We start from the raw sequence: 288358 nt of genomic DNA, 5'->3' as shown, positions 1-288358 counted from the left end.
AAAAGCTATTGAAATAATCAACTTCAGAGTAAATGTTTATTTAAATTCAGATGACACAACGGAGGGAGAGATGACCAGATTCCTGGTACATTTTAAATGTACAGTCAACTAGATTTTTTTTAACAGATTAGAGATATGTACAAGGAAGGGAAGTCAAGGACAACTGAAACACTGGCTCAGGTGGCAGAAAGCATTTACCATTTACTATGATGAGGGAGATTTTTGGAGAAAATGAGTGTGAAGAAGATCAGGAACTCAATACTGTTACATTAAGCTTGAGCTGCCTTTACACATCCAAGAGTAGACAAAGGATATGCGAGTTTCACTTTGTAGAGGAGCATCAAGATGGGAAACAAAAAGGCATGAGTAATCAGCATGCAAAGAGTATTTAAAGTCTTGACACCAGGTAAAATGAAGTGGGAATAAAAAAGGTGAAGAGATCCAAGGACTGAGCCCTGGGAGATTCCACTGGTTAAAGGACGACAAATGGAACCTGGAAGAGAAACTGAATATGTTCAGACAGTGAGAAAGAAAATCAGGAGAATGCATTTCCCTGAATGTCAATTTCAGAAAGTGTTTTAGGGAACCTGGAGGGTATTTTGCTGAGTAAAATAAGCCAGATGCAGAAAGCAAAATAATGCATGAGCTCACTTATACTTGTGCTACATATATGGAATTTAAAAATGTCCAGTAATAGAAATACAGAGCACAATGGTAGAGACAGACAGGCAGAGGTTGACAGGTCACGAACTTCCAGTTATAAGAGGAGTAAATGCTGGAGACCTAATGGGCAGCACAGTTAATATACTGCACTGTATAACTGACTGCATATACGGCTATCGTCTTAGGATTATACCTATGAAATACACAAAATCTGTTCACTCTAGATTAATAAAAAATTTTAAAAAGTTTTTTACACTGTAGTGTACTCAATCAAGTATGCAAAAGCATTATGCCTAAAAATTTACACATCTTAATTAAAAAATACTTACCTGCTTTAAAAAAAAACCTTAAGTGTTCTCAACATACACACACAAGGTAATTACGTCAGTTAATGGATTTGTCAACTAACTTGATTTTGGTAATCATTTAATAATGCCTATGGATATCAATTTCTCACATTTTATGCCTTAAAATATGCATCAATACCTGTCAGTTGTACCCGAATAAAGTTGGAAAAATAGAAGGTAAGTTTGGATGGTTATTTAGAGAATTTAATAACCCTTCTTAGTTAAAAACATAAAGGCAAAAATGAGAAAAAAAAAACAAGAGGACTTAAATGATAAGGTAATAAAAATTTCAGAAAATAAAAAACACAATAATGGAAGATGAGAGAGAAAGGATAAGAAATACAGCATACAACATATCTCATATCTGAATAAAAAAGAACCAAAAAATTAAGGAAAAGGAAACCCAAAGAATAAATGGAGGAAAAATAACTTGGTATTTTGAGAAAATCTCCCAGCCCTGGAAAGTGTGAGTCTTAAGCAGGTACTAAATAATAGGATAAATTCCTGAAACACAGTGACAAAGAAGACATCCTAAAATCCTACAAGGATAAAAGGACAGCTCCTATACAAGTATCAGAAATCAGTAGAGCCTCTGATTCTTGTCAGTACGATCAGATGCTTGAAGACAAGGAAGCAGTGCCTCCCAAATGCCAAAAGAAAAAAAAATTTCTAACTTAAAACACTATACTCAGTTAAATTACCTGTCAAAAGAAAAGGTGAAATAAATCCATTTCAGGACATACAAGATGCTTTCAAAAATACCTCTTGTATACTAAATATTTTTAAAAATCAGTAGAGGCCGGCACCGCGGCTCAATAGGCTAATCCTCCGCCTGCGGCACCGGCACCCCGGGGTTCTAGTCCCAGTCGGGGCACCGGATTCTGTCCCGGTTGCCAGTGGAGGATGGCACAAGTGCTTGGGCCCTGCACCAGTGTGGGAGACCAGGAGAAGCACCTGGCTCCTGCCTTTGGATCAGCGTGATGAGCCGGCCACGGTGGCCACTGGGGGGTGAACCAACGGTAAAACGAAGACCTTTCTCTCTGTCTCTCTCTCTCTCACTGTCCACAAAGCCTGTCCAAAAAAAAAAAAAAAGCAAGGAAGCTCCTCCAGAGCTCACAGCTTACCGTGAAAACAAGTTATCTACCCTACCCTTAGCAGGCCAGACAGGATGAAGAATTGTAAAGGAGGTCTTCTGATGTTTGGGTTTTTTTTTTTTTTGTCCCCACTTGGTAAATGCCAATCAAATCATCAAATATTTTCTCCTTCAAAATTGTACTTAAGGCTGACTGTCACCAGTCCCCTTTGGGTTTTTCCTCTCTTGGAAGCCCCCCACTGTGCCACTTAGGCTGGAGGTCCTTGATTCTAATAAATACTTTTAAATCTCAAAAAGGAAGAAAGGAAGAAAGGAAGAAAGGAAGAAAGGAAGGAAGGAAGGAAGGAAGGAAGGAAGGAAGGAAGGAAGGAAGGAAGAGGAGGACAAATTCTACCAATAGTGGCATAAACCAAACTAAAGGAATATATGCCACACAGAGTAACTAGCCATGAGAGGACCTAGCACGTTTATCGTGATGGAAAAATAGAAATATCTTTCTTTTTCATATTTTATACTCTCCCATCCTCACATACTTGACTCCAGTCATGTTCTAGTTTCCAGCTGATGCCACAGTTTTCCTCTTTCTGTTTTGCACATGAATGTCTACCAACATGTTTCCTAATCATTCTTTGGTGTTCTACACAGAATACCTGCCCTTCTTTTTATCACTTAAAAATACTCATAGAGGCCCTAGACTGAATAAAAGATCTTTTTTTTTTTTTTTTTAAAAAGCTTTACTTATTTATTTGAGAGACAAGAGTTACAGAGCGAGGGAGACACAGAGAGAGGTTTCCATCTACTAGTTCACTTCCCAAATGGCCACAACAATTGAGGCTGGGCCAGGATGCCACCAGGAGCCAGAAGATTCTTCTGGGTCTACCACATGAGTGCAGGGGCCCAAGCACTTGGGCCATCTTCCACTGCTTTTCCAATGCATTAGCAGTGAGTTGGATATGAACTGGAGCATCCAGGTCTCAAACTGGTGCCCATGTGGAATGCCGGCACTTCAGGCAGAGGCTTAGCCTACTACACCACAGCAAAGGCCCACAACAGATCCTTAATCTGAGCTTTTCAAGCCTCTATGGAAGCACTGAACATTGTGGATTTTAACTGTATCTTTACATGTCTACTTTCTCTTACTGAATTAGACTTCTTTTGAAGGTAAGAGTCATGTTTTAATACCTTTATATCTCTAAGTTCATTCTGATATTAAAATAGTAAATGAAAAAATTAGTCACATTTAATTCAATATTTATAGATACATTTCTGATGAAGGAGGTTGTTAGGTTCCTAAGTAATAACGACTCTAAAAATGATGAAAGACTATATACCTCTATAGATATCACTTACTAAGTGCTCATTATATACAATAAGTAGGTCACTTACCATCTCATACCTGTTAGGTAATGATGTCACATGAACACAAAACTGTTGAACTGGGGTATACAAACCCTAAATAACTGTGTAGCCATCCCTTCTAAAGTAAACAGAGAACTTGTAATACAGACATGTATAAGAAAATTAGGAAATATTTTAAAGAGAATTTTTTTAGCAAAAAGCTATCTGTGAACTGAAGTGGGTAAGAAAAGACAAGCTGGCATATCCCTTTGAAGTTGCTGGAAAAAACAACTTCCTTCCCCAGATGAGTTTGTCTGCCAAAACTAATCCTGGAGTGAGTTTTATGACTTTGTTATAAACTTCTGTAAAGAATGTAATAGAAATTCTGACCGAGCCCTCCTTACAATGGGTTTAGAAGTCATTTTTGGAATTTGAAAATTATGCAGGACTGTAAAGACAAATATATTTGCCAAAAACAAGCCCACACCTGGATGGTAATATATGGGCTCCCAGTTAATTCAAGGTCTGCAACAGCTTTTAAAGCAAATTATATTAAATTCTTATCAAGTTGTTTGAGTTAAAGTTACAGGGGAGAGGCTGGTGCTGTGGTGTAGCAGGGAAACCTGCAGGCTGTGACACTAGCATCCTATTGAGTTCTGGTTCAAGTCCTGGCTGCTCCATTTGATTCAACTCCTTGCTTATTTGCATAGGAAAGCAGCCAAGGGTGGACCAAGTGCTTGGGACCCTGCCACCCACATGGGAAAGCAGGATGAAGCTCCTAGCTCTCAGCTCTGGTCTGTCCCAGCCTCAGGCATTATAGTCATTTGGGGTGTGAATCAACTGATATAAGATCTCTCTCTCTCTTTCTCTCTCTCTCTCTTTCTCTCTTTCTCTGTTACTCTGCCTTTCAAATCAGTAAAATAAATTAAAAAAAAATCACAGTGAAAAATACAAGAAAAGTCTCTGTAGAACACTAAATCATGAAAAATTTAAAAGAAACAAATCTAGTTAAAGGAAACTAGAAGCCTATCCCCCTTTTAAAATGATTCTCCTAAAAGCAACAAAAGAATCCAATATATTGGAAGCAAAAATAATAAAAACTTGTGAATGTTTTACCAAAAAACACCACAAATCTGATTACATAGAATATGTCTATGACATATTACATGCATGTCTATGACAGAACTTTTTTTATAAAGACTTATTTATTTATTTGAAAGTCAGAGTTACAGAGAGAGGGAGAGACAGAAAGATCTTCCATCCACTGGTTCCTCCCCAAATGGCCTCAACAGCTAGGGCTGGGCCTGGCTGAAGCCAGGAGCCAGGGCTTTCTCCCAGGTCTCCCACGTGGATGCAGGGGCCCAAGCACTTGGACCTTCTTCTACTGCTTTCTCAGGTGCATTAGCAGGTACCTGGATCAGAAGTAGGCAGCTGAGAATTAGGAATCAAATCAGTGCCCATATGGGATGCCAGCACTGCAAACAGCAACTTAACCTGCTGCGGCACAGCACAGGCCCCTGTGAGAAAACTTTTAAAATGCCTCTCAGCCACTGTTAGGACCATGGACAGAGTAGAGAAGATTCCAAAGGATAAAAAAGTAGCCTATTGCCACTCCTTCTGAGTTTTCAATCAGTCCAGATTCAAGTGATTATATATTTTCAACCCACATTTCCTACCCCTGTGTTTAATTTGTGTCTTCCTCACGAGGCCATGATCCTTAATGCTACTTTTATATTCTCTTGTCCCCAACCGACCTCACATACCCTGTCTCTTGCTGCTGCTGTCACCTTCATAACATATATTTGAAAGACCTTAGGTTGTCTAAAGATCTTGTTATGATATCATTTATTGCGTTAAGTAGGGAAAATCATCAGTTTATCTCTAATGCTTACTTATTTTGTCTATATAATGTGATCCAATAAAACTTAACAATATTGATAGACATGTTTAGAAATACCCCATTGTGTGGGCCAGGGCCCCTCTTGTTTCTGGTAAATGGTAGGGAAACATTCATTTTATCCATTTTTGATCACCAAAATATCTAATTAATTGGGTCAAGCTAAGGTCTTTTTTTTATATTTTTTTAAATTTTTTTGACAGGCAGAGTGGACAGTGAGAGAGAGAGACAGAGAGAAAGGTCTTCCTTTGCCATTGGTTCACCCTCCAATGGCCGCCGCAGCCATCGCGCAGCCAGCGCACAGCCAGTGCGCGGCTGGCGCACCGCGAAGGCAGGAGCCAGGTACTTCTCTTGGTCTCCCATGGGGTGCAGGGCCCAAGCACTGCTTTCCCGAGCCACAGCAGAGAGCTGGCCTGGAAGAAGGGCAACCGGGATGGAATCCGGTGCCCCAACTGAGACTAGAACCCGGTGTGCTGGCGCCGCAGGCAGAGGATTAGCCTAGTGAGCCGCGGCGCCGGCCAAGCTAAGGTCTTAAAAGTAGACTGAGTCCCTTAAACGACAGCATAGAAGATACAAATGCCAAGTTGAAATTTGAAAGTTTTTTTGATTTCCTATTTTTAAAACAATTGATGGGTTACTTACATATGGGCACACCAAGTTTCCAAAATTTAGACCAGACTACAATCAGAAAATTAAGACCTTGATTACTGTTTTTTGGTTGCATCTGAGACAATAGGACACTCCAGACACAAGTTCATTTCAGAAGCTCTTACACTGTTGAAGTCTGTTATGTCATTTTGTTTTAATCCTGTGTTTACCACGATGTCTGAAACCAAGCAGGTACCAATGAATATTTGTTTGACACATGAAGAATGAATGTAGCAAAGATAGATCAAGTGAATATGACTTTACTTAGTGGGAAAAAAGGATTGGAAAGCTATGGAAATAGTTGGAAAGGGAATGGGAGCCTTAGGATGTTTTTCTTTTTTGAAGTCTCTTTTGTTTAGGTATGAAACTAGCGAATGATTGAATGCTGTGGGACTAAAACAGTGGAGAGAAATAAACTGATGACAATGATGAAGGAAAAGTTGGAAAATAAATACAATGAGCAAATAACAGACCTTGAGAACAGATCTTGAGAGGTTCCAGAGGAGAAGCGGAGATGGTTAAGGCAACATACAGTTCTTTAAGTAACTGGAAGTTGTGGGCTCCGTTTTAAGATAAATAAGTCCAGATTTAAGTATACATCCATAAAAGAAACCTGTAGAGATGAGTTTCCTTCAATTAAAAAAAAATAATAATAGTAGGAAATCTTTGTCTCAGCCTGAAATTAAATCCTGGCTCCATGTTTTAATAGCTATATAAATTAAGCAATTTGTCAATCACTCTGCCCAGTTGTCCCCACTCATTGTGCCTCTAGAGATGATCAAGTAACAACCCATATAACACAGGATTGAATAAAAACCTCTAAATCACTTAGCTACCTTTCAACAAACATTGGTTATTATGTAAAGTTCTGAAACACTAGCAAAAACACAAGAAATACTAGTTTCTATCTTAGCTAGATAAGAAGTAAATCTTAAAAATTATTAAAAATTATCAAAAATAATTACACATATTTATGGGCTTTAGTGGGGCTTTCATTTTATGTATATAATGCATAAGGATGAAATCAGGTTAATTAATATGTCTCCTTTTTTAGCATTACTTTATAGTTGGAATATGTGAATTCCTTTCTTCTCTTTACACATTAAATATTTTATAGTTTATTATGAACTATAGTCACCCACTATGCTATGCAAAACTCAAAACTTAGACCTTATACCTAACTCTGATTTGGTCCCTGTTATCCAAACTCCCTCTGACTCCCTCTTCCCCTCATAGCTTCCAATAATTACTATTGTGTGTTCAGACTGATAAGTTTTTAGCTTCCACATATGAGGAAGAATATACAGAATTTGTCTTTCTACATCTGGTAGGATTTTGTGCTTTTTCACAACTGCATAATATTCCACTGTGTATATATACTGCATTTTTTTATTCATCTGACACTGAACACTTTGATTGATTGCATATCTTGGCTATTTTGACTAGTATCACAAAAAACATTATGGGGAAGGTATCTCTTTGATAGAGTGATTTTTTGTCTTCTGAATATATATCCTGTAGTGAGATTGCTGGATCATCCAGCACTTTTATTTCTGGTTTTTAAAGGAATATTCACACTGTTTTACATAGTGGTCTTACTAATTATCATTCTCATCTACAGTGTATGGGTTCCCCCTTTTTTCTACATTCTTGTCAGCATTTGTTAGTCTCTGTCTTATTGATAAAAAGCCTTTCTAATAGGCGTGAGGGGAAATCTAATGGTGATTTTGATTTGAATTTCCCTGATGGCTAGTGATACTGAACATCTTTTCTACATACTTTTTGACCATTTGTATTTATTCTTTTTCTTTTAGAAATGATTTATTTATTTATTTGAAAGACAGAGTTACAGAGAAGAAGAGGCAGAGAGAGAGAGAGATCTTCCATCCTGTTGGTCACTCCCCAATTGGCCACAATGGACAAAGCTACGCTGATCCTAAGCCAAGAACCAGGAGCTTTCTTCAAGTCTTTCACTGTGCCTGCATGGGAGACCAAGAAGAAGCTCCTGGCTCCTGGCTCCTGGCTCTGGCTTCAGATCAGCTCAGTTCTGGCAGTTGCGGTCATTTGGGGAGTGAACTAGTGAATGGAAGACCTCTCTCTCTCTCTCTCTCTCTCTCTCTCTGGCTCTGCCTCTCTGTAACTCTGTCTATCCCATTGTATAGTTTTATCTTCACTGCCTCCACTTGTGGTATCTCATACAAAAAATAATTTCCTATGTCAATGTCTTGAAGTGTTTCCCCTATGAAATTTCATGTTTTCAAGTCTTTAATTCATTTTTAAAGATTTATTTATTTATTTGACATTCAGCTACACAGAGAGAGAGGAGAGGCAGAGAAAGAGGTCTTCCATCTGATGGCTCACTCCCCAAATGGCTGCAATGGCCAGAACTGTGTGGATCTGAAGCCAGGAGCCAGGAGCTTCTTCTAGGTCTCCCACGTGGGTGCAGGGCCCCAAGGACTTGGGCCATATTCTATTGCTTTCCCAGGCCATAGCAGAGAGCTGGGTCAGAAGTGGAGCAGCTGGGACTCAAACCTGCACACATATGGGATGCTGGCACTGCGGGCAGCTTTACCCCCTACGCCACAGTGCTGGCCCCTTTTATTAATTTTAAATTGATATTTTATATATGATGAGAAGCAGGAATCTAATTTCATTTTTCTACATCTGGATATTCAGATTTGCCAGCATCATTCATTGAAAAGACTATGCTTCATCCAATATATGTTCTTGGTGGCAAAAACTCAATTGGCTATAAGTATCTGGGTTAAATTTAGGAGTTCTCTATTCTGTTTCATTGAGCTATGTGTCAGTTTTTATGTCATTATCACGCTAAGAATTAATTCTTAGGAGATCAAAATATACGAAGTATATGTTCCTTCTCCTCTTCCATCCATTGGAACTATGGCAGAGCAGAAAAATCCTAGTGAACTCACTAAAACTCACTCCTGAGAATAGGAAGTGTACCACTTACAACTTGAAAGTAGATCAGGAAGCACCTAGTAGTTACCGAGCCAAGTTTTGTGGTTAAGAAATTACTCATCATAGCATTTATAGCTCAAGAATTTAATGGAATATGAATATTAACTATTGCCTCAGAACCAATGGTGGACTTATCAAATCTTGGGAGCATAGAAAATAGTTGCTTTTCACTGCTATGACCCCAAGTCTGAGCACAGTGAAACCCTAACTCTGGCAGCAAATCTGTATTCAGCAAATGCTTAATGGTTCAGTGGCTCATCATGAGAGAAGGAAGGTGGATATGAAGAGTGACTGAGGTTTTTACACACTGCTAAGCTCTAAGGGAGAGAATACCTACAAGGCATTCTCAATCAGAAATGCTCATTTTGATAAATCTGTCACTAAAAGAAATGCAAAACAACACTAAAAAATTACTTCCAGTATTCATAACCAAAAAGCTGTTCATTCAATTTTCTGCAGTGGCACATACTCAAATGATGCATAAAACATTTAACAGTGTTGTTCTCCAGGTTTATTAATGCTTGCTAACTCATTTACTCTCATGCTGATAATCTTGCCTGAAGCATCTTACTTTTTGTAAGGTACTAAAGTGACTTGGGTTGCAACCAAATCTGTAGTAATTAGTCAACTGAATCTGTAAAAAATTGTTGGGATACTTTGTTATTACAGAAAATAATTCAGAATTCTAAGTATTTACCTCAGAATATTTCTATCTACCATATGTCCATGTCTGAACAAGTTTAAGGAATAAAAGACAATCCATGCAAATTGTGTTTTTTTTTTTTTTCCTCTCTCTCTCTCTCTCTCTGGTGCCCTTTGTTGGGTAAAGAAATTACCAAAACATGTAATGGTAGTAAGCAAAGCAGAAAATGAAAAATGAGAACATGATTGATGCTAATGGTAATGAAAATATGGCTATTTTTCCTCTTTAAGACATTCTAAAGTCTTTCTTAAGTAACATTTGGATGATAGAGAAGCCATATTTCTCGAAAAGCTTGGATGGAAAATTGAAAATGTTCAAGATGCAATCTTAATTAAAGTGATTCAATATAAGACACAGGATAGCAAATTATAAAATGCTAAATTGCAGTGAATCAAATTCAAGATTGAGCTAGCCCTCAGTATAGCCGTGTACCTGGATAGAGGTGATTTCTCCTAGTTCCATTTTACAGCTTGTTTTAAGGGTGCAGGAATCGTGATGTGACACTTTTTTTTTTTTTTGACAGGCAGAGTTAGAGAGAGAGAGAGAGAGAGAGAGAGAGAAAGGTCTTCCTTTTCCATTGGTTCACCCCCCAAATGGCCGCTACAGCCGGCGTGCTGCGCTGATCCGAAGCCAGGAGCCAGGTGCTTCCTCCTGGTCTCCCATGCGAGTGAAGGGCCCAAGCACTTGGGCCATCCTCCACTGCCTTCCCCAGCCACAGCAGAGAGCTGGACTGGAAGAGGAGCAACGGGGATAGAACCAGCGTCCCAACTGGGACTAGAACCTGGGATGCCAGTGCCGCAGGTGGAGGATTAGCCTAGTGAGCCGCAGCGCCGGCCCTGATGTGACACTTTGTATGAAATCTTAGACACTACCCTGGTCTAACAAAATAAGACTGAAAGGCAAATGGCTGGCTCAAATTCCCATAGCATTTTAGCTATGGGGGGCAGTAAGGGGAGATCCAACGGCAAAGCTTTGTGATTCTGCACCACTAAGTAGAAATTCTTGTAAATCTTCATGGAAAATGAGTATTGAGAGGAAACTATGCCTTGGTTACTTTATTTAGTATCTAAATAAATTTAAATGTTGGCTCTGTTTTCATGGATCTTCTAAAAATATTTATTTATTTGAGAGCCAGAGAGAGAGAGAGAGAGAGAGAGAACTCTCCAAATGTCCCAACAATGGCTGAGGTTGGGCCACATAAAGCTGGGGGCCAGGAACTCCATCTGGGACTCCTGTCTGGATGGGTAGGGACTCAGCCACTTACACATCACCTGCAGCCTCCCAGGGTGTACACTATCAGGAAACTAACATTGAAAGCAGAGCTAGGACTCAAACCCATGCACTCTGGTATGACATAAAGGCATTCCAATTGAAGTTTACCTGTTAGGTGAAATGCCAGTCCCCAATCAGAATATTTTTCCTTGTACAGTCTTTTATATGGAGTGCATCGCGTAGTACATCATCATGCTAGTGCATAGCCAGCAGTAGCTTATCTAGTTAAGTTCCAGGATCAACATCAGCAGAATTCTAGTAATCACATTGCCCTTTTCTGGCCTGGCTTGACCTTTACATCTCAAAAACAGAAGTGGAAGTGGTATTCAATAGTCAGGACAGACTTGTGAATACTCCCTTTGAGATACAGCTAGTAAGTGCTAGAAAATAAAAGTCACTTATTTACTATTGCACGTTCATTGGGCTCACTTCACAGATTTGTTGGAACCTGACAGTCTGGGCTGGTAGGAAACGTATGGAATCCATGAATGACAGTGAGAACATGAGCTAGTGGACTGGAGTGTTGCAACAAATTAAGCTGCTGCCTACAATGCCAACATCCCATATGGGTGCTGGTTTTAGTCCCGGCTGCTGTATTTCCAATCCAGCCCTCTGGTAATCTGCTTGGAATAACAGCAGAAGACAGCCCAAGTTTTGGCCCTTCCTAGCAATGTGGGAGACCTGGATGCAGTTCCAGGCTCCTGGCTTCAACTTGGCCTAGCCCTGGCCATTAGAGCCATTTAGGGAATGAATTGGCAGATGGAAGACCTCTCTCTCTCTCTGTCTGCCTTTCAATAAGAAGGGGGAGGGAGGAGGAAAAGAAAAGAGAAAGGAAGGAAGGAAGGAAGGAAGGCAGGCAGGAAGGAAGGAAGGAAGGAAGGAAGGAAGGAATCTTAAAAAAAAAAGAGCAAGAACTAGGACAAAACATTCACAGGAATGTGTTTAAACTGTTACCTGTAGAAGTCAGCATATTAAGATTTGATCCAGGCCAATGCTAACTGGCAGAGGAAACAACACTCAAAATATCCAACACCCTGTCCCAGATGACCAATCACAGTGATAGGAGTAGGACCGCTGGGAGTGATGAGAAAAGAAACAGAAGGATCCAAAGTTGGCAGAACATAAGCAAGTGTTAGGATCCCAACTAAAAAGGTCAGGTTAGGTGAGAACATTAAGCCCCTGCAGAATATGGCTAATACTTCTACTTAATATGACTGATTTAATTCTGTAATTAATACACAGTTATTCTTAAGTGTTGAAATTTAACTGAAATGTGATCCCTGTTAAACATAAGAGTAGGAATAAGAGAGGGAAGAGATATATAATTTGGGACATGCTCAAGCTGACTTGCCCCAAATGGTAGAGTTAGAAACATGCCAGGGGACTCCAATTTAATCCCATCAAGGTGGCATGTACCAATGCCATCTCACTAGTCCCAGTGATCAATTTCAGTTCGCAATTGATCATAATGAAAGGACTAAGAGTCAAAGGGAGCACATAAGCAAGTCTAGTACCTGCTAACACTAACCGATAGAATAAATAAAGGGGAGAGTGATCCAACATGGGAAGTGAGATACTCAGCAGACTCATAGAATGGCAGATGCCCTAAATAGCACTCTGGCCTCAGAATCAGCCCTAAAGGCATTCAGATCTGGCTGAAAAGCCCATGAGAGTATTTCAGGCATGGAAAGCCAAGACACTCTGGCAAAAGATCTCTGTGAGTGAGATCTCAGTGGAAAGAACAGGTCTTCAAAGAAGGAGGTACCTTTCTCTGAAGGGAGGAGAGAACCTCCACTTTGACTATGACCTTGTCTAAACAAGATAAGAGTCGGAGAACTCAAGGGGCTTCCATAGCCTTGGAAACTCATGACTGGAGCATAGGGAGATTACTGATGCCATAGACAGGAGTGTCAATTGGTAAAGTCAACAACAGGAGTCACTGTGCACTTGCTCCTCATGTAGGATCTCTGTCCTTAATGTGCTGTGCATTGAGATTTAATGCTATAACGAGTACTCAAATAATATATTTCACTTTGTGTTTCTATGGGGGTGCAAACTGTTGAAATCTTTACTTAATGCATACTAAACTGATCCTCTGTAAAAAAAAAAAAAAAAAAAAAAAGAAAAGAAACTATCAACTCCCAACTTGACTCTCACTGGGATTAAACATGACAATAGGTCTGATCTGATTTCATCATCATTAAAAAAAATCATCTATTATTTTTCACTTTATGTTTCTGTGTGGGAGCAAACTGTTGAAATCCTTACTTAATGTATACTAAGCTGATCTTCTGTATATTAAGATAATCGAAAATGAATCTTTATGTGAATGGAAGGGGAGAGGGAGTGGGAGAGGGGAGGGTTGTGGGTGGGAGGGACGGTATGGGGGGGAAGCCATAGTAATCCATTATTCGTACTTTGGAAACGTATATTCATTAAATAAAAGTTAAAAAAAAATAAAAAAAAAAGAATATGGCTAATACTAATGAGGAAATCAAAGTAGTTCTAGTAACGAAACAAATGATCAAGCATGAAGATTTTTAAGTGTTAGATCTACAAAAACCTAGAACATTTCTACTCTAAGCCGATTTTTTAAAGTATGGTTCCTGGCTTCAGCCTTTCAAGCCCCAATACTTTGCAGCTACTTGAGGAATGAACCAGAGGATTGAAGATACTCTCTCTCTCTCTCTTTTCCCTGTTTTCTCCCTCTCCCTCTCTCTTCCCATCTTTTAAATAAATGAAATAGATCTTTAAACAATGTGGGAATTATTTATATGGTGGCACTGGATAGAAAACACATTTTTCCCATATAAGACCAAGAGAAATCCAGGGGCTGGCGGCATGGTGCAGTAGGTTAATCCTCCACCTGTGGCACCGGCATCCCATATGGGAGTCAGTTCTAATCCCGGCTGCTCCTCTTCCAATCCCACTCCCTGCTGTGGCCTGGGAAAGCAGTAGAAGATGGCCCAAGTCCTTGGGCCCCTGCACCCATGTGGGAGACCTGGCTCCTAGCTTCAGATCAACACAGCTCAGGCCGTTGCGGCCATCTGGGGGGTGAACCAACGGAAGGAAGACCTTTCTCTCTGTCTCTCCCTCTCACTGTCTGTAACTCTACCTCTCAAATAAACAGATAAAAACTTTAAAAAAAAACCCACACAAGATAAGTCCTGACAATATCTCTTAAATTTTAAAGTGCAGCAATACTAAGAATTATGTAATAAGGCAGAAGCAGAAATTGTATATATTGTCAATGAGCAAACAATAATAAAGGATCACAATCCAGATGACATAATAACACAATCCAGATGACATGCTATAAATATTTATTTCCCAAAGAGAATGTCTTCAAAACTCCCAAGGGTAGTAGTATAAAAAAGTTTCTTTAGAAAAAAAATTCCAGGACTCATTACAATTCTAATTTTATTTGCTGTAAAAACTTGGGTCACCTTAACCTAGATTTGACTTGGTTTCCCCATTTTTAAAATGGAGATTTTTAATAACACATCATCCCGCATAGGGTTAGTGTAAGGATTAAATGAAATAATTCAAGTGCACAAAGCACCTGCCATTAATCATGACAGTCATTCAAAACTGTTTAGCTATTATGATTAAGGAAGGTTTCAGGGAGATATTCAAATTTACCCCAAAGAGTGAAAACTAGTGTTAACACTGCAGCACATTGAGCAACCAGCATTAATATGCCCACCTGCATTCACCAGCTTGTCAAGGACTTGCTTACTAAATAAGATAATCCATTCATCAGACCTCTCTAATTAATAAGAACACAGCTCCTCTCCCTGTGCTCTTTTATCAGATATACGACATTAGTAGCAAAATGACATGACAGTGATATAAAAATCACAACATTAACAGGCTCTGAATAAATAAAACCCGAAGCAAAATCTTCCCTGATGCCAAGAATAGAATAGCTGAGGTAGGGACGGGTATTTCAGAATTGAGTGCTGAACAGTAAATCACACAATACTGGCAGAACACTGGAGATGATATTCTTTCAAAGTAAAACTGTGAAATATTGGTGGGGACACACAGCTCTCTGCTATTTCATTGTGAATGACACAGTGAGTCTAATAAAGTAGCTGATTTATTGAAAACCTTATCGCATTTTAAAGTGAGGTGTTTTCACTGATTCTCTTTACCCACTCCAGAACTTGTGCCAAAGAGGTTTGGATCTTTACTGTAGCAAAAATCAATTTCTTCTACATAAGGACAGTAGGAATTCAGCCTTCGTTCCTCTGAATATCAAGTTTTCAACACATGCACTACCACCAGCCCATGTTCACGATGAAAAAGTGAATCAATTTTTATAGTCAATGGCTACAGTTGCTTCTGTTACTCAGAAATACAATTTTGTTTTATTTTTATTTAAGGTAAACGCATTTCATGTATTTCATATATGCAGATTTAGGAACATAGTGATAGTTCCCATCCTACCCTCCTTCCTGCCCAAACTTCCACCCTTCCTCTTCCTTTCTTTCTTATTTCCTCTCTAATTTTTACATTGATCTACTTTCAGTTTACTTTATATTCCCAAGATTAATCCTACACTAAATAAAGAGCTCAGCAAATAGTAAAAAGAAAAAGACACTGTTCCTCAACTGTAGAGACAAGGGCTGTAAACAATCATTCCATCTCAAAGTGTGAATTTCACTGCTATATATTACATTTTTTGTACCCTATTAGTTGATGCCATTATTTCTCCTATAGATAAGTGCTTTTGTTAAATTGGCAAACAGCACAGGTTTCCTCTCAGTTCTCACAGAGAGAACCATGGAATATTCCATGAAAATGATGTAGGACAAATGTAATGGGGAGTGTGATCAATCTAAAACACTGTCTTTGATTCCTTGACTCTCAACAACCATATTTTGGGCACTTGTTTTTATAGATGCCCTAAGAAATCTAGCTACCTAGCCTTTCTTTTCTTATAGCTGTCTTTCTGAATGATGGAACCATGTTGTATTAACAAAACAAATCTGTTAATAAATATTTTCTGTCTTTCCAGGGAATCCACATAGAAGTTGTCTTCTTGGACTCATTTCTACTTTACACGGTCCTGTGAGTTTACTCAAATATATGTCTTTTTTTTTTTTTTTTTTTTTTTTTTTACTGGTAAGACCCTCAATTCCCATTTGTCCCCTGTTAAACAAATGATAGCTCCTCAAAAATAAATTAAAATATACTTGGTTTCTATTTTGATAACAATCTATTTTTTCTGAAAAACTGATAAAAGGTAACTAAAAAGATTTATTACCTTTGCTTTACAAAATCATAGACTTATCAGATACACTTTACAAATTACCTCTTTTAATCTCCATAAAATATTGATGTAAAGGCCATAATTAAATAATTGTAATTGCTTTCATGGCATTTGCTAATCATTGTAGTATTATAAATTCACTATCAAATAATGTACAACCAACCCTTCAAGTACCATGTATTGCTGCAAGTACTAAAGTATTTCCAACTATGTTTTTTAAATAATGATTTTTAATCACTCAATATAAATTCGAACAGACACAATAAGATAAATGGTGCCTCAGGAATCCACTTTGGAAATCACTAATTTGACAGGATCACTGATCTGAAAGGTAATCAGAAGCTTTATTTTTCATATTTTTAAATTATATTTTGGAATGTAGCTATTACCTGTCTTATGGATTTTCAGAATTTTGGCACCAATATCCCTTAGAAAAAGTGCCCTCGTAAGATAGAATATTAAGATACATTTTAAGGCTGAAATATGTTATATAAGTGTCACTCCTGGTCATAATGTTGCCTAACTTATTCCTAAAATATTTGACAGTATGCAGCACATCTCTTCCGGAATCTTATTCGTCTCCAGTTTCCTTATTTTGCCCCGAGCTTCCTGGAATTCAGGAGTATTTTGCTGATAAATTTAGTTTGCACTTACTTGTTGTTCTCCTCATCCCCAGGTACAAGATTACCTAACTTTAATTAAATGTGGATATTTAATAATATATGTGAAAGAAAAAATATAAAGGGAATCAAAACATTTATTAGGCAATAACAATGTTTTCTCTTCATTAATATAACTCCTCATCTGATGATTTTGCTAAACTTTTGTGAAATGTTGCAAAAGCCTTTATTAGTACTTCAATTATTTTTTATATTAGGGGAAAAAACAGAGAAAGAGATAATATCAGTAATAAGAGTTAAGGAAAAATTAAGAGTTTAGAAAGTCAACTCACAGATCATTCTGAAACTATTTGTGCTCTTACCACTGAAAATGTTAATCCTCACAGGCACCATATCAAAGCAGAATTTCAGACACCTCTGTGATTTAAAAATTCCAATACAAGGAGTTAAGCAAGACTTCAAGGGTTCCTTTTTTAGGACAATGGTCTGTTCATAAATTTGACAATTTTAAATGATTCAGGTGCTTTGTTCTCAGGCTATCGACAGATAGCTTTTAAAATAACCAATCATGTGACCATACAAGAGCCCTAAGTACCTCCTGTTAATGAAAATATCCTCTCTTCCTACCCTTTTGAGCTTTGCATCCTCCTGACAGCTACAGAAACCCTGAGGGTGAACTCCTACAACTGAATACACACCATGACTTTATAAAACATTGTCAAATAGCTGCACCCACTTGTTGAGATAGAATTGCATATGAATTGTAAAAAGAATTTATGCAGCACTGAGTAAATTTTAGACTAGACAAGTTTTATTTTCTCTGCCCTCATACCCCAATTATGAATAACTGACATCAAGTAGCTCTGTATTTCCAAACACATAGTAAAGGCCAAAGACAAGAAAAACAAGTAAATACTGTAATAGCTTTGCAGTGAACTGCTGTGTCTGTATTTACTACTAATAAACACTGATGAAATATATTTCATTTATTATATTCACATGTTAATAAAAATACTTGATACAGAAGTCCCATGTATCAGTTTTAGATTTCATTACAATATCATATAAAACAAGTGAGTTAATAGAATTTGCCCAAACAGCATATTCTAAACGAAATGGATTTATTTTTAAACTAACAGTTTGCTAGTTATCTTTTCTCTTTAAACATTATTTCTTTTGGATTTTAGATTACATCCTTGCTATAATACTGCAGTGTGTGTGTGTGTGTGTGTGTACCTAAATCAGCCACCTGATGGACTATCCTCTTCAAATACAAGAGAAACCAAACATTTTGGTAACCACAGTTAACAGAGAAATCTCTAGAGCACTATGATTTTTTCATGGACAACTGCATGTACCAAACAAGCACATACACACATAGATGCACAAATACACACTCTTATACAAATATATACACACTTACATTATTTTTTAAACATATAAGGATCTCAGGTTAATTATCCCTGACCTATAAGATCATTGTTACAATATTCTATTTTTCTCCAACTGGAATAGTATCTTCACTTTTCCCTTCTCTACTTTGGTACATACATTTTACCATAACTTACATCATTAGCATGATGAAAACTTAAAGGAAGAATAAGAGAATCATAAGTAAATAAATCTTTAAAAACGAAAAAGAGATGTTACTGAATGTGTCACTAGTACCACAAATTTGAATGCACTGACTGACAAGCTGAATCTCCTTAAACTTAGCAAGCATCATCATTTTCTTCTGTCTCTAACACCCACCAAAACCATAGTATATAATGATTACTCCTATAGCCTCAATGATTCCCTTTGTTCATTTCCTTATTTTTTTCATAGACACATAAAGAAGAGTATCTGAAATATGAGCTTTATTGCTTCTTATTAGTACATGTCCTCAGGTTAAGGATAATTGTGCTTGCTGTTGACTGAGCCATGACACAACAGCCTAAGGAGTAAAAAGAAATTCTGCCACAAATTCAATGACATGTTCCATTCCTCTCTTGATTAAATAGCTAGTTAAGATTTTTTCTGGCAGCTCACTCAAAGAGATGAATTAATTTTGATAGAATCAAGTACTTTTAAGTTGTACAATATCAAAACTTTTTTTTTGAAAAAGAGATAAATATTCAAAAGGGGGAAGTTTTCCAATTGAATCTGAGAAAGCTCTATTTCATCCACTTTTTTTTTTTTAAGATTTATTTATTTTTATTTGAAAGTCAGTTACATAGAGAGAGAAGAGGCAGAGAGAGAGAGAGAGGTCTTCCCTCTGCTGGTTCACTCCCCTACTGGCTGCAACGGCTGGAGATATGCCGATCCGAAGCCAAGAACCAGGAGCTTCTTCCGCGTCACCCAGTTGGGTGCAGGAGCCCAAGGACTTGGGCCATCTTCTACTGCTTTCCCAGGCCATAGCAGAGAGCTGGATTGGAAGTGGAGCAGCCAGGTCTTGAACCTGCGCCCATATGGGATGCTGGCGTTTCAGGCCAGGACATTAATCTGCTGTGCCACAGCGCCTGCCCCTATTTCATCCACTTTTATGACATCACTTTCTAATATTAGAGTAGAAACTAATAATATTGTCTGGGTTTAGTACCTCCAGTTTTGTGCAGATCAGAGAGGTAACTTGTTGAAGAAATCCATATAATGTACTTCTAAGAATGAACAATCAGTTACCATATGCTATTGGGGTTCACACTCCAGCTCTCCCAGCTGTATCTGTGAGACCCTGAACCAAGCATCTTACCTTTTCTGTTTTTCAATTTCCTCATGTGTTAAAGGAAATAGTGTCTTGATATCACTATCGCCTAGTGTTATTTTGTGGGTATAATGAGTGCATTTATTCAGTTAACCTCTGTGATATGAATGAACTCTAACTGGTCCACAATAAATGCTAGTAACTACTTCCTTTTAGCTTCTTAAAGCAAAATCTTTCAGAATAGATGTATTTTCCCCTTCTTATTGCTACTGAAGTTATCTGTCAATATGGACATAACCTTTAAAAGACAATTATTCTTGTATTTACATTCAGAAATCAGCACTAATGAACCATACTGCCACAACAATGGATTTATTATTTTGAAAATCCTGTAAAAATAAAATTTAAGAGTATATATTTCTTTTCTTACTCTCCATGTTAAGATCTCTTTGCTAATATCACCAATAATAGCAGTAAGTTTGCATTTTATTAATATGCATGCATATTAAAAAGCTCTCTTAGATTATATAATTAATTTATTTAATCTTTTTATTGTCAATTTCTGTGGAATTGCTATAATTTTTTCCAAGTTGAGATTCAATTTATGATTTCTTTCCTCATGCTTGGATAGTTTCTTGTTCTCAAATAACTGATGTTTGACATGCTTTATTTAAAATTATGCAGGAATTTCCATATTTTTCTAATGCATGGTATAATGCTAAAATATAAAATGATATAAAATGCCATGTCAGTCTCTCTCCACAGAAAAGTATTTTCTCTGTAGAAAAGAAATTTTTCCTTCAATATTTTGAAATACAGTTACTACTGAAATCCTAAGAGTACATTAATGTTGTGGAGACAAGTTATAAAATAGATTCTCAACAGAAGAGCAACACTGACTGCATTTCATGAGGATAAACCAGTTGTTGTTTTCCTCTACATAACACAAAATTATTTCAACACCAATGGGTATAGAAAGAAATTTTTCTGTAGTCTCATTACATTGAGACAAGTGTTATCTAGATAAAAAGTACAAAACCAATTAACTGGAAGATAAGCAAATAAAATCTGAGGATGAAAGTGTTTGGAAAATGAAAATAAACACAGATTTATTTTGGTACAGCTTTGGTACATGTTCCTTGAACTTTTTGAGGACCCTCCTCCAGATTTTTCTTTAACACGAAAGACACTTCTCAGAGGGTCTGATTGCTTTTGTTGAGAATTTCTCTGTATTTTTCTAACTTTAAAGAGCTACTTCATGGAAAAAAAAGGCACATGCATATGTATGGTTGTGTGTACCTTCAAAAAACATATTTTTTGTGGTAGCCCCCTTATGTGCAGGAAATTTCTGAAACTGAGAACAGTTTGGAACTATATACTCATATATAATGTGTTTTTTTCCTACACTTACATACCTATGATAAAGTTTTAATTTACATATTACAGTCAGTTGAAAATTAATAATATTGATAATAAAATAGAATAATTATAATTCATTATAATAAAAGGTATATGAATGTGGTCACTCTCTCCTTCAAAACATCTGACGTACCGTCAGTGCTCACCATTCCCACGATGACATGAGAGGATGCCTGTTTGATGAGATGAAGTATGTTGAATGACTAAGCAGTTTGAGTTATGGCAGGAACAGTACCCATGTCTTTTCTCTTTTTCACAATTTTGTAAATAGAAGATATGTTCTTGCTGTAGTAGGGTTTAGCAACCTCAACATACAATTTTTTTTCTTTCTGTGTTGAGAACTTTGACCTGGCTTCTCTCTGGCAAATCTGATTTCTCAATGGTGTTCCTCTTGTGATGGGAGCCATGGAGAAGCACATTGAGCAATGAGGGCTGCTTGAACACAAGCACGTGATATCACAACAGCTGATCTGACAACCAAGATGGCTACTCAGTGACTCACACAGGGGCACTTAGCATCTACCTGGTGTACATATGGGGATACGGGGGGTTTTGTGCTCCATGCGGGATGGAGCAGGATGGCATTCGATTTCATCATGCTACTCAGAAGGCCATACATTTATGAATTGTTTATAGAATTTTCCATTTATTATTTTCACATCACAGTTGACTGCAGATAAGCAAAACAGCAGCAAGTATCATCCTCATAAGGGGGATTATAAAAGTGCTTATCATGCAATATATTATATTTATAAAATACTATTTTATACTTTTAGTACAGTTTTAAATGGAGACAAATACAGAATTAGAAATAGATTTACATAAAATAGGCCTGGTCAAATGTTTTATATACTTTTCTAGGGATTAGGAAATTCAGTCAGGGAAGTCACTTTTCTCAAGTTTACACAGATATTAAGTTAGGTTTCAACTCATTTGTCTTCTCTCTTGAGAGGCATGCTGAATAAGATTCGTGATTTTTTAAACAGAAAACATTAAGCATGCATCTTAAAGAGCAGAACAAAACTACAATAAAAGTCAATATTTTTTAAGGGAAAAAAGTGCAAAGCAAGAAATTACTAGGGCAGGAATTGCGGCATGGTGGGTAAAGCTCCCACGTGTGAGGCCAGCATCCCAGGTGAGGGCCTGATTGAGTCCCAGCTGCTCTACTTATGATCCACCTCCCTATTAATGCACCTGGACAAAGCAATGGGAGATGCCTGGCTCAGCCCTGTCTGTGGTTATCTAGGGAGTCAACCAACAGATGGAAGATCTCTCTCTGTAACTCAGACCTTCAAAATAAATACATAAATGTTTTTTTAAAAAGAAATTACTTAACCAAAAGAATGGCTGTTCTCACTATCTTATATCCTTATTGATTTCAAAGTTTTACTTATTTATTTGAAGATTGAGAAGAGAGAGAAGCAGAGGGGAGAGAAGAGGGATCTTCCATTTGCTGGTTCACTCCCCAAAAGGCCACAACAGCTAAGGCTAGGCCAGGCCAAATCCAGGAGCCCAGAATTCATTCAGATCTCCAACACAGGTGCAGAGGCCCAAACACTTAGGCCATCGTCCACTGCTCTCCCAGAAGCATTGGCAGGGAGCTGGATCGAAAGCATAGCAGCCAGGATCACATCAGCACTCCATATGGGATGCCAGCATTGCATTGTAGTGGCTTGGTTCCATGTGCCACAATGCTGGTTCCTTACTGATTTTATATAACTCACACTTTTGAATTCTACTGACTGTGTATTTCCTCAATACTACAGATTTATTTTTATATCTTGTACTGTTTCATCACTTCCAGTTTTTCAGTCCCTTAGAACATAATGCAGCTTGTAATAGAGGGTATTTTAGTGTTAAGCAATTTTACCACATTGGATTCTTGGTGTCACAGCTCTTAACTTTGGTGTTAAACCTCGAATTGAGTCCTGGGGCTATGCATTTTACATGCAGATTGAATGCAGAATCCAATTTACAAATATAGTCGATCTTAACAAATAGTAAAATGCTATTATAATGGATCATATGTGACCACAGATTTGTAAACATACAAGGTTTGATCGAAATTTGAAGTAGTCAGAAAAAAATAAAACATTCAAAAAAAAAAAGAACAGACCCCTGGCTGGCATTGTGGTACAGCAGGTCAATCTGTGCTGGGATAGTAGAGGAGTAGAGAACCAGTTTGACTCCTGGCTGCTCAGCTTCCTGCTAACGTACTTGGAAAGACAGGTGATAATGGTCCAAATATTTGGGTTCCTGCCACCCACACGATTTACCAAGATGGAGTTCCTAGCTCCTGGCTTCAGCCTGGCCCAAAACTGGTTGTTGAGGTCCCTTGGGGAATGAACCAGCAGATGGAAGATATCTCCCCTCTCTCTGACACTCATTTCCCCCCATTGCTTTGTCTTTCAAATAAATAAATCTTTTTTATTGTTTATTACTGCTTTCTATCTTACTTGTAGCTTAACAATGAGTGCCAATTCATGTGAACTACTATGTGTGTGCCTTTCATAGATTCTACAGCACATGAGCATACAGAAAGACTAATACATTGAAACCTAAACTAGAAAGGAAAACTGCACTTCAACAGATTATACTTAGCAAAATCATATTAAAAGCAAGAATTCACAAATGGCTTAAATTTTTTTTTGCTTCCTGCTTCTGGACATTTCCTTTACGGTGACTTAGTGTACTGGGCCCACGTGTGTACTGGTGTACCACACATTCAAAATTTGCTAGGGCAATATTCTGAGTAAGATTTAGGGTTGTTCAGAAGTTCATGAAATACATTATTTTGAATAAAAGAAACACGCAGAATGAAATGCTTCTTTTGCTTATGAAAATCACCTAAGCTGGGTTGCACTGCAACACCGCAGGTTAAGCCACTGTGTTTGATACCCATGTCCCATATAGCAGTGCCTGTTTGAGTCTTGGCTATTCTATTTCCAATCCGGCTCATGGGCCTGGGAAAGAAGTGGAAGATGACTCAAGTACTTGAGCCTCCACTACCCAAGTAGAAGACCAACACCGAAGTTCTGGCTCTTGGTTTCAGTCTGATTCAGGCCTAGCAGTGGAGGCTCTTTGGTGAGTGACCCGCAAGATGGAAGATTGATCTTTCTCTCTCTCTCTCTCTCTCTCTCTCTCTCACTCCCTTTCTTCCTTCCCTCCTTTCCTCCATCCTTCCATCCCTCTTGTCCTCTCCATCATTGTGCCTTTCAAATAAATAAGTCATTAAAAACATAAAATCATCAAAGAAAGTTATCAAATATCAGTCCTATATCTTAAAAAAATACTTGGATCTTTGATTATGTCTCATTTTAATCACTTTCCTTTCATTGTGTTGGCATTTTGTTTTCATCAGGATCTGAATGTACGCAGCAAAATGAGATAAATTTCTACGATAGTCACATATGGCAAGGTCTAAAATGACTCACGGCTATTGTATCCACCAAATATAGCTTTAACTTATAGCTATATTGGCTATGTTTCTCAAAATTTCTATGTGATTAACATGTACTCTTTCTGGTAAATTATCCACAGGCTTGTCTATTGTTTATTTGAACACCTGTTTTTAAAAAGGGTTAAATAAATTTGCAAAAATAAAAAAAAGAGTTAAAAAGTCAAACGCTCACAGAGGCAAAACAGGTATCTTATCTGGGTAAAGAATGATTGCCACAAGAGAGAAGTAGGAAGGGAAGAAGTGAGTGGAAGGTGCAGGTACCAACTTAGAGGAAATAGTTTCAGCCTCCCTCTGTCCAGTATTGGTACAGAAATGGAAATGGAATATAAGCCCAGAGGAGCGACATCTTCACGTTCTTCAAGAGAAGACAGACATTCTCATTTTATATGAAATCAATAAGCTTTTAAATGGTGGCAACTAATTCATTTTAAACACTCAGATAGATCTACAACAGTGAGTAGTTTTTTTAATAACTCGGGGCCAATTTGTGAAGACACCACCATAGGGTTTAAGTTCAAGAAATACTATCTTAGTATTTCTTGAATTTAAATTCCAGCACTGACCAGGATAACATGATACATATAAATAAAAATGAAATATCAATTAAATATTAGTGGCACATCCCATGAATAAAACCATTCACAAAGTTGACCAGGAGAGTTTGGCTAGAAAGTAACTGGAACAGGAACAAAACGATCTGGAATAATGGAGAACATTAAAATAATAAGCATTTGTTGGCATATGTGTTTTGAGGTGACAGATTCTTAAATACTATGAGTCGGGGCTGGCACTGTGGCATAGCGGATAAAGCCACAGCCTGCAGGGCCAACAACCCATATGGGCACTGGTTCGAGTCCCGGCTGCTCCACTTCTGGTCCAGCTCTCTGCTATGGCCTGGGAAAGCAGTAGAGGATGGACCAAGTCCTTGGGCCCCTGCACCCACGTGGGAGATCCGGGGAAAGCTCCTGGCTCCTGGCTTCGGATTGGTGGAGTTCCAGCCATTGCGGCCAACTGGGGAATGAACCAGTAAATGGAGGACCTCCCTCTCTCTCTCTCTCTCTCTCTCTCTCTGCCTCTCCTTCTCTCTCTGTAACTCTGACTTCCAAGTAAATAAATAAATCTTTAAAAAAATACTGAGTCTACTGATAGATAGTGGGGGAGATTAACAAGTATTTTCACATAAATTATTATGCCATGTATTTTAAGTCTTCTTATGTTATCACGAAGTTAACTTTCAATACAAGTCTATTTGCTGACAACAAAATTTTGCTGCAATACTGTGTTTTTTATTTTATTTTTAAAAAATTTTTCATATGTCATTCTGAACAGTTATTATAAGAGACTACCTTTGCTAAAATATTTGTTGAGAAAACAGTGCTTGCCTGAAACTTTAAGCTATGCTTACTGGAGTAGGTTGATTTTAAACACAAATAATTTAGATAATTAATTCATGGTGATATCTCTGAGTTGGCTTAATTAACTCTACAAAACATTGTGAACTTTTAAATATTGTGAGCACAACAAATGGTATACTTTCTCTATTAGATAAATATTACCAAAATATAATTAAGTTTAACAACATAACTTTAAAGTATAATGCATAAACCCCATTTGTCACTGTACCTAAAATGGTGATACACTAAACATGATGGAATGATCAAGAAGCAAATATGATCCTAAGTATCCTAATAGAGATAGGATGTCAAAATGATAGAATAAAAACACTAAATTATCTGCTGGTACATTTTTAAATATCATTTTCAATTCTGACAAATAAATTGTCCAAGAAACATTAAATGATAAAAGAGTATTCCTAGAAATGTGTTTCTAGCACTTTCTTTGCTCTCTCTCTCTCTCTCTCTTTCTCTCTCTCCTTCCCTTCCTCTCTCTCTCTCTCTGCTTTACAGTGAGGGCAGTAAATGTCCCTTGAAACTGCAAGCTTGAGATATTTGTCTTTACTGGATTTAAGTTCACTCATGATGGTCATTATGGACTCATTAAAAAATGATAGATATGAAGTAGTGACATAAACTTAAACATGCATTGTGAAAACTATTGGGCACATTTTTTTTTTTTTAAGATTTGTTTGTTTGTTTGAAAGTCAGAGTTACAGAGAGAGAGGAAGAGATAGAGACAAAGAGATATTTGGCCACAACAACCAGGGCTGGGCCAGGCCAAAGCTTAGAGCCTGCAATTCCATCCAGGCCTCCAACATTGGTGGGAGAGGCCAAAACATTCAGGCCATCTTCTGCTGTTTTCCTGGGCATATTAGCAGGCAGCTAGATAAGAAGTGGAACAGCCAGAACAAGAAATGCACTCATGGGATGCCCATATTCCATGCTTAACCCATAGTGACACAATCTGGCCAGCTGACACAGTTTTAAGTTAACAATAATTTATCTTGTTATTATCTGCATAATTTTGTGAAAAACAAGTTTCAGGTGGTTTAATTTTAAAAAATTACAGTTACCAAACAATATAAATGAAGAATAACATATGCAACTTTTTTGAAATAGTTTCAGGAAACATTTATCCTCAGGGTTAGTAAAAGGACTGTATCAGATGGAATAGAGGTTTTTACATACTAAAATCTGGCACTTAATTTACTTTCATAAATTGCCTACATTTCAGTTTCCCCCTTGTTTCACTTCCTCTACTTCCTGATATCTGGGGTGGGGTGCACAGCTGATCTGCATCATGTTCTGCACCTCTCCAGAGCTGCTTCCGAGATCTTTTTCTTATTTGAATTGTGTCTGACCTTAACTTAATCACTGACTTCACATTTTCTCTCCTCCTAGAAGGTGGTATAGGTTTTACATGGGTATTCATTAAGATCGGCTCCTTGCCAAGAAGACCATAAGACCAAGTACAATCTTGCTTTCGGTCAACAACAAAGTTGTTCATCAAAACCAAAGAAGATCATACACATTAATGAATATTTTCAAATGTGCAATAATTTCAATAAGATTATATTAAATTAATACTTAAAGAATGCTAAAATGTTACACAACATTGATTGAATTATCATTGTGAGAAAACATAATCTATTATATTGAAGCTTTTTTCCCATTGGCAAGCATAAGAACTATAACTAGGAGCATTAGAAGTTATATTTATTAAAGCATGAATGTAATTTAGGGAATTCCTAACTAAAATAGAAAGGACCCATTTCTTTCCTTTACCTTCATTCTGCATTGCCCTTGTCCTAACGTGATTGATATTCAGGTAGGACATAAAAAGGAAAGCAAACAGAAGCAACAGCCTGAATATGCTGTACCTACACATCACACTCTGCACAGCACAGCATTGTTCAAAGACTACAGGGCAGTGCTTCAATGATTGCTGTGAAAAAGCACCAGTTTGTTGCTATTGCTTCATTTTCAATCACTTCTAAACTGACTCTGTCATAAATAAATAACTAGAAAAATGATTACCCATGGATGTCACAACAATGACAAACTGCTCTAAGAGTTTCTTATTCTTAATTTCCATACATATGCACAGATAAAAAATAAACAATTCTTAGATTGTCAGCAACTAGTGGACTATATTTGTATTGGGAATATGAAAAGCTGAGAAAATAATAAATTCTAATATGAGGATGGCATGTTCTTAAAATTTATTAAAGAAAACAAGAACAAAAACAAAACATCTTTGGAAGAAAAAAAAACAAAAATCTTCATACCACTGGAAATGACAAACAAATTGATATTCACATATAGAAAGACTAGATCACAAAACATAATGCATTATTGTATTGCTCACAAAAATATGTGACAACATAAAAATGTGATTGCCTGGTTCTTATCTATTTTGTAGTTGGGCAGACGATCCTGGAGAGGATAAAATAGTTTTCTGAATTTGAATCCAGAGTTTTGGTCATTCATCAGACCCCCTGGGATTTTTTCTATTCCTCGCTCCACTGACTGCTGACTCCAGGAGAAGAGTTACCCATAAGCTGATTACAGTGCTCTCATTGTATGGCAAAGTCTGTCAGCTCTCACCCAGCACCTCCACCTTTAGCCACAGAAGTTAAATCAAATGATTGTCATTCAGAGGAAATCTTACTTTGAAAAAATTGATCAGTTTCAAGTTTTCAAGCCAGGCCAATGTTAATCAAAGCCTACTTAAAATCAATTCTTAAAGAAGAAAAAATTAATTATTTAGGCTTTCCCCTGACTATATGACCCTCCATAGTTCAACTATTCACACTAAATCAATGAGGTTGTTGTTTTCAGTTATCCTTGATTCTTGAGAAACATGAATTTAAGACAGAACTTTCCAAAGACACCTGCTATTGATTACATACTCTCTAGTTGCTGAAAAAGAAGGATAAAACACACGTTTAAAATGCGAAATGTGGGGTGACCATTTGGTATAGCAGTTAAAATGCTGTTGGGGGATGCCCACATCCCATATTAGAATGCTTGGGGTCAAGTCTCAGCTCCATCTCAGACTCCAGCTTTCTGTTAATAGGCATCTGGGATGTTTCAACTGATGGCTCAAGTAACTGGGTCCCGGCACCTTTGTGGGAAACTGAGATTTAATTCTTAGCTCTAGGCAGTCTCCTGGTCCAGCTCCAGCCATAGCAGGTATTTGAGGAGTGATCGAGATGACGGAAGATACCCCTGTGTTCTTTCTTGCTCTGTCTCTGTCTCTGTCTCTGTCTCTGTCTCTCTCTCTCTCTCTGTATGTATGCATATAATATGTGTGTGTGTTTGCCTTTCAACTAAACCAACTAACTCAATGAATAAATTTTTAAAATGTAAAATGTGCTTGAGAGATTCATGGAGTTGTTGTAATGAAATATTTTTTATTCTTGGTGCCTGTAAAGTAATTACAACCATATTAATTTATTTAAAATAAAATCCACAATAAAAAATGTCAAGACATAAATCTCCCAAATGATAAAGCATGTGCATCAGTAAGAGAATTAGTCACCTCATCTATAGAGTCTGAGGATTATGCATTGTGTTGGTTCATTAATTAAAAATGCAGTGTTGGAGGCTGGCATTGTGGTACAGTGGGTTAAGCCACTGCCTCAGTCTCCTGTATCCGGTATATGCACCTGCTCAAGTCCTGCTGCTCCTCTTCCAATCAAGCTCCCTGTTAATGCACTTGGACAGCAATGGAAGGTGACCCAAGTACTTGAGCCGCTAATATTCATGTAGTAGATTCAGATAGAATTCCAGGCTCCTGGCTTTAGCCTGGCATGGTTCTATCACCTTGGTCATTGTGGCCTTTTGAGGAGTGAGTCAGCAAATGGAAGATCTTCCTCTCTGTGTGTCTTTCCTTTCTCTCTGTAACTCTGTCCTTTCAAATAAATAAATAAATGTTGAAAATAAAACCAGTGTTTTATGAGAGGTATTCCCTTAAAAATTATGAAAACTATTTGAATTAGTTGAATACATGTGATCACACTCAGTAAATTTTAAGTTTTAGGACAAGCAGATAGTGTATGTTTGGATAATTGTTAGAAAGCACTTGAAGGTGGGATACTCTCAAACAATAGTTTTCCTCTAAAAATGCTTTGCCCAAAGTATGGCAAAGTAATGTATTGTTATTGTGAAATGATGTATTAATTTTAAAGGCCATGCATTTGCATAAAACTCAAGCTAGATACTAGAGAAGATAGCTAGAACATGAAGAAAGTTGTGGGCGCCCTTAAAATTTCATACTGACACTTTTGAAAAAGATGCCTAATGTCAGGGAGACCAGATACTCAGCTACTTTGGAAAAATTTCTGAAATCCTTTTTTCATTCCTCATTTCACTTTCATTGAGCACCTATTAACTGACAAGGTTTCCAAGGGATTTCCTATAGGAATGAAGATGAAAATGTTTCTAATATAGAAACACTCTGTCCAGGGATCAAAGTTTGTGGTTGACTTCAGAACCTAAGTGAAATGGTAGTTTTTCCTTGATCTAACTGGGAAATGAGCCCATTATGCAGTATCTAAAGTCAAAGAGAATGCAATTTATTCACTTGAACTCAGTATTACAATCAAACACAGAGAGCATCTATTGAGTACATGGATGAATTGAAACCAAAAGATCACTGAATTTTGGTGCAGAACACCCAAAATAGACTAGGGACCCACTGAGAGAGTAGAACTCATGCATTTCTTCAACTAAATATTTTAAACTGGGCCAAACTACAAGACCTACAATATCCTAGAATCTTGATGGTTATTGTTACTTTCACAACTGCTGAACAGCTATAACCATGGACTTTTGGAACCACAAAACGTCATTTGCCTGCACTAATCAAACTTCATTCAAAACAACTTGCACTCTGTGGTTTTTGCTTTTTTAAACTCTGACTTCTCCTTGCCTCAGAACAGAATCCAGTTGTTAGTGGACCTTGTGTCTCTCAATATTGCAATTCCTTTAAGTTCTGTAAGTCAGGGGTAGGGAACTTTTTTCTCTGCCAAGGGGCATTTGGATATTTTATCAGTCATGGGCCATCACCTTAAAATCATCAAGTTAAAATTTAGCCTATGTGGCTGGTGCTGTGGCACAGCAAGTTAAAGCCCTGGCCTGAAGCACCGGAATCCCACATGGGCGCCGGTTCTAGTCCTGACTGCTCCTCTTCTGATCCAGCTCTCTGCTACGGCCCAGTAGAAGATGGCCCAGTCCTTGGGCTCCTGTACCCACGTGGGAAACCCGGAAGAAGCTCCTGGCTCCTGACTTTGGATCAGCACAGCTCCAGCCATTGCAGCCATCTGGGGAGTGAACCAGCAGATGGAAGACCTTTCTCTCTGTCTCTACCTCTCTCTGTAACTCTGTCTTTCAAATAAGTAAAATAAATCTTTGAAAAAATTAGCCTGTTATATGTTTATTGAATTTTGAGCCCTACCTGTGGTTGCTTTGGCAGGGCTAGATCAAATGAGTTTGGCCTATAGGCGGGACATTCCCCATCACTGTCCTAAGAGAATGCCTTTTATTCAAGTCTGATTATTTGCCTCATTATCTCTATCATTAGAGTTATTTTTCTGAAGCACATGCTTATTTTGTCATATAAACAAAAATAGAGGGATTATTTAATCCCTCATTCATCCATAATTATATCAACAAATGTGCCTAAAGCCTACTGCTGTCACTACCATGATAAAAGAGCAATGTCCACTACTCACCTTCAAGTTTTCTAGAAATTACTGATTTGCCAAGAAGCTATGTGACCCCAAAAATACTGGATATTTCCCAAGGGAGTTTAAGAATACTGTGAAAATGACCAGAGAAGACTAGCCTATCAACTTGAAATCCCACATGCATACTCAACAACACACATTAGCTACAGCCCAGATAAAAGGCCTCAAATGCAAGATGGTAACTATTCTTACATTAGGGATGCTGTGTTTCTACTAAAGTCACAGAATTAAAAATTATGATTAAACTGCTTTTTCATTTCATGAGGGAATTTCCAAGAGGATGTTAAAGTTTTACTGTTGAATTCTGAGATATGCTGTTAAAAATTATTATACTCTTTCTAAAGAAAATATACTAAAGGTTAGTTTATACTGAATATTACTGTATTTTAAAATTGCAAATAAAAATGAATTTGAAATTTCATGGTAGCAGTATAATCTCAAATTATAAACAATGTCATCAAAAATAATAATTTTACTATTGCAATACAAATTAGGGTATGGTTAAAATAAAAGTTCATCTGTATTTCTAAATGTGGTATTGCTAGAAATGTTAGTATAATAAATATATTCTAAAACAATATAAGTAATTTCAATTCACCACTATTTGACTGAGAATTATGCTGACATCAATACTTATAAATGCAGACTGCAAGGATAAACACACATTTTTAAAACGGCCAGCAATCAGTTGATATTTTTAAAAAGGAATTATTGTATTTGATTACATGCAGATTTAGAGTATAGCTTAAGACAAATCCATTAAGATTCATGTAATCCAGATTTACCCTGAGGCAATCATCATTAAGAGGTCTGAGAGATGAGAAGGAACCAGCAAAGGAGATTAAGGAGAGCATCCAATGAAAGGAGAAGAAAACCAAGAGAAAGCGACGCTCCGGCGTGAAGGATGAAAGAGTTTCCTATACAGGGAAAGGCCGCTGGAAAGGCTGCTGGAAGCAAAACGTGGGATGGGGCAACTGGCTTAAACACTTTGTACTGCATTGGTCATCTTGATAAGACAGTTTGCTAGAGTTTTTAAGGAGATAACCTGATTGGTGTGAGTTTAAAAGGGTAGAGAAAACATTTGTTCTTTTGTAGAGCTCGGCTATGAAACAGAAATAAATGGAGTGTTTGCGAAAAGGAAGGCAGGGTTACCAGAGGCGTTTTAAAGTGGGAGGAATGAGAGCATATTTATGTGACAACAGGAAAGAACTGATAGAGGGCATACAAATCTAAACTTCGGCGGGCGCCGCGGCTCACTAGGCTAATCCTCCGCCTCGCGGCGCCGGCATATCGGGTTCTAGTCCTGGTCGGGGCGCCGGATTCTGTCCCGGTTGCTCCTCTTCCAGGCCAGCTCTCTGCTGTGGCCCGGGAGTGCAGTGGAGGATGGCCCAAGTGTTTGGGCCCTGCACCCCATGGGAGACCAGGAGAAGCACCTGGCTCCTGCCATCTGATCAGCGCGGTGCGCCGGCTGCGGCAGCCATTGGAGGGTGAACCAACGGCAAAGGAAGACCTTTCTCTCTGTCTCTCTCTCTCACTGTCCACTCTGCCTGTCCAAAAAAAAAAAAAAAAATCACTTAGAAATCTAAACTTCAAAAAGTTAAAAAATCATTCTCATAGAAATATATAGTTACTGTTACCTTTTTGACTTATTAATGCTGGAAGTAGTTGCTTGGTAATGAAGATTCAGGAAAAGGACACGAGATTGAAAAAAAGATGCACAGACAATATTGCAAATTTATATTCAAACCCTACTGATACAGCATTTTAATTACAATCTTTGGGATCACTTTTCACCTATAAGACAGAAATAATTTGAATCATTGCAGATGACAATAATTTGCAATTCACCAATCTTCTATAAGTTAGCGTGTAACAGTTTTGAATTGGAGATGTATAAACAATAAAATGAATTCATATGCTTAAAGTACACAGAGTTTATAATTATTTTAACATGCATCAAGTATACGTTCAATTTGAGATATGATTCGTACTTTTTAAATAAAATTTTTAGGAAAAACATCAAATGACTTAGGGAAAATACTAAATGTTAGGTGATTCTTCTTACCACTGGAAAGTACTCTAGTAATATTTCAGGAGAGTAAAAAGCAATCTTCTTGCCAGTTTCCAAGTTTGAATATTTTTTCTTAATAGAGAAAAATGATAAGGTAGGGCAAAGACAAGAGAATTGTTGGACTAATGATCTAGTGTAAAAAAGAGGAAAACGGATCAAATGTACAAGAGGGATTGGCCTAAACCAGTTACAATTTAATTCAGACTTAGACTTGAAAACAGGAAGAAGTTTGAATGAATCACTTGGGAAGGTGGAGAGTAGGGGCTTTGTGTGTTCTCACCCTGTGTCGAGTCACACAGGTGCAGGTATGGTATAGACAGCAGACATTTAACCAAAGTGAAAATGGTCAAGGGCAAACATCTTTGTGATTCAAAAATAAATCTTTGCTTTGTGATGTTAAGTTTTAGAAAATTACTAGTAATGGGAAATAAAATAATTAGTACCAAGAAAGAAGTAAATTCAAGCTCAAATTAACATGTCTGAGTGGAATAATCCATTATTCATTTCAAATATTCAGTCTGTGTTTTGGAAGAGATTATCTGCTTTGTAAAGTTAAACAGGGGCAATGTTTCTGGTTAGGGACTTGTATTTTGGCCATAGTTTTTACATTTCATAAATAACGTTAATCTTTCTTTCCCATTACTAATAGCAAGAGCACATTAATAACTTTAGTTTAATAAACAAGACAGATAATTATGTATTGTTGTAGAGATAAATATTAAACATAGACTCTGAACTCTCACAATTGAAAGTCACATGAATAAATCTTTATAATTTAGTCCATAAACAAGTATAACTTGAAAACATCCAAAATGGAATTTCCTACTGGGTTATCAGAATATATTTCATGAAACTCTGCATTTTAAGTGACTTTCTTTTTAAAGCTCTGATTAGCTTTTAATTTAAATCTGAGAAATTATCACTTGTTGTACTTCTGCCTAAAAAATCAGCCTATATTATAATCTTAACTCACATCCAAACTTTCTGTCCTTAAATGAATGCACTTAACTCCTCACTATGTTTTTAAAAATCACCTCATGCAAATTTAATGAAAAACTAATTATGGTTTTCCACTAAACAGTGTACTTAGACAAATAGTAATTGTATTGGTCTGTCTTCTTTTCCATTTCTTTGAAAAGTTGTGTTCCTCAAATGAATAATTACCTACAGAATAATTAAATGTTGCTGATATGGTCTACTCATCCCCTCGTACACAAAAACATCAGAGTTCGTCTTTTTGGAAATCTGTCTCCGTCATGTTGGATAAGCTTACTGTCCATCACACAACTGGCATCGATCCCTACTCAATTACACAAGAACATAGCACTATATTAAAAGACAAATAAGGTCCAATTTTAATCACTGACAGCCTGTGACTCCATGTTCCATTATAGATTAAAAGAACCAATTATTTTTAAAAATAAAACTCTAATGAAAAATCTTATGAATACATGGACAGCATGGCTCTATGCAATCTAAGCCCCACTCTCAAGAGAAGCTTGCAAACTATTTATACCATCAAAGCACAGGCATTGTTTCTCTATGAAAACAAATCTCTTGAAATACCTGAGAAATTAGGACAACATCACAGGTCTCTGTACTTGTAACTGTAACACTCCACAGCTGTGTGGACACGCCAGTGACTCCATGGGGTGAAGCTGTGAACTCTGCTGGGATCTTATCAGAAATGTGGTAAGAGGCTTGCTTTCTGAAGATTTTGAGAGGGCCTAGAGAACATTAGGTCACCGAGGCAGGGACTCAGAGGAATCACATCCAAGTCAAAGTTCTCCATTTCAAGACTGAGGGCCCCTTGTAGGGTGATCACCACTGAATGTTTGCAAACACCTTCAAACTTCACAAGAGCCAAGGATCTTTTCAAACTCTCAGAGGTGAAGATCGCTAATTCTCCCTTCTCTGACACACAGAGGGTGCCACTCTAGGGAATCACAGTGTCCCTACAAAAACTCACTCTTAAAGGACTGTTTTGCTGTTCACTGTACTCAGGATACCTGTGATGTTAAGACAGGCCCAAAACAAACTCAGCAGCAATAATAAAATGCTTATCAAAGCGAATTGCTGGGTAGATGAAGAGCAAGATAAACAACTGACAGCAATCTAACCAGATTTATATATTCTTTATATATAGAATACACATGAAATATAGTTTAGAAAATTGTGATGCAAAACACACACATACACATTTCCTCAATACCCTCTTGTCTAGTCCATCATTCCATCTACAATTTCTTATACACAAGACAATAAAATCAATTTTATTGAGGTGTCAATGATATAGAATAGTCTGACTAAAGTGTATGATTTGTTAATTACACACCAGCGAATTTATCACCATAATTAAACATCTCCATCATCTGCAAAACTGTCCTAATACTTCTTGATAATGCCTATATCCTATTCTTTCCAAATACTTCTCTATCCTCCATTCTCAAACAGTCACTGATCTGTTTTTTATGGATTGTAGAAACTAGAGGATCACCATTAAACATTAGTTAGAATCTGGGAGACTTTTTTGGAAATGTAATCATATATGAAGTAGTGTTATTTGTTCCTGGCTTATTTCATTCAGCGCAACTATTTTTAGATTCTTCCATGTTTTGTATGTCCATAGTAAATGTTCATTATTGTTTTTAATATGTATTATGACACATTCCCTCTCTCTTTCTTATTTTTTTTTATTTCAAAGGCAGAAAGGGACAGAGAAAGAGAGAGAGAAAGAGATATCCCATCCACTCACTCACTCACTCACTCCTCAAATGTCTACAACAGCTGGGGCTGGTACAGGCCAAACCCAGAAGTCTGAATCAATTCAAGTGTCCCACATGGGTGGCAGGAACCCAGGTACTTTATTTATTTATTTTTTTTATTTTTGACAGGCAGAGCGGACAGTGAGAGAGAGAGACAGAGAGAAAAGTCTTCCTTTGCCGTTGGTTCACCCTCCAATGGCCGCTGCGGCCAGTGCACTGCAGCTGGTGCACCGCGCTGATCAGTTGGCAGGAGCCAGGTGCTTCTCCTGGTCTCCCATGGGGTGCAGGGCCCAAACACTTGGGCCATCCTCCACTGCACTCCCGGGCCACAGCAGAGAGCTGGCCTGGAAGAGGGCAACCAGGACAGAATCCGGTGCCCCAACCGGAACTAGAACCCAGTGTGCCGGTGCCGCAGGCAGAGGATTAGCCTAGTGAGCCACGGTACCAGGTACTTTAAAACATTATCTGCTACCTCAGATGGTGTGAGTTACTATGAAGATGGAATAGAAAGTGAAGTCTGGACCCTAACAAAGAGTATCCCTATATGGGATGTGGGAAAGGGGTTGCCAAGTGGTATTTTAACTTTGGTGCCAAATACCCACTCCTAATTACTTTTTGATGTTAAATACTGTTCCAATGTACGTACCACATTATGTCTATCCATTGGCCTAGAAGAACATCTGGGTCATTTTCATATTTTCACATAAATTACAAATAAAGCTTCTCTTTAATACTGTTGTATTGGTTCACACACTTTCATTTGCTAAATGGAAAAGGATGGGACTGATGAATCATATGCAAGATCTATGTGTAAGTTTTCAAAAAACTACCAAATGTTTTCCAATATGACTTTTTTTCCTTTTAAATTTTGACCAGCAACATGTAGGATGATCAGTTGCTTTATTTCCTGTGCATCATTAGGAATGCCTCCTCCCCCTCCCCCTTTTTTTTTTCAATTTTAGACACTCCAATAAGTGTTCAATGTCATTTCATTGTTGCTGTAGTTGATATTTTGCTAAAAATTCATGATGCTGAGCATCATTGTACATGATTATTGCCCATTCACACATTTTCAGTGTTGAAGTGTCTTAAAATATTTGTATATATTTTTAAATTTGATCTGTTTGATTTATCATTATTGAGTTTAAAAATCTCTTTACATATTCTGGATACAAGTTCAAGTCTGTGTCTTATTTTTGAAAACTGTTCTTTTTTTAAAGATTAGATGTCAATTCTGGCTAGGTTCAACTTAATGATATAGAATATGCTTTTCTCATGGCACCAAATAATTGTTTACTTAAACCAAGGACAAAAAATGTTTTTCTCTAATATTTTAATCTAATATTTTATACCTTTAGCTTTAATATTTTAGTTTATGGCTCAATTTGAGGTAATGAATATATATGACATAACTTTTGAATCAAAGTTCTTTTTTTTTCTAACTGGGTATTTAATTGTCCCATACTATCATTTCTCCACTGAATTGCCAATGTCTCTTTATCAAAAATATAGTGACTATACAAAGAAAGTTCTATTTCTAGATTTCTTACCTTATTTTATAGTCTACCCTATTTCATGTTGACAATGCAGCCTTTATCAACAAAGCTTTAAGATGATATTTGAAGTATGGATCCTCTAAAAACAGTTGTTAATATTCAATGTGATTTTGTTTACATTCATTGTATTTCCATACGAATGTTAGAAATAGTTCATCAAATTTTACTTAAAGACTACTAGGATGCTGACATGAATTTTAATGAATATATATTTTTATTTGAGAATAGCTAACAATATTGTTTTCTTGTCCATTACTCCACTTATTAAATTCCTGTTGAATTTCTCTCAACAGTGCTTAGGAAGTTTTGGCATAAAAGCATAATCTTTGGTCATAATTATCCATAAGTATTTCATATTTTCTGTCTTTAAGATGGCATATTAATCACAATTTCCAACTGTTTGGGACTAGTACATAGAAATGCAATAGGATTTTAAATATTGTACTACTAACCTATTGTATTGATAAATTTACTTCTTCCTAATAGTGTTTTTTCCTTTTTTTTTTAAAGATCCCACTGATATATGATAACATATTATGTGGGTAAGGCAGCTTCATTGCTTCTTTTCTTGTTGAGATGCCTTTCACTTTTGCATAATTCATGACACTGGTTGGACCTCTAGTACAATGTGAAGAAAGTCCTATAAAAGTAATTATTTGTCCTGCTTGTGACTTTAAGGGAAAAGCACTGAAATAGTAACCATTAAATATCACGTGAGCTGTATGTTTTTCATAGATGCTCTTTACCAGCATGAGGATAGTCTATTATAGGATCAGTTTGCTACTGAATCTTTATTAAGAATGGATGAGGAATCTCCCAGTGTTTTCTTTGCATTTTTCTAATCAGATGATCATCTATTTTATCTCTTTTAAGTTTGTTCATACAATTAATTAAATGATTTATGTTATTTAAAGTAGACTCTTTTATTAGAAAAGTTTCAGATTTTGAGAAAATATTGCAGAGCTCCCACAATCACCACCCTCCATTAATATCTTAATTTAGTATGGCATGTTTCTTACAGTTAATTAACAATAGTGACAACAGTATTAGTAGTAAATAAATTTCATAGCTTAATCGGAATTCCTTTTCTGTCTCAGATTCCTCCCCAAGGTACCATATTACCTTTACTAAGGTTACCTAAGGCTCCTGTTGTCTGTGACAGTTTCTCTGATTGTACTTGTTTTCTACCAACTTGACAGTTTGTAAGAGTATTCGTCAGTTACTTCACAAGAGATCTCCCCATTAGAGTTTTTCTGCGGTTGTTCTTACGATTAGGGCTATAAATTTGAAGAAGTACAATAACTAAGGAACTATTTTCATCACATCATATCAACAGCACATATTATCCATACAATTTATTTATTTGAGTTAAAAAAATATTTATTTGCTAGGCAAAGAGAAGGAAAGAGAGGGCTCCCTGAAAAGGCCATGGCTGGGCAGGGCTGAATCTAGGAGCCAGAACTCAGTCCCGATCTCCTACATGAGTGGTAGGAACCCATTATTTGAGTCATCATCACTGCCTCGCAGTATGCACAGTAGCAGGAAGTTGTAGTCAGGAGCTTGAGCTGGATATGAACACAGGCATTGGGATACAGGATGCCTAGGCAAATGCCCACACCTATCCGTAAGATTTATGACTAATGATGTTAATTAGCTGGATGAGGTTTTTGTTTGCCAGGTTTCATTCCTATCAAGTTATTTGTTTCATCCCTGTTTCTGTGTTATTCTCTGTGGTAGGAAATCAATATATGCATGACCTACACATATGGAAAAGGGTATTGATTATCTTTTAAATGTTATCTAAAATTTGCTTTCATAGATAAGCAGTTTTTGTATATCATAAATGATGCTTTTCATATAATGTTAGATTCAGTTTACTAAAATTTTAAGAAGTTTGACCTATGAATCTCAATTTCTTATTAAGTCTTTGTCTAGTTTTTATGGAAGAATAATATCTTCTAGAGTGAGCTGGAAATTATCCATCTTATTAAACTGTATAGGCGAGTTTATTGAGAATTTTTTTTCTTTTTTCATTTCCCTTAAATGTTTGACAAAATTTCCAAGAAAGACATTCAGGTATGAGGTTGTATTTATGGAAAGAGATTTTTCTATACACTCAAATTTTTAAAACATATGTGGCCAATTGGGGATTGAACCATCAGATGGAAGACCTCTCTCTCTCTATCTGGCTCTCCTCTGTCTGTGTAACTCTGATTTTCAAATAAATAAATAAATCCTTAAAGAAAATATGTATTGCCATTTTAGTTACCTAAGTTAACATTCTGAGCTTTGTTCCAAATATTTTATTCCAAAATGTTATCCATCTCACATAACCCATAAAATTTATTAGCATTACATTGTTCATAAGGTTCCCTTATTGTCTTTGTAATGTCTGTAGATTTATAGTAGTGTCACTTTTCCCAAAATTTGGAATTTATGTCATCTTTTTTACCAATTAACTTATTTAGAATATTATCAGTTTTATTGACCTCCATGAACAGCTTCAACGATTTCTTCCAGTTATTTTTCTGGTTTAGAATTCACTGCTTTACATATTTGTCTTAATTATATTTTCTCTTCTACTTATTTTGAGCTTTACTTGCTGGTCTTCTTTTTTTTAGCTTCTCATGTCAGAAGATGAGGTCACTAATTTTAAACTTTTTATTTTCTAAACAAGGCATTCAGGGTTACACAATTCTACCTACTGTAGTGTTTCTCATAAGTTTTAATGTGTTCTTTTTGTTTTTCTAGCCAATGCAAAATGTTATCTAATCTTCCTTTTGAATTTTTCTTTGCCTTCTGGGTTATTTAGAAGTGTGTTATCTGGTTTCTAAATGCGGGGGGGGGATTGTCAACTTGTAACTTCATTCTCTTTTAGTGAGTCAACTCAAGTTTTGTGACTCGAATCATTTTAAACTATTATTGAGATTTGTTTTATGGTTCAGAATGTGTCTAATTTGATAAATGTTTGATGTGTACTGGATAAAACATGTTATTTTATACTGGTGTGGACTGTAGAATTCTATAATTGTCAATTAGGTCAAACTGATTGAATTTCTTAAAATATCCACATTATTTTTCCTTCTACTTCTTCATCTCTTAGAAATGGCACTAAAAGCAGAAATGATAAAATGAAAAGTGCTAAGTTTGATTTCATAAAAAATACAGGCCTTTATATTTCAAAGGACACAGTTAAGAAAGTGAAGAGACAGCCCACCAATAGGGAGAAAAATATTTCCAAATGCATTTCTGATAAAACTCTGACAGCACCAAGACAAATAGCCCAACTTAAAATTGTGCAAATATTTGAATTAATTTTCACCAAAGGTTACACGCACATGAAAAGATGCTCAACACCTTACTATTGTTGGTTGTTTAGGAAATTCAAATTAATACCATAGTGAGATATCTTTACACATCCACTACAAAAGCTCATTAATAAAAATGTTTAAAAATAAATAAATTTAAAAAAAAACAAGCTTTTGTTGACAAATGCTTACAAATGTTGATGGAAATAAAGTGGCTATGTAAAAAAGTTAATTTAAGGTTTATTCAGGGAAGAATGAGTGCTCTGTGCCTGGGAGAAACAAACCTAGTAACTTTTAACAAGTCTTGGGAATTTTTCAAAAATGGTTAAATTCTACTCAGAATTTGTGAAATCCATAACAGTATATTTTCATTTATCATTATACAATGACCATACACTGGCTTAGCCTGGAAAAGTGGGCTATAGGTAAGAGTGGGTATATTTATCACAGGTGGAGATTACTTTCTTTAGAATGAGATTGGTTACAAACATCATCTTGGAAAAGAGGCTACTGAAAAGAAGGCTACTGGTTAATTTCAAAGAGAATGTTTCTGGGAATGGACAAGGAATGTATAGATAAACAACAAAGGATAACTCAAGGTTGCTTCAGTTGGCTAAGATAACAGAGACCTTATGGGGGCCGGTGCTGTGGCACAGCGGGTTAACGCTCTGGCCTGAAGTGCCGGCACCCCATATGGGCGCCGGTTCTGATCCAGCTCTCTGCTGAGGCCTGGGAAGGCAGTGGAAGATGGCCCAAGTCCTTGGGCCCTACACCCGCGTGGGAGACCCAGAAGAAGCTCCTGGTTCCTGTCTTCGGATCGGAGCAGCTCCGGCCATTGCGGCCATCTGGGGAGTGAACCAGTGATTGGAAGAGCTCTCTCTCTGTCTCTGCCTCTCCCTGTAACTCTTCCTGTCAAACAAATAAAATAAAAATCTTAAAAAAAAAAAAAAAAAAAAGAGAGAGAGAGACTCTATGTGCATATCAACCAAATCAAACTGACCTGATAGATAAGATTAGTAGTTCTACTCAGACACTTCCTCAGGGAAGTCTCTGTAGATATTTCTCTTGAGGGTCTGGTGGGCTTTTTAGGGGTATTTGTGTAGGTACACTGAAAACTGGAACATTAAACCGTGCAGGAGGGACTGTAAAATGGTATGGTAGCTTCAGAAAATGGTCTTGGAGTCTTTTTTTCAAAATTAAATATAAATTTACCATAAGACCCAGCCCTTCCACTACTGTCTGTCAGCACAGAAGACATGAAAATACATGCCCACAGGAAGACTGGAATGTAACATTCACAGCAGCTTGATTCATAGCAGCCAAAAAGTGGGAACAACCCAAACAACCACAAAATGATGGGTATATACAAACAAAATATGGTATAGTCATACAATAAAATACTATTTGCCAATAAAAGGAACAAAGTACCATACTAATCACAGCATGGACTAACCTCAAAAACAAACTGATGAATATATAAACAAAATATGGTATACTCATGTAAAAAAATACTATCTGCCAATATAAGGAACAAAGTACTGCTACTTGTCACACATGGATGATCTCAGAAACAATTTACAAATTATGTCCAGTCAAAAATTCTACATATTGTATGAATACATTTATGTGACACAGTTTGAATAGGCAAGCTACAGAAATGTGAATTAAATTAGTGGTTGTCTGGCCATGGGAATGAATAAAGGACTGGGGAGAGACTAGTAACTCTCAGGAGGGGTCTTCTGGCACCATGGAAATGTTTTAAAATTAGATTGCATTGAGAGCATAAAACTGAAAAATTAGTAAAAATAACTAAACTGTACACTTAGAGAGAGTGATTGCACTGAATATTAAGTACATATCAGCCAGTAGGGGGCATTTTGAATGCCCTTAATGTGAAAAATTGATGAATATTTGTGGTGATAGATATGCCAGTTATTCTGATATACCTTATATGCATGCATTGAAATATCACATTGTACTCTATAAATAAGCACAACTATTATATGACAATTAAAATACAAAATTTTAAATAAAAACATGAAAAACAAAAAGATAAAATCTATACATCAATAAAGTTGTGCAAGAGGTCACATATTAAATAAATGAGGAAAATGGAATAGGTGCCAAATATTAACTATTAGGAAAATCCTATTAATTTTTTAGATGCAATAATTATATTATGGTTTATATGAAAAAATTTTATTTTTAAAAAATATATGAAGTTATCATAATGTTTGCCTCTTTCAAATGGTTCAGCAATATACATGAATGTAAATACACAATATATACAAGTATGTAAATATAATAAAATATTAGTAGTTTTTAATCTCCATAGAAATTATGCAGATATCTACTACAATATTCACCATATCTAGAAGAAAAATATAAGTAAAGATATGTAAAAATGTTGGAGCATATTAGATGTCAAAAAAGCATCAGTCAATTTCTGGGATGATCATCTAACACTTTATATTTTGAGCACAACATTTGCACTTAGTCACCTCCCATTTAAATTCACTGTACTATGGACAGGATGAATTTCCTTTAAAACTTTTTTTTCACATTAACATCTTCCTGCTAGCCAAATGGACTCAGATATATTCTACTACCTGCAAATTCAGCAGTTGAACTAGGGAGGAAGACTGATTTATCATCCCTGTAAGGCCTCCTTCTCGTTTGTCAGTGTATTTTGTGGCCAAACTCCCCAATAGTATCCTCACTTTCACCAAATCAATATGTTTGCTGGGCCAGAATGCATATTAAGCTTACGGTTGTTTCTCTGATCATTGTCGTTCTTTCAAATAAAATATTCCCCAGCCTCCTCTTGAAGAGTGCTTGTCACTCACTTCCCTCAAAACACCACTTCATTGCAAATTAAAAGACTTAAACTCATCCTTAACCATTGATCCATTTCTGGGAATAGTCAATAAGGGTCAAAAAGACTTAGTGACAAGGATGTTCGCTGAAACTTTGTTTATGAAAGAAATAACACCAGATACTGCTCTATGCTTTGCAGGAGAAAGTAAATTAAATGATAGTAGAACAATACAACAACAACAACAAAAACAGATATAGAAAGTCATGTTGTATGATCTCACAGTAAAAAATTTATTGTTTATCCCTAAATTAAAAAAAGATTTCAAAACACAGTATTAAGTTAAGTGATAGAGTTGTATTTTCTGCCACACTATAGAGATATAATTTGTAAGAAAACACAGTAATTAGTTTCACATGGTGGTTTCTTTTTAATATTCTTCATGAATGAATGATGGTATCACTGCCAAGACCAATTTGTGAAATGCAATTTCAAGACACATTAAAGGAAAAGGAAGGAGGTAGGAGAAGCACTGTGTTCATCTGAATGGCTTACTTACAGAAAAGAACTTCAAGCATTTAAAAGGAAGACCACATCTTTCAGTAAGGCCTTCCCACAAATTGATTATCTTAGCCAGATTTATGTATAATTATGAATACTGATTTACAGACAATGAATTAAAAAGTAAATTCTTTGTCGTGTCTAGAGTACTATTTCATGCTATGAAATGCAATGAACAAAATGCATGCAAGATTTAGAACATTGAGTACAAATTTGAAAACTTAATGTGATAGAGGCCAACCCGAAGGCCTTCTGCAAACTTTCACTTCCTGTTTTATAGAAATATGAAGGCTGGAAAATGAAATATTCATTTTCACAGCTTCCTTTACAGCTAGCCCAGCCTGCAAATCACAGTTGCACACAGTATAGTAAGTACAAGTTTCTTAGTGGGTTCCTGGGAATTTCTGCTTCCTTGACAATAAGGGGAAAATGCAGCCAACACCACTGCTGCCTCCTTTGTTGTTGCCTGGAACATGGATTTGATGCCTGCAGCTTTTCGAGCTGCCGCGAGGGAAGGGCCAAGAGGATTGCAGATATTAAACAGAGATTTGCTCAAGTAATTTCAAGTATTAGAGTTTAGATAAGTGCCTCAAAGGAAAAGTAGAGGGTCTCCAGCTGGTGCTAAAACATTTGAGCTAATAAATAATAAATGCATTTACTTAATTAAATAAAATAAGTGAATGTATTCTCATGGTAAACATTCAAACAATACCAAAAGTATATTAAGTGAAAAATACACACCATACAACTTTTTTCATTCCAAATAGCTGTCTCTTTGTTATTCAAACCTATTTAAGTATTTCTGTAAATATGTGTGCAGCATATATAAGCTCATGGGTAAATTTTGTGATTTAGCCAGAAATAATATTGTATGGAATATTTTGAAACATTTCTTCATTGCTCATTAATGAGACATGAGAACCTTTTCAGATATTTCTGTATAGGTTTTCCTTCATTCTCTCAAAATGCTGTATGAGAATGAACATCATGAAAGAACTACTGAACACTTAACATTGTTTATTGAAGGAATGGCATTTTCTTGCTATTAAAAATACTGCCAGGACCGGCACTGTGGCATAGCAGGTAAAGCAGCTGCCTGTAGTGCTGGCATCCCACATGGGTGCCAGTTCAAGTCCCAGCTGCTCCACTTCCAATCCAGCTTTCTGCTATCGCCTGGGAAAGCAGTAGAAGATGGCCCAAGTGCTTGGGCCCCTGCACTCATGTGGGAGGCCCAGTAGAAGCTCCTGGCTCCTGACTGCAGATTGGCACAGCTCCAGCCATTTCGGCCAATTGGGGAGTGAACCAGCAGATGGAAAACCTCTCTCTCTCTGCCTTTCCTTCCCTCTCTGTGTAACTATGACTTTCAAATAAATAAATAAATGTTTAAAAAAAATACTGCCACATTAAAGACTCAATCACATGGTATTCTTGTGCACATGTGTAACTCTGGACTAAACACCCAGTTATATGAAAGTTGATGGATTAAATGGATCAGTAAACTGTAAATTTGGATAGTTATTGTCAAATTGACTTTACCAGAATGCTGTATAAATGTATATTTTATTGGTACATGGGACAGTGTTTCCTTTCAAAAACAATTAAAACCTATATCATCAATCATTTTTGATTCCTGCGAATGTGATAAGCAAAATAAATCTAATTTGGAGTCCCTAAGTAATCATTATCTTGCCATAATTTTTTAAATACAAATACATGTTATATTTTAATTTATATTTATACATAGCCTATTAATATTTTCCCTTTTCTATGCAATTGTATTTTCCTTACTGATTTTCAGCATTTCTTTTTATTTCTGGTAGTAATTTTTATCTGCTTTATAGAAAGGATATAACTATTTTACCCAAATCTACTAATTAAACTTCATTTTTATTTAGATAAAATCAACAATTCCTTTAAGATATCACATTCATTCCTATGTTTAAGGAGTCTGGCTCTTTCCTGAATACCATAATAATAGTCATTCAAAACTTCTTTGAAATTCTCTCATATTCAAGTCTTACATTTAGCTTGAGCACCTTCAAAAGTGTTTTGTGTGTATTATATTTTTGTTTCCTTAATGAATTCCATTAGTCTAATATTGTTTTTAGTCAGCTCAAGTTTCATGAAATTCTCTCATTTTTCCCTTTATTCACTAATACATGCTTAAAAATATTTCTTTATATTTTTATAGGCAGAGTGACAGAGGGAGAAATACAGAAAGATCTTCCATCCTCTGGTTCACTCCCCAAATAGCCGCAACAGATAGGGCTGGGCTAGGACAAGTGCAGGAGCTAGGAACTCTAACCAGGTGTTCTACTGAGGTTGCAGAGACCCAAGTACTTGGGCTATCATCCACTGCCTTCCTAGGTGCATTAGCAGGAAGGAGAGGAAGCAGATTTTGAGGACTAAAACAGCCCTCCATTAAAGGATGTGGGTGTTGCAAGGGGTGGCTTAATCCACTGCACCACCACACCTATCCCACTCATTTGTACTTTGACAATATTACCTCTTTTTGAAATATTTAGGACATCCAGAAAATCATAGTGAATAATAGAGCCATCATTTAAATAGACATCACTCACTAGCATATGTTTTTAAGGTTTATTTATTTGGAAGAGTAACAGAGAGAGGACATGAGAGAAAGAGAGAGAGAGAGACATCCTCCTTCCACTGGTCCACAGCCAACTGGGGCTGGGCCACTCCAAAGGGAACTTTATTGTGTCTCCCATGTGGGTGGGGGCCCAACTACTTGGGCCATATTCTGCTCCTTTTCTAAGCCCCTAGCAGAGATCTGGGCTAGAAGTGAAGCAACTGGGACTCCAACCAGCTCTGTAAAGCAAAATGCTGGTGTTGCAAGCAATAGCTTAACCTACTGTGCCACAACACTGGCTTAAAGTTCTGATTTTTTAAAGATTTATTGACTTGTTTGCAATGGAGAGAGAGAGAGAGAGAATGAATTGATCTTCTATCTGTTAGTTCACTCCCCAAATGGGCACTACAGCTGAGGCTAGACCATACCAAAGCCAGGAGCCTGGAACTCCATCCTGCTCTACCTCATGGTTGGTAGGACCCAAATACTAGGGCTGTCTTCTGCTGCTTTCCCAGGCACATCAGAAAGGAGCTGGATTGGAGCCAAAGCAGCCTGCACTTAAAATGGCAGCAATTTAACCTGCTGCACCACTAGATGGGCCACATCATTCAGCTATATAAATCATATTATTTTTGTTTGAGATTACAAGAGGAAAAAACAGTATATATATTAAACCTTTTAATTCCTAATATTCTTCTCTACTATCTTTAGAGATTATACTCCCCTGTTGCTGATCATCATTTCTATTTGTGTGAGTAAATTTGTTCTTTGTTTCTGTGCAACAATAAACAATGAATAATAGGATTTTTGTGTTTAAGCTTTATATTAAGCGATGGAGATGTCCAGCAAGATTGCACGATAACCTTCCCTACCATTTTATTTCCTTGATTTTTTTTTCCAGAAGATTAGTGTATTTTAGAATCAACAGATTTCCACACTAAGTATTCAGCCTAGTGGTTAGGAGGCTTCTGTCCCGTATCAGAGTGCCTGGGTTCTACTCCCAGCTTGGACTCCCAACTCTGACTCCTGACTCCAGCTTCCCACTAAAGTGTCCCACAAGGACAAGTGATGGCTCAAGTAGTTGAGGTTCTTGTCACCCATGTGGGAACCTAGATTGAGTTTCTGGCTCCAGGATTTAACTGGGACCAGTTCCAACCATTTCAGGAATTTAGAGGAATGAACCAGTAGATGGGAGCTCTGTCTGTCTCAGTTACTTTCTCTCTGTCACTCTGCTTCTCCAAGTAAATAAATGAAATATTTGATAAAAGGGTTTTCTTTTTAGTCATATCACTTGTTTGCCAGCTCAGCTGTTTCTCTTACTCTCTATATGCCTTTGAGAGTCTTAAAGTCATCTTGCTAATCTGTATTTTCTTGAAATATTTTCGAATTAGTCTGTGAGTGCTAAGAAGTTTCAGTTCTTATGTTATTGACACTGTTCTCATTCTTTTCACTTGAATACCGTATTTGTAAGGCTGAGCACAGTGTCATCAAATGTTCAGTTCTCATTCTTCTGGTACACTGACTCGTTCTTTGTAGCTCATTATTTGTAGATACTTTACACAAACCTGAAGATTTTGTCACCAGTCTTGGCCTGGTGACCTTTCCACCCCACATAGATGTATGTTCTTTTTTGGTGTATCCTACATTAGAGTTGACAGTGTCATGGAAGAAAAACTGGGACTTTATTATCTTGTGATATTTTCTTCAATTACCTCTGATTATTTCCTTTTTTATTATCCATTTCTTTTTTATAAATTAAATTAGATGAATGACGGCTGGCGCCGCGGCTCACTAGGCTAATCCTCTGCCTTGCGGCACCAGCACACCAGGTTCTAGTCCCGGTCAGGGCGCCGGATTCTGTCCTGGTTGCCCCTCTTCCAGGCCAGCTCTCTGCTGTGGCCAGGGAGTGCAGTGGAGGATGGCCCAGGTGCTTGGGCCCTGCACCCCATGGGAGACCAGGAAAAGCACCTGGCTCCTGGCTCCTGCCATCGGATCAGCGCGGTGCACCGGCCGCAGCGTGCCAACGGCAAAGGAAGACCTTTCTCTCTGTCTCTCTCTCTCACTGTCCACTCTGCCTGTCAAAAAAAAAAAAAAAAAAAAGAATGAATGATGCTCCTTTCTTTTTTATTGAGATATGTTTTTAATTTTTCTCTTTGACTATAATCAATGTTACTTCACATTTTCATTTTTTTATAAAATTGTCTATTCTATCCATGTGACTATGTAAGCAATGTTTTCCTCTGATAATATTTTTTAGCCAAAATGCTAATTTCCTTACTTTTAGAGCAGACACTCCCATTCCACCAAGGATGTAATACCCTTTCTCACTCTCTAAGAATATACTATGTGCACATTTTTAAAAGCCCAAATTTGCTCAATTAACATGGTGGATTTGGGCAGGGTTCAGTATTCAAGGACAGCTTTGGACACCCACGTCTCACGTCACAGTATCTGATTCAAGTCCTGGCTACCCTACCTCTAATGAAATTGCCAGCTTGTGTGCACACTGGGAAACAAAGCAGATGGTTGAAGTATTTGAGTCCCTGCTATCTATGTGGGAGACCCAGATTGAATTTCAGGCTTCAGGCTTAAGTCTAGCCCAGCCCTGGCAGTTGCAGGCATTTCGGAAGTGAACTATTATCCCTCTCTCAAATAAAAATGAAAAATAAAAATTTTACAAAATTTTATCTTCAGATATAATTTTTTCCATTTTTCAATTAGGTGGCTTGCTTCTCATATCAATAAAATTATTCTAAAATGCTTTTTGATGTTTGGCTATGCATTGATATTTATATTAGAGATTCCACATTCACATATTTTGGGGTGTTATTTGTATTTACCATAAACCTCTTTTGGGGACTATGAGTGAATCACAGGATTGTCATCAACAAGAATATGTAAATAGTTTGACTTCTGGCCATGGAGGCCCTTGGGACCTCCAAACATAACAGCAGGTGGTATTCTGTATGAGAAAATCTCTCTTAATACTTTTAGTCCAGAGGAAAATGTCTGTGCTACGCACTGTTTGCTTTTTAGGGGCACAAAGATTTCAAACCAGACAGCTAAGTTGAATGGGATACTTTCCCCAAGTACATTGAAAGTTGCCCTGGGATGCTTATTTTGCTTCTTCTAACCACTACTTGTGAACATCTGGAGTAAGTCACAGCTGGCATCAGTCATTTGTTTGAGCTGTAAGACTTCAGTAGTCATGGAAAGAATTCTCATTTAAAAAGTTAAAGATTGGGGGTTTGGTCTGCATTGTGGTACAACAGGATTCCTGTGTCCCAGGCTGAAGGGCAAGTTATTTGTTTATTTATTTATTTAAGAGGTAGGGTTACAGAGAGAGAGGGAGAGACAGAGAGAGAGTGAGGTCCTCCATTTGCTGGTTCACTCCCCGAACGGCTGCAATGGCCAGAGGTGGACCTGTTCGAAGCCAGAAGTCAGGGGTCTCCCATGTGGGTGTAGTTGCCCAAGCACTTGGGCCAACTTCCACTGCTTTCCCAGGCCATCAGCCAGGAGTTGGACTGGAAGAGGAGCAGCTGGGACTTGAACCAGCACCCATATGGCATGCTGTGGCTTTATTGGCTACAGCATAGTGCTGATACCAGAGGGGCCAGTTCAGATCCTGACATCTCCTCTTCTGATCCAGCTCCCTGCTTGTGTGTCTGGGAAGGCAACAGAGGATGGCTCAAGTACTTGGGCCCTTGCATCCATGTAGGACACCAGGAAAAAGACACCTGGCTTTGGCCTGGCCCAGCTGCGGGCATTGCACACATTTGGGGTGTGAACCAAAGGATCAAAGCGCTTGATATCTCTCTCTCTCTCCCTATCTCTCTCCCTTTCTCTCCCTCTTCCTCTCCCTGCCCCTCTCCCTCTCCCTCTATTTCTCTGCCTTTCAAATAAATAAATAACTCTTAAAAAAAAAGAACAAAATAAAAACTAGGAGTCAGCATTGTGGCACCGCAGGTTAATCCACCACCTGCAAAATTGGCATCTGATATGACAGGAGTTTCGAGTCCCAGACGCTCCACTTCCTATCCAGCACCCTGGCAATGTGCCTGGGAGCGCAGCAGATGACCCAAGTGCTGGAACCTCTGTCACCCTTGTGGGAGACCAGGATGATGCCTCCTGGCATCAGCTTGGTTCAGCACAGCTATTGTGTCCATTTGGGAAGTGAATTGGGGGACAAAGATCTCTCTCCCTCTGCCCATGTGTGTATGTGCTTCTCTCTCTAACTCTACACTTCAAATAAATACATAATTTTTTAAAAGAAAGACTAAAAATATCCATTAAATAAAGTTCTACAGAGAGAGTTCCAAACACTTAAGGCTTAAGCATTTTAAAGGAGGTGATGAAAGAGGTAATTTATGCTTTTCAGCATTGAACTTGCCTACTATCTCATCTAGATGCAAACATAGATGATTGACATTACTACTGCTTCAACCTCAGATCTTATCAAGGTAAACAGTGCTTGTGACCAAGCATTCTCACTGTAACTTAAAAGAATTTACAGGTTATGAAACAACTTTGGATATTTAGTTGAAAGGAAAGGGCAGACGTACTCAGTATGCAGTGATCTATATAGCTGCCTACAAAGACAGTTTATCTGAAATCCACATATATTTTCCATACTGTCATTTTTAACCTTCTGCATTTTACAGACAAGCTTTGGTGTCTGAGGTGTCACTGAATGTTAGATACCTTGAAACAACTGACTCAGTTCTTCTATGGTTGATTTGATCCAATATTCTACAGCAAACAAAATACATTGACTGACTGTATAGCTGAGTTGCAATGTAGATCATCTCACTGTCTCAACTAGGCCAACAGAGTAGTAACTAATTTATTTGGTTATTCAATTATATATTATTAGTTATTATTTTAACTAATTTATTCAATGACTTAAATGTGTAGAATAGCTAAAAAATATCAACTTGGCTTCCAATCATTTTATACAGATTCAATCATTATTTTTGATTATACAAAATACTTAAAACACAAAAGATTCATGTAAATTCAAAACATGCTGACAAAGTGTATAAATCACATATTTTATAGGGCACAGGCATCTTATTGCTCGATTAATAATGAAGTGGAAAAAAGAAAGCACATTTTTCAAAATAAAAAGAATGCTAGTAGAACAAAGGGTTGTTTATGGATACCAGCTCTGAACTCAAATCATGTGAATGAGAGTTTTCAACTCACCTATTTAAAAACTGTATGACTTTAGGCAAATTTTCTAACCTCTCTATGCTAATTTTTCACCCAGTCTGTAAGAGAGAGATAACAATAATACTCCATAGGGTTGTGGTGAGAGTTAAAGGAGGCAAGGCACACAAAGCCCCTTAACACAATGAAAATAAGCACTGAGGAAACATTAGATGTGATTATTTCACTTGCAGCTAGTAAGCCGTTTCATTCCACATTTCGCAGTCAGAATAATGGACAAGTTTGACACATTGTAAACAGATTTTGTTTTGACAAATACTTAAACCTGGCAAGGAAATCTCACCCAACACAGACGGGTTTTCCGTATATTTTAGTTCACCTCTAAACCGATGTAATATAGAGAACTGAACAAGAAAACAAACTATCTAATTTGGTTCTCAGTTTAATCAAGACTGAAAATTAGGTCAGTATTTTGGAAATATAATGGATTTGTAAAACAAGCAAACAACTGATTAGCAAGCCAACAGAGACATCAACTCCCTCCTTGTGTGATCTTTTTTAATTGCAAGTTAAGTTAAAGATGATCAGAGAAAGGTAGAATTTAGGATCTGGAATTCTTTGTTATCCTTAATTAAAATACAACAACTTACATGCTAGCTGACCCGCAATTATTAAAAGGCAAACTATGCTTTAAGTCAAATTCATGTTGATTAGGTTCTTTGATTGTGATTATGTGCTTTCTCGTGTGTGTGTGTGTGTGTGTGTGTGTGTGTGTGTTTCCTTCTAAATAGTACTACAGAACTGTAAGCCCCTAATAATGGCTAAAGGTCTTCAGTTCATTCTATGACTGCATATAAAAAGCCAGGGACATAAACATCTTCTTTTACACATCTTTATTTAAGTTTTAAAATACTGCTGTATGTGAGTGGCTGACATTTAAGTTATAAAATTGCAATGAGCTGGATTTTCACAGTATCTTAGTTTCTTTTCTTTTTTTAAATGTTTTAATTGCATTTTCAAATGTTTTTAAATTTATATAAAGGGAAAAATTTCATATATTTCATATGTAGAGATTTATGAGCATAATGATACTTCCCACCCCATCTTCCTTCCCTCCCTTGCTTAAAATTTTAAGGTTGTATTTAGTCCCTTCATTTTTTCCTTTGTTGGGAAGACTTGTTATTTATATATGATAATGAAGTTCATCATTATTTTAACACTTGAGTTTAAAGATAAGAGGACCTGAAGTCTGTCAGGATGATTTACACAGGTATTTATATCAAATGAGTAGGCAGAAACATTTCCTTCTTCATTCATTCAAGTGTTCGCTCCACCAACCATTTGTGCCAGAGACACCATCAAAAATGATTGAGTTCAGAATTGGGGAAGAATGGAAACAAATTACTTGAAAAATAGGAAGTTACATCTCTTAATTTCCTTAAGCTTTACTTACTGGTGAGAAAATACATACATTAGCTAATACTAAGTAATTTAAAATGAATTACTGTTGTTGTTCATTTCATATCCATATCTTCAAATTTGTTTGTTACTGTGCCACAACACTGGCCCCATACACAGAAGATTTTTTTAAAGCATACTGTTTTTGTTTTAGCATCAGTTTATTCAAAAATGCTCATCAGTGATTTGACAGGATTTTGATCTTTGTGAAAAACAGTTACTAGCCAAAAAAATTTTGGACTCAACTCTCATAGTAGTATTACTATGAATATACCTACATTAAGCTATGTTTAATTCAGGTTTTTAGAAAAATACCAAATGCATCCATATATGTGCTTCATCAGATATTTTAATTTTTTAAAACATTTATTTATTTATTTGAAAGTCAGTTACAGAAAGAAAGAAGGAGAGGCTGAGAGAGAGAAAGAAGCTCTTCCATCCTCTGGCTCATCCCCAGTTGGCCCCAAAGGCTGAGGTTGCACAAATCCAAAGCCAGGAGCCAGGAGTTTCTTCCAGGTAAAAATACAGAATGTTATTCCCACTGTAACTTATCCAACAAAAACCCACTATGCACATGCTAAAAGACCCTCCCGTCAGTAAAGGGTCTATTCTAAGCTGAAAAGCATTATACAAGAATCTACATCAGCACTGGGCACCACAGAAACACTCCGTACTAGACTGCACCCTGCCATTATGTGTGCTCTTGCTCTGTCCATAAATCTTTTCTTTCTGCTGTGTGTTGCCTGTATCATATCCTTAAGTTCTTTTATTGTGTTGGTAACAAGAACCTGGACTCCTCTAACAACCCACCTTTAACCCCAGTCTTCCCAATATCTCTATTTTGTTGAAGATAAAACTCTAAATACCAAGTGAAATTGGTGTTTATTATGAACATTTTTAGGAAAATGCAGTAAAAATAGACATGATATCTGTCACCCAATACATAAATGACAGGTGAAATATAAAAAGTATAAAGGAATCTGTCACCAGCATTGTGACGCAGTGGGTAAACAATCCCAGAGGAGTGCTGATTGGTGTCCTGGCCATAGGACACGTGCAATCCAGCTCCCTGCTAATGTCCTGGGTAAAGCAGCGGAGGAAGACCCAAGTCTTTTGGCCCCTGCCACACACCTGGGAGACATGGATGAAGCTCCTGGCTCCTGGCTTCCACCTGGCCCAGCACTGAACATTGTGGCCGTCTGGGGAATGTACCAGCAGATGAAAGATCTCTCTCTCTCTCTCTTTCAAAATAAATAATAAAACTTTCTTTAAAAAGTATGAAGAAGTTTTCAAAATGTTCATAGAACCTGCAAATTATGAAAAACTTACAAACGGATTTCAATTGTTTTGCACCAAATAGACTTACCTTTTCACTCTTTTCCATGAACTTTATGAAGTACTCTTGTATAAAACAATGAGGAAAAGTATTCTAATTTGTAAAGAAGGATAATAATAAAGAATGGATATTTCTAAAAGGAGGATGTGGCATAGTCAGAACATATTTACTCTTTGTCCTAGTCCTGGTACAAGGCTCCTAAATCCCTAAGAATTTCCCAAATGTCTTTTGTTATTCATCAGCAACCCTTTTTGATTACAACATATGAGATTATGCTAATGAAGTGTCATGGTGGAGTCCCTAGATAGCCTCCGATTTAGACTGATTACCAGAAAGACTAACTGATTAGAGGACTTTAAATTTCTGTTCTGCCCTACGACCTCTGAAAAGCAGAGGACTGAAGAATAAGCTCTATACAAGCTCTTGAAGGGCCAATATTGCCAGGCAGCAGGTTGAGGCGCTGGCTGGGACAGCTCCATCTCACATTAGAGTGTCTGGTTCAAGTTGCAGATATTCCACTTTTTTTTTTTTGACAGGCAGAGTTAGACAGTGAAAGACAGAGAGAAAGGTCTTCCTTCCGTTGGTTTACCCCACAAATGGTCGCTACAGCCTGTGTGCTGTGCCAATCCGAAGCCAGGAGCCAGGTACTTCCTCCTGGTCTCTCATGTGGGTGCAAGTCCCAAGCACTTGGGCCATCCTCTACTGCCTTCCTGGGCCACAGCAGAGAGCTGGACTGGAAGAGGAGCAACCGAGACAGAATCCGGCGCCCCAACTGGAACTAGAACCCGGGGTGCCGGTGCCACAGGCGGAGGATTAGCCAAGTGAGCTGCGGCGCCGGCCTATTCCACATTTATAATCCAGCTTCTTTCTCTCGTGCCTAGGAGGCAGCAGATCTGGCCCAGGTGCTTAGGTCCCTGCCACACAGGTGGCAGATGTGGATGGAGTTCCTGGCTTCTGCTTTAACTGTGGCCCACATTCATTTGCAGTCATTTGGGGAATGAACAAGTAGAAAAAAAGATCTCTCTCTGTCATTCTGCCTTTCAAATTATTAAGTAAACCTTTTTTAAAAAATTGTGGGGCTGGAGCTATGGCATGGTGGGTAGAGCCACTGTCTATAGTGCTGGCATCCCATATGGGCGCTTGTTCAAGTCCTTGGGCCCCTGCACCCATGTGGGAGACCCAGAAGAAGCTCCTGGCTCCTGGCTTCTGATGGGCACAGCTCTGGCCATTGCAGCCATTTGGCGAGTGAACCAACAGATGAAAGACCTCTCTCTTTTTTTCTCTCTCTCCCTCCTTCTCCCTTTCTGACTCTGCCTCTCTGTAACTCTGCCTTTCAAATAAAATAATTAAATCTTAAAAAAAATGAACTTTACTGCAGTAAATCACAAAACAAAGACTCCAGTATACATTAATCAACACAATTAAGAAATTTCCATAGCTCACCCCTCACCAAAAAAAGGGGAAAAAAATTCAGAAAGAAATTAACAGTCATTTGAAGTGGTCTCAACCAATCACCTTTTCCCTTATAATTCTGTTTCTCTATGCTCAATTTACAAAACCTACATTTTGCTGTTGCTCAGAGGGCCCTAGAGCATCCATCAAACATTATTTTGTAGAACAGAGGCTGCCCAGATATAGTAATCAAAAATTAAATCCAATCAGATCTATAAATTTGTTCTAATGTCAACAGCATGCCTTTGAGAACATGAAAGCTCCATACATTCTCCATTTCCCATCCACAGCCCCATTCATCTCTCACTTTAGTGTCTCTGTGTCATGTCTTTTCTCATCAAGTAGTAAAAGAAATAAGTAGTGATAAAATATAATAATAAACAACAATAAAAGAAAATTTTCATGGAATCCCCTATCTGGAAACACATCAAAAAGGAGTGTGGGTAGCCTCAGACAGTCTTAGGATTGAGTCCTAACTGAGCTATCTGTACTAACTTTGGATGCTCAGTATCAGAACTGACCTGGAGGCCAGTGCTTTGGCATAGCAGGTAAAGCCACCATCTGCAGTGCTGGCATCCCATATGGGTGCCGGTTTGATTCCAGGCTGCTCCACTTCTAATTCAGCTCTCTGCTATAGCCTGTGAAAGCAGTCAAAGATGGCCTACATCCTTGGGCCCCTGCACCCACATGGGAGACGCAGAAGCTGCTCCTGGCTCTTGGCTTTGAATTGGCCCAGCTCTTGCTGTTGCGGCCATTTGGGAGTAAACCAGGAGATGGAAGACCTCTCTCTGTCTCTCTTTCTCTGCCTCTGCCTCTCTGTAACTCTGCCTTTCAATAAATAAATAAATAAATCTTTTTAAAAAAAGAACTGACCTGAATCACTGGATACTCTGTTAGTATCCAGAGTTGGACAACTGGTGTGGAAAAACCTGATGATTCAGTGTCAGGAGTGCTGTAAATGTCATGATAAAATGATTATTCTTCACTCAAGAGGAAGTGCTTGACTTGTTTTTTATGGGATGCAGAAGGCATATTCATACTGAGACAGTCTGGAAAGGATTTGGCCAAAGAGAATGACTGAGAAAATATGAGGAATGTAAATGCTGAAAATAAAGTAAAGCTGGGGCCAGCACTATGGCATAGTGGGTAAAGCTGCTGCCCTCAGTGCCGGCATCCCTTATGGGTGTCAGTTCAAGTCCTGGCTGCTCCACTTCTGATGCAGCTCCCTGTCATGGCCTGGGAAAGCAGTGGAAGATGGTCCAAGTCCTTGGGTCCCTGTACCCGGGTAGGAGACATGGAAGAAGCTCCTAGCTTCAAATAAACTCAGCTCTGGCCATTGGGCCATCTGGGAAGTGAACCAGCAGATGGAAGATTTCTGTCCCTCTCTGTCTCTGCCTCTCTGTAACTTGCCTTTCAAATAAATAAATAAATAAATCTTAAAAAAAAGGAAAGCTTATCTGTATCTTTTGTATTCGCATCATCCATGCACAGAAATGGTTACTTACCCAAGCAATTAAAAAACCCTGGTAATTTCTGATTAACAAAATAATTTAATTTAAAGATCAAAAGATAAACATTTTAATAGCTTTTTTAGAAATAATTTATCATCAATTGGAAAATGTTGTGCAAGGAAAACATGTAACTCACAATAGCAAAATTCATAAAGTCATCAAAACAAAATGATGTGAAGACAGGAAAATAAAAATTAAAAATCTGAAAAATACAGATACAAGTACATAACACACAGTCATTTCAAGGCAAATAACAAATAATTGAAATGCAGGTATTTCAATGCTCCCCCAATTGTTTACACAACAGAAATGAGTGTGAGTCAACACAGCATTTTTTTGGGAGAGGAGGGAGAATGCAGTTTCCAAATGTATTCTAAACTTCATCTGAAAGAATGAATGAATTAGAAATGCAAGGATCGTTTTCAAAAGCAATACTCATGAGGAATTGTCTCTGCAACGATGATGGCTCCAGAAGCAGAGCTGTTGATAGCGGGGAAGATCTCCAAAGAAGTAGGTGTTTGGAAGCCAGAGGGGCTCCTAACAGAAGTGAAGACAGGATGCTGGTACTTTAGAAACCACACTCAGAACAGATTTCTTAACTACATTTCAAGGCTATTGGAACAAAAGATGCTTTTATTAAGCATGTTTACCAGTGACCAAGAAAAAAAAAAAGACAGCACATTAAATAAAGGCCAATCTCAATTACCCTTAACTGTCAGTGCCTAAATAATAAAAGGGATTAAGCTTATCAATGAAACAACACATAGCATCACCAAGATACATCAGACAGTTTTGACCGCCTTCCTAAAAAAGAGAGAGGAGAGGAAATGGACTTCCTATCTCCTGATGCCCAACAGGAATGTCTGGGTAGATTTTAGGCACTTCTCCTTTTAGAATCACACAGCAGTAGGAATGTTTCTATAATACTTGCAGATTAAGCTCAATGGGGAGAAATCATCTTCATGTGGCCCCTGCATTTGGCAAGAAAAAGAGGTGGTATTATACTTAAATCGTGAAACTCATTTTGGCTGAGAAAGCCGGGTCTTGAAATGTGCTTGCCAAGAGAGTAAAATGATACAAATATGTGCGCTGAATTTTACATAAATATGCATATAGTGAGAGCCACCCACGCATATCACGTTTGGATGATAAATAGACCAGAGATTGGTACTTATCTCTTTACATAGTCAAAGAGTAGTCTAGGAGGGCTCAGGATGCATTGTATTGGGGGGGAAACATGAAGCCCCCAGACACAGTAGCATGTTTTCAGGAACCCATTTAATCTGGGTTCACAGGGATTTGTCGCTTCTGAACTGTTAGGACTTGAAAGATGAGCATGGGCTGCCTATGACACCAGCCACAAATCTTGAGCAGATGGAAGGGGCTGACCTGCTGTGCTCCACAAATGAGAAATTTGCTCTCTTGGTTTTTCAGAAGGTGCTGTGTGCTGAGGCACTGGGAAAGGACAGTTCTACCAGCAAAGCCTGTCGTGACGCACACCTTATTCACAACACCTTGCAATTTAAGTTGGAGACTGAATCTAATGTGCTGGGAAAGAGGTCAATTGTAACAAACAGAGGGGAAAACAGCCCCACAGCTGTGACTTTTACCATCAAAGTGTCTCGACTACATTTCTATTTCAAATAGGCTGCAGAAAAAGGTTTGAGGAAATAGTTTCCTGCTCAACAAAACACAATGAAAATACTATGGCCTATTTTACTATGTGACATGGACAACTGAAATTGGCAGGAGTTTGCTTTGAGAACCTTGAGGGTGGCGTTGGGATGGGATCCAGACCATACCAAAAGGGTTATTTGATTTTACTAAAGTACAATAACTAAAGATCAAATGACAAGTGATGCTTCAACCTGTTCCATTTTCTCCCTCATTTGTAATTTTTAAAGGGACCCATGTCACGTTCTTTGCCTCTCCTCTGTGTGACTGCAAAATATAGAGAATGCCGAGACACTGAGGAAGCGGGGCTGTGTTTACATGTATAGTGTCTGGAATTAACTTCATCAGGTGATACTTGTTGCCTTATTAGGTAACAGTGGAAATAATTCGGCTCTTTAATTGCTCTCAGGAACAAGAGGAAACACCTGCACCCTCAGTCATTCCTCATCTCTAAGGCAGGTTTCTGGGGCTCTTCATAAACTCACCAGTCTTATGCCTCCTCAGATCAATAATCACAATCCTTAAATTCTACTTTCCAAGATGAAGATCTTCCCCCCTCCTCATCAAGCCATCCTCCACTGAGCTCCCTGAAATACATATCTTAATGAAGTAATGGGTGTAAATAAATGAGCTTTTCTGTGGATGACATGCTGGTCTGGCTTGCTGGATAGAAGATGAGGTAAAACACGAAGGCAGTGTTGATGATAGTGATTAAAACACCAGCTTTGACAGGGCAATAACTATAAAATCTTGCTGCTAGTAATAATCTCTACAATACAACTGCAATACCAGTGCACCATATGTCACAGTGTGGCAATCCATCTCCCCAAGTGTCACCTACTTAAGCAGGTTTCAGAAGAACCTATCATTATTTTTAAGTAGGGGGAAAGGACACAAGTCCACTGCTATACTACATTAGTCACTCTAGTTCTAGCCTTCAGCTGACTTCTTTATTTTCATGAAAAGGAATCTACACTTCAAGCTACTTGATCAGGAATCATGAGATCTGGAGTTCACAGTTTTGGTTGGTATTCTCTGGATCAAGCTTGCTTTTTAATCATGTTTAACTGACACAACAGAAAAGTTATGGAAATTTTCTAGTAATTATTGAATCAGACATACATTATTATATTATACAATTATATATACACACACACAGGCACACACACATAATCAGATAGAAGGGTAACTCAGTAAGGACAGCTGTCTTAACAGATGGGATTTAAGGCCAGAACAGAAACCAACAGCAACAGAAGGACAAAATAACAACTTGCCTGAAGACATTTGTTAGGACTTAATAAAGGTAGCATCTTTAAATTGTGTTGGACAGCAATAAGGACTGTCTGTTACATTACAGAAAAGGAACAATAGCCAAAGTTACTGTTTCTGGGGTCTAAATTTATAATGCCAGAAACACTGATAATGAATAAATTGTGCTGCTGGAATGAAAACTTAAAAAAATCATTTTCCCTACTGTTTTCCCAGGGTTTAGGGCTCAGAACAAGCAGATCTGGATTCCAACAGGTCAGAGGACAACTTGGAGTTGTTTGTGGGTTTATTTCTCCTTTACTCACAGTGGCTTTGAGAAATGCACAAGGAGCTGTTACATAATAGGCTTGTGGGCAGTGGATCAAGCAGGTGGACCTGTTGGTTACCATAACATCGGTTACCATGGAGGCACAGAGATATGGGAGCAAGGAGATGAGGAGACAAGGGCAAAAGGCATGGGAACTCTTCACATTTTCAATTTCATCTCCTCAGCACTTCCTTAATGTTTGTTGGAAATATCATGTATTACTATCATAGCGTACAAAGAGTATGTTTATAGTTTCAGAAACACCTTTATTCCTTTGGGTGTGAGACCTTATGTTAATAAATTATTGGAGACAACTGGCCAAGTTACTTAGTGTTTCTGTGATTGAGTTCTCCCAGTAAAATGACAACACCCTAACTCAAAGGGTTGCAATGATGACAAAATATGTATGGATAGTTGTGAAAACACTTCATGGATCCTAGGCAAGTGCAATCCAAACAATTGCTACTGCTTTTATGAAGCTGTCGTTTCTCACAAAAGTTAACTATGAAAGCAGAAGACACTGAGTTCTAGTCCTTCTAATTGCAAGCTGGGTGCTATTAAGCCATTTTATACCTCTATAAAATACGGACAATGGCAGTGCCTTCCTCAGTCTGGGAAGAGTGGATAAAATCATGGATGGCACATAGTTGTTAAGTGGAGCTATTAATAACAATAATGATGAAAACATCTGTAAGTTCACAATCTTTGTTACATTAAAATAAGAAAATGAATTTGCTTGTGTTTTCCAATCTTTTAAATTCATGGATTCACCAAAATCATGTCTTTTTTCCTTAGTAGATCCAAAGAATCCCTATTGCCCTCATGTTATATGGGATATTCTCATGCAAAGATCTGAAGGAACTAAATCATATTGTAGAATCAGGTGCAAATATTTCTACTCAACTGTAAGGTAGAATGTAGCTGGCTGTTAAGGATGAGACACAAAGCAACATATAATTCTGTATGCTCGTCTCCAGCAAGGTGGTATTTCAAACTTCCCAGCAGATGGGGAAAAAACATGAGGACAGCTTGTTAGAAAAAGACCCAGGCTGTTAAGTCCATCACAGCTCCCTTTTTCTTTCCTCATTAATTCCCTGATCCTTATTCTATTGTATAACTTAACAACTATCTCTACTGTCAAAAAAGAAAAAAAAAAAAGAATCCACTTTCACTCTTTAGAGGCTTGTACTGTTCTTGAGGCATAAACCGAGAGGTTTTCCCTAAATAAGAAGCCAGCAGGAAACTCACCTGCTCTGCAGGCAAGCGACGCTTTTCAGTGAATCTCAATGAACTCCGCACAACTGCTCTTTTGTTTCAATGTTTGATGTTACAGGTAGAGAAGCTATTTCCCTCCTATGTGCATGATAGATGCAACCACTTTACTCAAACAAAAACATCACGAAAGATTTAACAGAACAGGATGAAAGGGGAAATATGGGTATTCATACAAAGAAAACTGTGTTTTGTTTGGTTTTTACATAGGTAGAATATTAGTTACTTAAATCAGCCTTACTGGGATGGGCTCTAACTCTGTTTTTGCACTCTCATCCCATTCCTTCTTGTTGAGATTAAGCCCGCGGTGTTCCCGTGGAGATGTCTCACACTGTTCACCTAGGGTTTCTTTTCTAATTAATGATTGTCATCGCCTAATTACAGAAAGTGGCAGGTTCAATAACGTTAAGATAGCCAGAAACTTTGAATTCCTGTGGATTTCTTTTCAGTCTGTTACTAATTCATGGGGCCATTTTGCAACTTTACCTTATATTTGCCTCATGTGTAACAGCGAACAAAATTCTAACCCCAAAGAATGGGACTTCTGCAAAGGAAAGCTACAGACTGTATTTGGGTGGCCTCTGTGCTTGACCAGAGCCACAGAGGTTCTTTTCCTGGCAAATGTTTTAAAAAGGTTTGGGTTACTATGCTAATAGTTAAGGAATATTTACAAGTTTGGAGTTTCTCTTGAAAAACTAGAAAATCTGTCAGCATTATACCAGATACCTGCATGGCAAATCTGGCTGGATACATGCTGCTTCCTTGAGATGGAGTTCTTTGTTTTTCATTTGAAAAGGTGGGGTGGGGAGGTAGAGCGAGCTCCCATGCACTGTTTACTCTTCAAATGCCCACAAGGGCTAGGACCATGCAAGGAAACTCAGTAGTTGCAACTCAATCCATGTCTTCCATTTGGGTAACAGGGAGACAATCACTTGATCCATCACTGCTGTCCCTTGGGGTCTGCATTAGCAGGACACTTGAGTTAGGAGTGGAGATGGTATTGAATCCTGATATTCTAAGATGGGATATGGGCCTCTTAACCTTGAATTGATCAACTAAATGCCCCACCCCGATATTCAAATCCCCAAATCCTTCACCATCAAGTCAGCTAAAAACCAAATAAGTCAAAATGATTGTGCAAGTTGCTCTGTTGCTGCTGTCAGGTACACACTGAACATTGAGAACGAACTGTCCCTAAAAGGCCTTCTTTCAAGCCTTTATGAGAAAAAACTATTGGGACTTCTGTGAGAAAAGGCTAGACACAGCTTTTCTTATCGTTCAGGTCAATCTGACTTGGGTAATATTCACAAAGCATCTATTTTGTCTTAACTATCTGGAGCAACCTTGAGATATCCTTTGTTCTTTATCTAAACATTCCTTATCTATTTCCAGAAATACCTTTAAAATTAATCAGTAGCCTTCTTTCTAGAATCCTCTTTTGACAAAGGGTGTTCTTCCTTGCCCCTGAAGGTGTTTATAGCCAAACATTTTATGAAGTAGTTTCTAGTTGGTGAGAAATTTAGCCCTCCTGATATAAGGCCCTCCTTCCTTTTCATGCCAAGGCAATGCATGCTCACTGTTTAAGTGTCAATATATAAATTTGGACTAGAATGTGACCACTCTCCAAGACTTTTTGAAAGTGTTTGGGTTTGTGTCTCCCAGGCCTAGGTGAGTCATATTCTAAACTGAAAAAATGCTATATTAACCTTTTTATAGATCCTGTTTATTTCTATCAAGGACATCAGGATCATATCTGTTCCTACGGAGCTTACAGTCTAGAAATAGTGATTAAAGATACTCCAAAGAGAACCAAAGTAGAACTATAAATTTCCTAGGACATAGCTCACCATGGCATATGACATCTTTGATGGTTTGGACATAAGTGAGAGGCAAGGGAAATTGGAAATGTCTACAAGCTACTCATCAAAAATGTTAAAAGAGTAGACATTGGCACTGCAGTTAAGTTGATGTTGAAGACACCCGCATCCCATATTACAGTGCCTGGTTCAAGTACTGGATTCTCCACTTCTGATCCAAATACCTGCCATTGTGTATCATGAGGGGAAGCAATGTTGGCTCAGGTACCTGGGTCCCTATCACCCATGTGGGATACCTGGGTGGAGTTCCAATTTCCTTTGGCTGTTGCAGGCATAAAGGGAGTGAACCAGTAGGTGGAATGTCTCCCTGTTTCTGTCTCTTTCCTTCTCACTCTCTCTCTGCCTTGCAAAAAAAATGAAAATAAATAAAGGTTTTAAAAATGTTTCTAGATTAGTGCCGGCTCAAAGAAATGTAAGCCACAGATATAACGTAAAAACGTCTACTATACTGTAGTTTAATTTTAATAATATATTGTATTAACCCAACACAGTTTTATTATTCAACCAGCAATCAACACAAAACATTAATGAGTTATTATATATTCTGTATCTCATACTAAGTCTTTGAAATCCAGTATGTATGAGGATGCTGACTTATGACAACTCTCAATTTAGTAAGATACATTACCACAGTTTTGTCATTCTATATGCCTAGGATAAAACAATAATTCCATAATTACAGAAAATATGACAGACAGGTTAGTTCTAGAACACATTCCAAGTGCAGGGAACCACAAAATGCAAGCAAATTAGATAAATGAAAGCCCATTTCAATTTGACTGTGAGTCAGATGTTTAAAGCAGTTGACATAGGTCAGATAGATGCTTAGTATATTAGTCAGTAGTCTTTTGGCTGCAACAACAATAAAAAGTAAAGCAAGCTTAAATGATGCATATTATTGACATTTAGTAAGTATCTTGCTAACCAATTCAGAGAAGAAGTAAGAAAATTTGTCAATCTACTATTTATATGTGTGAGGGTATTTTATAAGTTCATGGAAAATGGACAAAATGCATGTTCATTTTGATGCAAAAAACTGAAATCTATGTATAGCTTTTTCATAATTATGAAAAGAGAGAGTGTATGTGTATGAGAGAGAGATAGAAAGATCTTCCCACCAATGGTTCGCTCTCCAAATGGCCACAATATGTAGGACTGGGCTAGAGAGAGGCTAGAACCCAGGGTTTCTTCCAGAACTCCCACATGTGTGGCTACTTTCCCAGGCACATTAACAGGGAGCTGGATCAGCAATAGAGCACCCAGAACTTGAAACAGTGCTCCATAATAGGAAGCCAGGATTGCAGGTGGTAGCTTACCTCCCTGTGTCACAATCCAAGCCCCTGTTAAGTACATTTTACATGAACTTTGTTTTTTCATTATCAAGTCTGAAGTCATGAATTCAAAACTTATTCTTGCTTGGTTTTGCTCCATTCTATTAACCTATTTATCAAACATGTTCTTGGGTTTTGCAATTTTGACTTGCTAAGGTGAAGAAACAGTATCAGGAGTTATGTCTACAGGACATTTCCCAAACTCTTGTCCCCCAGTTATCTTTGATCTCTGTCTCTCCCTAAATATAGGGAGAGCCCCTCATGGAAACTTCCTTATCTAACAAAGAGGAAAACAATTGCGTTGGTAACATGCCTGAGGTTTTCTTTTTAACATTATAAAGATATCAGTAGACACATTCCTCAAAATTTAAAAATCCACAATGTAATTGGCTCAAAAGTGGAGGTTGGCAACTCTAACACTGAACAAGGTGTCCTAATGTTTGGACTACTAGCTAAGACATTTTATGTCTTACTAATACAGTATTGTGATTGCTTCATATTAAACTCCACTGAACTGTTTCCAGGTAATTACTCATTACCTTCTACATTCCAAGTTATTTTACTTTTCAAGTATTCACTCTACTTGATAATGCCATGCCATTTGGCCACATACACTGACACATTTTACTTTCAAATAAAATATTCAGAGTATTCAACTTATTATTACGAGTATTTGTCTAAAAACACCCCCAATATCATAGCTTGTGTTTGATTAACAGCATTAGTACTAAATATCAAAAATTTTTTAGGGATTTTATTATAAGGCAAAATCAACCTAGGTTTCATAAATTAAAAATTGGAACTCCATATTTATTTATTTGAAAAGCAGAGTGAAACAGAGACAGAGGAGAAGGAGAGACAGAGAAGGGAGAGAGAGGCTCTTCCATCTGCTGGTTCACTTCTCAAATGGCTGCAATGTGTACGGCTGGTCCAGGCCCAAGCTGGGAGCCTGTAACTCCATCCAGGTCTCTCCCATGGCTGGCGGAGGCACAAGCATTTGCACCATTGCCCTCTGCTTTTCTTTATACTCTAGTAGGGAGCTGGATCAGAAGCAGAACAGCTAAGACTCCATACAGAACTCTGATAGGGGACACCAGCATTGCAGGTGGCAGCTTAGCCCACTGTGCCACAGTACCAGCCCCCTGAAGTTAGAATGTTTTAAAATGTTTTGAATACTGTATTCCCAGTGATAATTTCCACAGGTAACTATAATGTTATCATTTATGTCATTTGATATTTTGCAAATAGCAATTGTTATCATTCTAATAATACAAAAATATAAACTTGCATAGCAAGAGCTAGGCTACAGCATTGCAATGATATGAAATTCAGTTTAAAAACATCTCCTGCAAAATTTTGATTTAATTCTTATTTAATAGAAAGTAAAGTAACCAAAAAATTTCTTTATGTATTTTATAGGCAAAAAAGATTTAAAATACTAAACTATTTTAAAATTATATTTTTATTCCACTATTCCAAGACATCCAAATAGTCTTGAGTTGCTTGCCTCAGAGAAAGAAATTACAGAGGTGATTTTGCAGAATCAGTGGAAGCAGAATTTTAGCCCTAACTATCAAGAAATGTAGGAACTCTACATGTGTTTATCGAATGAATTACCTTCAAGTTTTATTATTAATGAAGTGCTGCAGAATACCAGCCATTTTAGTTTCAATAATGCTACTGTAAAGGTAAGAAGTCATTATGTGCATTTTAGTCACTCAATAGATAAACGCAGAATGAATCAAGGTGTACATGCACATGATTATGTTTTTATTTTCTTTTTTGTTATTGTTGCTCTTATTTTAGTAGAGAGTACTGGGCCGATGTGGAATAGCTCCAAATGAAGGCAAATCTGAAGAGGTTTGCCCTTGTTCAATCAGCAGTAGTAAATGCCAACATTTCCTGCTCATAATAAAAGGTAATATCTTGAATTATCTGCTTCTGAGTCCCTTTCTTAAACTGCATAGGTTTTACTTATTTGTTTAAAAATATACTTATTTATGTAATCAAAAGGCAGAGTGAAAGAGAAAGGAGAGCCAGAGAGTGAGAGACACATAGGGATATTTCCTATAGTCTTGATCACTCTCCAGATTGCCACAACAGTCAGGGCTGAGCCAGACTGAAAGCCAGGAACCTGTGAGTCCATCCAGGTCTCCCGCCTGGGTTGGGCAGGTGCCCAAAGACTTGGCCCATTGTCCACTGCCTTCCTGGATACAGTAGCAGGAAGTTAGATTGGAAATGGAGCAGCCAAGACTCAAGCTGGTACTACAAAAAGGACTACCACTGCTCTAAGTGCCAGCTTAACCTGCTTTGTCCCAGCACCAGCCCCTGTCTACAAGTTTTAAAGGTACAGATTGAACTGTGAAAACTTAATTGTGCACAATTTTAACTGAATCTTCTGAAAATTCAGTGTTCTAACTTCACATTTACAGATTCTGATTCCATAGGACTAAATCTATAAGAACTAAGAATCTGCATGATAAATAATTGATGGGCATGATTTCTTAGCTGGCTTTCCTTAGCTATATAATAAACATTGCAAGTACCCATCTAACTATATAACGATCTTTAGGCACTACCTGCATTGCACCCCATCTCCAGTCTCCATACCCCACTCTCAAACATGTTTGCATTTAGCTATAATCAGTGACATAAGAATTGGCCATGTAAAATATTTTAATATAATTTTAAATAACTATTGAATATATTATAAAATACTGTGTTATACTGAAAATATGGAAGCATATTTGAAAATACTCTTTGCTTTTTATATATCCAAAAGAAAATTGAATGTTCAGGTAGAATAAATGCAATAATTATCATTAGCATTTTTTTCTTTCTGCTTATTGTGATAACTGGCATTCTATTTTTCAGTAACAGATTAACATCAAATCACCAAGAAACTGATTTCAAAAGCCACAGGTCTATGTATTTCAGTAGAATGTAATCTAATGAAAAGTGTCTTATTGTACTGATTTTGTAAGTGTTTTCTAGGTTTTTCAGGTCTATGTTCATTGGCCCCTCAAATTAAACTGAAAACCACAGCTACTGTCAGTGGTAAGAGGTCAATCCTGGGATGTAAACTGATAAAATAAAATTATTACCCTGCTCTCAACCAGCTGCTCCTACCACAGATCAGCTTGTATTTATCATCAAACTAATATCACAAATCCTAGAATGTCCCCCAATCGCATTGTTGAGTAACTTTTTCTAACTGATGATTTCTCAAAAACATGAATGGAGTTTACACCCAACAGAACCAAACTGCTTTGTTTCCATTGTTCTATCCTTTCTAAAAATTTCTCTCTCTCACACACACACATTCTCTCCCTTTCAATCCTTTTGCCCTTTCTCTTACTGAAATCTCCCCTTCATCGCTGAATACAATTCCCCTACCCCACACTTGCCACCCTGTTCTACTGTATAATAACTGAACCCCTAGATTGACATTCTATTCACTCCCATCCTCACAAGAACAAAACCACTCTTCTTCAGATCTACCCTCCTCTTTACAAGGAAAGAACAAATCCATTTTTCCCCTGTCACTGCAGTAAAATGGTGTCAACTAAAATAAATGTCTGACTTGAATGCTGCAGACTTAATTATGCTAGTCTTCAAGTAAGAAGGTATCAAGAGAAGGAAGCAACTACAGATGACCAAGAAAGTGAGAACAATGTTTCCACAGATTATCCACAACACCTGAATCTGTTGGATTCACAATCATGAGGGTGGTATTGTCTCATGGCTATGGGAGGTGGGTGGGGCTGGCCATGTCATGTAGGCCTCCATCTCAAACTTCACCATCAAACTGACAGATACAATGAAATGGGTCTCTATTGATGGAAATGATGAAATTCATAGAATTGAACATTTTAAAGAAAAAACAGATATGATGACCTCTGAATTTTCAAGGAACACAATCTCCTCACACACACACACACACACACACACACACACTCACTCACTCACTCAAAGACTTTGCTTACTCTTGAATGCAGTATTAGCTAGAGAACTTCCTATCTGAACGGCCACATTTAACTATAGACCTTGATGGTCCAGGGGAAAAACACTTGTGTTTTCTCACTTGCCTCCCTGTGGTCAATACAGGTGCTTCTAAACTATTCAAATATGTAAGTTTTAAAGACAGTAAAAATGCCTGAATTCTATAGTTCTTTTTTATTACCATATAAATAAAGTACAGACTCTGCTAAGATGATAACACATAAAGCAAACACATCTATAAAAGACAAAATCTATATTATTTTTAAAAAGATTTATTACAAAGACATTTAGCTAAAGTAATCAAGCACTAGGCAAATGCTTTCCATATTTAGGCATCTGCACTGATTTTGCTATGGGAGGTCATGTTTTTTGAAATGACAATCCAAGCAGAAGTATTTTGCCCCTAGAGTCTTGAGTCAGAGTATTTTCCAGTGGTGTCACAAACAGATAAATGCACCTAATTACTAGATTGCACATCCTGATGTATGTTTATTTGACTATGCAAACAACCCACCAAATGTACAATTTTCTCTTCTTAAAAAACATAGTAATTTAAATGCAAAAGATATGTTAATCAGCATTATCATTGAGATTTTTCATATGTCAAGTTAGGATGCTTGGAATTATCATTTTGCTGTCAGCAATAAAGCAGCTTACATTGGAAAGCCATTATGGAAACATGTCAACAAACTCAATAAAACGGAACACGTAGTTCTGCTGTCAGACTAAGGAAAGCATAGTGCTAGCTTTTATATATAATAGTAACTGGGTGGGTACCAACTGTTTTCAAGAAAAGGAGGGGAAGGAAAACCCAGGCTATCATCCTATAGAAAAGAGTCTGTAAAACACTGAGAAGTACAAAATTTGTAAATGAAAGGAATAGATGGAAGGGGTCCTTTCAAATTATATGCAAGTTCTTTTGAAGTAGAAGGTATCATTGCAATCTGAAGCCTAGGGATTTTAATCATACCAGAAGTGGTGGCAATGCAACCTGCAGAAGGGTGTCCCAAAAGCATCTTCTACAGTAATTACTTTAATTGGCTGAGATAATCTATAATTCGCTGTATGAAACTGTATGGGTAGGCAGCTTTTTCCCCATGCAGAAACAGAACCACTAAGAAAGCTTACTTTAAATTAAAAAAAAAAAAATCATTGTTACTCTTTTTATAAATGCCTGAAAACTCTTCTCCATGCTCCAGCCATTACACCACCCCCTGTTAGATTTATGTTTTATTTGCAGACAAAAAACTTCCTTTCACTGGTAGTGGCTGCTTGCTAACTAGGAATTGCTCCCAAATTGCTTCCAAGCTCTGCCCCTACCTGGATATTTCTTTTTTTGCAAATCCTTGCAAAATCGAGCCTTTGGTATTTTGTTACAAATTCCTATCAATAAGTAGGATGGATATTTAGAAAGATCTGCAGTCACTTCGTTCTTTATAACATTAACTGGTACTTTCTAAATATAAATTCAGCACTGACGATACGAGATTTCAGAGATGAGAGTGCTCTTCACCTCAAGTTTAAAATGAAGGTAATGAGATGCATCCAAAATGTTGTGAACTGGTAGGAATAACAGAAGTGCTATTTAAGAAATATATTTTATTCGGGTACAGTTTGGGAGTGTAGAGATGGGGAATTGTTACGAATAAAATGTTAGCTCCCAATAGGGAAGGAAAACTTGAGAAAGGTTAGAATGCGGCAGAACCTGCAGAAAGCGGGTAATGGACTTGAGCTGAAAAAAGAAATATGAGCATACGTGGCTACTTACATAATTAGAATAAAAAAAGAAATGAGTGACCAAAAATAATGATAATGGTACAAATCTCAGGAAACTGAAAGAACAGTAAATTTGAGAAAGAATAAGTGATGAAGTAAATGGTAAACAGTTAGGGGCCAGCATTGTGACTTAAGAGGTCACCTGCTGCAGCACCAGCATCCCATATGGGCACCAGTTCAAGTCCTGGCTGCTCCACTTCCGATCCAGCTCTCTGTTATGGGCTGGGAGGGCAATGGAAGATGGCCCAAGTCCTTGGGCTCCTGTACCTGCATGGGAGACCCTGAGGAAACTCCTGGCTCTTGGCTTTGGATTGGCTCAGCTCTGGGCACTGACGCCATCTGGAGAGTCAACTAGCAGATGGAAGACCTCTCTCTCTGCCTCTCCGTAAGTCTGCCTTTCAAATAAATAAATCCTTAAAAAAACAGGGTAAATTAGTGACAAATTTAGATTTATTTAATAGATATCTGAATTTCTAGACATTTTTGTGTGAGAATGATTGAAAATAGTGGATGAGAAATACAGATGTAGATTTACTCATCAGAATCTCCAGGAACTACAGAGAATGCTCTTCCCCATCAAGAGATACCACACAATATTATACTGGAAAAATACAGCCATCAATTCAAAAGAGTGCCTATTACAAAAGTTTACAAACTATGCGAATAGGTTGAATATTCAAATAATACGGTCATGTTGATATGCACCTCAGCTCCCTTATGACTATGATATGATGCTGTGAGAGGCCCTGTGATTAATACAATTGTAGCTTCCCCATAACTTCTCAGAAATTGAGCAGTGAACTCTTGGAGGACCAAAACTGAATTTTGATCTTCAACTATCCTTTAAAGTCTTGAAGCTCCCTTCCTTGTCGTCAATGTCTATCAAAGGCTCAAACTAATGACTTTGATTGGGGTCACTGGTTCCACAATCTTTATGGATGGTTCTATATCCTTAGGGCGCAGACCAGCAATTGCATCCAAGTCTCCCTTCTTTTCATGTTATCATAGATCTGTAACTCTATCTGAGACACATTCCAGAAAAGCAAACAAAAACACAGATACGGACATACAAAAATCCATCCAAATTCTGATTTGGGGGAAGCTAAGTCAGACTCCTAGAAAAAGCACCACTAACCTGGTGTGGCTTTCTCATAAGTCCTCACATCACAAAAAAACAATCAACAGAGCCTTCTGCCATACTCAGTATCTCTCCCTTGTGGAGAGGATGGGTAGAGGATAACTGAAAATTGTTTAAATCCATTTCTCTTAGACCAAAATTACTTGTATTTTTCATTTAACAAATTGAATGCCTCTCTTTTTCCAGAGTCTTCCAGGACACAGAGATTCAGAGACAAGGAGGACACAGAGGTATCAGCACAGCTGTTGACAGAACAGAATCTTTAAAGTGACTTGCTTTACAATTAACCAAGAGAAAACATCTGTGAAATTCCCAGGGAAGAGGTACCAGAGAAGATACTGCCTTTTCTACTAAATGAAAGCATCCCAGTTTGGAAAGCACTTTGGTAAATCTTTCCCATATCCAAAGTTAATTTTATTTTTAAGCTTTAGAGAAAAGGGAAAAGTAACACTTTCTTTCCTGTGAAGGACATTTGAAAAAAAAAAAGCTTGAAAGAAATGTAGATTGATGGAGCTACCTTTGGTGAAGAACAGGCTTTTTGAGGCTTGTAGCCAAGATGTGGATGGATCTCCTGGAAGTGCTGTGGGGTCCCTGCCTGCTATTTTCTTATCTAATGTATCTTCACCTCTCAGCCCTTAATGACAGTGTTCTGAGGACCTCAAAAGGGGGGAAAAGACATTTTTGAAAAGACTGCTGAGTTAGAGCAAAGTCACCTTGCACTTGCTTCAGTGGTTGTGCGTTTAGAAATATAAAACAGAAGCATCGTGTTATAGCCGTTGACTTGCTGAACATGGGGGAAGGGTATAGAGGCTAAGATACTCCAAGTACTGTAAAAAAATGAAAAAGCACTCTGTGAACAAAGCTAGTTGGTTTTGAGAATTGCTTTTATAAAGGAAATTGGTGCATTTTATTCTAGAATGAGGCAGGCAGGAAAGAGGGGAGCTGGAGAGAAAATCCTGAGCACTGTTTTCATGCCATTCCCACTTATGATGTGTCCACTATGTGCAGTCACAGGGATGAAAATGGCAGCTATGGTTTATGCTTTTCCAGAGTATACAATGGAATGATAAGCAGAAGGCAACTGTTTCTAAGTGGGATAAATGTGATCATAATGCTATGCACAACTATGATGGAGACTACATATTTCCTGAACTTTGGAGGAGAAAAGAGTGTCAAAGAAGTCATCCCAGTAGAAAAATCATCCATTGAGGGAGTGGAAGGAAGTACAGTGATTGACCAAGTTGATGGTCCAAGCACTTGGGTCCCTGACAGCAGATTAGGAGATCTATATTGCATTCCTGACACTTGGCTTTGCTCCAGCCCCAGGCCTGGCCTTTGCAGGCATTTGGGGAGTGAACCAGTAGTTGGGAGCTTTCTCTCTGGCTGTTTGTCATTGCCTTTCTCTCTCTCTCTATTTACCTTTCAAGTACATAAAAAATTTCAGTTAAAAAATTTTAAGAAGAACACCAAAGTCACAGGTTCAGAGAAGTGCTTTTGTACAGGGAGTGGAAAGCTCTAAATGGGAGCTAAGCTTGCAAAGGTAACTAGACTTGTCTCACCTTAACATCTATGCTTTCTTTAAGAGAAGGACCGGGGGGCAGGCTTTTGGCACAGGAATAAGTTGCCACTTAGGATTCTTGAATATCGTTTTAGAATTTCCATGTTAGAGTCCTGGCTTTGCTTCTAACTCCAGCTTCCTGCTAATGCATACCCCGGGAAGCATCAGGTGATGACTCAAGTCCTTGGGTCCCTGACACCAAAGTCGGAGACATGGATTGAGTTTGCAAAGCTTGGCTTCAGCCAGCTCTAGCCCTAGCTGTTGCAGGCATTTGGAGAGTGAACCTGCAGATGAAGCTCTCTGTCTCTGCCAATCTGTCAGTCTATGTGTCTTGCTCACTGTCCTCTCGGCCTCTCTGCCTTTTAAATAAATGTTTACAAAGAGAAAGGAAGAAAGAAAACTAATAAATCAAAATCAGATACTGAACAACAAAGCAAAGCCTAAAAGAGTATCAGCCACAGTTGAGGCCTTAAGAAAGTCATCTTAAATTATTTTAACCAACTTACTTTTAACTCATTAATAACAGATTGTATAAAACTTATTTCACATGAGTGTTACTGTAATGTGTTTTTGCAGCTAAATCAAATGAATATGTGTAACATGCATTTTTTAAAAGAAAACACTTTTTATCTTTTAAAGACTGAAGAAAATAAGCAAATTTTTCTTTGGATTTGTCAAAGATAGGATGCTGAAATAATAACTGCTTGCAAATGGACATTTGTATCCATGTAGTAAAATATATATATACATATATATTTATAGGGTCTCTTATAAATATGCATACAGGTATGTATGCACATGCATGTTTCTCTCCTGCTTTCTCTCCCCTTCTTCTCCCTTCCCATACCCCTCCCCTTGGAGTCCTCAATCTGGGAACTTGTGCTGACCAACTTCAATATGTATAAGAATTTCTAATATTCTACAAAATGAGTTATTTTTATCTAATGCACACATGCAACAGCCAATTTAATGAAACAGTAAAAATGGTATATTTCAAGTATTAAAATCTATTTGATCCATAGTTCTGAAACAGTCATCCGAGCACATCAACCTATTCACTGATTTGAAATGAGGATTTGCATGATCCTTTATGTAAACTTGGCTTTCCAAGGAAATTGCCTTTGAGAGACTGAGGGGATAGGAGCCCACATTTGAAATGCATAAACGTGGTGGTAACTCTCTAGATTCTAGTTCTGTCACAGAGGGAGAACCGTAGTTACCACATGTGTTTATTTCTTTCCCTGATAGTTCAGAAACCTTTTGCCTTAAACCTCAGACAGAAGGAACTGTTGGAGACGAGATCCTGTGGTGGTGTGTACAGGTGGACAGTGCATTAAGTAGGATTGCTGAACCTAATGGTGGTGTGTAATGTGTACTACGTTTAAGCTATTTTGCCATCATCATGGAAAGGCCTAAGGTATTTGCATTTCAGAACCAGCTTGGTAATCTGAAAACAGCAATATTCAATGAGCAAAATCAGAGTTCCATTGAATACAACTGAAAATAGTTCAGTTCATTATACAGAATTTGTGTTTAAACACCAGTCTTACAAATTCCTAGTACATGACCATATATAGACATTAAATTGTATCATTTCACACTCAGAAAACATGATCATGTTATGCTAGAAATTCAATGTTGCTACTAATTAGCTCTCAAGTTATAGTCATATATATGGTCCAGGATCTGAGTGAAAAAAATTATTTCTATATCTAAATACCCTCTGCCCTCAACTACCATAAATAATTTAATGACCAACAGCATATTTTTTATCAAATTTTCTTTTTTATGGCTTCAGCTATCAGTGTAGCACATTTGTATTATTATACAATATAACATACTTTATTATGTCTTTCTTACTGGTTCAGAAAAAATGGTTCCTTTTTTACTGCAGCTTGTTATAGTAGAGCTGTCCAGTTCAAGGGCACTTTAAAAATTTCTTGAGATATTGAAATTAAAAGTAGTCAATTTTGGTGCAATTTAAAAAAAAATCCGTGGATAGCGGCAGGCATTGAGGCACAGAGAGTTAAGCTGCCACCTGCAACACTTGGATCTCATGGGAGCACAAGTTCCCAGCTGCTCTGCTTCCAATCCATTGCCCTGCTAATGTGCCTGGGAAGGCAGTGAAGGATGGCCTAGGTGCCTGGGCCCCTACCATCCATGTGGGAGACCTGAATGGAGCTCTGGGCTCTTGGCTTCAGCCTGGACTAGCTCTAGCTCACCATTTGGTTATTGAACCAGTGGATGGAAGATCTGTCTCTTTCTCTCTTTCCCCCTTCCTCCTTCTCTCTTCTGTCTTCCCCTCCTCTCCACCTTCCTACATTTCAAATAAATAAATAAATCTTAAAAACAATCAAATCTAGTTATAGCATGACTTCACATTGGACAACACATTAAGGACAGATTCCACATGAGAAGTAAGTACACAGTGACTCCTGTAGTTGACTTAACAATTTGACACTCTTGTTTATGGCGTCAGTAATCTCCCTAGGCTCTAGTCATGAGTTGCCAAGGCTATGGAAGCCTTTTGAGTTCGCCGACTTTGATCTCATTCCGACAGGGTCATAGTCAAAGTGGAAGTTCTCTTCTCCCTTCAGAGAAAGGTACACTTTGTGGTTCTGTGTGGGTGCAAACTGATGAAATCTTTACTTAATATATACTAAATTGATCTTCTGTATATAAAGATAATTGAAAATGAATCTTGATGTGAATGGAATGGGAGAGGGAGCGGGAGATGGGAGGGGTGCGAGTGGGAGGGAAATTATGGGGGGGAAAGCCATTGTAATCCATGAACTGTAGTTTGGAAATCTATATTTACTAAATAAAAAAAATCAAATCTATGCATAGGTTTTTTTCAGAATATGTGTTTTCTATCTATTGTGAAAAATTTTGGGCAATAACACTCCTACTTTCTTTTATAAAATATTTTGGTTATTAATTTGAGAAATGGAAAGAGAAAGAGAGAGAGAGAGAGAGAGAGAGAGAGTGTTCCAATGATTGAGGGAGCTTCGACTTACTAGATTACTCCCAAATGCTCACAATGTCTGGGGCTAAGCCAGGGATAAAGCAGCAGTTGGAAAAGCAATCACAGTCTCCCACACAGCTGGCAGGAACCCAATTATCTCAGACATTCCCACTGTATCCCTGGATCTGTGTTGGAAGGAAGTTGGAGTCAGGAGTTGAAAACAGACACTCCCTTGTGGGATGGGGGTGTCTTAACTGCTAGGCTATATGCTTGTTCTATAAACTCAAATTTTTAGTTCTGTTTTTTTCATGAGCTTTTTGAACTACCCTCATTTGTATCTACCCAAGCTTCTTCTTCTTCTAAGATCGATTTATTTACTTAAAAGGAAGAGTTACCGAGAGGCAGAGAGAGAGGTCTTCCATCTGCTGCTTCCCTCCCCAAGTGGCCTCAATGGCTGGTGTTGGGTTGATCCGAAGCCAGGAGCCAGGAGCTTCTTCCAGGTCTCCCACATGGGTGCAGGGGCCCAAGCACTTGGGCCATCCTTTACTGCTTTCTAAGGCCATACCATAGAGCTGGATCAGAAGAGGAGCAGCAGAGAATCAAACTGATGCCCATATGGGATGCCAGTTTTCCCTGCTATGCCATAGTGCTGGCCCCATGTACATACCCAATCTTTTATAAAGAAGTGACCTCAATGATGTTTTAGAGATCATTTGACTATAACTTTTGTGGTGCAGATATCTGAGGTACTGACAAAGGGATGACAAGTAACCCAAATTAGGTAAACCAAAATTCTCTCAGGTATTTGAGACTTGAATAAAATGAAGGGTAGAAAAATTTGGAGTTCATTTATTGTAATAGTGGGTCCTTGATTGTCTCTTTCTTTTAAATCCCAAGATCCCAAGGGTTATTCTATTCCTGTCTGTCTTGAAGTCTAGATGTTCTACTTTGTCATCCATTCTCTGAGTTGCCCTATAGATTTCAAATTGCTTTCTTTATATTTCACCCTCTGCAACCTTCTGTCCCATCTTCTTTCCTTCATTTTCCTTTTTGTTCTGCTTAAGTTAGCCATAAATGATTTTTATTTTAGATCCCATCAATGAAACCTAACAGACTCTAGAAGACTAATAGAAACCCATGTAAGAATAAAACAAATGATAAGAAGGTTAATTAGGGAAAATAAAAGTATGGATAGAATTTCGAATATCAGCCAAGAGTTCAAGGGAAGTCAAGTTCAAAATATGATCCACAATGAGGAACAATTGTGATTCAAATATATTTCCAAAGGAACATCGAAATAAGTGGAACAAAAACACGTGAAGAATGCTTTTGTTCATTTTCTAGATGACAATTGATAACACTTAAGTAAATACTTATTCCATGAAGTAACGGTGAATAAAAAAAAGTGTTCCCTACCTCTTAGTTACTTATATTCCTATATTTATATTCTCTATAGAATAGAGAAACATATCAATAACAACAACAACATCAACAATATTCTCACATGAACAAATAAAAAAATTCCAAAATGAAATAAATCCTGCAATGGAAACAAGGAACTAGAAGAATACAGAGAATTGTGGCATGGGATGCAGGGTGCGATGGAGGAATAGAGGGAGATCTAAAGGAAGACTGTAATACTTTAATAACTGAATTATGAGAAAATAGGAAGTGTCGCTCCCCCTCTTCATGGAGGAACGACACAGGACCCTGCGTTGTTCTTTTGTCTGCTCGGCCCTCCCCGGGTTTGCTGCTGGTTCTTCCCGGGTTGGCTACTATCCCTTCCACCTCCGTGGAAGGGCAGTTCCCCCTGGCCACATTCCCCACTTCCGCAGGGGAGCGGCACACCGCCGGCCGGCTCTCTCGGGGGCTGCACAGGTGTTCCCCTTAGATGTTCCTCATAGATGTTCCCGGTGCATGCCGTCTCTCTCCTCCTTTATAGTCCTCCTCCGCCAATCCCAACTCGGCTGCCCACACGCTGAGTACGCTGCTCTCCAATCAGGAGCAAGTCCTACAGTTTATTAGCTGAACTGGAGGCAGCTGTGCGGAAGCTGTTTACTTCTCTCCCAGCGCCATATTGTGGGAGAGCAGATGCATAGAATAAGTCTTAATTCCAGTAACTCAGTCCAGTCCGGGCTGCTCCCCACAAGGAAGAATGGAACACTCCAGGCAAATGTACAGAAAATGTGCTTGCCTTTAGAACGGAGATGAATTTGACTTATTCTCAGAACCAATAGAAGATGACTGCAGCCAAATGAATGAGGAAGAACATGCTATGAAATAATACTGGAGAAACAGGCAGAGGTCAGGTTCCATAGGTCTTTCATTACAGAGAGAAGGGTATAGTTCTTATTCTAAACATGGAAAGAAGTTATTTATATTTCAGGGGGCACAACTTCATCACTATTTAAGGTAATTAACCTTTAACGATAATTACATTTAGGTGATGACGAAATGGGGAGAAACCAAGAAGACATATAATAGTAGATATAGTGGAAGATATTAAATAGATGTGCAATGTAGTTTCTTGAAATTCAGAACATAACATAGTGCCACTAAAAATATTTGTTGTAGCAACAACTACCTTCTATAATGGGATTATCCCTAACACTTATTTCTACCTCTAATCCATTGTAGTATTTATACTTTCCACCATGTAATTTAGCAGTTAATTACATGCTGACCATCATTCTCTGTACTGGCCTTCTCATTATTTTTCATTTCCCAGCTAGACTGAAACATCTTGAGAACAACACCAAAGCCATATATTTCTTTACCTTTCACATTACCCAGCATAATTTAAATGACTATGAATTAGTAATAATAATAAAAACATTTATGCTTATAACATTCTACAGATCGTGTTAACAACTTAACACAACAATTCATTTAATCCTCCTAAATAACCTATGAAGAAAGTTTAGTTACAGTTTTACAGATGAGAAAATCTAAATTTGCCATGATGAAGCCATTTGTCCCCTCGTCATTAACTGATTTTCTTAAAGTATTTCAGATAAGCAAAAAACAAGCAGCCAGGTGACAATGCTTTGTTGACAGTGTTTTGAAGGAATACATGGAAATGGTATTTCCATGGTATTATACCACTTCCTGATCTTCCTGGGAATGAACTATGAATCTCTTTCCACATTCTCACATATGTTCATATATGTGAATCCCATATGTATTTCTTCTAACAACATTTGCTAGGTATTTTTGACAATCTAAAGATTCTTGACATAGTTTGTGGAAAACAGAATTTTAAGGCTAGTGAGTATTTTCATAAATTATGTGATGACTTCTCAAATAAATAATTTAAATGAAAGGCTTATTGAACATAGAACTCCCTGACTTACCTTCTTTTCATTCAATTCAATTCATATTTCTCTCAACACTACATCTAAAAGATCACAGTACAGGTTTTATGATGCTTGTTCTGGTTCATATTTTGTCTGGATCCTAAGCGTTTCAATACATAAATATCCAGGCAGAAATACTATCAAATAATGGTTGTGACACAGATTATGATTGCAACTCAATTGTCTCAACAGTTACAGATGCTGTAAAGTTAAAAAAAAAAAAAAAGACCGGGCCGGCGCCGTGGCTCAATAGGCTAATCCTCCACCTTGCGGCGCCGGCACACCGGGTTCTAGTCCCGGTCGGGGCGCCGGATTCTGTCCCGGTTGCCCCTCTTCCAGGCCAGCTCTCTGCTATGGCCAGGGAGTGCAGTGGAGGATGGCCCAGGTGCTTGGGCCCTGCACCCCATGGGAGACCAGGAAAAGCACCTGGATCCTGGCTCCTGCCATCGGATCAGCGCGGTGCGCCGGCTGCAGCGGCGGCCATTGGAGGGTGAACCAACGGCAAAGGAAGACCTTTCTCTCTCTGTCTCTCTCTCTCACTGTCCACTCTGCCTGCAAAAAAAAAAAAAAAAAGAGACAGTGATATTAAGGGCTGGGGGTAAAAAAAAACTACAATACTAATGGTAATCAGAAGGGAAAACAAAGACTGTCAAAGAGTATCACTGTTGGGAAAATGACAGGAGGACACAGAAAGAAAAATAAACTAAAAATAATTTAGATTCTACCCTGAGGCATTCAAATGTAAAAACAATGGAGAGATTTTAATTGGGCAAATGGGCTCTAAACATTTGCTTAAAAGTATTTCTCACTACAATGATGACTCACTTGACAATTCCCCACAATCCATCTTCCTTAGCAAAGTTTACATTTTCTAAACGATTATGGTTTCTTTTTTGGTTCATGTTTTGAACATGGGTAACTATAATATGCAGACAATAATATTTAAGAAGATATCAATATATGAAGTTTTATGGAAAAAAAAGATCAGACAGGACTTGGCACATCCAGAGGAAGAAGAGAAAGAGAAGGAAGAAGGGACCAAAGGGTGGGAACACAAACAACCGTTTTGAAAATTTCAAGGGTTGAGGTTAGATGAGTTCTTCAGGTGTAATTTAATTTCTGGCCATGTTTAGTATTTTCTCTACTCTCTACCACTCTACTCCTAATTTGTTGTAAGCTTTAATGCTTATAGAAAACTGTGTCTTTCAGAAATATTTAGGATCACAACAAGTTGACTCATAATTGGGTTGAAAAGCTAAATTTTAGTGATAAATTAGATAATAAATCTCTCTTATGTAAGATATAGGATCTATACCCTATAGGGTTGGTAGAATTTATCACAGATTTTCACTGAATTACTTCAGAAGCTCTAGCAAAGCAAGAGTACAAAGAAAACACCATTTGGCCATTGCCACAGCTCACTAAGCTAATCCTCCGTCTGCAGCACCGGCACCCCGGGTTCTAGTCCTGGTCAGGGCGCCGGATTCTGTCCCAGTTGCTGCTCTTCCAGTCCAGCTCTCTGCTGTGGCCCGGAAGTGCAGTGGAGGATGACCCTGCACCCACATGGAAGACCAGGAGGAAGCACCTGGCTCCTGGCTTTGGATCAGCGCAGCGCACCTGCTGTAGCGGCCATTTGGGGGGTGAATCAACAGAAGGAAGACCTTTCTGTCTCTCTCTCTCACTGTCTAACTCTGCCTGTCAAAAATAAAATAAAATAAAATAAAAAAACAAAAACACCATTAGTTACAACTGCATCTTCTTAATGGAAAGGTAGAAGCTTGCAATGGAGAATTCTGCAATTTGATTAAAGGAGGAAAAAATTAAGCAAATGAAAACCCAGAAGAATATTAATTAAAATGCAATGTTCTATTCTTCAAAAATTTAAAGAATTAGTCATCACCTTATTTAATGTTCAAAACCCAATGAACTTAAAGTATTCTAATAAACATGAAAGACTGTAGAAATCTATGAAAATCACATTTTGTAAACATCACACAGCTTGAAAATTTGAGGGCAGCTTAAATGTATTATCTGTTTTTTCTTCTAAGTGTTACAAACTACTCTCCTCATTTCTAACACTTTACTTCTCTTTAGTCATACATTTTTTACCACATAAGCATTTTAAGAGAACACCCATCTAAATATCATGGGACACTGGTGTTCATTAAGCGTAACTTAAGAAATGCTAACTTAAGATATTTTACCCTTCCATGAATAAAACAGTATTACCCAAACACTCAGTGAGGGAAACAGGGCATTTGAGTGGAAGACATTCAGAGGAAAAATATTCTAAGTGAAGTCACAAAACTAACATCTTTACACATGTGGAATATGCTGAAATACAATCACTCTTCCGACCTGTGGACTGAGTAGTGACTGCTTCCCAAACTTGGCAGGTTCTCTCTGTGCCCAAGGTCATTTTAATAGGTGACAATAAAGCTGACATCATTTTGCTATTTACATACACTCTGGCACATGAATGAGCTGTGAACCTTGCTTGATCTCTTAATAACTTTTTGACCTCTGGCAAATGACCTCCCCTTGCCACAGATCCTGGCTCCTGGCATTTGGTGTGTGAATCAACAGATGCGAGTGCTCTCTCTTGCTCTTTGTCTCTCTCCCTCTCGAATAAGTAAATAAACATTTAAAATGTATAGTATGATAATTTTTTAAAAAAAAGTCTATTTGGGGCAAAACATTTGAAATTTATGTGTAATTTTCCACAAACTGTGGAGATTACATTTATATGTGACTTCAAATTTCTTTTACACCAGAATAAATTTATCTTTTAATTCCATTTTCCATAAACTTTTTGAAATATTCTTTTATAATTGTCATTGACAGATTTTACTTCCAAATTCTTTGGTGGCTCCATTCATCAAATTATACATAGAGGCATTTATAACTTTGGTCTTAACTATATTTCACTCATCCAGATATTGGATGATATTTTCTATTTAATTTCTTCCCATTAATCTTGGACAGGATCAACTATATGCATAGGCTATATGGGACCTGCTTACTGTTATATGAGTTGTCAGGTACTATACAATGTTTATGTGATAAAGACTTTGTTTATCACTAGTCTACTGTACTACTTAAAATTTTTATGATTAGATGTACTATGTTGGATTGCAGAGGTTAAATATAAGGGTAAGCAGGAAGTGTATGTCATATCAAGGGGCGAGAAAATATCATTAGTGGTTAGGAGCCTGGACCAACAAGATAGGGAACAGATAAGGTTTGACAGAAGGAGTTTTAAGCCATAGTCTACTGAGTATTCTATGAGGATGCCCATTTGGTAGGATATGTCTTTATATATCAATCCTTCATCTACATGTTATTTGCATCAACAGGTTGATAGTCAACACTTTCATTACATAAAATCATTTTCCAAAATCATTAATCATACAAATCTATTCTTTTCCCCATTCAAGTTTGCCATTGACAGCTATTTTTTTCTTTTTTCCAGTTCTAAAAACTGCTCAAGTTTCAAAAAACTGACTGGGATTAAAAAAAATGCATATAGTTTTAGGGAAACTGATAGGAGGAAAAAAATCAATTCAAACAAGTAACTGTTGTACAAAGTACTATGATAAGCCAGTTGAGGAACACTGAGATAGCTTCTCTTCTCACTTGCAGCAAATAACAAAACTACTTTGACACTCAGTATCTTCATATCACTTGACTTCCGGTAGCTCTGTATACATTTGGTGCTCACTCACCTGGATTAAGTTAAAAGTTGGGTTAATTAATCATAATCAAATATACAATATTTACACTGATGCCAACACTGTTTCTCCAGGTAGTGGAAAAACATATTTTGCTTGGAAAAAAAAAAAAAAGAAAACCTGCTTATAGGTTCAGTAAGGCACTGAATTTAGGTATGCTAAGATTTTATCATGAGTAAAATCAACATTTTTGTCAAAAGTAGGCTGAAATAGCCATTTTTAAAATGCAATTTCTCACCAGAATATTTTTTTCATATACCACATCTCCAAATTCAATAATCATAATTATTTCCTCTTATTTAATGGTTTTCCTTAATTATTTAAAATCCTTTGCCATTTGAATATCTATTTTTGAAAAGCCATGTGGTTTAAACATCAGTATTGCTCTCTGAGGACAGGTTTTTGGTGTCTTGTTGCTCTCCTACTCAGACGAGTGAACTAATAAAATGTATTCATGTTTTAGCTTTATGAGATATGTGATTTATTAGTCTCACAACTTTAATTCTTTTATCTTTTTGAAATTCTCATCAGTTTTTATGATAAAGACTATTACAGCTTTAAACTCATGCCATAGAATTATGTGTATGTATAGTGCTCGTTTCCCTGAGTCTATGTTAAATTAAATATTGACTTTGCAAGCTTTATATCATTTATTATTTACCATTCCCAATCTGTGGAATTTATTAAAAAATTGATAAGAATGCCTTGTGGTAAAATCCCCACAGGTGTCAAATTGGATGACCCAAGCAAACCAATTACAAAATTGACAAATCCATGGTTACTTAGATAAAAATGACACAATTTGATTTTAACAGGGACTGATATTTTTAAAGGACACTTTGAGACATTTTCTTTGAAGGAATAATGTTCTTCAATTTCAGAAAACTACCTTTTTTTTTCTCTTCAGAAAATTGCTTTCTGGTAAGGCTTGTTAGCCTTTCTGTTCTTTCTGCCTTTTTCCAGACGTTGATTTCTCATTCTTCATCACTTTAGAAAATGTTGGGAGAGAATTTCAAGTATTTAAAAAAATATTTTTAGCAGATTTACCTTTTGTGCAAAGTGTCAGACAGTTCAAGGGGCACAGTGAGCTTCCTCACCTCTTTTTGTCAGTGGAACAGAATTTCATTCCTAAAGAACAATTTTTCACATTACAAAAATAAGGCTCCTACGCAGGTGCTCTTGCTGCTAGCCTCTAGAAAAAGGACAAAAAACTAAATGATCCTATTGACTGATTAATCTACTCTCTCACCCCTCACCAAATCCAGGTCTCTCAGGAATGTTTTAATGAAGGGTTCTGGGGAAAACGCTTTGTGGTTTTCTAAACAGTTTTCAAACTTCTCCCATACAGTTGTATTCTCCTTTGCTTTCTGTGGGCAGAGGGCATGAAAGTAAAGAACAAAAAGTCAACTGAAATGACGTGGTCTTGTGGGTAATGTTAAAAATATTTGCGACCATTCTTTCAGGGCTAAGATGTTAACAATATCAATAAGTTTAGTGACAAAGAATGCGGGAATAAACTTAGAATTCTCAAATCTACACAATTTTCAAACAAACAAGCCTTGTCCCTCTTCATTCACTCCGTTTGTTCCCACGTGGGTAATTAGCACAGTGTCTCAAACCTCTGCGCAAGTCAAAGCCACTCGAGAGGAGCTTCTAAAACTTAGCCTGCTGAGGTCCAAACCCAAGAGAGTCTGTTATAATGGCCTCATGATTGGAAACAGCATCGCCATGTGTTAGCAGTTTCCCAGGTGACTTTTCGGTGCGGGGGGGGCAGGATTGATAAACACTCAGACAGACCGACACATCTGCCTTCAAATGAGTGCTTGGCAAAAATAGGAAGAGTAAATGTTTTTGAAATAATTTTTCTTTCCAATGAAAATGAGTTCTTGTCTGGGGATTACTGGTTGTGTTTTGCTGTATTCATTATTTTTCAGAGATGTAATTATTCCATGCTTTATTATTTTTCTTAGTGTGATCATTATTAGTAGTATTACATCTTCTGAAATCCATACTTTCACTCATCAACAAATTGACAGATACATTTATATCCGTTGCTGTATGGAAAATACTGAACCACAATTTTAAGGCAGCATCTCTGTTCTCCAGGCACATACTTATTTTACTAGAAAGACAAAACAGGCTGAGGAGAGATAGATGACATAATGTAGAGAAAACTCCAGGGTTGAACTCTGGGGATTTCAGTAGACAAGTGTTTAGGAAAGACAGGCTAAGGTAATAGATAGGGGAAGGTGACATCTGTTAATGTGTAGTATCCTGTGACTGGAGGTACTGTGACTTTAAGCAGGTCATTCCACACTCAACAATTAGGAACCTGGGGTTACAGGGCTTAGGTAGTGGGCCTCTTATAGTATACAATGATTGTTCTATAGTGAAGTATCTGTACAAGTAGATTGGCAGGATGGTGTGGCTACATCTGTGTAATAACCTGTGGTTAATCTTTGAACAGTCATGACCATATGTCTCAACGTTTCAATATAACATAATGGGGAGGGGCATGAACTCTAGGATTACCTACCTGGGTGTGCTCAGATTCATAATTTAATCTACGCCTCAGTTATTCATATATCAACAGCTGGGATAGTGATGGTACTTATTTCACATGGTTTTTTGTAGAATTACATTCTGGAGTCCACATCAAATGTCTAACAATATACCTAGTACATGGTTAGTTCTCAAGAAAATGCTAGTTTTTAGCTGTTACTGAATTTTTGCTGTTGTATTATTTATTATAAATAATGAAATATGTCTCATTGTACTTCACAGGGTAACAGATTCCCAAGCAACAACAAAAAAGGCTTAGGGTGATAAAGCTTAACTACCAGAATCATAATTTTAAAAAGACATATTAGTAGAAACTCATGTTAAAAATAAAACAATGCTGAGGATGCATTAGTGACTAATTACCCTTTATTGAAATGGGAGCACCGTGGGACTTCTCACCAACTACTTTTGTGATATGCAGTAACAATTGTATAACACTGACAAAACAAGGGGACTGGTCAGATTTCTCAAGAAAATTAAGTTAGAAATGCTAATTTTAGCTTTTTCACAGTGTGCTTTAGTAATTAATATGAATTCAGTGAGTAGGTACTGGTAAAAAGCTAAATGTTATGTTATCAGAAACCTACCAAGTTTTTGTAAAGAACATTTTATAGTCCACACTGAGATACTAGATCCCAATAGAGGATATTTCAAGATTTCTTTCTCTTTTAAAGGATTTATTTATTAAACAAAAGGCAGAGTGACAGAAACAGAAAAGGAAATTAAAAGCAAAGATAACTTTCACGTGCTGGCTCACTTCCAAAATGACTTCAGCACCTGAGATGGGCCAGACCAAAGCCAGGAACCAGGAATTCCATTTGGTTCTCCCACATGAGTGAGAAAATAAATCAAGTATTTGAGCCACCATCCACTGCCTCCAAGGTGCATTAGCAAGGACCTGGATGCAAAACTGAGTAGCTAGGACTTGAACCTGTACTCCAAAACGAATTGCAGTTATCCCAGGTGGAGGCTTAACCTGCTATGCTACAAAGTATATACCCCATTTAAAGGTTTCTTGAAAGAATATGTATGCATAAACCTAATATATTATTTTCTGGGTAATTTTTTTAAAAGATTTATTTTATTTATTTGAAGGACAGAGTTACAGAGAGAGGCAGAGACAGAGAGAGAGGTCTTCCATCTCCTGGCTCATTCCCCAGTTGGCCACAATGGCTGGAGCTGCTCTGAACCGAAGCCAGGAGCCAGGAGCTTCCTCCGGATCTCCCACTGGGTGCAGGGGCCCAAGGACTTGGGCCATTCTCTGCTATCCCAGGCCATAGCAGAGAGCTGGATTGGAAGAGGAGCAGCCAGGACTAGAACTGGTGCCCCTATGGGCTTTAACCCGCTGCACCACAGCACCGGCCCCTATGTTGGGTAATTTTTAACTTTGTGAAGGATCCAAAGTAAAAGCGAGCAAAACAAATAACAACAACAAAAAAACCACTGTCTTGATGTAGCACTTCCAAATCCCAACTAAAAGCTAAGAATTTTTCTTGACCAGTTTCAAACGTTGATATTAGCATTACATATGTCCAGATGTTTAGGTTTAAATATTGAGTGATGATCTAGCTATTAGGGCAGACTGAAACACATTGAGAGTAACTGGTTCAGCCTAGATGAGGGACAAGGAAAGCCCATTTTTGTTGATGTGAAGCCCGTGAGCTTGAGCGGGTGTGGGGAGCAACTCAGACTAGACTAAGTTACTGGAATCAAGACTTACTCTATGCATCTGCTCTCCCACAATATGGCGCTGGGAGAGGAGTAAAACAGCTTCTACACAGCTGCCTTTCACCAACTTGACAAGCTGCAGGAGCTGCTCCTGATTGGAGGAGAGCAGCGTACTCAGCGTGTGGCTAGCAGAGTTGGGATTGGTGGAAGAGGACTATAAAGGAGGAGAGAGACAACATGCACCAGGAACATCTATCTGAAGGAACACCTGTGCAGCCCCCGAGAGAGCCGGCCGGCGGTGTGCCGCTCCCCCGCGGAAGTGGGGAATGTGGCAGGGGGAACCGCCCTTCCAGGGAGGTGGAAGGGTCGGTAGCCAACCCGGGAAGAACCAGCAGCAAACCCGGGGAGGGCCGAGCAGACAAAAGAACAGCGCAGGGTCCTGTGTCGTTCCTCCACGAAGAGGGGGAGCGACAAGGGGGGAATGAAATAGTGCTTGCGACTTAGCTGAAGGTCTTAGGCTTCTGTGAAACATGGGAACTGCACTAACTGCAAACAGGAAAGTCAGAGTGGAGTGGGTAGGAACAAGATGAACAGAGACCAATATGGGAATATCTGCATGTGATGATGGCAGTGGATGCAGCTCTTTTTAAACAGAAAGCACAAGAGATAAGAAAGAGACAGGTATTGGATTATGTAGAGAGATTTTCACCATGGTAGCAGGGACTACGTCATAGAAAAATCCTTGGGTAAACGCATCCATGTTTTTTGAGTCCTGAAGTACATTATCTACAATATAGAAAAACCTGGGCAAGTTATGTGGAAAGCATGCAGTAAGGATGGGAGAATCAACTAGAAATGCAGGAAGAAGTTGTGTGAAAAAGCATCATGGAAACTGGAAGACTGAGGAAAACAAGATTAAAACTAGTTGAAAAGTAGTAGAAAACGTATACTTTAAACAGGGAAAAATGAATGCACAAATACACATAGAAATATGTAGACAAAAATATTTACACGTGTTGGAAAATAATATCCTTTATTTGATATTCAGAAATCTGGATGCTTTATTTCACCAAAGGACTTCTTTAGGGCATTGTGTGTGTGTGTGTGTGTGTGTGTGTTTGTATGCAAGATCAATTTATTAGAAACAATGTGCTTAAAGGCTTTAAACAATATTTATGATTTATCTGAATAGATATTTATCAGTCAAAAGTGACTTCTGGAGGCTAGAAAAAGTAAAAACTTGCTTCTGTAGAAAATTTCTTTCTAACTTTGTAGTGACCCAGATGAAAACAAACAGCAAGAATCAAGTTTATGAGTTTTCCTTATGTTTGGAAAGACTACTAACAAACTTTCCACTGGGAAAATCCACTGTCATATTCCATTAACACCTGCTTTCCAACTCTCATGCCATCAACTATAACAGTGTGACGACAATTTCACAACAGCTTACAAAGAGCTTATGGGCTTTCATTTGATAATGAGTTACCCAGATGGTCTGGGCTTGTTAGGTAGGAGTTGTGCGGTTGAGAGTGTTTAAGGAAACAGGACAAGAATGAAGAGGGTCCATCCTTAATGCCTATGTTTTGCTCACCACTTAGAAATGCAGAAGAAAAACCGTTATACAAAGATGTAGGTAGAAAACATCTGAGGGGAAAAGTGAAAGTGCTGATAATCTAAATCCCTGAGTAATTACAGTGTCGCTCCAAACACAGGTGCTTAAGGATGAAGGTTATTTTGCTACCTAGCACTTGTACATGACTCTGTTCTACTTCTCACTACATGTTATAAAAAAAGTTTTAACTCACTGAAATTCACAAGATGGAAAATTTATTTCACCTTAGCTGACTCATTTCCCTCAACAAAGACATCTTTTTTATAATGTTCTTCTGCTGGGATTGAAATAGATCCTTAACGGGGTCATTTAATTCTACAGAGAATTGTGATTCTAGGGATAAGGTCTGAGAACATAAAATCAAAAATTCTAACAGTATTAGGGCTGGCACTGTGGCATAGCCGGTGAAGTTCCACTGCAACACTGGCATCCCATATGGATGCCGGTTTGTATCCTGGCAGCTCCACTTTTGATCCAGCTTCCTGCTAATTGACTGGGAAAAAGGAATATGGCCCAAGTATTTGGGCCCCTGCCACCCGTAAGGGAGACCTAGAAGAAGCTACTAGCATCACCCTGGCCCAGCCCTGGCTGTTGCAGCCATTTGAGGAGTGAACTCCTCTATAACTCTGACTTTCACACAAATAAATACACCTTAAAAAATGTAATAGCATAATTAAAATCAAATCAGCAACATTTTATTTGACATAATATATTGTATACGAAGATTCTAAGATACAAACAGCATATGCTTGCCACGGCTCAATAGGCTAATCCTCTGCCTGTGGGGCTGGCACACCGGGTTCTAGTCCAGTCGGGGTGCCAGATTCTGTACTGGTTGCCCCTCTTCCAGGCCAGCTCTCTGCTGTGGCCCAGGAGTGCAGTGGAGGATGGCCGAAGTCCTTGGGCCCTGCACTCCATGGGAGACCAGGAGAAACACCTGGCTCCTGGTTTTGGATTAGCGCAGTGCGCCGGTCCCAGCACACCGGTTGCGGCTGCTGTTGGAGGGTGAACCAACGGCAAAGGAAGACCTTTCTCTCTGTCTCTCTCTCTCACTGTCCACTCTGCCTGTCAAAAAAAAAAAAAAAAAAAAGACAAAAAACAAACAGCATATGCTCTAAAATTTTATCTGGAAATAGATTATTAGGAATTAGTATACAAATTCATCTACTAAGGTACATTATAAATAGTGTTTGGGCTGCCAGGTCCATCCCCTAAATTAAAATTATCCTACAATGCAGTCAATATTTATATGAACTTGTAAAGAAATAATGACACAATATTTTTGTTATGCTAGAAACAGATATTTTTAGTATATGTGCTGCCGAAGTGAGTATGAAACAGATATTTTTAAAATAGCAATTAGCTTTCTATTAATTTTGGTCTTTGGTAATTGAGGCAACACAGATTCAATTAGATAAATAAGTGTGTGAGGATTTCCATGGTTATTATAAGGAAAAATTAAGAAGTATCTTTTCTAACTGCAAACTTTATCTAAAGTGTCATGCAAAAGGACTTACAAATGTTACCTAAATTAGACCTCAGATTAAGTCCAAGAATTACACATTTTATCTTATTTTAAAAAAGGGGAAATGAGGTTTATGAAATCTGACTAACTGCCTTAAGTCACACAGTTCCTAAGTGGTATATACAGCCCTGCCCATTGTTCTCTGAGCCTCACGATCTTCATATTTTTAGAAGTGTAGGACTCTGGATATTTACGATGACTAATTTTACTTCTGAATATAACTTTCCTTTTCAGTGACAGTGGCTCAGAAATACTGTCGGGGAAAATAAAGGAGAAACACAATGCCCTGGACCACTGAAGAAAGATTTTCCAGCATGGTTTTGATCGCTGTCATCTTTATCAACTTTCAATAATGAGATCTTAGTGGACACAAGACACTACACAATGCTGTTGATACAGTCAGTCCTCTGGATCCATGGGTTCCACATTAGCAGAATTAACCAACTATAGGCAGAAAGTATTTTTTAAAAAATAAATCGCATCTCTACTGAACCTAAACATAACATAATAATGCCTTATCAGTATTCCCAAAATGATATAACAACTATGAATGCAGCATTTATATTGCTGTTAGGTATTCTAATAATCCTGAGATGATTTAAAATCTACAGGAGAATGCGTGTAGATTATATGCAATCACAGGTCTCTTTATATTAGGGACGTATACAACTGTGGACTTCGCTATCTCAGAATGAGCCTGAAGCCAATCCCCCAAGAATGCTAAAGGACCGTATTATTTTATTTGATCTCACAACTCTAGGGAGTAGATGCAGCTGCTATCCCTATTTTACAGTGAGAAGTTAAGACTCTTCACAGTTACATAATTGTTATTCCTTTACCACATAATGCTAATTCCAGAATCTATATTCTCCACTACTATGTTTTGTTTTCAAGTACTGTGTTAAAATGCCATTTGACCAATATCCATATGGATTTATTTGTTGTAAATTTGTCTCTTGTATTCTTTATGGTTTTTCAGGATTTCACCATAGAACTAGCAATGTAAAATTTCAAGTGTGCTACAAACTTGGATTTATTCCTGCTGTAGTTACATCTCCTTATCTGGAATTTCCCTTCTGGGGTGCACCCATATTCTCTTTTTTTTTTAAAGATTATTTATTTATTTATTTATTTGACAGGTAGAGTTAAGAGAGTGAGAGAGAGAGAGATAGAGAGAAAGGTCTTCCATCCAATGGTTCACCCCCCCAAAATGGCCGCAACGGCCGGAGCTACGCCAATCCGAAGTCAGGAGCCAGGTGTCTCTTCCTGGTCTCCCATGCAGGTGCAGGGGCCCAAGCACTTGGGCCATCCTCCACTGCTTTCCTGGGTCACAGCAGAGAGCTGGACCGGAAGAAGAGCAACCAGGACTAGAACCTGGTGCCCATATGGGATGCTAGTGCCACAGGCAGAGGACTAACCTAGAGTGCCACGACTCCAGCCCCCAACACATATTCTCAATGAGAGCCTGAACCATGGCCTGGTTTCAGATAGCACATGTTTCTCCAGGAACAGGTCCTTATGGCTGTTTCCAATCATATGATGGACAGAAGATAAACAAAGCCATTCAATAAAGACCAAAGTCATATTTGGTCTGAGAAATTGGATAAACAGAGAAAAGGATCAAGAAAAGGGAAACACTCTAAGACATAAACTTTGAATAAAAAGTTAAAAACCATATCAGGTTCAAGTACTGATTCTACGACATTGTCAAAGCTGATATTTCTGTCATTTTTTCATTGGTTAAAAAGGTAAGATAATAATACATTCATTGATTCTGAAATGTGCCTTTTTCATATAGTAATATCTTTGAAATAATGTGTCTTAAAATCATTGATGTTACATTGTTTAATTGACAACATGTTTTCTTTTTAGTGGCACCTAAAATAATGTGTCTCAGAACTGATGGTGGCTTCCAGTAGATAAAATACTGCATGTCCCTTGCCAATTATTATAGTCATCTTTTTGATTCCCGAATATCAACTTTTCTTCAGATAATATAGTTCTAAGCCAACGATTATACTCCAGTTTCCCTTCACAAAGACATGACTGTGGAACTTCAGCAAAGCTTCCTGTCCTCCTAGGAATGACCCACAGAAGCATCTTTCTGAACATTGCCACGTTAGACGCCAGTTTTAGAAGAGCCGCAGTCATCTGTGTTCCAGCCTGAGGTGAAAAAAATTAGCAAAGAAGAACAAACCACAAGACATGCCATCCACAGAAGGATGAGATGTGATCCAGCGTACCCAGGGCACTGCAATTTTCGTTATATATATGACAACACATTTTCTCCTCACTAATAGAATTTAGATCATGAATAATGCATGCTGTAGGCTGGTGAAGGGCCTCAATGTACACTATAGAAGATTAGCTGGAATCCAGTAAGGCTTGACCCATTTTCTTTTGAACTCATTTTTTAATGTTTATTTATTTATATTTATTTGTAAGGCAAAGAAAGAGAGAAAGGGAGACAGACACATAAACAGATTTGTATCTACTGGTTCATTCCCCGAATGGCTGGGCCCAAGCCAGGAGTCAGGGATTCATTTCTGATCTCGCATATGGGTGTCAGAGACCCAATATTCAAGCCATTATTGCTGCCTCCCAGGGTGCTTGTTAGCAGGAAAATGGAACTGGAAGTAGAGCTGGGACTCCAACCCAGGTACTCCTTTAGATATATCACGTGGGGTCTTCACCCACACTTATGAATTCATTTTATTAGTGAATTTAAAAAAAATGCAAAGATTATGTTTAACATTATTTTTATGCTTATCATTTTTGCATTTGAAATGAACTCGGAAAAATAGCTAATTAGGCCAAAGATTAAATTGACTCTTGTGTACATGTCAGTGATTCCTGTGAGAAGACATATGGTATTTAGAGAAGTGGCCAGCTCACATTAAGTGCTCATCAATGCTGTTATTATCATTCTTAACAGTAAACAAATGAAATACAATTTTTCTCATATATTATTTATAATTCGGTATTTATTAGGAGGCAATATAAAATATTGAAGAAAGAAAAAGTTCTAAATTTTGCCTGTAGCAATAAAATAGCATCACTAGTGAACTGAAAGCAGATATTAGGAAACACAAACAGGGAGGACTGTTTCTGTTCCTGCAATCGCTACAGAATGATGAGCCATGGACATATTTGGAGATTTATTTAAAGAGAAGAGGGTCTTAATAAAAGTAAATTACACAGATACCACCTCATTCAGTTACGTCTGACCTCTCCCTATGGAATGCTAATGCAAACATATATATTGTGGACAAATGAATTAAACAGGAATCAAGAGCTGAACAAAATGGGATCTAGCTCCTTCCATCTTGGGAGAAGTCAAGGGGATGGCTTTAGGAAAGGTGTGTGTAGGGAACCAAGAAGAGGATTACAGTAGAACGGATGCGACTTGTAAATTATTAAGATTATACTGGGCTTTCCTATTCTAAAATGTGTTTGGCACTGCAGAACTCTTGGCTCGCCTGCAGATGTGGTTCAGTGTGAGTAAACCTTTAATGGATACCTCCTTAAATTGGAACTATCTTTTAAATTTGAGATTGTTGTTGCATGGAAGGAAATCCCAGGAATGAGATTAGGTAAAACCTGTTCCTTTGATGTGGTGGCTTCTAAGAACAGATTGTGTTCTTTGCCATGGTATGCTATTGTGTTAATTGCTCTGCTTGGCTCATGCTACCATAAGGACTAAACCAATTTTAAAATATGTCCAAATCAGTTGAAAGGAGAGTTATGAAATTACTGAAAATACAGTTCTTGGTAATAGTCCAGGAAAAAATTCTCTGGTGAGAGTTAGTGGACCAAATATTATTTCTGTGATGGACAGATTTTAAGTCATTCATCAAAGATGTTATTTATCTAGTCTTTTGTGTTCTGTATGTGTGGTTTTGTTTTTAGCTCAAGATGCCAGTTTATGGATTAATTAGAAATAATTTAGTAGAGAAAAATAACATGTGGAGAGGTATATGTATTTATTTCTTACAAAGGAAGTAAAGGAAAATTTCTTCCTACTGAGGCTGAGTAAATATAATTTTGTATCAGAATAGAGCTGCTAGAATATTTGAAATGATAATACTCAGAAATCTTAAGCATCCATTACTATTAAAAGCATAACTCAGATAAATAATTATAAGTCAAAGAAACATTTCATATTAACATCACTAAAAAAACTAAAAAAAAAAAATCCAGCTTTCTCATGAGCTCTTTAATAAGGTGCCAAGCATCTTCCCCATCAATGAATTTATCCAAACTGAAATGGGATGCCATCTGCCAGGAGAGCTGTAGAAGGCATTTCTGCATTAGTGCAGGAAGTTGGAAGAGAGCACACCGTGTAGCCTTTCCAACTCTAAGTAAACAACCCACATTCACTGAGGATCTATAATTTGCAATGCATTGCACTCAGTTTGGAGATGAAGAGAGAAAGGCCACAAGCCCACACAGTGCTTTCGCGTGGATGTTCAACAAGATCACTCAGTGAAATTAAAAAGGTGTATAGTGATACACAGAATGGTGTGGGAGATGGACAGGGAACAAAATTCTGGATGGTAAGGTAGGATATGATATGAGAAGTCTTCAAGGATACGTAGAAATGGGCAGAAGAACACAAAGAGAGTTGTTTTAAATTCAGTCCAGCATATAAATGTACAGTATCTGTATTTTGTTCACCTGGCACAAGGGCAAGAGGAAGACTTATGAACACACATTATCTACACCATAGTTACCTTTAATTCTTTGTATTTAGTTACCCTAAACTAATTTCAAATACCATTAAAAAAACCATAAACAGTAAAAATACAAATGTCAGCAACTTTCCAGCCTAAAAACCACGGGGGAAAATATGTAAATAAATCCTGCTAAATAATTGCTTTCCATAGAGCACTGGAATTGAGAAACAACTATTTTAAGTAACCTTGTTATCTTGCCCAGTTAATGCACATCTCAGATGCCATAAAAAAAAGATTGTTACAAACTTCCTTCAGAATGTGGGAACAGCTCTACAAGATCCCTCTGCGACAGATGCAGCAAATACAATAATGTGTGAAAGGGTTCCTTCTAAAGGAGGCATTCATTTGAGAAGCATGGCTTAAAAAGTTATTAGTCATATAGCAAGGAATATATACTTTAATTTCTATGAAACAGTCCTTATGTCAAATTCTGTTTTACTGCAAACTATGTTTTAATTTGAGACTAAAAATTATATTGGTACTTTAAAATGTTCAGGGAAAATGGAATTAAAAGATACTTGTTTTAGAGAAAAAAAACTATTAAATTCATGTAAACGAAGGGTTTTCTAATAGGCTATGAAAATCCATGTTATGAAAACACTATTCATAGATTTCAAAAGGTTTTTGCAGAAAAATAAACTTATTTACACACTAAGGCTATGTGGCATGTGCTTGTGTATATGGTGTGTGTGTGTGTCCTATAGCCTATTCTCATAGGGCCATGATTAACAAAACAATATGGAATTAAGCTAAACACAAGGGAAAATGATACAATGAAGAGACTTGGTAAACATGAGATGTCTGAAGCTGCTGCTGGCATAATACAGCACCCTACTTTAGATTTTTTTTAAATAAAAGTGGAAGCAGCACATTTTAAAGTAACGATGAAAAGTATGGTATAGTAAAATCATAAACTATAGTAAATACATAAATCATGATCAAACGTTAGATATTATACCTTCTTGCATAGGTACACTTTTATGTATGCACACCAGAAGCACAATAGGTTTGTTTGCACCTGCAGCACCAAAAACACAAGGGTATTGCTTTGCACTATGAAGGGATGATACCTATGATATCACCGGGTAGCAGAACATTTTCAGCTCTGTTATAATCCTATGTGACCACTGTCATGTGCCACATGACTATAATTATAAGTCATGAAGTCTGTCAATTAAAATGTGCAAGTCAATGGTCTTAAATTAATTTACAGTTCTGCAACTATCATCATAATCTAATTTTAGGACATTTTAATTACCTCCAAAACAAATCTTCACCTAATAGCAGTCTCTCCCTGGCCCCTTATCAGTGTCACTCAGGGCTTCCAACCCCTCAGGAAACAATGATCGTACTGCCTTTATAGTTTTCTTTTTAAGGATGCACTACATAAATGCAATAATGCAATATGTGCTCTTAGTGACTGACTTGTTTCACATACTGTATTATAGGTAACATTCATTCATGTTGTAGCATTTGTTACATTTCACTTGTTTTTATTATCAAATAATATTTTACTGTATGATATGCCATATTTTGTTTACCCACCCATCAGTTGATGGATATTTTAATTGTTTTCACTTTTTAACTATTGTGAATAATGCTGCTATGAACACTCACTTATAAGTTTTTTGTGGACATATGTTTTCATTTCTCTTGGGTATATGCCTAGGAATGGAAGTGCTGGATCATATGGTAATTCTATGTTTAACTTTTTGAGGAACTGCCAGGCTGTTTTTCCCAGTGGCTGCTCCATGTTATATTCCCACTAGCAATGTATCATGGATCGAGCTTTTCCCCATCCTTGCCAAAACTTGTTATTATCTGCCTTTTGAAATTTGCCATGCTAGTGAGTGTGAAGCAGTATCTCACCATGATTTTGATTTTGATTTCCTTAATGAGTAATTCTATTAAGCATCTTTCTGTGGTAGTAACCATTCCTGTATCTTTGGACATGTGGCTACTCAGATCTGTCTTTTTTTGTTATTATTATTATTATTATTACAATTGAGTTATGTAGGAAGAACAAGAGGCTGGCTAAAGAAGACACTCTGGTGTCCTCTCCTCACAGACACCAAGTTGTACAAGGATTACAGAAGCCACGTCAGACAAGAGCACCTCTCTTTAGTGTAATAATAATGAGTTCCACTGGGGGAAAAAAAAAAAAACCTGAAGGAAAGACTTGTCTGTGCTACCTCTCCCATAGTTCTAAGTAATACAGCCTGGAGAGCGCTCCTGTTTGGATGAGAGACAGGGAATTAAGTTCAGTCCTTAGACCTGAATCTCAGGGCTAGGCCTACTGGGATAAAATTCAGAGTTAAGGCTGTGAGGTCCCTGCCTCCAGGCCTGTACCTGCAGATTGAGTATTTAGACCCATACAAAGCCAGGCAGCCAGGGCACCATGTCTGCCACCCCTTTCCCAACCACCAGCGAAAGGTGACCAAAACTCTAGCTGCTGCAGAGCAGGGCAGGAAAGGTAGCTTAGTACCTTGCCTTGGAAGAGTCAGAACTGCTACGATGAGATCCAGAATCTGATAAAGCCCAAAGAGCTGTGTACTCAGGCTAGGGCTCACAGGTGGACCTCTAGTCTCATTCATCATCAAGCGGAGTCCGATGTTCTGATGGGGGAGACTCAAATGGTATATGTCACTGCAGGCCTAGGACAGGTCTATGGTGCACCCCTGAGATTTTGTGGGTCCATGTGACTGTGAGACCAAAGTGTTACCATGGGGCTGTCTTCATCATCCCCTTTAAATCTTGGGCAGACAGCAAAGAACCACAGTACAGTAGCTTGGAACCTAGTGCTAGGTCCCATCCCTAGACTATGGACAAAGCTTCTAGACTTGCCCCAGTATCAGGTAAAAACTTTGCCATGGTTAGATGGACTTTTTGCAGTATGTATCGCCAGCAGCCTACATGGGCTTGGCATGCATCCCCAAGATTTCAAAGGCCTGATTAGATTGTAAGACTCGGCTGCACCCACCAAGTGCCTGCCTGGGCAGCTGAGGGGCTGCCTCCGTCACCTCTCCTACAATCTTGAGCAGATAGCAAAGCACCAGAGGACTGGTTCAGAGATCAGCAGCAGCCTGGTAAAAACAAACATTGAGCAGATCCTAATGGTCCCTGATATCATATTAGTGCTTGCACACAGAGTCTCTGGACATGTTTCAGGGCCAAGTAGGGTTCCATGGCCCCAGCTGATTAGGTGCATACCTGAGCCACCATCACCAATGGCTAGTAGGAACAGCCTATTTAATGATTTCACCTCAGCAGCAGACAGACCATAGCATGACAGGCTTCAGTCCTATGCCCAGGCTGTACTGGTCTTGGCAAACTGTGAACCAAGGTGTAATAAAGCCATGGTGGTCACAGGAGTAGGCATTTGGACCTTGCTTAGCCCTTGGAAGAGATTTATAGGGGAAGAATACTCCTTTTCAGGTACTTCTCAAGTTCATTCTGAAAAACACACCAATGCTAATATTTCATGTTTTGGTGACAAATGTGAGCTTGCAGATGACTGCAGGATTGAAATGGTGAAAACACAAACACAAGACCAGAGACAAGCTTTGACTTAGGGCTCTGCCTATTGCTAAAATAGCAGGAGTGAGAATATAAACAAACTGCTTAAAATTTCTGCAGGGACAATCACAAATGAACCTGAATTACTATAACTGACTTTTCAAAATGCAACACTGTATCAGTATCAAACCTTTCAAGGAAACATGAACTCACCCAACAAATAAGGTTCTAGAAACCAACTAGGTAGGAATTGTAATCTTTAAATGCTTGGATTAAAATTTCAAAATAACTTTTTTAAGGATACTCAACAGTTTTCAAGGAATAGAGAAGTGATTAGCTCACTAACATAAGACTTGACAGAAAATAATTAAAATAAATCAATCTCAAGTCCTTCAACACAAAATCAGAAGCAAAGCTACAAGACAATAGAAGGCATCAATAACAAAACAGATTAAACAGAAGAAAGAATCGTGAGCTTGAAGACAGGCTATTAGGAAATGCTCTGGTGGGAGAGAAACAAGAATCGAGAGTATTGAAAAGTGCACAGGAGTGTCGGGAAGGCCAGAAAAGAACAAACATCAAGTTACTGGGGTTCGTGAGGGACTAGAGAGCATCAAGGGAGGGGAAAGCATCCTCACAGAGATAACAGAAAACTCCCAAACCTGCAGAGAGGCACAGCTATCCAGGCACAGGAAAGTCAAAAGCCATCAGATCTGTTATAATCAAGGCCCCCAAGGCTGAAGAAAAAGACAGGATTCTCAAAGTTACCAGAGAAAATAAATAGCTAATACTTAAAAGGGTCTCCATTTGTCTGGTTGCAGACTTCTCAGTGGAAACCTTACAGGTCAGTAGCCACAAAACAAAATATATAATAGAATTACTAAAAATATTAGCAAGGAATCAAAGCACACTACTTGAGAAAACATCTTAAGCATGAAAGAAAAAATGTAAGAAGAGGAAATAAAAATAAAGGGAAAAAATGCCATCCATGAATACTGTACTCAGGAAAGTGAGCCTTAAGATATAAAGGACAAACACTGACTGCAACTGAAAGAGTGGAGCAAGATATTCAATTGTTCAATACAAATGGAAGCCAAAAAAAAGCAGGAGTGGCCACACTTACATCAGAAGAAATTTATTTTCAATGAAAAGCAGTTGAACGACATTAAAAAAAGAGTTTTAAATATGATAAAGGGTTCAATCCAGCAAGAAGAAATAACAAAATCAATATACAAAAATCAGTAGCATTTTCATATAACAATAGTGAATTATAGACAAGAAATCAAATAAGCAACTGCATTAAAAAACTAGCTTAAAAAAGAACTACAAATAAATGAGACTGAAGAAGATATGAAGAAATGGAGACATCTCATGCTCATGGATTAGAAGAATCAATATTAAATTATCCATGCTGTCCACAGCAATTTACAGATTCAATGCAATCCCTGTCAGAAACACCAATGCCAGACTTCACAAAACAAGAAAAAAGAAAAACATTAAGATTTATATGGAATGACCAAAAAATCCAAGTAACCAAAAAATAATCTTGAACAGCAACAACAACAACAGCAAAAACAGGAGACACTACACTCACTGACTTTAAAATATATTACAAAGCTATTTTAATTAAAACAGCATGGTATTGGCATAAAAACAGATCCATAGGTCAGTAGAACAGAAGAGAGACCCTAGAAGTAAATCTATATTTCTACAGCCAACTCATCCCTGCCCAAAGTGCTAAATACATATACTGGAAAATGACTGTCTATTCAGTAAACAGTACAGGGGAAATTAAATATCCACACATAGGAGAATGATACTAGGCCCCTATCTCTTACCTTCTAGAAAAGCCTGTTCTATATGCAGGAGTTCTTTTGTATAGGAGAGTGACTGTGATGTTACTGTACTGTATGTAAATCTCTGTATATAAAAAAAATAGAAGACAGGATTTTGAATGTTTCCACCATAAAGAGATGTCGAATTTTGAGAAGAAAGATGTAGTTACCCTGACTGGACGCTATACAATGTCTACATGTATTGAAACATCATGTGGTACCTATGATTATGTATAATTTTTAAAAAAGATTTATTCACTTATTTGAAAATCAGAGTTACAGAGAGATAGGGGGAGAGAAAGAGAGAGAAACTGAGATTTTCCATCTGCTGGTTCCCACTCCAGATGCCTGCAAAGGCCAGAATTGGGCCAGGCAGAAGCCAAGAGCCAGGAGCTTCTTCCAGATCTCCACGAAAGTAGCAGGGGCCCAGGCACCTGGGCCATGTTTTGTTGCTTTTCCCAGGCCATAAACAGGGAGCTGGATCATAAGTGAGTAGCCAGGACTCGAACTGGCATCCATATGGGACATCAGTGTTGCAGATGGCAGCTTTACCTGTTATATCACAGTGCCAGCCCTTTTATGCATAACTTTATTTCTGCCAAAAGTTTTAATTTTTAAAAATGAAAAAAAAAAACAAAATTTTATTATTCTTTATTATTGTTTATTATTTTAAGCTGCTAAATTTTCCAGTAATCTGGTACAGGTAATAGATAAAAATCACAAGCTGCACATGGACATTTTCTTAGATAAAAATGTGATATTTATAAGTTTTAACTGATTAAAAGGAAAATTTTCCAATATTTTCCTGGAAATAAAGTACTAAGGCTGATATATGCTTATACACACTATGTACTTGAAACATATCAAATAAATTTCACTGGAAAGAGAAAGCACAATTCTAAGTCATGTGTTCACTAATTATTATAATGCTTACTGAAAGGGCGTGGAAGTTTCTTGAGCATCCTTATAAACCTAAACCAACTCCTCCAATAATACCAGAAATAAATAAAAATATTTGACAAATTTATTGTCAATTTCATCCTTCTGAGCATTCTTCTACTTACATAAAATAAATAACAGGTGGCATAAAACAGAGAAACATTTAATCATTTTTAAAAACACATGTATGGGGCTAACGCTGTATTGTAGTGGGTTAAGCCACTGCCTGCAGTGTCGGCATCCCATATGTGCACTGGTTCAAGTCCCAGTTGCACCACTTCCCATCCAGCTCTCTGCTATGGCCTGGGAAAGCAGAGGAAGATGATCCAAGTCCTTGGGCCCCAGCACCTGAGTGGGAGACCCCTGGGAGTCTCCTGACTCCTGGCTTCAGATGGGCCCAGCACCAGCTGTTGCCACCATTTGGGGAGTCAGTCAGCGGATGGAAGACCTCTTTCTCCCTCCCTCTTTCTCTCTCTCTCTCTTGCTCTCCCTCTGCCTGTTTATAACTCTGCCTTCCAAATAAATAAATAAATCTTCAAACAAACAAAAAACCACATGTAGAACATCTTTTTTTAGTCAAAAATATAATTCAAAATGAGACAATTTTTTTTTTTTTGACAGGCAGAGTGGACAGTGAGAGAGAGAGAGAAAGGTCTTCCTTTGCCGTTGGTTCACCCTCCAATGGCCGCTGCGGCTGGCACATCGTTCTGATCTGAAGCCAGGAGCCAGGTACTTCTCCTGGTCTCCCATGGGGTGCAGGGCCCAAGCACTTGGGCCATCCTCCACTGCACTCCCTGGCCACAGCAGAGAGCTGGCCTGGAAGAGGGGCAACCAGGACAGAATCCGGCACCCCGACTGGGACTAGAACCTGGTGTGCCGGTGCTGCAAGGCGGAGGATTAGCCTATTGAGCCGTGGCGCCGGCCTCAAAATGAGACAATTTTGAATTGTATAAATTATTTGGTAACTTGGACCACACATTGTGTTCACACATAGAACCAAATTATATTAAAGATGGTGAAATTTGGATACGAATAAAAAAAACTCAGCATAATTTTTAAAAGCCTATTTTTACAGAATGTTTTATCTTTGGTGATTTTACTTAGTCCCTACAGTGGGACATAAATATGAGTTAAAAATGGATAGACAATCTTTAAATTAAAATTGAAATTTAAAATTTTTTATAAACCGTTTCAAAAATATTTTAGTTTTTCAATAATAAAATTTTCCAAATTTATTTTTTATCTAGCTTGTATACAGAGAGAGAGTGAGCAAGAGAGAGATCTCATCAACTGATTCATACCCTAAATTCCTGTAACTGTCAGAGCTGAGCCAGGCTAAAGCCAGAAACCAGGAACTCTTTCTGGGTATCCCACATGGTTGGCCTGGACCCAACTAATTGAGCCATCACCTGCTGCCTCCTAAGGTGCACATGATAAGAAGCTTGGAAGTGAGAGTGGAGCCAGAACTTGAATGCAGGCACTCTGATATAGGATGCAAGCATCCCAGTCTCAAGTGGCATCTTAACCACTGTGCAGAATGCCACCCTTATAAAACTTTCAATTTGATTAAATATAAAATACCACCATCATTTATTAATAAAGAAATGCACATGTAAAAACAATGGAATTTTTAAATAGCAAATCTATGAAAATTAATCAGCTAATAATTCATAGTGATCACATGACAATAATAGAATAAATATGAAATTCTTTCATTAAATGTTTAATTTATAGTATCTTATTAATAAAAATAGAATATTGCATGTTATTGAAAGATTACATGAATTACTTTGCATCTATAGATTATTAACAATTAGAAATAAGAATTTTGCATTTATTGACTTGAAGAAATTCTGTCATGTATTTGAATAAACGTGATAGGCATTCTTTTAATATTATGCTATTAATTACATAGTTGTAATATATATGTAGAATATATAGATTGTATGTAGTTTACTGTTATGCTAAGAGTAACTGTATTTGGAAACTAGAATTAAAGTCATGATTCCTTGTATACATTTCTGTACTTTTCAAATGATTGTGATTGTTTTAATAACCAGAAAACTACCCACATTTGTATGTACCTTTTTTGTTTGTTTGTTTGGCTCTCTTGTTGTACCATTGAGCAAAACACATGATCAGTGCTCAGCTTGGGTTTTCACTTGGTTTTGTTTGGACAGGTTTCATTTTTCAAATTTTTATTTGGACAGAATAAAAAAATACTGCAGGTCACTTTCAAGTTAAAATTCTTTGGCTTAACTAAAATGTATCCTATTTTTTTCCCTCTCTTCTTACAAACTGGCAACAGAAATATTTTGCTGACAAAAATATTTTTCTTTTAACTGAGCAAACATTTAATCACGTTCAAGAATTTTTACATAAAAAAATCAGATTTCCATATTGAGAAACCGAAAGTTTAGGCACCCTGTTCCTGCCTTTCAGGAACCTGGGGCCCTGTAATACACAGGGCAGGGCAGGTGATCTCTAGTTAACCATGGTCATTACCATTCCCTATTGCTTTTCCCCAATACCCAAGAAAGTGAGTTTGTCCCCATTTCAACCGCCTTTGAATTCTCCTTTTACTTCACTAGGAAAGTAATTCTTACACTGCTCAGCTTCACTCATTTGCATGCTCTGTATGTACTTGTGTTTCTTGATCTGCTCTTCTCAACCTGCTTCAATTTCAGGAATCAAGTTGAGAAAAGGATACATACATTAAACTTCACTTTGCCCTGACATGTTATAGTGAAATGTCCAAACCTGCTGGCTAAACTTGCTGTTTAACCTTTAACTTTAATGTCGTCCTTTGTAAACTCACACATAGTGCTAGAACTTCCTGACGTGGCATTGTCATTTTGAATCATTTTGATTTTTCCCTGTGAGTGTGTTTTTTCTTTATTAGTCAGTAGAACACAATTTTTGTTCCTGTCATGAGAGTATGTTTTGAAGTCTTCTTGGATAGGCCCTATGTTTGGTACCGTTTTCATTATCCATTCTAAGAAATTCAGCTAAGTTGTGTTATTAATATGGTTTTCCTCCTTCTTAAGAAGCGGATATTTAGAAACCTATTTGTATGTGAACCGTGTTAAAAGACAGAATAAAATGAAAAGGCATATATTAAATTATTTCAATCTCTTTAATAAAATTCTGCTATATTTTCCCCAATAAATGCTAAAAGAATACTGGGGCATCTCAGAATGTTAAAGTCACATGTGTCCATTAAGCCTTCTCATTTAATTGAGGTTTAAAACCATGCAGTAATTGTAAATTTTAAGAGCCTGGAAAGGATTTTTTTTAACAATTAACCATGCATCTTATTTTAAGGGAAAAACCATTAAATGCTTTTTTATGACTTTCTACTTTGCTTTTTTGTTTTAATTTTACTCTCCAATGGGCCACATCCCACAATCAGTGCTAGGAGGGGAAGAGGAATGAGGATTAAAAGGAAAGGATTAGAGGGAGGCATAAGGAGAAAGGGAGGATGAGTGATGTGTTTCCCTTGAATATTTTATTTTCTTAATTGAAAAAAAATGCTTAGGGCTCAGGGACAACAGCCGCTAAATCACTTTTTTTATATGTACGAAGCAGACCATTGAACCTGTGTATTTATTCCTAAACATGTTTACCCTGCTATGGGGGAAGATAACCAGAAACATCTTTTTCTTTATTCTAATGAATCTCAACACAAAGGGAACTATATAGGACACCAGACTCAGTGAGGCCTTGTTAGAAACCAGGACAAAAATAGAGAACTTATTTATTTATTTGTTTTTGTAGGAATGGATGTACTAAATATGTAAAGAGAGTTCTAGGATTTACAAAATCATCAACAGGTAATTTGCTTATAGGAAATAAGGTATAGGTCCACTCTGATTTTTTTTCCTTCTTTTCTCTCTCCTCCCTCCCTTTCTCTCCCTCTCTCTCTCTCTTTCTTCACCTCTTCTCCTCCCCTCCCTCCCTTCCTCCCTCTTTCTCTCCCATTCCCTCTCTCCACCTTTCTGTCTCTTTCCCCTTTTGTGTCAGGCTCTGTAACATAGCCCAGCAAGAAAATTTTCTCTTTCTGGGAAAAGTCTCGGTTTGCCTAACAGATTTATTAGGACAATTGGGTGTCAGGGTCATGATCACAACCATTAGTCGAATGGTTATGCAAAAGCAAAAGAAAAGCTCACATATTATCTTATATTTTCCCATTCTTAGAGCTTTACATATCTTGTATTTACATTCTTATATCTTGAATTTCCAGTGAGGATTTTTAGCCTCTGGGTTTTATATTTAGATATCTTGAAGATACTTGAAATGCATAGCTTGATAGATACATGTGTGTACATAACTTGACTTTTCCTGAAGGGCTCTTTACCTCCTTGGCTTTTAAAACGTTTTTACTACCTAGTCGAACAAATGTAATAATGTACTCCAGCTTACTCAAATTCTTGTCATTGCTAACACTTGTCTAAAAAAATGATGATTCCTAATTTATTAGCTCCAGTTCTTAAAAAAACATAAATTATCCATCCTTTCCATACAAAGAGAATTTTGAAAGGAATGATAGGATCCATTTTTTAAATACTTAAAAATTAAAGGACTTTTTTTTTCCTTTCTTTTTTAGTAACTCTCCCCAAAAAGCATGTCATGAGGTACATTGTACTAGAATTATTCTTTACATTTGGATGAAAATCTATGTATTGTCTTTAGAGGTGAGTGAGATATTTAAAGACTGATTCCATTAATAAGGAAAACAAGTAGGCTTTAAGGACTGGTTTTACCTTTGTTATCTTAATTGAATTTCAAAAGAAGCCTCCTTTTGAAATATCAGTCTACTTTTAACTTGAAAAACACACATCAATTAATTAGCCTTGACACTGCAAAGCATTTAAGGACATGAATCTTGTCATATTCAGGTCATTTCAGTTGAGAGACTCTTTGTGACAGCTAGATAATTTGTACAAATGGCTGTATGTGTTCAATAAATTTAGGCCATTATATTTGTTATAAAACTAAGAACTAAACCAGCAAAGCCCATACACTCATGTAGCTTAATGTTTTCCTTGTAGGGTCACAAAATAAAAACAAAAACAATGCAGATTTTGATAACTGCCACAAAGGAAATAAATATGGGGTTGTGATTGCGAATGGATGGGGAGAATATTTATATCCGAGGTAATAAAATGTAAGCTAAATGGAGATGTGAATGGTAAGGAAAAGCAGATGTAGAAGTTTTCCTTACAGAGGTATGGAAGGTACAAATGTCCTAAATTGGAAAAATGTTAGAATATTTTAAGAGTTGATAGAAGGCTCCTGTGGCTTAAACCAAGTGGCAGACAGTATGTGAAATTATAGATCAGCTTGGAGAGAAGCTCCCAGTAGCAGATTTTGTCCACTTTTAAACTATGGTGAATTTTTAGTGGGATAAAAATGGTAAAATCCCCACTGTTATATCTAGTTAGAGCCATTATTTTCTGTGGTAACAAAATAATCTGATAAGGTTCCAGACACAACTCCAGGTTTTTGAAAAGTCAGTCAGCTTGGCAACAGCCAATCATGCTACTAGATTTTCAGGCTATCAATAAAAAATCACCTTCACGTGGAAGAACAAGGCAGACATGCCACTAAATACACTTAGCTGAAATAGAAGTATGATGGTGTTTACCCACCTTACTTCAGTGTATCAATCAATTTTACCTTTTGACTACTTTCAAAATGCTTTAATAGGAGGTTTTTGAAAAACATGTAAACAGCTGGAGCATAATCTAACAGTGGTTTTCTACTATCTCCATAAAAAAAACCCACAAATGTTCTGCCATAAATTATTTATGAGATACATGCCACATAAATCCTGAAAACACTCAGAACCACTGGTTTCATATACTCATAACGCTGCTTCTTTCACTTATTCCTTTCTCTGTATTTTGAATTCCTGTGTCTGATTTTAAGACCTTGTATTGTATTGCTTACATTTTTTTTTTCATTGAATAATGAGTATAATTTATTAACATCCTTTCTGACAGTATAGTTTTATATCTTTATGTAGAGCTGTTTTTGATATCTTGGACTTACTAGGAAGCTCTTATAATATCATCCATCCCTGGAGTTTAATTCTTTGTGTATTCCAGATGTTATAAAAAATTAAATGTATTTTTAGTAATTTATTACTTAACATAAACACAATTATTGCTGACATTTTCTCCAAATATGTCATGGTAATTTTAGATTGAAAGCATGTGGGTATATGTGTGCTGAATTAAATCTATTATTTATAACAGGCATTTGGAGATAAAAGCCTACACGTTCTACATGACAATGAGAACATCCAAGTAAATAGATTGCATTTTCTTTATCTTAGATCTATAAAAGTAGGATTAAATTGTATTAAATATATGATAGTTGGAGATGATATAGTTGTGATATTTTTAAATCTCTTTGATATGATGGCTTGGCATTAAGGATTTTTCCTCTTCATCTGTAGAAAAAAAGAAATGCAACATTTCACTAAATGACACAAATATTTGCTAAGGTTGCATTAAAGCACATATTCACTTATTTCAGCAGGTAAAGCCAATGCCTGCAGTGCTGGCATCCCTTATAGGCACCAGTTCGAGTCCTGGATTGCTCCACTTCCAATCCAGCTCTCTGCTATGGCCTGGGAAAACAGTGGAAGTTGGCCCAATGCCTGGGCCCCTGCACCCACATGGGAGATCTGGAAGAAGCTCTTGGCTTCTGGCTTTGGATTGGCGCAGCTTCAGCTTTTGTAGCCATCTGGGGAGTGAACCAGCAGATGGAAGACCTCACTCTCCCTCTCTGCCTCTGGCTCTCTGTAACTCTGCCTTTCAAATAAATAAATAAATATTTAAAAAAAAAACCTTTTATGTACTAAAGCTATTAACTGTTTTATACATGTTGCAAATATTTTTTCCATTTTTCATGTATATTAGTATAAATGCATTTTAAATTTTGTCAGAATAAAATCTGTCTTTTCTTTTTAGGCTTTCTAGCTCTTATAAAACAGTAAAAGAGTTCCTCAGAAGTCATGACTACATTTATAAAATATGAGTTCCTTTAAAAACCTGTTTGGCTAAACATTTGGACATGTTATAGATTATACAGCTATGTGCAGATGTACAAAAAGAAAAGCTGAAATTTTTCCACTACATGGTTTTATTCAACTGAAGGCATATAACTTACAAGAAATCAAAATGCTGCTTCAAAGTGTGTAACTCAAAAATGAATTTCCATAGATTTGGAATGAATAACTGCATGAATAAGAAGTGCATAAAGCTCTGTTTGCTCTTGCACCAACATTCAGATGAGACACTCAGTTAACTTGTGCCAAGTGTGGCATAGTAATAAAGTCAATTTGTTCATTTTTTCATGTCATTTATGGCATTTTTCATCTATTAAAATTGTGAAGATTTACATATTTCCCTTTTCATAGTATAGTGCATCACCTAGCCAAAATTGCATAAATGAAATATATATATGCATACACACAATGTTGTATGCTATTACAGTCATCCATTTTTTAACATTTAAGAAATTAGCACACAGATGATCACAATCCTCAATTCATTTAAAATACAAAATAAATCAAAGTTACATTTTCAGAGTAAATTTCATGGTTCTAAATATGGAAAGTTGTGGGGAAAAAAAACTTGAAAGTTACATATTACATATTCTTTCCTTAAGAAGAGAGTGATTTCCACGGGCACAGAAGGGGACGAGATGTAAACCATATATTCTACTTGTTTTCTTTTTCATCTAACGTTCCACGAGGAGTACAGGGACAAATATTAATACACTAAATTATTAATCTAAAATTTAGGAGGTAGATTGCAAATTTTAACAGTTCTATGGGATCACGCTTAGGACATTAAACAGAACATTTGTATTACTCTTTCTAATAATTAATACTTATGTTAATTTCTCTCCTGATTGAACAAATCTAACAATCTTATAACTTTTAAAAATCTTTCTTTTTTGGTTGAAATATTGGCCTTTTGTTTCAAATTATCGAGGGAATTCGGATCAATCTTCATAACAAGTTTTTTTTTCTTTTCAATCCCTCTTTGTGTGTAGTGCTTAACTTACTTTTTCTGTCTCCTCCTGTGCATTTTAAAAAATGGAAAACCCATATTCCCAAACTGAAATATTTGTTCTCTTTAGTAAGACTCTTTCTGGCTTCAGGGAGAATAAATTTACAGAGACATCATGGGACTTTGGGACTCCAACGATTCAAATTTGTACCTTGAGTATCTATTCTTGACTTTTCCTTCTTTTTGAATAAACATCCCCTAAAGAGAAGCCTGGCTTTGTGACTTACTTTACTGAATAAATTATGCAGTGCTTGTGTCTGCAACTCATGTGAGTGATGCGAAATAAAGCAGACATAGCTGTTGGACATCATTTTCGCCCCTCTATCTGATTGGCAGATCACAGGAAGGAAAAAATGTCCCATGAGCCCCTCTGTGAGGTCCTTACCAACTGATTGAGTATTCGCCTTAAATATCTGAAACCCAGGTGTGTTGTAGATTAGCACAACTTACAAGCACTGTGTGGAGATTTATTATGATAATTGTTGCTTTTATTTTTTATTTCCCTGAACTCAAAGATAATTAATGTCAGTATGTGTCCTGGTATCTGACTCTCTTAATTGGTCCTATGGTGCCTTGGGTGTTTGAAAATCCACTCACTTAAAGGCTTTTTTTTTTCTTTTGACTTGTTTTCCTGGAGCTGTTCATTAGTGCCTAAAATATTTGATTACATTTAATTGTGATGTCTTCAATTTTGTGCACCTGCTGTAATTTACATGAGGGGAAAGAGGCTTGCAGAAGCAGGAAAAAAAAAGTGAGGGGGAATTAAATTTTAAAAGAATTCCCGTGCATAAGGTAATTGGGGTTAAATATGGAAACAAAATAAACTTAATAGGTAGTTAGATTTTTGTAACTACTATGGTCATACAAAAAAAGTTCAAAATCAAAACTGTTCTATCCTACAAACCCTTAGCAAATATTTTCACAATTCTTACCAGAGTTTTTCAATTTCTGAGAAACAGCCATGTTTACTTTAAATTTACCATTTTGTCTTAAAGAACACACTTGGAGACAGGAAGAAAATACTGAGTCAGAAATTCATTTGGAGGGTTTGTTGTTGTTTCTTATGCATGTTTAATCGAATATATCATTGTTTTTTATTCAACAAATATTGTAGCATTGAATTACCAACCTCACAAGCTGTTCTATTTTATTATGATGGCTGAAGTAGCCAAAAGTTTCCTTGAAGAGTGTGGGACTTCTCTGTGAGTATGACAAAGTTACATAAAGGAATGATCCTACACCAAAGAATTACCACCTTCAAAGAATGATATTGACCCGAATATCAGTCTCACTGACCATACCATAACTCAGAGGAGACAGAGAATCAACAGGGTATCTGCTGAATTCTCATAGAAGAAACAAATCATTCTTGTATTTCTTTAGTAAAACCATCAGTTTTATTTTTACCTTAAAAGAACTGTGAAATCTCTAAATCTGCCTCAAACCCAAGAAGTAATTAAACCCAGTTTTATGGCAGTGATACAATGAAATGTCTATATTAAATATGTTGAAAAAATTTTCCTGACTCACCATAGACATAATTAATTGAACATTCTAAAAATTAAGAAACAAGCCGGCATTGTGGTCCAGATGCTGCCTTGCACTGCCAGCATCATGTATGGGCACTGGTTTGAGTCCCAGTAGCTCCATTTCCATTCAAGGTTCCTGCTAATGCACCTGGGAAAGTAGCAAAAGATGGTCCAAGTACATGGGCCCTTGCCACTCACATGGGAGACTCAGATGAATCTCCAGACTTCGGCTTGTTCCAGCACCCACCATGGCAGCGATTTGAGTAGTGAACCAGCAGATGGAAGATCTCTTTCCCTCTCTGTAACTCTGCCATGAAATTGATTAAATGCATTTTTTAATAAAAATGATTAATAAAGTGGAGAGTAAGAAACTCCTGGCTCCTGGCTCCTGGCTTTGGATCGGAGCAGCACTGGCTGTAGCAGCCATTTGGGGGGTGAACCAACAGAAGGAAGACCTTTCTCTCTGTCTCTTATTCTCACTGTCTATAACTCTACCTGTCAAATAAAAAAAAAAAGTCATGGTTAAAGGTGAGACAAAGGAATACGATGTTTTGACCTGCTATATGGTTATTGCCCACTCATACACCCAAAGACTGCAAACGGCCTCTGCCTGCTCCTCTTCTACATTCTCTGCCTTTCTCATGCACTGGACATTGAGTTCCCAGAAGATGACGTGCTTGTTTTCATTCAAATCTTCCTGCATCACCTTCCTGGGCTCAGCTCCAATCACCTCCCAGGGAAAGTCACGTTCTCTAAAAGTCACCCAGCTTCAACTCCTTTGTTCTATGTCCAGAATGACACAACTTTATTTCACTACATGTTCTTGGTTTGCACTTACACACTTATCATTACTCTCTTTCCTACTAGATAAGGAATTCTTTAAAAGAATGGCCTTCCCCAGAGAGTCAAATGAATGAAGCTGTGAACATATCAGAGGTCCTCAAAAAGTTCATAAAAAATGCATAATGAAAAAAAATAGGCCTGGATTTTGAATTTTTATGCACCAAAATGAACTTTTTTAAGAAAATATTCATTTTTCTAGGAACTCTTTGAAGTACTTTTGTATTTATAGGAGCATATATTTTTATCACCTCTGGCCCAGGTAATCTCCATCATCTAAAATATATGCAAAAATAGACTGCTTAACTTAGGGTGACTTAACCTGTAACACACACACACACACAGTCTTATCAACTTTATATGGTTTGTATATGCCTACAAGCAAACCTAGTGATATTTATATTGGCAATCAAAATCTACATTAAGCACAGTTATACTAAATATATAAAATTGTGCAGTGATGAAAGAAACACTCAGGCACAGATATGTCTCTGCACACCTGCTTCAACATAGTGATGAAAAGTCATTTTAGTTGAAATACACACTTACAAAGAGCAGTTAGTGGCCCATAACCAGAGGATTATAAGTAAATTTTATAAACAGGAACTTTGGTGATTCAAAAATAAAGGCTAGAGGCTTTGAGGCCATTTTATTGAGCCACGGAGGTGGGGGCAATTACTCTTGGCTGTGGCTGTTGACATTCCCAATAGTCTCTTAGTTTTAGGAGGTCCAGGTTCAGGTTCTCTCTTGCTCATCACAGAGCTCAATACATATTAGATCCTTATCAATGTCTGTTGCTATCTCAGCCCTCTACCATTTCTCCCAAAGATATGCCTGAGAGTGTACTTTTTGGACATGAAGTCACACAGCAAACACAGGCTAAAGGAAAATTGTCCCTGGGCTAGATAAGACAGTGACAGATGCCACATACTGTTTTAGAGATGAAAGTAGGTGACAGATCAGCTCCTAGATTTTGTTCTTGTATTCTATTAACCATTCTTATCTCATGGATTCTGAAACCTGAATAACTCTAATGTCTGTGGTTCTTAAATTTATCTTGCTTCGTGTTCTCTGCAATTTTTAGCCCCTTTCCTATTTACTCCTTTCCTGTTTACTCCCAATCATTTTTTTCTTCTTGCTTAATGTTAGGCTGCTATGTTTTTTCAAGATAGATTTACTTATTTACTTAGTTAGGTAGTTGAAAGGCAGAGAGACAATGAGAGGTACTCCACACACTGGTTCTCTCCTCCAGTGTCTACAATAGCCAGGTCTGGGCCAATCTGCAGCCAGGAGCCAGGAACTCTGACCTGATCTCCTGTATGGATGACATAGGCACACGTACTGGACCATCTTCTGCTGTCTTATCAGGCACATTAGCAGGAAGCTGGATCATACCAGGCAAATTACCAGTACAGTGTGCCAGCTTTGTGAGTGGTGGCTTAACCCATTATACCAAAACAGCGGCCCCAGGTTTTGATGATTTGAATAGAAAACCTGTTTTTGGGGGGCCGGTGCTGTAGTGTAGTGTATTGTAGTGGTAAAGCCGCTATTTGCAGTGCCAGCATCCTACATGGATGCCGGTTCATGTCCTGACTGCTCAATTTCTGATCCAGCTCTCTGTTGGTGACCTGGGAAAGCAGTAGAAGATGGCCAACTCCTTGGGCCCCTGAGCCCACATGGGAAATCCAGAAGAAACTCCTGGCTCTTGGCTTGGGATTGGCCCAGCTCTGGCTGTTGTGGCCATTTGAGCAGTGAACCAGAAGATGAAAGACCTCTCTCTCTCTGTGTGCTCTGCCTCTCTGTAACTCTGCCTTTCAAATAATAAATAAATCTTTTTTTAAAAAAGAAAATCAATTTCTTATCTGAGCCCACGATTAACTTTGGTGTTGGTGCTCACTGAGGAAGACTGAGATGCACACATGAGAGAAGACTATGGAAAGTAGCCAGTGGCAAAGGCAATGTCTCCTGGTCCACTGGTAACTCAAGAATCTCATGCAGACCACGTAAGGCTTGGGGCACAGTAGGGTCAAGAGAATCAGCTAGTGAAAGCAGACACAGTATATGACTTAGACTTTTGCCACAAGGTCAGATAATTGTTCTTATGGGTTCCATAATACCTTAGTCACTAACTCCAGAAAAAATTCCGTCTGAGCAAATAAGAAGATCATACTGTTCTTTGCACGTTTCTCTCTCTATCCTTTGATAATTATTTTGCTTTTTGTTTAATTGACAGTCAGTGTAAGTTTACCACCTAGATTTAAAGTTAAATGACATGCTATACAGTCTGTGACAATAAGTATGGCATGAGGACTGGTAGCATGGGCACCACCTGGGAGTTTGTTAAAAATGTAGACTCCCAGGCCTCATCTAAAACCTACTAAATTAGTTTGCACATGAATTAGATCCCTGGGTAATTTGCTGAGTATTAAAGATTTGAGAAATATTATTGAGAACCTTAAATGTACGTGTACATGTCTGGGACTGAGGATGCTCAACCTCCCTGAATCTCAATTTATTCATCTTTAAAACAGAAATTCTGGTAGTGGAATTGTGGCATAGTAGGTTAGGCATCCACCTCTGGAGCCAGCATCCCATATGGATGCTGGTTCCAGTCCTGGCTGCTCCACTTCTGATCCAGCTCCCTGCTAATGGCCTGGGAAAGCAGTAGAAGACTGCCCAAGTGCTTGGGCCCCTGCATCCATGTGGGAGGTCCAGAAGAAGCTACTGGCTCCTGGCTTCGGATTGACCCAGCTCCAGCCATTTTGACCATCTGGGGAGCGAACCAGCTGATAGAACACTTCTCTCTGATTCTCCCTGTCTCTGTAAATGCATCTTTTTTAAAAATGGAAATTCTAATACACTTTTTCTCAGGAATTCTTGTGAGGATATAAATAGATTTATAAGCTAAGGATAGGTTAGCATAGTTCCTGGTATATAATGAGTCTTAGTAAATGGTAAATATGCATAATAAACACAGAATTAGGTAAAACACAGCAAAGACAATATGAGAATATTAAAATCTGAGAGCAAGTCCTGGTTGTTGGCCTCTGATAGTATTCATTATAAATTCTAATAACCAGCAAATATGTAGGACTATTTTGCAACAGCCATAAAGGTGTTCATGAGAAGTAACATCAGTTGAATGTTACTACAAATAGCATCTTTTAATCCTAAGAATTCTGTGAAAGACATATTACTGAAACATGAGGTATAGAGATGAGGAAAGCTCAAACATAAGCTTAAGAAACCCAGGGGCTGGCGCTGTGGCACAGTGGGTTAATGCCCTGGCCTGAAGTTCTGGCATCCCATATGGGCACCAGTTCGAGACCAGGCTGCTGCACTTCCTGTCCAGCTCTCTACTGTGGCCCGGGATAGCAGTGGAGGATGGCCCAAGTCTTTGGGCCCCTGCACCCATGTGAGAGACCCGGAAGAAGCTCATGGCTTTGGATCAGCGCAGCTCTGGCCATTGCAACCATCTGGTGAGTGAACCATCGAATGGAAGACCTCTCTCTCTCTCTGCCTCTCCTCTCTCCATGTAACTCTTTCAAATAAATAAATAAATATTTTTTTTTAAGAAACCTGCTCAACATGGCACAATTCATCAGTGATACACACAGATTACAAAGCAATGATTACCAAAAAAGAGTTACCATATTACTGTATTCTTTTACTCATGAATATGTAGCCATGGATGAAATGACTACTATGTAAACACATAGAGAAAACAACTGAAGGGAATATTCTTTAGCATCAGCACAATTTTTAGGATTTTTTACAATATGGAAAATGTCTCCTTTGAAATTAACAAGTGAATTAATTTTATTTATTTGAAAGGAAGATAGAGAAAGAGGGGGGAGGAGAGAGAGCGAGCTCCCATTTAGTGACTGACTCCCTGAATGCCTACAACAGCTTGGGCTGGACAAGGCTGAAACCAGAAGCCAGGAACTACCTTGGAGTCTCCCACACCAGTGACACAGACCCTAGTGCTTGATTCATCATGAGGTGACACCCAGAGTGCACATTAGAAGAAATGCGGAGTATAGCCAGGAGTCTAACATAAGCAAGGAAACCATTTCTTTTAAACAGAACACAGAAGGAACTTACACAAATATTTACACCCCCTTCACAATGTCCCAGATGTTCCTTAGGTGAATTTTATCCAATAGAGTTATTATCAAGGTCATTCATTTAGGCCTTTTTCTTTCTTTTCCCTTTTTATTTGTTAATAGATGGAGACAAAGGAATGTATGGAAGTGAACTAACAGGGCATTTATTAACTTCTTTAATTATCATTTTTCAGTTTAAAGCCACAGGTAAATGGACTGGTGAAAATGAGAATGTCTTGAAACGATAATTTTCTCAGTGGCATGAAGGCGGTGGAAAGAGCTTTGTTTGTGTGCATGGACGAGAAAAGGTGAGAGACAAGTGGTGGTCATGCTTGTTGTGTTTGGTGGCAGGTGGTGAATAATTGATCACCCTTCCCTTCTTCTTGACGCAATCACTAATTCTCTCAATGCCTGGCTTCTGTACGTGTCATGCTTGCGATTAAGCCAGCAGAGGATTCTGACAGACCCAGGAGGCTTCTTTCTGTCTGAGATGCCATTTATAACCCAAATGAAAAATTAAATGGGAAAAGCCAGAAAACGCCTCTGAAGATTTACTTATTTATTTATTTTCCCCCACCTTTACTCTACCCTCTATTGTTTGACAAGGCAGGTCACACATTCTCCAAGCAAATGCCAGACTCAAGGTGCATGCCAAAGAATGGAAGGCATGCATGGTTTACAAAAGGAGGCAGAATTCCCTAGCAACTGAAGACAGCTCTAGCTCTGAAGTTTTAAGGGAAACTTTTAGAGTGCTTTACAATAGCACTGATTCAACCCATGATCCTCCCTTATGCTCCTGATAATTTTCGAGTATCCCGAATACAAAGCAATACACATTTTCTAAGATTTAAGGAAACAATACTGCTTACTTGGGTGGGCTTCTTTTCAACCTCAAATTTTCAGTTGTCTTATTATGTCAGCAAGTTGCTGAGTTGAGAATATTGAGGCAAAACAAATGGTTTTCACACCTGAAACTTCGTTTTAGAACTTAAAGTGTTTATAGGAAGACTTCTGAACCCCAGGTAGAAACTGGGTATGGCTGTGTCACTTTAAGCGTAATTCCCTGTATTTGGCTTTTTGCCCTCCAATGAAAAAGACAAATCCTGTGCTGCCTCTCATTAAGGAAAAAATAACTGCAAAGACAGCATATTTCTAGAGTAAACAAATCTCCCAGAGGCTGTATTTTTGATAAGTATTTTTGCAGTGCTAGTTTGAAGGTTTAACGGTGTGTAGTGTTTCACTTTAATAGTCAGACTAGCAAGCTATAACAAATGCACTTTAAAAACTTTACACTCTGTGAGTTCTGCTTTGACAGGCCTTCCTGGGAATCAGGAGGTAATACGGCTTCTCAGTGAGCCATACTTACATTTCGAGCTGAAGAGGAAATTACTCTTGAACCACTGGATCTGTTGGTAATTCGTGGCTCAGTTTATGGTGGCCTTTTAAATTTACCTTGTCTCACTAGGTTTACCTTCATATAGTCAGACAGGAGAGATTATGCAAACATGATAACTGCTTACAGAAGGCAGTAATACAAATTGGGGATTCAGTACAGGGGCCTGTGTGAGCACGTGAATTAATAGTAGACACCGACGGCATGGTTTTGGCCATTGTACAATGTTGCTTTCTTTTTTTTTTTTTTTTTTTGCTAAGAGATGTAATAATTGAAGGCATTCCCAAAGAAACAGAGCAAGAAATAAAAGCCATATGAATATTTTTATAGTAATTTCACATGTAAATTATTTCCGCTGCAACTATCTAACCCAGCTGGGATAGGCGAGTATTCCATGAACATAGGGGACACACACACATGGATGCATTTTCTCAACAATGTTTACATCATTTTTTTTAGCTCTCAATTAATGTATTAGACATGAGCCCCACCATTATTATTTCATTATTTTTAATAATGTGACATGCAGAGAGAGGCAGAGAGAGGGAGAAATAGAGGGAGACATGTTTTGTCTCTGGTCACACCCTAAATGTCTGCAAAAGCTAGGGCTGGGCCAGACCAAAGCAAACAGACTGGAAGTCAGTCAAGATCTCCCATGTGTGTGGCATGGGCCCAAATTCTTAAACCAGCACTGGCTGCCTCCAAGGGTGTATAATAGCAGGAAGTTGGAATCAGAAGTGGAACAAAGACTCAAACCAACATACTCCTTTATGGAACAAGGGCATCCTAAGAAGTACATTAACCACTGCACCAAACACCTGTTCCTATTTTCAAAACTGAATGTGGGTTTACAAATGTGGGCTCTGACTGCTCAGAACCAAACTCCATTTCATTCTGACCACTTCTGTAAAATTTGTTGCCTTTTGCTGCCTTAGATCATTCAGTTGTCAAGGGGGAGATAATAACAGTTCCTGGCTTAAAATACTGAGAATTAGATAGCACAAATAGATTGCTTTGTATAGGAAGGATAATGATAGTTATAAATAACATTATACTATTATAAGAAAACAGTTTCTAGGAGTGCAAGAAATATAAATGAGAAGGACTTAACTGCTCCCAAGAGTGTATGAGTTAGGATTTTTCTTGCAACAAATATTCAAAGTGTGTGAGAACTGGCTGTGCCTGTTCAGGGCTCAAGTTGCATGTGATGCAACTCAGAGTGAGACGCAGAGCCAGGAAACTCCAGAATCAGTAACCCTAACAGCCATCAGGCCGTAGTCCACTGTGCCGTTTCTCGCTCTGTGGGGCTCCGCAGGCTCCTCTTGGCTCAAGTGCTTTAGTTTGCTCACTACTTTCCTCTGATTCTCTCTACGTGGTGTCCATATAGTTCCAGAGAACATATGTCCTTGGTTGTAGCCACCTGCAGACTGACCAGCTGGACAGAGGCAGGCTTTCCAGCTTGGAAGAGGAGCCCACTCCTGCCTGATTCGTTCATCTTCAGCAAAGGGTTTAGGCACTTAGGGAGCTACCCCTTCGAGTAGATGCAGAATTTTTTTGGAGACTGAGGAATATAGAGTGTAGACCAAATTCCTTGAAAGATAATGAATATAATATACATAATGATTATAAATTTGGGCTAGGTAAAAAAACTTAAACAGTAGCGCTGCCTTAAACAAAGCTTCCTGTTCACTAAGCATTGTTTGTTTTTTCCCTCCTACTGGTGGGTTGAAAAAGTGTTAGACCATGTACACCTTGGAAAGTACATTGTAGGAAATCTAATTTATTTTTCCCATGATTCATGAGCAGCCCCAGGGCTAAAAATTGGTTCTCCAGAGATCAGAATTAATCTTGACTGATCCTAGTCACATGGTAGAAAATATTTTATTCACTTATAACTCTTTTGTTACTGCTATTGTACTTCCTATGAAATTCTTTATCCTTCAACTGAAGCTCAAGAAGAAAGAGAAAACAATGTTGACTAATTGAGTTTTCCAGTTAATCACTGGTTGCCTCTATTTAGAACCTCGGCGGATTTTCAGAGGAGATTCACAAGGAAATCCTGTTGGGTGTGATACAACTTAATAAGTGTGATGCAGGGAGCTTTCTAAAAAGAAGCATTCCATGGGGAGTTTCACAAAACACCACTGACTATAGATGGTACTCACACATCCATGGATTAGAATGCTGCTTTTGTGTGATAAGAAAACCTAAATTTATAGTAGGCTAGAAGGACCAGTGGTAAATACATTCCTTTCTGAAAATGCAGAGGAAGAGAGGGATGAAAGCATCCTCAAGGGTCTGTAAAATGTTCTTGGTGCTGCAATCCAGGCACCCTGCACCTGCCGAGTACAGACTGATGCACAGAGAGCTGACAAAGTGTCAAAATTTTCTTAACCATACTTCCGAAAGTTTATGCTTTCAGGAAAAATGAAAATTAAACTAGCTGAAATCCTTTTATTTCAGTTGCTAATCTTATAGGATAAACATCAATTTATTATTAATTTATCATTTATCATATATAGGGAATGAATCAAAATTACATATTATCACACAAGAGAAAGATGAATTATAAGCATATAAAAACAGAATACAGATAAAATAAATTGAAATAAAAATATTATCATAGCTCTTGCTAGGAGTGATTTTGCAGATTTATGACATCTACCCACCCTGCTTCTATGTAGGGAAGGTACTTTTAGAAATCATATTTAGATATAAATGATTAACTAATCAGTGCTACTGAAGATCAAGTGGAAGCATTTTGTACTAAGACTAGAGGCAGGGAAGAAACTGGGAAGTTAAAATGATGAAGTGACAACATTTCTCCCCTAAAAGAATTGATGATATTCCTAGAAAAGAAGGAATTAGGGAAACTAAGCCATTAAAGAACAAAATAATGGAATAAAATGTTAAATCATGTAGTCATGAGAGAGTTCATCTTCTTTGGGGCTTATACATGGCCTTCCCTGCGAGAGATGCAGGATGCATTGCCAGGCTGGATTATAACACCATCTCTACAACTTCAAAACTGGAAAATTAATGAAGAGTTTTACCAGTAGCTGTTTACTTCTAACAGAGAGCCATATGGCCAAAAAAATTGACAATTCATGATGGTGTGCTATTTGTATAGCAAAATAAACAAATAAAGTAACTTTACTAGTCTTATTTAATATGAGAAGTGAAATTAAGGACAGTATTGGCAGATATCTTGATGGTGACAATCTTACAATTTGAAAAATTTCATTACTTAATTTTCCCCAAATACTTTTCTTGTAATAAGATTTGTTCTCCTAAAGAACTGAAAGTCAGCAGTGGGATTTAAAGAAAGCAACATAAAGCCTTCTTGCCTTTGGAAAAAAAAATTAATGAAGTAAATCACGGGCAGGATTAGAGCAGATTTATAAATCAGCCAAGATCAAAACATAGATGCACCTGGCCCATGGTAGAAAATACAAAGCTTCTACACTTTCCAGGATTAGTATTCTCTTTGATCTTGATGTTCCTACAGATCACTACACATAGTAAAGTGATAATTCACAATTAGAAGTAAAAAATTAAAAGTAATAAATGATTATTTTTCCTGGCATTCAGCATAACTGTGAGACTGCCCAGAATTTAAATGGAAGGAGTCTGAAAACCACTGGGAAAATCATAGATCTCCAATCTCTTAGAAAACTGGTGTCAACAACTCAGAAGTAGACCCTGGAGACTTGTATATAAATCTACATTACCTGCAGTTTTGATATTAAATAAGAAATGATACCACAAAAAATCATTGTTAAAATTTTAGGAATTAATAAATGAATGGCATAAATCCTAAAGGGTTACCTTTGATGAGACCTAAAGACTTAAAAGATTACATCCTACAAATGATTTTTTAAAGGATTTTTATTTATTTGAAAGGTAGAATTACAGAGAGAGAGGGACATACTGAGAGAAAAGTCTTCCATCTGCTGGTTAACTCCTCAAATGGCTTCAATGGTCAGACCTGGGCTGAACCAAAGCCAGGAACCAGGAGCTTCCTCCAGGTCCCTCATGCGGGCACAGGGGCCCACGCAACAGGACCATCTTCCACTACTTTATCATGACATAGCAGAAAGCTGGATTGGAAGTGGTGCAGCTGTGACACTAACAGCACCCATATGGGATGCTGGCACCACAGGAGGAGGCTTAGCCTATTGTGTCACAGTGCCGGCCCCCAAAGAATTTATATGAAAAATAAAAAGATCTGCTAACATGAAAATTATCAGCACATTGAATCTGATGGTACTATCTTCTTTAATCATCCTTTCAAATGTATTGGTTTTTGTGATTCCATTTATGGGGGATCTAAAAAACTCCACTAAGAGATTACTGAAAATCATAGAAAAGTTTGTAAAGTAGCAGGATATAAACTCAATACACAAAAATCAACAGCCTTTGTATACACAGACAATGCCACGGCTGAGAAAGAACTTATCAGATCAATCCCATTCACAATAAATTAAAAAAAAAAATCTTGGAACAAATTTAACCAAGGATGTTAAAGGTTTCTATAATGAGAATTACAAAACATTAAAGAAAGAAATAGAATACAAAAAAAAAATGGAAAAATCTTCCATATTCACAGATTGGAAGAATCAATATCATCAAAATGTCCATTCTTCCAAAAGCAATTTACGGATTCAATGCAATACCAATCAAAATACCAAAGACATTTTTTTTTTTTGGACAGGCAGAGTTAGACAGTGAGAGAGAGACAGAGAGACAGAGAGAAAGGTTTTCCTTCCGTTGGTTCACCCCCCATATGGCTGCTACGGCTGGCGCTGCGCCAATCCGAAGCCAGGAGCCAGGTGCTTCCTCCTGATCTCCCATATCCACTGCATTCCCAGGCCACAGCAGAGAGCTGGGCTGGAAGAGGAGCAACCGGGACAGAATCTGGTGCCCCGACCGGGACTACAACCTGGGGTGCCAGCCCGCTGGCAGAGGATTAGCCTAGTGAGCCATGGCGCTGGCCCAAAGACATTCTTTTCAGATCTAGAAAAAGGAGACCTCAGATAGCTAAACCAATCTTATACAACAAAAACAAAGCCAGAGGCATCACAATACCAGATTTCAAGACATACTACAGGGCAGTTATAATCAAAACAGCCTGGTACTGGTACAAAAACAGATGGATAGACCAATGGAACAGAATAGAAACACCAGAAATCAATCCAAACATCTACAACCAACTTACATTTGAACAAGGAGCTAAAACCAATCCCTGGAGCAAGGACAGTCTCTTCAACAAATGGTGCTGGGAAAAATGGATTTCCACATGCAGAAGTATGAAGCAAGACCCCTACCTTACACCTTACACAAAAATCCACTCAACGTGGATTAAAGATCTAAATCTATGACCCGACACCATCAAATTATTAGAGAACACTGGAGAAACACTGCAAGATATTGGCACAGGCAAAGACTTCTTGGAAAAGACCTCAGAGGCAAACACAGCTGAAGCCAAAATTAACAACTCAGATTTCATCAAATTCAGAAGTTTCTGTACTTCAAAAGAAACAGTCAGGAAAGTGAAGAGGTAAATGACAGTATGGAAGAAATTATTTGCAAACTATGCAACTGATAAAGAATTAATACCAGAATCTACAAAGATATCAAGAAACTCCAGAACAAGTCAAACAACCCAGTTAAAAGATGGGCCAAGGACTTAAACAGACATTTTTCAAAAGAGGAAATCCAAATGGCCAACAGATACATGAAAAAATATTCAGGATCACTAGCAATCAGGAAAATGCAAATCAAGATCACCCAGGTTAGAATGGCTCCCACACAGAAATCTACCAACAACAGATGCTGGTGAGGATGTGGGGGAAAAGGTACCCTAATCCATTGTTGATGGGAATGCAAACTGGTAAAGCCACTATGGAAGACAGTTTGGAGATACCTCAAATCTGAATATAGACCTACAATATGATCCAGCCATCCCACTCCTTGGAATCTACCCAAGGGAAATGAAATTGGCAAATAAAAGATATATCTGCACCTCCATGTTTATTGCAGCTCAATTCACAACAGCTAAGATATGGAATCAACTTAATGCCTATCAATAGAACAATGGATAAAGAAATTATGGGATATGTACCTATGGAATACTACACAGTGGTAAAAAAAATCCAGTCATTTGCAAAAAAATGGATGACTTTGAAATAAGCCAGTCCCAAAAGGACAAATATTGTATGTTCTCCCTGACCTGTGACTAACTGAGCACCTTTAAGGAAACCTGTTGAAGTGAAATTCACACTATGAAAAGCAATGACTTGAACAGCCCTTGTCTTGACTGCCAAGTAACAGTTTATTTTTTATTTTTTTACTATTTTTTTTTCTACTTTACTTAACACAGAATGATTCATAGGTGTTTAAAATCCAATTTAAAATAGAGCCCTATAAAAATAAGAGTGGAAATAAGAGAGGGAAGAGATGTGTACAGTTCGGCACACGTTCCTGTGGACTTAACCATAAGGGTAAATCTTGCCATGGGATTCAAAATCCCATTAAGCTGGGTAGTACTAATACCATCTTACTAGTTAAGGTGATCATTTTAAGTGTGTAACTGATCATATAGACAGGAATAAGGGTCAAAGGGATCACATAAATAAGACCAAGTGTCTGCTAATAACAATAGATAGAATTAAAAAGGAGAGAATGATTCAACATGGGAAACAGGACACAGAGCAGACTCATAGAATGACAAACGCCCTAAACAGCACTCTGACCTAAGAATCAGCCCTTAAGGCATTCAGACCTGGCTAGAAAGCCCATGAGAGCATTTCAAGCATGGCAAGCCAAGACACTGTGGCAAAAAATGATCTACATGAAGGATCTCTGTGAGTGAGATCCCAGTGAAGAGATGGGACCATCAAAGAAGGATGTACTTTTCTCTGAAGGGAGGAAAGAACTTCCACTTTGCCCATGGCCTTGGCAGCTCATGACAAGAGCCTCACGTGATCACTGACATCAAAAATAAGAGTGTCAATTGTTAAGTCAACAACAGGAGTCACTGTGCACCTGCTCCCCATGCATGATCTATGTTCTTAATGTATTTATAACGGTAAAACTTGTCTTCAAACAGTACTTTATACTTTCTGTGTCTGTGTGGGTGAAAACTGTTGAAATCTTTACTTAGTATAGAGTAGATCTTTTGTATATAAAGATTATTAAAAATGAATCTTAATGAAAGGTGGGATGGGAGAGGGAGTAGGAGGAGGGATGAGAGTGGAGTTGGAAGGGTAGGTATGAGGGGAAGAATCACTATATTCCTAAAGCTGTACCTCTGAAATTCATATTTATTAAATAAAAGCTTTCTAAAAAATGTATTGGTTTTTATTATTTATTTGAAAGGCCGGGAGAGAGAGACATCTATCTGATGATTTACTCTCTAAACACCCACAACAACCAGAGCTGGGCCAGGTCAGAGCCAAGAGCTGACAACTCAATATAGGTCTCCCAAGTGGGTGACAGGGATTCAACCGCTTGATCAATAATTCCTGCTTCTTGGGTTTTAAATAAGTAGAAAGTTGGAATTCATATGGGAGATGCAAGGGATAGAGAAGGAAGCAGAAGAGAGAGGTTCCTGTTTTTCTTGGATTTTTAACAAGTTCAGCAAATACTGCTGGTGGTAAGAATGCTCAGATGGCAGTCTAATATTCATATATGGGTTCAATAGGAACATGTTACTATCATTATTTAGCAAAGTCCTTGCATTTAAAAGGATCAAAGAACAAATAAAGCAAATGTAGTCATGAGATGCATAAAATTAGTACCTGTTCAAACATCCCTTCTCGCATAATAAAAAAGTTAATGAAAAGTAATGCTCCTAATATAAAAATAGAAGGAACGTGATTACACAAATGTATTAAAGGGAGACTTGTCCCAAAGAGGAAATTATTTATGAGACAAGGTTATTTTTAGAAAATGATGCCTAGAATTTTTTGAGAATGCTTGAGTAGAGCTGGAATTCTTATTCTATCAAATATGAATTCTGAAATTTTTTTCAGGCTTGGATTCATAAAATGGGACACTGACAGTTTTGATTCAACAGTGATACTGTGAGACTGAGAAGGCAAGGTCTGTAAGGGGCTTATAATACAGGTAGACACATGATGAGTATTCAGTAAGTGTTATGGGGCAGAAATCACCTAGTTTTTAAGATACCCATGCATTTATGAGAGTACCCAGGTTTAAGTCATGGTTCCACTTCTGATTACAGCTTCCTGCTAATGTTAATCCTGGGAGGCAGTGGTGATGGGTCAAAAAGTTGTAACCTTGCCGCCCATGTTGCAGACCTGGACTGTGCTTCTGGCTTCTGCTTTGGCCGGACATAACTCTGGCCATTACAGGCTTTTGGTGAGTAAATCAGTCAGTAGGTGGCAATTCTTGCTTTCTCCCTCCCTCCTTCTCTCTCTGCCTCTCTAATAAATAAATGAAAAAAAAAATTAAAGGCCAGAAAAAAGCAAATAATGACCATAAAAGTTTATTTGAAGAAAAATATAATAAGCCTATATTTTAAGAGAAAATGATTTTGTATTAAAATGTTAATAGAAGCCATTAAGAAAGTTGATGAAGCCCTTGAATAGTTCAGTGGTCATGACCTTGACTATGATGTTGATGCAAAAGTCAAAGAAAAGTAAACAAAGGCATATGTTTCTGTCATTCAATTTAGTAAATCTCATAGATTAAAATTATCAATTCTTATTTTCTGAGAAATACTTACAAGGTAATTTTTTTAAAATCTTTTTATTTTTTATTTTTATTTTTATTTTTTATTTTGACAGGCAGAGTGGACAATGAGAGAGAGAGACAGAGAGAAAGGTCTTCCTTTGCCGTTGGTTTACCCTCCAATGGCTGCCGCGGCCAGTGCGCTGTGGCCAGCGCACCACGCTGATCCGAAGGCAGGAGCCAGGTGCTTCTCCTGGTCTCCCATGGGGTGCAGGACCCAAGGACTTGGGCCATCCTCCACTGCACTCCCAGACATAGCAGGGAGCTGGCCTGGAAGAGGGGCAACCGGGACAGAATCCGGCGTCCCAACCAGGACTAGAACCCGGTGTGCCTGAGCCGCAAGGCGGAGGATTAGCCTGCTGAGCTGTGGCGCCGGCCACAAGGTAATTTTTAAAACAAAAATTATTTTTAGTTCTTAATTTCTTTTTTTTTACATTTAAAGTATAAATCAAACTTCTTTATACTCTTTACTATGACATTTCTATGTTAAGAAGATTCACGTACACTTTTTCTGTTAATTCAAATATTAATATAGAGAAATTCTTTGGTTCTTACACATATACACACATTTCCTATTTTCCACAATGGATTATTTGTGTATCTGTAACCAATGAAAGTGCAAATAAATTTTCATACAAGAGAAATAAAATTAACTATGTCTTCAGAAAATGGATACTAAATTCAACTCACAATAAACACTACCCAACCAATTAATTATTTGAAAATTTTAGCTGAGAAATTATGCATGATCTAATACCAATATTTGGACTTACTCAGTTAGAGTATCTTACACACACACACGTGTAATATTTACGTGAAAAATCACAAGTACAACTTTCAAAAAAATGTTCAATGTTCTAATAATAGAATACAGAAAAAGCTGGAAGGCAGATATCTTGGTTGTCTTACTATCATAAATGAAAGAAGAAAATACAAGGAAAATATTTCAAGTCACTAATGGATACAGAGTGTTATGGATCAAATCCCAAAAGTACAGGCAACTAAAGCAAAACTAGACAATGCAGTTATAGTAAAAGAATCTTCTGCATAGCACAGAAAACGGATCAATAGAGTGAAAAGACATCTGACAGAAAGCAAGAAAATATTTGCAAACTATTTCATCTAGCTAAAGACTAATCTGGAATATACAAGGAACTCAAAAAACTAACAATAAAACTGGAAATCTAGTTAAGAAATGGTCAAAGGATCTGAATAGTTACTTTTCAAAAGAAGAAATGCAGGGGCTAGCACTGTGGCATAGCGAGTAAAGCCGCTGTCTGCAGTGCTGGCATCCCATATGGGCACCAGTTTGAGTACCAGCTGCTCCACTTCTGATCTAGCTCTCTTTTGTGTCCTGACAAAGCAGTGAAAAATGGCCCAAGCCCTTGGGCTCCTGCACCCATGTGGGAGACCTGAAAGAAGCTCCTGGTTCCTGGCTCTGGATCGGCGCAGCTCCAGCCATTGTGGCCAATTGGGAAGTGAACCAGTGATGGAAGACATCTCTCTCTCTCTCTCTCTCTCTCTGCCTCAGCCTCTCTGTAACTCTTCCTTTAAAATAAAATAAATAATGCCTTTAAAAAAAGAAGAAATGCAAATGATGAACAAATACATGAAAATGTCCCACTATTGCGTTTGTTAGTATATCTGACAATTTAGACATGATGCAGCCTTTAAATATTTCTACTTAATAACAGAGCACTACATTTTTGTGACATCTATCTGATTCAAATATGAAGAGTCATCAGAAAGTTTGTGGAAAATATATATTATTTTCAAATCTTTGCATATATATCTCAATTTTTCCACCAAATATAAACATACATTTTAATTGCCTTTTTTCAAGAAAATTTTGAAGTACCTCATATCATAGAACTTAATTCTATGCAAATTCACTGAAAATTTGAGTTGAAAAAAAAAACCTCTAATCTTTGTCTAAAATCCCTACTTACCACAAATCATATAACTAGGGAAAAATTATTGTATATATATTAACTGTTTCTAAAAATCATAATAAAGGATAAAAGATGTATATTCTTTGAATTAGTTCATAGTACACAATAATCAAGTAATCATTTTAACTCAAACTATCTTACATTATCACATACAATGTAGACACCACAAGAGAAATCATTTGAAGATTACTTATAAAAGTATATGACATGGGGCTGGCTCTGTAGTGTAGTGGGTAAAGCTGCTGCCTGCAATGCCAGCATCCCATATGGGCTTCATTTCAAGACCCAGCTGCTCCACTTCTGATCCAGCTCTCTGCTTGGCCTGGAAAAGCAGTAGAAGATGGCCCAAGTCCTTGGGCCCCTGTACCCATGTGGGAGACCCGAAAGAAGCTCCTGGCTCCTGGCTTCAGATCAACTCAGCTCCAGCTATTGCAGCTAACTGGGGATTGAACCAGTGGATAGAAGACCTCTCTCCCTCTCTGCCCCTCCTTCTCTCTGTGTAACTCTGACTTTCAAATAAATAAATAAATATTTAAAAACAAGTATATTACATTGATTGTTTCCTCAAATATTTTGAGATTAATAATAGCTGATTTTTAGCAAAACATGCAGATCTTAATTTTATAATTTTATGAGTTTTTATAAATGCATATGCTTTTGTAGCCCAAACCTTTATCATGATATAGAACCTCACTGTTCCAGAAAGACTACTCATCCAGTTCTTAGTTTCTCCCCATGTTCTCCTTACAGGCAACCACTGTCAGCCCATCACTTACTCCTGAAATTCACATAAATAGATTTAATGGCACCCTATGCATTATTTTGCTTTCTGTTTTTTTCCCCTAGTTAGCATATTTTAAGATTATCCAGTATTGATGCATGTGTCACTCATCTGTTCCTTTTTAATGCTGGTTAGCACTACATTACAAGCAGATACAGTGCAATTTTTTTATTCATTCCTCTTTTGAATGACATTTTTTTTGTTTCTAGTACTTAGTATACAGGAACACTTTATAAATGTCTATTTTTTACAAGATTTGCTAATTTGCTTGACAGAGTAACAAAGAGAGAGAGAGGAAGACAGAGGGCGAGGTTTTCCATATGCCGGGTAACTTCCCAGACAGCTGCCAAAGGGCTTCAGCAGCTGGGGTTGAGCCAATCTGAAGCCAGGAGCCCAGAACTCCAGGTCTCCCACATGAGTGGCATAGGCCAAAGCACTTGCACCTTCTTCCACCACCTTCCAAGCTGCCCTAGTTGGGAGCTGGATCAAAAGCAGAGCTGGCCGGAGTGGGACCAGCACTTGGAAACAGGATGCCACTGTTGCAAGCAGTGACTTAACCCGCTGAGCCACAATGCCAGCCCTTCCAGCCCTCTATTGTTCAAAACCATATAATGTTATGCCTTTTTCCTTTTTCTTGAGTACATATACATGAGAGGTCAAAATTACGGTTCTTAAAGATGTCCACACCCACAATATGTGAATATGTTTTGTTACATGGCAAAGAGACTTTGAAGCTGTGACTAATGCTAAAATACAGTGGAGATGAGAGCTGTTCACGCAAGGAGCCCCTGAGATCTGTTTGGCAGATCCTTAAGGCTAAATATGAAGATGCATATGTGCAAGGGGAGAGAGAGAAATTATTATGAATTATTTGTATGGGCCCAATTTAAACACATGTATCCTTCGATGTGGAGAACCATTCCTGCCTGCAGTCAGAGGGATGAGTGACAAAGGAAGCAAGGTCAGAGAAAGGCAACACCAATGGCTTTGAAGACAGAGGATGGAGGTCATGATCGAAGAGATGCAGACAAACTCGAGAAACTGTAAGAGACAATAATCTTCCCAAGAGTTTCCAAAAAGACACAGAGACCAACTGACATCTCAGTCCTAACCTGGTGATGTTCACGTTGAACATTTGATATACAGAACTGTAAAACTACAAATTTGGAGCCACCATGTTCACAATAATTTGTAATTAACACTAGTGATAAAAAATGTACCCTGTGACTTTATCAGTAAATTATAGGTCTGTTTCCAAAGAGGGTGCATCACGTTGAACACTTCAAGTGGTTAACATTTTCACCAGCATTTGATAAAACCAGTTTTGGAATTCTAGTAATTTCAATGGGTGCACAGTACTGTTGTATTGTGGCTTTAATTTGCATCTTAATGGAGACCAAAAATGTCTGGTAATTTTTTGATGTGCTTATTCTTAAATTTTTTATGTACTTGTAGGCAGATTCCAAATGCTTGCCCAAAGAATTTTGCTCAATTTTTTTAAATGAAATTTTTAAATTATTTTTTTATTTGAAAGGCGAAGAGAAGACACACACATACACACACACACACATACACACAAACAGAGGGAGGGAGTGAGAGGGAGGGAGAGAAAAAGAGAGAGTGAGAGCAAGAGAGAAAGCTCCCGTCTGTTGGTTCTCTCTCAGTGCCAGAATCCAGGAACAAAATCCAGGAGTCTCACATGGGAGCAAGGAATCCAATCACTTTAGACATCACAGCTGCCCTCAGTAAGTGTTGGCAGGAAGCTGACGTCAGAAGCCAGAGCTGGGAACTAAAGTGAAGAAATCCAATGTGAGACATGGGTATTTTAACTGTTAAGCTAAATGTGCACTCTGTTGTTGTTTTACTTTAGTTGTTGAATAGTGAAAGTTATTTGTTATAAGTTTTCTGGTGAATGTGTAAGCAATCTGCAAAATCTCATGGGAAATGCCTTTTATGGAAAAACCCCACGTGGATTCAAAATTTTTTGCACTAAAATACACTTATGTTTTGATTCTCTTTTCTCTTGAATTCCTTAAAGTGAATTTCTATGGATTACACTTTTTTTTCTCTCAAAATGTGCTTGCTTATTCATTTTTTTAGATTTCCATCAACAAGAAAAATTTTAAACTTTGATGATGTACAGTTTGTCAAGCTTCTACTTTCATGCTAAGGGCATTCTGATATTTGCATTAGAAATCTTTGCCTATTCACTCAACATGGATTAAAGACTTAAATCTATGACCCAACACCATCAAATTATTAGAGAGCATTGGAGAAACCCTACAAGATATAGGTACTGGCAAAGACTTCTTGGAAAAGACCCCAGAAGCACAGGCAGTCAAAGCCAAAATTAATATTTGGGATTGCATCAAATTCAGAAGTTTCTGAACTTCAAAAGATACAGTCAGGAAAGTGAAGAGACAACCGACAGAATGGGAAAATATATTTGCAAACTATGCAACAGATAAAGGGTTGATAACCAGAATCTACAAAGAAATCAAGAAACTGCACAACATCAAAACAAACAACCCACTTAAGAGATAGGCCAAGGACTTCAATAGACATTTTTCAAAAGAGGAAATCCAAAGGGCCAACAGACACATGAAAAAATGTTCAAGATCACTAGCAATCAGGGAAATGCAAATCAAAACCGCAATGAGATTTCACCTCACCCTGGTTAGAATGGCTCACATTCAGAAATCTACCAACAATAGATGCTGGAGAGGATGTGGGGAAAAAGGGACACTAACCTACTGTTGGTGGGAATGCAAACTGGTGAAGCCACTATGGAAGTCAGTCTGGAGATTCCTCAGAAACCTGAATATAACCCTACCATTCAACCCAGCCATCCCACTCCTTGTAATTTACCCAAAGGAAACTAAACTGGCAAACAAAAAAGCTGTCTGCACATTAATGTTTATTGCAGCTCAATTCACAATAGCTAAGACCTGGAACCAACCCAAATGCCCATCAACAGTAGATTGGATAAAGAAATTATGGGACATGTACTCTATAGAATACTGTACAGCAGTCAAAAACAATGAAACCCGGTCATTTGCAACAAGATGGAGGAATCTGGAAAATATTATGCTGAGTGAATTAAGCCACTCCCAAAGGGACAAATATCATATGTTCTCCCTGATCGGCGACAACTAACTGAGCACCAAAGGGGAAACCTGTTGAAGTGAAATGGACACTATGAGAAACAGTGAATTGATCAGCTCTTGTCCTGACTGTTGATGTACAATGTAATACTTTATGCATTTTAGTATTTTTTTTTGTTCTAGTACTATTGGTTGAACTCTGTGATTAATACACAATTATTCTTAGGTGTTTAAATTTTAACTGAAAAGTGATCCCTGTTAAATATAAGAGTGGGAATAAGAGAGGAGGACATGTACAATTTGGGACATGCTGAATCGGACTTGCCCCAAATGGTGGAGTTTGAAACATGCCAGGGGATTCCAATACAATCCCATCAAGGTGGCATGTACCAATGCCATCTCACTAGTCCAAGTGATTAATTTCAGTTCACAATTGATCACACTGATAGGTCTAAGAGTCAAAGGGATCACACAAACAAGACTAGTGTCTGCTAATACTAACTGATAGAATCAAAAAGGGAGAGAACGATCCAACATGGGAAGCGAGATACACAGCAGACTCATAGAATGGCAGATGTCCTAAATAGCACTCTGGCCTCAGAATCAGCCCTTAAGGCATTCAGATATGGCTGAAGAGCCCATGAAAGTATTTTAGGCATGGGGGAAAAAAAAAGACCTAAATGAAAGATCTCTGCAAGTGAGATCCCAGCGGAAAGAACGGGGCCATCAAAGAAGGAGGTACCTTTCTATGAAGGGAGGAGGGAACTTCCACTTTGACTAAGACCCTGTCTCAATAAGATCGAAGTCGGCGAACTCAAAAGGCTTCCATATCCTTGGCAACTCATGACTAGAGCCTAGGGAGATTACTGACGCCATAAACAAGAGTGTCAAATTGTTAAGTCAACAACAGGAGTCACTGTGTACTTGTTTCTCATGTGGGATCCATCTTTAGTGTGTTGTCCAATGTGAAGTAATGCTATAACTAGTACTGAAACACTCTGTGTTTCTTTGTGGGTGCAAACTGATGAAATCTTTACTTAATATATACCGAATCGATCTTCTTTATATAAAGATAATTGAAAATGAATCTTGATGTTAATGGAATGGGAGAGGGAGCGGGAGATGGGAGGGGTGCTAGTGGCAGGGAAGTTATGGGAGGGAAAGCCATTGTAATCCATAAACTGTACTTTGGAAATCTATATTTACTAAATAAAAGTTAAAAAAGAGAAATCTTTGCCTATTCAAGAACCATAAAATAATTTTATTTCTATTTTTTGCTGACTAACTTTGGCATCTTGGTTCAAAATAAAATGATAATTGATGGTTCTATTTTTGGACTCATGATTCTACTACATAGATTTATTTAACTATCTACAACTGTGATCATAGGGAGCTTGGTAAGTATCTGCTTTGGTATTATCTTTGTTGATTTTATTACCATATATATTTAAATATTAATTAATGTATTCCATATAACTCTCTTTTATACAGAGTTTTAATAGAGCTGATATTTTTTCTTAGGTATTTCTTTTTTAAAGAAAATATTAATACATAAGATTCACAGGGTCACAGCAAATGGATAATTACTACAACACAGTGTTAATGTGATATTAACACAAAGAGAATAGATTCAATGTAATTCATAGATATAATTCTAAGAATATAATGATACCTTCCTCCTATTTCTCTTTTCTTTCCTTTCCTTTCTCTTTCCTGCCTCTCCTCTCTCTTCTTCCTCCCTCTCTCTCTCTTTCCTCCCCTTTCTTTCTTTCTCCTTCCTCACCCCTCCCTCCTTTCCTTTGTCTCCTTCCTCCTCTTTTCCCCCTTTTCTTTCTTCCTCCCTGCCTTCCCTCCCTCCACTCTTGTCTGCTCTTTCTTTATCTCTCCCCTCCGTCCCTCTCTTCCTCCCTCCCTTCCTAGCACCCTCCTTGTTTCCTTTCTTTCTCTCTCTCTCTTCTTTTCTATTTTTGAGGTCCCCTAAGTATTTCACGGAATTAACCAAGGAAGTCATTTGGACCAGGGATTTCTCTGGTGAGAAACTTGATACTTTTAAGACTTATTTTAAGGGTTGTTAGAATACTTCCAGAGTAATCTTTGATCTTATATTAATTATATTCCAATGGTAATTATTTTTCTGGGTCTCAGTTGAATGTCTGGGCTGTTCAACAAACTTTTCCCATTTTAGCTGATCATTCATCAGTGTTCCCCAGCCTTGGCGAGCTCTGGTGGTTGCTCAGCTCCCAGTTTTCTGCTAATTGCATCCTCTTTAGAGTCATGGTTCCTTCCCTGTTGTGTTTTGCCTAACTGCATACAAGTGGAGCTTCCCCTAGAACATGTGCAACTTTCAATTCAGCCAAAGACAGGTCCTTGCCAAGTAGATTTCAGGAGCTTTTTCCTTGACCAGCTCTCTTCTCTGGGATACCAGTTTATGCTCATTCTGATTCTAGAACTGGATTTAAGTTTTACAGCTCCTCCCTGTTCCTTTCCATAGTCTGGAAGGTGATGCCTCAAGAAATCCAGGACAGTCACGTGACTATGTACTATTTTTAGCTTCTCTAAGAAGTAAAGAGTTCTATAGTATCTAGTATCTAGAAAGTTGTTTCATATACTGAACCAATTTTATACATTTCTGTTTTAAAATGCAAGCAAGTTAATTTATTATCAGTTACTTTACCATGGCTGGAAGTTAAAGTTGATACTCACAGTTTCTTTTTAATAAAAACCAGTGTCTTGATTTGCTAAAGGTGATTTATATAGCACCACAATATTGGTAGGGAAGTGACAATTTCTCCAACATATGCATATCTAAACTGATCAATATTTGTGAGTTTTCACTTGGATTTATGAAACTGGGTAGACATAGGAAATAGATCCCAGGTATTTAGAATACTTACAAGCTTCTAGTAAAACCAAAGCAACCATACCTTTCCCCCTTCTAAGATTTTGAGTGAACACTGTTTCTTTAGAAAGTTGAGTTAAATTTGAGTGAGTGTGATTGTTTTTTCCTCTTTCCAACCTCTAATCAATGTTGAGTTGCTGTCACCTGTAAGCAACTAAACATGTTCAGACGCAGTCACACACTGTGAACTCAATGAGATGGGTTAGGTGCAATAATAATTCCACAATACTTCTTCATGTTCACTTGAGAGCTTGTCACACTTCCATCTCTAACCACTTTGGCTGAATAAGATTTAATTCAAAACATTTTTGCTCTTATTTTCTAAGTGAATTTAAGATTCTGTTTACTTCTGTGTGCTCACTGGAGGTCATGCTGAAAAATGAGCCTCCAAGTATGCTGGAGAGACCATAAAATATGAAATGGTAATAGTTAAGCTTATAATCTATTATTCTCTTTACATGAAATAGTGAAACCCAGCATGTTCATTGAATTGAAGATTATAAACAACTTGCATAATGCCAAACGAATGCTCTTTCAACTAAGAATTTATCACCAGAATGCTTGTTATATGTAATGTTTGCTTTGGAATTAGACATAAGAATAAGCACAACATCATATTTAGCTGATTCTTCTTCTTAAAAGACATTTAAGATAATAGGTAGCTCATAAAAGGGAAAAACACAGCATTTTATGTAGTCTCATAAGCTTGTTCCTGAATGTTAATATATTCATGAATGTCTGAAAACGATTAGATACAATGAACTATTTATATTACAGTAAATTTTTTCCAAAGAAGTAATATCTTATTAGATTGCCATAAAGCATACAAATTGATTATCTGTTTGGAATATTACTTTGTCTCTCTCTCTTTTTTAATCTGTTAATTTGTTAATCAACAAAAGAAACAAATATTCTGCTATCAGGGAGACAGGATATATCAAAGAAGCATTGAATTTCTGAGTTGCAGATACATTAGGGTTAAAAGCATAAGTTTTGATGTCATGCAGATGAATCATTTCTGTATAGTACTTTAAAAACCTGCAATTGTTAGGCTGGTGCTGTGGCACAGCAGGTAACTCACAGCCTGCAGTGCCAACATCCCATGTGGGTGCTGGTTTGAGTCCCGGCTGCTCACTTCCAATCCAATTCCCTACTAACATGCCTGTGAAAGCAGTGGAAGATGGCCCAAGTCCATGGGCCTCTGCACCTAAATGGGAAACCCCGAAGAAGCTCCTAGCTCCTGGCTTCAGCCTGGCCCAGCCCTGGTCATTGTCACCATTTGAGGAGTGAGCCAGCAGACAGAAAATCTCTCTCTCTCTCTCTATCTCTCTCTCTCTAACTCTGCCTTTAAAATACATCTCTAAAAATATATAATAAAATAACCTGTAATTCTGAGCACATTTAATTTCTCTGAGGCATATTTTGCAATGAAATATAAATGATATGACAGCAATAATTCTGGCTTATTTTATGCTATAATCCTTATTTCTAGATAAGCATCTGACATATCAGAAACCATGTTTCTACACATTAACTGAAGGAATGAATCTTTAAAAACTGATTCAGGGATGGGTGTTAGGCCCACTGATTAAGACACAAGTTGGCATGGCTGCATACTGTATCAAAGTACCTGTGATAGACTCCTGACTCCATCCCTCACTACAGCTTTCTGCTAATGTGCACCCTAAGAGGTAGCACAGTACAAGATGGCTCACCTAACTGGATCCTTGCCTTCCACATGGGTGACCTGGGTTGAGTTCCTTGCTCTCAGCTATGGCCTGGCCTAGCCCTGCTTTTGTAGACATTTGTGGAATGAATTAGCAGATGGGAGCTTTCTCTCTGCCCATCTCTCTCTGTCTCTTTCTTTCTTTCTGTGCTATCTCTCATTCTGCCTCTAAAATTAAAAAAAAATTCATATGGATTTTCAGAAAATTAAATAGGATAAGTAATATATAATACATTCATCATCAAGTACTTGGTACCAAATCAGCACTTATGTCAGTTATACATAATGCTCTGGTGTTTATTCTCTGAATGAAGAGCTGTTACTTATTTTCAGACTTAGGACACAGCTACTAATCTCCAAAATAAATGTTAATTTGGTGAGAAAAAAGTTGACATTATTGGATACCTGTTGAAAATGAATCATTGTTAATTGGCCTTTCACTTTTCGGGGTTCTTATCTGGCATACCTAGTTGTCCTATTTTATAAGCTATTGCTAAATCCCATCTTGGAAACATGGCTTTTTACTTCAGTTTTAAGATGAGGTTTACTTGTGTAGATATGAGTAACAACATCAGGATTGGTTATTTAATTCTGACCCATTAAAAGTTTCACAAAAGTATCAGTTGGTAACACTTTACGGTCATCTGAAGTAGCATTAATACTGTTTTTATTGAGCAATTGAAAATATAAATACAATTAGTGTAGTATTGTTTTGGAAAAAAATTTCAGGCCGTGCTCAAGAAGCTCTTGATGAGATCCCTGACCATGTATGATCTGGAGACCACTGTCCCTGAGGCAGGGTCACCCTGCAGCCTTTGCTCCTTCCATCCCCCAATTCACTGGTGTTCTCCAAGCTCTAAACCAGGTAGCCCCAATGAGGGAAGAAGGAAAGATCTTTTTCCTCTTATCCTGGATTTCAGAAAAAAAATGCTATAATTACTAATCCTCCCTTCTTATTTTTCTTTTTAACCTCTTTTATTTTAATTTACAAATTTAATTTATTTAAAATGCATACAGAGGCAGAGAGAGATTTTCTGTGTTTTGGTTCAAGGCCTGCAAGAGCTGTGGCTGGGCCAGGCTCAAACCAGGAGCCTGGAACATGACCTGGGTCTCCCACATGGGTGGCAGGGCCCCTAGTACGTGAATCATCACCCATTGTTTCCCAGGGTACAAGTAGCAGGAGGTTGGATAGGAAGCAAAGCCAGAGCTTGAATCCAGGGATTGCCCAAGCAGCGTTTTAACCATGGTGCCAAACACCACCACGCACACCTACCACACTTTCCTAAAAGGAAAGAATTCCTTATTCCTGTATCAAGATAAAGTTAACTTACATAAACCAAGAATGGAGGGCCAAGGAGGTAAATCTAAGATACAGGCATTGGAGAAATACTTGGGAGAATCAGGATCATGATCTGAAACTTCTGAAGTAAGAGAGCAGAAATGAGATTTTACTAAACTTTCAAATACTTGACTAGAACCACCTTCATAGTTTCTCAAAATGTATAGAGACATATATATATATAATATATATAATTTAATACTTTATGCCCCAAGATTCACAATTTTTGTTTTTAGTAGAACCTTAACTCTTAAGCACAGAAGCTTTTCACTGACTGGCTTCAACTACTCATGGCCCCATCCTTAAACACTGAGTTCTTCTCAGCTCTAAAATCTCAGGATCTGAAATGCTTAGAACCAAAGGGATTTCCTTTTTCCTAATGTAGGTGCAGAAATTTGTTTCACCTAATCTCTGCTTAAGGGGAGTCTTTGTCTATGTTACATTTATCTTCCTTTTGTTACTCAGGTGGAGAGTCAGTAGTCATATAAATGGATCTTTTATATATAGAGAGAAAAACTTGAAAGCACAGTCTAATCTAAAATAAAAAGATCCATATTGTGTTAAACTTTAAGCTCTATTATGGTTCACTCGTTGCCATATTGAACAATGTTCTTTTTGTCACAGGAATTTGATTTATTTTATTTCCTTTCATTTTTCTTTACTTTTGTGGTTCTCACTTTAGTGGACACCAGAACTATCTGGAAGATTTGTTAAAACCTAGTCGACAGAGGCCAGCACTGTGGCATAGCGGGTAAAGCCGCCACCTGCAGTGCCAGCATCCAATATGGGCGCCAGTTCGAGTGTCAGCTACTCCATTTTCAATCTAGCTCTATGCTATGGCCTAGGAATGCAGCAGAAGAGAGCCCAAGCTCTTGGCCCCTGGCTTCGGATTGGCCCATTGTTGCAGCCATCTGGGGAGTGAACCAACAGATGGAAGACTTCCCTCTTTCTGTCTTTGCCTCTGCCTCTCTGTAACTCTACTTTCAAATAAACAAATAAATCTTTAAAAAAAAAAATGACTGCAATTCACCAACACAGCCGATACAGTTTTTGATTTAGAAACTGTGGGTAGATCCAAGAAACTGCATCTCTAAGAACTTCTTGATAAGACTGATGCTGTTGAGTGGTGGTGATATAAGAATGGCAAACAAGTTTGAAGCTCACACAGTCGTTACTATTACTGATAGTGTGACCCAATACCCAAACTGCTTAAGGAAACCCTGCGAATTAGGGCAGCTATGCTGAACAGGAGGAAGCGACCATCTCAGTGATATAAAGCTACAATTAACCTTCCTACTTCCAGAAAAACAAGTGTCCAGCTATATTCAAGCAATGGCTCGGTCAGTCCTCTTAAACAACATTCTCTAAAGGATAGAGTATTCTCCAGTAGTTAACAAAATGGCATGCATAAAAAAGATAACAGTAGCACTAAAATGTTAGGCTTCATATTCAAATACAGACTCATTAACTATACACTTATTTAACCACCTGTTTGATTCTAGTTACTGTGTCAGCTTCCATTTACCTCTGAAAGTAACCAGTTTGATCCATTCACTCTTCACTGATATGAAAGTAGCAATTGTTTTTATTTGTTCTAAAGTTATTTTTCCATGTAGCCCAAGGAAGTATTCTCAATCTTAAATAAAGCACACTGGGATAGAAATCATTTTCTATTTATATCATTTCTTTTTAGCTAAGGGGACTCAAGGCATTCTGGAGGTACTGTTATAGGCCATATTTCATTACCTTTATATAAGGTCATAAATCTGGCTAGTTTGCATCTTTTTTTATATTTGTAATGTATCACAATACCCCATGTATTCTACTTCATTGACCAAATCAGTAGCAGTAATATTGCAAGTGGAGGAGGCATAACTTTGTAGGTAACATTTGTATTTGCCTAAAGCAGACTGCCAATCGTTTCTTCAAAAGAGCCTTTTCTCTGACTCTGGAGGGGAAAGCAAGATTGGATGCTGGTGGGAAGGGACTAGAACAACACACCCACACTAGAGTGAATACACTGGTTGCACTTAGGGGGAGCCTGCTATCATGAAGGACATAAGTAGAAATCTATCCACAAATACTTTTCACATTTCACTTCTGTACCTTTCTGAACATATCACTTTATCCTATTAGAACATGAGCATTATGTGAGAGTAACTTAGAGCCTTCACTTTACTTTGCACCTAGAAATGCTTCACAAGGACGTTAGGAAGTTGATAAAAGTTAGGATTAATTGGGAAAGGAGAATGTGAGCGCCTTCAGGCTGAGGGGTGTAAACCCAGTTGCATAAAGCCGCGGAAACCGGAGGTTAGGAACACAGATGATCTAAGGGAAGGCAGGGTTGGAGGAATCAGTCACAGGGGCCTTTTGAGGTTTGCTCTCAGAAATAACACCTGTGAAATGAGTGGGGATCAGGACTGGGCAGGGGAAAGTTGCAAAGCATTACGGTTGCAGTGTAGAACTCTCCGGGCCCCACCAGGAGCTCAGGGGCCATGGTGGCTCTCCTGAATCACCCAGTCTTCGATAACACATCTTTATAAACCTATTTTGATTAGTCAACAGATGCAGTGCCCCTGGAGAGGAGCTATGTTAGCCAGAAATTCCCTTAAGACAGTTTCTGAGAAAGAGAGAAAAAGGAAGAAAAGAAAACAAAGAAAAGAAAAAAAAAAGGAGAGGAGAGGAGAAGAGAGGAGAGGAGAGGAGAGGAGAGGAGAAGAGAGGAGAAGAGAGGAGAAGAGAGGAGAAGAGAGGAGAAGAGAGGAGAAGAGAGGAGAAGAGAGGAGAAGAGAGGAGAAGAGAGGAGAAGAGAGGAGAAGAGAAGAGAAGAGAAGAGAAGAGAAGAGAAGAGAAGAGAAGAGAAGAGAAGAGAAGAGAAGCGACCTTGTCCAAGGTCAGGCTTGTAAAATATTATAAAGTTGGTCCAAATTGTTTATACCGAGGCACTTAGAATTTCTAACCACCTCCTTTGTTTTATACACTCAATAAAGGATTTCTCCTTTGGAACACAGAAATAACTTTCCCTTCTAGATTATGAAAGCTCTGTGGTGTGTTTTTTTTTTTTTTTTTTTGATGGGGTTTAAGAAAAGGAGAATCAGATTCCCACACCAAGACGTGCTATGTCTACCATGTCTACTGAATAACTCAGTGTAATATCAACACATTAGTATTTATTATTAGTTTTATCATAAACTCTTAAGTTTACTATAAACCAAGTAAAAGAAATGTAGTGGATTTCCATTTGAGTTTTAAGTGTTCATGTTTATTTATCTGCTAAGATTAACATTTTAATGTAGTTGATATATTAAAGACATGGTGATTTTCAAATTGCCCTCTTGCAAATAAGCCGAAGTTATTAAAACTCATACTGAAGTAAATAACCACCAATGAGCTTGCTGTGACAGCCCTAATGCATTTGGCACCTCTCCCTAATCTTGACGTGGCCTTTTATAATCTTGCCTCTGCTTTTTCTTTTTCTTTTACATTTTTGTTGGCTGAGGGGGATGTCACTTTCTCTTATCTTTCTAGTCAATCTTCATTCAGGTGTCAACATGCAACAAAACATCACCTCTTCCATAAAGATTTCCAGCATCTCAAAATAGATACCTTTTTCTTTCAATTTTTTTGTTCCCATAGTATCTTATACATGTCTATACCTCTCCATTAAAAGACAAAACAGAATTGGAGATGTTATCATGTCATGATTTAAAACATAATCATGTGTATTCTTGTGAATGCATATGCAATTTAGTTAGTATAAAAATTATTAAAGATATTCTGTATAGATATGTAAAACATCAGGACAAAAAGTAACACAGACAGAAAATGAGAAGGGAGTTAAATGAGGGTAAGTAAATCTGATACAACTGCTGTTGAAGGAATGTACCTGAAAGTGTTAATACTTCTTACACAAATTGAGGATTGAGCAAGCAGAGTTTCCCATCTCCTTTTAGAAAACGTCATAGACCTTTCTCTCTCTGTGTCCCTCTCACTGTCTGTAACTCTATCTCTCAAATAAATAAATAAAATCTTTAAAAAATAAAGAAAAAATAAAAACAAAAAGGACCGGCACCATGGTGCAGTAGGTTAATATGGGCGCTGGTTCTAGTCCTGGCTGCTCCTCTTCCAATCCAGCTCTCTGCTATGGCCTGGGAAAGCAGTAGAAGATGGCTCAAGTCCTTGGGCCCCTGCACCCACATGGGAGACCCAGAAGAAGCTCCTGGCTCCTGGCTTCCAATGGGCACAGCTCTAGCCATTGTGGCCATTTGGGGAGTGAACCAGCAGACGGAAGACCTTTCTCTCTGTCTCTCCCTCTCACTGTCTATAACTCTCTCCAATAAAGAAATAAAATATTTAAAAAAAAAGAAAACTTCATAGAGATAATTCAGTAAGAATGATGTAGCTGTTCAGAAAACAACAGGATTTTTTTTTTTTTTTTGGGGGGGGGGGTAACCCTGACAAAGAACAAGCGGAATAAGGAAGCACACAAAGATCAAACGATATTCCTGCCTTCACATAGTCGGTGTGGCCAAGCCAACATCACAGTGCAGTTTATAATTAGACCGAATAGCTGGGTGTAGTATGAGAAAAATAAGTGGCAGAGGAAGGAAAGAAAAAGAAGATGAATATAATTAATACTGTGTTCCAGGCACCGTGATGGCTGCTTCTTATTACATTAGCTTATATGGTATTGACAAATCTCTGTTTGGTAATTATTTCAGTTTCTCAATTGAAAAATAAGGGTTTAGGAAATCAGAAGGATTTGTTTGAGGTTGTACATCATGTGAGCATCAGAGCTGGATTATGATCTAGAAATGTGGATGTAAACGAGTTCACTATTTTCATCAGGCCTAGTCAATTTCAAAAATATATCAGAAAACAAATGTCTTCAATTATTTGTGTTTTCAGGATAGAATGTATTACATGATGTACCAAGAAAGGTTCTTTATTTAGTATTCCAGATGCAGAAGTATGTGGACCACTAAAGGTAACTTGTATTTTGGTACATATAAGCCAGGACTCTGTTAATGAAGCAGATATGTATTAAAAGGCAAAGTAAGAAATAGTGTGTTTCCTAAATCAGTCTTAGTGCTTAATAGTGAAAGTAACTCCAGATACAATCATTTTTACGTAAGATGGCTCTTTATGTCTAATTTTGGTATGTAGAACAATATTTTCAAATCAGCTATAGTTTCCTCATCTTTAAAATGGTATTAATATGTCAGTTTGTGTATGCCTAGTTTAATATCAACATAACATACCACCTGTTCTACCAAGAAACAAGCACATGGATGCTGTGTTACTGCTCTCTGCCAACAATTAAGCTGTCATGTTTTGTGTGCACTTTCTGTATTTATTGAATTACAAGTTAAATAAGTTGTTGTCAAGCAGTAATTTTAAGCAGCAGCACAGGGGCCTCCCCCTGCTAAGACGTGACACCTGGCATGATGTAGTAATTGAGAAGAGTTGAACTCCATGATCAATGTCTTATTTGAGCAAAATGAAAAATCCATGACTATAAAAAACACCGTGGAGCTCCGGACAAAATCATCAAGATAACGAAAGCTAAATATCAAAATGTTGCAGGGCTGTGCTGCCACATTAAACCTTCATCTTTAATGTACACATAGTCATACCCACACTTACATTCACACAGAATATGCATCCTCTTAGATCATGAAGTTTAAAGCGAAAATTATATATGCACTACCTGTAAAACACTGACAGTAGGCCTATTTCACTTTAGCATGTTTATTCAATTTTCACAGAATTAGAATAAAATAGTTATTTTGAAAGTCTGTATTCTCTTATATGCATTTACCAAACAAGATTCCAAACGGCACCAAGTAAGGAGTTAAATTCTAAACACCGAGGGCAAATTATTAAGGACACATGTAGAAATAAATACAATCATCTGGAGACAAGAAGATATAATTAATTCTGGAAATATACTGGATAAGAGAATATATTTGGATTACTTCGTTCAAATACCTCAGTCCCACAATCGAAATAATTAAACTCTAAAGAAAAGTACTAAGCTTCAATATTTGTCTTCTGGTATTCTGTGATTATTATCTTGCTCTCACTAGTGTTTTTCCTCCAAAGCGGAATTAAATATCATGTTTAAAAAACATTCAGGAGAGATACACTAATGGTTCAGCAATTAAGACACCACTTGGGATGCCTGTATCTCAGATAGGAATGTCTGATAAGACTCCCTGCTACTCAACTTCTAATCCAGCTTCCTGCTAATGCATCTGAGAGACAGTACGTGATGGCTTGAGTATCCAGGTCTTGCCAACCACAGAGAGCACCCAGATGGAGTTCAAGACTCCTGGCTTTGGCCTAGTTCAGACCCAGCTGTTTCTGGCATTTGGGAAGTGAATCAGTGAATTAAGATCTCTCTTTCTCTCTCTCTCTTTATACCTTTCAAATAAAATGAAAATAAATTAATAAATAATTGAAAAACATATTTTGGCTAATTTTTAATCCTAAATATATTGAGATTGACAAGTATTTAATGGAAAGATCTTTCTTTTTCTGCTTTTCTGGAATACTTGAACTACTGCACTGCCTAGCTGGCTGTGGATGATACATCTGTACCGTACAGAATAACCGTGTTCATAGTGTAAAAAAGAGCTAATGTGAGTTGTAATGAAATTTAACAGATGAAAGCTTCCATTAAATTTTGTTTATAAAGTGTTGTCCAGAATCTGATAGTAAACTCCTATAGAAATCATTTTTAGAACAGCAAAAATATGACAGGAGAGAGGTGCAATAGAGTGTGCCTAATTCATTCCAATTCACAGAGTAATGCATTTCAATTCACACAGTGATGCATTCTAGTCCCCAACATGAGAATCCAATCTAGTTGATGCTTAGTAGAGTTGAAACAAACTCACAGCACCAGAAAACTGACAATGTCTATCTTGCTAAATAGAGAAATATTTAAAATACGTTTTCAGTATTTTTAAAGCTTAGCTATGCCTTATTTACCAAACTATACATTAGGGCAATAGACCTATACTGTTCACAAAATAAGACAATAGCCTTTCATGTTTGCAGTTTTCATCTACTTTCATAGTAATTAAAGCTTGTCAAAAGTCAGCTTGTGATGCTCATCTAATTTTTTGGAACAGATTTAAAAGCCTAATTATAGTCAGATGTTTGAAGTTCTGGAAATCAATTTAGTGTTTCTCATGAACAACTGGCTTACCAGTATTGGAAATCTCTTCTCATAATACACGACTGCATACAACTCCACACATTTAACTGTCATCATAAATATGGAAACATTTGATTTAATGTTAAGAATCAAACCTTCAAATTAACTCCCTGCCCACACCATTTGTGGATACACACTAAGTTTGTATTAATCCTCAGATTATCTCCAGGAATTGTTGTCTTCATCTGAAACTCCTGTTTTTCAGATTAAAGGGAAATAAAATATGAAAGGTATTAATATATTGGTTAGTGATGCCTAGAGAGAGTCTGAGTTCACATAACCTGGCATTGTTAAATTAGCTTATGTATTCTCTTGAGAAGGAATTAAGGGGAAAAAAAAAACTATATTAAGAAGGGCTCCATAAAATCTACTGATGGGAGAGACAGGGCCTTGCATCGTCATGATGTTCATCTTCTCATTGAAAGAGACAAAATTGGGTCAAAGGAAAGGTAGATAAAGGTTTCAAATTTAAATATTTCTGCCTTTTTCCTTGAAAGCTAATTTATTTTGCCTAGGGGATAGGAGTGCATATGAACCTGAGTCTTTCATCCATCTGTCACATGAAAAGTCATGATGAAAACCACAGTGAAAGTCCCTTAGGTATATAAAAGTATTCAGGATGCTGTGCTTTAAGAAAAAAATGTAATTCAGCCATTAATCTATCATAGCTATCACCTGTATTTTACAGTCTGGGTTATTAAATTGAAAATAGTTAATTGACCTTCTAAGGTCATATAAGAAACTTCAACTGAGCTGGGTATTATAAGTTGCAGCATGGTGAATATGACTCACAAACAACTTTCCAATTTCAAGCATGTATTTTCTTGGGACTATAAGCTATGCATTAAAATAGTAGAAACTCTTTAGAAATTTAATTAGAGAAACACATCTTGCTCATTAAATTAGATGGATCCACGATACACTGTCATTTTTAGATAATCTTCCCAACATACAATCTTTGAAGTAATTATAGTGTATTTTAGAATTAAAATGCCAATTTGATGTTAAACTATTGTATTGTATCAACAGTAGACTAAACTAAGTGGTATAACTTCTGCTTTAATGGAGGGAGAGGTTATTCTATGTTCATTCAGGATAAATTTGTTGAGTAGTTACAATATATCATGCAATGTGTAAGATCACTGGGAATAGATACATTAGTAAGGTGAGAACTTTGACCTCATAGATTTCAAGAACAGATGGACAGAAAGAGTTATAGGATGATGTGGGAAGGACGATAAAAGAAATACAATCAAGGCACTGTGGGCATATAACGTGGTTATTAAATCAATCAAATAAGGGACTTGAGCAGTAGGGCAATTGATAGAGACAGAAAAAAATTAGCTATTAATTCATGTTTTCAACTATGATGTCATAGCCACATATGAGTATTAAAAACCTATATATTTGTAGATAGTCAACATTTAGAAAACTATGATATTCCATCATGAAGCTTAAACTGTAATGAGCTACACAGAAAAATATTAAAAAATGTGTTCTCTAATTTCAGGCACAGAACCCTGATCAAATACCCTTTGATCTTGGCAACAGGGATAGAATCTGACAAACAGGCTATTCTAGATAATGACATCAGCATAGTCTATGTTGCGAAAGTGATATTTAAGCATATATCATAAGGATGGGGGGATTTTGTGATGTTAGGGTATCAGAAAAGATTCCCAGACAGAAGCAGTAACAAATGTGAAACTCCCGTGGTAGAAATGAGCTTCATATGATATGGAGAGTATAAAGACATGGCTATGCCATGAGTAGCAGTTAAGCATAATACTCAGTACGTCTTTAAAAGATGCTGAGCAGCAAAGTAAAATGATCTCATCTAGGATAAATATTGTCTCCCATAACCTTCCATCAACCTACACAAGTGCACCTCGATAAAATTTATTAAGCAGCAATTTAAATGTGTTAAATATTAGTGTCTAGGCTACAGACATAGTAGCTATGTTTCAAAACTACAAAAAATGGGCTGGTGCCGTGGCTCAATAGGCTAATCCTCCGCTGGCACACCAGGTTCTAGTCCCATTTGGGGCACCGGATTCTGTCCCGGTTGCCCCTCTTCCAGGCCAGCTCTCTGCTATGGCCCGGGAGTGCAGTGGAGGATGGCCCAAGTGCTTGGGCCCTGCACCCGCATGGGAGACCAGGAGAAGCACTTGGCTCCTGGCTTCGGATCAGTGTGATGTGCCAGCCACGGCACGCTGGCCACGGGGGCCATTAGAGGGTGAACCAACAGCAAAAGGAAGACCTTTCTCTCTGTCTCTCTCTCTCTCTCACTGTCCACTCTGCCTGTCAAAAAAAAAAAAACTATATAAAATGAGTAGAATGACTATATTATGAATATTAATGATGTCCATAGTGCCAGGAGAACCTCACAGTTACTCTTTAAGAGTCAAAAGTGTTAAATAGTTATCTGTTGTTTCTCTGTGTGCAGTGTAATCTAGTGATATGAACATGGGACAATAGTCAAGCAGAATTAGGTTTACAAGCATGTTTTTTCAACAAAATGTTCAAGCACAATGAGCAAGTATGTTACTCTTTAAATTTTAATTTCCTCATATCTGAAATATGGATAATGATGGCTTTTCAGAATTAACACTGGGTATGTAAAATATAGTAAATTTTGTAACACAGAGCCTAATAAATAGTATGTATACACGCAATGACAATTATTATGTGTAGACCAAATACATTTTTCTCAAATATATCTTCAACCTAAAAATAGATTAGTAGATATGGGTCCTCACATTCAACAGATAACTACTGTGAATGCACTCTGTGATCAGAACAGCTCAAAGCACAGTGGAGGGGAAAAAGGCACTGTCCTAATTCCAGGGAGCTCAGAGTTTAATGAAATCATGATAAACACTGTGGTGAAAACAAGCATGAAGGAATACAAGAGCACAAATAAGAGGCATCTAAACAAACTTTGTTAGAAGAAGAAAGTTTTCTGGATAAAGTTCTACAGCACGGTTAGGGGGTGTTCTGGTTATATGCAAGAAGAAGAGAAGATTTGAGGCAGGGCAGCAGCAGTGAAGAAGGAGAAATGATTACACATTATAAAGTGGGAATTTGAATATAATTTCTTTGATTAAGTAAACATAAGACTGAAGAGCTGTGATTACAAAATACAGATCTTTCCTGTGACATGTAGTGACTAAAAATGGTAACCAACAATTTCTTCTGTCATCGAGTGTGTGTCTCAGTCTACAATCCGGAGGCGCAATCAATGTTCCCCTTCATGAGTCTGTGCTAGCCCCTGGACTTCCTTTGACCCACAGAAAATGGCAAAATGGCAAAGATGACATTGGGTGAGTGAAAAACACTTAGTGGCTCACATTCGACCCTAGGGAAACCAATTAACATAAACATCTAGCTACCCAGAAACCACCATAATAGCCCACGAAAAATCCACGTGGAACATTAGATAGAGTGGAGTCTTCTCATCCCTTCATCCCTTCCAGCGCATTTGGCATGCTTGAAAGAGAGTGACTGCTGAACATCTTACCCAGAACAGAAGAAGTACCCTCTCTCTGAGCCCTGGTCAAATTCCTGACACACAGGATTTTAGGAAAGAGCAAATCATCACTATAACTTTTTAGGGTGGTTTGCTATTTAACTTTATATGACTAAAATAGTAATCTGTATGCAAAAATAAAGTTCCATTACAAACAAAGTGTTAAATTCATGCAGCTGAATTTGAGAAGGCAAAGTGAGTGTTAGAAACCTACTTGATGAGGCTGGGAATGCAGTGTGCCATTGGCAGATGAAGAAAAGTGGGCTTGTGTTACGTTTTGTGGAGAACTTGGTAGACGGTCATTGCCTGGGTAATGTGTAAGACAGAAAACTGTGGATGCAGGTAAAGGAACATGATTATTGGCAACTTTAACTACCTGTAATAAGTTTCTGAAAGAGAGAGATGAACTAATATAAATTCTCAACTTTAAAGCAGAAATGAAATTGTTTCTAACTATTAATTACCAGATTAGAAGACAAATTTTCCATTCTGATAGTACCCAGAGGGAAAAAGATTCTTAAAGGTAACAAATCTTGTGGTGAATTTCAAATAAAGGTTGTTGTCATAAAATGTTTTGTTGAGACATCTTTAGTTGTAACACAGACACTACGGGCTTTCTCAGCAAGAAAACACACAAAAGATACCAGGAATCTTAGGGAATTGTGCTATAACACCATGACTCCACCCAAAGGAGAACCTTTTCAGGGGTGTGTGTGTGTGTGTGTGTGTGTTTCCCCAACAGTGTGAAATACAATGATATTCATAGGAAACTCATCTTTTGAAGAGAAATATACTGATGAAAGCACCAACAATTTATATAAAAAGTAAAACTCAGTATTAAAAATAAAGAAGACAAACTGGAACCTCATCCTCTTAATGACAGGAAGCAGGTTAAAAAGATATTCACTACAAACACTGCCAATTATATATTGGAGAGGGAGATGGAGGGGGTCAAGAGGGAGCACATAGAAGGAAGGAGAGAGAGAAAGCAAGTACTTAGAGGGAAAACCCAACATCTGACAGCTATGGAGCACTATTTCCAGGTAGAGAACTCTGGGCCCTGAACAAAAAAAAAAAAAAAGAAATTCCTTAGTCTCAGAGCAAGGCAAATAGAGACGTGCACAGCTCAGTTCATGACTACTATGGACCAGCAACTGCTATGTGCTCACACTTCCTGTTTGAAAAAGAGTTTCCATCGTGGTACCCTGGGTATCTAGGGTGGCAGATGACTTGTCTCTTAATTCATAAATTCTTGTGCCCAACAAATTCGACAAAAGGGTTATAACACAGCAACTATCAATGAATAAGCCTCATCCCTTTGTAGACATTATTTCGATGACTTCCACATTATAACATAATGAGAAAGAACATTGGAAGAGATGAGCATATTTTACACATAAGAAGGATGTAATTGCTTGTGATCAAATATAAAAAATATACACTGTTAAAATATTTCTTTTCTGATTATGTGATGTACTTTGGCCATGAAACAGTGGAATCCATATCCTCTTACTTGAAACAAGATGCAGTAGAATATAATACATATACCCTATTTAAGCCCCAAGCTCAGCCTTTAGGCATTCTAGCCATTGAGAAATTACTTGGCCTAGTAGTTAAGCCTCCAGCTGAGACACGTACATTCCACATCCGAGTGTCTGATCTCACATCCTGACACTGATTTCAATTCCTGCTTCCTGCTAATGCACATCTTGGAATAAGCAGGTAATGGTTTCAGTGATTTGGTACCTGCCACCCATGTGGGAGACCTGGATTGAGTTCCTAGTATCTGTCTCTCTCCACCTCTTAATGAATGAATAAATAAAACAAACCCAGCTACTTCTACTTTTGTTCTATAAAAGCAATCTCTCTGGACTTGCCAGAGCTCTGTGAGAAGTTCCAAGCTGATCACCTGAAAACATCACTGAGAAGGGAAATGAGATGTCTGATACATGACTCAGAGCTTGTTGATCTCCCATGGTAGTTCAGCTGTTACCTGAATCCACCTGAATGGGTGAACACAGTGATCACATTCCAACACACAAATTTTTTGAATAACAAAATGATATTTAAATAATTAAGTTTAAGAGACTTTCAGGTAGCAGCAAATAACTAAAATAACTTGCAAAGGGATGAAGATTATCTGATCAGATTTATGTTTTATTGGTTATCACTCTTACAGGGCACAACCTCTATCATACGATGCTTTCATTTTAAAAAGGGCATCCTTCAAACTGGCCAAAAATTGGAAAAATGCCAAAATATTTTTCAAAAGATGAAAGACTGTGGTTATATACACAAAATAATATGATAAGCAGAGTTAACTAACTGTTGTTACACTCAGGAATGTGAATGGATCTTACAGACATAGGCATGAATGAAAGAAGCCAGGAAACAAGTGGTAGATGTTGAATTACTCCATTCATTCATGTGAGAAGTTAGAATAGAGGTTTCCAAGTTAGTGTGCTGAATTTATGGGGAAAAGGCATTAGGGAAACTTTTTTTAAAAGATTTAGTTATTTATTTGAAAGGCAGAATTACAGAGAGGGACACACACACACACAAACACACACAGGCAGAAAATTTGGTTCACTCCTCTTTTGGTTCCTTCCCCAAATAGCTCTAAGAGCTGGGGCTGGGCCAAGCCAAATCCAGGAACCTGGAACTCCACTGGGGTTTCCCATGTGGGTGTAGGTGCCCAAGGATTTAGACCACCTTCTGCTGCATTCCCAGGTTCATTAGCAGGGAGCTAGATTGGAAGTGAAGCATCTGGGATTTTAAAAGATACCTATGTGTATGGTGGAACGAGAAGGCCATGCCAAGAAGGCCGCTGGCAAGCGAGGGTCAGTTACTCAGGAATGGCTTTGAAACCCACCTGGCAACGGAGCTTGCCTGGCAACAGGCTGTGATTGGATGGCTTTGGAGACTGCCTGACAACAGGCTGTGATTGATTGGGGCATAGACCACCCCTTGACTGGATTGGCTGGTCTTGGCTATATAAGCTGTTGTACTAACTGAAATAAACGAGTCTGCAGGCTGCTTGCCTCAAGCCCGCTTTCACCCAACTCCTGACTCCCGGGGTCTGTGTGGTGACTCGGCTCCTCCTCTCAGAAAGGAATCCACTGCAACATTGTTAAGAAATCAACTGCAACATATGTGGGAAGCCAGTATTGCAGGCAGTGGCTTAACCCGCTGTATCACAATGACACCCTCTAGGGAAGATTTTGGGTTGTTGAACATGTTCAAATTGTTCATCAGAACAGCGCATTTATGAGTAATGTATGTGAACTATCTTGTATGTTACACATGATTAATTTAGGGTAGAAAACTATTTTAAACATTAAAAAGGAAAACTACAAAGCAATAAAAAACACACAAAAGCATTCATATACTTGAATATTACTAGGGAAACAACTCAAGTTCAGAGAGTTTCCATGATTTGCCAAGGTCACAGTGCTAGAAAGTAGTGACAATGGTTCTGGTACGTTTTCTCCCCTTGTCAAATACTTATTTAGAGTCCAGAAGTACTTAGAATATACAAATTTTTCTGGCTACTTTTCTGTATTTTATGGCAGGAGAAGACTTATAGCAGATTTTGAAGCCCCTAGAATGATGGGTCCCTGATTACCCTTAAAGAAACACAATGGGCTTTAAGAAGTCATACAAGTTTTAGGGAAGGCAATTCCTGGGGGTTGTAAAAATCAGTGAGTTCCACCTAGTGCATTTTGTGAGAGCCAGTTTTTGTATGAATTATGTCACTGAGAGAAGCTTTGTTTCTGTCACAACATAGGACAGTAACAGTGGCAAAAGCCTGGAAATCACCTTGAACATTACTGTGTTAGTAGACCTTTTCCTGACCTGACATACTAGCCGGACCATCTAAATGTTGTGAGTATTAGAGAAAGCATATCCATGATCTGAACTGAGTTTAGTTCACAAGAGGTTCCATTTGTTTTTATTGAGGTTAATGGATCTGTGAATACAGATCCATTAACCCCAGATTTTTAAATGTTAAATCAGCAGCTTTAAATAAATGTTAACGTGAGACACCAATTACTGATACTGTAATACCAAATAGAGGGCAAGATTTGGAGCATTGCCTAGGAAGAATATGTGAAAAATTCTGAACTCCTTTATTAGGAAGTAAAAATGATGTAAAGATATTAATATTTTGTTGGGTCAAAGCCAATAAAAATAAATTACTTCCCCTTTCAGAAATACATTTAGCAAATAGCTGCATAGTCTCTACAAGACTTTATGTTTCTAAACTTTCATAGGATTATGGTTATTGTTATTAATGCTACCATTACTACTCTTGCAATGCCATTACTACATTAAGGAATTGATTTACTCAGATCTTATGGCTGTAATTACCACATGCACTCACAAAACAGTGAGTTACAGGGATACATGTGGCTCCTTGCTAAGATAGTCATTTTGCATAGTATTGCATTCAGGCTAGTACTGAGATTTATTTTGCTTTATTTTAAATTATTTAGTATCATCTACATACTCATAGTGGAATTGATATTTAACCTTTGTTTTTGTGGTCAGAATTTCATTACAGTGAAAGGAATTTAATTCAATTCAACATGCATTTACTGGATGCTTCTTATGAACCTAGCACTATTCTCACATAACAGTCCTGGTTTCTGGGGAATTCCGGGCATCTGGAACCAAGCCATTCTGGTTCACATTACATCTCTGTTCAGTTGTCAAAAAGTTATTTAATCTCTTCAAGCCCCAATTTCTTCATTCATTAAGTTGGCATAATATTACTTATTGCATGGAGCTTTTATTGAGATACTGAAATTACAACTGGTATTACTATATGGCCACATAAGTAATGCTCCATACTTGATAGTTATCATGAGGGCATGAAGCTTACATTAGAAAAATGCCATAATCTCTGATTGCTTATCAAGAATGAGAAGTCATTGGCAGCAACTTTCTGTTTATATGTAGGGTATTAGGATGGTAAATGCTTCTTCTAGAACAATGCTTTCTTTGGTGAAGTAATTTAATTTTCTGAATACCATTGTACATTACAAAACTTCACTGTACAAAACAGAATGTACCATGCAGTCTTTTTTTTTTTTTTTAGATTTTCTTTTTTGACAGGCAGAGTTAGACAGTGAGAGAGAGAAAGAGAGAGAAAGGTCTTCCTTTTCCGTTGGTTCACCCACCAAGTGGCCGCTATGGCCGGTGCGTTGCAGCCAGTGCACTGCGCCGATCCGAAGCCTGGAGCCAGGTGCCTCCTTCTGGTCTCTCATATGGGTGCAGGGCCCAAGTACTTGGGCCATCCTCCACTGCCTTCCCAGGCCACAGCAGAGAGCTGGCCTGGAAGAGGGGCAACCAGGACAGAATCTGGCGCCCCAACTGGGACTAGAATCCGGGGTGCTGGTGCCGCAGGCGGAGGATTAGCCTAGCAAGCTGCGGCGCTGGCAGAAGTCTTAAAATGATAAAGACTCAGTAGCTTAGGAATGGCATAAATTCTGGTTATTAGCATCATATTTTATGGTCTAATAAATTATATATTTTGTAAATTTTCTATGTGTATTCAAAAAGAACACATTCTTAGAACTTTGAATATATTCTTTCTGTCCTCTCATTTTCTCTGTAAACACATCACACACACAGACATATACATGCACACACATCCGTATTCAAATCTAGAATTTCTATCTACTCTTTCATTAATATATATCTATAAAATAACATATTTGAACTACACAGTTCAGATCTTCAATGTGTCCATTAATTTTCTAGGTTTGATCTTTTAATTTATGTGATTAGGATGTTAACATATTGAACTACATTTGTGTCTCTTGTCTCTGTGTGTGTGTGTGTGTGTGTATGTGTGTTTCCAGCTCTGACAGTTGAAATTTTACATATTTTGAGATATCACTGTTGGCTGCATACAAGTTAATGTTGATTTCATGTTACTATTCTTTTAGTATTTTTATGAAAATATCACCTCCTTCCCTGATCTTCTGATTTTTAAGTCATCATAGTATTATTATTAATTTTCCACAGGCATATGCTTACTATATACTTGTCCATATTTTCCTTCTTTTTGTTTTAAATATGGTCCTTATTGACAACATGCTGTTAGATCTTGCTTTTATTTATACACTTCTTTTTTTAAGATTTATTTATTTTACTTGAAGGGTGGAGTTACAGAGAGTGAGAGGCTGAGGTAGAGAGAGGGAGGTCTTTCATCCACTGGGTCACTCCCTAAATCGCTGCGACATGGAGCTGGGCCAGCCTGAAGCCAGAAGCCAAGAGCTTCCTCCAGGTCTCCCATGCAGGTGCAGAGGCCCAAGCACTTGGGCCATCTTCTGCTGCATTCCCAGGTACATTAGCAGGGAGCTGGATCAGAAGTGGACCATCCAGGACTCGAACTGGTGCCCATATTGGATGCCGGCACTGTAGGCAAAACTTAACCTGCTATGCCACAGTGCTGGCCTCTATAAATTTCATCTAATCTGAGTGCCTAAGTCCTTCTCTTATGGAGTGTAACATATTTATATGTCCAATACTTATGCTGATTTAAAATTAATCTCTTTATCCTTAACTACTTCCTTGTGGGACAGTTCCACAATCTGATCATTGAACACACTAATCCATTTTTCAGCTAGATTCTTCTAGTCATATATGTTAACAATTGTGTTGTTTACTGTAATTATGCTTTGAATATTTCTCTTTATTTTATGATCTTTTTATCTTATATCTTATTGTCATTTTTACCCTTATTCGTGTTTTTTTTTTTTTTTTTTTTTTTTTTTTTTTTTTTTTTTTTTTTTTTGACAGGCAGAGTGGACAGTGAGAGAGAGAGACAGAGAGAGAAAGGTCTTCCTTTGCCGTTGGTTCACCCTCCAATGGCCGCCGCTGCAGCCGGCGCACCGCGCTGATCCTGGCAGGAGCCAGGAGCCAGGTGCTTTTCCTGGTCTCCCATGGGGTGCAGGGCCCAAGCACCTGGGCCATCCTCCACTGCACTCCCTGGCCATAGCAGAGAGCTGGCCTGGAAGAGGGGCAACCGGGACAGAATCCGGCGCCCCAACCGGGACTAGAACCCGGTGTGCCGGCGCCGCAAGGTGGAGGATTAGCCTATTGAGCCACGGCGCCGGCCCTTATTCGTTTTTATACTTATCAATTTTTAAAAGTTTGCTCAGCCATATCAATAATTATGCCTCTGATTTTGCTCACTTTGCTGTAACCCTTGGCCTGCTTATATTTAGGTGTCTGGTTAGTTTGGCCTGGCAACCCATGTTTCCAATGAATGTGGGCTACTCTTTCTCTGGAAAGAGTCAAAGGCCAGGCTGTACTTTCTGTCCTTCCTAGTGAACTCACCACGTGGAGGAGACAAGATGTGTTTCAGAACACAGGGGCCTAAGCACTTCCAGACTCCTTTGAGTACTTCTTTTTTTATTTATTTGACAGGTAGAGCTATAGACAGTGAGAGAGAGAGACAGAGAGAAAGGTCTTCCTTCTGTTGGTTCACTCCCCAAATGGCCGCTACGGCCGGTGCTGAGCCGATCTGAAGCCAGAGCCAGGCACTTCTTCCTGGTCTCCCATGGGGTGCAGGGGCCCAAGCACTTGGGCCATCCTCCACTGCCCTCCCAGGCCACAGCAGAGAGCTGGACTGGAAGAGGAGCATCTGGGACAGAATCCAGTGCCCATATGGGATGCTGGCGCCTCAGGCAGAGGATTAAGTGAGCCAGGGTGCCGGCCCTCCCTTGAGTACTTCTAATCACTTCCTCTCTGCTAAGTGAATCCTGTCCCTTGATTTTGGACTTTATACATTCAATGAAGAAGTGCTCAGAGGAAACTGTAACAGTAGGACTTAATTTTGATAAGTTTTACTTATTTCCTATCAGTACAACTGAGAAGTGACAAACAGATAGGAAAGCAGAAAAGGGAATTGTGTATTTGGTGATTATGATTCCTAAAGCTTAGTCAAAACCCTTATTCCATGAACTTGACAAAGAAAAATCTGGTATACACTCCTTGGAATTTACCCAAAGGAAATTAAATTGGCAAACAAAAAAGCTGTATGCACCTTAATGTTTATTGCAGCTCAATTCACAATAGCTAAGACCTGGAACCAACCCAAATGCCCATCAACAGTAGACTGGATAAAGAAATTATGGGACATGTACTCTATGGAATACCATACAGCAGTCAAAACCAATGAAATCCGGTATTTGCAACAAGATGGAGGAATTTGGAAAACATCATGCTGAATGAATTAAGCCAGTCCCAAAGGGACAAATATCATATGTTCTCCCTGATCGGTGACAACTAACTGAGCACCAAAGGGGAAACCTGTTGAAGTGAAATGGACACTATGAGAAACAGTGACTTGATCTGCTCTTGTCCTGACTGTTGATGTACAATGTAATACTTTATGCATTTTAGTATTTTTTTTGTTCTAGTACTATTGGTTGAACTCTGTGATTAATACATAATTATTCTTAGGTGTTTAAATTTTAACTGAAAAGTGATCCCTGTTAGGAATTTGGAAAACATGCTGAGTGAAATAAGCCAATCCCAAAGGGACAAATATCATATGTTCTCCCTGATCGGTGACAACTGAGCACCAAAAAGGAAACCTGTTAAAGTGAAATGAACACTATGAGAAATGGTGACTTGATCAGCCCTTGCCCTGACTGTTGATGAACAACTTAATACGTTATCTCTCTTAGTATTTTTGTTTGTTTGTTCTACTTAATACTTTTGGTTGAATACTGTAATCAATACACAATTATTCTTAAGTGCTGAAATTTAACTGAAAAGTGATCGCTATTAAATATAAGAGTGGGAATAAGAGAGGGAAGAGATGTGCAATTTGGGACATGCTCAAGCTGACTTGCCCCAAACAGTAGAGTTAGAAACATACCAGGGGATTCCAATTCAATCCCATCAAGGTGGCATGTACCAATGCCATCTCACTAGTCCCAGTGATCAATTTCTGTTCACAATTGATCATAATGATAGGACTAAGAGCCAATGGGATCACACAAACAAGACTAGTGTCTGCAAATACTAACTGATAGAATAAAAAAGGGAGAGAACGATCCAATATGGGTAGCGGGATACACAGCAGACTCATAGAATGGCATATGACCTAAACAGCACTCTGGCCTCATAATCAGCCCTTAAGGCATGCAGATCCAGCTGAAAAGTCCATGAGAGTATTTCAGGCATGGAAAGCCAAGACACTCTGGCAAAAAAAAAAATGACCTAAATGAAAGATCTCCGTGAGTGAGATCCCAGTGGAAAGAATGGGTCATCAAAGAAGGAGGTACCTTTCTCTGAAGGGAGGAGAGAACTTCCACTTTGACTACGACCTTGTCTAAATATGATGAGAGTCGGTGAACTCAGGGGGCTTCCATAGCCTTGGCAGCTCATGACAAGAGCCTAGGTTGATTACTGATGCCATAAACAAGAGTGTCAATTTGTTAAGTCAACAACAGGAGTCACTGTGCACTTACTTCTCATGTAGGGTCTCTGTCCTTAAAGTGTTGTCCAATGTGAAGTAATGCTATAACTAGTACTGAAACAGTATTTTTCACTTTGTGTTTCTATGTGGGTGCAAACTGTTGAAATCTTTACTTAATATATGCTAAACTGATCTTCTGTATATAAAGAGAATTGAAAATGATTCTTGATGTGAATGGAAGGGGAGAGGGAGTGGGAAAGGGGAGGGTTGCGGGTGGGAGGGACGTTATGGGGGGGAAGCCATTGTAATCCATAAGCTGTACTTTGGGAATTTATATTCATTAAATAAAAATTAAAAAAAGAAAGATCTGATATAACAGAATTTTCTTAATTAAAACACAAAACAACACACATGTTTTGGAGTTCCTCTAACGTCTATCAATAGCATTTATGACCACAGAAGGCTGGAGACACCTGATGGCATTATGGTTTGGTGAAGTATATTGTATTACATAAATTCAATTTTGATTTTAGAAGAAAGAACATTTGTTACTTTTTATGTGGAAACTGAGTTACAAAACCTTTTGATCCCAATAAAAGGTTGTCATAAACTGTGCCTCAGGCAATAGTTCTTCTGTTACTTCAAAGACTTGACAAATGAACTACTAGCTCCACAGAAACAGTCACTCTATACATGTATATGATGTGGGAAGTAATATTTATATACCCATTCATTCATTCACTCAATCTCTCATTAATTCAATTATTTACCATATGTTATATTCTTGCTCTGTGTCCCTTTCAGTTTTAGGAACTGAAGGCACTATGATGAGTAGAATGAGATCTCTGGGGACTGGCTCTGTGCACAGTGGGTGAGCTGCTGCCTACTGGTTTCCATCCCATATGGGCACTTGTTCAAGTCTCAGCTGCTCCACTTCTGTTGCAGCTCCCTGCTAATACACCTGGGAAAGCAGTAGAGGTTGGCCCAAGTCCCCAATGGCAGCCAAGGCCAGAGCTGAGCTGATCCAGAGTCATAATCCAGGAACTTCTTCTGAGTCTTCCATTTAGGCACAGGGACCCAAGCACTTGGGCCATCTTCTACTCCTTTCCCAGCCATAAGCAGAGAGCTGTATTGGAAAAGCAGTTATCAGGATATGAACTGGCTCCCATATGGGATGCTGGCACTACAGGTAGAGGCTTAGCCTACTATTCCACAGTCCTGGCCCCATAAAAGAATTCTCTTAACTATTGTTACTAATAAACCTAAACATGAGATCTCAGAAAACAATAATAGTAGGGGAAAGCTTTGAAATGGCTGAGAGTGAAGATGGTTTTGACAAATGAAGTCACTGGGGCTGGTCTGTGGTGCAGTAGTTTAATCCTCTGCCTGTGGCGCCAGCATCCCATATGGGCACTGGTTCTAGTCCCGGCTGCTCCTCTTCCAATCCAGCTCTCTGCTATGGCCTAGGAAAGCAGTGGAAGATGGCCCAGTGCGTGGGCCCCTGCACCTGTGGCTTTGGATCGGCATAACTCAGGCCATTGAGGCCATTTGGGGAGTGAACCAACAAAAGGAAGACCTTTCTCTGTCTCTTCCTCTCACTGTCTATAACCCTACCTCTCAAATAAATAAATAAAATCTTTTTAAAAAAAGAAAAATGAAGTCACTAATTATTAAAATATCAATAGTTTCAGTCATGTATCATAAACTCTGAAGTTTGTCATTGCAGGAGACACTGGAAGGTTGAAAACACCTGTTAAAATGCAACTCAGATATTTACATTTCCACATTACAGTGAGAGTCTCAGGAATTAAAATTGCTTATACAAATATAAATAGCCCAATTGAACTAAAAAAACTGTAAAAATATGAGAAAGCTATGTAAAAATGATAAACATCTTTCCCTTATTTGGGAAAAACTAGAAACAAAGTGGCCTCTCCTATTCTAAAAAACATATAGTTCTGCGATGAGCAAACGAACTAATTACTGAATTAATTATTTACCATGCAGCAAAAAATGATCCCAAATGGAATCACATCTCTTGGTTGTTTCTGCAAAAGCTGTAAGGAGAAAAATGGCCAGCCAAAGGTGGTCACTGCGAAACAGAGACTTGTGAGGACAAATGTTCAGTATCAAGAAAGATACCAATATATAGGCAAGTAGCTAGCAAGGCTACAGCTGAGGTCACTGGCCCCTCCCCATGAACATGCTCACACCACCCAATCATCTCCTCTTTGGACTACAGAAAACTCTTATTTCCATGAAACCACTGCCATAACTTGTGCTGGTTAAACATATCCAACATGGTTGCTGGCTACATGCCTGTGACAGTTTACGGCTAATTACAATACCATTATAACAGAATTACCATTGCTGATATTCCTAGTCCCTGCTGGCCATGATACCTCTGAAACTTCCAAAAAAGGCAAGAAAATGAGTAGAACAGAAACTTCACCTGAATATTGCCCCTATGGATCTTCAAATAAACTCCAAACTAAATACCACTCTAAGAACAACCAATCAAGACTCAATCCAAACACAGGCCCCCATGACTATTCAATGCTTTGGGATGTACAAAGGGATAATATTCACCCTTGTTTGTGCCTACATTCCCTCCTCAGTTATTACTTTCATTTTGCTAACAATCAATCTTATTTCTGGGGCCGATGCTGTGGCGCAGTGGGTTAACACCCTGGCCTGAAGCGCCGGCATTCCATATGGGCGCTGGTTCAAGACCTGGCTGCTCCACTTCTGATCCGGCTCTCTGCTATAGCCTGGGAAAGCAGTAGAAGATGGCCCAAGTCCTTGGGCTCTTGCACCCATGTGGGAGACCCGGAGGAGGCTCCTGGCTCCTGGCTTCGGATTAGCACAGCTCCGGCTGTTGCGGCCAATTGGGGAATGAACCAATGGGTGGAAGACCTCTCTCTCTGCCTCTCCTCTCTCTGTGTAACTCTTTCAAATAAATAATAAATATTAAAAAAAACTTATTTCTTTGAGAACATCCTTCAAGGGCTCATCCTCCAATTCTTTTGTGCATCAGAAAAACAAGCTCAGACCCTGCCTTTTAACAGGGATTACTATGTAATAAGCAACAGAGGTTGCTGTTGAACCATATAATGGACAGTTTTCTTAAAAAGAATTTCTTCACAGTCCTGTTGGGGATGTTTGAAGTGATATTTCTGTGAGAATTAGAGAGATCTTTGGAGAAATGTGGACAGAGCAATGAGGTATGGGAATATCTAAGCCTCAGGATCAGTGGTTTGAACATTTGTGGTCTGCTCAATGATAAGCCTGATGGTAAGCAGTGTCGTGAGTTGTCTCAGCAGCTTTACAATGTCAGGGCACAAGGTCAGAAGATCTGCAATTCTCCTGGGAATTTTTCCTATGGTTGCAGGGTGGCTGCCCTAACTCCATGTGTAATATCCTCAACAGCTTTGTCCAAATGCATGAAGCACACAAGTGGTGACAGAAATGAAAGCATCACTTATTCCTCCATTCACACAATAATTTACCATGCATATTAACTCCTGCTTTCTGCCAGTCCCTGCTCTAGCCACTGAAGACACTTAGGAATGCGCAGTGGTATCTCTGCCCTTAAGGAACACATGCTGTCCTGGAAGAAAGAAATGGGCGTCAAGGAGAGCAAGGCAATGGAGCAAGACGTTAAACAAGCACACAAACACCCACACACAGCCAGTTTCAGAGAAGAAAAACAGCTCTCTCTGGTTTCTGCCTCACTGTTCAGAGTGGTCTCTGAGTTGTGCATTTGGAGAAGCAGTTGGGGATGATACGGGAGAACAATCCAGAGCATCCATACAGGGTCTTGAAAATATTAATGGAATATATACATTGCTTTTAATTCCATATTCACACAAACTCTTTGAAGTATCTGCACATGTCAAGGAGTAAGTGGATAGAATGCATAGTAACTCTTCTCATTCATAAACACGGGTATAAGTCTGTTAGAGCATAGGCAGGTCAGAGGAAGGTCAAGCCTTGAGTCAGCGAAAGGCAGATCCTGTCATCTGTTTCTAGCCTACTCCTAGGCTAGCTTACTCCTAGGGTCCAGTTTCCTTGCTTTTTCTCTGTTTCATAGGTGACCTTTGTCCATCTCATGCCCACAAGCATTGTGGTGCCCTCCCTGATTGTATGACCAGCTTTTCGGCACAAATGTACACAAGATTTAGAGTAATCTTGATTAAGATAATGGTTATGACGATAGCAATGAAATGAGATGAACCAGCATTCAAGTCTAAGTAAGACAATAGGACAATGTGGTTTCAACGCCTACAATGGCTGCACAACAACTTTTAAATTTTTTGATAACTTTCTGAAATTTTAGTAAATAAGTAGCCTTATTTTACCAAAAGATTTGCAAAATGACAAGTTACCCTCAACACACTCATCACCTACACATATAAAATATAAAAAATATCATTTTACAAAATGAAGCTCGCATTAAACTGTATAAATCTGAGGACTTCATATGTGGAAAAAACTCAGATTTAGACTAATAGAAAACAGTCTGTTTAACTAGATGGTAATTAATGTAGATGGAGAACCTGAGCAACTTATCATGTTTACTTCTAGGCTGCCCAAGACCATTTTAACCTTTCATTTTATTATAGAATTCCAGATAATTAAGTTACTAAGCTAATGACACATTCTCCCCTTTTTATATCTCTTACCTTTCATTTAGTTTAGTGTTACAATTCAGTGAAATTCATATCCATCCATATTGAAAAGCACTACCCAACCATAATAAAAAAAACATGAAGTCATAAAGTTAAAACCATTTAATCCTATTAAAGCCTCATTAAATCAAGGCAGTATTTCTAGGATGGGGCTTGATTCCCTTGTACACTAGCAAATCTGCAACCTGAGTCAATGTTCACGAATTAATTAGCAACTGCAGTAAGGGCAGGTGTTTGACTGACATCTCCCTTGATCTCTTCCCTCAAGGTTACATGCTGTACAGTCATGCAATTCCTTGCCATTAATCCTTAACCCCGCCAGAATGTTTGTTTATTTTGCTGAATAAGAGCAAGAGAAGGAGCAATAAAAATATATATGTAGAATGTAGAAGGGTGCTTTTATGAGATAATATTTCTTGCATTAAAAGATAATGTAAAGAAGGAAAGACTGGCATGGGCCCTATTTGCTCTCCACATTAAGAAAAAAAAGAACCTTCATTTTAGAGGACAGAGGTAATATGTGAATTGTTACCACACACATTAGCTAAAGATTAAAGCGGGAAATGACACAATTTTAAAGCTTAAGAGATGTGAAATATTTGGATCCAATCCTTCATTTTTCAGTAGAAGAAACTGAGCCACAGGAATACTTTATTTCTCCAATGAGATCCAGAGCACTAAGAGTGAGGCCAAGTCTAAAACTTTTCATTCAACTGGACTAAATTTTGCTTTTATTCCTTCTTTGTGGCTGTCGGTAGTCTTCTGATATAAACCAAAAATGTGATACTCTGACATTTGCTATTTATGACTTTGTTGGCAGCGATGATAAAAACATGTTTACGACTTGAATGACATGTGAATAATATCTTCCTCAAAATACTGACAGTGGTCAAGATGTAACTTCAAGTTCACGTTTATGGGCTTTCAACTATCATGTCATCCAAAGCAGCTGAAGGAGTGAGATACTTTTATAAGCTGCTACAGGTCATGTATAACCGCTTGGTTTTAATTTTTCTTGGCTGAGTTAACCGCTTTGATTTCATTCTTCAAACAATGCTTTTTTAGTATAGTAAAATAGTCTTGTTGACAACTGAGATCAGGGAGAGAAGATTCATCCTCTTGTATATTCCGTCAAGCATTTAATTTATATATACTTAAATATATAATGAATGAAATCCTATATTTGTATACATATGAATTATATGTTGATTTATAGTTATATAATTACTGTATCAACCTTGAGAAATGATTTTTAGGGACAGTATGATGAAAATAAAACTAATAAAAATACTTAGAATGGTATCTGAATGGACAAATTCTGAAATGGTTTTTATAAATCAATGTTAAATCTATATTTTCACTGTATTTTTCATGCTATTTCTTTTCAATGTTAAAGAAAAGCAGAAAACAAGAACAAAAATTCAAGGCCTAATATTGGAGGAAATTGGCAGTAAGGCATTTCAAGGGTTTTTGCTTTTTTACTTTTTTACTTTGTTATATTTTTAAGTAATGAAGACAAATGTACAGGATATTTATAATATTGATAATCTGAATATTTAATATTAATTCATGCTCTGCTATAACGATATGGAAAATCTCAGTCTTTTTTTCTGTACAGAAACTCCTTAATTCTACCAGTCAGCCATAATATAAAAAAATTTTTTTTTATGTAGGAAGAAGAGAAAGAATATGAGACTTTCTAGAAGAATTGCTCAAAGATCCACCTTTGTAAGTAAAACAGAGATCAAACTTACTAATTTGTAATGATGTTACAGGGACTCTGAATAAATTTCAAAGGGAACTCAATAAGCTGATGAAAAACAGCACTTTAATAATTAGAGTTCCCTAGGACTAACAGACATAGAGCTACAGTTAATACTGGAGCACAAGTTGAGTACGTCAGGAATTGAACATCGTGGGTAACAAATGCAACCCAGATCATTGGCAATATAGCATCAAGATAAATGACAATGGCTCTGGGCCAAGACTATTGTGGCATCTTTCCCCATGATTTAGTAACTCTGAGTCCTTTCAAGTTTCTTATCCCAATTCTTAGTTTTCTTCCCTGTAAAAGTCAACAATAGAGCTTACACTGAAAGGTCAAGAGAAGAGTTCTGTAAGAAAATGCACACAGAAGCCCTAACAATGACCATGGCTAGGAGTAGGAGATTAATTAAGGTTAGCTCTGATGTCAGCAAAGAGGACGGTTACTGTAATGACTGTGTGAACAGGCTGTGACCAAGAGCATAGAAGCAATTCTTCTAGGGCAATTACAATTTGCAAAACTGGTAAAGCTAGAGAAACATGGAAAAGAAATAATATATAATAATTTGAAAAGACATTTATGAAACAACTCCATTCGGGTAAGTTTTTCATCTGACAAAGAATACCATCTATTCTAAGTTTCCACATACACACACCAAGAAAACACTACTAAAAATCAATTTAGTCAACACACAGCAATTTATATTCTGGTGCAATTTATTTTGTATTAAAAACATCTAAGCACATTTCACATGAATGTTTGGAGATAAAATTTAAATTATCAGAAATATTTTCCACATCCATTTGTTCTCTTGCTTATTGTCCACTGTTGTGATCATATTTCTTTTAGGTTTGCGTATTTTTAAAAGTTATATTTAGACATTGCAGAGATTCAGAAAAGTGGTTGCAGAAATTCAAAAATGAAAATACTAAAGATACAGTTCATGAGATGTTTTTCAAATAGCAACATTTTTCCAGGTTCAGAAGCCAAATCATTTATAATGGGAAATATGAAGCTTATATTACCAAATTATAATAAGCATGTAGACAATTTCACAAGTCAATATTATCAAAAACAAACAAGACAGCTCCAGTAAAGAATAGAACTCGAGTGCTGAAACTTATTAGTTTGATAATGATAGGGAAAGTGTGTTATTAGATTAATTGAGCAATTTGAAAACTCACAGCTGCACTTTTTTGACAACAGAAAAAATACTCACTTCCTTATTAGGAAAATATTTGAAAGAATATTTAAATGTCTGAACATAATATCTCCCCTCTTAGAAACTAATCTTCTATGCTCTGATAAAGGAAAAAGAAAAAAGAAAGGAAGAAATAACAACTCCCTTTGAGAGTAACAAGATTTCTGATTTGTATTTTGTGTGATGGAGACACATGGCTACAATTCTGCCACCTCATTAGTGGCTCTATTATGAAAGCCAGCAATAAATATCTTAAACTGAACTATGGGTATGGATATAAAATTATAAATACATAATACATTTTTGTGTATGATTATGAATTAAAAAATACAAATTTAAGCCTGTGAAAACAGAGCTTTGATTACCATTTACAAATGCTTACTTTCTCAGAATACAAGGCCTGTTTTATCAGCTTTCACAGTAAATAACTGATAAATAAATGTTTCTTTAATTTCATTTCTGGAAAGTTGAGAGTCCTCCTTATTAACAGAGAGGCACTCAATGTGTTGTCAGAGGGTGCAGCTGTGAATTTTGCTCATTACTTCATTAATCTAATAATATATTTCTGCTATCATTTCCAAGCTGAAGCACTGCTGAACTTAAGACTCTTCAAAAGAGAAATCATGATTTGTCTTAGGAGATGGACAATGAATTGCCGAAGAAAGCTCATTTCTGGTAGACTAATGTCAACATCCACAATGCCCATCCTGGAATCATAATTTTTTTAACCTTAAAATAGAAGCAGAGGAAATGTTCTCCAATTTGTCAGAATATAATTTCTATACTATTGCATTTGATTCTGTGTTTGTTATAGCTGAGAATCATGTTTCCTCAGAAGAGATAATAAGGCCAATGAAGCTGATGTGTTTCTTGAAAAGTCCTTGGAGTGTTACATGCACTTGAGAGTAAACATTAGCATTACTGGTAAATATTCCTTCAAATAACTTAATAAAAGTTGAGTTCTACCCAGCAAAAGCTCCCTGATGTGTTTCTCCTTATCAAAGTACCTTTATAATTATTAGATTAATATATTTTATTTGAGAACATCCTGGCCTTGCTTTTCTTCCTCCCAAGGGCATGGTATGATTTCTTGATCTATGCTTTACAAGAATGCAATATCAGAAGAGGTGTATCATAAAGAGGGAAGTAAATAGAAAACAACAATTTCTTTGTAAGGTTATATAAAATATGTTTCCTTGGAGATTTCATGTTATATTTTTTAGACTCAGCCAAATTAGATCTAGAAATTTTTCATTCCTCTGCATGCAACTGTGATTTGTTAAGAAAAATCCTCATGAATATATATTGTGGGTAAAGTGGTATCTTCAAGGAAATGGGATGTGTATAGTGACATTAAGTTACTATTTAAGTTACTATAGTGATATTTAAGTTACCAAAATAGATGGAAAAAAATTCACCTAGTTTTTTTTTTTTTTTCCTAGCTCCAGACATCTTGTTGCCTCTTTCTCAGTCTCCTTGTTAACTTCTTAATAACAGTGGGACCCCTGGGATAGCATGTATCAGGATCACTGGATAACTTGTTAAAAGAGCAGGTTTTTCGGTACCACACCAGAGGACCCAAACTCCCTGCCGATGAGAGGAAAAAGGTTCCAGGGTTCTAACATTTTAAAAAAAGTTTTCCAAGCAATGCAAGCAAAGGTATTTGCTGCATATATTCTGAACTCTCATTTTCAAAGTATATTTTCTAAAGTACTTGGAACAATTTATATATGTATAAATGTATATATATGTATACAAGCATAAACATTGAGAAGGCAAGGAAAGTCAAGGAGCAACACTTAAGGGAACTGTATAAAATAGAAACTGGCCTTTGGAGCATGTATCCAAGTTTGACATAGAAAATTTCCTTTGCTTTTTACTGCATTTCAAGGGAAAACAAAGAGCATTCAACCTTCCCATATATGACCTCCCATGGTAGAAGGGATAGGTTAGTTACCCAGACCAGGCTCTGAACCTCTGATGCTCTCTTGCTAAGAGAATATACAGAGGGCATTCCCATTTCAATGTTGTCTTGCCAAGCTCCCCCAGTTCTCTTCTGTAGTTTACATAATCTCCTTACTCCTGGCTATACACACCTCCTCCGGCATATCGCGAAGCCAGCTTTCAGATCTCCTACAAAGCCTCCCAGATTTATTACCAGTTTTTCTGCAAGGAGTGATCCTACTCTCTCAGCCAAATCCCCGCTGAGTTTTGTGGATATTCATGAAGGATAAATACAGCATGTGCAGGACAAAGAAAATTTGCTCTTCCAGTCACCAGGCTGGATTGCTCAGTTGCTGCTGACAGGAGGCAGAAAAGATACACTCGTCTGATCATGCCAAACTCTCTCATTCCTCGGCATGGACTTCACAGGCCAGTTGCCATTTATTAGGATTTTAATCAGGAAGCAGCTCGACTGGGGGGGGGGGGGGAGTTGTACCAAAGAGAAAACTTCCTTTTCCTTTGCATGTTTACAACCTTTTATCTATTTTTTATCTAATTCTCCTTCCAAATAGATATGTAGGGAACATGCAGGACTCCAGATGGTACAGGAAAAGTCACGGAGACAAAGATTCTGTTGCAAATGCTTATTGTTCCTCCCACATCCAAATGTCCAAAAAAGCACTCTAATAACATTAAGCAAGCAAGTGATGCCACATATCTTCTTAAGGACTGACATTCAGAAAAGGAAAAAAGAAGGCTAATCCAAATCACATAAATTTCAGACTTGGCTTAGTAATAAAGATGGGGCATTAATAATGTATAAAAACTACCAGTCCACATCACATTTTCCCCAAACTCTTCTGCATTGCACTGACTTTTCAGATTGACAGATATAACATAGGGTTTTGTAACAGACATATGTCTTTCTGCAGACATAATATGGAACACATCATTCAGTTAAAATAATCAACATATCAAAAGATTATTCTATTTAAATAAAGAGAAGATTCATTTTGGGGTAAATGCATGAGACAGAACAATTTTAAGTATTAATCCAATTTTCTTTTTAATCTCTTTATGAGAAATGATATCCCCCTTCACCTTCTTCTTTGTCCCGACATGGTTCCGCACATTCAATTTTATAACTGTTCCAATTACTAACTGTCTCATTTCCAAATTCTAACTCGCTATCAAAAGTATGTTTCAGTAACCTTAATTGTTTCAGTATAACAAGAGTTAGCAGATCTTCTTTTTTTATTTTTAACTTTTATTTAATGAATATAAATTTCCAAAGTACAGCTTATGGATTACAATGGCTTCCCCCCCCCAATAACGTCCCTCCCACCCGCAACCCTCCCCTTTCCCATTCCCTCTCCCCTTCCATTCACATCAAGTTTCATTTTCGATTCTCTTTATATACAGAAGATCAGTTTAGCATACATTAAGTAAAGGTTTCAACAGTTTGCTCCCACACAGAAACATAAAGTGAAAAATACTGTTTGAATACTAGTTATAGCATTAAATCTCAATGTACAGCACACTAAGGACAGAGATCCTACATGAGAAGTAAGTACACAGTGACTCCTGTTGTTGAATTAACAAATTGACACTCTTGTTTATGGCATCAGTAATCACCCTAGGCTCTTTTCATGAGCTGCCAAGGCTATGGAAGCCCCCTGAGTTCACCAACTCTGATCATATTTAGACAAGGCCATGGTCAAAGTGGAAGTTCTCTCCTCCCTTCAGAGAAAGGTACCTCCTTCTTTGATGACCCGTTCTTTCCACTGGGATCTCACTCGTGGAGATCTTTCATTTAGGTTTTTTTTTTTTTTTTTTTTTTTTTTTTTTTTTTTTTTTTTCCCCCAGAGTGTCTTGGCTTTCCATGCCTGAAATACTCTCATGGACTTTTCAGCTGGATCCACATGCCTTAAGGGCTGATTCTGAGGCCAGAGTGCTGTTTAGGACATCTGCCATTCTATGGGTCTGCTGTGTATCTCACTTCCCATGTTGGATCGTTCTCTCCCTTTTTTATTCTATCAGTTAGTATTTGCAGACACTAGTCTTGTTTGTGTGATCCCATTGGCTCTTAGTCCTATCATTATGATCAATTGTGAACAGAAATTGATCACTGGGACTAGTGAGATGGCATTGGTACATGCCACCTTGATGGGATTGAATTGGAATCCCCTGGTATGTTTCTAACTCTGTTGTTTGAGGTAAGTCAGCTTGAGCATGTCCCGAATTGCACATCTCTTCCCTCTCTTATTCCCACTCTTATATTTAATAGCGATCACTTTTCAGTTAAGTTTCAGCACTTAAGAAGCATTGTGTATTGATTACAGTATTCAACCAAAAATATTAAGTAGAACAAACAAACAAAAAATACTAAGAGGGATAACGTATTAAGTTGTTCATTAACAGTCAGGGCAAGGGCTGATCAAGTCACCATTTCTCATAGTGTTCATTTCACTTTAACAGGTTTCCTTTTTGGTGAGTTAGCAGATCTTTAAAAAGATTCTATTTTGTTTCCTATTCTACTCATTCAGAGTTGTTGACTCCCCAAATTTGAGAAATAATAACTTTTTACTAATTCACGGCCTGGGAAAGACACAGTTTCATTAATGTTACTTTCTAGAATGAGGTCATTATTTTTTTTTTCAAACAAGTAATGTATTACATATGGTACTCTATGTTTCCCTAGTCATGAGGTTAATGAATCATTTCACTATGAGATTACACGCATTTTCCCAAAATTTGTGTGTGTGGGGTGGGGTGGGGTGGGGTGGGTGTGTACACATATATAGCTTTGAACTTGAGCTTGAGTATGATTAATTAGGGATTTTTTCAAGTTCAGTTGTTGACACGAAGGTGAGACATCTTTATCTGGGCTCTGCTCCTGATACCTCTTTAGCCTTCTGTAAATGAATACTATAATTCTCATGTAGCAATGCAAATACCTTTAGATGAAACTTCATTTCACTCATTACCTTGTCAATCATCTGTCAGTGTCATCACCTCCACCAGTGATGGCATAACCACACTACATTACATGTTACTTGTGTGGTGGCATGGTCATCAGTAAAAAATTTAAAATTGTCACTATAAAAATATGATAAATTGATGATATGTAAAAATATATTAATTAGCCTGAATGACTTCTCTATACTATAGGGATAATAAAGATACATGAGATCAAAATATCACCTTGTATGCCATAAATATGCAAAATTATTTCTTAATTCAAAATTAGGAAAGGAAATACCACAGGGTGTTTGAAACCAAGGTATAGCAATTCCCTCATCATATTATACTTCACAAGTGCTTTATTATATTCTCCCTGTTTTGATGTCTTTGAGTATGCTATATTGTCATGACATGCGGATTTGACACAAAAATTCACATGCACAGGTTTTTGGGAAGTCAAACGTAGAAGGTATGCAGAATCACCTGAGTTTCTTAATACCAACGAGTCTATAAAATGGGCATAAGGATACCAAATTTAGAATCTTGTTTTCAGGTTATGATGAAATCATCCATGTGTAATGCTAAACGTACCTAGACCACACTAAACGTTAAGTAATTTTATCTTGCATTTACACTAGAAAACATTCTTATACTCCAGCCACAAGGGTAACATTGGGCTAAATATCTGCAGAAGATCACTTTCGAGAGCAAGGACTGGCAACGCAGTGCTCAGACCAAATCCCATTTGATGCCTATTTTTATAAATAAAATTTTACTGAAACACAACCATCCTGTTCTTTTACTATTTGCTATGACTGCTTTTGGAGTGCAATGGAAGAGTTGAGTAATAGCAAGGAAGAGTCCGAGTTGTGCAAAACTGAAACATATACCAGCTGGATCCTTAGAGGGCAGGTTTACCAACCTGCATTCTAGAAGATAAAATATTTTTGCAGAATGTATGTATTTGAAATAATAAGCAAGGGAGAGGGAGCTTGGGAGGAGGGTAGGAGAGAGGAGGAAAAAGAGGTTAAAGAGAGGTAGAAGGTAGGGGAGAAGATAAAGAAAAATTGTTAAGCTCCACAGAGTCTAGAAAATCTTAGCTCTTAACTTCATAGACTTTGATGTTTCATTTAATATTATTTACTTCAGCTATACTCTTTCTACTTGAACTTCTTAACAGGAATAATTTTCTTTAAATAGTCCTTGGATTTTATGGCCTAAAACAGGTCATTAGTAGCAGTAGTTTCTCTGCCTGCACTCTTCTTCATAATATTAAGAAGTAAATACACTCTCAAGATATTTCTAGTGGTAGAGTTACCAACAAAAGCTCTTGAATACCAGCTCTGGGAAATAAATTTGGATGAACACATTTATAAAATATATCATGGATCCTTTCTACTTTTCCTGCATTTGTTTGTATAATTTTAATTTAATTCTGTGCTATTGAAAGCCAAGTTTTTTTTAATTATCATGTGAATATCTATATAATATATATATATATGGCAGAAAATACAGAGCCACAACTGAAATATTTTCATCATTTGGTAGGAGGTACAGTGCTGTGAAGAGGAACTAAACATGATTTATTTTCCAAATTGCATTCAGTAATGGCTAACTCCCACTTTTTTCTTGCTCTGTCAAAAATTAGATTCGATGTGTGCTAGTCGTTTAGGGAGTTTTTCCTTACCAATTTCAAACTCTGTCTTGTGGCTTCCTGTTTGGTAATCAGGAAATAAGACCTGGTATGGCAGATTGCAAATACATCCTCTTTGCCCTACCCTGCAGGGACACCTATAGAATCCCCGAGCTCCATGTTCTGCTGTGAGATGTGACCATGTGATTTCATTTGTAAATAACTGATGATATTCCTTGGTCAGGAATAAAGAGAAAATAACTTGTTTTGCATAAATTCTGCCTATTTCTGAGCCAACATCAGTTTTCCAAACACTTTCAACCTCAGAACACAGAAGGATAACTGCCAAGGACAGAGTTTATTTAAAAGATTGTCATAATCAGTGCTGCTTGAACTGAAGCATCCAGTTACCTGTACTTTGAATTCCTCTGGGTTCTTATTTCTATTAAATCTAACTTTTCTGAAGATTAGTTTAGATTAAATCCTGGAATTGACATTTGAGACACCTGTCCAAGACTGTACTTAATAAATGATTCAATCCCTCCCTTTGGCATTACTAGAATTCATCTTGTCTTATGCAGTAAACGGCAAACACACCAAATAAATTCATATGTGGTTGCTTAGTTCTGGAAAAGAGAGGTGCACAGAGGCTCAAACCACCAGACTTATTATTTGGATAGAGTGCTTTAAGCTAATGAGTGAGTTACCTGTTGACATCAAGTGCCCATTTACTGGCAGGTGTTAGAATGCACATTAATGACAGGGTTTGAGACAGGGAGCCCACAGAGCAGAAATTCCTGAGTGCAGATGCCCATGTGAAATTTGGCCTGGCTTCCAGACCTGCCTTGACTGTGCCCACATGGAATTCAGTAGGAAAGATAGCACCTGCAACCCTCCCCACTCAGCCCTTGCTGGGCAAAGTAGAAAGAGCTGCTGAATGTTTGGTGCTGGGAATGAGAAGCAATGAACTTGAAAAAACAGTTGCAAAAACAGAAACATCAATCCCTCACCCTCACCATCAACAAAAACAAATAAAAATAAAAACAGATATTGTCCTGGCACTTGACTTTCTAATTTCTGCTTCATCTGTTGTGGCTATGCTCCTGGCAAGCTTGTAAGATAAACAGGACTCTCCTCTTTTTTTTTTTTAATTGTACTTATAAAAATCTTATTTAAGTTATACAAGTTTCATGTATTTCACATATACAGACTTTGGAACATGAGTCTAATCATGGATTGGGAATAAGACACATTTGGGATTCATTTTTGCATAGACCACCTGTGTTTTCCTGTTCCTACCAAGGTGACCGGGGTAACTCATTTAAACCCCCTTGGCTTTATTTTCATCATGTATAAAAGGAGAGAGACTAGATCTCTTTTGAAGTTTCCTTTTGGAGTTAATTTTCTTTTTTTCCTGGTCTCATATAGAATGGTGAGTTATAATTATGCCTTTCTAAACTAGTCTCCATAACCGGAGACTACCCTACCTCACCCCTGGCCTCACTACACTGCAGCGCTCTAGCCAGCCACAGCAGAATTCTGCAACTGCGTGTTTCACATCCTTGGCAGGTCTAGCTTCCTCCACCTTGATCATCAAGGTTTCCCCAAAGGTAGATTGTAAGCCTTGGGTTTGAGTACAAGTAGCCCATAGAGAAGTATAAGGGAAATGGTGGTAGGGAAGTGAGGAAGTGATCCAAGGAAAGACTATCAGCAGTAACGAGCACCTGATTAAGCAGCCCACTGGGGCCACTTGAGCTCAATTATTAATGAAGCACAGAAAAATAGTGTAGAACATGCTTTGGAGTCACCTTCATGAAGTCATGAAGACTAACAGAACTGGAACTAATTGCACAGCATACCTTAAAGCTTTGATGACAACTTTGCCAGAAAGTATTAATTCTGCACTTCAGTTCCACCATGTCTGAGGCCAGAGAGGCTTCCTTTTTTTAAAAAGATTTATTTATCTGAAAGGCAGAATTACAGAAAAAGGGGGAGGGGGAGAGGAGGAGGGAGAGGGATCTTGAATCCGATGGTTTACTCCTCAAATGGTTGTGTGGGGAGCAACTCGGACTAGACTAAGTTACTGGAATTAAGACTTATTCTATGCATCTGCTCTCCCACAATATGGCGCTGGGAGAGGAGGAAACAGCTTTTACACAGCTGCCTCCGGTTCGACCAGTAACCTGCAGGAGCTGATCCTGCTCCTGATTGGAGGAGAGCAGCGTACTCGGCGTGTGGGTAGCAGAGTTGGGATTGGTGGAAGAGGACTATAAAGGAGGAGAGAGACAACATGCACCAGGAACATCTATCTGAAGGAACATCTGAGCAGCCCCCGAGCGAGCCGGCCGGCGGTGTGCCGCTCCCCTGCGGAAGTGGGGAAAGTAGCAGGGGGAACCGCCCTTCCACGGAGGTGGAAGGACGGTAGCCAACCCAGGAAGAACCAGCAGCAAACCCGGGAAGGGCCGAGCAGACAAAAGAACAGCGCAGGGTCCTGTGTGGTTCCTCCGCGAAGAGGGGGAGCGACATGGTTGCAATGGCCAGGGCTGGGCCAGGCTGAAGCCAGGAGACAGGAGCTTCTTCCAGGTCTTGCATGTGAGTGCAAGGGCTCAAGGGCTTGGTTCATGTTCTGTGGCTTTACCAGGCACATTAGCAGGGAGTAAATAGGAAGTGGAGCATCCAAGACTGGAACTGGCACCCATATGGGATGCCAGCATTGCAGGTGGTGACTTCACCCATTATGCCACAATGCTGGCCCCACAGCCTTCCTTCTTTTTAAAAAATTTTTTTTCTTCTATTTATTTGAAAGGGAGGTGGGGAGACAGAGAGAGAGAGAGAGAGAGTGAGAGAGAGATCCATTTTCCATCCCCTGGTTCATTCTACAAATGCTTGCAACAATCAGGGCTGAGTCAGATCAAAGCCAGGAGCCTAAAAATCAGTCTGGGTTTCACATAGGGGTGGCAATGATCCAAATACTTGAGCCATCACCTGCTGCTTCTGAGGGTGTGCCTTAGCATTAACCTTGATGGAAAGCAAAGGAGCTGGGACTCAGATCACGTTTTCTTATATGGGCTGCATCCATCCCAAGCCAAGAGTCTAACCCAGTCCTCCTCCTTGGTTTTTGATTCATAAAAAGCCCATGAAGACAGACAGGTAATGGCAGGTGGAAATTGGTCTGAACCAACTGATGTGTTCCAATCCCATGAGATACATACAGCATAATGACAATGTTTCCTCTGCTGTGTAGAACAGAATCTTCCCCTCAACCATCATCTCTCTTTAATGTTGTATATTTCTTTATATTTCTCACCAATATCTACTGTTATGCACACTCATTTAGGTCTTCTGATAGGCAGTACATGGTAACATTTGAAGGTTAAACTCCAAAGCCAGGCTGCCCACTTTGGAGCCCCAGCCCAGTAGACTATAGAAACATGCCCAGTGCACTGTTAAAGATTTAAATGAGTGCTTTCATATGAACAGTACCTGGCATATAGTATGCATTTTATCAGTCCTCATAGTTGTTACTTGTATCCTGCCTATCTTCCCAAAAGAATGAGATCAAACATTTTTTCAATCTGTTCATGATTGTTCTTCAGAGCCTAGCAAAGCAGCATAACAGACACCCAATGCATATTTGCTTAATGACACCATGAATGCCTGCCTAAGTATGCATTCTTACTTCACATTCCACCAAAAAGTACACCTTCAAATAGTTGATTTCCATTTTGTATTTGCTTCCCAAGACTGAGTTCCAAAGTCTCCTGTTTGCTAGGAATCCTGCTCTGATTTCCTGCTTTTCCTCCAAACTGCCCAGCAGCCCCACCTCTGCACCTCATCCATCACGCCTTTATCATGCCCTATTGTAATTATTTGCTTACTTGTGATTTCCTTGTGGGCAGAGAAATGTTTTGTATTTGGGTTTTTTTCCTTAAGAACTCGACTAAGTACCAGGTGCTCAATAAATATTTGTGGAATGAATGAATAAATTTACCCAGCTAATCATTTTAATACATGGCAGCTAATCCTCCAAATCCTGCCTAGATCGCCCTCTGGTGTTAAAGGGTAAACAACTTGGGATCTTCTAAAGAGCAATGCCATTCTTCCCCACAAAAGATGAGAAACTGAAACGAAAGGACTAGCATTTTGTGTGCCTCGGAATTGGTGCAGAACCGCTGACTTCAGAATAGATGTCACAAAACATGTCCTATTTGGCAATATACTGAGGTAAAGAGATGGAAAATAACCTTCCATGAGAGAGTGAGAAAGTACACAGCTCTTTTCCAGGAGGTCTCTTATTTCACAAGGATAACAAAATTTGCATTTCCCTGTTTGCCTGACCAAAAGCCAGAAATGATAGTTCAAAAAACTCTAGGACAGAATCATCTTGACTCTAAATACTGTCTTTTTTGTTTGTTTAAAACTTTTGGTTATTGTTGCTCTGCATTTCCAATTAATTAATTCAAGCATCAAAGCATGACTCTAAATTGCACACCTATATTTGGTGAAATTAAAAGCAAACAGCACAGTTCTATACATGTCAGATGTATGTTACCTGTATCTCAAGACGCTGCAAGTGAAACCAGCCGTTACAAAGTCTCCCTGGAATTCAACACCCGGAGAACATCACAGTGAACTAGGAGAGACAAAAGTTATCAAACTTGGTACAAATTCTTTTAAATCTCCTTATATCTGTGATTTAACTAAAAATGATTCCTTTCCCAGCAATCAGAGAGTTCAGTTAGTTGTTCATTTAAATACTTACAAAAAGCAAGAACACTGGTGTCAATCTTTAAAAAAAAAAAAAAGCAAGCGTTTTTCAAATGAGGCATCTCGAATGTTCTGATTATATTCACTATAGGAAAATGGATAATCCCCAATTTACTATGAAATGCTGCCTCTAGCTATTTTATTTCTAATTGGGATCCTTTGTGTATTCAGGTCTTGGAGGGTTATAGAAATTGTCTGATCTCCTCAATGACTATCCCTTATTTCACCCCCAGTTTCCTACAGCAACCTTCACTTTTTCTTTCTAGTTGTAATACTTCTTCATTATTTTCATATCCTCAGCCTCATTATAAATTCTTTTGGTATTTCTGTATGTCATACCAATCAACCCTGACACATTTCACCTAATTTTTTCTTCCAGCTTCTACATTCTGAGTAAGATGTAAAGATGGCCATATCTTACAATCCTCTAGGTAATCAGTTCCTTCACTGTTTTTCTTTTCTTTGTTTTTTTTTTCCCCTTTTTTTTCCTTCTTTCATTGTTTCTTCCATTCATCATTAAAACATAATGGTCACATTTTCCAAAATCAATATTTAATTTAATCTCTTAGCCAGCACATCAGGGCAGACAAAGACAATTTCTCTTTGCACCTTGAATTCCATTTTAAGCCACATTCATCCAAAATGTCACTTGTCTTCCCCAACGTTGAGCACTCTAATTATTGTTGCTTCACCAATGTTTTCAAAAGATATAAAAATAAAGAACTGGGCAGTAAGGGACAGTTTATTTGTTAGCTGCACGATCCCATCTGCTAAGGACATGGATATGCAGTGTATCTGTAGATTGCAAAAATGTGGTTCAAATGACAGATTTCAGTTTATGTTTCTATAAAGTAAAATAATTATTAACATGCTAGCAGAAAGTTCAACAAAATTAGAATGAATACAAATGAGATGTTTTCTTTGGGCTTTTAAAAACAAAATCTACTCATCTATGGTCTACCAACTTATTTTTCTGATGTGTCTCACATATAGTGACTCTTGCTGTAATGAAACTCTCTTCAATGTTTTTATTTATAAAACAATAGCCACTAAAATACATGAAATTTCATGGTTCAGTGATTGTCATCTACCAAGTCATATGAGATTGAATCATTCAAGGTTAAATAAAACACCTGCCTCCAAATACATATTACCTGAGGTTTCTCTGATTTCAATCACACAATCAGCCAGCTGACCTCAGAGATGGGAGGATAGATGATGAATAAGAAATATTTGCGACACTGACTCTGAACTCACTTAACTGTGTCAACAAAACATTATATAAATTTTTACAGTTTAAAAAGGGCCTTCCTAAACCAATAATATCTAAAATCACAAATTCTATTACTTTCAACACCTTGTAAGAAAACTCCAAATTGACCTTGATATGTTTTATGAGATTAAAAACTGAAATGGAAGCCAAACAAAAAAGAATCCATATGTAGATCCAAAGAAGACACAACAATAGAGCTTTTTTTAAAGGGCTGTTTAAATCCATTTCTTCTGAGATGGGTACGCTTTTGTATGCCCGATTTAAAGTGGAAGGGAGCAGTCCAGTACTTTACAATATAGATTCTGGGTAAATTTTTTGAATGAATCTATCGATGACAGGTATCTGCTGGTTAGCTACACTGAGGGCAAGGCAAAGAGATGAAATTTAAAGCAGTGCCATATTTACACAGTTGCAGCCACAGCCTTTGGTCTTTCCTCTCTGATCTCTACCCTGCCTCTTCACTCAGCACACTTGAAAGTTTGAATGTTTCTGGAGAACCAGACTCTGCACAACTTCCCGAAGATGCTGTTTATATTTCAGTCTACAGCTCCTGTAGTTCCCTATTCCCATTTCTTTCCATGCTGAAACTGTTAAAGGTTTTACAAGGGATGTGTCTTCTCTTTGATTCCACATTCTCCGAATTGAATTTAGTTGCTTCTAAGTACGGGGCTTGCATATTTTGGTTTCCAAACTGAGCTTAGCCAGTCTACTGCATACACCTGGCAATTATTATATATATATTCAATAAGCAGATATTAAACTAATATTAAATTAAAATTCAGGAATATAATTTGTCAACAAACACAAATGCATTTTACGGCTAAATGTGATTCATTATGGAAAGAATCAAACCTTGCAAATCTTAGCTCACAGAATAAACTCATAAAATAAAATACAGGATGCTTTAGTTTTGCTTTTTTTCTATAATAGACATAGGTTGTACCATGTGATTCTTATTATGGATATACATTCATAAAGCCAACTCAGTTAGGTACATATTTCTGCATCCTTCCAAGAAAAGGAAACAAAATGTCTAGAATAATAAAACAAGAAGTTAGTACATGTGGGACTGAAAGACTGACACTGACATCAAGGAAATCAAATTCTTTAACCTTGTGACCTCCCAAACCATGTGGGAGAACCAGAAGTAGTGATTTTATTTGTGAGTCAACTTGCCTCTCTTTAAATGTCAAAGAGAAAGTCTCCACACCATAACAGTTCCCAGGATGTGGTCGAATGAGTAGGACATGCCATGGGAGAACCCAAAAGAGACAATACCAGGACACCACAAAACTTCAGAACTTTTCAGTAGTTTATACCTGCACATCAATTTAATTTGTACTCAAAGATACTGATTTAAATAATGGAAGTGCTGTTTCAAATACAAAACAAAAATGAGATACAACCCAGCATACTACATGATAAAATTAAAATTGTACTTAGTCACAAATGTAATTTTACACTGATTTGTAGTTGTCTCCTTTATTTCTTACCTAAGTAGTGGCCAACACAATGGCACATCTTACACACTAAAAAGTTATTCATCTTGAAAAAGAAACTTTCACATAAAGTACATTCAAATCTAAGTTTGGAATATCTTCTGATCTCAAAGTCTGCTATTAAAAATTAAATATATCAGCTGGCGCCGCAGCTCACTAGGCTAATCCTCTGCCTTGCGGTGCCAGCACACCGGGTTCTAGTCCCGGTCGGGGCGCCGGATTCTGTCCCGGTTGCCCCTCTTCCAGGCCAGCTCTCTGCTGTGGCCAGGAAAGGCAGTGGAGGATGGCCCAAGTCCTTGGGCCCTGCACCCCATGGGAGACCAGGAGAAGTACCTGGCTCCTGCCATCGGATCAATGCAGTGCGCCGGCCGCAGCGCGCCGGCCATGGCGGCCATTGGAGGGTGAACCAACGGCAAAGGAAGACCTTTCTCTCTGTCTCTCTCTCACACTGTCCACTCTGCCTGTCAAAAAAATATATATATCATTTCCTGGCATGCAAATGTTACTGTCTAAAATATATAGGGCTGAGAGAAAAGAAGTCTTAAATACTGCACCGTATTGAGATTATATTCTCAAACTAACTAGATCATTCGCAAAATTCCATAGACACAGCTGAAAGTGAAATCTCGTCTGTGATAGTTTGCTTTACCCAGATGCAATTTTTAAAATGGTGCTTCCAACCTGGCACTGATAAAATGATATACAACAATTCTAGAACTTGATCAGTCCATGTATCAATGTACCATATCTAGAGAGACTTTGCTGATTGGAAAGTTAGTCTCTATGGCTACAGTCTCTCTCCACACACAAAGACACACAGACACACACATACACATACATGCACATATTTAGGTATGTCATCATAAAGTTTAATTTTTAGATATTTCCTTTCTCTTGAATTTCCTAGGGGTGAGACTTATAGAAACCCTTATGTATTAAAGATTGGAGTAAGATACACTAGATTTGAATCTCAGTTACATACATTTATCAGCATAAACATCTTAGGTATCCCCTTTATCATGTCATTCTGCATAATATGCATACTTTGCTATATTGACATAAGAAATGAATCACTTCTTTTTATGAAAAATAAACAAAACTGAATTGTAGATTACTGAACATGTGTAAATATTTTGTTTCATCCCACTAACTAGGCAGTGTTATTTTTTTCATTATTAGATCTTCTTTCATTATTTAGCCTTTTTCTCTTTCTTTCAGCTGTTCTTAATGCACACTCTTCCTCAAACATGTCAGATGATGTGACGAAAATAGTTTCTCCTTATTTTATTTATGTAGCTTGTCTTATATATACCATTTGGAATGTTAAAAGCTGGGACGCTAAACATGTTACATGTCCAGAAAAAAAAAAACCTGAAATCTTAAGTTGACCAATACCTCAAAAAAATTTTTTTGGCAGTCTTGAAGTTCTAGCTGATTTGATGCACACATAAGTAAGTGAATTGCAAATCTAGGCTAGAGTTTTCCAGAAGCACCAGCAATTCTGGCACTCTCAGACTTTTTACAGAGGAGTCAGAAATTGCAGTTTGTTCACTCCCTGTTCTCCCCAAGTCTTGAGTAAATTCTAGAGCATTTTGGATATTACCCCTACTCCTTCTGTTTATTTATATTTTCGTTTATTCATTCTATCAACAACCATTTTTGAAGAGACTTTTATGTGCCAATTACAGTGCTAAACAGATGAGAAATAACAGGCTTAGTCTTGAAATTGGCTAAAAGAGATAATAGTTTTGTGTAGAGAAATCCAACTGTTCAGTGTTATTGCTGAGTTGTTAAGGGATATAATGGGGCAATTAAGTGACATTATAGGAACTCTTAGTGGATGCCTAACTCAGTGCTGTGAGAGGCAAGAGGGAACTCCCTAAAGAAGTAGTACTTAAGAGGAGAGCTGTAGCAGAAGCAGGACAAAGTCAGGCAACCAGTTATATTTTCCTTCTACCTTCCACTATCTCCTCTCAAGAAGGAAGTGTTCTGGTACTGATGCAAGAGTTTTCTACCTAATCTTCTGCTATCTTCCTGAGTGATTTCAATGTCCTTCCAGAAGGCCGCTCCAACACAAATTTTTATTTCATTGCCTCAATACCAATGATATTTGCTGTCTTTCTTTGTCAAAATCCATGGACACAGCAATGACAAACTTCCTTTCTTCTGCCAAAATGTATTCCTTTTATTCATTCATTAAACCCTCTGTATATTTATGCTGTTTTTCTTTATTTTATTTTCATTGACAAAAAAATAGCTTCCCTGATTTAAAGTTTTTAGCTGTATCACTTTATGGCTTCTTCATCTCTGAAATCATTTTAAAATTTTTATTATTTTTTTAAAATCTTTCCCCCTGAACCATACAAACTCTTCAAGTCAAGGATTGAACAGTGAGTTACACACTGATGACTTCCAAACAGGCATTTCCAGTTGAGATTTAACCCTTGCATTATAGACCTAAATTTACGTACTTTCCTTAGATATTTCACCTGAACATTTCATCTGAGTCACTGGTGTTGCAGAGGGAACTGGTATAACTGACTTCATGAACTTCCTGTCTTCCCAACTTCACACAGCATCTTTTACAGATGGCATTGTTCTCTATATTTGAATGACGTCACTACAGACCTTGTTTTAATATTATACAGAGACCTATATAATAATCCTGTTTTAATATTATACAGAGACTTATATAATAATCCTTATTTTAATATTATATAGAGACTTTGTGTTTCTATGGGGGTGCAAACTGTTGAAATCTTAATACATACTAAACTGATCTTCTGTATATAAAGATAATTGAAAATGAATCTTGATGTGAATGGAAGGGGAGAGGGTGCGGGAAAGGGGAGGGTTGCGGGTGAGAGGGAAGTTATGGGGGCGGGGAGCCATTGTAATCCATAAGCTGTACTTTGGAAATTTATATTCATTAAATAATAGTTAAAAATATTATATAGAGATCTATATAATAATCCAGTCTTTTCCTTTTCTTCTACCACTTATACAGAATTAATGATCAACTTTTCCCAAGGCCCCCTATTTCATATATCTACAGGCCAACTTTTTCTCACCAGTTTGGCCACTATTCTTGGGTGGCCACCACTTGTTGTTAGTATTGCATCATTCTATCTGTAACAGAGTCCCTTTCCTCTTTATTCTATACCTTTATTGTAAGATAATTACAGTTTCCACAACCTTAACCTCTAGCTTTTTTACGTATCAGGAGAAATAATCTATGACTGTACTTAAAAATTTGTGGAAAAATTTCAAACAAAAATGAAGTTTATTTTGATGAAAAATGTATTTTTTAAATTCAGGCATAATTTTTCCAAGATGAGCATGTGTCTTGAACTTCTTTTAAAATAAAGATTTATTGGGGCCAGCACTGTGGCGCAGCGGGTTAAAGCCCCAGCCTGCAGTGCCGGCATCCCATATGGGCGCCAGTTCGAGAACCGGCTGCTCCACTTCCAATCCAGCTCTCTGCTGTGGCCTGGTAAAGCAGTAGAAGACGGCCCAAGTCCTTGGGCCACTGCACCCACATGGAAGACCTGGAAGAAGCTCCTGGCTCCTGGCTCCAGATCAGTGCAGCTCTGGCCATTGCAGCCAATTGGGGAGTGAACCATCAGATGGAAGACCTCTCTCTCTTTCTTTTTCTCTCTCTCTGCCTCCCCTCTCTCTGTGTAACTATGAATTTTAAATAAAAATAAATAAATCTTTAAAAAATTTTAAAAAAGAATTTATTTATTTTACTTGAAAGAGTTACAGAGTGAGAAGGAGAGACAGATAGAGAGATTTTCTATCTGCTAGTTCACTCCCCCAAATGGCTGAAATGGCCAAAGCAAGGCCAGGCCGAAGCCAAGAGCCAACAGATTCATCTAGGTTCTTTATGTGGGTACATGAGCCTAAGGACTTAAGCCATCTTCCACTGCTTTCCCAGGTGCATTCCCAGGGAGCTGGACTGGAAGAGGAGCAGCAACATGAACATGTGCCCATATGGGATGCTGGTATCAGAGTTGGCAGCCTAACCTGCTACGCCAAGACATTGGCCCCTGTTCCAGCTTTTAGTGTAAGGTAAAACAAATACAGCAAGCACACAAAAGAAAAGTGTTTGATGGATGAGTTGCTGACAAAGTGGAAAAAATGCTGCTTAGGATTCGCATATCCCATATTGAAGAACCTGGGTTTGAAACTCCACCTCTATCTTTTGACTCCAGTTTTCTGCTATTGCAAACTCTGGGAGGCAGCAGATGATAACTCAAGCACTGGGGTCTTTGTTACCAGTGGGAGAGCGGGGCTGAGTTCCGGGCTCTTGACTTCAGCTGACTTAGTCCCAGTTACTGCAGACATGTGAGGAGTCCGCAAGTAGCTGAAAGCTCTCTTTGTCTGTCTCTTTCTCTGTATGTGTGTTTTTCAAATAAATACATAGAAAAATATAAAAATTCATGGAAAATGGGGGAGGGGGAGCTGTGTGAATGAGGCAAAAATCCCAGTGACTACACTCAGAAATAGAACTAGAGTGGGCATTCCAATCCATGAAAAGGGCAACTGCCCAGTCTAGGCATGTGGCACAATGGTTGAAATACTTCTTGGACTACTTCTATCCCATATTGGTGTGCCTGGTTCAAGTCTTGACTATTCAGCTTCTGATCTAAAATCTTAATCCACACTTAGGGAGTCAGCAGATGACGTCTCAGGTAGCTACATGGAGGCCTGGTTTACGCTGAGGCTCCTAGCTTCTTCATGGCCTAAAGGACTGTAACAAAATGGATTTCTGCTGTCAGTCACCCGGACTGTGTTATAGCAGCCTGAGCAGAATGATGGTAAATGCGTTTTTACCCATAGTAGACTAAGGCGGATCATACGCACACTGAGAAACATAGGCTAATTCTGCTATTTTCTGAGATCAATAATCTGAAGAACAATATCTCAGAGGTACTACAATCCATTATTCCTACAACATCAGGAAAAGTCTGCTATATAGTACAAAGATGAATGATGGGCACCTGAGGGTGAGGAAGGAGAGAAGGAGGAGACAGAGGTTAAAAGGCCAATATATAGTTGGGAATTCTGGATCCAGTCATGTCAGAAGCCTCTGATACCCACTAGGTTTCTTAATTATACAAACAATTCCTGTACCCTTTTCCTCCCTCCTTATCTCTCTGTTCCTTGTCCTTTTTTCAACAGAATCATTTTTTATTATATGTAATGATTCTGTTTTAGCCAGGTCTTCCTTAAATACTCTCAGTAAGAACAAGCACAAAGAGATAATGAGCTCACAGGAGCAGAGCAGTAGGCAGTTACGTGGGAAGGATGGGGTGAGGGACTTCTCAGTGCATTCTTACATGATGTTTGGAACTGTCAAAGCAAGTTAAGACACGGGTGAAAGAATAAAGAAGCAAAGACTCTATTAAAATCAGACATTGTCTCTACAAAAAACATTTTTGATAGTTCTCTAAATATGCAACAAAATTATTTATTTAAATTACTTTAAGCCTACTTCTTTCAGCACGGTTATTAAAGAAAGAAAGCTGCTCTGTCAGCATTTTTAATACTGTTAATAACCCTCCATACCATGTAACATTCAATCTTTGTTAAGGCTACTAAATAATTGGTTTATTTGCATATTTATACAATGTTCACCTCATTATGGATCTTCAATGCATCCTTATTAATAGCATCAGTACCAAAAGAAGTAAAAAAATCACTGATTTACAAGTGACAATATAAACTGACAAAGACTTGTGGCACCTTTCTTTTAATTTCTAAGCCAAAGCTGAGATTCTGAGACAATCAACACAGTCTTTAGACTTCTCAAAAGATTTAAAAAGTCACAAACTACTGTTACAGTTAGTACTTCATAAGTGCTTATTACATGTACCACATGATTTTAAAAGCTTTAAATATTTTAAGTGATTCAATTCTTACAACTCCTCAATGAGTCAGTTTTTTTTTTTTTTTTAACTATTAAAGAAACTTAGGTGCAGGAAGTCAAAAATCTTGCAAAAGATCACAAGGGTGTAACCACGATTTGATTCTGAGCAACATGAAAATAAATTATTATAGCTACTCCACAGTGAGGCCTGGAAAGATAATCCATGGCATTTACTTTAATTTACAGCTGAGGAAATGAAGAACTGTGGAAACAATTGTCTAATAAAGGCTACATATGTAGGTAATGATTGAAATGTGACCAAACAGCAATCTTCAGATTTTCAGTTCTGAACTCCTTCCACTGTGTCTATAACAAAGTTCTTTGAACCAAAATACATGGTGACTTCAATCATCTAAGAACCTAAGCTTTTTTAACATCTTAAAGAAGCTTTGTAATGGTCAGCGTTGCTTCCTGAACAACATCTTCTAGAATTCTCTTTCTTCTTTCTTGTTAGAGTGTACCTCAGGGAAATTCTTCCAAGAGGCTTAGAGAATGGAAGCAAAAATAGCAGTTATTTCAGAGCTCACACACATTGTCACCAACATGTCAAGTGACCTCGCTGTTGTGGGGCTATAGCAGGGCCTGCAAGGACTCTGCATTTCCTTGGAGTATTCTTCAGTTTGTTAAGGTCCCGAGTCCTCGGTGTATTTAACTTCATGACAACAAACTCCAGCTTCTGCAGAGCACTTTTGACAAAAAATTTAGAGGAAATAAGATGCGGCTCAAATTTCAGTGTGATCTGATGGGATTGTGGGCTCCAGCTTCTGAAAACAGATTCCAGTTTACTCCGGATACCCATGACTTTATATGTGCTAGCCACAGCTGAAAGACTATGCAGCCACCCCTGCTCATCACTGCAGAATGGAGGTCATTCCTGGAGTGAGCAACATGAATTTGCACTTACTCATTTCAACCCAGTTACAGTCAATGCAGAGTACCCATTTTACTATGGAATAAACCAACAACTTGTACTCAAAATGGCACCATTTCCTGAAGGTTTAGGTAGTTAGTTTTTGCCAGGCTGATGCTAGTGGATCACTTCCATCATAGTAGGCACAACTCTTCAATATTACTGGAGTGGGCATTACTCCTGATATAAATTTGCCTACTTGTTTGCAATGCATCTCTTAAATGACAATCATGTATTTAGTGGTCAGCTTAATTACCACAGTCCACAAAGTATCACTTCTTTTTTTTTTTTAAGATTTTTATTTATTTATTTGAGAGGTAGTGTTACAGACAGAAAGAGAGACAGAAAGAAAGGTCTTCCATCTGCTGGTTCACTTCCCCAAATGGCCACAACAGCCAGAGCTGGGGTGATCCAAAGCCAGGAGCCAGGAGCCTCTTCTGTGCCTCCCATGCAAATGCAAGGGCCCAAGCACTTGGACCATCCTCCGTTGTCTTCCCAGGCCATAAGAAAAGAGCTGGATCAGAAGTGGAGCAGCTGGGACTCAAACTGGCACCCATATGGGATGCTGGCACCACAGACACAACCGTAGCCTACTATTCCACAGTATCAGCCCATAGCATCAATTCTGATCAGGAAATTAATTTCACAGCAGATGAAGTACAGTAAGAATCCACATTCATGGAATTGAGTAGTCTCACTATATAAACCATCATGCTAAAGTAGCCATCTTGTTCAAATGGTGGAACAGGCCTTTGAAGTGTTATGTCACGAAGCAGTTGGCTTCACATTACAGAACTAGAGCAAAGTTCTCCAGGATGCAGTATGTCCATTAAACCAGCATCTGATATACAATACTTATTCTCTAAACACTACAGTTCACATACACAAGAATCAAGGGGTGGAAATAAGAGTGGCTTTTCTAAAGAGTACCACTAGGATTCCACTAGGAAAGATTTTTTTTTTCTTTCCATCTCTACAGCATTAAGGTTCTGCTAGTCTAAAGATCTTAGTTACAAAGAAAGAATGCTCCTGCCAGGGAAACAACAATGACTCCTTTAAAATGGAAAATTAAGTTGCCACCATATCACTTTGGGCTCCTCATGTCTCTGGATCAAGGGGTAAAGGGGATCATTACTGTGCTGGATGGAGTGACTGATGCTGACCATCAAAGAAAAGTTGAATGGTGACTCACAATATGGGTAAGAGGACTCTAGAGGGTGGTCCTTAGTGCTCTCACATCCTGTGATTTGAGCAGATGGAAATCAGTATCAACCCAATTCTGGAAGGACTGCTACGAGGCCCTCACTTTAGTAAGGAAGCTTTGTGTCACCCTACAAAGAAAGGAACTAAGACCAGCTTGAGAAGGCATTATGAGGACAGAGGCGTTATAGAATGAACAGGGGGAGAAGTTGGCTATAAAAAAAAGCTTTGATCACATGGTCAGTGGTGGAAGCAAGATATTTAATTGTAAGAATTTATTTCATATTTTGGTATGAATGGTTGCACTGGTGCTAACAAAATATTTTTGCTTTCTTCCTCTGCCATGACCTTATTAAATATGATTCATAAATTGTAGTAAATTTTTTGTAAATATTTAAGTCACAAGAAATCCAACTTGAAGTATGAGTTGGGAGAACAATGAACATCATGTAAAGACAAAGTGGAGCTTGTGTCCTCTAAGGAGGAAAATAGAAGGTTATTCCTTGTTGTTCCTAGGAGAGATACATCAAGTTTCACAGAAATTTGACTTTGTCATTATCATGTATATCTAAGTGTAATTTAAGGAGATATTATTGAGTTTCAACTTGATAAGGTGAAGAATGTATTGACTCTATAATGTGTCACCTTTGCTACACTGAACTACATTTCCCAGATTCACCTTCTCTGTAGGGCAGATGAAGAGAGATTATCTTATCTCAATGTAAGGTAGGTGAAGAGAGATTCTTATAGGATATTTAGATGGGAAAGTACAGGAGCAGCTATTTTGTACCTCGAACACATTAGCAGTTCTCATTACTTACAAGGTTGGTGTGAGGCAGTAGGTGGATCTAAAACTAGTGCACCTCCCCTTGCATGGTTCTTTAGTTTTTCTGACTCTTGGGCCAGGTGTATGTGATTAGCTCCTACGTGAGCGCAGCCACATTTTGAAAACTTTCATACCATCATGGTAAGAGATAACAAAAAATGACTAGCATTTCAGTGTATGCTCCTTTGGCTTCACCTGTACTTGTGGGTTCCAGACTGCTTTTACTCTCCCTCACTTTGTATCCATCTTCCCTTCCCAATTACCTTCTCTGTGGAACTCAAGCTCTAGCATTGGGAAGCAAAGACCAGGGCCTTTGCAGACCTTTTATCAATTCTCTAAAACAGCATAAGGTCAAATTCTTGGAACAAAATCAATATCTATCTATCTATCTATCTATTTAATATATTTCTACCCATCTATCATCGATCTATTCCTTCCTTCCTCCCTCCTTTTTCTTCCTTTCTTCCATCCCTCACTCATTCCTTCTACTCATCCATCTATCCATCCACATTTCCATTTCCTAGTGATTCTGTTTCTCTGAATGAACTTTGACAAATGCAGATGGGCTATTAATAAACTGCATTAGGGGCCAGTGCTGTCGCATAGCAGGTAAAGCCGCCACCTGCAGTGCCAGCATCCCATATGAGTGCAGGTTTTTGAGTCCCAACTGCTCCATTTTTGATCCAGCTCTCTGCTATGGCCTGGGAAAGCAGTAGAAGATGGCCCAGATCCTTGGGCCCCTACACCTGTGTGGGAGATCCTGAAAAAGCTCCTGGCTCCTGGCTTCAGATGGGCACAGCTCCAGCCACTGCAGTCATCTGGGGGGTGAGCCAGCAGATGGAAGACCTCTCTCTCTTTGCCTCTGCCTCTCTGTAACTCTATCTTTCAAATAAATAAATAAATAATAATACTTTTTTAAAAAAGACTGCATTAAATCAAACTGCTCTCATGAAATACTTCTATAAATGGGTAATATGTAAAGAAAGGAAACATGTTACTGCCTAACATTACTATACTGAGCTATATCTAAAGTGCTCCATTTGAAAAGACTTTGGAAAACTCCCTACAGGGTCTGTAGATTTGAAAACTTGATTAAAATTGCCAATGATGTAAATTAATCCAGTTTAGGCAAACCATCTAGACACATAAAATATGTAAATATTGTCTAATGATACCATCACTTTTTTAATGGCACATATTTTGTAAAAATATGGATACAATGCAATTATATGAAATTAATATTATCATTAGGCCCATGTTATAGAATGGTGAAACTGAGGCTTAGAATTATAACTTTTCTCTCCAAATTACAAGCCATAAATAACAGGATACACCAAATCCAGGATATTTAATTTTGTATCCTTCTCATTTGTGTTCAAAATATTATATTATTATTCAGAGTAAATTAATTAGCTTTTCTGTGAGAACAAAATTTAACACTGCTCATAGCCTCAAGTCTAGAGGTCTATAATATGTATGCTTGGCAATTTTATTGTTGATATTATGATTATCATTATTAATATTTTTATCTGACAGCACTTAGCATGATTGCCCCATAATTAGCGGCATGTGTCTTGTCATGTCTGTCCAGTAATACAGTAAAAGCAGAACATTAGAGCACAGTGACTATGTAGTACATCAGTTATTTTCAATTAGGTTGGCTGGGCTCATCCACTTGCCAATCATATGTTCTACATAAAAGTAAGTTTTAAAAGCTTTGCTTCCCTCTGCTGTAAACTAGGCAGAAAAGTAATAGTTACCTTAGATACTACACTTGAATTTCATTTTTTAGGGCAAATGGTATCTACTAAAATGTTTTAAGAAGGAGAATACTTTCCATTCAACCTTCTTAAAGATTTCTCTGTCTTCTGTGTAAAGAATGGGAGAGCAGGAAAATAAGTGGCAGGTTATAGCACATCAATGGCAGAGGTGGTCTGAATTCTGACTAATACAGCACCAGTAGGCTAACAGTGCAGAGCCAGCATTCACAAAGTTGATTATAAATAAATAGTAAGAGAAGGAAGGCAGACTTCAAGCTTTCCGGATTGAGCGGTGGGGTAAATGACGTTTCTATAAATTGAGGTAAAGACGAGAAAGTATTATCTTTAGGCAAAGGGGAGAGTGGTGGTACAAAGCAGAGACAGACACAAGCTTTGTCACTTCTCCTGTCTTGGAGTATGGATTTAATGTCTTTGCTTTAGTTTTTTTACCTGTATTTCTTCAAGTCTGGTGTCTAGCCAATTAGGCTAATAAGCAAAATATTATGATAGGAATATTTAATAAATACTTATATATTTACAAAAGAATGCTTTCTATTGGATATCTATCATTAATTTCTTTCAGGTTCTAAATGGGAATATATTGTTAACAACCCAGTTCTATTTTTAAAATGTCATCCTTTTATCTAATACCTGTACAAAGTATCAGTTTCAAAGGATGGAGGTTTTGATAATTCTTCATGTGAATCACTGATTCATACTCTTTGTTTTATTTTTTTTAAATGTGCTTATTTATTTAAAAAACAGAGTGACAGGATGAGCACTGTGCTGTAGTGGGTTAAGTTACCATCTACAATGCCAGCTTCCCATATGGGCATAAGTTAGAGTCCTGGCTGCTACACTTCCTGTCCAGCTTCCTGTTAATATGCCCAAAAACACAGCAGAAGATGGCCCAAGTGCATTGGCCCCTGCCATGCAAGTGGGAGACCTGGATCAAGCTCCTGGCTCCTGGCTTTGGCCTGACCCAGCCTTGACTCATGTGGCCACTTGGGAGGTGAACCAGTGGATGGGAGATCTCTCTGTCTCTCCTTCTCTTTTTGTAACTCTGCCTTTTGAATAAATAAATGTTTTTGAAAAAAAAATAAAAGGCAGAACTCTAAATTGAAGCAACATCCAGGGTTGGGCTAGGCTGCTGCCAGGATCCACTAATGCCATCCTGGTCTTCCATGTAGGTGGCAGGGGCCCAAGGATTTGTTCTGTCTTCTACTGACTTCCTAGATGCATTAGCATGGAGCTGGATCAGAAGCAGAGCAGCTGGGATGCAAAAATGGCACTCTTTTAGAGGATACTGGAATTGCAAGCACTGCTTAATACAATGCAGGCCTCTCCACTCCTCAATTTACTTTCATTTTTCTTCAGTTTCCTTTTTAGTTCTTGCCCAAATTCTAAGCTATGATAACTTTTTCCTCTCTCTTATGTAGTTCTCTGTACTCCAACCATGCTGCAAAAAAAATGCCTTGCGATGTCCAAGGACTTGGGTTACTCCCATGTTTATAAGTAAAATGATTCTTTATAGCCTACAGAAAAATATTCAAGCTCCCTCATATATTTCAGAAATGACAAGCACTATGGTATGAAAAGAATATATAGAAATTGTTGTAAAATTAGCCTTAAAAATAAAGTCCATAGAATTATTTTGCATGAGGCAAAAATCAGCAAATAAAAATGAATAAATACAATATCAAGCACGAAGGTATAAGGATAAAACATGAAATATCACATTGTCTTTGGAAACAAATAGACTATTTTAGCATTGATCATGTGCTTTATTACAGTATTTAGCTCTTGAATAATTATTGGTTTATAGTTTCTTTGATGAGCTGGTAAGCATCTTGATGCCAAGGACTATGATGTTTATATTTATATAAACAGTTTCTGGATATGATAGGTGCTCAAGGAGCATACGTGGACAGGGTGAAGCACTGATTGACACCTGATAGCATTAGAAGATTTATATATCCAAAGACTGCTGCTGACATGTACATAGCATCAAACAGCTTGTAATTGTCTGGGTGATATTATTAATGCTATTGCCATTTGCTAAATGGAACACTGGTTCAGCTGAGATCCTCTTGTGCTGTTTTCTTCAGGGTGATGGGAACATTTGGAGTTTGTCAGCCAGCATGGAAAAATTTGTCATTGAACATAACCCTTTCTGGGTCATTCAGGTGTAGGTTAAAAAGAAAAATGACTGTAATGTTGGTGAAAGGTATGTTCACTTGGCAGCCCCTGCAATGAACTCAGTGTGCTGAAAGCAGAGTCTGCAAGCAACAGCCCTGAATCCTAGTTTCAAGGGACCCCTTTTCCCCCTTGCTCCTTGTTCCTAACCTAACATCCATCGTTAGGGGTGAAGTGGGAGTTTGGATCCCTGACTCCTTCAAACTCAGAATTATAGCCCAACTCCAAGTCAGGCTGTCAATTAATGCCAACTTATAGGGCTATGAGAAAAGATTTTACAGCTTCTTGGAAGCAGAGAGGAAAAACAAAGAAAGTGCAGTCAGTTTTCCTTTGGTTAATTTCTTAAGGCCCTCTGATTAGTAAACGATATTCTATCACAATGAAAGCTAAAGAAAAATATTCAAGGGCATCCAGTGTTCAGCATCCAGTTTGTGGGCAAGCTGTAAGAACGAAGCCTATAGACCAGTGTGTCTCAAATTTCAGTATGTGTTAGAATCATCCAGAAGGCTTCTTAAAGCGGAAATTGCTGGACAGCACCCCAGCACTTCTAACTCAGCTGGTTATTTGTGGTAGTTCCATCAAGTTCCCAGGAGGCTGATGATACTGATCAGTAGATCACAATTTATAAATCACTGCTATAAACCTTACTGGAAAGTGGGAGTTTTAAGATGAGTTGGCTCATCATTTGGTATAAACAGAGCAAATGTACTTTAACCATAAAAACAAACATGCAAAAAACTATAGAACGTAGTATTGAATCCAATATACTGAACTGAATGTCTAGGGCAAAACTGGCTTTTCAAAATCCACACATATTCTAGAAGAAAATGAGGAGGAGTAAGATGATAGGCATGCCTGACATTAAAGAACAGCTTATTCGTGCCTAATGCAATGGAGAATTTGTTTAAGAACAATTCACAAGCGTAGTAGTTTGACCCTTCACTGAATGGAGTTCATGAGGTCCTTAGCTATTGGCTGAATACGTGCAAATAAAGTACAGTAGGTGATAATAGAGGCAGGTGTCATGTAAAATAGTGACATACCCTCTACCCTTCTCAGAGATAAAGGATAAAGTATTTGGTCTAACCTTTTAAAAAGTTCATTTTAGTTCTTTTTGTGTATCCATGTTTCCACTTGAAGAAGCTAACTCAACTCTTGTTTAGCTACAAGTTATGTGAATGGATAACCTGATTTTAAAACATGATATGGTGGATTTATTCAAAGAAGATAGATGTAATTTTCACCAAAAATTCTCAGCTTTGGGATTTCAGGCCCCCAGAGGACATGTGGCAATGTCTAGAGACAGTTTGGATTGTCACAACTAGGGAGAGCTACTGGCCTCTGGTGGTAGCTACCAGGGACTCTGTTAAACACCCTACAGCACACAGGACAGCCCTCTGCAGCCAGGAATTATCAAGCTCAAGGTGCCAACAGTGCCAAGGAAGAGAAACCCTGATTTACATCAAGAAAATGAATTGAGTGAAGAAAATCTACTTCTTCACCTGGCTTGCCTCAGCTGTACAAGAAATATGATTAGACAGTTCAATAGGATCAGAAAAAAATCCTACCAGAAATGCTCACACAGCACTCCAATTGTGGGGTTACTAAATAGGCAGCTTGCAGCGTTACAACATGAAGTTAAATTCTAAAATTAAATGCACATCTGACACTGAGTATATTTTACTGATTTCTTAAAAAAAAAACTCAATTTAGAGGTTGGCATTGTAGCACAATGGGTTAAGTTGCCACAATGAAAGAATTTCTTAGCGGAGGGTCAATTCAAGTCCCAGCTACTCCACTTCTGATCCGGTTTCCTGCTAATGTTCCCAAGAAGACAGCAGAAGAATGCCTCACTGCTTGGGTCCAGCCACCCACAAGGGAGACCCAGATGAAGTTTCTGGTTTACAGCTTCAGCCTGGCCCAACCCTGGCTGTCACAGCCATCTGAGGAATGAACCAGAGCATGGAACATTTGGATCCCTCTCTCTCTGTCTCTGTACCTTTCAAATAAATAAATACATCATTTAAAATTCATTTTAATAGGTATTAATGATTGTCACATACAAAAGACTCCAATTGACTTGTATTACTTCCCACTGATGATGATGTTGATGGCTGCCCTCAACATGGTGCTGCCAGTACTGACAGTCCAAAATGCACAAAAGCAATCCTTCCGAATGTTACTCAAGCAATTCAAGTTTACTCGTCTTTTGTAATAATGTTGGCACATTAAAAATTACAAATACAGATTGCTCAAATGGATGCATTTTCAATAGACTTCTTAACAGAGGGTTTTTTTCTTTGCATGCTTCAGTGATAGTGATTCTTTTTATCAGTGAAAGTAAAAGTGAATCAATATTTATGTCATCCAAGAAATCTGACTAATGCTAGGAATTACTGAATAGGCAATTACATTTTAAATGCAAAATTTAACAAAATAGTGGTATAATGCAGAAAGCAAATGAAGTAGCAATACATTAAAACCAAGTACCTTTCAAGTCAACTATTTCAAAGCATTTTCACAACTCATTTTCAAAACCTCCTTCAAATAATCATAAACTCAAATTAAATAATAGAGTTAATGAAAGAAATAAATAATATTTTAAAGGTGTCTTTAACACTACATAAAGATATTTTAAAGGTATCTTTCGATGTAACATTCTTGGGTAGTTAATGACTGCAAACAGTGTAGTAGCTTTATTTAACTATGAATTTCATGGAACAATGGTAAAATGTATGTTCATGAGGAAATATGTCAAGTTCATTAAATCCTTAACATATCATAAATAACATTTTTAATAAAAGCCTACATACTTCTTCCTTATTTCAACTTGTAATATACATTTATTAATGTAAATTATCTCCTTTCCTATTATGGAACTGGGAAAAGTATGATTCAATAAAGTTATTACTATTTGAACTTACTTGGTTGTTATCATATTTAAATTAATATGATGAATTACTCTTAAAATTCAGCACAGAGCCTACATAAGTAACAGATACACACTGATGAGTCACACACTCCCATGTTTGATTTCACTTACATATGAATTTGTATGTGTAAATATGTAAATATTTATATGTGTAAATATTTCTATATTTCTATGACTGTATGGCTAACTGCTTGAATACGCTTGTCCCCCAAACTTATCCAAGAGTTTAATCCCCAAAGTCATATTCATGGTATCAAAGGAATGGAAACTGAATCTGTTGATGGTGCTTAGAGAATTGATAGGATTATATAAAGTCATTGAGGTGACCTCACCATTGAATCCACAGTAGCTTCATTAGGAAGAGGGAGACCAGACAGACACACAGAAAGACACATGTGCTTCCTGTGTCTTGTCACAATACCACCACGTTTGGTTCCTCAACCTTGTAACCACAAAATCATGAGTCAAATAAAAACTTTTTTCTTTTTAAAGGAGCCTACCTTGGATATTTTGTTACAGTCACAGAAAAGGGATTAAATACAGTATGTAAATCAGTATGTGCTTCTACACATTGATTCATATAAAATTGCACTATCTTTTACTGTTTGTATTATCTAGAAAAATATATATAATAAATTATATTTCACTTATGTAGGCATTCCAACAATAATATTTTCAATGCTTCTTCTGTGATAGGAACATGTTTAGGCATATACATTACCAAGTCCATGGTTTGCCCATAATTGTCATTGTTTTAGCCTTGAAATTTCCATCCCCCAAGAATCTCCTCAGTTCTGATCAGTTTAGGACAGTTAGTTACTCCTCAATACATTCAATTCCTGCTTTATTGGTTGTCTATGGGTTTCATTTCCACACAGTACTATGAATGTTCTCAAGAAAAAAGGGCAGAGATTTTAGAGCTAAGTTCAAATGGCTGAAAATTCTGAGCTCTTCCATTTATTAGTTCTATGATCTCAGACCATTAAATCTTTCAAAGCCATATACCTGACATGTAAAAACAGATAAAAAAAAGCTTCTCTTTCAGGGTGATGGTAAATATTGTTACATCTGTGAGATAAGTAACATGGTTAATGCCACATATTAGGAACTCAATAAACAATATCGTTATCGAAGTGCAAAATATCAAAATATTAGAAAGTTCTTCAACTATTTGATGGGGCAAAATGATACAAAATACTGAATAAAAAGTTTTTGAAAAGAGAAATATATAGAGAGGACTACATAACCTTTCACTCTATCTAGTCATACTGTTTTAAGTTTTGTAAATTATTGGATAGAACAGTAAAGAAAAAATTCATATGTAGGTTAGTTTACGAATCAAAAGCAATTCAAAATACATTGATCCAAATAATCCTGAAACTGAGTTCTGCAAAACCTTTGGACACAATTCTTTTTAAACTTTTGGTTCTAAATATCTAAATAATACATAGGAATTACAGCTGACTCAAAGTCATAGATTCGGAGTTCAGCTCTCAAGTTATTTATTCTTTTCAATATCCTCTGTGTTTATTTATTTTTCTCTTGCCTCCAAACCTTCAGTTTTCTGTTAGGAAATTGTCACAACTAAGTTTTTGTATTCTACCCAGACAGTCCATATCCCACTGATTCTAGGTTTACTCTCTTTCTAAATCCCCTAACCTTTCTCTGATCACATATCTAAACTCACCAAGATTTCACAGAGAAACACAGAAGCATAGCAAATGGCAGAGAAGGTAGTGGAACAGTTGAGCATTCATTACAAAGTCAGATGAGTTCTTTGTCATGTAAGGAGACAGGAGAGACTGGCATTAAAATACAGTTCATTAAAAGTGAATTTTAGTCTAGCCATTTACATTGCCAAAACATCTGGAGAGTATTCTAATTTACACCAGAGTGCCTTTGAAAGTATTTGGACTCCTAACTAAACACAAGGGAATTGGTAAATAATAGGCTTTGGGTTTTGTACTGAAGTGACGTATCTATTTATTTTTCAGAACTTTACCATATTTCAGTCTAGGTACTCTTCAACACAAACTCATTTATACTTTCAAAAGTATAATTTTTTTTTTTGCTCTTCAACTTTTACTCTATCATTCTGTTGGAATACTTATCATCAGATGACCCACAAAAATAAGTGGTTATGATAGTGAAAGCAAAATTTCCCCCCACAGATTTTTCACCCTTATCAAAACAGAGAGAAATAGCTCAAAAGGGGCAAATCTACATCCTAGTACATCCAATACAAGAGATAGCCACACCATAAGGGCCCCTTGCCTTACAAAGTTATTGCATTGCAGTGGTCATCAAAGACAGCATTCACATCTTCCTCTCCAACAGTTGAACTGGAATTGTTTATTTCCATAATTTATAATATCTTTGGTCTTCAAATTTTTATACCCTACAAAGAAATTTTCTATAGTTAAGTGTCAGGTCTTCAACTGCAACAAATCCTATGGTCACCGTAGGGTAGTGTGTGAGTAAATGGTCAGATATGTTCCAGTTTATAAGGAAATAATGACCCAGGGTGAAAGTAAAAAGGCCAAAGGCTGGTTCATATCCAGGCCTTTTGACTAGAAATATTTAATCTCTTTATTCTTCTAATACCTCGTTTTTTCACCAGGAACAAAACAAAACACAACACAACAACATCTTGCTAAGAGATCTAGCATTCTATTTCAAATTTTATTTAAACAATGAATATTTCCCTGGGCTATCAGTCAAGATAAATCAATCCTTCTTCTGTTTTCTCTCTTTGTATTACCTTTACTAATTTAAATCTGCCTCCGATGAAAGCAAAAGCTTCCCTCCAAAATTCCAAATTTGTCACATGTTTTAAATTGCAGACTTTGCCTATGATTTTACTATATAAACCCAAATGCCAACCTGCATGAGATTTGACATTCATCATAATACAGATGAAATTAAAAGATATAACTGCAAAGATTTCTTGGAAAATATAATTTACAGTTAAAAAATCTAAATTATGAGCTTTACTTCTCACCATAAGATCCACAAAGTCAAAACATTTATATAAGTAATAATACCAGCCTTTGAGTCCATCCCAAAAGAATTAGGAGTTCTAGGAATTAACCATGGCAGTGCAGTCTTTTCTTTTTTATTAAGTAAAGGTCTGGCTGAACCTTAGACCAAGTTTCTCAAAATGATTTCCTAATAAGCAGGTGTTGCCATTCTCTGACCCTCCAGAAGTCCATGAACAAAAGGCCCTGAGATGTCATGACTTTTGCTTTGGACTGGGCTGTGTCTGCTTTGACTGGACACCTTCCACCTCTTGTTAGCCACTGCTTTGATTGTACTTTGTCTTCGGGACTCTATTGGTAAAGCCATGTTTCATCTTCTGTTGCAATTCTTCAAAGAAAGCCTTAAGGATCTTGATTTCACTTCTTTAAAATTTCCAGTGAAAGCTCTGCTCTTTTCTATAGCTTATCTGGACACAGCCAGGAGTGTGGGCACCCATGGAGCAAAAAGTGTGCTCCACTATAATTTTCAGTTGAAATTGTGTAAGCTGAACAAATTGAGATGTCTTTGGTGTTAGCTATTGTTTTTGCTGTTAACTATCAGTCGCCCTTAATCAGGGCACAAACAAAATTAATATTTTCACACAAATTGATATGAATGGTTTAGTACTGTGAGTTGACTTCAACATTACCACATCCCTTTTTAAAACAATTTGTCCATCTGCAAACTCTTGTGCTGGGGGTCAGGGACCATTGTCTCCTTATATTTTTTGTAAAGCACCAATGAGTTTGCCATTATTCCATTCAAGTTTCATCATAAATTTGGTGTCTGCTCTTTATTGAATTTTAGCAGATCCAACATGCTATGATAGGGGATCTTTTCAAATGGAGGTGTTACTGTTCTTAGATAATACTGGATCCCATTCAGACATGCCATAAAAAGTTAGTTTAAGTGTTTTGGTGTAAAAAAGTTGAAATCCATGCAGTTTTCATAATACATATTTTCCATGGACATTCTGAGATCTGATGCATATGATCATCAGAGCTCATTAAAGCTTATTAATATAAATGGATGCTATTCATATAAAACCACTTCCTGTATTTTATGCACTGTGTCTCATAAATACAACAGTAAGCAGAACCCAAATCTCAACACAGATTTCTCTGAAACCCAGTCTCTTTACCTTTATTGTTTTTCATATTACCTAATCTTGAGCCGACTTCAGAATGCCAAACTACACACTGGGTCAAATTACTTTATTATATATTTTGTTAGAGACTAGTGAAATTTATATTAGTTTCTTATATTTCCTTTTTTTTCTGCTTCAAATTCTCTCCCTTTAATAACCTCTTTTCAATGCTAAGGAAAACACATAATCCACTTATAAATCATTTATAACTATATAAGTCAATATTGCATTTTATTTGTATTATATTCTGTGCTGATATTCATCTAGTGCATGCTCCCTATGAACAGATTTGGTGCAGAAGCTTTGTTTATATCTGCTGTCAATTCATTTTTTAAAAATATTTTTAAAAGGTTTTTATTTATTTGAAAGGCAGAGTGACAGAGAGAGATGGAGAGACAGAGACAAAGAGATCTTCCATCTGCTGGCTCACTCTACAAATAACTGCAACAGTCAAAGCTGAGACAAGTGAAAGACGTAAGCCTGGAAGTCCATTAGGATCACCTACATGAGTGGCAGGGGCCCAACTATTTGGGCCATCCTCCACTGCTTTCCTAGGCACTTTAGCAGGCAGCTAAATCAGAAGCAGAGTAACTGGGACTGGAATTGGCACTCACATGTGGGATGCCAGCTTCACAAATCAGGACTAAACTTGTGACACAGAGTTGGCTCCCTTTCTCATTACTTAATGAACAGTATGTATACCTTACTATTTGCTTTAGTATTCTCAAGTCTTATTCAAACCTCATGATCAGGATGTCCAAGGGCCAAGATCATTCTAATTTCCCATTGCCAGTGTGGTACTCCACAATGGAGCAGGCAGTGTAAGATTTAGTAAACCTTGTAGCATCCATTTTAGTTCAGTGGAGCTTACTATTTTTCAGTAAACACACCTAGAGTTTCCTCTAGAGTATTCCTCTCTTGTCACAGCAGGACAAGAGAGGTGGGATACAGATCAAAGTGCTGTGTCAGTTTCCCCTGTGCTCTGCCAATGGATGGATAGATTGTTCAAACATAGCTAATGCAGTTGTCACTCAAAGAAATCTGAATCCTGAACAATGAGAAAAACTAAAAATATTTTAAAGTTTGTATCATTAGGAATGTTTTGACAATGGTGTATACTAGCTTTTTAAAGAAGGTTTTTATTTAATGAATATGCATTTCATAGGTACAGCTTTAGGAATATAGTGGTTCTTCTCCCCATACCTGCCTTCCCTCCCCAATCTGGTCCCACCTCTTAATCCCTCTCCCATCCCCTTCTTCATTAAGGTTCATTTTTAATTAACTTTATATACAGAAGGCCAACTCTATGCTAAGTAAAGATTTCAACAATTTGCACACACACACACACACACACAAAGTATAAAGTACTGTTTGAAAACAAATTTTACAGTTACTTCTCATAGTACAACTTATACTAGTTTCTACTTCCTGCATTCTTAAGGGTAACTCTTCTTTGTATTTTTCAAGAGTTATTTTTCTTAATCCAAACTTCTAGACTTTTCTTGAATGTTGTCAGTGGTACAGGTTCAATTGTGCCCTCCAAATATATATACTGAAGTCCTAGCCCTTGATATCTATGAAGGTTGAAAATAAAATATTTATGGAGTTAACCAAGTTAAGATGAAATCATTAGTGTGGATCCTAATCCAATGTGGGATTCACATTCTTACATGAATAAAAGGGAAAATAAAAACAAACCACACAAGTACAATGCCGTACCAAAGGCAGAGTCTGGAATTATATGTCTGCAAGTCAAGAGTGGCTAGCAACATGAGAAATGAAGAGAAAGGCATGGGGCAGATAGAACTTCAGAGAGAGCCTAGGCCCACTGACATCTAGATTCAGTTATGAAATTTATTCCTCCTAAAATGTAAAGAGCAAATTTCTGTTTTAACCTGCCCTGATTATGGTACTTACCACAGCAGCCCTAGAAAACTAATATAATCAGCTACACCAAGTCCTTCAAGTGAAAAAAAAAAAAGGAGTTTAAGAGAAAATTTAAAGAACCTCATATTCATTATTAATGGAATCCCAACTTATTCAGCTATTCTTTAGATACCATATATACAAGGAGATTAGGTCTCTCCTCTAGTTGAATTGATGTGATTACATTATTTTGCCACCCAGTGATCTAAGATACTATGTATGATCCAAATCTGGCCAATGACTAATAAGAAGAATCTTCTAAGAGGCTTCCAAAGGAATTTTCCTTCTAAGTAAAGATAGTAGTCTATGACTGAACTGTGTTTTTCCTTATCCACCTACTATATACCTGCTATAGATGCTATTGTGTGAAGTGAGGCAGTTATCTTGTGATCATGAGACATCACGACACACTGAGCATGGAAAATCCGATACTTTGATACTTGTGTAAGCCACTGTTAACAACTCTGGAATCAATATACTCTGGGCTTATTATGTGAGATGAATGTATTCCCCTACATTAGCAAGTTCCCATTATCTATTCTGGCATCATCAACGCAAAACATCATAACTGTACGGTATCATTTTTTGGGAAATCTCCAAGTGCTTTAGTCCAACTGGTCAGCCAGTCAAGAAGAGAGTCATTAGTGATCAGATATTTGAATGTAATCTCTAATTATTGAAAGGACTATTTGTATTTGTTGTCTGGCATTAAATTACATGATACCAGTGTCTGAACATGAGAACCTATTAACAATAACTGAAAACTAATCATCAGTTACAGACATAGGAGCAGACATAGGAAATCCCTAAAATATCCCTAAAACTGGATTGCTTTAGTCTTGTGATATTTTCAAGGTACCTTTATTGTAGAGTTTGGGTATTTTTTAGCTTCTATTTGGAGGAGAAGCTATGAGACAAAAAAAAAAAAAAAAAAAAACCTATGCCGGGGAAATAAAAAGAAAGTGAGAAAACTAAGTGCACAGCTCTAGGATAATGCAGACTTGAGAATATATTAAAAGCTATACATTTTTATTTCTGAAATCTGGATCTGGAAGCCTGAATCACAGCAAAGCTACTGAGTGAAACTTTTGTTATGATAATGAAGTGCCTTATATAAATGTAAGGACAAAGAATTTAGTTTAGATAAATATTAGAAGATGAAGTGCAATTCAGAGACCTTTTACCTTTTAAGAAACAGAAGCCAATTGCAGGCTAGGAATCTGCCCTAAATTAATACGCTTTTAGTCTTTCTCATAAATGTCTTCTGGTTTCAAGAGAGTTCCAGCAAATCCAGGTACCATGGCTATGTTCACAGCAGGGATGAGCCAAAGAGAGACAAGCATATCTATACTTATTTACAAGGAAAGCCACCCCAATGCTCCCAATAGACTTTCTCCTGAGCTTCATTAACCCCATGTGGATCCCAAGGAGAATGTCAAAGAAAGAAATGAAATTCTCATGGTTGAATTGCATCAATCATAACCCATTGTTGACTCTAATCAAAAGTAGGGAATCCTAAGTAAAGTAGAAGGAGCAAATAGAACCTGGGCAGGCAAAGTGATGTGCACTGTATTAAGGTTGTTAATAAAGGGATCTAAATACTTCCTTACCCTATAATTTTGGTTAGTGTAAACTTCCTTTGCCATAATTTCACATATAAACAGAAAAGAGTTAACTTTATTTTACAACCTAGATGAGTGCCGACAGTAAAAACAGCATTTGATGAATGAATTTCTGTGTCCAGTTGCTTAATAATTTAGAAAATGGCCATAGAGATCCCTAGAGAATCACATACTGATGTTTATTCAGTATGATTTCACATTGGGTGTATATTATGAGTAGATGTATATTTTTATGTTATTACATTGTATTTGGTGAGTCACAGATGCAGAGTTATCTCTTGCATTCATATTTTATTTTTATCTCAGGCATTTTTATATTGCCCTATTATCATAGGAATACTTCCTACAGAGAAAATGTATTTAAGCCATTATGCTAAATGTATGGTAACTATCATATCTTACATTTTGTTTTGTGGTATGAGTTTTCTTATCTAGTAGGAAAACAAAGAATGAATTATGTCCTCTTTATGTAATGTTTACTTTAAATTCTATATAGTGCAGTGTATTTACTTCTCTGGAATGTGTTTTGTTCCTCTTATTCTCAAACACAGTAAATATTTGCAGTCATAGCTGCCTGAAGTTTCCATGTTCCCAACAGTGAAAAGATTAAAGGATGAAATGATAGAGGAAGAACAGAATTTACCATCAACCTCCATGCAAATGTAATGCATAGAAGAGATGTTGATTTATATTTCTATTATGTGAAATTAAGATTTCAGTTCTTGCTTTTCACACTTGCAAGGAACTCCTGTTCATCAAGGCAGAGTCATGGAGTTTCTCACACAGCTGTGTGGCTTTGGAACCATATGAAGTCCAGCTATGATTCTGGCTCCAAATGTCCCAGGATGAGAAAATTTTTCTGGAAACCATATCCAACCCCTATGATTGCATTCAGTGATTTTTCTGAAATATCAAAGATGATGAATCATCATTTTTTTGCAATCATCCTTCAAGGCAAAATTGATTTCTCTGGAAAAAAATCATAGACTAAAAATGCCAGGTGTAATGATCACTTATAAATCACATTTAGGACACTCTCTTCAATCACAGGCATGAGCTTGATATGTATCATTGTCCTAACTATCAGGATTCATCTCGACAAATGGGGAAGAAAGTTTAAGTGTTGTGAAGTTATTGTTCCAATTCATGTATACACATCCTTTTAGGTTAGATGAAGGACTGCAGTTTGACCTTGAATAAGTAAGTACAACCTGATATCAAGTAAAAGCTGATTCTTTCAGCAATGACTCAGTGACTAAGGAAGGGTAACTGGTATGTCTGAAGTCAGTTTATCAAATGACCAATTAGAGAAATACCTTAAATTCAGTCCAGAATTCTTTGTGGTCTCTGAGACCAGAGACAGAAGAAGATTTGAGTGCAGATACAAGAACAAAGGAATGAGAAGATAGAATTAGGGACAGAGAAGGATGAAGTGGACAAGTGAAAGTACTTTAAGCTAAAGATACAAATCTGTTAAGAGAAAGATGTTCCATTCATATAAAATATTTAGAAATGAAGAAATGCTGAGTATCTAGATTTAAATCCTTCCATAATTAACTATTTGCAAACTGATTTTCATTGAATTGGTTTCTCTAAATAACTAATATTGATGGAATATTACAGTATCAAAAACCACCACCCAGTTTGGATTAAATTTTCTTTTGGTATGCGTGTGAAGTATTCCTTTATAGTAATCCTCATGACTTCAACTCAGTCAGAACCATCAGGTGGTTTTAAATTACATAAGAAGGTATGAGGTCAAATTCAATCAGTTGAGAGAAAAGGAACAAGAAAAGGGACCTGGAATTCCACAGGTGAACAACTACTGTGAATAATGGAATAAGGTAGGGAAGAAACTAAATGTCTAGAAATATGGCTAGGTTAAATACTGTGTGGAATATGTATTTACGTATATATGTGATATTGAACATTTATCAGGAAAGACACATTATATTATAGAATGTGAGAACAGAAATTTGTCTGCCTTGCTCACCATTGAAGCTTGCACTAAGCCTGATATAAGAGATTAGATTACCAAAAATAAAATTACACAGCATCTACTTTAAAAAGTATGTAAAAATTTTTCTATGGTATAAACAGTGCTAAGTTTTTGTTCCAACTACTCACCTATAGTCTCTCTTCATCAGTGTACATACCTTTATTTTAAAAGAAATAATGAACATAATTTTTCTGAAATTGTTTCCCATTTCATAAAGTCCTTTGATGCCCTTGAGTCTGGAGAGTATCTGTGACTCTATTTTGACTTTGGCTAATAAGCCTCATGGGGCCTAAAATAGAGAAATATCATGAGGTCTCCAAAAAGCAACTTCCTGGATTCACCCTGCTCCTGATCCTTAGAAATCAGTATGTGATCTACATATCATTCTGCTTAGGTCTGCTGAACCTCTGCACTGCTCTTTTATGCATATATATTGTTATGCAAAGGTCACCAGGGTGGGGAGTGTCCACTGTAGATGAGTGGTGATTACCACAAGAAAAAGAAGCTGTCCTCTATGAATCCTTTTGGAGAGAAGTAAATAAGTTTAGTCAGTGCTAGATAAGTGATCGGGGAAAACAAGGAAGTTGGCTCAACCATCATTATATAATGTACAGACAAAATTAAGCATCACATTGTATCATAACTATGTATAATTTATGTACAATAAAATGTAGTCTACAACTTCCTTAATTTGTATATTTAACATAAATTGAAATAAAACATAATTTTTTGAAAAACTTGACAGTTTCAAAGTATAGGAATTTTTTTCTTTTGTCAGCAAGGTGCTGCAGCATTACTTTGAAAAATCACAGGTAGAAATAAGGGACAGATGTCCCCTGAGCAAAAGCACAGAAAAACCTCAGGACATTGCTTGATGGTAACAGATAATAAAAGAAGACATGAAGATGCTCTATGTAATAATGCAAAGATCTGCATCTACTGCTGATAGGAAAGTAAGCTTTGAGGGACAAAGTGCACAGTCCACTGTCATCCTAAGAACAGTACTTTAGATAAATAAAAGATGAAATATGAATAATAAACTGAGTAAGGGAGGACCTCCCTTATGCCTCTGAGCAAAAGAACCAATTTTAGGGCAACAGTAACCCATGAAGGAAGGAAGTGAAAATCTGCATAGTGAGACATTTAATGTGGAGGACTAAATTACTCTAACCATGAGTGCCATTTTCCCTTGCTTGTTTTATTTTCTTCACGGTTGCTGTCATCATAGAATATTATGTCAACTGCTTATATCTTGTTCATTGCTTGCCATCCACTCCCGACTTTATGAGATTGGTTCTGCCTGCTTTGGTTACTGACATTTACCCAAGACACTAATGGTGATGATCTATCCAACTGCTCATTTTTGACATGTCTGCTTGGCTAACAGATGTGTCAAATGTGGAGCACCCAAAGGAAGAGCACTCCCAATATTTAGCCCTAAGCTTTGCCTTTTCCTCCAATCAGTAAATGTCATTGTCGCTTCAATTATTCAAGCCAAAAATGTTAGCATCATCTTTATCCCTTCCTTATAGTTACCCATTAAACATTTATTTTTTTTTTGAATGCATGAATGAGTAATATTGGAAATAAAGGATCAAGGTAGCTAAGAGTTACTGAGGACAAGAATGCCTTGTGAGTTACAGGGAAGAGTAAGTAGACTTGTGCAGACAGAGATAAGAGCAGCTAGGAGAGGAAAGGAGACAAAGTAAAGCAACTACAGTTTGCAGAGAAATAGATACAGAAGAAAGAGACAATTCTAGAGGAAGAAGGCCAGTATAACAGAGAAAACAGATTCTTGATTTACGTGAGAAGAGAAGAGTTGCTCAACTCACCTTCGATTCTCATTGGGCTTAACCTTTAATTTCTGAGTTCTAAAGAAAGGTTACCAAATCTGTATTTCCTGAACTGTGTCTAAGCTAAGTTTTCCTTGCATGGCAATTATAGTACATCTGTATAATCTTAAGCATTTCTTGGCATGTAGTCTAGAAAATGTCAGTGACTTATATCTCATAGGAAATGCTGCAAACATTTTAATTAGATACCATTCTGTTGCTGTCTCTAATTTTCTTGGAGAAACATGGCTCCTGCTACATCTCACCTCCTGAGAGATAAAGACAGAATGCAGAAAGCACAATACCCTCCAATATCACTCATTACATTGAGTATGTGTATACGTGCATGGGTATGCACAATATGTGTAAGTATACACGTGCATTGTGTAATTAGGCTAATAAATCTGATGTCATGAGGAGTTGAAAGATTTTTCAACAATTAGAAATACAAAACTCAGGTGATCTTCAAGTTCTGAATTCTAGATGATAAAAAGATCCATAAGGCAGTAGGTGCTTTTCATTAAGTGAATTTCTAAAGAGGTTACTCATTCGAGACTAGAAAGCCAAATGGTGGATGATGGATCCTAAATTCCTCCTCTGCAGACAGAGAGATATCAAGGTGACATGGACTGAGAACAAAACACTTGGAGCTGTTAAAAGTTTGAAAGGTGTTTTTCTAGGTTGAGGATCTCAGGCATTAAATACATTAAATTAAATACATTAATTAAATACACTGCATCATACTATATTCTGGTTTAAAAGTAACAAAGAAATCTATAATATTTTACATCCATAACAAAATATAATGAAATTTAAGCAGTTTGGACTTGTTCCTGAAAGACTTCCAAACAAGTCACAAATATATTCCTAAAACCAAAGAAAACAGAGGATGATTTTCACACACAGAAACATGGTATTATTGAGTCATCATGAATAATTTTAAGAAATATATTTGAGTGCTTTCTGCATATAATTAAAAAGAGATGTTGGATGTGTTTGTTCTGTTTTTGCTTGTTTTTAAAATCTATGTTAAATATACACAAGATAGCTTAACATCAGTAGAAACTGTGATAATGGGATAAAGTATATCCAACTGCCAATTCTGACATCTCCACTTAGATGTCTAACAGGTGTGTGTGCATCCAAAGGAAAAATAATCCTCTATATTTAGCCCCATGCTTTGCCTTTTCCCAAATCAGTAAATGTCATTGTAACACGTCCAATTATCCAAGCCAAAAATGTCAGCATCATCTTTATCTCTTACCTTTCCTCATTCTCTATATGTAATCCATTAGCAAAATATTTTGATTCTATCTCTAAAATTGCCCATGACACCAAAATCCCATAGTGGTACAAATTTGTATCCCGTCTGCCCCACTTCTGATCCAGCTCCCTGCTAATGGTCTGGGCAAAAGCAGCAGCAGATTGTCCAGTGTTTGGGCCCAGTCACCCATGTAGGAGATCTGGAGGAAGTCTGGGCTTCTGGCTTTGGCCTGGCCCAGCCCTGACCATTGAGGCAATCTGAGGAATAAACCAGAGGATGCAAGACCTCTCTCTCTCTCTCTCTCTCTCTCTCTCTCTGCCTCTCTCTCTCTCTCTAGCTCTTTCACATAAACAAATGTCTTTAAAATTATATCTATGCTGGCCAGCGCCATGGCTCACTAGGCAAATCCTCCGCCTTGCGGTGCAGGCACACCGGGTTCTAGTCCCGGTCGGGGCGCCGGATTCTGTCCCAGTTGCCCTTCTTCCAGCCCAGCTCTCTGCTGTGGCCCGGGAGTGCAGTGGAGGATGGCCCAAGTCCTTGGGCCCTACACCCCATGGGAGACCAGGATAAGTACCTGGCTCCTGCCATTGGAACAGCGCCGTGCGCCGGCCGCGGCAGCCATTGGAGGGTGAACCAACGGCAAAGGAAGACCTTTCTCTCTCTCTCTCTCATTGTCCACTCTGCCTGTCAAAAAAAAAAATATATCCATGCTCTGAACAGAATCCACTGGAGATTTCTAACATTATTTGAATAAAATCTAAATAATTTCCCACTTTTAATGCTCCTGTGTGTAATCTCCAACTACATCCTCCTTCAGTGCCCACAGACAACACTTCTCTGGTCAACTTTTTAAATTCTGTTTTTCAAACATGTCAAGGAAATGAATTTCAAGTATAAAAGTTCATTCCACTGATTGCACACATAGTATTTAGATTGAATACAGATATGATGACCCTAAATCAATAATGGTAGCAGGTAAACTGGCAACACTGGAGTTCAGTGTACCACTATACTATTGGTGAACTTAGCATTTTCTTCTCTCCTATATTCTCTAGCCTAAACTCAATTGTAGCACAAAATTACTATGGAATAAAACCAGAAAGACCTCCAGGTGTTCCAAGAGATAGAAAAGGAGATTCCTAAAAGGAAGAACAAGTCAGAGAAATCCTGCCACCTTTTTCTTTCTCTTCTCCATAATCTCATACACATGTTAGGCCCCAGAGATTTCTACATCTGAAGTATTAATTGAAATGAGTCAGTAGGCCTAAAATTCTTTTTTTTTTTTTTTTGACAGGTGGTGATACAGACAGTGAGAGAGACAGAGAGAAAGGTTTTCCTTCCATTGGTTCACTCCCCAAATGGCCACTACGACCGGCACTGTGCTGATCCGAAGCCAGAAGCCAGGTGCTTCTTCACGGTCTCCCTTGCCGGTGCAGGGGCCCAAGCAGTTGGGCCATCCTCCACTGCCTTCTCGGGCCACAGCAGAGAACTGGACTGGAAGAGAAGCAACCAGGACCAGAACCCGGCGCCCATATGGGATGCCAGTGCCGCAGGCGGAGGATTAACCAAGTGAGCTACGGCGCTGGCCTCAGACCTAAAATTCTGAGGGAAAATTTCTTCCTCAAGAAGAAATGAATATGAAAACATAGTGGGGGCTGGTGCTGTGGCATAGCGGGTGAGGCCACCGCCTTCTTGCCGGCATCCCATATGAATGCCGGTTTGTGTCTCGGCTGCCACACTTCCAATTTAGCTCTCTGCTATGGTCTGGGAAAGCAGTAGAGGATGGCCCAAGTCTTTGGGCCATTGCACCCGTGTGAGAAACCTGGGGAAGGCTCCTGGCTCTTGGCTTCAGATTAGCGCAGCTCCAACTGTTGTGGCCATCTGGGGAGTGAACCAGAGGATGGAAGACCTCTCTCTCTCTCTCTCTCTTTCTCTCTGCCTCTCCTTCTCTCTCTGTGTAACTCTGACTTTCAAATAAATAAATAAATAAATAAATCTTAAAAAAAAACACAGTAAAGATCTCTGTGAGTTCCTTTTCTTGCTGGCCTCCTACTATCTGACTCTAAATGCAGACTCAGTGGTAGGAATTGCGTTCAAGAACAGGTAAATGAAAGCACAGGATCTCAGAGTAAAGGATCTGGAAAGGAGACTCCAGGGAACCAGGAAGTGTCACGGAGGTGGCAGAGAGGAGGGAATTCAAGGGTGAGAGTGGTCAATCTCATTACCTGTTAACAAGCTTATGGGCTAACCTCTGAGGAGGGACAGATCATAAATAAGACATCGAGGTTTGAAAATTAAGCTATAATTTAATTATTGTGTAGGAGTACAGTATGCTAGAAAATGCACACACAGACTGACAAGAACAAAACTACAAACACCAGAGATTTTTACCAATATTGGAACCATAATCTGAGGCAGCTGAACAAAGTTTGTTCCATAAACCTAAACAGACTAAATGCCAAAGGAAAGAACTAAATCAGCTTCCTTCTTATGACAACTCAGAGTGAAAGTCTGATAACAAAATACTCAAAATGGCCAGTATATAATTCAAAACTATTTGGTACATAAGAAACCAGATGAATATTAGCTTAACTCTTAAACAAAAAGACAAGTGAAAAATTCACTCCTAGATTAAAACAATAACAACAAAAAATCCAGAATACTGACAAGAAATTGTTACAAGTGGAAAGCACTGTGTTGAATACCGACCATGAGTGTCTGATATCAGAAACCATGGCTGTCAAGAAGAACAGGGACATTCTGCAGTTGACATGGAAAATTCTATGTTTAGAATTCTACATGCAATGAAAATATTATCCAGAAATAAAACTCAAATATCCCTCTTAAATATAAGAGTGGGAATAAGAGAGGGAGGAGATGTACAGTTTGGCACATGCTCAATCAGACTTACCCCTAATGGTAGAGCTAGAAACGTTGCCAGGGGATGCCAATTCAATCCCATCAAGGTGGCATGTACCAGTGTCATCTTACTTGTTAAAGTGATCAGTTTAATAAGTTCATAATTGATCATAATGATAGGATTAAGTGTCAAAGGGATCACATAAAGAAGACTAGGTCTGCTAATACTAACTGATAGAATTAAAAAGGAGAGAATGATCCTACATGGGAAGCAGGATACACAGCAGACTCATAGAATGACAGATGTCCTAAACAGCACTCTGGCCTCAGAATCAGCCCTTAAGGCATTCAGATCTGCCTAAAAAGCCCATGAGAGTTTCACAGGCATGAAAACCCAAGCCACTGTGGAAAAAAAAATGTCCTAAATGAAAGATCTCTATGAGTGAGATCCCAGCATAAAGAACAGGCCATCAAAGAAAGAGGTACCTTTCTCTGAAGGGAGGAGAGAACTTCCACTTTGAATATGGCCTTACCTAAATAAGATCAGAGTTGGTGAACTCAAGAGGCTTCCATAGCCTTGGTGCAGCTCATGATAAGAGCCTTGGGTGATTACTGATGTCATAAATAAGAGTGTCAATTGTTAAATCAACAATGGGAGTCACTGTCCTTAATGTTGTACTATGAGAATTAATGGTAAAACTACTACTCAAACAGTACTCTATACTTTGTGTGTCTGTGTGGGTACAGTTTGTTAAAATCTTTATTTAGTATATACTAAGTGCATCTTCTGTATATAAAGATAATTGAAAACAAACCTTGATGAAGAATGGGATGGGAGAGGGAGTGGGAGATGGGATGGTTGCGGGTGGGAGGGAAGTTATGGGGGGAAAAGCTGCTATAATCCAAAAATTGTACTTTGGAAATTTATATTTATTAAATATAAGTTGAAAAAAAAGAAATAAAAGTCAAATAAAGTATTCTCAGGTGAGACTAAATTAAGAGAATTTGCTACTGGCAAGAAACCTGTAACATCAGAAATTCAGGAAGAGTAAGAGAAATAGTAAACATCTGTTAAACATAATAGACTATTCCACTCTTCTGTTCTCTAACATACTCATGGTACATGAAAGCAAATTTATAACATTTTAATGGGTTATTAAATATGTGTGCCTGTATTATATAAGAATGCCAACTTAAAGAGGAGAGTAAAAGCAGCTATAGCATAAACTTTTGTGCTTACCATTCAAAAAAGTAATATTCTAATTATAAGTAGAATGTAAAAAATGTAGTTACATATCTCCATGATACACCCAGAAATCACTAAAATACTATACATAGTGATACCTTTTTAAAAAATCAGTAGAAATATTAATGTGGAATGGTAAAATGTTAGTTCAGTAATTCAAAGAAATGGGAAAGAGGAAACAGAAGGATGGAAAACACAGAGAAATGCCAGTAAACAAATAGAAAAATCAAAACATTGATAATTAAGTATAAGCTATTCAAAACTATCCATTAAAGCACAGAGATTCTCACAAAAGATGTAAGACAAAAGACTCCTATTTGTCCATTTCCAAGTCCTCATACTTTAGACATAACTAGATTAAAAATAAATGGATAACACAAACAGGTATGGTACCAAAGTTGGAGTGGCTATAAATTAAAAACAGGAAAAGCAGACTTCATAATAAAGACTGTTATCAGGGATAGAGGTATATATTATATAATAACAAAATGGTCAATACGCCAAGTAAATAATAATAATCCTAAATGTTTCTGCATCTTAAAAGATAGCTTCAGGGCCTGCACCAAGGCTCACTTGGTTAATCCTCTGCCTGCGGCACTGGCATCCCATATGGGCGCCGGGTTCTGGTCCTGGTTGCTTCTCTTCCAGTCCAGCTCTCTGCTGTGGCCCAGGAGGGCAGTGGAGGATGGCCCAAGTGCTTGGGCCCTGCACCCGCATGGGAGATCAGGAAGAAGCACCTGGCTTCTGGCTTTGGATCAGCGCAGTGCCAGTGGTAGCGGCCATTTGGGGAGTAAGTAACAGAAGGAAGACCTTTCTCTCTGTCTCTCTCCCTCACTGTCTAACTCTACCTGTCAAATAATAATAATAATAATAATAATAATAAAAGATAGCTTCAAATCACATAAAGCAAAAAAATTGATAGAACTGAAAGAAGAGATGGACAACTCCATTGTTATACTTTGAGACTTCCATGTTCCTCCCTTGACTGAACAACTAGACAAAAGAATCTAATAAGTATCCATGTATACCAGGCCATTTCAAATAGTTTGTGAAAATGGAGTTGAAATATAAGTTGAGATATATATGTAATATATATAATACTTTTTTATTTTTATTTGACAGATAGAGTTAGACAGTGAGAAAGAGAGAGACAGAGAGAAAGGTCTTCCTTCCATTGGTTCACTCCCAAAATGGCCACTATGGCTGGAGCTACTCCGATCCAAAGCCAGGAGCCCGATGCTTCCTCCTGGTCTCCCATATGGGTGCAGGGCCCAAGCACTTGCCTTCCCGGGCCTCAGCAGAGAGCTGGACTGGAAGAGGAGCAACCGGGACTAGAACCTGGTGCCCACATGGGATGCTGGCTCTGCAGGCAGAGGGTTAACCAAATGAGCCACAGCGCTGGCCCCAGTATAAAAATATTTTAAAATCTGTGCATATACACAGAAAAAAATTATTATCAACATGTCTAATGTACCCAATGGTTATTTATAGAACATACAACAACAAAGCACATAAAACATTATCCACAAAACATTTGTCAAGATAGATAATACCAACCATAATTAAGAAAATTAATCACTATGAAATTGGGCTGTCCAAGAGCATTTTCATTTCAAAGTATCTAAACTTACTTGTTTACATGCAACACTGGTGATCATGTAGCTGGCTTTTACTCATCTTGGAAATCTTGAAAATATCAATTCAAATGTCATTTCTGAGATGAAATCTACACTACTGAGTCCATTCTACAGTAACACCAGATTCATTTCATAAACCACAGTTAGTTGATTTGTTTTTTTACTTATTTGTCTTCTTTATTTACTCATTGTTGTCTATGTTTCTTTCACTTCACTGGTATGTCATCATCTGTAACAAAACTATCTAATTCAAGATTTCAGGTCTTCATAAATTTCCTAGGAAACTCTGGATGCTTAATAAATACTGTTAAATAAACAAATGATAGGCTAGCATTAAATAAATAAATAGTGTTAAATAAATAAACTATGGATGCATAACAGTGTTAAATAAACAAATCATAAGTCAAACACACGATTTCTCTCAATGATAGTTCTCCACATGTTGTGAATACTAAAATAATATTTCCTTATTAAAGGTAAGGAAAGCATATTCTTCTAAGAAAGTAGTGCTTAACTGTTACCATTTAATATTGTTATTATTTAGCTTTCAAAAGATTTCAAATTATGTTTTAAAAAGTAATTTAGTGTCTTTTTGCATAGATCATGCATAATGTATAAAAGTATCTGGTCCTAGCCATTTAAGAATAGTACAATGCTTCTTCCAATGCCTGTTACACAGTGAAAGAACACAGTCTGCAACTGAGAGATGTAAACAAAATCATTAAACGGTACTTTCTCTACTACTTCAAGCTACATAGATTATGCAATTTATATGCTTTCAGTAATTATGTACTAGCAGTGATTCTGTTAAGTACTTCAGTAGTATGGCATTATTATTACCAGTATGATAATAACAAATCCTATTCAAGCATACATCTTATAATATTTTTCTCCACCTAAGGAATGCAGATGAGAATGCTCCACAATTTCAAAGAACAATTTTAGATTGTGAATACTGAGAAAATTTACATTACAACAGTCACACATACCAAAAGAAGATTTAACCTAAAAAACTATTTTGCTTTTAAAATTCAATTTTGATTTTGTAGCATAGTTTTGAATTTCCTAAGTCCCATACTTGAAAAATCTGAACTGCTTGGCTAAAGTACACCCAATTATAACCATATTAGCCTCTCTTCAAAATCCTGCATTCAAGGCATATTTTCAGTGAGCAATTTTATTGAGTAGAACATTAGTCAACTTCAAAGTTTCTATTCAGAATTTTTAACATTTGATACAGAAAATTTAAAAAATCATGTGAATATTCCTAAAACAATCTACAATACGTGAAGTCATCAAACATTTTTAAAAAGAGAATGGAAAGACTTAACAACAAAGTCACAAAACAACTAAGTGTTGCCACCTGAGTGCTGAATTACAAGTGAATTTTATTTTTTTCTTTCTTGAGTTTTTGAACTACTCATATTTCCCTAAAAAAATGCAATTTAAAAGATCACACACTCATTCACGATAAAAATTCCGATAAAATACTTTAACATAATAAAGGCTATGCATGACAAATCCAAAGTCAGCATCATACTGAATGGGAGAAAGCTGAAAGCATTTCCTCTAAGATTTAGAACCAGGGGCCGGGAGCTGTGGTGCAGTGGGTTAACGCCCTGGCCTGAAGCACGGGCATTCCACATGGGTGCCGGTTCTAGTCCCAGCTGCTCCTCTTCAGATCCAGCTCTCTGCTATGGCCTGGGAAAGCAGTAGAAGATGGCCCAAGTGCTTGGGCCCCTGCATCCGCAAGGGAGACCTGGAAGAAGCTCCTGGCTCTTGGCTTTGGATCAGCGCAGCTCTGGCCGTTGCGGCCATCTGGGGAGTGAACCAGAGGATGGAAGACCTCTCTCTCTCTCTCTCTGCCTCTCCTTCTCTCTCTGTGTAAATCTGACTTTCAAATAAATAAATAAATCTGTAAAAAAAAAAAAAAAAGATTTAGAACCAGACAAGGATGTCTATTCTCCCCCCCTTATTTAATATTGCATTGGAAAGTTTTAGCCAGAGAAATTAGGCAAGAGACAGAAATAAATGGCACACAAATAGGAAAGGAGGAAATCAAATCCCTGTTTGCAGATGACATGATTCTGTATAGAAATAAATGTGGGGGCCAGTTCTATGGCAAAAGAGGTTGAACCACTGCCTGCATCTCATATGGGGTCCAGGACAAGTCCTGACTGCTCCATTTCCTATCCCAAACCCTGCTATTTTGCCAGAGAAAGCAACAAAAGATGGCATAAGTGCTTGGGCCCCTGCATTCATGTGGGAGACCCAGATAAAGCCCCTATGCCCTGGCTTTGGCCTTGGTCATTGTGGCAATTTGGAGAATGAACCAGCAGATGGAGGACCTAACTCTCTCTCTCTCTCTTTCTCTCTCTCTGTAAATCTGACTTTCAAACAAATAAACTAATCTTTAAAAAGAGAGAGAAATATGAACACTATACTAAGAGACTACAAAGGAAAACTGAATTCAGTAAAGTCACAGAAAATAAAAGAAACATAAAATCAGTAGCATTTTTACATACCATAATAAACTCACTGAGAAACTATCCGAGCAATCACAATCTTAACAGTTACCAGATGGAGAGAGAGAAAAATTTCAGATAAATTTAACCAAGGATTGAAAAGATGTTTATAAAGAAAATTATAAAACACTAATAAAGAAATTGAAAAATACATAAAAAAAAACCCAGAATGATCTCCAATGTTCATGGATTGGAAAAGTATACTATTAAAATGTCCATGCTATTCAAAAAATTTGCAGATTTAATATTGTCCTCATCAAAAATTCATTCTTCTCATAATTAGAAAAAATCATCCTAAGTTTCATTTGGATGAAATAAAAGCCCTCTAAAAATCAAAGCAATCTTGAACAAAAGGAATAAATCTGGGACATCAAATATCAGATGTTAAGACATACTACAGAGATATTACAACTCATATTGTATTAGCATAAAAACAGACACGAGAATCAATGGACAGAAAAGAGACCAAAAATGAACATGCTCATGCATCTACAGCGAACTGCCCTTTATAAAGTGTCAGAAACATACACTTCAGCAAACATTGTCTCTTCAATAAATGGTACCAGAAAAATTCCACATGCAAAAAGCTGAACCTTTATCTTCACCTCTCACCCTATATAAAATTTAACTCAAAATGGACCAAAGATCTCAATATAATACCTAAAACCAAACTTACTAGAAGATAAGATAGGGGAATCACTTCAAGATATTGGCATAAATAAGTTTTTTGGTAAAGACCCCAAAGGAGTAGGAAACAAAAGTTAAAACTAGATAAATGAAGTTATACCAAACTAAGCTTCTGCACAGCAAAGGAATCAACCAGAAGAATGAAGAGAACTGAAAAGAATGGAACAAAACATTTTCAAACTATCCATCTGACAAGATACTTTTAATGTCCAGAATATTTAAGGAACTCAAAAACCTCAACATCAGCAAAATATAAACAATTGAATTAAGAATTGGTGGGAGATTCAAATAGACATTTCTCAAAAGAAAAAAATACAAATGGTCAATAAAATATTTTAAAATGCTCAGTATGCATAGCAATCAGTGAAATACAAATCAAAACCACATTGATATATATCAACTCATTCAAATAAGATTGCTAAACCAAAAAGACCAAAAAAAAAAAAAAGTGAAGAAGTGGACAAAAGGATATTCTTACACATTGCTGATGGCAATATAAATTAACACAATCATGATGCAGAGAATTATGGAAGTTTCTCAAGAAAAAAATACAGCTACAATGTCATTACCCATAATCCCACTTCTGGGTATACATCTGAAGGAAATGAAATCAACATATAAGGTAATTGAATTTCTCTTTTTTTCTCCAAAGAAACCTTTTCTTTAAGGAGTATAAATTTCATAAGTACAACTTCAGGAATATAGTGATTCTTCCCACCATTCCCACCATCCCATCCCCACTCCCATCCTGCCTCCTCCTCCCTCTCTCATTTCTAGTCCCGTTCTCCATTAAGATTCATTTTCAACTAACTTTATACACAGAAGACCAACTCTATACTACATAAAGATTTCAACAATTTTGCACACACACACACACACACACACACACAACCTGTTTAAGAACAAGTTTAACACTTAATTCTCATAATACAACTCACTGAGAACAGAGGTCTTGCATGGGGAGTAAGTGCACAGTGACTCCTATTGCTAATTTAACAATTAATACTCTTATGTATGATGTCAGTGATCACTCAAGACTCTGGACATAAACTGTCAAGGCTATGGAAGCCTTTTGAATCCACAATCTCTGTTAGTATTTAGACAAGGCCATAAGCAAAGTGAAAATTCTCTTCTTCCTTCAGAGTAAAGTAGAACCCTCTTTGATGTACACTTCTTTGCACTGGGTTCTCACTCACAGAGATCCTTCATGATTTATTGCCACAGTGTCTTGGCTTTACATTCCTGAAATGCTCTCATGGGCTTTTTTTAGCCAGATCAGAATACCTTAAGGGCTGATTCTGAGGTCAGAGTGCTGTTTAAAATGATTGTCATTCTATGAGTCAGCTGTCTGGACTGTTTCCCATGTTGGAACATTCTCTCCTTTTTAATTCTATCTATTATTATTGCCAGACACTTTATCTTACTTATATGATCCCTTTAACACTTTATCCTTCTATATGATCAATTTAACACTTAATATGATCACTTTAACACTTAAGATGGCATTTTTACTACCCAGCTTAATGGAATTTGGGGTCCCATGGCAGGTTTTAAAACTGTACCCTTAGAAGTAGTCTGTAGGAATGCATGCAGAAATATACAGTTTTACAGTTATAAACTTCCTCCTCCCTTTGTTAGTCTCATTCTTATTTTTTACTGAGATCAATTTCAATTGACTTTAAATACATATGATTAACTCTGTGTTAAGTAAAGTAGTATGAAGAAGGAAAGAAAAAACAACAACAAAAAAAACTGTTTGAAATCTCCCATTACTGTTTTATTTGAGTCTGTCTCTTTTTAGATTCCTTGGCATTTTTTTTAAATAGTCAGGTGCCCTGTAATTAATTGCATATATACTTATAAGTTACATCTTCCTGTTGAATTGATCCCTTAATCATTACATAGTGCCCATTGTCTCTTTTAACCGCTTTTGTGTTAAATTCTGTTTCTTCTGAAATTAGGAAGGCTACATGAGTTCTTTTTTGGTTTCTGTTAGCATGGAATATCTTTTTCCGTCCATTCACTTTCAGTCTGTGTACATCTTTGTTGGTGAGATGTGTTTCTTGTAGGCAGAAAATAGATGGGTTTTGTTTTTTAATCCATTCAGACAGTCTGTGTCTTTTAATTAGAGAGTTTAGGCTATTTACATTCAAGGCGACTATCGATAAGTAATGACTTTGCCTTGTCATTTTTCTATAAATATTCCTATTTTTTACTTTGGATTTCTTTTATATTTTTACTGGGAGATTTCCTTCCTTTATCTTCTTCTGTAGTGATGACCATGTTTCTGTGTTTCTCTGTGCAGCACATCCTTAAGCATCTTTTGCAGGGCTCGACAGATGGTGAAAAATTCTTGCAATTTCTGTTTTTTATGAAAGATCTTTATTTCACCTTCATTCATAAATGGGAGCTTTGCAGGATATGGCATTCTGGGTTGACAGTTTTTTTCTATTAAGACTTGGAATATATCTCACCATGCTATCCTCACCTGCATGTTTTCTTATGAGAAGTCTACTGTGAGTCTAATTGGAGATCCTCTGAAAGTAATCTGTCATTTCTCTCATGCACATTTTAGAATCTTTTATTTATATTTTACTGTGGAGTGTTTGATTACAATGTGTCATGGTGAAGATCTTTTCTGGTCAAGTCTATTAGGAGTTCTATGTGCTTCCTGTATTTGGATGTCCCTTTCTTTCTCCAAATTGAGAAATTTTTCTTTTATTATTTCATTGAAAAGGCCTTCTAATCTTTTCTCTCTTTCTGCATATTCAGGAGCTCCTAGAATCCATATATTTGGTTGTTAGTATCCTGTAGGTCACGAACAGTGTTTTTTAGTTTTCTAATTTCTTCTTCTTGTATTTGGCCTGACTATATAATTTCCTGTGTTTTGTCTTCTGAGACAGATATTCTTTCTTCTGCTTCACTGATTCTGATGTTAAGGCTTTCTACAGCATTTTTTTATTTGTTCTATTGAATTCTTCACTTCCAAGATTTCATTTTCCTTTCTTTTTAAGATCTCAATTTCTTTGGAGAAATTTTCTTTCATGTCATGTACAGATTTCATTACATTGTGCATTTGTTTCTCATTACTTCTTTTTTTCTTTTCAATTTTTATTTAATAAATATAAATTTCCAAAGTACAACTTTTGAATTATAGCAGCTTTCCCTCCTATAACCTCCTTCCTACCCACAACCATCCCATCTCCCACTCCCTCTCCCATCCCATTCTTCATCATGATTCATTTTCAATTATCTTTATATACAGAAGATGCACTTAGTATATACTAAGTAAAGATTTCAACAAACTGCACCCACAAAGACACACAGAGTATAGAGCACTGTTTGAGTCTCATTACTTCTAAGTAATCCTATAATCAATTTTTTGAATTCCATTCCTGGCATTTCTTCAGTCTCATCATCTTCACAATCTACTACTGAAGTGTGTTCTTTTGGGAGCATCATGTTGTCCTTCTTACTCTGTGTCTTGAATTGGTACATTTGTTATTTGGCATTTGTGGAGCTAGTCATTGGTTTCTTAATTTTTTTGCTGTGGTGGCTTTTATCTTTGTATTATTACTCTGCAGATTGATGGAGTGTCTGCTTTCAGTGAATACCTAGAGGTGTGTGGTGGGTGTGGCCACGGAGCTCTGTTTAGTTTTCCAAGGTGAAGGTGACACACTCAGGTTTGGTGTGGTAAATACCCCCACCTTTTTTTTTTTTTTTTTATCAGAGGGGAGGTTTACTCCTGTCTATTGGTGTAGACGCAGCTGAGCTCCTCTCTTCAAAGGAGACCAGTGCCTAGGCACTAGTCCCAATGAGTAAATTATTCATCTTCTCTGCCACAAGGACCACACAAAGGTGTAAATTCAGATTCGCCAGCAATGTCCCTCACCAGGTAACCAGAGAGCCCTGAGGGTGTGGAGCCTCCCATAGTGATTGGCCAAGTCCCAGCCACAGCGTGAGTCCTCCCATGAAGCTCAGTGTTTTCACAGTTCCCATAAACAAGCTTCCCACAGTCATGAGCATCTAGTCCCCTATCTGTAATCCCCACCAGACTCAGAAGTCTCCATCTGGCTGGTTGTTTGGTACAGACACGAGCTGGCACAGCTCTTACATATGTCCAAAATGCTGCCTGCTCTCTATCAGCTAGTTACAGGATGCTGTTGCAGGGTGATCTGGTAGAGAGAAACATCCCCCCCCCCCCGCCTTTCTTTTTTCTCCTCTAGTTTGGCAGGTACATTATATCCCACAGGGCTCCAAGCCAGATTCCCTTTAGGCTCTTCCTACAGCTTTTTTGCCAGTGACTTAGGATGCTGTAGTCTGGTCTCATTTCACTCTCCAACGCTGGTGTGGAGGCTCTCGGCTGCTGGGGTCCTAAGTTGTGCATGTCCATGCCCTCCATGTAGGTTCACTGTGTCCCTCTATTTTACAAAGATTTTCTTTTGCTATTTTCTCTCTATCTCTTCCCTGAGATTGCACTCTTTCCACTTTTTTATTTTTTTTTTTAACAGGCAGAGTTAGACAGTGAGAGAGAGAGACAGAGAGAAAGGTCTTCCTTCCATTGGTTCACCCCCCAAATGGCTACCACGGCCGGTGCGCTGCACCAATCTGAAGCCAGGAGCCAGGTGCTTCCTCCTGGTCTCCCATGTGGGTGCAGGGCCCAAGCACCTGGGCCACAGCAGAGAGCTGGACTGGAAGAGGAGCAGTAGAACTTGGGGTGCCAGCACCACAGGCGGAGGATTAGCCAAGTGAGCCGAGGCCCCGGCCTCCAGTTTTTTAAAATTATCTTCTCCTAGACTAGAGCAGTGACCTCCCTCCCTGCTCTGCCATCTTAATCCCCTCCCTGAATTTTTATATTCATTGCAAACCTATGCATAACATTCAACATGTGGAATCAACCTAGGCATCCATAGATAGATGAATGAATAAAGAAAATACAGTATATATATATATATATATATATATATAAAATACATTCCATTATATATAATTCATATTGTTCATAAAAATAAATGTAATCCTAACATTTGCAACAACTGGAGAAGCACTTCATTTCATTAACCAGTTAGGACTGATACACTTTCAACAAGTACATTTTTAGAATTTCCATCTACTCAATTGAAGTAAACTATTTTTTTCAGAGAATATGTGTAGTATATCTTATCCCTCTTTCTTCTAGATAAAAATAATTTTCAATATCCTAGAGCAACTAAAAAAAAAAAAAACTATGTCTTAATTAAGTCATATTGGGGTCCCATGTAGCACTGACATGTGTGTATGGTCAGTTTGATGCTGTCAAAATTTTAATAGGTAATAAATAAACAGGGGGGCGGCACCATGGCTCACTTGGCTAATCCTCCACCTGTGGCACTGGCAAACCATGTGGGCGCTGGGTTCTAGTCCCGGTTGCTCCTCTTCCAGTCCATCTCTCTGCTGTGGCCTGGGAAGGCAGTGGAGGATGGCCCAAGTGCTTGGGTACCTGCACCTGCATGGGAGACCAGGAGGAGGCACCTGGCTCCTGGCTTCGGATCAGTGCAGAGCACCAGACATAGTGGCCATTTAGGGGGTGAATCAATGGAAGGAAGACCTTTCTCTTTGTCTCTCTCACTAACTCTGTCAATAATAAAATAAAATAAAATAAAATAAAATACCAGATTGCTGGTATTTGATTAGTGTTTAAGGATGTTTTCCAGGGTTTAACTTATCATTTATTTAGTTTTCCTTACCTGCAAAAGAAGAGGGTAACTTACTTTTTTATGTTCCATGTCATAAAAATTTGGATTACATTGATAAACTAGGTGTGTGTTTACCCGTGAGTGTGTGTATGCATGTGCACGTGTGTGCAGAAACAGAGGTGCGCATGTATGCATGGGGTACTAATTTTAATGGTGCTATGAATTTAACAACTGGTTATATTTTCTTCTTATGCTATCAAACAGTTTCAAATTTGTGGTTCAACTGTGTGATGGACTCTTTCTTCACTACATGCAGTCTTTAATAACAAATTCTGTCTTATTTCCTATGTTTCTTCATTGTTTTCACTTTTAACTTATTTCATTTACTATACTGCATTAGCATTTTTCTGCAAATTTAAATTTAACTCAAATGGAAGCAGTATGCACATCAGTAAAACACAAAAGAATTAAATGCTAACAAAAGTAATTACAAGCTTAGTATGAATTTGGGATTGGTCAAATATTAAGATGTAAAACTGAAGCTATAAAAAGATAGGAAGCATTTATGACACTTAAATAATTTTAGAGTACATATATTTTTCTGATAAATTCTGGAACCCCAAGCAATTCAAAACATAGGAAAACATTTACTCCCAGAACAATGAAACTTCTCAATGACAGAAAAAAACACCGAATGCAACTCAAAATTAAGCAATGATTTTGTTAATACTTGAACTTTGAAATTAATAGGTTAAAAGTAAACAACCCAAAAGAAATGGGTGAAGGATGAATATAAAGCAAACATTACACAAAAAGAAGAAAAACAAATCAATTTCTAAATTTAAGAAAAAGTATTGAATCTCAACGCTGAAAATGACTACTTAGCACTACAATGAAATTTTTTTTTAAAAAGATTTATGTACTTATTTGAAGACAGAGTTACAGAGACAGAGGGACATACAGAAAAAGTGAGATGTCTTCCATCCACTGGTTCACTCCCCCAGATGGCTGCAACATGTAGGGCCAGGAACCAGTAGCCAGAAGTTTCTTCCACATCTCCCATGTGGGTAAAGGGGTCCAAGCACTTGTGCCATAGTGCATGGCCTTCCCAGGCACAAAAGCAGGGAGCTGGATCAGAAGTGAGCCCGGAAGCAGAGTAGCTAGAATAGGCACTGTTATGGGATGATGGCATTGCAGGTGGCTTAGCTCACTACACCCCAGCACCAGCCCTGATGTGTAGTTATTAGGCATTGCCTATAGCCTATGCTGACAAGAGACATAAAAGGCACTTGCAGATTGCTGGTGGCAGTGTCACATGATCCAGTCTCTCTTAAGAGTTATCTGGTGTTCACTATCTAAATGAAATACGCACAGATCTCTTGGATCTGGCACTTCTACTCACAAAAAATTATTCTACAGATGTGCTCACACATTTGATATATTGAATATGCACAGCCATAAATTGAAATATCATAACCAAAACTGGTTATATGTATTATTTCTATTTATAGAGTAGGGAATTGTGCCACTCTTAAAGGAAAAGAAGCAAAAGGATGTATTTTGATAAAGTTATTAATATGTATTAATAATATTTTGAAAAGCAATATTCATAGGAGTTTGTATAGGACACTAACTTATAAGGTGGGGGGAAGGGGAGTACAAGGAGAAGTTGCTGAATAAAATAATTCTCTCTCTCTGTGAACACATAACCTCTGCCAGGAGACACAAGACATTGGTAACTGTGACTGTCACTGGGGAAGGCAGCTGTGTACCTGGGAATTATGGTAGGCAGGGAAGTTTATATTATACTATACACATTTTCTTTCTCTTGCTTTGTATATCACTGGCTTATATCACTCAGGTCTCCTGCCTTTCTCATGGGATTATTACTTGGAGAACATAATAAGATGCCAGAATTCTCAACCATGGCCATAGAATTAAAATCACCAGTGCTTCTGAAAAAAAAAAAATTGTTCACCAAAGTTTCATATCAGGAAAATTAGTATATCTGCATTTAATCAGATGTTTAATAATATGTTATAATACCATGTATTTTCCCTTTTTTCCAAGAAAAAAGAAACAATTCCTGGTTATTCTAAAATGTAGGCTGAGGTGAAAACCACAATGCTAGAGTAATGAGAGAATCCCTCATGGAGAAGACAGAGCTCATTCTGAACCTGAAAGCTGTGTTATCCACAGAAAGATGAACACCAACCAACTGAAATTCAGGTTGGATTCATGCATTTTGAAGCGTCCATCTAAATTAAATAAAAGCAGGGTAAGACAGATGAAAGAAAACAGATAGATAAGATAGTTACATACGGTTGATTATGAGCAATAAAAGGCCTTTGTGATATCTACTAGAATTGTTAATGTAGGCACCTGTGTCACCATCGGAGCAGTTTAATATGTCACTACTTTTAAAAAATACAGCTGATAAATTTCAATGCAAACACAGCATACTCCTAAGTCCTACTACCAGCCAGACCCTATCATCCAAATGGATTTTGAAAAGTACTGCAGAGACTGGCCACTGCTGAACAAACACAGTGTCACTGGTATTTCCTTCTAGACTGGAAAAGATGACACTTTCCTAGGCATTGGCTACGTGGTTCAGCACACAGTACAAGCAAAGGTGATGGAAGGGTACTACACTTATTCTTGAGGCTGCAGATGTACACCAAGTGTTTGACATGTTGCATCACTGGGTATTTTCACTGAATATTAATATTGTTCCTTTAGGAAGATTTTTTAAGTCAGTCAAATTCAAGGCTGTGGATGGATGTTAACAGTAAAATTTTTTCTCGTCTCCTTAGGTACATGCATGAAGCATTTTCAATTCATGTATTTAAAAGGCTTCTGAAATCTGCCCGTAGCTATGCCCTAAAACACCCAGACAAATTTTTAGGCTAGAAAGTCTATGAATCTGTTTACTGTAATTCCCTTCTGTGGGCAAGAAGTGATATTTAAATCATGTCACTGTATAACTAATTTATGACTCCAATGATAAATTTACTATCTGAAAAAGTCACGTTATTTAACTTTATTACATATTCTAGGGAGAAGGTGTTTTCCAAAATGCTCACAGTAGAACTCAGAATTATTATTGCCACATTTGGTCTTCCAAATGATTCAACTGCGTGACACTTGGAGGCAAAATTGTTATCACGTGAAACTGTACAGTAGAATGACAAGCTTGTAAACTAATGCTTACTGGGTCAGGCTAGAAGGGCCTCATCTCGTGAAGAGAAGAAAGGCCTTAAAGGTCAGAGAAGTTTTTGTGTGGGCCTGGAAATGAGCGTGGTACAAGGCAGACAGACATATACTCGAAGGATGCTCCAGAAGTTGACAATAACGTTATAGAAAACTGATGGTAACAACAGGCACAGCCATAGGGGCTGGGTTCAACACTGTGTGGCATGAGGGGGTAAACAAACAAAAAAACAATGTGAACACAAAAGTGAGCATTTGATCCAGCAGGTAAGAAGTCGCTGCATTCCACCAAAGAGTGTTTTCCTGTCACCCATGCGGGAAACCTGGACCACATTTCCAGCTCCTGGCTTGGACCCTGGCCCAGGAATGAATATTCCAGGGATGTGGGGAGTGAACCAGTGGACCGGCATTTTCTCTGCCTCTGGCTCTTTCTCTTCCTTAAACGAGTAAATAATTGGAAATTAAAAAATAAGGAGATTAAGAGATTGTACTGGTTCACGTTCATTCACAGATATTAGCACATGGGTGTTCAAAAGTATCAGACGAACAAACCACTGGGGGAAGCGTGTGTCCATAGGGGAATGGAGTCTGCCCTCAAGTGATGGAAAAGATATTGAGAGTCTTTAAGGGTCATGTCAAGGATGTATTTCTCCATGGTCTCTTCAGAAAGACCAGTGTTTGAACTGATGCAAAGCAATCAATATTTTCCCTGTGCCAAAGTACTGCTTGTCGAGTTTTCTTCTCTTCTGAAAAAGCTAGAAGGAATATTATTTAGCAATTTTATAACTTCCTTGATCACAAGAAGTCCATTACTTTACAAAATCATACCTTACTATGTCAAATTCCTATAATTTATTTATAAATTTTGCTCTTCTTTCTATCTCTGCCATTAAAATGTATGTACTAAGCAAAAACTGTACCCTGAGCATAAGGGCAAATTTATACTCATAAATTGCTACTGCGTGTGTGCACACACACACACACACCAGACAGTACAGTGAGCCAAACTCTTCTACTATACTCAGATAACAGACGTTTTCAGTATTCGATACGAAAGCCCTTTGGGAATGAATGTCATTATTTTAGTTAGTTTAAGATAAATCTGCCATGAAATGATCCATTTTTCACAAAGGTATTTCTACTATGAATGCCCTGATTGGTTGATTCTATTTATTTTAAAAAAAAGATGTGAAAAAATTTCAGGTGGTCACATGTAAAAAAATATCAACCAGTACATGTAAAAGTAGGTGGGGCAGACATTATGTTTGTGGTCATCATCAAAGTCATAATCTATCCACTCAGACCACTTTCAAAAATAGTTTCCTCAGATAGAAACGGACACCATCCATGAAGTTTCATAAAATATTTACTCCTTTTACTCCATTTATAGATTATATCAATTACACATTTGTATTAACTGAAATAATAAAAAGTTTTCTTTATTTCATAACTTCCTGGGGAATTCACTTAGGAATAGGCGAGCATGAAAACGAATACCACTAGATGTCACTATAAACAGAGCATTTTCTCTGACACCGATTTATGTTCTTTCATTTCTGGATTCTCTGGACTGTTTTGGGGAAATTCTTTCTGGCAATATTGATTCCACCTAATCCTTTGTTTGTTTGTTTAGTCAAAGGTTGCTAACTGCTAAGTTTACATCCTTTCTTCTGTCTCTTTGCAAATATATGCAAAATAGGATTCCTGAAACAATAATCATAATAAAAAATCAGCACAAGGATCTTAAAATTGTCACCATTTTATTAATTAGGTGACGGTGCCATGCTGAGTCCGTCAGTTTATTATTTCTTAAGTAAGATCTTGTAGTGAGTTTATGTCTCATTAGAGAACTGGAGGACCCGCCAGATTAATGCACATATGCTACAACATTAATTAGACAGTCAGATTTTTCACAGGATAGATCATTTGCTTGTGACAAAAGAGACAGCAATTAATTGAATCTCTTTTACAAAACATCTAGGGGCTTAGGTTGAAGGGAATGCTCACTCTGACTTGCTCAAGTTAAAAGCAGGACACAACAGTTACAGGATTATAGAGTTAGAAAGACTTTAAGAGCTTTCTCTACCTTGCTTGCATTTCCTATCCATTCTTCCATCTGCACAGAAAAGTCTTCTAAGAAAACCCTGACCTGTCATCATTAGAGCATGTAATTATGGTTCACTGGAAAATTTGATAATCACACCACAATTATACTTTTTGTGTTAATAAGTGGAATGCATCTTAGCCAAGAAAGGAATACACAAACTTTCCAGCAGATGCTATACCATGTATGTGTGTGTGTATGTGTGTGTGTGTGTTTTAATTATGTCACCTTAAATCAATTTGCACAAACGAAGGCTTAATTAGGAATATTAAGAATTTCAGTAATCAACAGCTAAACTGTCCTTAATAATAGACTGATGGAATCAGAATAACAGGAGACTGAATCGTCAAACTTCCTTGTTAGCTGACATTTAAGAATTCACATTTTAAAAATGACATTTAGCAGACGAGATGATGATGCAAATGAAATCTATATTTAGGGAGGGGTGAAAAACAGCATCTAATTTGCAGTGATTATATATTCTGTTCTACCTGGAGAAATTCTGCTTAAATTTGTCTAGTAATTTTACAAATACCTCTTTCTCTTTCTCTGCCTTCCCTGCTCTCCTACTCTTATACTGCTTCCTCCTTCCATCTTCCTTGTCCCCTCCTTTTCTATTTTCCTACCTCTTTGTAATGAGGATCCAAGGAGAATGAAAAACCAGGTGACGCCATTCCTGTCAACGCAGTAGACAACCCACTGCACCTACTGCAGATCATGAGAGAGGTCACCTTACACACAGGGCCCAAAGCTTCAAATGTTCCCAACCCAAATGCCATTTGACTAAAAAGATCCCAAGCTAGAACTACCCCAAATAAACCTACTGCAGTTATAGACCCATGAGAAACAAGAATAAATTGTTATTTTAAGCCAGCAAATTTTGGTGAGGTTTGTATGTAGCAAGATAACTAGAACAGTAAGCAACTTATTTTTGAAGGTAAAATTCTAAGAAGCTCCACAGACAGACAACTTGAAAGAACATCTTTGATCTTCTGCCTTATGTTTGTCATAAGTAGCATATTACTTCTTAGTGTTTCAGGTGAAATTTTCTATTTCTTAAACAGGAGCTCTGAATTAGGTTTTTCTTCCTCATTTGTCATTGCTATCCATTTTACTTTCATCTATTGTCATTTTCAAAAGTTGATTTGCTGTACTGTTATTTCAAGTTGGTTTTTATTTGTATTTCAGAATAGCATTAAATATACCTGAGATTAATGCAGTGTTGAACTTATACAAATCTTAGAAATAAACTTTAGACATTGCTGGGTGAGGGTGAACCATGACAAGAGTAGAAAGCTGGGCAGAAGTGCTACTCTTTGCCAGATCATGGAGAGTAGTACAATCACCGTCAGCTGCTTCTTGGAGTTGTTATTAAACTATGGTTCTCAAACTTGAGTGTGCCTCCTAACCACCTGGAGATCTAGTGGCATACAGATTGTGGCACTGGTCTAAGATTCTGTACTTATTATAAGCTTCCTGTTACGACCTAACAAAGTGAGGAGCAAGACTCTAAGATGTTTCAGTTTTCTCTTAATACCATTTTCTTCTCAGTTTTCTTTCGCCACCACTCTCTATCACTTCCATTGTCTCTCTCTTCACATGATCCCAGCAACTGAACGCTCCAGAAAAAAGACCCATCGAGGAAAGACGTGCTTTATGCCAAAGCTGCGGCTCGCTCTCTGCTGTAGTGACCCCTCTCTTTTCCAGGGCTCCTCCACTATCTCCCTGCGTCCATGGTTTCCATTCTAACATTTACTCTCATCACAATAAAAATCACCTATTTTGAACCTGAACTAGACAGGGACATTTAAAAATTTATTTTCAAGATGTACTGGCTGTACCATTGTGAAGAAAATCTGACAAATGCTATGTTGTGGTACTAGGTTACCTGGGTTTGGGTGCCTCTATTCACAAATGAGGTTTTCTCTCTATCTGTATCAATTATTCTCATTCTCTCATTCTCTCAATCTCTTCCAGTAGTATCTGGATCAAGCCATCATCACATGCCTAAAAGAGGGCCCCCCCCCCCCTTACCAGAAGACCTAACTCTGCTCTTAATGATGTCCAGTCTTTCTAGCTCACTTCCAATTCTCTTAAAATACAGATAAGGTTTGGATATGTGGCTTTCAGGACTCTGAATAATCAGACTCTGGATCGTCATTTCTTCCTACTGCCCTCCATCCTTTAGCTAGAGCTACTCTGTGTATTTTAAACCTTTGTAACACACGTTGTTTCTCCATCCAAAGGTTCTTTGGTAGGTAGTACTCTGTGCTCAGATTTGCATTCCTCCCTTCCACCTAAACCTAACTTGAGCCATTTTTTTTTCTACACTTCAAAGCTCACTCTGCCAAGGAAGCTTTCCCTATACACTACACACAATGTGGTTTTTCTATTATAATCTCTTAGCACTCCATTCTTTCTAAAGACAGCATAGCTCAAATTTTATATTTATGAAAGTAGTTCTTTTCTACTAGAGTGGATCATCCAGGGGATTATCTTTGCTTTCATATATAGTAGTTTCCCCAACAGCACGGTGCCTAGATCAAAAACGTCTTTCACTATATGCTTGTTGAAGGAATGGCATGAATACACTCTAGGTTATTCACCCTAATGTGCCGCTATCACCACATTTACTTTCACCTGCTCCATCCTTCTGTTTTATCTTTTCTGGCCTTCTAGGTATCTTCTTCCCATTTTACTGTAAATGAGTGGCCGATGTTTAGCGATAGCTTAGAATGGGATACTCGAGGAAATTTTCCACCTGTCTAATTTTAAATTCTTTCACTGACTGGTTTTGTCTTTGAGAAAACTTACTATCTTAAAGCTCCACTTATCTGGATCTGGGTCTCCAGCTTTCTCCCAAGTCTACTCTGTATTATTCTCCTGTAATTCCCTTTATAACCCAGGTTACAACCCAACTAATAAGAATCTGCTGATGTCTGTGGTCCTGGCACTGCAAATAATCACACCAATTTCAACATTGCTGGGAACTTAAATTCAGTGCTTTCTAAATGGGAAACAGAGAAAGATTACTATCTTCAGGCTGGAAGATTCTTTTTTTTTTTTTCCATTTGGGAGGAAATGAATGGGCAATAAACCCACACTATTGAGAAGTCTTAAAAAGAAACCAATGCCAAAAAGCCTAAATTCTCCATGCAGCATAATGATGCCCTGTTTCTTTCCTCATTTGTGAGCTGAAGACTATCAACAATTGGTCAGCAGGATGCTTCTAGCCTTGGGCTTTTCTCTCTCTGGGTCTTTCTTGCCAGGAAAAGCCAGGAAAATATTCCTGATCAAGCATTTATAGTTCATATAAATTTCACCTCAAGCAATCGAAGAGGAGCCTGCATTTACAAGCTGAATTTAGGCAGAGCTGAGGAAGAGGTGAGGAACTTTATTTTTTTCAGCTAACAATTCTTTCAAGTAAACACTCCGTCACAACAGGACTGTATCCGGCCTTCACAAACCCTATGCACCTGGCTGTACATCTCATTCTAATTTTGCACATTTCAGATCTGCCACCCACCTGACAACACGGTAGGCATCATATATTTAAGAATAGCACTTGAGGCTAAAAAAGCAATCACATTCAAGGTCAGTTGAATTGTGAAAAGACTATTGTGTGAAGAAGTTAAGGTGATATTGTCCTGATGCCTGCCAAAAAAGATTTCTGTTTTCAGACAGAATTATTGGCCTCATTGCTATAAAGATATAAATTTAGGATCAAATTTTCAAAATGTAAAAAGACATACAAATTATCAAAAGGTTACTTTTGATAAGAGATTTCCATCTTGATGAGTGTGGCAAGAGACCCCCACCTTTATAGATTCTCTCTCTTTCTCATATATTTAAGGATACATATGTTGATATAGGTTCTGATATATAAATATCATACATTGATATATTTGGATTTATATAGTTATATTGAATATATGTACATGCCTGAATATTTAGAGCCCAGACAAGAAAGTGTAGTAATTTAGAGTGAAAAGAATTTTCAAAATCCAAGGGTTATAAACTTGATTAGTACTAATAAACATTTTATTTCTCAATTTCTGATATTTGTATAAGAATGTGGATTTGCACATTCTATACACTTCCTATAATCTAGAAAGGAAAACCAGTAATAAACAACAATAAATACTAATGTATTGAAACTGTTTCTAGTAGTACAAACTACAAAGAAACTTAATCATATCATTATAGACATAAAATGCTAAGCAATAAATGCTAAGCATAATGAATCAATCTAGTGTATAAAGTGTATTCTTTCAAGCTACAGTAACATTATATGGTGACATAAGAATAACACAAAATTCAAAATGAACTCTTTTCTAATAAATTAGTTGGAATGCCATAGAAAAACTAGACATACTGATTTCCAGTGACCCTGAGAAGGGGAATGCCTTGTGTTGAGTTAAATAGAATGATGAAATAGAGTAATACACAGAAATACTGAGAAAAGTATATTCAGAAGTACAATCAGAAAAGTATAATCAGAAGGATATTAATCTTAATATGGTCAACCCAGGCTTAGAGTGGTATTACATGTTATAGTTCCATACTTTCATATTAGATGCTCTCACTTATGAATATTAAATGTGGTAAATAAAAAGATTTGAGAAATGATGAAAAGAACTGGGAATACATCTATGAAAAAGGTCAAAGTGAAAAAAGGTAGCTGAAGAGCAAAGTAGGGAGCTCCAGTCACAGCTTTGTTGAGGTGTTTGGCAATATCTCACCTGAGGACTACTTTTAATTGTAAACTGAGGACTGTGTGACAGGGCTCTCCGTCTAGGTAGGGATGTGGGGTGGTCTTCACCAATAACCACCCACACACAAGCTAAAAGACAGATATGCTGGTGCAGAAGGGAGACTCCAAGGAAAATGTACTCCTTTGACTGTGGCTTTTTGTCCAAGAGAAACAAGAGGGTTCTCCTTAAAAACCTGTGATTAAGCACTTATTCACAATGTTTGTTGTCCTAATTTTTCTACCTGCATTTTTCCCCGAATTGGTAGCTTTCCCTGATTCTCACTAGTGACAAATACAAATGTTTAGAGAAATGAACCATCAACTAACAAATTACATAATTCACACTTTGTGTCTCAAGAAACTCATGGTCACATTGTGTACTGACAGATAAGCTAGGCAGAAATGACAGCAGTTTAAGGTCTAAACAAAGACCTTAAAAAAGATCAAATGGTTGAGTTAGAACTGAAAAGTGCTTTATCAAAGCACCAGACCAACTGAAAGAAGAGTGGGCTGATAGTTAGTGCCAACAATTTTTTTTTTTTTGACAGGCAGAGTGGATAGTGAAAGAGAGATAAAGAGAAAGGTCTTCCTTTTTGCCGTTGGTTCACCCTCCAGTGGCGGGTGCACCGCGCTGATCCGAAGGCAGGAGCCAGGTGCCTCTCCTGGTCTCCCATGGGGTGCAGGGCCCTAGCACTTGGGCCATCCTCCACTGCCTTCCCGGGCCATAGCAGAGAGCTGGCCTGGAAGAGGGGCAACCAGGAAAAAATCTGGCGCCCCGACAGGGACTAGAACCCAGTGTGCTGGTGCTGCTAGGTGGAGGACTAGCCTATTGAGCCACGGCGCCGGCCCCCAACAATTCTTGTTGTATGTGCTCTCATAGCATGAAAAGATGCCACTTGTGGCTGCACCATCCCATATCCGAGTGTCTTGGTTCTAGGGCCAGCTCTGGTTATGATGTAGCCTCCTATTAATGCATAGCCTAGAAAGAAACAGGCAAATGCTCAAGTAATTGGGTCCCAGCCATCCATGCTGGAGAATTTGATGAGCTCCCAGCTCCTCAGTTTTGTCACACCCAGCCCTAGCTGCTGCAGGCATTAAGAAGAGTGAACAAGAGAATGGAAAATATCTCTCTGTCTCACCTTCACTCCCTCTTGGCCACTTTGCCCTTCAAATAAATATAAATAAATAATAAGAGCAATAAGAGATGTATACCACATATATAATATCATCCTGTACTAGTGATTACTTATATAAGTTTTTGTTCATGACAAAAAAAAAAAAAAAAAACCTGCAGCTAGTCTATTTGGCCTTTCTTGTGAAACATTTTTATCTACGTGGTGGACAGAGATAAAGAAAGTGTGCTTATCACATTCTCAGGTGACCTCAGAAAGGAAGGGTAAGTTATTATGACAGCTGACAGAACCAAGATTCTGAAGAGGCTCAACAAGCAGGAAGGACAGTAAAAAATCACCATTATAAAAATTTATAGGAATACATTTAAATGCTATGATTATATTAAGTAAACTGAAGCATCTCTCACAGGAAAGAACAGCCAGAGAAGCCTATGCCTAATATCAGTTTATTGTTTTAAATTTGGTCATTTTATATAAGTTCAGTAATTCAGCACATTTGAATGATGATTTAAAGTTTCTAGTCTATAAATGACTGGAAGATAGCATGGAATGGAATGGTTTCCATGCTCCTAGTCCAGGTTCCATTCACCTGTCTTATTCTTTTACTCCCCAAATTTCTTTCTTTCTTTCTTTATTTGACAGGCAGAGACAGAAAGACACACAGACATTCAGAGGGAGCTCTCATCCACTGATTTATTCCCCAAATGCCCACAATGGGTAGAGCAGAAACTGGGAGCTGAGAATTCAGTCCAGGTATCACATTTGAGTGACAGGGAACAGTGTCATGAGGTCTGCAATAGCAGGAAGCTGGAATCTAGGGTGGAGCTCAGACTCAAAGCCAGGCAGTCTGATTACTGGATGTGGGCGTCACAGCCTGTGTCTTAACTGGTAAGTAAACTGCTGCCTCTCCAGTCTTAACAGCTTCCAGAATTACTGTTTTGCAAAACCCCTCCTCCCTCAACGACTATTATCAGTCATATGGTTTAGATTGGAGCCACCTTCAATTCTAGGTTCATGTCAATCAGCATGTCCCATTAGCTCTAAAGTAACTAGTTCAGCCACAGACAATTATCTTAAATAGGCTGATGTGACACGCATATATGTTAAGTTTTGCAGGATGGAAAAAATCATTTTCTCCATCATAACTTTCTATTAGTAAAGGAGGCTGTTTCTTCATGGGAGATATCATGTCAAAATACAAAACCTAGATTCTGCCATGTGACTGAAAGCTCATCCAGCAATGCTGCTGGTGTGCGACTTCCAGTCTGGTGGCGAAGCCAGCCAACATCACCAGTGTGAGAACAGAGAAAGGACACGCTGCTTCACTTGAGCTGCTGAATCTAGCTCTTCTGAAATCATTCTTATTTTCATTCTTCTCAGTATGTGAGCCAATTCATTATATTTGTTTTTAAGCCAGAGAGAGCTAAGTTTTCTATCATGGGCAACCCACGAGTCACAACCTACAGAGACAGAGACTAGGTGTTAATGATTTATTTATTTACATCTGCAAGTACATGGTAGATACCACTAAATTTTTATTAAATGATTAGATCAAAAAATAGACCTAGTGTTTAATAAAAATCTAGTGAAAGTTCAAGTTCAATGTATATAAATATATGGAAATACAGTAAAGAAACAGCCTCACTGTATTGTACACTCAGACTATAGTCCATTTTTGTGTTTAATTCAGGGCATTACATGCAACAGCACTAGACAAAGTGAAAAAAATGTTTGAATTTATCTTCTGTCCTTTATGAGCTATAAGACAGTTGTCTATTATCTACATTACTAATTTTAATCTTCATGTTTCAGAAAGTTTCTAAAATCATTTTGTCATCTTCATTTTACCAATATATGGACTATACAGTGAGAATTATACAGTGGTGAAAAGGGTATAGGTTAAACTTTCCTGAAAATAAAACAGAAATTGAACAACTTCTCCCATTGAAAACAACTAAAATTACTGGATAAAATTACTTTTGTTAAAAAAAGAGGTTTGTTTATTTCTTGTAAAGGGAGACTTGAGAGAAAGAGAGAGAGACAGAGTTGAGAGAGAAAGAGAAAACAGAGAGAGAGAGAGAAAACAGAGAGAGAGAGTTCTTCCTTCTGCTGGCTCAATCCCCAAATGGCTGCAATGGCTGGGGCTAGACCTAACCAAAGCCAAGAGCCAGGAGCTTCTTTGGGTCTCCCATACAGGTACAGGAACCCAAATACCTGGACCATCCTCCACTGCTCTCCCAGACACATCAGCAGGGAGCTGGATCAGAAGTAGAATGGGGCCAGCGCTGTGGCTTAGCAGGTAAAGCCGCCGCCTACAGTGCTGGCATCCCATATGAGCACCAGTTCGAGTCCTGGCTGCTCCACTTCCATTCCGGCTCTCTGCTATGGCCTGGGAAAGCAGCAGCAGATGGCCCAAGTGCTTGGTTGGGTCCCTGCACCCGCGTGGGAGACCCGGAAGAAAATTCTGGCTCCTGGCTTCAGATCAGTGCAGCTCCGGCCATTGTGGCCAGTTAGGGAGTGAACCAGCGAATGGAAGACCTCTCTCTCTCTCACTCTCTCTCTCTCGCTCTCTCTCTCTTTCTTTCTTTCTCTCTGCCTCTCCTTCTCTGTGTAACTCTTTCAGATAAATAATAAAATAAATCTTAAAAAAAAGTGGATCATCCAGGAATCAAACTGGTGCCCATATGAGATGCCAGCACCACAGGCGGTTGCTTTATCCACCACGCCACAGTGCTGGCTCTGATAAATTACTTTTAATCTGCTAAAACGAATACATTACAAGATTTCTTGATCTAAATAAATATAAATGTAAGGTACTGAATGAAAAGTAAACAAATATTTTTCTCTGAAGTGTTTATCAAACAGATGAAACAGAAAGTTTTTAAAGTCTATTGTCATTGAGGGGAAATAAAATTTTTAGATAAAATCACGGTTGAAAAGGCAGGAAAACCAATTACAAATGACCAAACATCAATGTTGGGCATGTCCTCCACAAATGCCTATATCTACAACACAAATATATATAATGTAAAAGAATAATTTTCTGCAATTCCATTGTTAGCAAATAAAAACCTGTTTAATAATTGTAAATCTGATAACCCTGATTCAAATAGTTTATTGATTCTTTTGGATATTCTAGAGAAATCATCATTTTAAGGTAATTACCATTTGGTTTTTTGCTTTACAGTACATTTAGAATTTATTTTTTCATCTATTACTGTCAGGCTAGACCTTCCAAAAAACTGCTCAAGTGAATGCTAGCGAAGGTACTCTTGATTTGTTCCAACGTTTAGAGAGTCTTTCTGCACTGAAGTAACAAAGAAAAAACAGACAAGAAATTTTAAAAGGGGTAAAACGGAATCATAAAAAAAAATTCAGGGATTGGCATTTTGGCAGAGTATGTTAATTAGTGGCCTGAGATGCTAGCATCCTACACTAGAGCGATAGTTGGAGTTCTGGCTTCTCTATCTCATATTTTTTTCCTTAAAGATTTATCTATTTATTTGAAAGGGAGAATTACAGAAGGAGAGGAAGAGGGAAGGAGAGAGAGAGAGAGAGAGAGAGAGAGAGAGAGAGAGATTTCTTCCAGCCCCTGGTTTACTCCCCAAATTGTTTCAACAGCTAGGGCTGAGCCAGGCCAAACCAGGATCCAGGAGCTTCTTCTGGGTCTCCCACATGAATGCAGGGGCCCAGATACTTGGGTCATCTTCTACCACTTTCCCAGGTACATTAACAGATTGGATTGGAAGTGGAGCACCTGGGTCTTGAACTGGCACCCACATGAGGCAGGTAGTGGCTTAACCCACTAGACCACAACACTGGGCCCTGGCTGCTCTATTTCTAATCCAGCTTCCTTCCATGTGCCTAGGAAGGCCCCTGAAAACAGCCCAAGTGTTTGGGCCCTTGTCACCCATGTGAGAGACCTGAATAGAGTTTCCAGCTCTGGCATTGGCTAGACCCCAATAAAGATGTTGCAGCCATTTGAGGAGTGAACCAGTGAAGCGAAGGGAAGATTTATCTCTCTTTCTCTGTCTCTGCTTCTGCTTCTTTCTCTCTTTTTCTCTCTGCCCTCTCTCTGTCATGCTCTGCCTTTCAAATAAATAAGTAAATATGTGTTTGAAAACAATTCAGAAAGACTTAAGGAGAAAAGGGGACAAAGCAGATGAGACTATTAGAAATACTAAATATGCTAATAATTACATTGAGAATAAATAATACATATGTCCTCAATGAAAATGCAAATTATTATCAGACTAAATAAAATATCAGACTAGATAAAATAGTAAGAGGCTGCCTACCAGCAATACACCTTAAACATAAAAACACAGCTGTGTGAAGCTCAGAGAAAATTGATTCAGACCAACTAACTACCAAAGATAATAAGTTGGTTAAAAAAAAGTGATAAACTCTGGCCTCAGAATCAGCCCTTAAGGCATGCGGATCCAGCTGAAAAGCCCATGAGAGTATTTCAGGCATGGAAAGCCAAGACACTCTGGCAAAACAAACAAACAAACAAACAAAAAACAAAAAACAAAATCCACCTAAATGAAAGATCTGTGCGAGTGAGATCCCAGTGGAAAGAACAGGTCATCAAAGAAGGAGGTACCTTTCTCTGAAGAGAGGAGACAACTTCCACTTTGACTACGACCTAGTCTAAATATGATCAGAGTCTGTAAACTCAAAAAGCTTCTACAGCCTTGGCAACTCATGACAAGAGGCTAGGATGATTACTGATGCCATAAACAAGAGTGTCAATTTGTTAAGTCAACAACAGAAACCACTGTGCCTTTACTCCTCATGTGGGATCTCTGTCCTTAATGTGCTATACATTGTGATTTAATGCTATAACTAGTACTCAAACAGTATTTTTCACTTTATGTTTCTGTGTGGGAGCAAACTGTTGAAACCTTTACTTAATATATGCTAAACTGATCTGTATATAAAGAGAATTGAAAATGAATCTTGATGTGAATGGAAGGGGAGAGGGAGCAGGAAAGGGGAGAGTTGTGGGTGGGAGGGATGTTATGGGGGGGAGCCATTGTAATCCATAAGCCGTACTTTGGAAATTTATATTCATTAAATAAAAGTAAAAAAAAAAGTGATAAAGATAATTGAAAATGAATCTTGATGAAGAATGGGATGGGAGAGGGAGTGGGAGATGGGATGGTTGCAGGTAGGAGGGAGGTTATGGGGGGAAAAAGCCGCTATAATCCAAAAGTTGTACTTTGGAAATTTATATTTATTAAATAAAAGTTAAAAATAAATAAACAAATAAAATACTAAAAAAAGTGATAAAGGGCTTGATTCATCAGAAAGAGACAACAATCCCAACTGCTTATGCATTTAACAATGAAGCTTCAAAATCTAAGGAGTAGAAACTTATTTTTATCCTGAGATAAAAATGCTAAGCTTGGCACAGGTGTTGTGGCACAGAGAGTTAAGCTGCCACTTGGGATGCTGGCATCCCACACTGGAGTGATTCAGTTTCCTGTTCATGCACCTGGGAGGCAGCGGATGATGATTCGAGTACTCAAACTCCTGCCACCCGTATGGGACACGCAGGTGCCTTTCCTGGCTCTGGGGATCCATATGACCAAGTCCTAGATAAGCAGGTATTGGAGGAGTGAACCAGCCAACAGAAGATTTCTATCTCTCTCTGTCACTCTGCTTTTTAAATAAACAAAAAGAAATACATAAACTTAAACAAGAAGTAATAAAGAAGCTGAATGGATATATCTACTAAATAAATTCAAGTGGTGATTAATAATCTTCCCACAAAGACAATGCTGGATCTTCACAGGTTATGCATATAGAATATTTAAGGGAGAATAACACCACATCTACAAAACAAAAAGAAAAACAAACAAAAATAACAACTCTTTCAGAATATTTTATGAAAAGGAGTATTTGCAACTCATCCTATGAGGCTAGCCTCACCTTGATAAAAATCTGATAGGCAGTAAACAAGGAAAGTAAATGGTAGACCATTATTCCTCATGAATGTAGATGCTTACTTTTCTATATAATTTTAATAAATCTAATAATATATAAACAAGAATACTTATTATATCAAGTGGAGATTTCCTACAAACTGGTTTAGCATTCAAAAGTAGCATAATTCACTGTGTTAATAAACTGAGAAAAATGTATAATTGTTTTTAACAAATATGGAGCATTCCTTTGAGAAAATCCATTGTCCACTCTTAATAAAAACTCTGAGCACACATGAAATAGTGGGGCACTTTCCAACCTGGGAAAGGTAATCTGGAAAACCTGTAGCTGACATCACACTTAAAACTGACAGACTGAACACTTTTCCTGTCATGTGAAAACCAATGGAAGAATACCCACCTTTCCCCCTCTATTCCATATTCAATATGTGCTGTAAATGCTAGCCCCATAAATTAGTACTGACAAGGACATAGAAGGCAAACAAACAAGAAGTTAATTTATTAGTGCTAATAATAAAAAGAAATGAAATTTGTAAACCTTTTATAACTTTTAACATTGTAGCCCAATTATATAAATTATTACATACTTGAATGTGTTTGAACTTACCACCATGTACTCCCTAGAGTATCCCATAGAGCACACAGAAAATGATTTTAAGATTTAATTAACTGATGGTAATTCCCTTGAAAGAGAATGACATTGAGTGAATCAGAATTTAGGCAATATTCCTGACTTTGGGGCAGTTTCATTAATTCTGATCGATTCAATACCATTTTCTAATCAAAACAGGTTTAACGTGCCAAAGCAAGGCTCTGGTACAGAAAATGGGCTTAGTAAGCCATAATTACCAGCCTGGGGGAGTGTGGTGATATGCCATGATATTGGATACAAATAGGAAGAATATGGAAAAAGACCCTTCTTACAGGTACTTCTGCAATTTTCAAAAAAAAAAAAAAAAAAAAGAGAGGCCAGAGCTGTGGCATAGCGGGTAAAGCCACTGCCTGCAGTGCCAGCATCCCATATGGCTGCTGGTTCCAGTCCCGGATGCTCCACTTTTAATCTGGCTCTCTGCTATGGTCTGGGAAAGCAGGAGAAGATGGCCCAAGTCCTTGGGACCCTGCCCTCATGTGGGAGACCTGGAAGAAGCTCCTGGCTCCTGGTTTGGATCGGCACAGCTCAGGCCCATTGCAGCCAATTAGGGAGTGAACCATCGGATAGAAGACCTCTCTGTCTCTCTCTTTCTCTCTCTGCCACTCCTTCTCTCTCTATGTAACTCTGACTTTCAAATAAATAAATAAATCTTTAAAAAAATATAATGAACAGGAACATGAATCCAAACATGCAGTTCATTTTTGAGCAAAGATGATTAAAGAATGATAAATATATGGCCATAACTTGTTATTAATGCAATACATTTTCACAACTCCTTACTCACAATTCCAAAATCTAAAAATTTCTGAAAACCCAAGTTTTTATCCAGAATTCACTAGGAAGTAAAACTTGTCCTGACAGTAACTTATTTGGCAAAATTTCCGTATTTGGATTGCAATTTATCAATTCTAGCTCACTAATTGTGAATGTTCATCCATTTCAGTGGAGAAATAGTAATTTTAATATAGAGCCCTGCCCCAGACTTCACTGCAGACATAAGGTAACATTCAGTGATGTAAAAAATGAAATATCTTTTAAAAGTCCATGAAATCTGAAATCTAGTATACCTAACTGTGACTTCATTGTATATTATTGTAAAGTTCTATCTACAGTGTTGAAAATAATTGGATATAAATTGATATCTATTTTATGTTACAAGTCAAATATAACTGCTTAATAATATCACAAAGACATTTTTACAGAAAAAATATGTCTTCTAAATCCAGTCAGCAACATGTAATAAGTCTGTTCTAACAGTTTGTGGGATTTATTTATGACTTTTCCCCAACTTTTCAAACAAATCTACAATGTTTTTCAAATATTTAGCCATTTATCATTTATGTACATGTGAATAAATGGGTATACATAAATACATCCAAATTTGTTCCTATGACAAGAACTAAAATTGTGTATGTCTACAGGTGCCGAATAGGTAGCAAGAATCAATGAAGTTACATAATCTGTCTAGGTATTCCCTTCTTTATCCCTGTCAGACAGAAAAATCATAGTTTGAAACCAAGTGGCATTTGCAAACCACCATGACAAAATTTAAATTAAAAGATTAACTAATAAAATTAATTTTAATAACATTTATATAATTCATAGTAGAAAATATTTGATTTCAACACAGAATCAACTAAAATTATTCAATTAGCCACAATTCAAATGTTCAAGTATTCTACAGGGCTAGTGGTTACCATATTGGGAGGCATAGTTCTAGATACACTACCAATGTGCCATTAAACGTGTTGTAATGGTTTTTGTTCTCCTAATAGATTATGCCTTACTCCATTTACATTTTCCACTTCTATATTTCTCTATACCTTAAGAACAACTGAAATTCTTTGATTATGTATACCTAGCCAAATATCTCATTATTGGGGAAAGACTAGGAAACAGCAGGACCTGCAGGGAATTTTGTTTTCCACTCTCAATCTATTAGGCTACCTACTTGTAGACTCTTGTCTATCAATTCCATGTTAAAAAGCACATCCAGTTCTGCCACATTTCTCTATTTTCAAGAAAAGTGAGAAATTGGAAATCACCAGACTTATAAACACTGACTTTTGTATGTAAGCAATATCTCCATTACACATAACAGTGACTATCTATGTGTCACTCGCCTGACATTGAGGTCATGGATTTTTGAATAATGTAGGAAGTTACTGCAAACAAAAAGAAGGTAACATACAGAAATGCCAAGATCTACCTATATTTAAATCTCAGGATTGTGAACACTCTTGGAATAAAATCGCCTTTCCTTCTGTGTGTGAATAACTTAAAATCTCAAAACTGCAAGAGAACACCCATATATAACTTCTTGTGCTTAAAATTGCAACAAAGTATCTTTTTTCTCATAGTCTGGATTTTGCTACATAAATTGGTGTCCCTCTTAATTAAACATTTCAAAATCACAGCATTCACTTATATTCTCCTAAAACTTCCTTTTCAGGCTAAGTCTTCTTATTTTTATCTGTTGTCCTAAAAAGTAAGAGCAAGCCTGAATATGTCTAGTACCTTGGATGTATAACTGGCTTTCTATTCTATCTTTCAGCGAAACAGCATAGACACATATTTCTTCATGAATATGTACCAGGCAATAAACATTATTATATGTAAGCAGGGCAAAGGTGAGATTATGTTTTTGACACCACTATCATTCCTTCTCATCTCTGGGGAAAGCAGGAGTTATGCAAGCACACAGCTGAATAACAATCCACAGCATTTATTCCAGAGAGTCCTAGACTAACTCACAGCACTGTCACCTGAATCCTCCTTACTATTTCTTCTTAAACTAGCATAGAGTGTTTTGCTCAAAATCTACATAAAGTATTTCATATTATCTTTTAATCTAGACATTAAGTGATACGTGTGACCAAGGAATAGGGCAGCATGCAGTTCAGAAAAGAACAACACAGAGATGATTTCATTGTCCCTTAGTCTCAACATGCATTATCCTTGTTAGATCTCTTGATTTTGTCATGGAAAATTTTTAATGTTTTAACATGCTCCTAGAGTTATCTCCTCTGATAAAAAGACATTGATTGCGAAACATGATGATTCAATCATTTGTTGGCATTTGCTTTGTGTTATTTGTGATAGATATAAGCCCATTCTCCCTATTTTAGTGAATCAAGAAAACCTTTAAATTGGGATGGGTCCAAATACTAACAATAATAATATTAAAAACAACAAAATTAACAACAACCAAAATCCCTAGAAACAAATCTTGCAGTTTTGGTTGTCCCCTATATAACAAGAAGTGGAGTGAGAGGACGTATTGATTTAAAGCAATAACTCAGAATTAGCCACCTTGAAGATAGCTCTATCTCACAGCTCTGCCATCTTTAGCCGGTTAGGTTTTTCTTCATATTTGACAGTACTTGCTTCTCTGCTAGACTTTATTTCTCCAACAAGAAGAATGGAAAGGGGGAAATCTGTAACAGCAGTAACTATATTTAAAGAATCATGATCTGCCTCCAGTGCAACACCCCTTGTTCAACAGTCCTTTGCTTGTAACCTTTGGTCCATTACCAAATTCCATAATACCCAAAGGGTAAAGAAGTGTGGAAAACAGAAAGGAAACAGAGAGTTGAGAAAACTTGTTCAGTGAACAAAACTTCCATGTTTCTCAACTTTATTTAACATTGCAGTTATTGCCAAGTTATTAGTACTGATCTCTAGTTGCAGACCAATGCTATATGTAAGTTGTATTACACAGTTATGTGCTACATAATGACATTTCGGTTCACTGTGATGCACATATTCTAAAGTGGAGCCATAGGATTATATTGCCTAGAGATGTTGACACCATGCTAGTGTGTGCATACACAGCCGAGGAAGTTTCAGCAATTAAATCACCTAATAGCACATTTCTTAAAGCATGTTGTCATTGTTCAGTAACACGTGACTGCATTTAATTATATGTTAGTTGGCATTCCATTCATATAACTGAAGGTATGTGATGGTTAATTTTATGTGCCAACTTAGCTAGGTTACAGAATCTATTTGTGATCACTTTTCTAGTTGTCACTGTAAAGATGCTTTATAGACTCAAAATTCCACCAATGTCTCTGCTGTGTATACTGCCTGCAACCTCATGCTATAAGTGTTAGACTGGTCAGGCCCCTTACAATCACAGGAGCCAATTTGTTAAACAAAACTGGTTAAAAGACCTTTCTCTTTTAACAAGTATAGTGACAACGCATATTAGCCTAGAGCAAAAACTCAGCATTATCCTCTACCAAGCTAGCTCAGCAATTCGTACATCCAGATCTTATCGGTTCTGTTTCTCTGGAGATTCCTCATTGATAAAAGATATAGATTCAGTCACACAAATTAGGTCAAGTTCCTCTATGTGAAATATAAAAATCTGTCAGGTGCCAAATAACTCTGACATAGGTAAACAATTTTACCTTGCAATGACTTAACCATTACATCTGCAATAGTGCTGCAGACAGCACCCAATACTTAAGAACCTATTACTATTGTAATAATAAGAAATAATAATAAGAAATAATAAGAAATAATAATAAAAGAAAGTTCCCAGAAGCAAATGCATTTATATAATAAGTTATTAAATTAGTTATTATACTTAATGGAATTAGAACAACGATGGGCACATAATAAGTGCTATATAAAAGTTCTTCATCTTCTCATTATTACAATTATCATCAGAGTCACTGGAAAGCATGAAGCATATTGACACTGAGATGATTAAAAAAAGGGACACCTTCATTCCTGAGCTGCTTGGCATATGTTTTAAGGCAATAAACCATCAACTCCACTAATGGAACGAATAGGTTAAGTTTCCCATGTTGCCTGAATTACTTCCCCCAGAAAATTAAATTTTCTCAATAGTAAACCTAATTTTATCTCAAGTAACTAGAAAATCTTAATTAGTGACACAAAAGCCATGTTAAAATTAGTTAGATCGGAAATAAATACATCATTATACTAAAATAAACAAATTGAAATGCTACTGTAGTTTAGTTGATATTCCACATGCAACATTTTGATAAAAATAAGATAGGAATGGGCAATTTCAAAAGGAAAGAATCTACATCAATCATATAAATTAAATTGATTAACTTTCATACTTAATCAATCACAGCCATGAATCTTACACAATCTAGCGGTGACCTCAGTTACTTTGTTTAATCATGCACACCAATATCAGTGCAATGCTTGGTTTTTCCAATTAAAACAACTTTGCAATTAGATCTAATTAACGTGTTCCAATTAAATAGGTTAAATGCAGCAGTATTCAATATATTTAAGCCCCTTACTTTTCTCTTGGTGAAAAGGTTCTCTAAAATTGTTTGGATACATAATCCTTTTGGTACCACAGCTCAACAAAAGAAGTAAGAAAAGGTCAACAGCTTGGCTCAGAAATAACATAAGCCAGATTTGGTGAAGAACAAGCATCTCAAATTTCTCAATTATCTCTCAGATCATCATGTAAGCCCTTCATGATAGCCCCATTAACATTTGCCAACAAAAGTCTTAGTTAAAGGAATATTTGCCCTTTTTGCAAAAGAGATATCCTTTCTTGGAGCCACGCAGTTTTAAAGTTGTCCTTTGCAATTCACCCACAAAAGAAACAGAATTTATTGGAAATAGGAACCAGCAAACATATCTTCTGGCCTTGGGTTAAGGTAATACACAGTAAATCTCCTTTCCAAAGCCTCCTAAAGGGAGAAATAAAGGTAAATAAATTTTTCTTTTCAAGGCTTTGATTCATAAAATTTTGAGTTTAGAATCTCCACGCTCACCTAACCAGAGATTCTGCTTTGATTAGTATATTGGAATGAGTATCAGTAAGTCCCCTTTAAGAATCCACCACTCACTGGAAATCACCAGTTTCCCAGAAGTGTGGCCAAGTAAAACTTGACTCTTAGATGCCTCTGGGGGATAACAAAATCCCAACACAGCACTGCCTTTCATTCCCAATGCAAATACATGACAGCTGTTAAAAAAAACCCTGTCTTTAGAGTCAGATTGCTCTTTTATATGTGCATTTTGCTATTAAAGTTCTTCAAAATTTTCTGTTCTCTCTAATTTAATGTAAAGGAAAAGATAGGTGATCACAGCCTTCATAAGCCGTTTTATTTTATCAGGAAACTAACTTGTTAATTGATTTATTTAAGAGGAAGAGAGGAGCAAAGAAGAGGGAAAGGGAGAGGAAGGGGGAGAGGGAGAGAGACGTTTCAATTTCTTTGAGTAAGCTTAGGCCAAAACTGGAAGGCAAGAACAGAGGAAAATCATTCCAGTTCCACCCGTGGGTGGCAGGAATTCAATTACTTGAGCCATCACCACTGTCTTCCAGAGTATGCATTAGAAGGGAGCTGGAATTAGGAGCAAGAACTGGGAAACAAACCCACACACTATTCAATACAGTAATAGCTATCTTAACCGAAAGAACAAATGTCAATTTCCTGGAGCACAATTTTTTTTTAATCTAAAAAATGTTATTTGAGAGGCAGAGAGAGACAGAGGACCGCCATTCACTTTTTCACTTTCCAAAGCATATAACACCTGGATGAAACTGGCACCTGAGGCTTCTCACTTGAGAGGCACGAATGCAAGCAGCGAGCCATCACCTGCTGTTACCCAGGGTGCACGTGAACAGGAAGCTGCAGTGAGGAGGGGAGTCAGGGCTCAAACATTCTGACGCAGGTTGTGGACATCCTGTTTGGTAGCTCAAGTGTTAGGAACAATGCCCGGCCATGCAAACTACTTTTTTAAATATGAAGTTTGCAAGTTTTTTCTCAATTCTTTTTCATCATCTTCACTTGCCTTGAAATTAGATACTTACTAAAAAAACCTACTTTTAAAATTATCAGTGCACAAAATATAATTCAGTAAACTGATCTTAGTTAACAGTGTAAATATTTTTCTCTATTTTCAAATTAACATACACTGCTTTATACTATATTAGCTAACGCATCCTATTGTAGATACTTATCCCAAAGATCTACTGAGCAGAACTTTTCTTGATTTTTGAAAAGGAGATTTGCACTCTCATACAATCCAAAAATTATATTTACAACTACATAGTTCTGAGTGCATCATGCTCTATACATAAACCCTGACAACATCATCTCTATAAGCTTCCTAATGATTCATTTTTAAGTCAAAACCAGTTATACATGTTGTAATCATCCCTTCAAACAAGACAGGGATCACAGTCATTTTTAACAATAATTCTTTTGGGGGAAAAATGTACTTGCTGTGCCGTAGCTGTATCAAGATGGAGACGAAGGCACTACATATAACTCAATAACAATAAAAGTTATTCCAGTAAATTATCTCAGTCTAAGATCATTTGTTAGCAAGTTTATGTAAATAAATTCCAGAAACCAAATTGAGGTAGACTTTATGGGTTCTGAAACAAAAACTGCTAAGAACATAATAGCTTCTCTTTCTCTAAAGGGTTACACGTTCATCTCCTCTAATAAGTTCCACACAATCACATGGCTGGGAGTATGAGCTCCTGAGTTAGATGGCTGTAAGCTAAACTCCAGTTTCACCACTTTCTGCTTATACAATCTTCAATAACTTATTCAACCAATTTTTGTCACAGTTCCATGATCACCTTATGGGTTTATTTTCCCAATTTTGTGTTATTCTTTGCAAAGAACTTGGAGAACTATCCTCTCGCACTAAATACTCAATGAACAAGAGCTACTATCCTCTGTTTTCATCTGCATATTCTTTCTTTTTCCCTCTTTTAATATACTTTTTATAGTGTACATATAAATTCACAGAAAAAGTGTGAAGAAAATAAAAAAAATTCCCTTATAACCACTACCACTACACATGCACATAGTCTTGTGTAGCATCAATGCAGAACATTTGTAATGACTGATGAACCTACAATGACACATCATTATTAACCAAAGTCTACAGTTTACATCAAAGTTCATTCTTGGCCGGCGCCACGGCTCAATAGGCTAATCCTCTACCTAGTGGCGCCGGCACACCAGGTTCTAGTCCCTGTGGGGGTGCCGGATTCTTTCCTGGTTGCCCCTCTTCCAGGCCAGCTCTCTGCTGTGGCCCGGGAGTGCAGTGGAGGATGGCCCAAGTGCTTGGGCCCTGCACCCCATGGGAGACCAGGAAAAGCACCTGGCTCCTGCCTTCGGATCAGCGCTGTGTGCTGGCCGCAGCGCGCCAGCCGTGGCGGCCATTGGAGGGTGAACCAACGACAAAAGGAAGACCTTTCTCTCTGTCTCTCTCTCACTATCCACTCTGCCTGTCAAAAAAAAAAAAAAAAAAGGTTTATTCTTGGTATTGCTTGGTATTGCAGGTGTTATGGGTTTTGACAAATGAGTAACGACAAGTATCCATCATTACAGTATCATTGAGAATAGTTTCATTGTCTTAAAATTCTCTGTGCTCCACCTGCTCACCTCTCATTGAAACTCCTGGCAACCACTGATATGTCTCCATAGTTTTGCCTTGTTCCTTTCATTTTCATCTAGCTTTTTCTGTCCACAATTCAATGTATCTTCTAGTTTCAAGGCTCTAGGAACATTCAAATCTAATCTCAATTCCTAGGTAACTCCAAATATGTGTTTCTTTGTTTAAAAGTCTCTATTTCAGGATGTGATTTTTTTTACCTGGCCTGTCAACAGACCACCAGGTGAATGATTACCTTCAGTTTCATTATGTGCAGACCTAAGATGAGAAAGCCAATCCAGTCTTAGGCATGTCAATAAGCACAATGAGTGAATTGGGTGCGTATGACAGAGAAGGTAGTACTGAGTAAGGATAGTACTTTAAACCACATCCAAACACAGTTACAAGTTTTAAGGAAAAACAAAATGGCATCCAAATGAAAATGATATTTGGGGAGAATTCGTAAGACAAGCAAATGTGCTCACATTCCCATAATACATTTTCTTCTTTACATACTCCCCATACACTGAAGTCTTCCTGACTTTTGAGTAGCAAATTTCTGGAATTTTGTTCCATATTCTGCAAATTAAGAGCATGGACAAAGCAATTTACATCATTTCTTCCAGCCATAAAATTCTGCAGAATTCTAATTATACAGTGTTGGTAGTTGTTCTGTATGTGTGTGATCTGATGATAAAATGCCTAACATCTAAGAATAATTGTGTGTTAATTACAGAGTTCAACCAATGGTACTAGAACAAAAAAAAAAATACTAAAATGGATTAAGTATTTCATTGTACATCAACCATCAGGACAAGAGCTGATCAAGTCACTATTTCTCATAGTGTCCATTTCACTTCAACAAGTATATAAAGAGAATCGAAAATGAATCTTGATGTGAATGGAAGGGGAGAGGGAGCAGGAAAGGGGAGGGTTGCGGGTGGGAGGGACGTTATGGGGGGGAAGCCATTGTAACCCATAAGCTGTACTTTGGAAATTTATATTCATTAAATAAAAGTTAAAAAAAGAAAAAAAATCCCTAACATCATAACTTTATTTTAATTATGGAATAAGCTTTTTACAAATGACACTGGCATTGACTGTATTTACCCACTAACCGTATCATTTCCCTCTTCCTCTCAGTTGATGTGCGTACATGTCCAGGCCCACAGTCTAACAGTGCATTTTATCTTACTGTCAAAAGTGACTTATTTAGGAAAGGGTACAGTACACATTATGATCCAATGAAATACTGAATCCAGACATCTGTGAAATTTTTAGTAAGGAAGAAGCTTATTTTCCTTTGATTTTAGATTGCTGAAGATTGAGGCCTGAACCTTCTGGAGATCACCATAGGAAGCAAGTTTGATAGTGAACCTTGGCAAATGAGCAACAGTGACAAGGCACTAAATGAGGTATAGATAGAGCCAGGAGAGAGAGATATTTTCCTAGACCTTCTTAGCTACAGTAAATAATTTCTTCTGTATTTCAGGCAATTACATTAGTGTTATCTTACTTTCAAGTATAGAAGGAAATGACTAAGCATGCTGTATAAATACTTCAAAACTTGGTTCTACCTTTCTCCTTTTCCTAGAGAAGTTTATTAAAGTTTTACCAATATTCATGTGTGTCAACTATATTTATGTGATGGAACAATCACACAGAGAAACTATTTCAAGTGACTTAAAAACACAGTAATTTGACTATAACAGCCTTTGCAATAAATAGCCCTCTAAAATGGAATTAATGAATACATTAGTTTCTCAAGATCATAGCAAATGCATGGTAATCACTACAATACAATTCTCATGTTGTGTGATATTGATACAAAGAGAATAGATTTCATGTAGTTCACTGATACAGTTCCAAGAATATAATGATGAGGATGAAGAGAAATGCAAAAAAAAAATTTAAAAATTCTCAATAATACTGTTGTTGACCATAATTTTTGTAAAGGATTCCTAAAGCTGTGTTGTTGCATGACAGGCCAAAGCAAATGAAGAATTATACTGACATCTCTTTTATTAATCAAGTTTATTATATCAGAAAGGGAAATAGAGCGATAAAGTAGTGGAGGTTAAACAAAATTCTTATAGATCTGAATTCAATTGGCATTAAGATGATATCTTTAAGAAGAAAAAAAGAAAGATATTTTAACCATGGGGGAAAACAAAACCCTGCTCTGTCCACTGAAGAGACCCAGAAACAGTGTTGAATCCTGGGGCACCCAACAGTGACACCATAGCCTTAAAATGCCATTTTTTTCTGAATAAAAATAATCTGTCCTCTTTAGAGGAAGTTGGGTTCATGTCCAGGGCTAGAAATATACTTTATGAGCTGAAAGACTTTGTCATAGCAGGAAAAAGAAGCTATAAGGAACTAAGATCATGCCAACACTTTCACTTTCTCTTTCTCTCTCTCTCTCTCCCCACCCTCTCTCTCTCTCTCACTCTCTCTCCCCCCCATTCTCTCTCTCTGTCTCCTAAACACACACACACATACACACACACACACAAATACAGAGAGAGAGAAAGAAGCCAAATGAAAAAGTCTTCCACTTGTCAAGTAGATTTCAGAGCCTCAGTATGGATAAAAAAAGCTCAGTGGACTGAATCATGTCAAATATTTATAGTCAGCTCAATGGTTTGGCTCCTGAGCTCATGTAGAATTTTAAATCCCACATTCATAAGTAAGTGGGAAGCCTAATCTAACTATGGTGTTTAGGTGGTAAGCCTACGGCGAAACCCTTCGATCACTGAGGGCATGCTTTCAGAAGGTAGTTCTCCAGAGGGGGATGGTTACAAAAGCTTATGACAGCTCCAGCCCCTCTTTCTGCTTCCTGACTCAATACGTGTCCACGCGCCACACTCCGCAGTTACCTTCATCAGATGCCAAACCAATGGGACTTGCCAGCTTTGGACTGGAACCTCAAAAACCACAAGTTAAGCAAATCTTTTATCATTATAAGGTTAATTTAACAGATATTCTATTGTAATAAGGAAAAACTAATATAGCTAGAGAGTGCTAGTGACCAATCCTTTATTTTGAAATGAGTAAACAAAGTGAAATTTTGAAGTATTATTCTGCCTTTTGTATATAAACTGTAACAGTGGCAGTGAAATAAATACATAGAAATTTCTTTTTATATAAGAATTCTAGCTCAAAAATTATATAAGTAGAATATAATCATTTTGTAGCTCACAATAAGTGGAAGAACTAGACATGGATTGTGAATGACTAAAATATCATGGAATACAAAATAGTACCGTGCTCCTGGTGAAAGAACACAGCATTCCTTGTAGAGAACTATTGTCAAAAATTAAACCTACTAATAAATCCTCTGGATCAGCACTCTGCAAGTACATTTTCTACTGTGATATAAATGTTTTGATTAATTATAATTTAAGTAGTCACATATCTGGTAGTTACTATATTGGAAAATGTATGTAACAAGTAGTTTATAGGAAAACAGGTTAGAGAAGTGTATGAAAAGTTATCAGAGAAAATGTAATCAACAAAATCAGAATGGGGGGGCTATACTAATGGAAAATAAAAGACATATCAGGAATGGTGCAGTGGTACAGTGGGTTAAAGCCCCAGTCTGCAGTGCCAGCATCCCATATGGCCACCGGTTTAAGTCCTGACTGCTCCCCTTCTGATCCAGCTCTCTGCTATCGACTGGGAAAGCAGTAGAAGATGGCCCAAGTCCTTGGGCCCCTGAGCCCACATGGGAGACCCAGAAGAAGCTCCTGGCTCCTGGCTTCAGATCAGCTCAGCTCTGGCTATTGCGGACATTCGAGGAGTGAACCAGTGAATGGAAGACCTCTCTCTCTATGGCTCTACCTCTCTCTGTAACTCTGTCTTTCAAATAAATAAAATAAATCTTTTATAAAAAAAGATATATCAATGGAGCAAAATACCTGGACTGGTTTTAGGAATTGAGCAAAGAAAATGTTTAAAACAAAACAAAAAAAAATTTAAAAAAAACCTAGAAACTTGAACTCTTGAGTAATATAAATGGTATTATGATTATTTTTAATAATATCAATACTTTAAAGAAATGAGCATTATTTACAGATGAAATCATGTGCTTTCAGCCATTCGCATTAAAATAAGAGAAAAAAAAAGAGGAAGTAGAAGAAACATGTATGTGGCAAGAACATGGGAACCACTGTGGAGCAAAAGCTTAATCTGAGGGGTCAGGGGCTTAAAACCTAAAAAGAAAGAAAAGAAAAATCCCAGTGAACTGAGTGAAAGAGAAGTCCCCCAGCACCCTTCCTGCTTATTCTTTCAATATAAACTCAACTGGGCCCAGCTTACCACACCCTGGTTGATACCCACTTCATCAACTTTTCCATTAAAGCCAAACTGGACTTAATACAATCAGTGATGAATTGTCTGTATGGCAAGTATATTCCTTATATAACTGATTGTGTAACAGTAGATACTGAGAGATTGAGAAACTGGAGCAGAACCATCAAGTGTCGCTAAGGATTGCCTAGGAGCCAAGATTTGAGTGATTATAAAGGAATCTATGGGCACAAAAAGGAATCTAAGTGGATGACTGCCTAATGCAGAGAATGACTCAGCACTAGTGTTCCATTGTAGCCACAGCTGACCTGGACCTTAAAGGAAGAATCTGCAAGATCCCTGGAGTTCCTATCATGTACATTTCCACAGATATAACATTGAGTGGATGCCAGATGACTGTGCAGCCCCTTGGTTCTAATCCTTTCAAGACAAAGTTTCCTGGCCTTCCTTCAGCCAACTTTATCCATTGCCAATTCACTAAACATGCTATAGCAGGAATTATTCTCTACACACTTTTGCTGTATTAAGAACTAAGTTTGGTTAAATATGCTCATTTTTTATGCTGCTTTGGTAAAAAAGAGGGAGTGGACATAGATAAAGAACAATTGGTAGGGCTGATGTAAGATGGCTGAAAAAAAGAGGCTCTGCACTGCATCTACCACAGAGAAGAACCAGAGCAACTTAGGGCAGACTGAATTTCCAGGAGGGTGACTGAGGGAAATCTACAAGCAAATAAAGGAATACAAAGCGCCAGAGACACGCTGAAAGTCACAACAGAGAGAGAAATGAAGCTCACAACTCCTACCCCAGGTCCCTGGCAAAGCTTCCCACCCCTCCCCTACCCCCACAGCACAGTAAACCGGGGGCTTTAACTCCTGGAGATAACCTTGGTCCTCAAAGGCTCTGAATCCAGTCTACAAAGCTGAGTGAGATTAAAGCAACTACTCCATTCCAAAAAATGAACCAACAATGCCTCTCTCTGTCCCTAATGTCTCTGAACTGAAGTAATACAAGATAGCTACTGATAAGCTCCATTTTGTCTTAGGAATCAGCAAGAATCCCTGTTGCTACCTGAAAGCCCCAGAGACAGACGGGACATTGCACAAGCAGGGAGCAGGCCCCTTTGCATTCTGATGGTGTAGAATTGCTGGACACATTTGGAGCCATGCTTTTTCACTCTACACTCTCTAGGGAAATATCCTTGTACTCCTCTGGGCCTGGCAGCAAACACTGTCAATACAGAAGTCTAGAGCTTCAAAAGTGAGGAAGTCCCCTTTTGCATCTTTTAGCACAGGGTTACGGGCACTCAGAGCACAAATTCCCACATCACCCTTGCATGGAAGTAGAGGGATTCCCTTCAGTGTTCTGCAGTTCTGAAATGGTGGTTGTTGTTGCCCAAATTCTGTAGTAAGCCACACATCCTTGTGGGACCTGGAGAGCCCTATGTATGCTCCTTTGCTTCAGGGAAGTGATGGTCAGTACATAACGTCCACCATAACCAGTACTCTACCTATGACTTTGGGATTTATATTCTACCCAAGTTCACCCTCAAGGACATGGGTAAGGACTTCACTATATCCCACAGCATAAGGTAAATGAGTATTTGTTCTTTGGGTTTTGGGGGTACCTGTGCTTGTCCATGGGTCCTAGGAAAGGTCCTATCTGCATGCCCCCAATCTATGATGACAAAGGTTAATATATAATCCCTAGCATAACCAGTGGTCCATCTGTTATTGGGGTAAGGTGCCCTTTTGAGGCCTGTAGCTCTGAGAATGTGACTGTTGGCACTAGATTCCACAGTTACCTGCATTCTCCCCAGTGGGATCTGTAGAGGACCCTACCTGCATCCCAATGCCCCAGACCCATGCTTGCCTTGGTGCAATCCCAAGCATAACTTGTGCCTTGAATGTGGGACATGATATGGTTTCCACTGTACCCTGTATCTCTGAGACTATGACTTTTGGCTCTATAAAACCCCAGGAATATTTGCACTTTTCTGTAGGGAAAACTCAATCTCCTTTACAGTACTGCATGCCCCTGGTTTAAAGTACACAATCTCCAGCATAACCTATGCTTTTCTCAACAGAGTGATTGTTTTAATCCCACTCAGCTTTCTAGACTGGATTCAAAGCCATTGAGGACTGGGGTAATCTCTAGTAGCTAGAAGCCCCAGTTTGCTATGATGTGGGGCGGAGGTGGAGGATGGTGAGCTTTGCCAGGGATCTGGGTTAGGAGTTGGGAGTTTCATTCCTCTCTCTATTGTGAATCTCAGGGTCTTTCTGATACTTTGTGGACAAGGTACCCTTCTGTCCTCCAGCAGCAATACTGTTGACTCAGTATTTTATTTCTCAGATTCAACATACCTCCCATGTTACCTAGGGAATATCTTATCTGCATTCTTCCGTAGTGAGGCCATATCTGACATCACACAATCTGAAGTATAACCTAGTCACCCAGTGGGACCACAGAAAAATTCCACTCCCATTCCTTAGTGCTGAGACAAGGACTTTTGTGCTATTTAACCTAGCATTAACCATATCCACCCAGCAGAATCTAGAGAAAATCTAATTAATTCACATGACTCAGTTCCAGGGCTGTAGTTACTGATTCTAGAAACTCCAGAAGCTCCAGCATCACTCGGGCTTGCCTGATGGGAGAAGGCAACAATCTCTTCTGTGTCTCACAGCACTAGGAATGTGACCACTGTTATCCTCAGCTCTAGGAAATCAGCTGCCTGGAGCCTGAGTGAAGACCATAGGAAGCTTACTTCCACTTCAAACTCATACTGCTATCTCTATGAACTGCTACAGACTAGACCACTAGGGCATACACAAACACAGCTGACACTGATTGCAGCTTGAAAACCACTCAGTGTTTACAGTCATGTGCTCATGTAAAAACAAAGCCAACACCCTACACTTCATCTACATAAAAATGTCTTTTCCAACTAAAGCTGCTCCATAAAGAAGGAACTGCTACACCATGTTAATAGAAATCAACTTAAGAACCCAGGAAACACAAAGAAGCAAGGAAGCATAACACCTCCAAAACAGTACAATAGTTCTCAGGAAAAATATTTTGACTTGAAGAAAATCTATGAAACTCCTGGAAAAAGAATTCCAAGTCATGACCCTAAGGAAACACAATGAGATATAAGAGCATGCAGGTAGACAATTCAAAGAAATGAAGAAAACATTGCATGGTACGAATGAGAAATTTAAGAGAGAGAGAGAGAAATCATGAATCAACGAGATTCTCTGCTTCCCCCAGCCTGCTCCTGGTAGTGGTCCTATGTGGCTCAGTCTGTGCCACTTTGTGAAGTTTTCTTGTAGGAAGAGCACTCAGGAAGATGTCCAGACCTCTCAGAAGCTCCAACATGATATAAATCTACCTCTTTATGTTCCAGAACCAATGAAAAATGAATATATCCCCATCACACAAATGAGGGTACTTCAAAAAGATTGTGCAAAGATGAAATGAAGGTGATTCCAAGATGGCTGAATGCAGAAAAGACATGTTGATCTTTTTTAAAGATTTATTTATTTATTTGAAAGAGTTACACAGAGTGAGGAGAGGCAGAGAGAGAGAGAGAGAGAGAGAGGACTTCCATCTGTTGGTTCACTCCCCAATTGGCCGCAATGTCAGAAGCTGTGCCGATCCGAAGCTAGGAGCCAGGAGCTTCTTCCGGGTCCCCCACTTGGGTTCAGGGGCCCAAGGACTTAGGCCATCTTCTATTGCTTTCCCAGGCCTTAGCAGAGAGCTGGATCGGAAGTGGAGTAGCCGGATCTTGAACCGGCGCCCATATGGGATGCCGGTGCTTCAGGTGAGGACCTTAACCTGCAGTACCACAGCGCCGGCCCCAACATGTTGATTTTGACCAGGGGAAGATAACAGAAGAGAAGCAGAGGAGGTGCATTCCCAGGGAAGCATTGGAGAGAAGTTTGCAGAGAAATACTACAGAAAAAAGAAAGACACCATGGAGCAGTGTGGACAGAAAAAACATGCAGCAGTGAGTAGGGACACTACCTACCAGGGACTCCTGCAGTGAGGGGTTGAAGGAGATGCCAGCAGCTGAGAGCAAGGTGAGAGCAGACTGCAGCAGCCTGCGGCACTGGTGATACTGCCTGAGGGAGAACCTTGCAGACCACACTCTGAGTTCGGCCGAGGGCCAGAGTGGGGGGCAGGGTACCCACCTAAACTAGTGAAAAAAAAAAAAAAGCACATTTCTTCCTAAGCTTTCTCCTACAAGGGCACCTGGTAACCAGCAGAGAGAAAGCACCATCTCAATACCAGTAGATGCTGGGGCGGCTCTCATGCAGATGCAACTAAAGGGTTTTATTAAAGGGATAAATTTGTGTTCCCCACTGACTTTGGCCTGAAGGGTTGGCAGGAGTATGGGAACCCACTTAGGACATTGAGGTGCTCCTATCCCTTCATCCTATCTGGGAGAGCATCTGGCAGAGCATCCATAGTCAGCTGAAATAAACAAAATTGAAGCCAAAAATGATACAAAAGATCAGTGAAATGAACAGCTGTTTTTTTGAAAAAATAAACAACATTGATACACTACTGGTCCAACTAACAAAAAAAAGGAGATCCTAATCAACAAAATCAGAGGTGAAAAAAGGAGATGTAGCAATGGATACCACAAAAGTAAAAAGACTCATTAGGAAGTACTACAAAGAAATATACACCAAAAAATTAGAAAATATAGAAGAAATGGGTAGATTTCTGGACAAATAAAATCCACCAAAATTGAATCATGAAGACACTGAAAACTAAAACAGATCAATAACCAAGATGAAGATTGAATCATTAATAAAGACCCTCCCAACAAAGAAAAGCCCAGGGCGAGATGGCTCCACTGCAGAATCCACCAAACTTTTAAAGGAAAACTAATTTCAATTCTTCTCAAACTATTCAAAACATTTGAAAGACAAGGAAACCTCCTAAACTATTACTCAAGAATACTATATCCAGCAAAGTTATCAGTTAGAACTAAGTGAGGTTAAAAAAAAAATATTTTCCGGAACAAAATCAGAGAATTCATCAATACTACACCACCCCTGTAGAAAAAAAAAAAAATCCCTGGGAAGCACTGATCATAACTACCATCATGGGGGCTGGCATTCTGGTGCTGTGGATTAAGCCTCTACCTATGATGCAGGTATCTCATATGGTTGATCATTCAAGTCCTAGCTGCTCTACTTGTGATCCAGGTCCCTGTATATGTTTCAGAGAAGGCAGCAGAGGGTGGCCCAAGGACTTTGGTTTCTGCCACCCAAGTGAGAAATCTGGATGGTGTTCCAGGCTCTTGATGTTGGCATGGCCTGGTACTGGCCATTGCAGCCACTTATGTAGTAATCTGGTGGATGGAAGCCCCTCCCCCACCCCTTCTCTCCTACCCTCCCTCTCTCTCTGTAACTCATTCTTCTAAATAATAAATAAATCTGAAAAATCATGATAACACATAATAGTATAAAATTACTAACAGAGCAGATACACATAAAAAAGAGAGAACAAACATAAAGCTACAAAAAACACAAAGATAAATAATAAGAGTCAGAAAGAAAAACAGAATACATAAAATAACCCATAAGCAATCAACAAAATGACTCATCAACGAAATGATTCATTTTTTCTATAAATATTAACCTTGAAAATAAATGGAACAAATTTCCTAGTCAAAAGGCATAGTATGGATGAAAATTAAAAAAAAAAAAAGACTGATCTATAAGCTGCTTACAAAAACCTCATATTCCAGGTAAGGAGACTCATAAACAGAAAAGAAAAGGCTGGAGAAAAACATACCATTGAAATGGAAACCTGACACACTGGAATAGCTGTACACATATCATATAATATGGACTTCAAAAGAAAACTGTAAAAAGAGACAAAGGAGGACATTATATGTTGATGAGGACTGAGCAGTAGGAAGACATAACTATCATAAATACATGTGTACCTGACACAAAAATACAAGCAACTATTTTTAGTCCTACAGGAAGAGATTGTTGCCTTTACTATAATGAGAACAGGACTTCAACACCTGACTGTCATCAGAGGACACATCATGTAGGCAGAGAAATCACTAATGGTACATCAGACTTGATCTAGAATACAGAGAAAATGGGATCAACAGACAATTAGAGACTATTTCATTCAACAGCTACTAAATACACATTCCTTTTATCGTCACATAGAACATTTTCTAAGATAAACTATATATTAGGCCACAAATCAAGTTTCAGTAAATTTTAAAATACTGCAATTATACATGCACCTTTTCTGATCACAATGGAATAAACCTGCAACTCAAAAACATAAGAATATTTACAAATACAAATTGAACAATATGCTCCTGAATGACTAACTTTAATCATTAAAGAAACTACAAAGTAAATGAAAGATTTATCATAACAAAGGAAACAGAAAGTAAAACATATAAAAATATGTGGGATACAACAAAAGTAGTATTAAAGGGGTGCTTGCAGGAAAAAGGTATAAATATAAAATATTCATATAATATAAATAATAATATAAAATATAAACTCAAAGCAAAAAGTATATCTCAAGTATTTTGAAAAGCAAGAATAAGTCACACCTACAATTAGTAGGAGGCAGAAAAATAATAAGCATCAAATCAGAGATAATTAAAATTGAAACTAAAAAATATGAAATATCAGTAATACAAAAAGCTGATTTTAGAAAATAAAAATTAAAAGGACAAATCTTTGACCAGATTAACAAAGAAAAGACAAAAACTCAAATAAAATGAGAGATGAAAAACAAAATATTACAACTGACATGACAAAAAAAATGGTCATATGATGTTATTATGAAGAACCATAAGGTAAGAAATAAGAATCTGAAGAAATGGATAAATTGCTGGTTAATAAAACCTAAAAAATTAATCAAGAAGAATTAGAAAATCTAAACAGAACCATAACAAGTAAGGAAGCAGTAATTACAGATATCCCTACAAAGAAAAGTCCAGGACCTAATGGCTTTACAATTGAGCTTCACAAAAATATTTATAGAGGAGCTAATGCCAATAATTCTCCAACTATTCCAATATACTGAGAAGAATGGCTCTCTGACAAACTCTTTCATGAGTCCAGCATTTCTCTGATAGCACAACCAAAGGAACAAAATAAAAAGGAAACCATGGTCTAATATCTTTGATGCATAGATATAAAAATTCTCAACAAAATATTATCAAACAGGATCCAACACTACATGAAAAATATCAATATCATGATAAACTGGGATTTACTTTAAAGATATAAGGGTGGTTCACCATTCACAAATTAGTGAATGTCATAAATCATATCAATGGAATGAAGAACAAAAGTCATTTATTCATCTCCATAGATGCAAAAGGAGCATTTGATAAGATCCAACATCCCTTCATGCTAAAAATTCTCAAAAAAATATATACACACACAAATTTAAAAGGCTACATATGATAATCCAACAACCAATATCATCCTGAATGGAGAAAATTGAAAGAATTTTCCCTAATTCTGAAATAAGTCGAGGATGCCCACTTTGATTTCTCTTATATAATATACTATTAGAAGTATTAGGAAGAGCAATGAGGGCAGAGAAAGAAATGAAACACATCAAAACTGAAAGGAAGGAAGGAAAAATATCTGTTTGCAGTGACAAGGTTTTGCAAATAGAAAAACCTGTGCACTCCATCAAAAAGCTACTAGAACTGATAAAACAATTCAGCCAAGTCCCAAGATACAAAATCAATAGTGTTTTTATAAACCAATAATGAACGTTCTGTAAGGGAAATCAAAAAAGAAATTCAATTTATAATAATTACAAAAATGTAAATATTTAGGACAACTCAAGAAAGAAATCTCATTCAGAATAGCTACAGACAACTAAAACATTTAGCAATAAATTTAACCAAAAAAGTGAAAGATCTCTACAATGATAATTATAAAATAATAATGAAAGAAATCTTCAAGGACACAAAAAATGAAAAGATATTCTTTGTTCATGGATTGGAAGAATTCTTATTACTAAAATGTCTACACTACCTAAAGCTATCTAAAGATTCAATGCAATTGCTGTCAAAATACCTGTGACATAATTTGCAGACTTAGAAAAGGAATGTAAAATTCATATGGAATAACAATAGACCAAGAATAATCATAGCAATCCTGAGGGGGGAAAATAATTAAAAACCTCAAGCTGGAAGTATATAATTGTCGCTCCCCGTCTTCGTGGAGGAACGACACAGGACCCTGCGCTGTTCTTTCGTCGGCTCGGCCCTCCCCGGGTTTGCTGCTGGTTCTTCCCGGGTTGGCTACCGACCCTTCCACCTCCGTGGAAGGGCGGTTCCCCCTGCCACTTTCCCCACTTCTGTGGGGGAGCGGCACACCGCCGGCCAGCTCTCTCGGGGGCTGCACAGATGTTCCTTCAGATAGATGTTCCTGGTGCATGTTGTCTCTCTCCTCCTTTATAGTCCTCTTCCACCAGTCCCAACTCTGCTACCCACACGTCGAGTACGCTGCTCTACTCCAATCAGGAGCAGGTCCTGCTGTTTATTGGTTGAACTGGAGGCAGCTGTGTAGAAGCTGTTACCTCCTCTCCCAGCGCCATATTGTGGGAGAGCAGATGCATAGAATAAGTTTTAATTCCAGTAACTTAGTCTAGTCCGAGTTGCTCCCAGTTGCTCCCCGCAATAATATCTGATTTCAAAACATGTTGCAAACCTATAGTAATCAAAACATCATGGCACTTGCATAAAAAGTGACACATAGATCAATGGAAATGACGTTGAGTGAAATAAGCGAAACAGAAAAAAGAAAAATAATGTATTTTCTCTCTCATATGTGAGACTTCAAACAAAACAACAAAACAAGAATCACTCCTCAATCTGCATACAGAATAGTGAATGCTAAAGCCAGGGAGAAGTGGTGGATAAAGGGAATGTGAATAACAGGAGTCAAATGAAGGTTCTTCTGAAAGAATAATTTCCTAGTGTTTACCAGGCATTGTGGGGAAACTGGGGTTTACAATAACCTCCCTCATATGAAAGAAGCTCCAAACCTCCAATCCTACAGTAATATCAAAGAAAGGGAAGAGATTATCCTGTATTGATCAGAAAACATTGCATATATCACATTGTAGCCCATAAATATGTGTAAGTACTGTTACTAATTTTTTTTAAAAAAGAGAATTGAAAGGCCGGCGCCGTGGCTCAATAGGCTAATCCTCCACCTTGCGGCGCCGGCACACCGGGTTCTAGTCCCGGTCTGGGCGCCGGATTCTGTCCCGGTTGCCCCTCTTCCAGGCCAGCTCTCTGCTATGGCCAGGGAGTGCAGTGGAGGATGGCCCAGGTGCTTGGGCCCTGCACCCCATGGGAGACCAGGAAAAGCACCTGGATCCTGGCTCCTGCCATCGGATCAGCACGGTGCGCCGGCTGCAGCGGCGGCCATTGGAGGGTGAACCAACGGCAAAGGAAGACCTTTCTCTCTGTCTCTCTCTCTCACTGTCCACTCTGCCTATCAAAAAAAAAAAAAAAAAAAAAAAAAGAGAATTGAAAAAAAAATCAATTGGTCATGTACTCTTACTGTGGGAGTTTATAAAAGACACATGTGGATAAAAATGAATGTCATTCTAATTCAGTAAACACAAACAATAGTTTATAAGTAAACATTCACAAATAGTAGATGCGATGTCACAAATTTTTTAAAGGAAGAAAAATTGGGGTGGCAGAGCGGGTGGAGCCGCCGCCTGCCGTGCTGATATCCCATGTGGATGCCGGTTCAAATCCCAGTTGCTCCACCTCTAATCCATCTCTCTGCTACCGCCTGGGAAAGCAGTAGAGGATGGTCCAAGTCCTTGGGCCCCTGCATCCGTGTGAGAAACCCTGAAGAAGCTCCTGGCTCCTGGCTTCGGATAGCTTGGCCATCTGGGGAGTGAACCAGCAGATGGAAGATCTCTCACTCTCTCTGCCTCTCTGTAAATGTGCCTTTCAAATAAATAAATAAAACTTTTTAAAAAAGAAGAAAAATGAAGAATATTATGACAGCATTTGAAAATATTAACACATTTCTTTCTAGCAATAAACTAAGAATTCAGGTAAAGATTGAGGGCTAGCCCTGTGGTGCATCTGGTTAAAGCCCAGGCCTGCAGGTAGATTGAGGCATTGTGACAAAAACTTAAATGGAGAGTATTTTAATAAATTCACTATGTCCACTTTTGAAAAGAGTTACAGTCTCAGATACTAAAATAAGTAGAGTTAGAAACTAATTGAAAGAATTTAAGTAGGGGGCCAGCGCCATGGCTCACTTGGTTAATCCTCCTCCTGCAGCGCCAGCATCCCATATGGGCGCCGGATTCTAGTCCCGGTTGCTCCTCTTAAAGTCCAGCTCTCTGCTGTGGCCCAGAAGGGCAGTGGAGGGTGGCCCAGGTGCTTGGGCCCCTCATCTGCATGGGAGACTGGGAAGAAGCACCTGGCTCCTGGCTTTGGATTGGCGCACTCTGGCCATTACAGCCATTTGGGGAATGAACCAATGGAAGGAAGACCTTTCTTTCTGTCTCTCCCTCTCACTGTCTATAACTCTATCTGCCAAATAAATATAAAAAAAAAGAATTTAAGTAAAAAGTAAATGTGATATTTATTCGAATATTCAGATCTTTGTACTCTGTAATTATTTAAGCATAAAATTAACTTTATTGTTGACATAGTTGGATTGCAAGCAATAGCTGTGGACTATGAGGATTTCAAATACTTCCCTAATTTCTTGATCCTTTAATCTAAACTTGTTGCCATAGGGAAGTCAAACTACGTATTGAGCTAATTGTAGGGTAACTGCTGCCTCATGCAGTGACCCAAAGTTAAAAACAGAAATGATCATTCAGATTTCAAGCTAGAAAACAGACTCTTGGTCTTAATAGACACTGTCTCATTACACAGAAAACCTAAGTGGAAAAGACTATAACTCCCCAGTGAATTTTCTGGCTTGAGAGAAATAGTTCAGGAACTGACAAGTTGAGTATATTTATCCCTTCCCCAGAGTCTTAAGGTAGATTCCATTTCTTCGTTCTGGGAAAGGAGTGACAAAAATAAGATGAAAATTAGAATTGAAGCTTGGTTCCCAAAAGTTCTAAGAGAGTAGCAGTTTTTATATTGTGGCAAGAGGAAAGAAAACTGGGAGAGGGACAAAATAATGTACCAAAAAAGAATCATATGAAGATACCAAAGAAGTAGCTAAGGGATACTTTTGCATAAAAAAGCTGTATAACATGGTGTTATGCACTGGAAGAAATTATGTAAATGGTTGAGGTTTACAGAAAATTGTTCATCAAACCAATTTTTTTTTCTTTTCTTTTTTTTTTTGACAGGCAGAGTGGATGAGAGAGAGAGACAGAGAGAAAGGTCTTCCTTTGCCGTTGGTTCACCCTCCAATGGCCGCCGCGGCCGGCACGCTGCGGCCGGCGCACTGCGCTGATCCGATGGCAGGAGCCAGGAGCCAGGTGCTTTTCCTGGTCTCCCATGGGGTGCAGGGCCCAAGCACCTGGGCCATCCTCCACTGCACTCCCTGGCCACAGCAGAGAGCTGGCCTGGAAGAGGGGCAACCGGGACAGAATCCGGCGCCCTGACCGGGACTAGAACCTGGTGTGCCGGCGCCGCTAGGTGGAGGATTAGCCTAATGAGCCGTGGCGCCGGCCGCATCAAACCAATTTTTAATGCTTAATAATTACACAAAAATGCTACACACACACACACATACCACAGTTTGCCTCTAAAATCCTAGGATGGTATGAATACATGGCCTTTTTAACATTGTGTCTATTATATTAAAGACACAACGGTGGCACTATTCATATCTTTCAAAAGTTAAAAATTTGGGATATATTCCCTTCTTAGAAAAAAATCTCATATTTTTGATATTGTTGTCCTCGCATTTCATATCCTCATTTGTCAACAGCAAATGTTTGAAGGTAGCCTCAAATTCCAGACTTCATTGTTACTTGAAACACATTTAAAAAATGATTTCTCCACTCCCTCTTTGCTTTCTATCAATCGAAGAAGCAATTGATTCACTTTCATAAACCGCAATTTATAAATGGCCAAGTATCTCTGTGAGTGATGTTCTTCCAGTTCTGCAGAAATTATAAATTTATCCAAAAAGAAAATGTTGGTGTCACCAGTCACATCCATGTATCATCTCAGCAACACAGTCAGATTCTGAATGCTATTTCTTGACTGCATTCCAACATTCTGATAGCAAACCCATGAAGATTTATTTAGAAAATGGCGAGAAAAACAGTAGCACAAGTTATGATTAATGGTCATAGGCCAGTCACTTTTGATGTTTGTCATTTTCCTATGAAAGGATTTCCTTCTTGCTCAGCAGTTCTAAAGAATCCCCACCCTTTTAAACACACACACACACACAACACACACACAATCTTTGTTGGGATGATTCCTTTTGATTTTGATAAACTCTTAAGAGTGAAAAAAATGTGCACATAAACAGATTGAACTGATCGGGTCCATACCAATGTTTAAACTTATTCACCCTGGAGGCTCAAGACTGAGCTATGAATTTAAAGGCAGATAGCAGGAAGAACTATAAGACAAGTAGGAAGTACAGATGTGAGTGGTAAGCAATCTGACTAGGGGCTGTAGGGTAAAAATTGGTATTAGGAAGAGTAATGTAGAAACATGGATTAGATTCACATCATAAAGGACCAGGGTTGTTAGGATGAGAATGTTTGATAGTTCTACCCACAGTTATCAATGGGAGAATTTGGGAAATGGAGTTAACCAGTTAAACCAGGTTTTGGAGACAAAGCTATGACAACAAAGAAATAAACTGTGTGGATGAAAGAGTGGAAGCACAGATACTGATTAGGAGTTTATCACAATAAACTGTGACTAAATTAACCACTGCCTAAAACAAGACAACTGAAATGGAACTAGATCTGATATGGCAAATTAAGAAAAAATTCTTAATTTTTGGATCTGAAAGCAAGTAATTTTTTTTGACAGGTAGAGCTATAGACAGTGAGAGAGAGAGACAAAGAGAAAGGTCTTCCTTCCATTGGTTCACTCCCCAAATAGCCGCTATGGCCGGCTCTGTGCCGATCCGAAGCCAGGAGCCAGGTGCTTCCTTCTGGTCTCCCATGCGGGTGCAGGGGCCCAAGCACTTGGGCCACCCGCCACTGCCCTCCCGGGCCACAGCAGAGAGCTGGACTGGAAGAGGAGCAACCAGGACTAGAACCCAGCGCCCATATGAGATGCTGGTGCCGCAGGTGGAGGATTAACCAAGTGAGCCACGGCACTGGCCCCTGAAAGCAAGTATATTTAACAGTGTTTTTACAGAGGCAAATATATAGATCTTACACAAAAATGATTTTGAGATTGATAAATTTAACTGAAGGAAAGAATACTACTGAAGAGTTTAATGAGAATTTTATGGGCACACTGGTGGCCTTAGCATGTTCCCTATATGAAAGTCATACTTGCGTGGGGAAAGATAAACAAATCCTTAATCTGTCAAAACCAAAAATCATCTAGGTACATCAGTGTCTCTTGTATTTATGTCCCTATTAGAACACATCTGACTACCACAGCCAAAAATCTCACTTCCCTAAAAAGCTAACCAGTTAGTCCTTGGATTTCCCAAAGATGTGTGTCCTTGTAACTCACAAATCAGGGTCTTGGTTAGTTTCACCATACTATGCCTGCTCTAGAATTTATTGATTGTTAACATTTTCCACATCATTTAAGGCAAGTCAGTTCCAGATCAATTGCTGCCATTGCTCATTGGTCTTGCCAAGGAAATAACAGCAACAGTGTCAGAACTTACACATGCCTCTGCTTCCAAAGCTGCCAGTTTTCACATTGCTTGTCAGAGTGCGGAATTTCTGAGGGCACTTAACCGCTCTACACATCTAGGTTACACATACTCATAGAGATTATGAAAGGGATTTCTTTGGGCCAAATTCTCAGTAACTTCAAAAAGTTTTTCAACATCGAGTGTATACCCTTCCAAATACACAGGATGAGACTTCATCTGAGTAGAGCAGGGGAAAGATGTTCTTTCCATATCATAAACTCTCCCTAAATTAAATGGTTCTCAAATCATTAAGCCAACAGGAACTTGAGTCTGCATGGAGGGCTGGAGGGCTGGCAGATGTAGTGGTGAGAATTCAAATATTTTCATCACATTCAAAATCTCAATATGGAATACCTGGGTCAGATGTGTTTCAGAATCAAAAGTATTTGACTTTAGAAGAAAGTACCAATAGCTTGTATTTAGCCAAATGTTCAATTATTCCAAAAAAGAGAAAAAGAAAAGGCTATCTATGACTTCCTAGGTCAGGTCAAAATGGGTTTAGGCAATAAATGATTCATAAAACATATTTTGATATTTAGGGCTTTGGGGATGTTAGAAAAGCATATAAGAGACTGTGCACCTGTGTCATGGCACGGTACCTTGCTAATGAACCAAATAACTCTGCTAATCCCAGCTAATTGCTGTTGGAAGCTTGTCTTTCACTCAAGTCTGATAGAAAAGAAAGTTCAGGTAAATACTCGGTCTTTTCTTTCTTCACAGGCTGTTACAAGAATGAAATCATATCTCTAGCCTTTGGGAATTTTTTCCCTATCTCCTGAATGAAAATATCAAAATTTATTTCATAATCTTTCCTGAAGATCTGCCCTATTGTGCATTTACACTAAATTAATTTTTGCTCTCACGTTGACAAAATAAAATCTACCTTGAAAATTTCATTTGAGTCACCTCTCATAATTTTGGGGTTTGTATAGAGGAGCTGGAGGATATTTTCACTGTCTCTATGCAATACATAATAGAGATGTAGTAGATTTTAGAGGAGTTAATAAAAATGATCCAAGTACACTCTCTAAAAAGAATGTAGACAGCACGTAGAGTGAAGGCATAAGCTGTCATAGAAAAGGCAGACTGAAATCTGGTTTGCCTTTGCTGGTACCTGACTCCCTTTTTGTTAGCTCAATCTAAATACCACGTTTTTGTGAATATGCATCACATTCATTTTGGAATATTTAATTTCACTTCCTTTCCAGATGAACTAGCTTTATTAAATGCTTGCCATGGATGGGCAAACAGAGTTTATGCAGGCTATAAATATCTATGATTAGTTTGGTATAGTATACTGCAATCTAAGGTGTAGCAATTATGTGCAATATTTTCTCTTAAGCATGATAAACCATTTGGGAACAAAAAAATTAAAAAAAGTAAAAATCTAAAAAGTAATGTATTCAAACCCCATGGATGTATGACATTTGCAAACCTTATATTTTTCTGGATTCCTGTTCAATAGAACGTTCACATACAGAATTGAAGCCGTGAACTAAAACTAAAATAAAGTAGGGGCCACATTCCTTAAAAATGACCACAATGTAAAAGTTCTATCACCCTCAACACGAATTTTGATTCCTGCCAATTTTGGTGTGAAACAGGCACATATATTATATTTGCACTACTTCCTGGAGCTTATTGATACCACCCATATTTATGTATCACACCTATTATTCTAATATACCTAATCTTATACTCATAAACAGTGTTCTAATATACCTACCCTTCTGGGCTTTTACATAATCTCTGACTTTATTTTTCTAATTGCTATTAAATAATACATTGGCTATGATGTACATTCTTTATGTAAAACTCTCTACAAGTCATAAATAAAATTAGAAAGTTACCCCTTTTTAAAAGCTGCAAATTCACTGTAGATTAAATAAACACAATATCTACCAATAAATATAATGTAGTATTATATGCAATTCTGGAGACCTATCTAAAGTATCACGTAGTACCATAAATGGAGAAAACTACATGCCACGAAGTAGGAATGGAAATGGAAATAGATTTGGGAAAGATACAGGGTCTCAAAAGGTTCTTGAAGACAAAGAGGGTTTTGAGGGGGAAAATGAGATAAAAGGTAAGGTTAGTCCAGGTGGATGAATCATCTAAGTAAAGAGAAAGACAAACTATTTCACGGTGCTACTGAACCACTGGGGGATGAAGAAGAATATTTGAATGAGAGATAGACTACAGATGATGCTGGGCTAGATTTTCTGTCCATTCACATCTCCCATTGCATTTCAAATTAAATATTTTTCAACAAGTTATATATCCTACTCCAACCCCTAGCCATTTTGTCTGTTCTCCATGCATGAAACCACAGTAAGCACTTTAAGTTAATGTCATGTTTTATTGTCACAGATTTGTTTGCCAGTTCACTTGCTTACTTTAAACATGTGACACTATTTTTAATACGTGCATGTACTAGACACTAAAGAACAAAACATGAATAAAGTGGGGAGCTTTAACTTAATACATACACAGCAAATAAATCATAATGTAGTGCAGAATACTTTCAAATACAGAGTTGAACAGAATGTATAGAAGGGAGCAATGCTGTTCAAGTTAGCCAAAATTTACTATGCACTATGATGCAGTAAAGGGCTAACTTATCAGTGAAAATTTCAATTGGCCATGGTCCTCCAGTTGCTCAGTCTTACTGAGAATACAGAGAACACATAAAGAACTGCAACAAAATAGCTGAATCTGCACTAGAAAATGATTCTTTTGGAAGGGGAAGGTGGCTGGAAGAAATTTCCTTCTCCTTCTCCTATGTGAAGTTTTCTATAACCCACATGTCCCTTCCAGTAGAATCAACTGCTGAAAGTACCTCTGGGGCAGTTAGGAAACAGTAAGGTTGAGCCAGGCAAACAAAAGAAGCAAACAGCAGGTCAGTTTAGGTTCACACTAAAACAAAAATGAAAAGAGATTTAAGGAGTGAAAACCAGACTCCAGACATGGAGAACCTTAGTAATTTCTTTGGAAGAGGTCCCTTGTTTGTTTTTAGAGCCCACATGGCTGCCTTGATGGGTGTGATTTTGTTCATCATCACTGATCAACAAGAGATGAGGAGGATGACAGGTAACATGTCATTGCCTCTGGTAGTAATAAAGCCATGAGTGACCTCACGGGGAGTGAGGGAGGCAGTGCAGTAAGAAAGGAAGCAGGGATACTGACTAGTGATTAGTGTGTCCATAAAGGAAACAAAAGTTAGCTTCACTGGAACAGGAAAAGGGTATCGTTATTACTGTGACCAGTGACAGCCTCACCAGCCAGCTGACTCCTCAGATATTCCCACTGTTCTCTCAGTCATTCTGCTTCTCAAATATTACGAAGCATTCAAGTCCATCCTATCTCTTTAAGTCACACCACAGTATTTTAGTCCATACAAATTTAATTTTTGATCTATTTCTGTGTTGTTCTAGCATTTCATTCTAATTTGTCTTTACCATTTATCCTCTTATTGATTTGGTTCTGCCCGCTCACACCTATATATACTTCAGGCACCACATCATTAATACACGAACATGTACATGCTTTCTTGACAATACACCTTATCCACTACATTTATGTGATATAATACATGATGAATACAATGTGTTTTTTTCCTGTATGTTCATGTACTGAGTATGCTATTACAAACTGCTATATTCCATTGAAACACTTAAAATGGTAATTATTGCCCATTTTAATGTTTCACATTTCTTAATTGAAGAATCATGAATTCCCTTTGGTTTTCATATACGTTTCTTCCTTAATTTTACTATTCACTTTAGTAGATGATTAATTTTAATCTATGATGTCTATCGACTAAGACTATATATATGATTTCTGTGTTTGGAAAAACAGTCATTTCTTTTCACTTCATAGTTTTTGTGCACACAATTTCCAGTTGTACATGGGAAACATGACTAGGTACATTATATGCCTAATGATGATACTAATTGTAACTTATTTTGCTATAAATGATAAAAATATAATTCAAAAAAACTTAGGAAGGAAGTTTAAGAAGTAAGAGGGGCTGGTTCTGTGGTACAGTGGGTAGTCACCACCTGAAGTGCTGGCATCCCTTATGGATGGCAGTTTGAGTCCCAGTTGCTCCATTTCCAATCCAACCTTCAGCTATGGCTTGGGAAAGCAGAAGAAGATGACCCAAGTCCTAGAGCCCCTGGACCCACTTGGGAGAAGCTTCTGGCACCTGGCTTAGGATCGGTGCAACCCGGCTGTTGTGGCCACTGGGGAGTGAACCATTGGATGGAAGACCTCTCTCTGTCTCCCTCCTTCTACCTCTGCCTCTCTGTAACTATGCCTTCCAAATAAATAAATTTTATTTAAAAAAGAAGTAATAGAGTACCTCACTTAATCAAATCACTCAGAAAGGTAGGAGAGCATATGAAATCCAAGTTTATCTTCCCACAGGGCCTCTAATCCTCCATTCTTGAACACCTAGTATAGACTTTATCTATCTAAGGAAAACATGGCTGCCAACAACTGACAAGCTTCACATTCATTAGGGAGGACAGATGGTAAACTTCAGCTTGGAACTCTAGATTTTAAAACAGATAATAGTAAATGACTATCAGAATTCATCTGTAGTAGCATCAGTTATGGAAAAATTAAAGATATTGTAGTAAAAATCTGGCCACTGGATATTTTTCTCTATTCCAATAGAAGAAGGAAATGTATCAACCAGGCAGTTGCATTCATTCATGTCTACCATAAATAGTGTGCCCTATGCAACAGAAAGGACTTTACTGGCACTGCACACCAATGTATCCCTCAAGCTGAGGATTCTGTTATATAATTGTATCTTGTAATTTAGAGTGTTGCTAGAGACAGCATAACAATAAATATTCCTCTAGATAATATATTTACATTTCTTAAGAAATACAAAGTGATATTTCTGTGATGGGAACAGGTACTAGTTTAATTTCCTTGAATTTATTTGAGAGGTACAGACTGAGCAAGAGAGAGTGAGCTAGAAATTCTATCTATTGAATCATTACACAAATGCCCACAATGTCTGTCATAATAGATGTCCATTGCCAAACCAAGGAACTAGAAACTCAATCTGTATCTCCTACATAGGTGCATTAACAGGAAACTAGAATCAGAAGTCATAGCAAACAATTGAAACATGATACCCTGGCCGGCGCTGTGGCTCAATAGGCTAATCCTCCCCCTGCAGTGCCAGCACACTGGGTTCTAGTCCCAGTCAGGGCGCCAGATTCTGTCTGGGTTGCTCCTCTTCCAGTCCAGCTCTCTGCTGTGGCCCGGGAAGGCAGTGGAGGATGGCCCAAATCCTAGGGCCCTGCACCCGCATGGGAGACCAGGAGAAGCACCTGGCTCCTGGCTTCAGATCAGCATGGTGCGCTGGCTGCAGCATGACGGCCGCAGCAGCCATTGGAGGGTGAACCAACGGCAAAAGAAGACCTTTCTCTCTGTCTCTCTCTCTCACTGTCCACTCTGCCTGTCAAAAAAAAAAAAAAAAAAAAGATACCCTGATATGGAATAGAGGTATCTTAACTAGCAGGCTAGCAAATAGGCTAAATACCTGCTGCAATTTATTAGTTTTATATTGACTTTACCAGGTACAAGGGAGCAAAAATATATTAAATAATATTGTACAACCAACTGGTATTTCATTTCACAAAAAATCTTTAAAGGTTAATACATTAAGTAGAGAAAACAGTGCAGTTGTCATAAACTGCACTGCTGTGAGCATCATTTTTAGAAGTTTTGCACATTAATTCGGGACATGCTCAAGCTGACTTACCTCAAACGGTAGAGTTAGAAACATACCAGGGGAGTCCAATTCAATCCCATCAAGGTGGCATATACCAATGCCATCTCACTAGTCCAAGTGATCAATTTCTGTTCACAATTGATCATAATGATAGGACTAAGAGTCAAAGGGATCACATAAACAAGACTAGTGTCTGCAAATACTAGCTGATAGAATAAAAAAAGGAGAGAATGATCCAACATGGGAAGCGAGATACACAGCAGACACATAGAATGGCAGATGTCCTAAACAGCACTCTGGCCTCAGAATCAGCCCTTAAGGCACGTGGATCTGGCTGAAAAGCCCATGAGAGTATTTCAGGCATGGAAAGCCAAGACACTCTGGGAAAAAAAAAAAAAAAAAAAAAAAAAAAAAAAAACAACTAAATGAAAGATCGCGAGTGAGATCCCAGTGGAAAGAAAGAACAGGTCATCAAAGAAGGAGAGAACTTCCACTTTGACTACGACCTTGTCTAAATATGATTAGAGTTGATGAACTCAAAAGGCTTCCATAGCCTTGGCAACTCATGACAAGAGCCTAGGGTGATTACTGATGCCATAAACAAGAGTGTCAATTTGTTAAGTCAACAAGAGGAGTCACTGTGCACTTACTCCTCATGTAGGATCTCTGTCCTTAATGTGCTGTACATTGTGATTTAATGCTATAACTAGTACTCAAACAGTATTTTTCACTTTGTGTTGCTATGTGGGTGCAAACTGTTGAAACCTTTACTTAATATATGCTAAACTGATCTTCTGTATATAAAGAGAATTGAAAATGAATCTTGATGTGAATGGAATGGGGGAGGGAGAGGGAAAGGGGAGGGTTGCAGGTGGGAGGGAAGTTATGGGGGGGGGAAGCCATTGTAATCCATAAGCTGTACTTTGGAAAGTTATATTCATTAAATAAAAGTTAAAAAAAAAGAACTTTTACACATTGTCTTTTCAGAGATTATTATATGTTGACTTACCTAGCACTTTTATAATACAGAAATATTGATAGAAATTCTGCTTTCTCTAAATGAATACACATCAGAAACACAAAAGGCATCCCATATTCTAGCTTACATTATTTTATAGCAAGCAACCACATGATTGTATGGAAATATGCTTCAAAATATGGTACGCCTTGTCTTAAAACTGGAGCTGATATAACTTAGCCTTCTTCATTCCATTCCTTGGAAAAAAAATATATTGTGCAGATAAATTTTCCTTCTGTACTGACAGCTGATCATGTGATTTGGAAGCAATTATTAATTAATGCAACATTTTAAATAATAAGGTCAACTGGGATTCTTTTTTTTTTTTTTTTTTTTGCTTGTGCTTTTCCAGGAAAATAAATCTTTTTGTTTAAAAAATTTAGCATGGGGCTGGTGTTACAGCTTAATGAGTAAAGCTGCCACCTTAGACACCAGCTTTCCATATTTGCACTGGTTGGAGTCCTTACTGCTCCTTTTCCTATCCAGCTTCCTGCTAGTGTCCCTGGGAAAGCAGCAGAATATGGCCTAAGTGCTTGGGGCCCTGCCACCCTTGTGGAAGACTCAGATAAAGCTCCTGATCCTGGCTTCAGCTTGGCCCAGAACTGGCTGCTACAGCTACCTGTGTATTCAACCAGTGCATGGAAGACCTCTCTGTCTCCCTCTGTAACACTGTTAAATTCCCCTCAGGGGATTCAGTGTTATTTCACTCTCCATTGTCTTTCTTATCACTTTTGATATTTATGATTATTGTTACTATTATGTTTATTATGTAACAAATGAATGAACCTTTATGAAGTGTTTTCATTATGCCAGTCATTGTGCTTAACTCTGATATTAATTTATTATTTCGGTGGTTTTTGATTCATTCCTACATTCAAAAATACATATTGAACTCCTGCAGTGGGCAAAAAACAAATTTTCTATCTTGAAGATTCCTATGATTCTGTGAAGGAAAGATTAGCAAAACAAAAAGATAGTAGGCAGTGTTGAGTAATGAGAGGATCTATGAGGTATAAGAAAGCAAATCATGAGATAATGTCAAAGGCTTCTCCTTGGGTAGGATGGTCAGGGAAAACCTTAGTAAGGAACAACCATGTGAGCAGAGAGCTGAATGAGAAAAGGGAATAAAATATATGAATGCTTGGAAAAAAAAGAGTTTGAACACCAAGACCGGCAAATATGAATTATGGAAAGTAGCAGAGGACTTTAGGGAGAATAACATCATTCAAGTTACATTGATTAATGGCAGAGAAAAGAAGAATTTCTAAAGCCAGACTGTGTTAGTCTGAGTGAGAATGACTCCACAGGATTTTCAGGTGGCTACAGCAAGTTACCTTACTTCTTGGGTCTCATTTCCCCCGTTTGTAGTATAAAGATCATGTGTGTACCTTGTTGATACTTCGGGAGTGAGAACTAAACAAGGATAGACACACAAAAGAATAAGCACAGTGACTGCCTGAGAAATGTTAGCTATTATTCTTGTCATTAGTATCTCCAGGACTGTAGTCCAGAATTGTTTTCCTGACTTAGGGAAGGACTATAATAAAAGGCATCTTCAACAAGTGCATGCAAAATGTATATTATGAAAAATATATTCTTGGATTTCATGATGTTTTTGCACCATAATCAAGTCATCTTTTAATTCCATTTTCCATTAACTTTTTGAAGTACCCTAGCCATTTTGGGTTCCCAACTTATGAACAGGACTTCTGGTGGCAACTACTCCAAACACCTGTGTTTATAGTTGTAAGAGCTTCGATTTTGGGGGAGAGAGATGCTCTACACTCTCTTTAATTGCTTTCCATCAAAGGGTGAATAAATTGAGAATGATTAAATTAAGCGAACTGGAGAAAGCCTATTACTAATGTAAATCATTATAAAAGCTTCAGTAGGCAAAGAAGTAAAAAACTGGAGAATATAATGTATCTTTGGATAGTCTTCTAGTAGACAATTAAATTGGTAAAAGTGAGAGAGTATCATTAATAATTGCACATTTCATTTAGTATATAATTATTCATTGTGGCCTTGCTAGCTTTCTGAAGCTTAAAAATGGAAGTGGCCCTCTTATTCTGACTGTACTTATTTTTCTGAGTGTCTAAAATTGTCTCCATTTATCTTCATTCACCTTGTACCTAGTACATAAGGAAGGGAATACTTCTTTGTCTGCTTAAGACTTAGAATCCCAAATGAAAACATTCTTTCTTCCAGAAGACAAGGAATACTTAGCTCCCTGGATATAAAAAATACATTGACTTATTACACTTCCAGTACCCTCATGGGAAAATTATTTTTCTGACCAGAAAATTTTGAACAACAGTGAAGGATGCTGGTACAATGTAATGAATTCTAAAAAAACTCAATTCTCTAATTAAACCGTGGCAAAATTTCAGGAAAAAATTCCTTAAAGCCACCATCCAGTAATTATTGCCTGACTACCTAACAAATACATAATTATATCCTTTGTTTATATAGTTTCTATTAGTTACAAAGAACTTTCATGGTCACTACCTTTCTGATTAAAATAATAATGCCTAATTTACAGAGTTCTTAATACATGTCAAGTGCATTATAAAAATTATCTCCCTAATTCTCACAATGGTCCTGAGGTAGAATCTATTACGTCATTATTTACAAATCAGAAACTTAGATACAGAAATGCCAAGTAATTTTCCAAGCTTTCACAGATAATGACTTAAAAGTATTATTTCTAAATCTTCTGTTTTACATATGACCACATACAGCATCTTGTATAACCTTACTCTCTGCTGAAGTAATAGGGTAGACATTATCGCTCCTTCACAAAAAATTAAAAGAAAGTAGCACCCAAGACGCTAAACAATTTGCTCAAAATGGGCTACATCAGAAGGAAACCAAGACAGGAATTTCAGTCTGCAAGAATGATGGCCTTACAGCTGGGTGATCATCAAGTGATCCCTTTTCACGCAATCACACAGAAGAAAAAGAATAGTCTTGAAAGTTCATAGGACTTAAAATTATTAGAATCAATTAAAATTTCTACCTTCTGTCTGAAACATTGTCTTTGAAATATTTATATTTCTTGTTCATATATTTGTATTTCTTACCATTTTGGTCATAGCTCAAAAATTATATATTCTAATTGTTGTTTTCTGACCCCTGATGTAAAACAGCAACTTTTTTCGCTCTCTCAATTACCTTCTGCCACTCATCCATCACGTTCACCCAATTTATTATCATCATAGTGTTTTCCATTATGTGAACATGTTTATTTATTTACCTGTCATTGTTACCCTCAATATAAGAATATGTTTGCTACCGCTCCTATAACCCTAGAATGTACATGACTGCCTGGAATATAGTAAGTACTCACCAAATATCAAAGGAAGGAATAAATTAAGCATAATCTGTTGTAAAAAAGTATCTTCACTACGTATATTTGTGTAGATTAAAATGTGTGTATAGGTAGACGCATAGACAGACATACAGGCAGATACACAAAGACACACAGAGCCATTTAAAAGAAAAAAAGGCATGTCTGTTTTAACTCGAGATCTTTAGTTAGTAATCAGATCATCAACCACATTGTTAACACTTGGAAAGAGGCCTAATGAAAACATAAATCCAATGTTGTCTCTAATATCTCTAATGAAGGACAACAAGTCAAGGGAGAAATAATAAAAATCTCATCCTCCAGACTTCATTAGAAAGCATCTCAAGCCCATCAGATTAATCAGTACTCCAGTATTAGAGTTTAGTTAGTAACACAAGAAGACACACACACACACACAAAGAACTCAATAAAGTAAGTTCAGAATTTTAAAGGAATCCTCAAAGTGAATTAGAAATCAGAATCAAAATAGTATAGACATATCTGCTACTGACTCATTCTTGTTTTGCATAAATCAAAATAGGAGATTATGTACTACAAATTAAAAATTAAATGACATCAAAAGCTGTATATATGAATGAAATAATAGACAAACCAATTAAACAAAATGGTGATTCTTACTGACCTAATTTATATCCTCTACATAACAAAATTACAGCTGATAATGGGACATAAACTCAATCTAGGGGCCCGGCGCCATGGCTCACTTGATTAATCCTCCAACTGCAGCGCCAGCATCCCATGTGGGCGCCAGATTCTGGTCCCGCTTGTTCCTCTTCCAGGCCAGCTCTCTGCTGTGGCCTGAAAGGGCAGTGGAGGATGGCCAAAGTGCTTGGGCACCTGCATCCGCATGGGAGACCAGGAAAAGCACCTGGCTCCTGGATTCGGATTGGCGCAGTGTGCTGGCTGTAGAGGCCAGTTGAGGGGTGAACCAATGGAAGGAGGACCTTTCTCTCTCTCTCTCTCTCTCTCTCTCTCTCTCTCTCACTGTCTATAACTCTACCTGTCAAATAAATAATTAAAAAAATAAAATAAACTCAATCTTTGCATATTAATATTTAGTGGTTCATGGAGTTGAACCAGAGTTTGAAAAACTTTTATAAAGTTTTTTTTTTGATTGCCATTCTTGATCTCCTAGGCTTAAACTCTCTTGGCATTAGTCTACCAATTTTAAGCACTTATAAAACATTCCATGAAAAACCAAGATATCAATTTTGAAAGAGAAGAATGAAATTCTACAGACATCAGTAACCATATATCTTGATCTGGCTATGGTGCAGGGAAAGTTTTCTAAAGAAATGACTACAAATGTCATCGTAAGGAGTAAAAGTTCATTGTGATGAGCAGGAAGAGAAGGAAAATGAAGCATACAGCATAACATTACAAACGGTCCAAGAATGCAGAAACATGGAGTTGTAAGGAAATTGATTAGCCAGCTGTTTAGAGCTCAGAACAAGAAATAGCAAGAAGTGCCACGCAGTACGGGGCAGGAAAGCACGGATAAAAGCACATTGTACTTTGAAACAGTGTATTTTTGGCTTTTGTTCTTATAGCAATGAGAAGCCACTGAAAAATGCTAGTGTGTGTGCATATACATGGAGAGAAACAGGGTTATATGTTCAGTGTTTGAAAGACGTCAGAGAATCAGTTTGGTCAGTTAGATGTATCATTTTTCTAATGGCATCAAGAGTGAAAATGTATGAAGGGATCTTTTAACCCTTTTTCACTACAGGGGCACGTGGCTGGCACAGTGATGAAGCAGACCCTTAGTTCATCCACGTCCCATATTTGAGGGTCTTGTTGCATCCCAGGCCTTCTGCTTCTGATCCAGCTTCCTGCTAAGGTGTACCCTGGGAGGTAGCAGATAATGGCTTAAGTATTGGGATGTAGGCCACCCATGTGGCAGACCTGGAAGGAGTTCCTGTCTCTTAGCTTTCACCTGGATCAGCATGGGCTCTTGGGGGCATTTGGGGAATAAACCAGTGGATGGAAAACCTCACTGTCTCTTTGCCTTTAAAGTATAATTAAGAAGCTTAACAAATTAAAAAACCTAACTTTACCCCTGATATTTAGTTCATAGTCAATTACTTCTTCTACCTAAGCAGCTGATTTTTTAGCATGTACATAACGGGTCATTTCATGACTTTTGGTGACTTGAAATGAATTAAATGAATTCTGTGGTAAATGAGAAAGGACTGGAACAAATCATTTGGGATGAACTGGTAACCCAGTATGCCATGCTCCCATCTTCATTTCTGGTAGACCTACATGTTCTATTTAGTTATCCATTTTTGACTCTTAGAAATATACAAAATGAGCTACAAAAGTTTGTGAGATCCAGTATACACACACACACACACACACACGCACACGCACTCACACACAATTCAGGCCCTTCTTAAAACAAACAAACAAAAAAACCTGTTCAAAATTTTAAGATGGGGCTAACAGAGCATTAAACAAAGAATGGAGTTATTAAAAGCCCAGCGTTCTGCACTACTAAACGTCTCAAGAGTCTGAAGGCAGCCTTGGAATCTGGCCTGTCTTATCCATAAACAATGAACCCCTCTGTTACGAAAAAAGGGCTGGGCCAAACTCTCATGGAGGAAGCTTGACTGAGGAGCTGGGAAGCTTGTTCAAGGGCTTCTAGGAATTTTCTTATGTCTTAGGAGAGAGGTGATACAAGAGATGATGTCTTTGTGTCTCTTTCAGGCTCTGATTCCTGGGATTGTTGCATCCATCTTTAATGAATCAAATATTTATGAAAGCAGAAGCAGCAGCAATAAAAAAGAATGGAGATAGTTGATTATATTTTATGCCAATAAATCAACCAACCTGGACTCCCATCATGAGTCAACACTGCCTATTGCATGTGTTCACTATTATTTTAGTCATTTTGAGACAGGATTTTAGTTATTGGAGGACAGAAGCACTTCAATTGATGAAAATAAGCAAGTCTCAGAAGCTAAATTTTCTGAAATAAGTAGTTCCTCATATAGTTAATAACATTTGCTGCAAATTGTTAAATATTATTATAGCTATAAAAGGTTGGAAGAAATAAGAATTTCTACCTAAGAAGGCAGAAATTGGCAGTTTATTTCTCAAATAATAAAGAAGTCATATGACATAAAATGCAATAACTTCTATTTTGGCAAATTCAAAGAAAATAACTGTTTAATAAAGAGACAACTTTCAGGTGAGTAACTAGACCCATATTCCAAATTTGTTTCTTATGGCATTAAGTATGAATATGCAGGGTCCAGCACCATGGCATACTAGGTTAAGCACCTACAGAACCAGCATCCCCTATGGGTGCTGGTTCAAGTCCTGGCTGCTCCACTTCCTATTCAGCTTCCTGCTAATGGTCTGGGAAAGCAGTGGACGATGGCTCAAACACCCATATGGGAGAATGGAAGAAGCTCCTGGTTCCTGGCTTCAGATAGATCCCAGCTCCAGTCATTGCAGCCATTTGGGGAGTGATCTCTCCCTCTCTCTGTCTGTAATTCTGTCTCTCAAATAAATAAATAAATCTTTAAAAATATGAATATGTATATTGATGCCTTTTTTTGCTAATAAAGTTTCATAATAGAAAAGATACTATCCAGAGCTCTCAAAAGGCAAAAAATGATGACATGTTTCTATCACATTAGCAAGCATCAGAACAAAACCACAGTGATTAAAAAATGATCAGTATAAAATTACATAATACAAAAGTGGATGTTTTCCCTGAAGAATTAATTAGCGTAACTATCCCAACATGCAATATCCTGTCAATTCCTCCTTCTCAAAGTTTATTAATGGTTGCATACACCCTTTATCCTCCTGACAAAGGAAGAAAATACAACCAAATCAATCCACATTAGTGTAGAGACTGTACAGGGTGACAAAAAAAATATTTGCTGTCATCCCATCATTAAATTCCTAAATTATTCTTTGTAACTGAAGTAACCACAAGATATGACTGCATCAAGTTATTCTATGGACATACAAAGCCTAATTTTACTTTCTTTGGCAGCTGCTTGCTTAGTCATAGAGGAATAAGGAAGCCAGTTAAAATCCAGTTCTAACTCATAAGCCTATGAACTTAATTCCTGCAATTCAAAAATCTCCATCTGTACATAAAATCATGGAGTGAACTTCACAATGCTGACACAGTAAAAAGGAAGTAGAAAAGTAGAAATAAAAGCTACCTAAAACATTTAGACAAGTCTAAACTGCTGTGACTTTCTTTCTGAGTACATCTCAAAGTGTGAGACTTTCTTCTTTAGGTTAAAAAAATAAGTGGTAAATGAGTTTCTAGACAAAGATGAGAACATGTGTAAATCTTTATTGAGGTACCATCTTATGAATGATCCTCATTTAAGGAGGTTAATTTAGCAATATCCCACAATAGAATTGGGGCAGGGAAAGACTGTGCAAGTATGCTCCTACAACATGATTTTATCTCTCCCCCAAAAGATTTAACATCCTTGTGGAGAAACAAGAAAGTAAATGGTAAAATGAAAATAATAGGAACTAATAACATAAAATAAAGTTAATATATTACATGGAAATCAATGTCTACTGCCCAAGAGTCAGGCACCCTAGATATTTTAGAAGTTCAAAATATTTAGTTTCATTCCAGTGAAATGATTGGGGCAGTTATATTAAGAAGGGAAATTAAAATTAGTTTCAAAGGGAAAGCAAAACATATGAAGGTACTTCAAAAAGTTCATGGAGGGAGAGGGTATTTAGTTTAATAGGTATCATGCTACTGTCCAATACCAGACTCCTTGGGTTTGATTTCCAGTTCCGATTCCTCACTTTAACTTTCTGGTAATTGGTCCCCTGTGTGGCAGCATGAATGTCTCAGGTACTGGGTTCTAGCCACCCATGTGGGAGATCTCACTGTGTGTGTTCCCAGGTCCTAGATTTGGCTAAAGTCTAGTCCTGGTTGTTGTGAACAAGTGAGACAGGGAAATCTGTCTTATTACAGATCAAATACTTTTTTTTCCTAAGTTCATAGAAAATGTAATTAAAACAAAAAATCTGTAATAATCCACACATAGTTTTTTCTTTTTTTTTTTTTTATTTTTATTTTTTGACAGGCAGAGTGGACAGTGAGAGAGAGAGAGAGACAGAGAGAAAGGTCTTCCTTTGCCGTTGGTTCACCCTCCAATGGCCGCCGCGGCCAGCGCGCTGCGGCCGGCGCACCGCGCTGATCCGATGGCAGGAGCCAGGAGCCAGGTGCTTTTCCTGGTCTCCCATGGGGTGCAGGACCCAAGCACCTGGGCCATCCTCCACTGCACTCCTGGGCCACAGCAGAGAGCTGGCCTGGAAGAGGGGCAACCGGGACAGAATCCGGCGCCCAGACCGGGACTAGAACCCGGTGTGCTGGCGCCGCTAGGCGGAGGATTAGCCTAGTGAGCCGCGGCGCCGGCCTCACACATAGTTTTTTCATAAGATACATTTTCCATGAAGTTTTGAAGACCTCTTCCAAGAACTTTTGATGACCTGGTGGAAAACTGAGTAAAAGTGCAACAATAGACAAGTATAAATAGAAACAACTGTGGGCCGGCGCTGCAGCTCAATAGGCTAATCCTCCGCCTAGCGGCGCCGGCACACCGGGTTCTAGTCCCAGTCGGGGCGCCGGATTCTGTCCCGGTTGCCCCTCTTCCAGGCCAGCTCTCTGCTGTGGCCCGGAGTGCAGTGGAAGATGGCCCAAGTCCTTGGGCCCTGCACCCGCATGGGAGACCAGGAGAAGCACGTGTGCCAACCGCAGCGCTCCAGCTGCAGAGGCCATTGGAGGGTGAACCAACGGTAAAGGAAGACCTTTCTCTCTGTCTCTCTCTCTCACTGTCCACTCTGCCTGTCAAAAAATAAAAATAAAAAAAATTAATAAAAAGAAACAACTGTGACTAAAGTTGTAGCTTTAAAGAAAGAAGCAGAAACAGAACTAAGTGAACAAGTAGTTGGTATCAACTCTTGAACAACTTACAATGATCAAGCTATGACTTTGCAATTTTCCATTGTAGGTAACTCCAAGAGTTTATTGATTGAGAGATTAAACAGATAATTTAGAACTGTTTACCCGGCAGTCCTGAGCAGGATGAAGAGAAATAGGGAGAGCCTAGAGTGGGAGAAGACAGTCAACAGGCAAATACAGCATGACATATTCGGATATGAATATGGCAGGGGTCTGGAGAGAATAAAGGATGTTATAAGGAAAGAATCAATAAAAGTTATCAACTGATGTGATAAGAGGATGCAGGATAATGAGATATCCCTGGTAACTCCAACACTGTAGCCAGAAAAATAGTAATAAATTGAAAAAAGTATCACTTTAAGGTGACAACAGACCATAGAGGTAGAAACTTACAGCTGCCCTGTCATAGAAAGTAAAATACAGATCTGAGAGGTAACCGCATGGGGAAAACTGCTGAGATTATGGATGTATTCCTTCCAAGTAGAAGACGTGGCAAAGAGCTCCACAGACATGGTGCTGTCTTACTTCAGATCCGCCAAGTCATTTCTAAACTTGGAAAGTTCTTGTCTACTTTCTTGCCTATGAATCCTTAATTTACCCTCAAAGTCTCATCACAAACAAAATTTCAGCATTCCTTTCTCTGACAAATGCAAACAGAGCATTCCCTCCACCCCTTTTAGGTCACTCCGGGCCTATTCCCTCCTTAACCATTGATTGAGCATGGTCACAATACTATTCAGGTGTAGGGGAGCCATTGGGGAACCAAGGCTATCCTTGCTGCTATAGGTCTGCGCACATTCTACTCGGGTTTGACAGTCACCAAACAACAAAACAATAAAATACATAATATTTCAGGTGGTGATAAAGGTACTTTCAGGGTGGGGAACTGTTTTAGATTATGTAGTCAGAAGAGCCTAACAAAACAGCATTTGATCACAGACATAAGGGAAGTACTTTAGAAACTATGATAACAGTGGAAAGACAAAGTTTAGGTGGAAGAAACACCCATTGCAATTATTTTGAACAAAAGAAGGATTAGCATGTTTGAAAAACCAGCAAACAGGCTAATTTGACTTGAGTTGAATAGGTCTATTGGTGAGCAACAACAAAGAGCCTTTGAAAACTATTCAGAGCCCGATCTTCTGAGTCTTGTAGGACGTGTTCAAGGTTGTAGGAACTCACTGAAGTGCTCTGACCAGGGACATCAACTAGTCTGAGTTTCAAAGATTTTAATTAGTAATTAAGGAATTAAGGAATAAACCAGTGGAAGGGGACGAGGCACAGTGGATCTCACTGGATAACACTGAAGTGTGGTGACAAACATGGAAGTGGTTAACAAAAAGTGTGTGAGGGAAATAGGAACACGACAAGTAAAAGTAAAAGGGAAAGAAAAAAAAAAGGAAAGGAAACTCTCATAGTATATCCCACAGTACCTATTTCCTCTAACAAGCTGTGCACTGTGCTCAGTGTGCAGAACATTCCTCTCTTCTAAGAACATCTCTGAGCTGAATGGAACTGCCTCACGAGGAGTCTGAGCCTTGCAAACAGCCTTGTATAACCAATGATCAACTGACACTGGGAGGGAAGCGTCAGGAGGCTCTGGCTTCCAGGGCAATGGCACAGTGCCGCTCCTGCTCTAGCACCTTCAGCTACGGATGCAGTCAAGGCTATGCTTGCCTCGAGATGACTTCCTCCCAAGATTCTCAGTTCCCTCCCCTATACTTTCATCTTCACATCTTTTTTTTTTTTTTAAAGATTTATTTATTTATTTGAAACTCAGACTTATACAGAGAGAGAGAAAGAGAGGCAGGGAGAGAGAGAGTCTTCCATCCAATGGTTAACCCCCCAGTTAGCCTCAACAGCCAGAGCTGTGGCGATCCAAAGTCAGGAGCCAGGAGCTTCTTCCAGGTTTTTCAGGCGGGTGCAGAGGCCCAAGGGCTTGGGCCATCTTCTACTGCTTTCCCAGGCCATAGCAGAGAGCTGGATTGGAAGTGGAGTAAGCCAGGACTCGAACCGGCCCCCAAATAGGATGCCAGTGCTTCAGGACAGGGCATTAACCTGCTGTGCCACAGCTCAGGCCCCATCTTCACTTCTTTGTTTACGCAATAGACCCCAAGAGCACTCTTTCAGTTCATTACCTTCTGGCTTTGCACCTAGGAAAGCTGACTTGGGACAATTCTTTTATGTCCTGGTTGTGGGGAGCAACTGGGAGCAACTCAGACTAGACTAAGTTACTGGAATTAAGACTTATTCTATGCATCTGCTTTCCCACAATATGGTGCTGGGAGAGAAGAAAACAGCTTCTACACAGCTGCCTCCAGTTCAGCCAATAAACTGTAGGACTTGCTCCTGATTGGAGGAGAGCAGCGTACTCGGCGTGTGGGCAGCCGAGTTGGGATTGGCGGAGGAGGACTATAAAGGAGGAGAGAGACGGCATGCACCAGGAACATCTAAGGGGAACATCTAAGGGGAACACCTGTGCAGCCCCCGAGAGAGCCGGCCTGCGGTGTGCCGCTCCCCTGCGGAAGTGGGGAATGTGGCAGGGGGAACCGCCCTTCCACGGAGGTGGAAGGGACAGTAGCCAACCCGGGAAGAACCAGCAGCAAACCCGGGGAGGGCCGAGCAGACAAAAGAACAGCGCAGGGTCCTGTGTCGTTCCTCCACGAAGAGGGGGAGCGACATAATGGTGGCGTGACTCGGATAGGAAACCTAGGACGGATAGGAAACTTAGGAGGGAAGAAACGGGAAGAAATGGGAAAATACCGGAGAGAGAGACTAGCAAACAGCCTAGGGAAAAGCCGGACGAAAAAGGTGCCGGAAGAAGCTATTGAAAGCCTAGGCATAGACTCGGATACGGACTACGGGGGGAAGCTGGGAGAAATCTCTAAGGTCGAAAGCGAAAGTGAAAGCTAGAACAAACAGACTCGGATGTGGACTGTGGGGAGAGGCCAGGAGAAATGAGGGAGGAGTATTGTTGGAGGAAAGCTTGGGGAAACATACCGGGTAGAGAAAAATGTTAGGGAAATTGAAGCCGCAGGGGGCAGGCCAAGGCGGAGACGAAAGCCACTTTGGGATTCTCAAGTTAGCCCAGGAATAAGGGGCGAAAAGTTAAAACCAGAAGCGGAAACGTAAGCCAGATTGGGATCCGTCTGATTAGCCCGGGGAGCAAAGGACGGGAAGCCAGATCGTGGGGCGGAGACGTGAGCTGGGTTGAATTCGCCAGGTTAGCCCGGGGAACTTGGATTGAATGCTAGTGGCGGAGACGTAAGCTACGCTGTGTGACTCGCGGAGGCTGCCGCGCGCAGAGGGAGCGTGTGGGGCACAAGTAGATAGGGAACGCTGGGCTAGTGAGAGACCGCGGAGTGTGCGCGTGAAGCGAAGCCGCGCAGATAAGAGAAGCGGGCTGAAGCGGCTCAGCCGGGAAGCCGC

The 288358-nt window shown here is 37.8% G+C and overlaps 1 pseudogene; it reads left to right on the top strand.

Annotated features, from left to right (window-relative positions):
• The first annotated feature begins 131217 nt into the window (after positions 1-131217).
• On the top strand, positions 131218-255365 carry LOC100355186 (rRNA-processing protein FCF1 homolog pseudogene; annotated as a pseudogene).
• The last annotated feature ends 32993 nt before the right edge of the window (positions 255366-288358 follow it).

Source organism: Oryctolagus cuniculus, chromosome 6 (assembly GCF_051225735.1).
Source record: "Oryctolagus cuniculus isolate XC-2025 breed Fujian yellow rabbit chromosome 6, ASM5122573v1, whole genome shotgun sequence".
Taxonomy (NCBI): domain Eukaryota; kingdom Metazoa; phylum Chordata; class Mammalia; order Lagomorpha; family Leporidae; genus Oryctolagus; species Oryctolagus cuniculus.
The sequence above is the reverse complement of the archived record's forward strand: the minus strand, read 5'-3'. Positions and strand labels throughout refer to the sequence as shown.